The sequence below is a fragment of the Castor canadensis genome, chromosome 2, assembly GCF_047511655.1.
Source record: "Castor canadensis chromosome 2, mCasCan1.hap1v2, whole genome shotgun sequence".
Lineage (NCBI taxonomy): Eukaryota > Metazoa > Chordata > Mammalia > Rodentia > Castoridae > Castor > Castor canadensis.
This window is the reverse complement of record NC_133387.1, coordinates 26,288,055-26,569,947: the sequence shown is the minus strand read 5'-3', so window position 1 is coordinate 26,569,947 and position 281,893 is coordinate 26,288,055. Positions and strand designations below refer to the sequence as shown.

General features: G+C 39.0%; 5 protein-coding genes, 1 long non-coding RNA gene and 2 pseudogenes across 10 annotated transcripts; 3 read left to right on the top strand and 5 right to left on the bottom strand.

Moving 5' to 3' along the window:
* The first annotated feature begins 7,305 nt into the window (after positions 1 to 7,305).
* Positions 7,306 to 7,990, top strand: LOC109678107 (vesicle transport protein SFT2A pseudogene; annotated as a pseudogene).
* A 9,578-nt stretch (positions 7,991 to 17,568) lies between these two features.
* Positions 17,569 to 33,921, bottom strand: LOC141419874 (uncharacterized). The gene is made up of 3 exons (XR_012444595.1): positions 32,104 to 33,921; positions 18,069 to 18,213; positions 17,569 to 17,984 (listed from the first exon to the last, which is right to left on the bottom strand). It is a non-coding gene; the product is annotated as an uncharacterized lncRNA (long non-coding RNA).
* A 13,665-nt stretch (positions 33,922 to 47,586) lies between these two features.
* On the bottom strand, positions 47,587 to 257,637 carry Znf800 (zinc finger protein 800). 3 transcript variants are annotated; one of them, XM_074063920.1, is made up of 6 exons: positions 257,139 to 257,637; positions 90,131 to 90,249; positions 85,273 to 85,368; positions 78,127 to 78,270; positions 73,114 to 74,806; positions 47,587 to 47,773 (listed from the first exon to the last, which is right to left on the bottom strand). In XM_074063920.1, exons 2-6 carry the CDS (start codon positions 90,189 to 90,191, stop codon positions 47,587 to 47,589), a joined length of 2,181 nt encoding a protein of 726 aa, XP_073920021.1. In that variant the 5' UTR covers positions 90,192 to 90,249; positions 257,139 to 257,637. The 3 variants fall into 3 exon arrangements, with proteins under 3 accessions (XP_073920021.1, XP_073920016.1, XP_073920027.1); XM_074063915.1 differs by lacking the exon at positions 257,139 to 257,637 and adding an exon at positions 90,697 to 90,886; XM_074063926.1 differs by lacking the exons at positions 47,587 to 47,773; positions 257,139 to 257,637 and adding exons at positions 70,184 to 71,951; positions 90,697 to 90,884.
* On the bottom strand, positions 219,393 to 241,161 carry LOC109701515 (small ribosomal subunit protein uS15m-like; annotated as a pseudogene).
* Gcc1 (GRIP and coiled-coil domain containing 1) lies at positions 250,501 to 256,755 on the bottom strand. Its single transcript, XM_020187157.2, has 2 exons — positions 254,042 to 256,755; positions 250,501 to 253,146 (listed from the first exon to the last, which is right to left on the bottom strand). Exons 1-2 carry the CDS (start codon positions 255,071 to 255,073, stop codon positions 251,851 to 251,853), a joined length of 2,328 nt encoding a protein of 775 aa, XP_020042746.2. The 5' UTR covers positions 255,074 to 256,755; the 3' UTR covers positions 250,501 to 251,850.
* Arf5 (ARF GTPase 5) lies at positions 256,836 to 259,747 on the top strand. Its single transcript, XM_020187028.2, has 6 exons — positions 256,836 to 257,024; positions 257,541 to 257,621; positions 257,965 to 258,074; positions 258,467 to 258,538; positions 259,011 to 259,136; positions 259,262 to 259,747. The coding sequence occupies exons 1-6, from the start codon at positions 256,958 to 256,960 to the stop codon at positions 259,346 to 259,348; spliced, it is 543 nt and encodes a 180-aa protein (XP_020042617.1). The 5' UTR covers positions 256,836 to 256,957; the 3' UTR covers positions 259,349 to 259,747.
* A 131-nt stretch (positions 259,748 to 259,878) lies between these two features.
* Positions 259,879 to 266,979, top strand: Fscn3 (fascin actin-bundling protein 3). Its single transcript, XM_074063939.1, has 6 exons — positions 259,879 to 261,494; positions 262,426 to 263,122; positions 263,451 to 263,569; positions 265,490 to 265,649; positions 266,274 to 266,444; positions 266,774 to 266,979. The coding sequence occupies exons 1-6, from the start codon at positions 261,351 to 261,353 to the stop codon at positions 266,977 to 266,979; spliced, it is 1,497 nt and encodes a 498-aa protein (XP_073920040.1). The 5' UTR covers positions 259,879 to 261,350.
* A 5,355-nt stretch (positions 266,980 to 272,334) lies between these two features.
* On the bottom strand, positions 272,335 to 276,428 carry Pax4 (paired box 4). 3 transcript variants are annotated; one of them, XM_020187042.2, is made up of 10 exons: positions 276,416 to 276,428; positions 276,081 to 276,211; positions 275,591 to 275,806; positions 275,216 to 275,291; positions 274,531 to 274,656; positions 274,238 to 274,320; positions 273,823 to 273,892; positions 273,377 to 273,432; positions 272,959 to 273,100; positions 272,335 to 272,474 (listed from the first exon to the last, which is right to left on the bottom strand). In XM_020187042.2, exons 1-10 carry the CDS (start codon positions 276,426 to 276,428, stop codon positions 272,335 to 272,337), a joined length of 1,053 nt encoding a protein of 350 aa, XP_020042631.1. The 3 variants fall into 3 exon arrangements, with proteins under 3 accessions (XP_020042631.1, XP_073911479.1, XP_073911481.1); XM_074055378.1 differs by having other exon boundaries at positions 273,377 to 273,393; XM_074055380.1 differs by having other exon boundaries at positions 272,959 to 273,097; positions 273,377 to 273,393.
* Between the last annotated feature and the right edge of the window lie 5,465 nt (positions 276,429 to 281,893).

Here is a 281,893-nt window from a genome sequence, read left to right as displayed (position 1 = left end):
TGGCATTTTCTGGGTTGACAGGCAAGAGAAACAAGGTGCTAAGATTATGTCACAGGCTGAGGGCCTGTGACACCCAAGCGGTCTTGCAGCTCTGTGTGTTGGAATGAGATGTTGGAAACTGTGAGATGCATTCCAAGATCTGTGAATCTCCATTTTCTGTCCTGAATGGATGTTCCTGGGTAGTTATGTTACTTGAAAACTCTCCTTGTTGGCAATATGAAAGTCATGCTGGGCTCCACTTTACATCTTTTTCTGCTAATCTATTTAAAGTACTTTGCAAATAATAACTCACAAATTACACAAATATCTCTGTGATATGTGTCTGTGGCAAATATATTATCTCCATTTCAGAAATAAGAAAGAAACTGAAGCATGAAGTCGTAGAACAATTTGGAGCCTCTCCTGGCTCCCAGCCAGCAAGTTGATTTAGCAAAGAACCATGCATGTAAGCACAATGAAGAGCATTTTGATGGAGAAAACTTCAAACATGCTTATTTACTAGCAACAAAACTAAGAAATGATGCATTAAGTCCAAAACAAAGCTCTTTGCAGTGATGATTCTCAACAACTTTTAAATGACTACAGCAATAATAATAAGAGTCTGCTGTTCACTGCTCAGGAATCCATCCCAGACCCACTTTAGCCATTTAAACTCCTTTTCAAAACCCAAAAATTTCTTATTGAGGTATTTTGTTCACCTGTATTCAGAAAATATAAGCCGTTTTTCCATCAGAAACTGTTTCTTTGACAATTTTTTTTAACTCTGTGAAAGAAACAGCAAAAAAGAAATGAAGCATGTCTATTTCCTGCAATGCATAATTAAGCAGGTACCTGTGTGTGTGTGTGTGTGTGTGTGTGTGTGTGTGTGTGTGTGTGTGTGTTTGCTTTTCCTGCTCTCTCAGATATCCAAATGCAAAACAGAGCACTTGGGAACAACTCACAGATTTGTAAGGCACTCTGGGGGAATGCATGGTCTATAAACTGACCCATTACACTCATCCATAGATAGGGTGTAAAGTACTTTTACTGCCTCAGTAAGAGCCACGGTGTCCTAATCCAGAAATAATTTGGTATTAGTAACCAATACAGCTTTGATACCAAAATTTCCTTCATTTTACTTAACTGCTTCTGACCCACAGAAAAGTAAATGCTTTTCAAGGAGCTGTGTCTGCAGTAGAAATGTGAGGAGAGAGAATGAAAGTCTATCTCCTTTCTCTAGGCCCATTACCAAGCACTTGCTGCTTGAAAGCGTAATGGAAAGTTGCTATGGTGGCTTCTTAGGCTGAATTTATGTGGTTTCAGTAGAATTATGTGCTGATTACAGTTTTTATAAGCCAAGAATCAGGGGTATAAAAATACAACCTTTACTTTTTCTATAATTGAACTTCTATCTCAAGCTCTTAGTCTTCTCTGCAACAGGAAAGTTAATCTCTCAAATTTAAATTAATTCAAATTAGTGATTCTGCAGACATTTCAAGGACAAACTTAGATAAGTCCAGAGTTTTGTGCTTTCTCTTTCATTCTCTTGGGATGGCAACAGAGTTCTGTAGGTTTGTGAGAATAATGGTGTTGGGGAGTAAGGCAGTTTCTTCACTGACATCCAATGAGGGCTCCTCCTCCAACTGGTGTTTGGTCATATGCTTCTGTCTCCACATCATCCATGGCCACTATGGTTTGGGTGTGTCCCCTGGAATTTACATGTTGGAAACTTAATCCCCAAAGTCATATATTGATGGTATTTAGAGAGGTAATTAGGATTAGGGACCTTTCGGAGGATTAAGCAAAGTCATCAGGGTGGAGCCCCCATGATGATGTTATAAGAAGAGGAGACCTAAGCTAGCACACTTGCTCTGTCTCACATTGTGATATATTCACCATGCTATGATGCAAGAAGAAGGCCCTCACCAGAGGCCAGCACCATGCTCTTAGACTTCCCAGTCTCCAGAACCATGAACTAAATATACTTCTTCTATTCTTTGTAAATTACCCAATCTGTGACATTCAGTTATAACAACAAAAAACAGATGAAGACACCTACCCACATGCATGGGTCCACCTTGAGCTCTGGCTTTTCCATGCTTCTCCTGCCAACAGTGAACCATTGCCTCAGCGTCTCTCAGCCACATCCTCAACCCTCTCAGGGGCACTGAAAATTCTTGTGCACTCCCCTCTGAGATGCAGAAGACCTAGAATAGCCAGAGCCCTTCTCACATAGACTCATCCAATTGCCCAGTTTTGCTATTGCTTTGATGTACTCATGAGTTCTTCTGTACTCTCAGGTTTCACCCATCAAGTAAGACATAAGGCTTCCTTGCTTGGAACCTTCCAACCCAACCTGAACTTTCTCTCATCCTCAACCAGTTCTTGGTCACTGCTAAACAAGAATTCTCTCAACTAACAAAAACACTTTGTCTTCCTTATTAGGCTTGTCTCTTTTCTTCAACAAAACTAGTGATAAAGGCAGAACAGGACCTGCTTGAAACTGAGCGGGGGAAGGGGGAAGGGGTTGGGGGAGGGGGCAGGGGGGAGAACTGGCCCAAACAATGTATGCATATGTGAATAAATGAATAATAAATAAATAAAAAAGAATTCTAGAGTCAGGTTTCCTGAGTGCAAACACAGGCTCTACCACTTAATAGCTGTGTGAAGGTCTTTCAAAATACTTTTTCTCTTCACAAAAGCCTGAACTTCTCCAATTTAAATCCTTGACTATACCATGGATATCAAAAAACTATTAAACTTGGGGAAGTTATAAAGCCAATAATTTGTCTTGTGCACTTGTCTCTTCCCTAAGATAACAATCCTGAGCCAAACCATCAGGCATACATAGTGGAATATACTGGTAAACTTAAAAGGTAGCATGTTATCTTTTTTAATGAGAAAACGAAGTTTCAGTCCCATACAGGGGCTTAAAAATATATACAGTTCTCTTTTCCTTCTACATTTTTCAACACCACCAGAAACCTTTAGAAGAGAAAGATGGAAAACAGGATAGGAGCTCTGAACATGGTAGAAATATTCCTATAATCCCAGCTACCCTGTGGGCAGAAGTAGGAGAATTCTAGTCTGAGACCAACCCAGGCAAGAGCATGAGAACCTATCTGAAAAACACAATAAAGCAAAAAGGAGTGGGGGTGTGCTTAAGTGGCACAGCAGCCGCCTAGCAAGTGCAAGGCCTTGAGTTCAATCCCTAGAAAAAATAGAATGAGAAGGAAGAATTGGTATAGTCCACTGAAAACCCTTCTTAGGAAGCTGATGGTACTCAGGTCAGAGGTCAGAGGTTATTGCCTCCCTCTTCACTGAACTGCTGGTCTGATCATTTGGGAGAAAAGTAGCAAGGTGGCTCTACTGGCCACACCTGCCCTATGCTTCAAATATTTCCAGAAACCATGGTAGCAGTTAAACACCAGCCAAAGCAATATTCCCCTACACTAACCAGTTGAGGGAACTCACAGAAATACATGGAAACAGCTGCAACAACACAAAAACAAGTCCCAGCACCAAGACTCAGCTGCTATTGCTACTGTTAGAGCAAAGATGCTAATGTTTTTTACTGAAAAATTAAAGTTAGCAATAATCCTGCTGTATAAGAGCTTTGTTATGGTCTGAACACAAATGGCATCAATCCCTTGAGAAGGATGGTAAGCTAGTTGAAGGAATTTATTTAAATCATGGATTTCCCACGGGAATTATCATTTTAAGATCTAAATATGTTTTTGGTTACTGAACCAGATCCTCTGGCATGAAAGTCCATCTTCCGAGTATACTTAGAGATATACTGCCTCTTCCCGGTCACTAGGGCAATATCTCATGAGTTACAACCCTGTCAAAGGGAGGACATTACTCACAGAGTCCCGAAAGCATCTGCTTGGCTCCACAGCTTAAAAGTCTTCAAAAGCCTTTTTAAAGAAATAGCTGAATGATACCACCAAGCATTTAAAATCGACTCAGATTCATGTGAACTTGAAGTATTCAAACTTTGTCTAAGAAAAGTGAACACCTTTTTTCTCAATAGTCCTGCTCTACCTGAGTACAACATCCTACCCTCTGATCAGCTTCAAACACTTGTTTTAAATGTCAGCTTTTCAGGCACTAATAATCCATAGCTTTAGTTCAGTGGCTACAATGGAGTTAATTATGATAAATGGGAGGCAGATCCTTCAGAATGCCCCAGGCAGGGAGCTTTTAAAATCTGAAATTCGTTTATGTATGTAAATGGAACAAGTTCTATGTTTCTATAAAACCATAAAACTATTGATCATTTTCATTGGCATCACTTTCATTCTAATAGTCTCAGACTGATATTAAGTGTATAATTAAATCACTGCCCAATTGTTTGGTCTTAGATAATGATAACAGCTCTCACTTAAAAGAGGGTTTATTATGGTCTACTCACTGTGTTAAGCTATTTATGAGTATTATTCAGTTTGGTAAACAAACATAGTCACTTAAGCCTCAGGAAGGTTCAGGGATGTGACCGAGGTCACATGAGTGGTGGTGCTGTCTGATTCCCCAGCCTCAACTCTTGACTCGCCAGACCATACCACATAATTTAATCAAACATGAGAGTCTGCAATCTCTATGTTTAGGCCCCAAATTTAGAACAGACTATGATATTTACTCTCAATAGATGTCAAATTTTCCTCCTTGAAACATTTTTCTTCTTTCCCATTTAGCATGTCTCTTTGCCTCCTTTCACCTTACAAAATCTCCAACCTCTTTTGAGTGGGATCTCAAACTCCTACATCATGAAGTGCCTCCACAACACACAACATTTTCATTAGGGTCTATTTGGAAAACTAAGGCAAAACCTTACACAATATGAACATTTCTTTTTCAATTTAAATTTATTTTTAACTGATACACATGAACATTCTTATATTAAAAACTGTTATAATCCTTGCTCCTTGTTCTTAAAAAAGTCCTTCTAGAAAGTGAATCTCTATTATATGAACAATAAAAAATTAAGAGCAATTAAATTGAACAAAGCATTTTTTCGTATGCTTGCCTCTCAACAGCCCATACTTGAAATAATCTAATGTCAAGTATCCTATAAACCTAACTTGAACCGGGTAATTTTTTATTGTACATTGTACTTAGATTAATTATTGACTTAATTTCACTTTCAAGTATTTCTCACCTCTTCGTAGTAGTATGTTTGAGTAGTAGTTCATTTTATGCCATTAAAATGTAGAACTACTATAATCAGTAAAGAATGTTTACAGATTATATGTTTAACATATAATATTGTTAAAATTGGTATAGCTCAAGTGTGTATTAATCTAATATGGTATTTACAATAATTAATTTCACTATAGTGCAAATTTTAATATTCTTTAACTTGTTACATGAATATCATCTAAATAACAGGATTGCCTTTAGAGATCTGTTGTGAAAACAGCATGGATGCTACATGATGTAAGCACAGAGTAAGGATTTTAGGAAAAGTATACAAGCATAGAAGCAGCAAAGAGGAAGAGCCCCATGGTCTTACTCACCTGAAGTGAGGCAACCTTGATCCTGAATAGCCAGACATGTCACAGAAGGAGCACGGGTAAGGGTCTGGTGCCAGGGCCACTTTACATAGTCATAGAGCCATTGAAAGGGGCCAGGAACGATCTGGACACCTATGAGACAATGGGGACTTCATAGTAGATAAGATGGCTTGGTAAAAAAATGGGGACTCTGCTGAGCCTCTGGGACAACCTACTATTCCGTGGAGTTAGCTTCTTTCCAAACCTTTAACAGAGGGGAGGTCTCGGGATTTGTATCTTTTCAGGATCTCAGCCAGTATTTTTAGCATGTCCTTGTTTCAAATAGAAACTACTTCAAATGCATCAAAAGGACACAGTACAATTTGGAGGGACTCCCAATACCCATATCTGAGACAATTTAAGTAATAACAACAAAAAATGAAAATAATGGATTATAACCCATAGACTAAAATAAGAATCCAAAAGTCTATAATGATTAAATAAATAAATAAATCTTCCTTACTTCCAAGTAATAAACGTTAGATGACGGAATGATGAAAATAGAAAATCAATTTGGAAAACACCAAAGAAATCACTCTTTTACACAAGAATCATTGATAAAGGCTTAAATTTGTGAGTGAAATTTGATGAGAGACTAGATAATTTCAAACTCTGAAAGTATCTCTTCATAATATGCATATAAATTACAAGAGAGAAAGAGTAACTTTTGGAGAAAGCCTAGCAGACATATCTGTAACAAGTGATTGAGGTTAACATCAGCAGGAATAAAATAAAAGATACCATGTGCCTCTCAATATGACACTTTAAATATCGCTTTTGTGGCATTCTGGTCAAAATATAGGCATGCCCTAAATTGAATTATCTTGAGGAAAGATCAGAGTACAAACTGAGTGACATTCTTCACAACTGGTCAATAGTCTCCAAATGTGCCAAAGCCGATGAAAGACAAAAAAGTAAAGTAACATAAAAACAAACAAGAAACTGAAGATCCAAGGAGACATGATAGCTAAATCCTGGATTAGACCTTGGACCAGAAAAGACATTGGTGGGACAGTAGATGAAATTCAATATATATTAATACAACTTTATCAATGTCAATTTCCTGATTTTCATAATTAAACTGCTATTGGGTAAAGTACAAACTGTTGAGATTTGGGGTGAAAGACTTTCAGATACACTTTGCACTATTTTTAATTTTTTGTAAATGTAAAGTTATTTTGAAATTAAATCCAAAAACAAATGTGAGCAATTATTGTAAAATTCTAGGGAACTCAGAAGTACTTTTGGTACTTAAATACCTCTTTTCTATATATTAGAGAGCTATCCATTTTTCTAGTTGCATATTTGCCTCTGTAATAATATGTCAAAACAATTCTAAATTTGAACTTACTTTGCATTCATTTCTGAAATAAAGAAAAAGGTGGAGCATGTTATTTTTCCCATTGTTGGTCAGTTCTATGTCCCTTCAACATTAAATTCCCCTAATAGTACCTGCTCCTCAGCTTCCTAACTTCTCAACTCCTTAAAGAAGAAATATTGCTCACATTCCCATCCCACTGACTTTTCACTAGTCTATAAAATTCCTTTCTTAAAGGTGGCCAGTGTCCTCCTAGGAACTTAACCCAGGAGCTCTTTCTTAGACTTCACTCTCCTCACGTGCCTCAGCAGAGGACCATATGGACACCTGCTTATAGAAAGAAAAAAGAAAAAAAGAAAGTTGGCTTTGCGGTTCTGGTTCCAGTTGGGGGTTTCCAGTGGGCGCCCGGGCCCCAAGCGAGTGAGTGGCCAGGCAGCAGCTGGGGACAGGGCCATGAAGAAGCTGCCCCGGGTCCTGAGCAGCCAGGATGACAAGGAGCAGGTCCTGGGTGCCTCCGCCCTTAGTTTCAACACCAGATTGAAATGGTTTGTCATATGCTTCCTGGCTACCATTTTCTTTTCCATCCTTGGAACTGCATTGCTGTGGTTTCCCAACAGCATAAGACTTTTGCAGTGTTTTATACTCTTGGAAATCTTGCTGCATTAGCCAACACGTGCTTTTTAATGGAACCGAAGGAGCTGAACAAAATGCTTGAAACAAGATTGCTCACAACAGTTCTTACGCTTTTGTGCTTCCCGTTTACTCTGTGTGCCGCTCTTTGGTGGCGTAAGAAGGGACTGGCCTTATGACTCTCCATATTGCAGTTCCTGTCAGTGGCCTGGTATATAGTCTGTCGTACATCCCATATGCAAGGGACCTCTTCTCTCCTGAGCTGAGAGTCCCAAAGTGCTCATGGAAAGGAAAGGAGCGTTGGGGCACCAGTAGTCTGGCTGTGGAGTCAGCTGCTCCTGATGGAACTGTCACTCCAGAGGTGGCTACAGTGACATCTCACATGGGGTCACATGCTGGTAAAGCCACACTTGATTATCAGCTGATAATGCTTGTAGCCTTAAATTCGCCATGTGCCATTGACCTGCTTCCAAAGATAGAGGAGATTTTTAATCATTGCCAATTGTAAATAATTTTACCTAGCTGTTTAATCTTTTCAAAACAGCTTCTGAAATGTAAATATTTAAGGGATAAACCTGTGTTGTGAGATACATTCAGCTTTTTTGCTGTTTTTTAATATCTACGTTTTTAGGGTATCTTTTTTAACTTTAAAAATGTAAAACTTTATATTTTAAGATTAAAATTGCTACTTGTAATAAAAATAATATCTATCATTACAATTTTGAAATAAACCCACCCTTGGAAAAACGAAACAAAAAATGTCAACAGCAGAGCTGGGCATAGTGCTTCACACCTGTAATTCCAGCTACCTGAGAGGCAGGGGTAGGAGGATTGTGGTGCAAGGCTAGCCCAGGCAAAAGCATAAGACTCTATCTGAAGGGCATGGTTGAAGTGGTAGAGTATGAGCACAAAGCCCTCAGTTCAAACACCAGTACTTCCAAAAAATTGCCACCAGGCGCTGGTGGCTCACGCCTGTAATCCTCGCTACCTAGGAGCAGAGATCAGGAATATCGCAATTCAAAGCCAGCCCGGGCAAATAGTTCCAGAGTCCCTATCTCAAAAAACTCTTCACCAAAAAATAATAGGGCTGGTGGAGTGGCTCAAGGTGAAGGCCCTGAGTTCAAGCCTCAGTACCACACCAAAAAAAAAAAAAAATGGCAACAATTGTTAACTCCTGTACAAATTTGTTGACCTAATCCCATGGTTGTTGGGTTATTTTAAAGCCAAACCCAGTAATCATACCATTTCATCCAGAACTATTGCCTTATGTATATCTAAAGATAATATAACAACAAAGCCACTACCCCTCTGATTTTTTTTCTTTTTTCTTTTCCCAGTTTGCCAATGTAGCCCAGGCTGTCCTTGAATTCACCATTCTTCTGCATCTACCTCACACATACTGAAATTACAAGGATGCAACTCCACTCCTGGGGGTGGGGAAGTATTTCTTAATATTGAATATTCAGTCAATGTTTTAATTTCCCCATTTACTTCACTATTTATGTAGCTGATAAGTTTGATCCAAATAAATCCACAGATTGTAATTGGTTGATACTGGATCTTAGTAGTCACCTGGCAAAATCCCAACCCAAGTTAAAGCAAGATCTGTACTCCAAAAGACCCACTAAACCAGGCCACAGAAAACCATACAACTGCCCCCATTTTACATGTCTGAGAGTCCCAGAGGAAACCTCTTCTCCATAGCTTCAGAGGAAGCAATCCCCAGGACATGCTACTAGCCTTTCTGCATATTAACTCATTCCTCTGCTGTCCCATGATGTGGGAAGGTGTAGAGCTGTATTCTCCAATAGTTTTATCAGTAATAAAACTAGAATTTTGCTGTTGGTCTGATTTCTGGACTATTTCTCAATAGATCTAGACCTGAACATCTTTTACAAAAAAACTATCTTGACCCCAAATCCCTCCGTAGTAGCCACTTTGATTCTCTGCTCTTTTTCACAGAAAAACTCCAGGAATGAGTTGTCCACTTGTTTTCTTTGCCTCCTATTCTCTACTCAGCCCACTCACATAATAAAGCTTTGTCCTCATTGAGCCACTGAAAAGTCTCTCATCAAGGTCATAAATGACCTACATCTTAACAGTGAGATTGCTGGTTATGGTGACCACTCCATCTTGTCAGAAAGTCTTGCTTCTCTAGAATTCTGTGACCCCCACACTCATCTGGGTTCCCTACCACCTCAGTGGCTACTTTTTCTCAGTCTCCCTTACTAGGTCCTCCTCTCTTATTATTAACTCCTAAATAGCAAAGTGATTGTTTCACAGCCCTCTTCTCTTTCCTAAGCACTCTACTAAGTGACTCCATCCTTCTTCGCCTTCAGTACCTCCAATATGACAATGAAGTGCTAGCTCACCAGCTTCACTGAAATGTCCAATACACATCTCAAATTTAACATGGCCAAAACAAAACTGGATTTTAACTTTTCCTTGCCTAAATTCAATGTTCTTCTTTCCCCAAAAATCTTTCCCAATGTTGATAAACCACATCACCCCGTAGTTCCTCAAGCTATAACCCCAGGATTAGTACTCTTTCCCTCTATGCTTTATGTCCAACCCAGCAATAAGTCCTTCCACCTCCTCCATCAGAGTATTTCTCCCCACCTGGCCACTTTTCAACATCTTCATTTCTACTTCCAAGTCCATATTCCACCATTATTTCCCACCTGATGCACTAATGCACCCCCTAATCTCCTTCTGACTTTTAACCCCTGAAGTCTTTTCAAAATACAGAAGCCAGAGTGGTCTTTCCAAAACAAGAATCAAATTGCATCATTCCCTTATTTAAAAGCCCTCCACCCATGTTACGTGACAGTCACACAGGACAAATTCCTCAGCATCTCATTCATGGTTCTATATGTTCTGTTCTCTCTGCAATATTTCTTTCTCCTCTCCTCTCGTCTTCTCTTCCCACTCCCAGTGAACTGCCCTCTTGCTGTTCTTTGATTCCATAAACCACATTCCCAACCAACTATAGTTCTACTGAGATAGTTCTCGCTTATATCTTCATGTTACTGCAGCACCTCATGATTCAAGTCTCAATCATCAATCCCCAAGGACTCCAGCCAAAGCCTCTCCAACTCCAGCCTCACCCCACTCCTCTACCACGGTGTCTGGTCTTATCTTCTCCATAGCCCATACAATAACTGAAATTATGTTAATTATTTACATGTTCATTGTATGTCTTCTCCCATTAGAATTTAAGCCCCTTTGGAGAAAGGACTCAACCTGTTTTGTTCACCCCTGTATTCCAAGCATCTAAGTCAGTGCCTGGCATCTCATATGTGATCAGCAAATGTGCTTTAACTGACTCAGATCAGTGATTCATTTGACTTACATAAGAATATAAGGAGAACCAAGTCTGAAAAGAATCAAAGCCTAAGAAACAGACAATAAAGACAAATTCTTTCTCTTTCATTCACACACACACACACACACACACACACACACACACACACACACACACTCAACCCCAGAGTTTCTCTCTCAATGACTGTCTGCTATGAATAAGGTAGATATATTTGGGCAGTAGTCATAGCAAGATTTACCTTAGTTGCACTCTCTTCTAGATAAAATGTTTTTCCTAGATGAAGAAAAATTATGAGTAGAGCATAGCTTTGAGGTTCAATCATCATCTCTTTTCTCATCACCTCATCATTTCTTTTATGTCTCACCATGCAAGAAAACTAACTGCAAAAAAAGTTGGTGCCATGGGAAGAATGTGACTGTGGAAGTTGATGTCAAATTGACTCAGGATATGTGTGACCTTGAACAAGTCACTCTGCTTCTCTGGGTCTTGAGTTCCACATCTTGGTCACATGAGGGATTTGAATGAGATGATTTCCAAATATCTTTATCACTTTATAATTTTGAGATTATACCATCTTGAGTTAGTGAGAAATATTTAGAAATATTTGTTTTTGTAGTAAAACATATATTGTTCTTGGATTACAATTTTTGTTTCCATTATGGCATTTACCAAAACTTTCTTTGTATCAGAATTATTTTAGTAGTTGCCTATCCTCTTGCCTGCCAGGCTGTGAACCTCTGAAAGGCAAGGACACTCCCTATTCCTTCTTTTATCCCCTTCAGTCATAGCACATTATAGATCCTAGATAAATCTTATTGGATTAAATCGAATTACAAGACTTGAGGAGTTTACAATCATAAAAGACTCTATTATTAGATCAACTTTCTGCATTATATAGATACAACTTGGGATATAACCTCTATAACAAAAAGTTTACTTGTTAATATGGAGAAGGAGATAATTGAATACACTATCACATTTCAAATTAAACATTAAAAAAATTAACAAGTGCCCTACAAGTTCTTAGCTCTATCCCGGCTTCAGACAGGCTTTCAGAAATATATAAGCATGCCCCCTAATTTTCATTTTTTTACAAGTTAGAGAATGGTAAAAAGATAGAAGAAAAAGTTTCTGCCCAGAACATTTCAAATTCTGGACCTATGGATTCCATAATTCTACTGCCATGCAGATTTACAGGAAGGCCAGCAACCATGAATTCTTTTTAAGTTCTCATGTCCTGCTATGGGGAGCTAAGGAGGCCACCCTCCATGTCAGAGGTAGAGTGTGGTGGAGAGTGGGAAGGTGCACAGCATCATATGTGGGACTTAGCTCTGCTCTAGTTCTTCACACTTGTGACACTTGAAAAGCTGAAGCTCTCTGTTACAAGAAAGAAAAAAGTACACGAATAATAATGCTAAAATTAGTTACCATCAATGTGTTCAAGGCTCGCTATAGCCATATGTTGACTATTTAAATTAAGCAGAGGCAATATAAGTGTTTAGCATTTTTGTTAATGACATAGATTGTTATGGATAGCTCTGTGAACAGTTGAATTGGCCTTATCAGGAAACAGGACTTTTTACTCCCTGACATATGGTTTGAGAAGCATGTTGATCACTCAATGCACTAAACATATAAAAATTTTCTGTTTTAAAGATAGTTTTTAGAAGACTTCTATTTCCAGGAATGTGGAATAGACACAGTTTTCCCCATACCTCCAATAAGTACTATGAAAAGCCTAGACACTTTGCATAAAATAAACACAAGAATATTCTGAAGGGTGAAGAGATGAAATGTGCTTCTTCAGAGTGTGTTAAACTGACAACTCTTTCCAAGATTCACCTTGTAACATCTTGCTCTTACATATTAGTTTAATATTGCCTAGTTTTCCCCAAATGATGCAACTGGGAAATGTCTCCTTGTCTCCTAGTCCTCAGTGGAGGACATTTTACAGGGAAATCCCACCGCTTTCTACATCTCTCCATAATAGTCTCAAATGAAGGGTAAATAAGTTTCAAAAACACCCAACTGGTAGTAGATTCATGTTCCAGAGAAGGTATGAACTTCCTATGTAGCCTGATCTCTGGTCCATTCTGGGATGAGATGCTTCTAAGAAGTCCCAGAACAATGAATCCTCCCTTTGGTTTTTAACAATAAGAGCATATGTTGAGCATCAACTATGTGCCAGGCATTCTTCTAAGTGCTTAAAATGGATTGATATATTTAATACCCACCCCATGAATTAGATTCACCCCTTTGTATTTGGGAAACCAAGGCAAAGAGTGGTTGTGTAACTTGGCCAAAGTCATAGTGAAAGTGGAAAAACCAGTATCTGTCTTCAGGAATCCAACTTCTAGACTTCTTAGGCTTTGGAGACTAATTACATACAGCAGTGTTTTTTAAGGTTAGTCCGTTGCTTGCTTCAGGACCATGAGGCAGAGGGACTGCTTTCCGAGTCCCAGCCTAGTATTACCACAACTGAATTCTGTAAATGGGGTCAGTGAGTCTATATGTTCAACAAGCATCCTGGGGGAATATATATATATATATATTCACTTGTATATAAAATCTGGGAACTCACTGCCTTAAACATATCATACACTAGCTTCTACAAGAAAAACCTGTTGATTTCTGAGTAAATCAGATCAAACACAAGCCCCACTTGATGTCCCAATAAGTTCTTTTGCCATTCCCATCTGTAAAAAATGGAACCTAGATTCAACAAGCAAGGGTGGCTTCTCCAAAGCACAGATTCTGCTAACAGCATTCTATTCCCATCAGGTAAGCCAACTATGTAAATGGCTGACACACTTAATTAGGAAAGTCCTAATCATTTGCTCACTTAATTGAAGCTTATACTATACGCCTGGTCAGTATTCTGTACTGATTTGTTTTCTTTGGAAAATGAAAGAAATGAACTAAATGAATGAACTAATGAATAAGCAAATAAACTAAAGATTTACAGAACATGCACCAAAAATTAGCTTACAAATTTACCATTCAATTTAACAAATGTCTCTGAAGGTACTGACATTTACAAGTGGCATTACTTATGTTAAAATAAAAGATATTATTAAGGTTCATTTACCTGAGTAGCATCTGTCTTCTGAGCAATATAAATACATGTGACCCTTATGATGTAATGTTTCAAAACCAACAATTTCTTCATAATAAAAATTGACAAGACTGAGAGGCAATTATAAATGTTGGATGAAAGAAACTAAATATGTCTCGACTATTTAACAAGAATCTTTGAAGTAAGCCCAGTCATTAATATAGAAACACTGGAGGCCTAATTGAAAATCAAACTTACAAAGAAGTGTTAATAGCTTTCTTTTGGTGATATTTATAGATAGTCATATAAACCTATTTGATGAGAACACTGTATTTGCTGTGAGGCTTAGATTAGTATTTTAAAAATAAGAGTTGGTGGGTCTAAAAGGAGTAATGGCATTTAATAGAATTTGTGAACCAAGAAGAACTGGGAAGAACTAATGTTCTTTCAAAGCTATGCTAAAATATTTTATGTACTGGAATCTGATCTGAGGTTGGACCATTTGGACCACCTAAGCTCACATATACAATAAAAATAGCATAGACTTTGATGTCTGAAAGACCTAAGATTAAAATTGTACTTATTGGTTGACTAACCTTGATCTTGTTATGTAATTTCTCAGTCATCTTTTCCTCCCCTATAAAATGGGCATACTAATGTATACTTCACAGAACTGTTGGGAGCAATGAATGATACAATAAATGTTGAGCACCTGGCACAGCAGCTCACACATTTTCAGATATAACACCTACTTGTTCTCTTTTCTTCTCTTTCTAAAGTAACAATCTATAGTTGCCAGTATAAAACAATTTTTATTTTTTTTTTTTCTGGAAGGGTCACTCCTGGAGTGCTTGGCTCATCAGCCCAGTATTGTACCCTGGTCCCCAGCAGGACCCTGGTATCCTATGGAGAGGATCAGCCTGGAGATCCAAGTTGGTTTTATTTTTAGAAATAAAGACCAATGCTGTCTTGGCTTGTGGAGACCTGTTCAGAGAATGAAGACAGGGAAAGGCCTCATACTTTACCAGAGTTCAAGGTGGAGTAAGGTAACATGGCTACAAAACTGAATTACCGGGGCTGGGTGCACTCAGCGGTAGAGTGTCTGGCATGAGAGGCCCTGGGTTGCGCCCCCAACAATGTAAAACAAAATAACAAAAACCCCGGATTATTGTCAGGAACGTTCCCTTTTGATGCAAAGATTGACCTTGTCTTCCCAATGGTCTGTCCCTGGAGCCAGGGCTAAGTGATCCCAAACACCCCTCTGTGTTTTTGTCCTGGGTGTTTTTGGACGATACCTCACACCAGACACAAATGTGTACCATCTTTTGTCTTCTGGTTTGTAAGACAGAGGAGTTGTCTTCTGTAATTGATACCCAGCCTGCAGTCCAGTTAATAGGATCTTCTTTTTTTTTTTTTTTTTTTTATAAAATTCAAAAATCAAAATAGGGCTGCAAATGGAAAATGCTTCCTTTTTTTTTGTTTTTTTCCATTTTTCTTTTATTATTCATATGTGCATACAAGGCTTGGTTCATTTCTCCCCCCTGCCCCCACCCCCTCCCTTACCACCCACTCCACCCCCTCCCGCTCCCCCCCTCAATACCCAGCAGAAACTATTTTGCCCTTATCTCTAATTTTGTTGTAGAGAGAGTATAAGCAATAATAGGAAGGAACAAGGGGTTTTGCTGGTTGAGATAAGGATAGCTATACAGGGCATTGACTCACATTGATTTCCTGTGCATGGGTGTTACCTTCTAGGTTAATTCTTTTTGATCTAACCTTTTCTCTAGTTCCTGGTCCCCTTTTCCTATTGGCCTCAGTTGCTTTAAGGTATCTGCTTTAGTTTCTCTGCATTAAGGGTAACAAATGCTAGCTAGTTTTTTAGATGTCTTACCTATCCTCACCCCTCCCTTGTGTGCTCTCGCTTTTATCATGTGCTCATAGTCCAATCCCCTTGTTGTGTTTGCCCTTGATCTAATGTCCACATATGAGGGAGAACATACGATTTTTGGTCTTTTGAGCCAGGCTAACCTCACTCAGAATGATGTTCTCCAATTCCATCCATTTACCAGCGAATGATAACATTTCGTTCTTCTTCATGGCTGCATAAAATTCCATTGTGTATAGATACCACATTTTCTTAATCCATTCGTCAGCGGTGGGGCATCTTGGCTGTTTCCATAACTTGGCTATTGTGAACAGTGCTGCAATAAACATGGGTGTGCAAGTGCCTTTTTAAAAGGAAAATTAGAGCACCTTCTCAATAAGAGACACCATTAACATGAACCTAGAGGATAGCATTATATGGAAGATGTTTTTGCAAACACTCATTATACACTTGGCAGGCCTAAGGAAAGTTCAAGAAAAGACTAATGTTAACCTTTTCGCTACTCTTCTAAAAACTATCTTAAAAGTCATATGATTAGTGGTTTATTTCCACAGATTAGTAGAAATAAAAATTGCAGGAATATTATAGCTCGTATAGTTAAGACATTATAGGCTTCCTGCTATTTCTTTTTTCTTTTTTGATCTTCTAAGAAAGACTGTTATGTTCATTCAGCAGCCCTTAGTTGTGGCACAGCAGGATTTTTTTTGTAGTTCTCTGGAATTATTGGTAATAATGGAGCTTTGAAGCCTTAGCTCCTTCACAGGCTGGTGTGGAGGTTGTATGACCAGGGGATGAAACTTAGCTGTATGAGTCAGTAGCAAGGTACAAGGAGCTAAACAAAGCAGAGAAAACACGGAGGAAAGAAGCTGGACCATGCTTTCCACAAACCTGGGCTACAAGTGGAGAACCCATGGACTCCCAAGGAGCCTGCTACTAGTGCTATTCTGTTGGCACATTTAACGGATGCTGTAGTGGACCTCGGAAGCTATATGTCTATTTTTGTTGGAGGCTATTCCACCATAAATCTTACACTGTTCACACCTGTGTGCTAAGACAGCATTCTTCTTATGGCCATGTACCTCCTACAGGGCTGTTTCTCAGAGGCTATTGATCATGTCTCAAGGTCTGATGGACTTAAAAAGAATTTGAACTTGGATGTGGATTGTTATGGTGGCTTTTGAGACTTGTTCCAAATCTATCCCACTGTGAACGAGCTCTGTTGAGACACAGGACCCCCCCTCCCACCAGCCTGTATCACCCTGTCTTTCTCATTGGTCAGTGGCTCATCAGCCCCGCTCTCTCCTTGCTTTGCTGACTTTACAGGTACAAACAATCACAATAGTTTCTTTATCAAAAGCTGTAGGTCCTCATCGTTTCATCATCAACATTACTTTAGTCCAGGCTGAGAATCATATTCAGTATGAACACTCACAACTTAGACTTTCACATTAAAATCTGGAAGCCTTTGATTTTCATTTTAAGAGCCAGATATTTGTAAAATAAAATATTTAGAGGGAAGTGGTTAAAGAGGTAGATTTCAAGATCTTACCTTGAATACCAAGACTCAGAATAGCATTTAAACAGTAAGCCAGAGAGTGGAGAAGAATGTGTATGTATGTAATAGACAATTTTCTTCCACACAAAGAGCAGATTCTGGGCTGGAGAGAGGAGAAGGGTTTCCACGTTGGCCAGGACACTTGGGCTACCATTTACCATAAGGCTCTTTGTGTGAATTAGAAAAAAACACTCCTTCCTCAGGACATATGATTTCTATTTTCCAGAAAATCATCATATTAAATGCACAAATCAATGATGCCCGAGATGTGATGCTATTGTGAAGTATGTAACCATTTCATGAAGGCCCTGGGGACACACACTGTTGCCTGCCTGCTCCCATGGGTAAAAGATGTAGATGGAAAAGGAGTTGAAATTCTTCAGTAGGCTGGTGATCTGAGAGCAGAAGAGAGCCAGGCTCCTAGAAGGAGGCAGTCTCAGCTTCCTCACTAGCATGAAGTTGTAGCAGAGAAGAAACTGGAAGCTAACCTGAGGTTGGAGCCAGGTCACAGGTCTCAATTCCTTTTTTTTTTTTGAATCATCATGCTAGGGGTACATTGTGATGTTTATATAAGTTCTTGCCGTGTATCATAGTTGAAGAAATCCAGGGTGGCACTGAAGGCAGCTGAGGACTGGAACTCTGCAAAGCCACTATGTCCAGGAAAGCTGACTCCTAGCAGAAGCTGCAAAGAGACCAGAAGGGACAGGAGAATGTTGCTGACTCTGAGAATAGCAAGCCCCCACAAAAGCCACGGCTGGGACCAAACCTGGAGAGAGATGCTGAGCTTCTGGGGAACATTCACTGTGTGTAGCCGGTGCGTGAAGAGTCGCACGAGTGCAGATGCCCGCAGAGGAGCAAAGCAGCCCAGATGCCTTCATAGATGCCAGGATGATGGATCAATTCCTGAGGGACTTTGGTTACATTCAGGGAAATGAGGGGAGAGAACAGAGGACCATATTTGATAGTGATTGAGTTACCTTGAATTGGCAAGACTATCATCTCCCCTATTTATTTTAAAGACCATTATATTTTTGACCACTTGTATTTTGTAACTATGTGAATACCATGCCTGCCACACATAAAACACTCACTACGTATTTCTCAGGTGTCTGCTTCTATCCACGTTTCACCTCTCTTTTTGCTGCAGGCTAGGAATTTAGATTTCATAGTCAACCCCAAGAGGGACATTTAACTTGATAAAACTCACTTTTGCTTTTTAACCTTGAACTTTCCCCCTTCCTTTCAGCCTGTCTGTTCTCTTAGATTAACTAGTGGTAAATTTCGAGGAAGAACCTGGTTGTTTAAGAAATTAGAAGGGGGATTAATAACTAAAGTGGATTCCTGCACATGTGTCCATCGTGACAGTGAGAGAGTGGCCGGCGTCTTTATCACAACAGTGCTCAGACTTAAACCCCTGGAGACTGGAAAGGTGGAAAGATGAAAATCTCCTTGAATGTCCTTCTCCAAGTCTTTCACTTTGATTCAGGTCAAGTATGGAGTTTATAGTGTATACTGTTTAACCTGAAGAGTCATGAAATGTTTCACTTTCTAGGTTTATACTTAATCTTAACAACTTCAAATTTTAGATTCTGAAAATGAGCAGTTTTAACTCTTTGTTCTACCCAAGCTATGACTTGTACACAATTCAGGGCCTTTCATTACACCTTTAATCTTTCACATAATCACATAATCACATTGACATCATAATGCTCTATGGTATTTTAATAATAATAATAATTGCTGACATCTATTGTTGCAAGTGTTTTAAGTGTTATGTTTATTTATGCCAGGAACTAGTCTAGTAACTACCTAAATTAGTTCATTTAATTCTTGCAACCCTATGAAACAACCAGCATTATTTCCATTACATAGATAAGGAAACTGAGGCATAGACAGGCTAAATAAGGTCATACAGCTTGTAAATGCATTTATAGCTCTTCTCTAAACCATACTAACTTCATATTTGAGTTTGGTCTTTAAAAAACTGGAACTGGGGATTGTCTTCTGTTCCTACTATCTACTGTAATGAACAACAAATAAATGATTATTGACTCAACTTGGTTTATGGAAAAATATGGGAATATTATGGGAATTCTGCCCTCCCCTTTCCACTTTGTGCATCTGACACAAACCTTCTTATTTTGGAAATGCCTTGACAAAAGAATCTCACTCTTAGTCATATCATTCTGAATCCTTGGTGGACTATATCTCTAGGAAAATTATCTACATATTGTAACTATAGTATCAAAACAAAACAAAACAAAAACCTTTGATTTGATCTCCCTGAAACACACTGGTAATATATTTTAATTTATTGGATGGTTTTGTTTGGTTGGTTGGTTTGGTTTACCAAGGCCTGAAATCTGCTTTAAAAATGACCATCTCTTGGGCTGGAATGAAGCTCAGTGGTATAGCGCTTGCCTAGCATGTGTGAGGCCCTGGATTTGATCCCAGCACTAAAAAAGAAAAGGAAAAAAAAATCTCATAGAATAAATATTGCCATATGTAATAATATGTGTTCATTACTGAAAAGCAAGATGATAACTGACTCAATTTCCCTTGCACTTGGGAAGTATGCATCTTAAAGCTACTTCATATTGAATGTTTTACAACAGAAAAAGTCTCACCTGTAACTTTTGTAAATTGTGTGACCACACCTGTGTCAATCTCCTCAGAAAAGATGCTGATGCCCCTAGCCATAGAATAATGTACTTAGATGGCTTTTTAGCCTTCTAAAATCAGTAAGATTTTTGGTTACCTGAGGAATTCCTCCTCAGACTGATTGTCAGAAATGATCTGCACTTTATTCTATAATGCTGTTCTTGGGGTCCCTTCCAGAATACAGCTATTGTCACTCTCACGTTCCTGTGTGAGCCAAGGCAGTGACAAAAACCAGAGATGGTTGGAATGGCTTCTCCCGCTGCTTCCCTTTCTCTGTTGCCTTTCCCCACAGCTGACTGTCTGATGACCTTCACCTGTAAGCTCAGTAATTGCCTGCAAGTGTGTTAATAGTAGCACCAGTGGCAACCTTCTCATCCACTGGGCATGTAATGGAGTTTCATTCAGGTCCCAGCAGCCTAGCTACAGCTGCCAAGCTCTTGGATACCTTTGTTGTTTCCATCCACTTCCATGCTTTCTTCATGCCCAGCTAAGGCATAGCGTGAGGGGGGACCACTAGGGTCTTGGCATCTCCCAAGTTGAAACACAACCTCCTCCCCACCCCCTGCAAGCCAAGGAACTTATATGCCAGCCCCAAAAGACCTGAAGTGGCACCCAGGAGTTTTCCTTGCCATTGACGGTGGGACCTGAGACTTGGAAATGAGCTTGGGAGAAAGAATAGTCTTTCATTCTGCCTTGGTACAGGCTTCACAGCTGCTTCTTCTTCTTCTTCTTTTTTAATTGTTTTTACATTTACTTACATGTGAATATATTATTTGGGTCCCTTTCCCCCTAACCTCCACTGCTGGGCAGATCTGTTCCACCCTCTTGTTCTCCAATTTTGTTGAAGAAAAAACATAAACGATAATAAGAAAAATGTGGCGTTTTTCTAGTTTGAGATGAGGATAACTATACAGAGAGATTCCTTGTGTTATTTCCATGCATATGTGTATTACAACCCAAATTGGTTCATCTCTACTAGACCTCTTCACTACTTCCTAGTCCACTTCCTATAGGGGCCTCTCTGCCAGTTTAAGATTATTGTATTCACTACTATGCAGTGAGCACATCAACCACATTCAAGTTTTTGTTTCCTTCCCTTTCCCTATCCTTCCTGTGCATGGTCTTCCCTTAGTGTGTCACCCATGTAATATTTTACTGCATTTGTGTTAGGGCTATAATTCATATATGAGGGAGAACATGCAATTTTTGGCCTTCTGAGCCTGACTAACTTCACTTAAGATGATGTTCTCCAGTTCCATCCATTTACGTGTGAATGTCAAAATTTCATTCTTCTTTGCTGCTGAATACAATTCCATTGTGTATAAGTACCACATTTTCTTAATCCATTCATCGGCAGTGGGGCATCTTGGCTGTTTCCATAGCTTGGCTATTGTGAGTAGTACTGCAATAATCATAGCTGCTTCTTATGACAGCTAAAGGAAATCTCCTCTGTAAGGTTCCACATTAAGGTTTGAGCCAAAGAGTTAACAAGTGTACATTTGTCCTCAGCACTTTTGTTTCCCACAGGTTTCTTGAAGAGTGGCAAGTTGCTTCAAGACAATGTTATATATGTTAGGGACTTCTGATCAAATACTACCATCTTATTTTCTCCAAAAATTCTATATCTCATCGCTCTTCAATAATTTATCATTTATGTTATAAATGTAATTCAACTTTTGTAATAACAGCTGTATTCTCAGGCTTCTAAAAGTTCTAAATACTTTTAATTAGCCTAGAATATTGGATAACTAAAAGAATACTCCATATTTTATGCTAAAATTTTTTTTAATTCACTGAACTTATCTAACTGGATTAATATTGTTATTTTTTTGTTGTAGATTTTTTGAGTGAAAAAGTAAAAGGCTGGGAGCTGAGGCTGATGAGTATTGGCCTGTATTTCCAATGGGGATAAACGTTCATCATCCACAGCCTGAGGTGGTAGTTTAGTTTTTAGTAAGGAACTAATGACATCTTCAATGGTTCCATTGATCTTCTGCTCACACCATCTTCAGACTACTCTTTACTTCTTAATAACCGTTCTTTTCTCCATTCTCAGGAAAAATTGATTTTTCAGTTTGGTTCTTATGATTCACAGGAGAAAGAATATGAAGATTTTTTGTCTTTAAAAGATGAAGGATCATGAAGAATATGTGGGATTAAAATGGATCCTTATTTTTAATATGATATCCTTTCTGAAGAATAAATATGGTTAACAAAAAAAGCACACCCCCTAAAGTTACTGAACATACATCTAGCAATTATAAATCAGGGAGAAATATTTAAATTAACTTTAGTTAAATTGAAAGAGAATAACAATAAAGGTCTTTCCAAGAGAGAGAAAGAAGCATGAGTATTTGGAGGACTTTTGCAGCTAAATGTACTTGTGATGGATTTCCAGCTTATCCCGTTGGCGGGAAGAGCAGCAGTAGACAGCAAGCAGCAATAGCAGTGACAATGGTGGCAGCTAACATTGAGGAGCTGATTACCACCTACCAGGACCCGGGCTGAGGTCTTCACATGTTTGTTTCCTTTTATCCTTAAGGAAACTCTAAGAGATAAATACAGATGCTCCTCCACTTACGACAGGGCTACATCCAAGGAACCCACTGTAATTTGAAAATATCGTAAGTTGAAAAGGCATTGAATACACCTAACCCACCAAACAGCATGGCTTAGCAGAACAGTACACTGCAGAGGATAGGTTGTTCACCCTCGTGGCTGATGGAGATGTGACTCGCTGCCACTGCCCAGCATCACAAGAGAGTATCATGCTACCTATTACAAGCCCAGAGAAAGATCAAAATTCAAAGTTAACTTTTACATCATTGTAACATTGAAAAATCCTAATCTATTTAATTTTTTCCCATATGTGTGATGGGTAGGGGTACACTGTGGCATTTACACAGTTTCTTACAACATATCAAATATATCATACATGAATTCACCTCCTCAGCCATTCTCCATCATCCCCCCCGCATCCCGATTCCTGGTCAGCAGGTATCCTTTTTGCATTTACATACATGCACGCACATTTTTTTTTGCACTGTATTCATCCTCCTACCCCTTTTCCCTAACACCCTGCCCACACTGGTGCTAGCCCTCCTCCCTGGGCAGGACTTGTTCTGCCCTCCTGTTCTCCAATTATGTAGGAAAAAAGATAAAACGAAAAACATGACATTTTAGCTTTTTTGAGATAAAGATAGCTACACAGGGAGTTTCCTTGTGATATTTCCATGTATATATGTATTATAACCCCAATTGGTCTATCTCCTCTAATTTTCTTCATTCTACCTTTGTCCCTTTCTTATGGTAGTTTTAGTCAGCTTACGATTTCTATATTCATTCTTATACAGTGAATATATCAACTATTCAAGTTCTTAGTCTCTCGACCCCTCCCATGTGTGACCTCCCCTTACTGTGACTAGTGTTTCATAATTATGCTGCATATTTATTAGGTCTATAATGCACAAATGAGAGAGAACATGCAGCTTTTGGCCTTCTGAACCTGGCTAACTTCACTTAAGATGATGTTCCCCATCTATTTACCTGCAAATGACAAATTTTCCTTCTTCTTTGTGACTGAGTAAAATTCCATTGTGTATAAAGACCACATTTTCTTAATCCATTCATCAGTAGTGGGACATCTAGGCTATTTCCATAGTTTAGCTACTGTGAATAGTGCTGCAATAACCATTGGTGTACAGGTGCTTTTGTTGTAAGCTGACTCACAATTCTTCAGGTATATCCCTAGGAGTGGAACTGCTGGATCATATGGCAGGTCTAGTTTTAGTTTTTTAAGGAGCCTCCATACTGTTTTCCATGGTTGTTGAACTAGCTTACATTCCCACCAACAGTGTATGAGAGTTCCTTTTTCCCCATATCCTTGCCAACATTTGTTGTTGTTTCTGTTCTTGATGGTAGCTATTGTAACAGGAATAAGGTGGAATCTTAGTGTGGTTTTGATTGCATTTCCTTTATGTCCAGGGGTGGCAAGCATTTTCTCAAATGTTTTTTAGCTATTTGGACTTCTTCCTTTGAAAAAGCTCTGTTCAATTCATTTGCCCATGTCTTCATTGGGTTATTGACTTTTGGGGAGTATAGGTTTTTGAGCTCCCTGTATAGTCTGGTTGTCAGTCCCTTGTCTGATGTATAGCTGGAAAATATTTTTCTCCCATTCTGTGGGTGGCCTCTTCAATTTAGAAATCATATCTTTTGTTGTACAGAAGATTTTTAATTTCATGTAGTCCCATTTATCAATCCTTTCTCTTAGTTTCTGAACCACTTCAGAACTACTAAGGAAATCCTTGCCTAAGCCAAATGCTTTCAGTGTATTCCCTGTTCTTTCCTGCACTAGCTTCAAAGTTTCAGGTCTTATATTAAGGTCTTTAATTCACTTTAGGTTGATACTTTTACAGGGTGGTAAACATGGATCTAGTTTCAGATTTTGGCAGGCAGATAACCAGTTTTTCCCAGCAACATTTATTCAACATTTGTTGAAGAAACATTTGTTTCTTTTCTCCAATGTATATTTTTGGTGCCTTTGTCAAAAATAAGGTGGATATAGTTGCGTGGATTTATATCTGGGTCTTCTATTCTGTTCCACTGGTCTTTATACCTGTTTTTGTGCCAGTACCTTGCTGTTTGCATTGCTATGGCTCTGAAGTATAGTTTGAAGTCAGGTATTGTGATTCCTCCAGCAGTGCTCTTTTTGCTCAGTATTGCTTTGGCTATTCAAGGTCTTTTGTGCTTCCAGATTAACTTTAGGGTTGATTTTTCAATCTCTGTTATGAATGTCATTGGGATGTTGATGGGAATTGCACTGAACATGTAGATTGCTTCTGGTAACATAGCCATTTTTACTATGTTGATTCTACCAATCCATGACCATGGGAGATCTTTCCATCTTCTGTAGCCTTCTTTGATTTCTTTCTTCAGTGGTTTGTTGTTTTCCTTGTAGAGGTCATTCACAGACTTTGTTAAATTTATTCCAAGTTATTTGATTTTTTTGAGGCTACTATAAATGGAATTGTTTTCCTAGATTCTTTCTCAATCTGTTCACTTTTGTTGTATAGAAAAGCCACTGAGTTTTTAAAGTTGATTTTGTATCCTGCTATTTTGCTGAAGCTGTTTATGGTGTCTAGGAGTTTTCTAGTGGGGTTTTTCAGATATTTTAGGTATAAGATCATGTTATCTGCAAATAGGGGTTGTTTTGCTTCTTCTTTATCTATTTTTATTCCTTCTATTTCTTTTTCCCAATTAAGCACAATGTTGTCTATAGGTTTGTCATATTATTACATTGAGGTACATTCCTTTTATGCCTACTTTCATCAGAGCTTTTATCATGAAGTGGTGTTGAATTTTATTGAAGGCTTTTTCTGCATCTATTGATCAAGTGGGTTTTGTCTTTGCTTCTGTTAATATGCTAGATTACATTAAATGATTTGCATATGTTGAACCATCCCTGCATCCCTGAAATGAAGCCAACTTGGTCATGGTGTATGATCTTTCCAATAAGTTGTTGGACTAGGTTTGCCACTAGAAAAACCGTAATTTAAACTGTGAGAATTTGGGGACTCTCTATACAGTCTTCCTTCAGTCTCCTTGGGGTATTGGTCACACCACTCCTTCAGATATCAAAATCTGCCAATGCTCAAGTAACTTATATAAAATGACATAGTATTTGTGTTATCTTTTCATCACTGTAACAAATACCCGAGATAAATAAATTATAAACAGAAAAAAAATTATTTCGACTCACAGTTCCAGAGATTTCAGTCCATGGTCCCCATTGCCTTTGGGCCTGTGGCAAGGCAGTATATCACAGTGGTAGGGCATAGTAGAGAAAGCTGTTCACCTCATGGCAGCCAAGTACTAGCCATGAGGGTGTGGTGGAGAGAGGAAGAGGAGGGACTGGGATCACAATATCAACTTCTAAGTCACACGCCTAATAGCCTAACTTCCTTCCACTGGGCCCCACTAACTAAAGGTTCCATCACCTTCAAAGATCATGGGCTGGGGACCAAGCATTCAACACATGGGCCTTTGGGGACACTCAAGATACAACCTGTAGCAATTTGCATGTAGCCTACACACATCCTCCCATATACTTTAAATCAGCTCTAGATCACGTGGACTACCTGACATAATATGAAAGCTATGTAAATAACTGTGCTATATTGTTTAGAGAGTGGCAAGAAAAATCCATACATAATCAGTACATGCACAATTTTTTCTGAAATTTTTGGATCCGTAATTAGTTAAATCCATAAATGCAGAACCTGTAGATAAGGAAGTCCCACTGTGCTATTATTGTTATTACTCCCATTTTGCAGACAAACTAAGTTTTTATTTAACTAAGTTTTATATGACTAAAGGCATATAAATAAAAAGCACTAAATCAGAATTTGAACCCAGGTATTGATCAAAACACCTGCCCTTAGAATTTTAGGACTGAAACAATCATTGCGCTGTCTCTAATTCAATCTCTTATTTTATAGATTAAGGAGCTGAGCCCAAAGCACAAATTATTCAACTCAGGACTGTATGGTAGAGCTAGAGGAAGAACAGGGTAGGAATTCAGTCTCCTGACTTCTAGTTAATGTCCTCAACACTGTAAAACATCAATATCACAGTCCTCATGGAATAAATATCAAATCTCAATTCTTAGAGTAAAAAAAAAGGAACTATATGGAATACCATCAAGCACACACATAAACACATCTATTAAGAGGCAGCATTTGCTAGACAAAGCCACCAGGTAAGTCCCTGGTTCTTTCTTCCACCCACCACCATAGGTGGCATCTTTGGGAGAGACAGAACCATCTCATACAGGGAAGCCCTAGGAGAATTCAGGGGACTTGCATTAACTTTACTGAGAGCCCCTGAGGATAGGAATTTGAGGGGCCTAAGGGATTTCCACAGTAATTCTAGGAAACTGAGATGCCAGTACATCTGCAAACTTGCAAATGTTGTAGAAGGAGTGTACACTTGGAGGGTCTGGAAGTATCCAGAAATCAAGTTCCACAGCAAAGAACCTGAAAAGAAATTGAACCACACGGAAGAAGGCCTAACCAGGGTTACATGCACTGGACCTCTCAACTTCAGAAATTGGTGGCATACACAATACAAACATGGCACTTTTCCCATTGTTTTATGGTAGAACTTTTCAAAAATACAGAAAAGGTGAAAGAATTTTACAGCGTAGACTGGAATTCTTCCACCTTTAATTTGAAGATTAACATTTTACAACATTTGATCTATAGAATCTTTATCCTTCTTTTCATCTTGGTTTTTTTCACCCTCCTACACCCTTTCCTTAATATTCATTTTGTTAGATCTTCCACATTTTGCTGCTTTTACAGCTTACATTCTATGACATTTGCTTTTTGACATATTAGTCCTTCCACCTATACTCTATCCTCATTATTGCTGATGCATTTTCAAGTGAATTGTAGACATTAGTGGCATTGTTCCTGAGTACATCAGCATGCATATCACCAAGTAGAGTTCAATATTTGTTTCCAGCTCTTTTCTCTTTTTGATATTAAATGTGCAAAAATGTTAACTCATTCATTGTATGTGGACAGATACACACATATGTCTAACCAAAATTCTTACCAAGGTAAAGAACATTATTCTCATTCCAGAAAGGTCCCTCAGACTTCACTCCAGTAAATCCACATCCCCTCATACCACAGGAAACTACTGTTCTGGTTTTTTTCACCATAGGTCAGTTTTGCTTCTCCTAAAACTTGGTTGAGATGGAATCATATGCTATATGCCCTTCTGTGTGCAGCTTCTTTTGCTCCATGTGGTGTTTTGAGATTGATCTGTGTTTTGTAAGCACATGCCAGAAGTCCATTCCTTTTTACTGCTGAGTAGTATTCCATTTTATTTGTAAATACAATTGCCCATCCTCTTTTAGAAGAACTCCTCAGAGTTTCTAGTATTTAGCCATTAGGGATAAAGCTGATATGAATATATCTGTGCAAGTCTAGGTAGACATATACCTTGATTTCCCTTAGGTAATTTACCTAGGAGTGAAATTTCTGGGACATTAGGTGGATTTATGTTTAGTTTTAAAAGGGACTGCTGGAAACTTTCCAAAGTAATTATAACACTTTACACTCCCAGACACAAGGAAATGTAGGAGGAGAATTTCGCTTGCTCCCTACTTCCACCAACATTTAGGGTTTCCATTTTTTATAATTTTAGCCACTTTGGTGACTAAAATTTATTCACATAATTTCCTACCCATTTTCTTCCCTGATAATTTCAAGAGGCAAAACAATGTCTCATTCTATCTTTACTTCAGTGCTAATGCTAACATTCTCTAGGCACGTATGTGCCAGATGCCATGTTGAACACATCTCCCTGTGCTAAAGGAGCACCTGTATTACTACCATTTTGTAGATGAAGTTGCTGAGATTTGGACAGGACTTTCCTCAAGGTGCACATCAGTCAATGGTACCACCTGTGCTTTCCTGACCCTTCTGAAAGCCCTGATCCTAACCTGTCTGCTATGCCACAGCCTGAGGCTCGTGCCAGGACACAAAAGGCTTTTACATTTGGAGCTACTGCCTCTCCTTTCTCCCGTATGACACCCTGTGGAACAGAGCACATTCTAAGCTCAATAGGAATCCATGGAGCTATGGATAACCCACTGGGTACCCAACTATAAACATTAGCCCTGGGCCCTAACCATAACATAAACCAGTTGGATTTCCTAGGCCTTATTATGTCTTAAGAGTGTTTCTCTTTTATTAACTTACATTTCTAAGAACACTGAGTTGGGTAACTTTCATACATCCCAATTTATTTATAAACAAGCTGATGACATCGAAAGATAAAATCACTGGCCAGGCATGGTAGTGCACAGCTGTAATTCCAACTGCTTAGGAACTGAGGATGGGAGGATTGTAGCTTGAGGTCAACAAAAAAGTTAGCAAGACCCCATTTCAAAAAGTAAGTCAGGAGTAGTGATGCATACCTGTAATCTCAGCTACACAGGTGGTGAAGGCAGCAGGATCATGATCTGAGGCCTATCGAGAGCAAAAGATTTGAGATCCTACCCAAAAAATAAGCTAAAGCAAAAAGTGTTGAAGGCACAGCTCAAGTGGTGGAGCACTTGCCTAGCAAGCACAAGTCCCTGAGTTCAAACCGTAGCACCAGGGGAGGGGGGAAGGGGTGGTGGCCCAAGTAATGTATATGCATGTAAGTAAATGTAAAAACAATAAAATAAAATTAAAAAAAAAAAAAAACCTTGTACCACCACCACCAAAAAAAAAAGCATCTGCAGCCAACAACTATTACGTGTCAGATCCGTGTCCAGATCTTTTTCTTATCCTATTAAACCGCACTCTCTTTTCATTTGGACTTAATTCAATTTCTATTAACAATTCACTTCTATTAACTTGTTCAGTCAAAATGAACTGAATTTTTTAATGGGGGTTCCAGAATGGTGACAGCTCACAAGTAAACCATTTCTTTTCTCTTAGGTCCTTTATCATCTTTTCTTTCAACTTACATGAGAACCTAGAGGTTTCAAAGAGAAAAATTAATGAAAGCGTAGCACGTTTTTTAAGTTTCACTATGCTAAAGCCCTTGCTCCAGCCAGAAAACCAGTCCTTTCACATGGATCTTCTCAAGTTACAAGGCTCTAGTTCTCCTTCTGTTTCCTTGGTTTTTAGCCCATGATACAGTGCTGATGTGGGCAAACTGGAAATAGTTATATCCAGGAGCATGAGCTGCAATTACTTAGACATATCTCCTAGCCAATTACTCAAGAGAAATAATTTCTGACACTCTATTGAATTTAATACACTGTAATACATTTTCAATAATCAGCAAATAGCTACATTATCAAATGTAAGAACATCTCCAAGCACTGTGAACTTTAAGTCTTGCCCCTCACTGTTCTTTCTTTTAGAACCTCAGCCTATCTCTATTAAATACAGAACTTCTACTGATTTTTTTTTAAATGGAATCATGTAATAGATGAAGTGCTTTCAGAAAATTAGACCATTGTGTTTGATTTATTATCCACAATGATAAATAATTGTATATCCTAGAGGAGTGAGAATCAGGGAAGTAAAACAATACCAAATTGTTTCCTTTTAAGGATTGCTTTATCCTGAAAAACTTGGGTCTTCATAGATCATTTTCAAAATCTTGCTAAGACTACAAACAAAAACCTACATAGGGGATGAACTAAATCATTCACATGAAATCTAATGTCTACAGAGCACTTGGTAATATTTGGATGAAAGAAAAGTGTAGAAAATCACTAAAGCAATGAATTGTATATCCCTTTTAGTTAGAAACAATGATATTAAGGAATAACAGAAGTAAAACTGCAAATTTAAGGTTTCTAATTTGGGGAATCTTTAAATTTAACTGAAAGTTGGTAAACTGGTCATTAAGCACTGGCAGTAAAAGTCCATGTTTTAATTTTCTTTCTCCCAAACAAGCAATGCAGCTGCTTAAAAGGGAGTCGTGCCAAGGACAAGGCAGGCACTACGCTGTGTGAAAACGAAACTTCAGTCTTACAGTGAGTCGAAGTAAAAGGACTTTATAGAGCCATTTGCAGAAAATGGACGGAACTGAGAATCAAACAAGCCAGATTGAGAATAACAAATATTGCCTGTTCTTGCTCATTTGCAGACTCTAGTTTTTAAAAATGAATATCAGAAATGTAAAACAGGTCTTGTTTGGAAGTGAATATCAGTGAGGGTGGAGGGTGAAAGAAGAGCGCATGGAGGGTGAACGTGGTTGAAGAACTTTATATGATGTGTAAATACAGAACAATGAAACCTGTTGAAAATGTTTTAAGAAGGTGGGGGAAGGGAGAGATAGAAGGGGTGAAATTGATCCAAATATATTGGATATGCATACATACGTATAACAATGAAACCCCTTTGTACAACTAATATATTTATAGTAAAAATAAATTTTAAAAAATAAAGAGAAAACCAGGATTAATTATGATGTGCTCCTTCAAGTTGGAGTTCCCGTAAATTTTGGTCTTTTGCATCTATTTCTTTCCTATTGCTGCTATAATAACCACAAACTTACAGGCTTAAAACAACACAAATGTATTACCTTACAATTTTGGAGGTCATAAGTCTCATCAGACTAAAATAAAGGTGTGAGCAGGCCCATGCTCCTCCTGGAAGTTCTGCTATGGAGAAGAAATCACTCCCTTGCCCCTTCTGCTGCCATGTCCCTTGGTGCATGACCAGAACCTCCGCTTCCACCATCACATCTCCTTTTCTGACGCTCCTGCCTCCTCATTCACTTATGGGAACCCCTGTAATTACACTGGACCCACCTAGATAATCCAAGATAATCTCTCCATTTTAAGAAACTTAATTTAGCAAATCCATTCTTCACAGGTCCCTTTGCCATGAAAAGCAACATGTTCATAGGTTCCAGCAATTAGGTGCAAACATCTTTAGAGAGGGGCAATAACTCTACTGAGGCACCTGAGGAGGAGTCCCATTGGGCTATCTACTCTCCAAACCATGTCAGGATAAATGATGCCTAAGGTTTTCCAGGGATGCAGAGAGGGGGGGGGGAAGGGAAAGACAGATTTAGTAAGGGGAAGACAGGCCTCAGAGGAGAGAAACCAAATGTCACAATGTCCCAGGCACTAGGGAAGGAGCAAAGCCAAAAGCTAGATCCATGCTCATCATGTTAGGCAGAAGGACTGGTGCTAGTCCAAAAGCTGTATGTTAGTGGCTGAGGCATGATAGAAAAAAGCACAGAAATCAAAATAAGCTTTTAAAAGTTTTTTAGCAGGTGGACATTAATTTTCTAGGTCTATGTCATAGTTCTATGTTGCATGTTAACATTTAAAACATGTGTTTTTATTTGTGTCTTTCTTTCACTACATCTTCCCAGAGGTTTTTGTTTTGTACTATGTACTTTCAAAAATGTTAGTTCATGGCATAAGGGAAACTTAAAATACAACAAACAAAAATACTGTGGTTTGTCTCCCAGCTAGTTTTTCAGGAAGCCCTGAACTAGAGTAGACAATGTCACTCACAAAAGGGAACATATGGAAGATCCCCTAAGAATACCCAAGAAGAAAGAATCAGCTCTAAACACCTGCCAGGCCCCAAAAGCCCCATAAAACTTACCACACTATTAATCCATTAAGAACCTCCCTGGTACCTTTCCCTTCTTCTCACACCATGTTCCAACTCCCAAGCTTTGGAAAGTAGAAGAGTTTGTCACACCTTCTTTTTCCAAGGGTGCCTTCTCCAAGCTAGAAGGGAAGGAGAAGGCTCAACTTTAAATCAAGTTTGGAGTTTTCCTTATTACAAGGAGTTAGACATTTTAATAACTGAATTAAGAATGTGCTACATGATTTAAAACAAACACAGGATTTTTTTTTCTTTGTATAACAGTGACCAGACAATTCATAAGGTCTGCCCAACTTTTCATCCAAAAACAGGGCAAGAACGAGACCCACAGAACCATTTTAAAGTAATAGTTGACCATCAGAATAGAAGTGAATTTATGGTTTCATCCCTAAAGTTATGATGGTTCAACCCAATAACTATGTAACTCTTAGAGACAGGCCAAGCCTCCTTGTAGAACAAGCATGTCATGATTTAAGGCAGGTTTTCTCAACCTCAGTACAATTGCTGTACTGATCTAGGTAGTTCTTTATGTGAGGGAATGTTCTGTCATTGAAGGATGTTCAAAGTTATCCTTCATCTCTCTCATTTCTAACCTCTAGCATCCCCACTCCAAGTCATGACAACCAAAAGAATCTCCAGACATTGCTCAATGATTTCAGGGAGGTCATCCCCACTTGAGAATCAGCTCTTCTTCTTGATATCCACACCGAATACAGATGCCTCCCTATCAAGATCAAAGCACCTGAAACTCCACCATGTAACAGGCTCACTACCCATTCCAGGCATAGTCTTTAAATTAAAAGTCCTCTGAGAAAAGACAGTAGGCAGTGATCAGTCAATGATAGATTAGTATGAACATAAACACTTCCCAGGATCATCAGATTTCTGTCTTTCACAGATTTGCTAATTGTTAACAACACTGGTTGTCTGAGACCCAGGCGACAGAAAGACACAAAGATCAGGAACCAACAAAGCCTGTTGGTTCCTTTCATTTCTAAAACATCTCTTGAGTCCATCTTCTTCCCAGTCCCTACTAAGAATTCTCTTTCAACAACTCCATTTCTCATCTATGTTGTGGCAGTAAATTTTTACTGTGTCCTCTCACAGTGGTTGAGTCCCTCAAACTCATCCTCCACATTATTCTTTGAATGATCATTCTCCTAAAGTCCTTTTTCATTAGTATGTATTAATTGTACAAAGGGAAGAATGTTTTATCGTGATATTCCCACACTGGCAGATGAATGTACTTTGATCCAATTCCCTCTCTTTCTTACTTCCTTATTCCTCCTATTCCCCCTTTTAAAACAATTTAATGGGCTTCATTATTCATTTTCATGTATGCATATGAAGTACTTTGCTTAGATTCAAACTCCATCACTTTCTCCCTGTGTCTTTTCCCCTCCCAGTAGTGCCCCCAAGACAATTCCCATTTTACACTCACGTCATTCTCTTATATTAGGTCTATAGTCTGCACATGAGAGAGAATATATAATATTTATCTTCCTCAGCCTGGCTTATTACATTTAATATAGTGATCACAAATTCCATCCATTTTCCTATAAATGACATAGTTTCCTTCTTTATGGCTGAAGAATATTCCATTGTGTAGATAAACCACATTTTCTTTAGCCATTCATCACCAGATGGCTTATTTCATAGTCTGGCTATTGTGAATAGTGCTACCGTAAATATGGAAGTGCAAGTATCTCCATTGTATGCAGACTTACATTCCTTCCAATATATCTCAGGAAATGGCATAGCAGGATCATATGGTAGGTCTAATTTTGGTTTTTGAGGAACCTCCATACTTATTTCCATAGTGTCTGTACTAATTTACATTCTACCAACAGTATATGAGGATTCCTTTTTCCCCTCCATCCTTGCCAGCATTTGTTGTTTGTTTTATTAATGGTTTTCAGTCTCACTAGGGTAAGAAGGAATCTCAGTGTCATTAGATTTTCATTTCCTTTATTGCTAAAGATGTTGAAAATTTCTTCATGTATTTATTGGCCATTTGTTCTTCTTCTGAGAACCAGCTGTTCAATTCACTTGCACATATTATTAATTGGATTGTTTGTTCTTTCGGTGTTTATTTTTTTTTTTGAGCTCTTTATATTTTCAGGATGTTAATCCTCTAACCAATGAAGAGTTGGCAAAGATTTTCTCCCATTCTTCATTATTGTCTGATTCTGGTAATTGTTTCCATTGCTCTGCAGAAACTTTCTAATTTGATGCAATTCTATTTGTCTGTTCTTATTCTTATTCTTACTTCCTGAGCAATTGGAGTCCTATTCAGTTCTATGCCTGTATCTTCATGTGCTTTTCATATTTTTTCCTGTAGTGCTTTCAAAGTTTTAGATATTTGATTTATTTTGAATTTGTTTGTCCAGGGTGAGAGATAGGGATCTAGCTTCAGTCTTCTACATTGTATATCCAGTTTTCTCTACACCATTTGTTAAAAAGAGGGTCTTTAATAAATTGGGTATTTGGCACCTTTGCCAAAGTTCAGAAAGCTATAGCTGTATGGAGTTATTTCTGTGTCTTCTTTTGTATTTCTTTGGTCTACATGTCTATTTTTGTGCCAGAATCATCCCATATGGCTCTGTAGTACAATTTGAAGTCAAGTATTTTGATACTCCAACATTGCCCTTTTTGCTCTAGTCTGCTTTGGCTCTTTGGGGGTCTTTTGTGGTTCCATGTGAGTTTTAAGACTGGTTTTTCTATCTCTGCAAATATGACATTGGAATTTTTATGGATTTTACATTGAATCTGTAGATTGCTTTCCTAAGTATAGCCATTTTCTAGTAGTAATTCTGCTGATCCATGAATGTGGGAGGTCTTTCTATTGTCTAGTGTCATCAATTTCTTTCTTCAAGGTTATAAAGTTTTCATTGCAGAGATCTTTCACCACCTTTGTTAGGTTTATTCCCGTGTATTTATTTTTTAAGATTATTGTGAACGAGATTGTTTTCCTAACATCTTAGGAAACACTTACAAGAGTGTTTATTATATACAGAAAAGCTACTGCTTTTTGTATTTTTTTATTTTATATACTGCTCTTTAACCAAAAGTGTTATCAGATCTAAGAGTTTTTTGGTGGAGTCTTTAGGGTGTTTTAAGCATAAGATCATAACTTCTACAAATGGGGTAATTTGACTTCTCCTTTCCTATTTGTGTACCTTTTATTTCTTTCTCTTGTTTTATTGCTTTGGCTAAGGATTCAAGTAGCATATTGAATAAGGGTGGAAGGAGTGGACATCATTGTCTCATTCCTGACTTTAGAGGGAATAGTTTTAGTTTTTCCCCATGTAATACAATGTTGGCTATAGGTCTATTGTATATAGCATTTACTATATTGAGGTATGTTCCTTCTATTTCAGGTTTTTTCAAAGATTTTATTATGAAGTGACGTTGAATTTTGTCAAAAACTTTGTCTGCATCTATTGCAATGGTCATGTGACTTTAGGCCTTTATTCTGTTTATGTCCTGTATTACATTTACTGATTTGTGTATGTTGAACCATCCTTGCATCTTTGGAATGAAACATTTACTGCTTTTTGGGTTTTATTTCTAAAGATTTCTAAGCACTTTAGGTGCATCATTAAGTTATTTATTTGAGATCACTCTGATTTTTTAATGTAGTTATACTCATAGCTATTAACTTTCCTCTACACACTGCCTTTACTGTGTCCCAAAGGTTGTGGCAAGTGGTGTTTTCATTTTCATTTGACTCTAGGAATTTTTTTAACTTCTCCCTTATTACTTCAATGACCCGCTGGTCATCCAAAAGTGAATTATTCAGTCTGCATGTGGTTGAATTTTTTCTATAATTTTTTCTTACTGATTTCTAGTTTTCTTCTGTTGTGATCTGACAAAAATATAGGAAGTCATTGCAGTTTTTTTATACTTGTTAAAACTTGACTTAAGACATAAAGTATGATCTATTTTGGAGAAAGTTCCATAGGCTGCTGCAAAGAAAGTGTATTCTGCAGCTGCTTTTTTTGGAATATCCTATAGATGTCTTTAAGTCCATTTGATCTAAACTGTCTTTTAATTCTGAAGTTTCCTTGTCCATTTTTTATCTTTTTGACCTACCTAGTCATGTGGATATTGTCACCCACTATTATTGTGTTGGGATCTATCTATGCTTTTATGTCTAGTAGTGTTTGTTTTATTAAATTGGGTGTTCTGATGTTTGATGTATATATCTTTATAATTATTAAATCCTCTTGAGTGATTATTCCTTTTATCAATGTACTCTTTGGACTCATTTTGGTTTGAAATCTGCTTTGTCATATACAAGTGTAGCTACTCTTGCTTGCTTTTGAGCTCCATTTGCTTAGAAAATCTTTTCTATCCTTCCACTTTAAGTTTGTTTTCTTTACCAGTGAGGTGCATTTCTTGCAGGCAACAAATGGTTGGGTCTTTTTTTATTCAGTATCCATCAGTCTACGTCTTTTGATTGGAGAGTTGAGACCATCGGTTATTGAAAATTGTGTAGTACATCTTGCAATTTCATTGTTTCTGTAATGTTTGGTTCTTCCTTACTCTTTGTTTGCTTGTCTGTTTATCTAGTAAGATTTATTCTTTCCTGTATTTCCATGGTTGCATTTATTTTCCTCTTTCCTGTGTAGGATTTCTTTAATATCTTATTAAGCATTGATTTAGTGGTCATGAATTCTTTTATGTTCATCATGGAAGGTTTTCATTTCTCCTTTAATTATGAAGGATAGCTTCATTGGATACAGTGATATAGGTTGGCATCATCCCATGCCCCTCTTGCTCTTAAGGTTTCTGTTCAGAAATCTGCTGTTCTGATGGGTTTGCATGTATATGTGATTTGGCACTACTCTCTTGCAGTTTTCAATATTTCTTTTCTTGTTTTGTACATTTTAACTATAATATGCTTTAGGTAGTTCTTTTCTGGTCTTGTCTATTTATAGTCCTAAGAGCATGAATGACCATCTCTTTCTCAACATTATTTTATTGACTATGTTTTCTATGTCTTTAGCTTGCTCCTCTTCTCTTTCTATGCCCATAATTAATAGGTTTTATCTTTTAATAGTGTCCCAGAAATCATCCATGTTCTGTTCATACTTCTTTTTTTATCTTTAACTGAATAATACTTTTATCTTTTCTTTCTTTCCTGATATTGTCTTCAATTTGATCCAGTTTACTGAAAAGTCTTTTAACTGATTTTTATTTGACTTTAAAAAAATTTTATTAGCATATAATAGCTGCACAGGAGGATACATTGTGATATTTACATATATGCTTACAATATATCTTAATTCCCCCTCATTTTTCCCTCTTGCCCTCTCCTTCCCTTCTTAGAACAATTTCAACAGATTTTATTCTTCTGTTTTCATATATGGACACAAAATACGTCCACCATATTCACCCTTATTCTTCCCCATATTTATCCTTATTCCTCCTTTCCTTGTGCCCACCCACCTCCCACTAGTACCCACCCCTAGAAAAGACCTGTTTTTCCCTCTTGCCTTTCATTATTTTAAGAGTATATTGATAGTCTAAGGGGGTTTCACCTTAGTACTTCAGGCCTATACATATCATGCTTTAATCTAATTAGTCACTCTCTCCCCCCATTACTTACTCATTCTCTATCATCATACTCACTTAATATTAACTTCCAGTACAGTGCATTGTATATATTGACTTACTGAACTTTTCATTTCCAGAAACTTTTTCTTTCAGAATTTCTATGTCTTTGATTCCTCTTTCATATCCTGCATTGCCTTATTTCATTCAGCTGTTTATTTGTATTCTCTTAGAATTCATTTATTCATGTCCTCTTTAATGTGATTGATCATTCTTACAATTATTCTTTTGAGTTTTTTGTACCACTTCAGCATCATTAGTGTCCATTGGTATGGAATTGTTGACTGTTGGATACTAATGTTGCCTTGGGTTTTGTTTGTTTTACTTTTTTCATGTGTCCTGTGTTTCTGTGTTGAGATTTGCACATCTGAGGCCAAGACATTGGTTAGAAATTTTTATCAGCTGCAGTATTTCAGTTGAAGTATTCCTAATGTTCAGGCAGGACTGTGTAATGGCAGCATTGAGGTACTATTTCTCACCACTGGACTGAGCATGTGGCTCAGTAGCCAAGCACTCACCCTCATGCTCAGGGAACCAGACCTCATTCCCAGCACTGCTCACATATAGGAAAACTAGTTGGGGTCTCTTGTGGAAGGTTCAGCTTTCTGCTCTGGGCTGCTTTTACTATGGAAGCTTTCCTTCTTTGTGTATTGGGAGCCACTGCTAGACACAGAGAGCTTTACAGCTTGTGATCTGAGCAGGTTCATACTTGCTTCACAAGTCCCCCATCTAGTTTGTGTCCCTATGGGCAGCAAGCACCCAAGCCTAGGGGTGAATTTGAAATGCACTGGAGAGGGGTGGGAGAGGCAAACAGAGCACAGAGTTCTGCTCTAAAAGGGCAAGAATGGAGAAACGAAGGCACTCTGCCTGCTGGCCTCAATGCTTTCAGACGCTGCCCAGCAGTTTGCCTCCCTGTGATGGGGAGGAGGCTATGGAAATCATGTGATCCAGAGGGCCTGTGCTCAGGGCTTGAAAACACTTGAGACCCACCTTTGAGAGCTGCAGCCTGCTCGGCAGCAAACACTACCAGGAGGCTGTTGCAGGAGGTGGGTTTCAATACTTTCAGACCTCACTCAGCAGTCCAGCAGTTCATCTCCCTGACAGTGGGAGGAGGCTGTGATTTGGAAGGCCTGAGCTCAGGGTGCCACATGGCAGTAAATCCCTGCCAGGATGCAGTCCCCAAAGGCGGGTCTCAAGTGTTTTCAAACCCTATCCAGCAGTTCTCCACCCTATGGGGGGAGAAGGCTGTGAAAATGACATAATTTGGAAGCCCTGAACTTGAAGCTTTTAGCAAACACATGCAAGGATGCAGTTTCTGGAGACAAGTCTTGATGCATCCACCTAGCAGCTCACTTTCCTGTTGGGAGGGGGAGGCAGCTGTGGAAAACATGTGATTCAAGGAGTCTGGGTTTGGTGTTCTTACACCTTCCTGGCAGCCAACATGTAGCTAAGAGGCAGGTCGTGGAGGACAATCACTACACCAATCATGGACTCAGTGATCTGTTTCCACTGTGACTCTTAGGTGATGGAATTAACTCCTCACCAGGGAGGAAGTACCTCTACCCACCGTGCCCTTCACTGCCCATGCTTCCTGCTGCTTAAATTTCTCAGTAGGACCATGTCAGATCCTCCCCTCTCCACAACTTCCTCTTGTGGCCACCTCCCACCCAACCACTGTGACAGAGTATCCCAAGACTCCTGAGCTTTGATTGTTCTGTTTTCAAGTCCCCAGAGTATCTCATTGCCAACAGGCCCTCTTACAAGTGGCACCTTGCTATAACTCTCTAAGAAAAGGGGAGCAACAAAATATCTTTCCTCACCAAAACTAGCCTCCCACACCAGAGCAATAACTGTCTCATCAAATCTTGAACTGGGCTTAAGTGTGCAGGAAGTGTGGGCTTATACTGCAGCTACCATTGCCAGTATTGTACCAGGGCCATCTGACTTACCATGTGATCGTGTCTTCAGCCCTCTGCTCCCCACCCTCCGGTGACTCGGGATGGAGATTTGGACTGCTTCCTGCTTTTGTTTCACCTTGTTTCTCCATGATTTTCAAATATAGTCCCACCTCTTTTGTGATTCCTGATGCTCTTCCTGTCTTTTTCTCTTCAGAATATAGTCTCTCCTTTGTTGCCAGACTCTTCTCATTCATAGTCAAAACAGAGGACACTTCAAATACACCATCTTGCTTCCCCCCGCCCATACCTCTCCTAAAGTTGTTAAAGACATGTCATAACCCAGAGTAAAACAGTTAAGTTTTTTTGTGTGTATGATGCTTGGGATCTTGGGATCAAACCTAGGGCTTTGTGCATGCCGGACAAGTACTCTAACACTGCAGTACATCCCCAGCTTTCAGTCAAGGGCTTTAACAAGACATACACTCTATTTTCATACAAACTGAGTTATTTCTACTCCCAAACCTTTTCCCTTGTTACTACTCTTTCTTTTGACATCCTTCCATTTACTGGAAAACTCCCACTCAACTTGCAGTCTCAATTCAACTTCTCAAGTTCTTGAAAACTCTTCTCTTAGGCACTAAGTAATACTTAAATTCTTTCTTCCTTGCTGCCAGATAATAGCATGCACATCTTCATAGTAGCACTTACCTCTTTATTTTGAAGTATTTTCTTACTAGATTTTTGTCTTCCCTAGACCACAAGCTCATAAAAGGTAAAGACCATGTTCTGATTGTTTTGCTGGAGAAGTTTAGGACTCATGTATAGAGCCTGATGTGATTGGCCTCTGCATTCCTCTATGCCTTATCCAGCCACACTCTCCTTGATTTCAACTCTCAAACCACACAGACCTTCTTCATTCAGCTCTAATTCATCTTGTTCTCTCCCACCTCCAAGCTCTTCATGGTATCTTCTTGGCTGTTTGCAAGGTTCTTCCCCTTTTCTCCTTGAACTCTGCCTCTAGAAATACTGCTCATTTTCTACCTTTCAACTAAAGGATTCTTCCTCCAGGACCTTTCTCTGAACATACAAACCAAGAGAGGTTCCTCTGTTTTACTCTTCCAAGGCATCCTGTTCTTTTTGTACCATTTTATATTTATTGCAGTTTGGCTAGTGTGACTCTTATACCTCTGTACACAGTTATAAAAGGTGTGCTATTATATTTTCTAAACAAAATCTGATTCTGAACTTTCCACTCACCAGTATGGAAAAAAAAATCAAATCGGTAGTATTCTGGCAAGCCTATTAGAACACAGAAAAATTCCAGAGGCTTTTGTAATCCTAGGATTTTGGGTAAGGGCCTCTGGTCTTCGATCCATTTTGGTTCATGGTCCCTTCTGAGATACTCTGTCCAGTTTGTGATCCATTCCAAGACAAAAGGCTCTGGTGCTTCATAGTAAGGCTTAGGGCTCCATTAGGCTGAGTGCTGTGAAAACAGGGTTCTCCCTCAAAGTGATACCCTGCAGCCACTTTCTCTTCTTTCCCAGTGCCTGTAAGATTTCAACCTTTGCTTCTAGTCTGTAAGCACCAATCTTGCCCCTAACATTTGCAGGCACAAGAGTAAAACTGAAGCTTATTTATCATATGTCCAAATATTTTCAAAGTTACAAATCAAGCAATGGGCTGTTAAATAAGACATCTTCTATTGTTCTGTTGAGAAAAACACTTTCATAATTTACTAGGAGGCCACATAAAATTAAGATTTCTTGAATTGTTCAGAGTCCCATGCTGGAACATGGTGGCCTAGTAAGAACTGGTCTCTTCCCCATGACACCATTTAAAACCTATACTTCAGAGTCTTACATTCATGTGTGTGGACTCTTCAGCCAGGTTTTGTCCACACGCCAGCAGACAGCCCATCATAGACCACCCTTTGGTGTTCAATGATGGCACTATAGGATAGATCTGAAGAGATTGAAAGATGGTGTTGTTTGGGTTGAGAATTCTGTATCCCAAGAGCCCAGAATGTAGCCTAAAGAAGTGGGCTCAGGCTCCAGGTAGATTCATTCCCATGGCTCCATAGCTCTTCACTCTGGCAGGGCAGGAGTCACCAAAGGAGGGCCAAAGAATGACCCCGTAAAGCATGGGGTCAAAATTGGAGACCTAATGATTCTGGATTTAACTCAGTGGTAGAGCACTTGCCTGGCAAACATAAGGTCCTGGGTTCAGTGCCCAGCACCGATAGAAGTAGGGGTATAGAATTAGTATGGATAGAAGTAGGGGGAACCACGGAAACCAAAGCAAGGACCTCTCTTGCCTTGGTCTGAAAGCAATCCTGGGACTAGTTCCTCAATACAGAACAATAGAAGGCATCAACAAAATAAACTTCTACATGCCTTTTAAACCAATTGACAGTTGACTGTCAATGCTAAATTAATAGATATGGTGGGTAGAAGCCAAGCGAAAGGGTCATGTTGCTCAGCTAATAACTAAATCATTGTTTTATAAAGCTGTACAAAAATTGACAGATTTTATGAGGAGAAAGTTTTCCATAACAGAATGTTTGAAACACATGTTTTTAAAGCAAGCTTTCTTTTTCTAATACAGAAATTCTAAAAGACAAATATAAAAGTATATTCTGTGAACCTCCAAATAGGCAAATAAAATAAGTGGTATTTCCCACATTTGAGTGGTGAACGTGTGCGTATGTTTATGTTTGTGCACATTCCTGCACATTCATGCATAATATATCTCTTGGTGTCAGAATTTTGAAAACACTGTTAAGTCAAAATCAAATAAAATCAGTGTTACCCTTCAGAGTTTGTATGTGGAGGAGAGGTGACTAGGAATTGAACCCAGTGCTTGCTAAGCAAGTGCTCTACCTCTAGAGTCCTGCCCTCAGCCCTTCAGTGAGAGGTCTTGAGTGTAAAAGGCAGAAACTACTTATGTCCAGTTTAAGAAATGAAGGAATTGAGCAGAAGGATAACAAGGAAGTCTTCTGGGATCAGACTTGGAAGCCAAGCAGCTCAGACACTGGTGACCACAGCAGGAAAAGCCCTGTCCTAATGTTACTACTACTGAAATAAAGGATTTCCAACCATCTCTATTTCCTTAAGTCATAAGGAAATGCTCCCAAACAGTAAGAAAACAAATGCCAGTGCAAAGAATATGAGTCCAGTTCTACCAAAAAGCAAGACATATGCAGAAACAGTCTTAGAAGGAAATAAAACAAAATGTTAACAGTGCTTTTCTCTGGGTAACGAAGTTACGGACAATCTTTATTTATGTACATGAATTACATTTTTAATTATAAAAAATAAATATCTTAAACTACTTTTTCCAAGTCTAAAAGAAAATTTTTCTAATGCCAAAATTTTGTGACGAAGTTCACGTTCACAATATTTCAATCCCTCCTGATTTTAACAACTTTGATGAATTTTTCTAATTATTGTATGACCTTTTAAGTTTCATTACTTGAGGATTACTGATGAAATAAACATTTTTAAAGCTCATTCTTGACTTTTACATGAGTAACTAGAACAGTAAAGAAATGACCATTCTACTAGGACTATTAGCACTTAGTCTTATCTCACATCTCTGTTCTTAGTAATTAGTACAGTAGACACTAGCTGGCGCTATTGGTAGGCTCTTCTAAGAAGTGTGCTTGTATAGGAACTATTTCACAAATAGTTTCACTTTTTACAAACAAAACTGGCTCTTTATTAAAATTGCAACATAAATATTAATAAACTCACTCTTTATTAAGGAAGCAGAATTATCAACAAAAACCTCACAACACTATCCTAAATAACACCAGTTAAAAATTAAGCAGAAACAGCAATTATCAATTTTTTTTAAAATAGTAACATTAACAGACTACATACCAAAAACTTTTGAGATGCAGTCAAAACTGTTCCCAGAGGTAAAATTATAGTCTTATTGTGTCCTATTATTAAATAAGAAATAAAAATAAATGAACTAAGCCATCAATTACAAAGAAACAGTCATAAAACAACAAAATTAACTTGCAAAAAATAAGAATTAAAGATGAATTGGTATATATATTGATATATACAATAGAAAAAATAGATAAGATATCTAAGTGTTATTTTCTTCAAAAACTGGCAAGTCTAATAAAAGGAAAAATACAACTAAAAAGATTAGAAATAAGAAAGGAGTTATAACCACAGAAACAGAGAAAAATATTTTTAATTATAAGATAATTATACTTAGAAATCTGCTAACAAATTTTTAAATTCTATTAAAATGTATGCTTTTCTTTAAAATATAATTTTAAGATTGACACTTAAGGAGTAATAGTTAATAGGTCTAGGCCAAAAACCATACAAGTTTTTAAAGTTTTTAGAGAATTATCTTTTATTCAACTCATCTACCCTGAAAAAACTTGAGACCTATGGGTCAGTTCATCTAAACCTTCAAAGAATAGGCAATTCCTACCCTATGTACTAGTCTACAGGATGGAACAAGATGGAAAACTCATTTTTGACGCTGATAAAGTAGGATATAAAATGTACAATTATAGTCCAATCTTTTTCATGAATATAAATACAATAATCCCAAATAAAATGTAAAAAGTTAAATTCAACATTATTATATTTAAAAGAAAAAAATCCACCACAATGAAACAGGATGCCTCTCAAGCAAAAATAACTCAATATTGAGAAATCTATAGCATAATTGATTATGCTAACAGGGCATAAGAGTAAAATTATGTGACAATCTCTAGTTGCCTGGAATATGCTTAGTATAATTCAACAATAATTTCCAATAAAATGTTTAGTATAGTTGAACTAAGAAACCATTCCTTAGTCTGATAAAGACCTATATTTGAGTCCAACACGAACATCAAAAGCTGGTGAAATGTTCATGGCATTCCTAAAAAGTTAGGAATAGGAAGAAAGTTATCATCATTTGTTTAGTAAATGAGGTATAAATATTGTAAGGGAAGAGATAAAATTATTAATTATACTTAAAATGGCTATTTAGAAGAGAATCAATGAGGATTAATGAAGAGTTCAGGAAAGTTACAAATGCAAAAATTAATTGCTTGATCCCATGAGAAGCAGCCAGTTACAAAAAATGAAAAATGATCACACTCAAATAGATATGAAATATCTAATAAATATAACTAGTAAGAAATGTGTAGCACATAAAAAATTACTGAAGAACATAAAGGTTGACTTCAGTAACCTTGGCATGTGACAACTTCCTGAATAAGAAACAATATTACAAAGCTGACAATTCTCCCCAAAACTATCTATAATATTAAAGCAATTCTAAACAAATGACATGTTATTTGTTTTGAAACTTGGTCAAAATATAACTAATGCTAATCTAGAAGAATAAATGCACAAAGGTAGCCAAAAATATTTTGAAAAATATTATGCCCATTGAAAAGTTAAACATCCAGTAAAGCAAATGGCAATTAAAATAGCATGGATCAGGAACAGGGGATACCAAAAAAATAAACAAATAAGCAATAAATCCAGAAACCACTCCAAGTAAATGTAAGAATTTAATATTTGATAAATGTGTAATATTCAAAACAGTAGAAAAGGAAGTTTTCAATAAATGATGCAACAACTAAATAAATATTTAGATTCTTAATCACACCTACATCAAAAATAAATTCCATTTGGAGTAAATATTCAAACTTAAAAAATTAAAATAAAAGGAAACATATACAGATATTTATATAACATTGGCAAGGAGAAGACCTTTCTAAACATCACCAAAGGCAGAAAAAATAGATTTATCTAAATGAAAAATGTAATGTATCAAAGACATCATGAATTTAATTGGTATTATGTGGGAAGGGGAAAAATGTCTGTAGCATACAGAATAAACAAATGGTTAGTGGTTTTAATATAAAAAGAGATATTAATAAAAAGTGAACCCCTAACAGAAAAATTAACATATTCATTTATTTACTCCTTCAACAGGTATTTTCTGTGGACCTGACATGTGCCAAACATTATGCTAGGGCAGAGAATGCAACACACAGTCTCTTCCTTCATATATTCTAGTGTGGGAAACAGACTCCCCCAGAAGCAAATTTTAAAAAATAAATAAGGTTGTAAATAAAGGACTGAGCTAGCAAATGGGAGGAGAAAGAGGCTGAACTACTTCCAATAGGGTGCTCTGAGCAGACCTTTCTCAAAACGTCCTATCCTGGTACTTATTAAAGGATACATTGTGGTGGGGGGAGAGTGACCATGAGAGCAGCTTAAACAGCAAAGAGCATTACTAGCCTCTGAGGTCAGAGTACAAGAGAAGGGAATGACCTTTAAAGCTGCCTTCATAGTTCCAAAAAAAAAAGGAAGAAGATGGTTCCCAAGGTAGCTGAGTTGAAGGGTCTTGTGGTGGGAAGATGAGGAAGTTTGTATGTAATAACTCCTATTTTCTCAGTGAAATATGAAGTAAGCCAGGAAAAAGGAAGCAAATCATTTTTGAGGAGTTGAAAACCTATTAACAGTAGTTAAGTGAGAAATTAAGAACGTAGTAGCAACAACAGCACAAATTTTAGGTGTGAGACAATGAATTGAAAGTGAAACTAGTTGGCTGGGTTTTGTGATTTTTCTTTAGACAAGATTCATTTGTCTCAGTCAGGCCCATGCAGGGCAGATGTAAACTTTACCCAAGGTTGATATTTTGTCAGGAAAGTAACTTGCAAGAAAATGAGGCTCCAAAGAGCTGGGGGCACTGCATTTCAAGAATGGTTATAATGGACTATGCAATCTAGGCTAGTCCAGGAAGTACACACAAAAAAGGGGCTAATCGGTGGAAATGAGGTTAATGAACTAGCTGTCAGCAAGCAAACAATCTAGGATAGGAAAATGGTGATCAGGAAGTGGAATGTCTGACATTGTATTAGTTCAGGTCCTAGAAGCAGACACCAAGACAGGGATCACCATACAAAAGTTCTACTGAGAGGACAGAGCAAAGGAAGCAGGAGGAGGGAAGGGAGGCTTCATTTCATAGGAAACTAAGCCACCTATTAAAGGAAGGGGGATTGGGCAAGAAGAGCTTCGGACTGCATACTACAGTTCTAAGTTTCAGCCAGGTGTTGAGGGGTCCCCAAGCCAAAATTGCTCATTAGCGGAGTCCTGCACCTCACACGAATGGACTATCACCAATCCCCTGGACAGTGTGCTCAGTCAATGGAAATGGCCCTGGAGAAGCATGACCTCAGTGCAAACACAGTGGTGGAGTTCCTGGGAAAGCAGGTGGAGCTGTCAGTTATCGATGCTTCCTGGAGCAGATCTTAATGACACAGACAATACCACAGACAAGATTCCAGAGAAGATGCAGTTTTTGACAATGACAAGATCGAACCTTGGAAGATAGGACTAATTCGGATGGGACGAAATAGTCATTACAGATGAAGTTACAGGAAGAGGAGGACAGAATGCTGGAGTTCAAGTTCAACCACAGTTAGGTATGACACAACTCAGGGTGTGTCAACCACCCTGTAGTCACTGAGAATTTGGACAATTACTAAAATCTTCTGGTAGATGTCAGTGGGGGACTAGTTTGTTATGACAGGACTTGAGGTGGAGAAAACTAAAGTAGAAGTTAGTCTTTGAAGAACTAATAATGAAAGAAACCGACAAGAAATAGGAAGTCTATAAATTACAAAGAGGAAGGAAAAGGAGTCTTGTCCGGTGACGGGATGCTCAAAGAAGCCGGGATTTAGCAAGCAGAATGAAGAAAAGCACAGGGGCCACCCCACCCTGGCCCTAAGGCACATGGTCCCCGGGGGCTTGGTGGGAGAGCTCTGGGGTAAACCAGGAAGCCAGGTTCAGGCAGAGCGAGGGGTGAGGCGGTGTGAGCACAGGCCGGGCTCGGAGGTGGCTGCACACGGTGGCGCTGGGCGCGACCCGGAGAGCGACGCGGAGGCGGCGGCGGTGCGGCGGCGGGCGGCGCCGGGCGGCGCTCGGGCTCACGGGCCGGCGGGCTTGCCGAGACCCCGCGCCGCGTGCTGGCGCTCCCGGGCGGCACCGCCGCGGAGCTTGGCGCGGCAGCTGGCAGCGGCCTGGCGCGTGGTGACGGCGCCCGCGGGCGGGCAGCGGCTCCCGGGGACGGCCGGGCGCAGGACGGCGGCGCTGCGGGGCGATGGCTTCGCCAGGCTTCGGCCGACACGGGCGCGGACCCCAGGAAGGAAAGACAAAGACACGCGGGTTAGAATCGGGCAGGCACGCGGGCGCCGCCTCCCGCGGAGCGCGCCCACCCTCGACGCACCGCCTGATCTGAGCGCACCGGGGAAGTTGGTCTCCAACCACCGCAGCGGGTTAGCGACCTGGGAAACCGGGTCAAAGCCCTTGCACTTGCTAATGCTCTTCGACCCAGAAATTCCAGCTTGAAATTTTCAACTTTTGGATAACTACGAATGCATACAAAATTTTCAAATAGGGTGACTGACTGGGTGCAGTTTCTATAGTAGCCAAAAACGAAGCAAACGGAAAGGATGACAAAAAAAGTTCAAAGAAAAACTGGAAATCTGTATCCAACAATGGATTATATTAGTCTTTTTCTAACTTGCTGTTAAAATAATGCTGTGAAATAATAATGATAATGGAAAAGTATTTCTGAAATGTAAAAATGTTTCATCCCCTTTTGTGGCGTGTGGGTGTGTACTTGTGTGTTTACACAAACACACATGCATAATGGAGAAAAACACCAAAATGCTGGTATCTCCAGGTGTTGAGGTTGTGGGAAAATCGTTATATTTGTTTCCCAAATTTTATATAAACATTCCACTTCCACTGTTAAAAACATTAATACAAAGACTTTAAATGTTGCTCCCTTTTATGTATCCATCTATATCTCAATTCATATTTATGAAATTTCATATTGTATAGCAAAGAGGTGGACATCAAATAGATTTTAAAGAATGGATAGTCTACTGGAGCAGTTCATTTTCCTCAAAAGTTCTGAGAAAATCACAGTATTACAAGTGTTTTTACGTTTATCCCTTAAACTTTGACAATCAAAACCACTGCCTTTTAAAAAGCTGTACCTTATTTTACTCCGTTATTCATTACTTGAGAAAAAAAGTTTTCTGGAATTCTGAGAGGTAATTTAATTTGTAATTTACAGATAAGAGCACAAACTTTGCTAAAAACAGGAAAATTTAGAACACTTTTGGAACAAGTGCTTTAAAATAATACCACTGTTTTACAGTAACTCAGTAATTTTTCCCTTTACTTGAAAGAATTTATTGAGAGTAAAGGTAAAATATTTCAGTGAACTGCAGTCTATACTTAACATCATTCTGGTCTTTCCATAATAGAATATAAAATTTTAAGTTATTAATACCTAGGGAATCTATTCTGGTAAACTTTGTTCCAGGAAACTGTACAAAGGGGATAATAAAAAAACAGAGGGGAGTGGTTCCAGGGTTTTGTTATTAAGCTGATTGCAATAGAAGTTCCAAAGATATTTTAAGCCAAAGTGACCTCAAAGTTGTCAGATTTTTTTAATGATCATTAAATCAAAGATCAGATGTTTATTGGAATGTTGCTTTGTTGCAAGTTTCCTTCCCTCTGATGATACTGGACAGAATTATCATGTTTGGTGGCATACCTTCAGTGAAAAGAATTATGAGAAATAAAGTTTACAAAAAGAACAAATCCTAAAAAGGTCAAACATCTGTGTTAATGTTCCTGAACAAATGAAGGCTGAAAGTGCTTTTTATAAAGCATTCTCTCAAAAATCTTACTATTCACCAAGCGATCTAATAAACCTAAGACAGAAAAACATTTATTACTGGTGCTACATTTCAGGTTTCATGATCAACCAATGAGTCCGACTTAACTCCAACATTTTTTGAACACCTATTATATCTTAGAGGCTATGCTCAGACATTAAGAACAAAAACAGGTAACACGGGGCTTCTGCCTTTAAGAAGTGGCACCTACAATCTTGCTTTCTGATTATCAGGATGACAGACCTGAGGCTAACCTGAATTCCTAAATCATCCTGCAGTCCTGCCAAAACTTTTCTTCCCATATTCTTCAGATGAGCTTTCTAATTTCCTGTCACTCTTTAGCCCACATTCATCCAGAATATCCCAATGTCTCCAGACCAGCTAAATCAACAGTCATTAATCTTTCAGTGGAGTCAAAACCAATCTGAAATTCTGACTGAAAATGTGAGCCTCCCGCAGAAAAATAAGCGGAAATGTACTGGCAACTGATTTCCTGAACATATTAAAAAGCCATTATTTACAAGACACTGTACCTCTCTTATTTTTCATGAATGAAAAACTTCCTGAAAAAATCCATAATTTAAAATATTCTAACTGCTCAGCAGCAAATCTCAATGAGATTTGGCTAAATTAGTTAAGATTGTGATAATGCCTTTGACAGAGCAACATGTACTTCAACTTTGATAATTTCAGCAAGTGCTGAAAACCTTGACTTGAAAAGGTATATTGGACCCCAAAGCAGAATTCTTCAGAATACTTTACAGTTAAAGGTAGCCTGTATAATGGAACACCAGATTCCTCCAAGCCTTTCATGTTAGAGTCAACTCACATATTTCCTCTGCCTTTGAGTTCAAGTAAGACCTCTGGAAAGTCAGCAAATTTACACGTGACAGAAAAAACATAGCTCCTATTTCTTGGCACTAGCTCTTGGAAAGATGGTACAGCTTCTGATACAGAAAGTAATGGGGCACAATGACATGTGGTAGTCGTCTCTCTTCATCACACAGGAAAGCCATACTGTATGTCTGACATCACAGGTACACCATCTGCCCTCCTAGTTTTACTTCTGTTTGAATATTTAAGTGAGAGTGAGAGCTACAGAAAGTGAGGATACTTTCAAGATGTTGACAGTCTTTCCTATTTCCAAAAACCCTTGGATGACATCAGAAAGTACACAGAAATATGAAGCTGGGTGCATGGAGAGGCATCATTAGTTGCATCCACTTGCGTGCTGAAGAGAACCAGCATAGCTGCTCATTTTTTCCAAGTCTGGCGTGAATGATGCCATTTGACTAGCCCTACACCTCAATTTTCTTTCACGGATCACATTTAAGAACATTTGAAAAAAAATTGGGGGCCAAGCTATTTGATTCTCCACACCCCTAATAAACACTATTTCCCCCATGTGCTCTGTTTTTTTGCATATCACTCAAAAAAACAAAGTTTTCTCCCTCCTCTTTTCTATTCAAATGCTGTCACTCTCTCAAGACTCAGACCAAAGCCAGTCTCTTTCATTAAGTTTTCCCCAGTTGCTGCAGTCAAATGTTATCTATCCCTCTCCTGAACTACATTGGTTCTTACCTGTGACTGTTCTCAAATTGTGGTTCTGAGACCATTAGCTTCAAAAATGCACCACAATCTACTTTTTACAAATGCCAGAAAATTCTGTGGCAGTTCTCCATCACTTCCCCACATGTATTTTGCCACTCTTAAAAGCACAATTCATCCTCCAGATGGATGCATAGAAGGTTCACAGCACTTACTGTTGCTGGTGTACGGACTCATCTGAATCATTCCTTTGTGTACTCATTTTCATACAAAAAGTTTTGATTTATCAAGTATGTGTTTGTCAGAGCCGCAGTGTCACTGTTGACTGCTAACTTGACCATCACCCCACCTCTACTGGTTCGTCAATCATCACCTCCCAATACCATGACCACCATTGTATTCTAAGATTCTGCTACCATTTTCAAAATAACTTCTACTCCCTGAGAAAGAATTTAAGCCAAGCTTTAAATGAAGGTAAGCACAGTTAGACGGACTAAAATCATCTACTCAAATAAGATACAAGCTCAGATCTACTTTGCAGCCAAGCAGCATCATTAAGGTCATCTCTTCCAACAGATTCATATTTCCAATGGGAGAACCACAGGATATAGAGTATTTGGGGGCAAGAAACTGAAACTTAAAAATAATAAAAATCCCAAAGGCATCTCCTGCAGTGCCAAAGGATATTATCGTAATCTCCTCACAGAGTCAGCATTAAGGATAGCTGAAATTAAAGAAGTAAATGAAAAGAATTGAAGAATTAACAGAATAGAGTTACTCAAACTATAAAAGATGAGGTGATCACAGTCATCTTTAGAAGTGGTCCAAAAGACTGTTTTGATATTACAAGTAACAAGGTGAAGTAGGCGCAATATCAGGAACACTTATTAATGATTACCATTTATTTACCCAATAAAGGGGAAGCAGTGGGCTAAGAGTCTTATATACATTAGCTCAACTTTAATAAAGTCAATTTTGTTAAACTCTAATTGAAAAAAAGTGTCAAAGGAGATCATCTATACTTCTGTAAGAAAAGAAATTAAGAAAGCACAAGTTGTTGATGTGTTTGCAGTCTAATTTAGTAGAAAGGGTGCTCTGAAAATTGAAAATATTTGGTTTGAATGGCAATTGTACTCCTATGGGAAAGATAAATGTATCACACTGAGAGCTGATTCAATGCTCATCAAGTAACCTGATTATAATTTACTTTTCCATGCAGATTTGCCTACTGGAAGAAAATGCAGTGATCCATAAATATGAGAAGCCATGTCTGATACTTCTCATTACAAATTAAAGAACTGACATTGTGGTATTCATATCCCAGTATCTATGAGGCTTGTTAGAGCGACACAGCCTTCTAGCATCCAGTCACCTCTCTAGATGAAGCAATACTCAGGGTCAGCCTCCAAAAGTAGTGCTTTTGTCAAAGTTACCTGTGAGACATAGTAGGGAGGCTAATCTGCCTTGTCTTGCTGTTCACCTTCTCTGTTCACAGTTCTATGTGATTTCACACACACACACACACACACACACGAGGAAGAATCATTTAATTAGAAATTGAAATGATGGGAAAAGAAGGAACAAAATATAGTGTTACTTTTCCATGTTCCAGAGTACCACCTTGTGAACCTAAAGCTTAGTTTTTACAGCAGAGAAGGATGAAGGGCTTTGTATTTTTAAAATGGCATCAGTAAGTATTTATTTGGCTTATTAAAAGAATTAGTAGTCTATGCTAAAGGACTTTTTTCAAGTAGAAACTGGACATATAAACTTTTATCAAAGAATAAATATTAAAGCATTTCAGATGTCCACAGATATGTGTAACACATGGTTACTTAAGAGTTGTTTATGTTTAGGATGTTTTGCCAGTTTTTCTTTTCTTATGTCATCCCCATAAGAGAGAGACCTATAAATACAGAAGAGTCCGAATATGACTCATCACATCTCCTGACAAGACTTTAGTTCATTACCTTACCCCCAAAATTCCAAAGTCAGAATGCAGTAAGAACCATTAGAAAGAACCCTGTGTCCAGGTTGAGGATAACACACATAAAAGTCACACTAATGCTATAAACCTTCAGAACATAATCTCTCTTACTCTACTACTGAACACTAACTTTATGGTGTCACTAAACTTTGTGATGATGTAATGGAAATATACTTTTAGTCTGATTAACTTTTTTCTACAACCAGCAGTTAGAGTTGTAATTAATACTACTGTATTTTCACACAGAAGTATCTAGCAAATAATACACTGAGAAAGTACTGCCATCTTCAGGAAGAATGCAGGATTACTGACTAATGATCTAAAGTAAAATTCAAATATAAGCACTTAACCTCTATGAATCCTATCACGAATACTTGGCATGGGACACATTTTTTAAATGGATTTGTCTTTTGTGATACAGTGTGGTCCATAAGATCTAAATTCAAGCATTTCTAATGGCCTCCATTAATCTCTGAAAAATAAAGCAGTAATTACAGTGATAACGTGGCAAAAATAAATCCAGAATGTCCAAAGTTAACGGTGCAATTCCACACAGATGATCATGGCCCATATAATGATTAACAGTTGCAAACTGTTTTTAAAAACTAATGAAAAACTGTGAGATTGTCATCTGAAGTTTGAGATTTGAAAATCTAGAAAATAAACATTTGTGGTTTGATATTTATAACATCATTGTTTCTTGCTAACCCTAAAACAGACTATGTTATAGATACCATACGGACTTTTACACAAATCTAAAAGCAAAGATTTCCCTGAAAACTTCACCTCCATCATTTGTTTCTCAAATGGAAAAGTAAATTTCCTAATTAGCTATTTTTAATAACTATCAGTAGTAGATACTATATAAAATTCTCTTAATATTTTTAACTTCAACATGATCTATCATAAAATAAGTCAATGATCTCTTTCTCTCTGAAAGAAATACGCAGTACTATACTATATTAAACACAAGGTACTCAATATGTTAGAAATAAAGAATCAAATTAAGAATCTGTTCACTTATGTTAACAAAAAACAGTTATCTCAATGATATGCAGCACAGTAAAATGAGAAGTTCATGGTCCAAGAAATAAAAATACCTGGGCTTTGTAATTTTCATTCGTACTACTCAATAAGTTTTTTAAAAAGGTACAGAAAGTGTGTACATTTTCATGAAGGGGAATACATATCTCAAGATGATAGATAGATAGATAGATAGATAGATATAGATCAATTGATCGATCTTAAACAACCCTTGGAAGTCTAAGACACTGGTAAATGTTTGCCTCTGGAGAAGGGGACAGCAGAACTGAAAAACTTACCTTTCGCAGTATACCTCTTTGTACTGTTTTATTTTTTTCAGATACACTCGTTATTAGCTATTGAAGTAGTCTTTAAGACACAGCTTCCTATGTTCCTGACTTTTTCATGAGCTACACATGTGACCTTATCCCATTACTTACCTCACTTTTCTCCATATTAAAGTAAGGTTATGCTAAATCTTTAGATTCTCCTTCTGCACTTCAAGAGAATTACAGTTCAAAAGAAGGTATACACAAAATGCTTGGTGGCAAAATAAACTAACTATAAGCAACTTCCATAACATATTATAGCTAATTACACTCTTCCTGTACCATTTGTCAGGCTGTAAGAACAGCAGAGTAAGCAAGAGTCTAGAAGAAAATTCAGGTGTGTGAACTTGACAGTGTTTCTCTTCTTTTTTCTGTTCTGTATCTTTTTTTTATATAACCAAACTATTGCTTCTAAGATATACTCTCTCTAAACATCCTGATAAATGAGTAACTATTAAGGGAACATGTGACAGAGAAAAAATAATGGGGAGATTAGTTTAATTAAAGCTGATATATACAGGCCTGAAGTGCCCAGGCATAACCCCCTTGGATTATGAATACACACTTTAAACAAATCAAAGACAGCAAAGCGGGTACCAGTGGGAGGGGGTAGGTATAAGGAGAGTGAATTGAGGGTAATACGGCGGATATATTTTGTATTCATATATGAAAATAGAAGAGTGAAACCTGTTGAGATTGTTCTAAAAAATAGGGGAGGAGGAAGAATGATGGAGGAGGTAAATCTAATTAAGATCTATTCTAAGCACATATGTAAATGTCACAATTTATTCCCCTGTACAACAATTATATGCTAATAAAAAGTAAGTATAAAGAGGCAGATTTTTGTGATTTTAAAAACAGATCCTGAGGTAGGAAAAGGATGAACAATCACCCCTTTATTCTTACATAGGCCCAAGAATCCCCTAAAATCATCTATAATCTTCCTCAACAGAAGAAACTAATAGAACCAGAGGTAGCTAGAACAGAGCAACAGAAAGCTTAGACCAGGGAAAGGAGCCTATGAAGAAGACACTGAAAAGAAAGCAAAATTCACACCTTGCAGGACAGGCAGAATGGGAACAGCCTGATGGTTCATTCACTCATAACCCTACAAGTTAAACTGCTAGTCTTCATCTCCAAGGTCTTACACTCAAATTATGTGAATAATATAATTAATAATAATGCAATAATGACACAAAGGGTAAAAGTAAAAAATAAATGACACAGCAAATTCTGGGAGTTTATGAGAGCCGTCCATGACTTGGAACCATCAAGAACATATTCACAAAAGACAGACTTTGGCATCTGTGCAATACACAAAGGGCTGGTGGCAGCATGGGCAAAGTAAAAAAAACTAGCAAGGAGAGTGGGATGACAGCTGTAGTAGCAGAAATGGGAGGATGATGGATTTCGCTTTAGCTATTGCTTGGTTCTAAGTACCAAGTAGCTTGGCTAAAAATGTTAGAAATTATTTTTCAAATATTGGGTTACCAAATTTTCTTCATAAACTACAACACAGGAGTGATGACATGTTAGTAATATATCAAAACTGCCTAATGAGGTTCAAATACAAAATCAACACACACATAGATCCAACTTCTGAAGAGGGCAGGGCCACAGGCATGAGAATTCATACTTACATAGAGTTTCTGGCAAGCTTTTCTAGGATTTTCCTACAGGTACTAAATATTATTTTCTATCACAACCTTCATACTCAGCAGTCAGCTCCACCCAAGCACAAGCACAAAGCCAGGAAATCAAGAAGTCCCAGCTTTCTTTTCCATTAAGGTTACACATTAGCCCTACTGGATGGAAGAGTACTGTGGGTTTTGCTACATGGAAAAAAGTCAACTAAAACAACAACAACAAAAAAATCTTATATTCTGTTTCTCAGTGATTTATAAAGTTAAGGGAATACTGAATAATCAGTTAACTTTAGACAAATATACAATATAAGCTCAAACTATTCAATACCACATGGTATTTGTGCATTGTTGTTGTTAACTGGTAACAAACTGTAAACTTTGCAAGAAATTTCTAAACAAAATTTATCCCTAAATTGTTGGCACAGGGCAAGAAAGAATAACAAGTATAAATAAGGCTACTAAACAAATGAAGTCCACAATGCAGAAAGCATATATTTCAAAATTCTACTCTATTGTTTTTAGTTATAATACTTCAAACACCTAAATACAAATATTACCTTTACCAATGAACTATTAGTGATTTACTGAGGCATGAATTGGTACATGGAGGCTTGTTGGGAAAAAATCAGTGTTCAAGCAAGTTAAGGAGAAAAAGATTTGAAACAGGTATTAGTCAAAGTTTATAGTTAACAGAGTTCTGTGCTACAATAGTGTGCTTTGTGTTATTTGATGCGGATATCAGAGTTTTATGATAGTATCTATTATTGATTAATCTAAAGATCAAATGCCAAGAAGAAATTGTTATCAAAGCAGTAGAAGACAAATTTGTAGGGTTTTTTCCAGTTTACTATAAATTATATGGGAATCTTAAAAGTTCTTTTGTCATAACTATCATCTTCTAATTCTGGTCTGCCAGCACTTCTATTATTAAAAACTTCAGTTTTTAGGGGTCATATATCATCCATAAAACTTACTCAACTGCAACTGCACTCATAGTCTCCCAGGAATTCTTTCCTTTAAGAACAGATTTTTAAAGTTAATCAAAAAGGCTAGACAGCTCAAATAGTATGCAAATTTCAACTTTCTGTATTAAATCAGCAGTCTTGATGCAAGTGAGAGTTCTCAAAGGCAGTACCTTCCCAAGGCCCCTGGGTGGGACTGGGGGGTTGTTAAAAAGGCCCCTCTATTTCAAGGGGTCAAAATTTTTCCATCTGAATTCTAATAGTAGTCTAGAATGGCAAGGCCAAGGAAAATTTTATTTTCCTTCAGAAAGGTCAAAAGGGGAGACACGAGTGAGAACCAGAGGAACATACATGACAATGCAAGATCTACCTTTTATTGTTATCTTAAGTATTTACCAGTCCAAAAAGTATAGCTTTGTGAAGTAAAATTAATATACTTCAACTACCTGTTCAACTTTTAATAGCATCCTTTTTCCCTTAGACTCTAGCTATGAATACTAAATGACTCGTTTGTCACATGGATCATGTCTGATTCCCCTAGCTTTGTTGCCTAGATTGTAATACACACACAGTTCTTGTCCTGATCAGAGACATAGAGACTAAATCATGCACAACTCCTGGATAGACTAAAGCTACGGGAATCAACAAACAAATCTTGTTCAGTCCCAGAACACAAATAGATAATTTTTATTTTTGAAATAAAGTAATATTTCCTATAAAATAAATAATCTTCTAAAATAGGTCTCACAGACTATCTCAAAAGTCTCTGAATGCAACACATAAATTAATTCATATTTCTTATTACCATTACAATTTGATTATCCAGACTTCTCAAGGTAACATCAAATACATGTTGTATTACATATTTTTATATAGGGGTAGGGAGACGGAGAGAGAAACAGAGAATGAACCTGGCCAAACGTCATTTCTCAAATCAAAAACTGAAATAGTTGAAAGTAGCTACTGCCTTAAATTACCTAATAAACCAAAAGAATGCAAAGGATATAAAGTTAGTTGTAATTTCAAAACCTGACAACTACAGGAACACTACTGACTCCCAAGTCTCTAGGCTTTGGGCAATCTCTCTTCTGAATGCAAATCTGAACACCTTTCACCTAGCATGCACTCTACTTAGCTGCCCCACAGCATCTCAAATGTAGCATGTCTAAATCTTAATTCAACTTTCTGCCAGAAAATGTTTGCTGCGTCTCATGTATTCCCTACATTAAAGAAAGGTTAACACTTATTTGCCCAACCAGAACGCCTGAAATTGAAAATCATACTAGATTCCTTTTCTTCTCCACTGTCAGAAAATTCCACTTCTGAAATTCTTCTTCTAATTCTGAAATTATTATTATATCTGTATCTTTTTCTCTAGTCTCATGACCATTACCTAAATTTAGGCCCTATCACTCTTACTAATTGCTTTTCCCTCCACAAATCTTACCTTTACACCCCACTCCAATTCAGTCTCCTCAGTGCTGTATTTAAAACCCTTCAGTAGCCACTCCTAATCATGAAAATATAGTTCAAGCTAGAACCTGAAGATCTAGCTTGATCCTTTTTAATTTGGTAACTACCTTGTCTTATATTCCTTCTCATTATCTACATGTGGTTTCACGTCTCTGTACCTACCTGGGGATTTTTTCTGGCTAGCTAACTTTTTCAAAATTCCAGGGTAAGTTTAGGTAGCATGAGAAGCCTTTCCCAACCCCTCATTGTGCCTTAATGTTCCACTTCTGCCTCCTTATAATGCATCCCTCTCCCACAGTCCCTTAAAGGAGGAACTGTGACTTATCTCCATGACCCTGGCACCTGACTCTGCCTGGCACAAAACTGGAGCTCAATATACGCATGGAATGAATGAAGCAAGTCAATCTAAAAGTCAATCTAAAACAACAAAATCTGAAGAACACTCATGAAACTCTGACTTTAGATAGCTGAACGGGATATCAAAAATGTTTAATTTGCTTATCATTACTAACCTATCCCCTGATATTTTGAACAATTTCTTTTATCTTCTAGTCAATGAATTTTAAACTGAAATTTTCAATTCTTAAAAGGCATATATATCTTTTGAAACACAACTATTCTTGTAAGTGATAAACTTTTTAGTTAACATGTGATACAAAGGTTTGCATCACTCAAGAGGCTAAAAAGGAAATCTGGGTTAATTTGACCTAGCAAACACCTGTTAGCCTACATGCCTAGGGCTCCACCTGTACATCAGTAACAGGTACACAAATCTTGCTGCCACCACCCTACAGCCTCCATATCAACTGTAGTCCCAGCAGCAAATTTCCTGTTCTGTATCACCACCTCAGACTACTTCAACTTCCTATAAGCAACCCCAGTAAGGTTTAAGCTATTTTTGATTCTTAGCAGCAAAGACAATTTAGTTACTTTTTTAACATCTAAAGGCCAATAAACACACCTACCCCTGACAATATCTTACTGAAAATAAAATACATATAATCTTCGGAGGTCAAGTTTTATTTTTAAGAGGCAACAGGGTCTCTGAATAGACAACCTGCTCCATATTTGTCTTTACGTGACCTCAAAGTTCACAGGAGGGTCAGAAATTAGAAATCACTTTCACATTCACATTTATCATACATCTAATGATCATGGACAAAATGGGCAAAGGCTCATCCTTTGTGTATGGAAACCTTAATGAAAGAGAGTACCTGAACAAAACTATTTTAAGCTAGATCTGAAGCCCCCAAAACTCAAAACTTATTCGATAAGTAAGAGTAGGTACTTATATCACCTTTTTTTAAAAAAAAAGAAAAGACAATCCTTAAAAATATAGGAGGTTATTCTTTATAGCCTTATTGATCAAAGTGTGATCACAGGCAAGCAGCATGGATAGCACATGAAAGTTTGTTGGAATGAGAAAATCTTAGGTCCCATTCAGACCTACTAAGTCAGAATCTGCATTTGAATAAGATCTCGTATGCTCTGTTTGGGGTTCTCTGCTTTATATAATCAAGTAGTTCTGGCTAACCCATCAAACCAACCAAGTAATAGGCACAAAAAACAGGTTGAGCATCCCTAAGCCAAAGAGCCCAAAGCAGAAATGCTTCAAAATCCAAAGCTTTCTGAGTGCAGACATGGTGCTCCAAGTGGAAAATTCCACACTTGACCTCATATGATGGGTTGCAGTCAAAACACAGGCAGACTAAAAATACTGTATAAAGTTAACTTCAGGATATGTATGAAACATAAATGAATTTCAATATAGGCAAATATTCCAAAATCCAAATAAATCCCAAATCTGAAGCTTCTGTTCTTAAGCATTTCAGACAAGAGATAACTCAACCTGTATGTAGCTCAGATGCTATAACCCTATAACCAGGCACCTATACATTTTCAATTTTTCATAGGCAATTTGAATTCATATCCTGGTTAAATAACCACTACTGTAACATAAGAAATTTTGGCTTTACTAAAGTACAGAACTCATCTAGAACACTGAAAACAAGATTTTATAGCTGGGCGTAGTGGCATTTGCCTGTAATCCCAGCTACTTGAGAGGTGGAAATAGCAGTATCAATGTTTGAGACAAGCTTGGGCAAAAATTAGCAAGACCCTGTCTCAAAAAAAGTTGGGCATGTAGGTCACTCTAATAATTCTAGCTATATGGGAGACAGAGGTAGGAAGATGACAGTCCTAGACCCTATCTAAAACACAAATCAAAAAGGGTCTGACTGAAGTAGTAGAGCACTTGCCTAGCAAGTCCAAGGCCCTGAGTTCAATCCCTGTACACTAAAAAAAAAAATATATATATATATATATATATATATACACTCATAGTATTTCAGGCACTCTATTTAATAAAACAAATGTTAATTTGTGTATTTACATAAAATCCTTTATAGGAGATTCAACTGTCTATAGAGAAGTTGAGACAAACCAAGAAGGATGCCTTTCTGCAAAGAAACCTAAACTGATTCTTTGTTGGAACAAAATAAATTTAAAAGCACAAAGTACCACTAGGCCAAACATGTAATTTATTATTAGCATGGTAGGAATCATCCAAGAAGAAACTGTATTCATACTAACAGCAATTCAATCAATATCAAAGTTAAATAAGCTGAAAACATAACTAAAATATGAAAAAATATTTTACCAACTTCACAGATTATCACTAGAGGCATGTAATCCAAGTATGCAAATATATGTTTAGAGTCTACATTAAGTTAGGAATAAAAAACATAAACTAGTAATGCTTCTCTCAATAGCAATCAAAGAATGATCTTGGCATGTTTCTAGAACAGTTTTCCAGAGCACTTACTGACAGTCTCGTCCAATACTCATTCCCTCCACAAATGCTACTCCTCACATAGTGTACTAGGTACTGTGTTGGGCACTAAGGACACAGGATGAATAGATACATCCTTGCCTCTTTAAAAGGCCATCTCAGTTTAGTTAGGGGTAATTACAAAATATGGCAATAACTGCTACAAATGGATAGACAGAGGATGTATGAGTACAACTGAGAAACATCTGCTCCTGCATTGGAGAGACAGAGAAAATGAATCTTGAAAGAGAAAGGGTGGGTAATTCAAGGGCATTCCAAGCTGGAGCAGCATAGCCTTGGAGAAAGAGCATGGTTCAAGACTGAACTTTAGAAAAACCACTCTGGCTTTAGTATGGGGTAGTGGACCAAAGAGGGACAAAAATAGAAGAAGAGTCAGTTAGAAAGCTATTTCCTTGGTGCTGGTGCAAATATGAGATAAAGGTGGTCTAAACTAAGAAAGGGCAAGAGTAAACCCTCAGGAAAAAAGTGGGCAGATTTAAGAGATGCTAAAGAAGTAAAAGTAGCAGAATGTGAAAATGATAATGTTTGGAGGTTAGGAAGAAGTCAAGGATGACTTGTATCTCTAGCATGAATGAGGTAGTTTGTAAAAAAAAAATCTAATAGGGAATACAGATTTAAAGGGAAGATAATCCAGTTATTCATAGATGATTAAGAAATATTAATGTGAAACTATCCAACAGACACTTGAATATACAGATGAAACACATGAAAAAAATCTATACTTAATACTGCTTTTGAGTGACCAAGTCTTATCTTTCTTCAACTCCCCAATGATTGTACAGTCCTTGGTATAAAGTAGTTGCTCAAGTGTAGATGGATAAATAAAGGGGTAAGTACAAAGATAAAGGAATTTGAAAAGCCAATTAGGTTGAATAAACTAAACTTATGCATCCACTGGCATTTATTCATCCTGTATGTTCCAAGCTTAACCTATTCTTGATAACTCTGGATGAACAAACTTGCTCTATGAAGGAAGGAAGTATATCTTTTGGAAAGGTATAAAGTGAGTAGTTTTTGTTTTTAAGCTTTAGAACTTGAGGGAAAGCTGCTTTCACCCAAAATACCAAATTAAATAGATTATCTGCTAAGATGCTAAATAAATAGGAAGCCACACATAGACTGCACCACATGAGACCTCTGACCTCATGGAGTTCACAATTCCTATAGGGACATGATGATTCTAAGTTTACTTAATAAAGAGCCAACTTTTCCAAAAAGTTTTCTGGAGAAAATGCAGAGAAATAATATGTAGGAAGGAAAAAGATCCAGTGATCTGTTACTTGATCGGAATTTCCTCAGAAATGCAAATTGCCCACATGAAACAAGTGTGTCTCTAAAACTGCTTTGATTGAATCATGATCAATGTGGTTCCATCCTCTGGTTACAAAGGGTCCACAGTGCCTTCACTGCAGTGTGAGTATGGAATTGTGTAACTGTTGATGTCCATCCTTAGGGGAATAAAGAAGCCTATTACTACTTTAGAAAGACTAGAACTGGGCACAGTGGCTGAACCCTAAAATCCCTTCTACTTGGCAGACTGCAGTTCAACATCAGCCACAAATAGGAGGATTTCAGTGCAGGCCAAATCGGATATAAAGTGAGACCCTATCTCAAAAACAAACAATGTAAAAAAGAGCTGCTAGAGGGGCTCAAGTGGTGGAGCACGTGCTTGGCAAGTGTGAAGCCCTGAATTCGACACCCAGTACCACTTAAAAAAAAAAAAGGAAAAAAAATTTTAAAGGCCAGAACTACAGACCAAGGTCTGTGAGAATGTTAAGAAGACTCTAGGACCCTGTAACATCCCTTGCCTTTACTATCTCCTATTTATTGCCCATACTGATAAGTTATCAACCATCCACTCATTCAACAAGTAAGTTGTTCAGCACTGTTATGCCCCAAATATTGTTCTAGACATAGGGTCTGCATAACTCCACAGCCCCTTACATAGATCTCTTCAGTAGGGAGAGACATTAAAACAAATAAATGTACAAGTATAAGCATAATTACAAACTGTATTAGATGACAAAAGGGAAGGAAGATGAAACAACAGGAGAGATATACTTTAGATTATTTTTATTTAGAAGCAACATTTAAACTGAGACTTGAAAAATGAGTAAATTGTCAAGTGATAATGATACAGTAAAAACAGATTTTTGTTTTAAGAAGACAGTTCTGGCAACAGTATGGAAGGCAGATTAGAAAGAGGTCGGTTAAGAAACCATTGTAACTCTGAAAGTAAGAGGTAGGAATCCACACTAAAGGGAGCAATAGAAAGGAGGAGACAAATGTGAAAAGCATTCAGAGGCAGGATGGCTAGGCAAAGATCACTGATTAGGGAAAGAAGTCAAGATATTTGCCAGAATTCCAATTAGCTTAGGTAACTGGGAGGGAAGGCAAGGGTAAAAATAACTGAGACAGGAGCACATAATGGAGGAACAAGTTGGAAAGGGTGGTAAGTTTAGTTTACAGAGAAGATGGTGAGCTGCATTTCACAGAATTCAGTAGGCATGAACTAAACAAAGGTAAATCTTAAAAAGGAATACCCCAAGCCATTAAATGCATAGCTATACAATGTCAATTAATTATGAATTCATAATAGTTAGTATAGCACTGCCATGAGTTTGAATTGTTACTATTAGTAACAATGGCATAAGATAGAGGCTCATACAAAGAATGTAGCAACAGAGACTCCAAGTAATAAAATGAAAAGGAACTCTTCAGATAGAAATGATCTACATATTAGAAGATGAAGTAATGGGAAAACAAGTAAAAGACAGACTGAGAGAAGGAAGAATGCAGAAAACACAGGGAGGGAGGCAGGAGAGGAAAGAGGAAAAGTAAGGGAAGGGAAGGGAGGCCATCCTGAGTTTCACTACTCAAAACTACCTATTGTTAAAATAAGATAGACACGGATCACAAGGAAGCAAAATATCAAAAAGGATTTAGGATTTACTAAATCATCAACTCAAACTGTGCAAACTATTGAACAACTAACAAAAAGTGTTGTCCAAAAAATGGCATCAAACTACAGCACAGGTTAAAGACCCATAAAATAATGATATGCTCTAAGGCAAAAAAATGCTGTGTAACTTGGCTTTATCAAAGATGTAATAACTGACTTCTCATTAAATAACTGGATTAATGGCAACAAACAAGAAATGGCAAAGCAAGATAACCAGAAACTAAGTGCTAGAAAATAGCTCAGCAGCAAACTGATCCTGATTTTAGTGATTACTTCAACAATAATAATATGTATTTGTTGAGCTTACTGGAATGAGGCATTGTGCTAAGTATATCATGTACAATATATCATTAAACTTTTATAAATCCCCACTACCTATTTGGTAGTTTCTAATATTATCATTCTACCAACAAGAAAATTGAAGTTTAGAAAGATTAATGTGCTCAAACTACTCAGTTAGTAATCAAATAACCCAGGCTTTCATGACTCTTAAAACTATGCTTTAACCACTATAAGATTCTTTTCCCTAAAAGAGTAAAACAATGCCAGGCATATGATAGACATTCAACAGTATCTGTTGTTGAAGGAATGAATAACAGAATATAAAGCAGCTATTACAAAGTAAGCCCAAATGCCAAAAAAATAAGTAGAAAAGTAAAAACAATACTTTAGGAATTTAGGACTTACTAAATCACCAACTCAAACTGCGCAGAATAATTGTAGATATCGGGAAAATAGTAGCAACTGGCAGAATGGCCTAATATGCTGCTACAGGAGATGCAATGTCTCTTTATCAGTGAACACTTCAGGCTGTCTATGAATCTACAAAGCCAAAGATGGAAATGGCACCTGGCAGTTCAGAAAAGAAACTGCAGATGCTGATCAAAGACCATTTCCCACATTGTCTTAGTATGAAAAGGACTGTTGATGCTGCATTGATCTAACAGTCAAGACCACAGGCCTTTAACTCCATCACCTTTTAAAAAGGAAGAAAATAGTGTACTTTAGAAAGCTTAGTACATTCTAACACTATCCTTTTAAAAAAGATTCTCACCAAAAGATCACAAGTGACAGGACCAGCAGATAGCACCTGTTCTAAGATCAGCCGTCCTAAAATGAGGTAATCTACAGACTGGCCAGCAAACCTATGAGGGCCCCGCTATGGGAGATTGCCCAAAAAGCAATGTACTTAACTGAACCAATCAGATTTTCCCTTATAAGAGTATGAACTCAAGCTACATGGAAAAGGAAAGTAACTGAAAGGCACAGAGAAGGCAGGAAGCAGAAAAAAAATGAGGCAGTTACAACCATATTAAGTCAAAGCAGAGTCTAAAAAAGGGCTAAAAGCAGAGAAGCAATGCTTCTGCTTCTAAGAAGGCGACATCCAGTCAATACAGATGCACTAATTTGTCTTAGATTCTCTAACACCTACCTAGTTAAAAAGCTATATGATGAAGCCAACCAATACAATGACTCCTTAATTCTCATAAAGTCTGACCACTTCTGTCTCCCCACATAAAGCATTCTAATAATCCTTCCTTTCTATTTATAAGCTAAATAGAATTCTGTGCTTGCAACAATAACAAAAAATTCTAACACAGTATTTGTATATATGTGTAGACATGTTCTCACACACCAGCAATTTCATGGCATGGCAAAGTGGGTGATCGCTGGCAATTGAAGCTTTGTGGTTCTCAATTCCATCTTGTGATATCTGTGGTTTAGACACTGTGCTACTGAGCTCTAGTCAACTTTGTAGAGTGAAGGCCCTTCAATGAAGTATCCTAAACTTAAAACTTAACACCTCGCCACTATAATTGTGCACTTAAGAGATTAAACCATCGCCTTTCAAACTTCCTTGCTCTTATCTGTGTGTAAATCTCTTTAAGAATTTTGTGTTAAATAAGTGAACTGGTTCTTTTAGAATCACATTGAACAACGGTTGACTAGTCAAGAATCAGGCAAAGAAAGGACAAAATGAATAATTAGGAAGATGTTTTGTGGAGAGTATAGGTTGAGGATCTAAGCCTTGAAAATTATTCAGAAATTTCACTAAATGTGTTCTTGTTTAGTTTTATAATCCCATTAGCCTACCTTGTCTCTTCAAACCTTGACCATCCCAAGCCAAGGAGAATGTGCAGAAATTCTCAAATATACAAATGCCAAGTAGGCTGCATCCCAAGGAGCTCAATATAGCATGAGCTCAATAAGCAAAAGGCATGCACCTCTCCTAAAGAAGCTTGTATCTTCCTTCTTGACAACTTTTACATCAGACATTTAAAAAGTCTACATAAAAATTCTTTCTCTAAAAGTTTTCCTCATGCAATTTGACCACCTGTGTACACTGTGTTCCCCAGTGCTTTGCTATTTTTTTCTTAAGAGGTATTCCTTACTTTTTATTCCCATCCAAAATAAGAGTTACCAGTCACAACTAGCATGTACTTTGGGGTTCAGGTCTACCAAAGTACCTATTTACCTAAAAGTCTCAATTTTTTCTTAAAACTTGTTTGCACAGCTAAGAAAGTATAACTTTAAAATATCATTGTTTCTCAGAGCTTATTTTCAGTATAATCCTACAGATAGAAGGGACTGAAGTCCAATATTCAAAACCTGATTTGTAATGAAAGCTGTATGTACTTAAGGATCATTTTGATGTAATCATTTCTCATCTGAACATAATGTCATTACATACTCTGTACTGAAAGTGTTACCAGGTTATTTAGAGCAGGACACCCAGACAGAATGCAAGGTATTGCTCAAGCATCCAAAGTAGTTTTTTCCAGGGGGGCAGGGTTGCTATTTTTCAACTGAATCATTCTATTTCTTAAACATTACACTGTTTTGTATGCCAGCAATATGCCTGACAAAGCACTTATATAAATATAAGAAATATTAAGAAGCCACACAAGTGCCAGGCATGGTAGTGCACACCTGAAATCTGAGCACTCACAAGGCTGAAGAAAGAGGATCACAACTTCCAGGTTAGTACAATCTACATCACAAGACCTTGTCTTTAAAGAAAAAAAAAGCCACAGTATCAGATCTGATGTTCAAGACATAAATGTTCATTCAAACCTAGGGACAAGGGTTCTCTGGTGATACAAATTATACTAGTCTCTGAATGCTCTAAGCCCCTAATTCATCACCTTACCATTTAAAAAGCAAGACCAGTAACAGCCAGAAGTGTGAGCAAACTCTCTGAGCAGATAATTTAACAGTAGTAGGACCTTAGCTGAAATTTGGAGTACTGCCACTAATGACTACCATCGGCGGGGCTTTTGATGAGTGCAGGTTTTTTTATCTTTTCATGACACATTCATCACAAAGAAATTCCTGACTCAGCTAGATCATGCTCTTGAAGAATCTATTATTTTCCACAACTGAATGCCTTCTTTCAAACAGTACTGCGTATCTGTAAGTTTGGTTTTATAAAAATATTTTAGTAACATTATTCAATTACTATTTGCTCCATGTCATTACTTTGTAATAGAAAAAATACTAAGTAGATTTTTGAGACAGATGGGTTGTTCTACAAAAAGGATAAAGAAACAGGTTACTTCACATGACTGTTGGTAGGATTAAGGGTGTTATGCATGAAAAATGTTAGTAAGAATTACCTTTATTTTCATAAATTCATCTTAGTCTGGTGGTGTTTTCTAAAATAAATAAAGATCAATCCATATTGATAATGAAAGTTTATGGAATTAAGACTCAAAATCTCTAAGTTATATGTATGATAGCACAACTTAAAGATGGAAAAGGGTACTACTTTTGTACCATTCTCAAACATTTATTTAAAGTGCCTAGTCATATGCGAAAATGTGCTAGACACTATATAAACTTATTAAGACAGAGTCCCTGACATCAAAAGTACAAAACCAAGAAAATTAATTTGCTGAATGGGCACAGACAGCAAATCTCCAACTTTGGGCTTTTCTTCACCTACCTGATATACCTGTGATGTTTTAACTTCTCCTATGATTCTGGTGGTGTGGTGTCAAAAATATATAAACAAAGAAGCCTAAAAATAATACTCCTCTCAAATCCAATGTGGAGCAATAGAGTCAGGAGAAAATGAACTGCACTTTCCATACTCTTACCTTTCCCCAAAAAGTTTTTGCTATTTTGATATTAATGATCTAATTAAACAAAAGAGGAAAGGAGACTGTAAGAGCTGGAAATTCATCAGAAAAGGATAAAGAAACAAATTATGAGAGAGAAGCAATGAATTTGTAAAGTTAGATGAGCCAAAATAAATGTTGGTTAAGTGAAACATGTTTTATGCTGCGTTTTACCATGTGCATTAGAAACCAAACTAAAAGCTGCTCCTAAAACTGCTGATCCTCACTCTTTTCAACTCTTAAAAGTCACAGAAAGGAGAAAGAATAGCATAGAATACAGAAGGATTTTTGTCTAAGAGCACAGCCACTATCATGCTGCATATATCCTACAAATTGGTTTCAGATCAACTATAGCTAAATCATAATCCTCACAGACTATGGATTTCAATAGAGAAATAACTTCTACAACTCCAAAATAAGGAGGACAACTGCATGAAACCTAGAAACCTAATTTCAAAAAGATTAGGATTTTTTTTCTTATTTTCAGTTGTCATGCTAAACTTCACAACAGGGAATGATATCCACTTGTGCCTATTCTCATATTTGCCATAACAGCTGGAGGAAAACTCTTCTTTCTATACTTACAACTTTAAGCCATAGCAAAGCCACAAAACTTTTTGCTACTGAATACAGTTTTAAAGCAAATTCAGTAGAGCAAACTACTGCCCATAAAGCAATATAACAAATGTTTTCCTTAAAAACTGTCATGGTATTTTTCAACAGTAAAAACAGCATGGGTCAACCAAAACTTAGCTCATATAAGCAAAACTAGGATAAAAATTAAGGATGGATGACATATATATTTTCAAAGGTTTTCTTCTTAAAGTAAGGATTAACGAGAAAGAAAAATAGAACCACAAACCACAAAAAGGTTTTATATTCAAGATTATCTGTACATTCTAATGAACATTTGCCCATTGTCAGGCAGACCTCATCCAGCTCTCACTTGCACTACCCAAATTTATGAAGTTGAAGTAAGTACAAAGCTATGTTTACTACTGTTTCTCTTCTTCCCTCATGTGGAGGAATGGAAGGCATCTTTAGGAAGGAAGATAAGCTAAATTCTATAGAAAAACACTTTTTTTGTTTTGTTTTTGTTTTCTGAGACAGTGTCTTCCTACATAGCCCAGGCTAGCCAGTAATTTGTAATCCTCCTCCATCAGTCTCCTGAGTGCTGGGATTACAGGCATGCACCATCAAACCCAGCTTAGAAAAACTCTTAATTGATCAAATAGCCACAAAAGTAAATATAATTTTATAACCAGTGATAGATATTAATGTAAAATAAGCAGTTTCTAATGGCTCTTTGTCTACTCAATTAATCCTTGCTACAACAGTCATAAACACTTGTTCATATAACCATTGCAGGAAAACTTCTGCCACAAATTTCTTAAGCTTCTTGTCCTCAAGAGCCTCAAGGTTGAAGCTCTGAAATGACAAGAGCTGAAGAGTCTAAATAAAACCAAAAAGTAAGGGTGACAATCATAAGGGAATAGAAAGAACAAATACTTTCCAACTTCTTGTTTGTTCTACCTTTCAATACTGGTCCCAGTTAAGCCTCTGTTGTGTCTGCCATGATCCCAATCATGATAAAATGTTCCCACTCTCTAGGCCCCTCTAGTTTAGTCAAGTCCTAACACAATATATTTTTTCTATGAACCACATGAAATCTGACAATCCACAGAGCCCTCATTTTCTCCTTCTGAAGTCCCATTCTGTGGCTCAAGAATTACTAAGGAGGAAACGAACAATGAAAGGTCGATGAAAACAGTGGGTAAAGGTAAGGGATTTCCAGCAACTTGGCCTCTGCTCCTTCATCAGACTATTTTTCTTTCTTCCCTACAGTATTTAACAAGTAAAGCAGATTAGAAAAGGCCAAGATAGAGTATGTCTTGTATGTAGGAATGCATAAAAAGATAACACCTTGCAAAAGTCAAAAATACAGGTTTAATAATGTGCAACTAATGAAGATGGTTTATAAATGAAACACCACCTACACATTTAGTTCCTAAATATATTATGCTATTAGTCATTAAATTTAAACCTATAAGTACAAATTTCCATCTGTGGAAAAGTAATCTGTATTAAATTAAAGAGAAATCATTACTCTACTTCTTAAAAATAAAACTATTAAGATTTAATTCAAGTGTAGCTGCTCATAGTCACTGAATAAGTTTAAATGTGAAAATAAAACATTTAAGTTTCAACCAATGCACCTTTGTTGAAGCACATTTAGCTGAAATAACTTCGCATCTGGTTTATTTCCATCACATATAGTACATTTTTCCAACATCAACATGTACATTCAATATAGAACATTTCCAGCAACAATTACAGTCTTTCTAATTTCCTTTCACAGTATATTTTAGTGCAAAGCACTGAAAAGGGTATATGTTTTTCTACCTATAGAAGCATTTTATTATGACCTTCTGAATCTTCAACATTTTAAAATTTTATACAAAAAGTATATATAGATGGACAGGGTCCATTCTTAGTACAGGTGTGAACCTATAATAAAAACATGGTATATTTTCTGCTGTACCTTTTAAAATTATAATTTGACACAAATTACTAAAAAATAAAATATTCCCTAAAAATTACAAAATATTGATACACAAAAAATTGCCCAAAATTTCAGAGATAAATGTACTTTTTTCCTAAAATCTTGATTACAAAAGTGGACAAAAATTCATTATTTTCTAAATTTTACAGTAAGAATCAAATATTATCTAAAGTGGTCATTTAAATTTTTTCTTGGGAGGGAAAAAATCAGGGTTTACACCTCCACCTTCCTTTTTTAGCAATAAAGAAATAAACTAGTAACATAAGAAGTGGTTGTGTATGGATTGTCCGCATCCATAAAATATCAGCAAGCTTTTTACTACCTTCATATAAACATTAGTAAATGTGTGGTCTTTAAAAAAAAAGTAGAAACTGAAAAATAAGGTTGCATCTATCATTAAAGTGCTTTATATAAAATTTAAAGAAAAATAGGGGAATGTTTAATTCTCATAAAAACCTCAGATGTTTACAAATGAAAAATGTAATGATCCATGCATTAAAATGAGCTGGAACTTTCTTGTAGTATGTATTTTAGAGCGAAACTTTAAAACATTTAAGTGCTGGTGAACAAGTTAGAAATAAATGGATATAAAAATGATTACAAATATTTAATAGGCTAAATATTTATAATGTGTTGATACTAATTTGTCTTTTGTTCCTAAAATATACTCACTAGAAAATCATGTATCTGTACAATCCAGATGAAAATTTTGCCAAATAAACTGAAACAAAACTTAAATCACTAAAAATATAGTCTCTGTCAATTAAAAACTATTATTTTCCCCAGGTTGTTGACCATTTTAATCAACAAATTATATGGAAAAATGAAATCACAACATTTTTGCAGAAACTGTAGACCAAATGCACAAGGTCAAGGTGGCTAGCTGAAGGACTATGATGACAATAGGTAATGTCCCAGCTACTTAAAAGTGCTGGAATAGGCATTGCCTTAGAAACTAGTTAGGTTGTTATTATTTTTGTCAGAAAACAGCAGTTAACAGTTGAAAATTTATGAAAATGTTTTTCTTTTTTTCCTCATAGTACCATGTGATGACGTTTAGTGGTTCTAACAATAATTTAAAGTCTTTCCACAAAAATGAACTCCAAACCTTTTCGCACATCACTTGAAGTTATCTGAGGAGAAATGGGAATAAATGAACACTTTTGAGTTTACCAATAAAATCTTGGTCTTAAATTACACAATAGTAAATGACTTCTAAAGGATAGTTTCATCTCAAGTTTTCCACACAAGTTTTAAAAATGTGTGATAATCAAACCCCAACATTTAACCTACTAAGCACTAAAAGTATCTTGCATCAGAATCTGAATGTAAAACTAATTTAATACTCACTAAATATATTAAATGCCTTAATACAAGAGAAATAGATAACTTAAAAATATACAGATCTGCAAAAACAAGTATAGGGAGTCTACTCCTTATTTTATACTGCATTTTAAACATCTATATTTGTTCCAAAACCTTCAGTAAAAAGTATTACTTTTCTTTCTTCCAAACAGGGATTTTACTTTTCCTGCAATGCACAACCACTCAAAAAAAAATCCTTTCTTAACAATATTAACCATGTTGAAATGATCACCAAAAAGTTTAAACACCCCTGTGTTTACTATCTGGACCTAAATGATGTTTCTACAGATCAAAACTAAAAAAACATCACTAACACACATATCCAAGAAGAAAAAGAAATCCAAACTTTTGTTTACCAACTTTCCCCCTTTGCCTGGAAGCATTGTGTTAGAAGTAAATTATTAAATTCTAATCATTCTAAATTTAATTTAGGGGATTTTTTCTGAGTGCAGCACTTTAGCCTTCACAAATTTTTACAATAATTACAGTGCCTTAAAAAAAATCTTTCCTATAAGTACCGCCTTCACAAATTCATTCTCATCTCTTTCCTACAATGCATTAATTAATAGACTAAGTCACTAAATCAAACCTGTGCAAAGTTAAACACAAGATTTCTACTGTAAACATTTGCCAAAATAAATGTATATATTTTATAACATTAAGAGGAAAGCACTAACCCTGTGCCATCTACCTATAACTATACTGCATTTTCCTCTAGAAGATAAGTTCTGAAGTTAACTTTTGTTCCCCAGCCACTGGAATAAAGGTCACTGAAGAGATAAATGCAATATGCACGTAACTCTTGCAGTTCCCCTTGCCATAATATATATGGAAGTATGTGCTAAAATGGAACCAGCTATAAATTAATGGTCAAATCATTTTTTCTTTAGTTCGATGGGGAAAAAGCAAAACTCTGTAACTATTCCTCACCAGACAAGAGCCTTAGATCTTGTACTTCGGCCTTTGGTTTTGTTTCCGTCAGGTGAATTGGAAGCATTTGCCTTATGAGTTTTCTTATGATGTTCAAGATAGGTCTTTTTGGCAAATGCCTTTCCACATTTATTGCATCTGTGAAGAGAAAAGTTTTTTGTGACTTTTACTTCAATACCAACATCAGCTACTTCATACTTTTTACTAGGAGAGTTAGAGGTGCCATCGTGTTTGGAATCATTATGTTTTGCTTCATCCCTCGAAGGGCCTCTTTTTGCCACTTTATTTAGAACAAAATCAATAGGCTTTTTTATAGCTCTGATCTCTAAACTGGCTGTTATTTTCCCAAGATAGCGAGATGACTTTTTATGAACCACAGTTATGTGTCGTATCACATCACGTTTCCGACGAGTTTCGTAAGTGCAGAGAGGACACTTGTAGAATTTAACATAAATGTTATTTCCATCTGTGTGCAACTCAATGTGCTTAGTCAAGTTCTGTTTGGAAGTAAACTGACGTTTACAAAGTTTACAGTAAAGTTGCTTAAAGTCAAAGCCAGCTGAAAGTTTTGGTTTCCTGGTTTTTTGCTGGCCACCTGCAGCTGACGGACTAGTTGATTTAGGGCTTTCAGAGTCTTGTTTAACTTTATTTTTCTGTGCTGCCGGTGTGTTCTTTTTTTCATTTGAATGATTTGTTCCCTTTAATTCATTCTGTGGAGAATGGGTAATGGAAGGGGGTGAAGATTCTACAGAATCTGCTGGTTCAACTTTCACTTTTATTTCTGAACTGTTGGCAGTATTATTAGGGCCTTTCTCTCTTTTAGAGTTTGTTCCAGCAAGAGTGATCTTGTGGACAATTTGCATATGTCTTTTAAGCATTATTTGTGAACTATATTTCCTCTTGCAAAGGAGGCATTTGCATGCAGTTAAATTGTATTCAGCCTTTGAAGACGACTTTTGTTTTCGAGTCTTAAAAGATTTTTTAGGAGAAACAGAGTCCAGGAACAAAGGCTGCCCAGGCTTTGTTGCTATATCAGGAGTAATTGAATCCCTCCTTAGTCCTCTATGAACTTCATCAAAATGCCTCCTTACATTCGCTTTTGTAGCAAATGATTTACAACATACTGGACAACTCCTACTTAATGAAACTAGAACATTCTTATTGCGCCCTTTAGAGGACTGGTTTGGATTCTTTCGTGTTTCAATATACTTTTTCAGTTCTTCCATCTTTTTCTTGTGTACTTTTCGAATGTGCCGACGAACACCTCGTCTAGAATTGAATTCTTTTCTACAAAGGCAACATATCAACTGGTGACCAAAATCAGAATTGTCAGATGTTTCCAAATCAGTCTGTGATTCCTGAGGTTGTTCATCAGATGTAGGCACAACTTCATCTGCAATGCTCTCGACAGGAGGAGGCTCAACAGGTTCCACCTCTGTGTCTGTAACTGGTACTGTTTTAGACTGTTCCGTGTTAGTTTCCTGTATTTGAACTTCAGTTTGTTCAGGAGTATTGCTTGACTCTGTGACTTCTGGAGGATTATCAGTCCTTGAAATATACTGAAACACTGCATTTTGATTAGTTTCTATGGGTTCTAGTTTAATAATATATTCTCGCTTGTCCACACTTGGATATATGGCTTCTAGGAGATCGTTTATGGCTTGGCTTTGTTTATCATTTACATCAGGAAGGTCTGTTAAGGAAAAAAATAAGATTTTAATCTGAAATAATTGGACTCTAGAGCTCACTAGTACCTTAAAATATATTATGAAACTTAAATTTATTATATTACTGGTGCATATTTTTTATTATTGTAGTGGGGGTATGTTGTGACATTTTGCATATTTATTTTTATAAGAGCATAATCTACTTTTCAGTGTTTGATGAACATAAAAGTTAGCATTAGCTAAACTAAAATTTGTATTGATTCAAATTCTCATCATATATATGTTAAGGAAGGCATATGCTAAAGAGATACTTTCACTTCCAAGTGCCTTTATTTAAAATATATAAGCACATGAATATCCTAAACAATAAAAACGGTATTGCATGTTTTTAGTTCAAAGATTTAGACTAGCAAAAGCAACTCGAAGCTCTCATAATCCAAGATAACTAAAATATCATGAGGAATATTATTATATAAATAAAAATGATTTTTTAAATAAAATATAACACTATTCCTATTAAGCCTTAATAAATAATATGGTATAATCATCTGGGGATATTTCAACATCTTACAGAAATGAAAAAGAACTTGTCTGTAAGCAATTATATAAATATGAATGGCATGATGTATAGAAGTATTTGCTAAATCTAATCCTACTGTATGTCTTAATGTGACAGTTTTACTAAAACAAATGGTTTATAGATTTATTTTAAAAAACAGAGCTGGTTTTACTCATTTGTACAATAGTTACGCCCTCTAGAAGCAACTAAATAGCCTACTACAACAGAGTTATCCAACATATGCTATGTTTCCACATTCATCACCAAATCTATTACCTATTTAGAAATAAACAATTCTCATTATAACTCTTCTAGAAAACTTTCTTTTAAAAATGGGTAAAATAATGTGATAATACCTTCATACAAGTATTCACAGAATTAACAAGAAGAATGTACAATGTGGCAAATCCATTTATCTATTTTACTCTTTAACATTTCAACCTAAGTCCAAAAAAGGAGTAACTACTAAGAAATTAATTTTCTAGTAGTATTTTAAATAAAAGGTTAGATTATGAGCTAATTTCTACAGACTACCTTTTACTTTATAGCTCAATGATGAAAAGAAGTTTAGTAAGATCAAATTGTAATTGGAAATATTTCTAGGCAAATATGAAATATTTGTCAAACCTTTACCATATAATACATTTGAAGCCACCTTCGTGGTAATAATTAAAGCAGTACTTTGATATCTGGAGTTTGCATTTTATTCTGTTCTAAAAAGGTTAACTTGAAAAATGTTGGCAAGGACTATACATCAGACAAACGACTGATAACCAGAATATACAGGGAACTTAAAAAACTAAATTCTCCCAAAACTAATGAACCAATAAAGAAATGGGCATGTGAACTAAACAGAACTTTCTCAAAAGAAGAAATTCAAATGGCCAGAAAACACATGAAAAAATGCTCACCATCTCTAGCAATAAAGGAAATGCAAATTAAAACCACACTAAGATTCCACCTCACCCCTGTTAGAATAGCCATCATCAGCAACACCACCAACAGGTGTTGGCGAGGATGCGGGGAAAAAGGAACCCTCTTACACTGTTGGTGGGAATGTAGACTAGTACAACCACTCTGGAAAAAAATTTGGAGGCTACTTAAAAAGCTGGACATCGATCTACCATTTGATCCAGCAATACCACTCTTGGGGATATACCCAAAAGACTGTTACTCCAGAGGCACCTGCACATCCATGTTTATTGCGGCACTATTCACAATAGCCAAGTTATGGAAACAGCCAAGATGCCCCACCACTGACGAATGGATTAAGAAAATGTGGTATCTATACACAATGGAATTTTATGCAGCCATGAAGAAGAACGAAATGTTATCATTCGCTGGTAAATGGATGGAACTGGAGAACATCATTCTGAGGGAGGTTAGCCTGGCTCAAAAAACCAAAAATCGTATGTTCTCCCTCATATGTGGACATTAGATCAAGGGCAAACACAACAAGGGGATTGGACTATGAGCACATGATAAAAGCGAGAGCACATAAGGGAGGGGTGAGGATAGGTAAGACACCTAAAAAACTAGCTAGCATTTGTTGCCCTTAACACAGAGAAACTAAAGCAGATACCTTAAAGCAACTGAGGCCAATAGGAAAAGGGGAACAGGTACTAGAGAAAAGGTTAGATCAAAAAGAATTAACCTAGAAGGTAACACCCACGCACAGGAAATCAATGTGAGTCAATGCCCTGTATAGCTATCCTTATCTCAACCAGCAAAACCCCTTGTTCCTTCCTATTATTGCTTATACTCTCTCTACAACAAAATTAGAAATAAGGGCAAAATAGTTTCTGCTGGGTATTGGGGGGGGGAGAGGGAGGGGGCGGAGTGGGTGGTAAGGGAGGGGGTGGGGGCAGCGGGGAGAAATGAACCAAGCCTTGTATGCACATATGAATAATAAAAGAAAAATGAAAAAAAAAATGTTGGCAAGGTACCAATGGCTCACACCTGTAATCCTAGCTACTTGGGAGGCTGACATAAGGAGGACTGTGATTTGAGGCCAGCCTGGGCAAACAGTTTGAGACCCCCATCTCCAAAATAACCAGAGCAAAATGGACTGTAAGTGTGGATCAAGCAGTAAAGCAGAAGCACAAAGCCCTGAATTCAAACTCAAGTACCATGAAAAAAAAAAAAAAAAGTTTAAGATTCATGACGTATCTATGGTACAGGTTGACAAAATAAGTGCTATATTTTGTAATCCCAAAGATTTAAATCCCTGAACAAGAAATAAGTAAGTAATCTATTATTAGTATGTTTGAAAGAATTTACATTAACTCATTAAAGCAAGAAAATAATACATAAAGTGAAACCCTACCTCAAATTAACTAAAGCAAAAAGGACTGGGGCGTCATGGCTCAGTGCCTGCCTAGCAAGTATGAAGCCCTGAGTTAAACCCCAGGACTGCCAAAAAAAAAGTAGTAAAAAAAGAAAAATACCAAGTAATTGCTCCCTCCACACAGTATTAAAGTTTCTTCTTAAAAATGTTCTAAATATAAACTATATGGCCCATATAAACATTCAAAAACAATATTTTAAAATAAATGAATATACTCATAAATTAACCTGTATATTATCTAGAAAAAACTATGTAGAAAACATTGATATAAAAGTACTTACCTAAGAAACTGAATATAACATTCATTAAGTATTTAATTTTGTACACCATTATTAACTTATCTATAACTAGATAGTAGTATCATTTTAATGCAAATATATAGTGGCAGTAAAAGAATAGTTAACTACAAAATGCCTAATTGGATATCTGATAAAACTTACTGTCATCCATCTGGAGACTTGGTGGACAGTAAAATTTCTTATGGGTAATTAAATTTGGTAATCCTCTGAAGAGACTGCGGCATAATTTACATTCAAAAATAGTGTCCACATCTTTTAATAAAATATGCTTAAGTTGTTTAGTTCCTGGAGAGACAAAGAAAGGAAAAATTAGCACAAAAAGTAACTTTAATTTGTACTTTTAAATTAGGCAACCACTGCTGACAATCCAAGAACAGTTAACTCTCTGAAGGTAAAATACAAGCATTGTCAATTTCTATATTTAGAATTAAATTATAAACTAAGTTCTAAGCAAAATCCTACTATCCTTTGGCATTTCTGGACAGTTCAAATTAATGCCCTCTTTCTACGTCAATAGCCAATCAATTCTTGGGATACCCCTAAGCAGTGGTTCTAACGTGGTTGATCCTAATAATAGGTTGGGAATAAAGATGTATGTAACCTTAACCCTAGAGATTCTGACTCAACAGGTCTAGGGTAAGGCAGGAAAATGTTTGCTGTCATTTCCTGCCAAACCTCTTGCCAGATTCTCCCAGTTCTTTTCTGAATTAGAAAATGAATGAAGAGTTTTTCAACAGATTTTCCCAATTAATTAAAGGTAACTGTATCACAAGACTAACTATGACTTTTCTTTTTAAATTCAGTGTACATTACTTCAGGCTCTTAACCAACCTGGGATTACAGCTTTTTAATATGACAGTAGAGAATCTCTGTCCATACTAAGAGATAATTCTGAATTCTGCTTAGGCCTCTTGATAACACTGTAAGTTTATTCAAGGCCTTTCTCCCTCAGAACTCTTATCCCAATTGTAATTAATTATCAATATAATTACTGGTTCAATTTGTTCCAAACTCTCAACGCAGTCAAGACTCAGCCTACCTTATTTATAAATATAAAGAACTCAATTCTAATAATATTCAATAATTATTTGTTGAAGAAATACTACTGATCTAGGGAACATAAGCATATAACAGAAGAAGACCAAAAGGCACAGAAAAAAATAAATAGCAACAAGCATCCAATCTTTATAATAAAACATCCAACAGGAATAAAACACAAATGAAAGGTCTTTTGTTGTTACTTCCTACAGGTCTTTGCACAATAGTTAAGTTAGCAGAATTGATTTGCAAGGCTTTACTAATCAATGTGACTTAAGTGTCCCTAAATAAGTGATTAACAAACTAGGAGAGGCAGGCAAAGGACAAAAATGCTTTGGCTAAGCTTTCCTAATTGAACTACATAATAGTTCTTAGGAACTGTAGTTGAGTACAATACCTAGTAGCAAGGGAAAAAAAGGAAAATTATGCACACTGATTCTAAATTATAAGACATGTTGGACTATACTAGAGATTCAATTATGCCTCCAGAAACAGTCAAAAAATATCAAAGAGGAATTTAGAAATCTGTTTAACTTAAAAATCCAACTGAAGATTTAAATAGAAAGTATATAGTAGCCGATTTAAAGCATAAAATAATCTCAGTGTGTAGACATGAGATTATACACAAAATTGTCAAGTGCATAAATGTAAAAGGGGGACTGTTTTTGGGTGGGATAAAGCAAGAAGAGAAAAAGAGAGGGTTAGGGGGTAAATATGATCAAAGCATATTATATGCATGTACGTAAATAGCATAATGAATCCCATTAAAATTGTTTTTAAAGAGGGAGGGAGGAAAAGAGTAATAGAAAGGGTGAATATGATCAATGTACATTATATGCATATATGGAATTATCACAATGAAATCCCTTTGCATAAGTAATATACTCTAATAATTCTTTTCTAAAGCCAGACAAAGTGGTTCACATCTACAATCCCAGCTGCTTGGGAGGTGGAGATCAGGAGGGAGGATCATGGTTTGAGGCCAGCCCAGGCAAAAAAGTTAGCAAGACCCCATCCCAATCAATATGCTGGGCCTGGTGGCACAGCCTCCCAGCTACAGAGGAGGCCACAGGTAGGAGGATCATGGTCTAGAGTTACCCCAGGCAGAAACAGGAGACCCCATCCAAAAAATACTGAAGCAAAAAGGGCTGAAGGTGTGGTTCAAGCAGTAGAGCACTTGCAAAGCAAGCGCAAGACCCTCTGAGTTCGAACCCCAGTACCACCAAACAAACAAACAAAAAAAGGCTAGTGTAAAAATACAAAACTACTTCCCTAAATATGATCTATCACTTTGTCTACCAGGTTCTTTCAATAATAGAAAAACAAAGACATTATCAATTTCTTACTTCTAGTTAATAATTATATTCAGGAGGGAATGTATATTTATTCCCAATAAACATCCAAAAAAAATTATCTGCCTCTAACTTGACTAATCAATCTCAATTATCAGTCATAAATGCTTCCCCAACACACATATGCACAGAATTATTGTTGATCCTGGCATACTAAACTTCTTTCTCTCACTTTGCAGGTCTTCACCTATTTTTTTTCCTGACTACAACAGTCTCCTATTTTCCTAGTCTCGCTCACTTCTATAACCTTCAGATTCCAGGTAAGAAATCACTTTCACCAGGAAGCCTTCTCTAACCTCACGTGTTTGTTCTTAAGAATCCTTCACCTACACCCCCATAGCACCTTATACATCTGTATTAGTTTATCCCACTATTTTGTAATTAACTGCTGTTCTATGTCTCCATCAAACTAGATCTGGGAAAACAGAGAGGGTATCCTTGATGCTTACTGTTGTATTCCCAGTCTCAAGATAATGCCTGATTAACATTTGCTAAATGACTTATTAGAGAGCTCTATGTTTAAAAATACCTTCTTCTTTAATCTATGTGAAGTTAACTGGAGAGTAATAAAAGAAACCTTAAAGATTTCCCAACTCTACTTACATATTTTATAAACATGAAAATAATGTGTCCCATTCCATAAATACTGATATTAAAAGATTTTATCTGCTCAAGAGTGTTAGGGCACCTGTCTAGCAAGCTCAAGGCCCTGAATTCAAACTCCAACATTGCAAAAACAGGAAAAAAAAATGTTTTCCTGTAAATTAGTTTCAGTCACTATTTGAAGTTTTGCTTTTCCCATGAGGACATAATGGCTTAATTCAAAATCAGCTATCATTTTCTGGTTACTTTGCTCACAGTTAGAAACAGCTTCTGCCATACCAAAACTCCCTCTCATCTGAGACAACAGCAGATATGGTTATGACAGCAACATAAAGTTCTGCCACAGCTCTTGATTCTGAGAAACTGAGAACCATGCTGTTTTCCTTCAAATTACTCCTTTGCCTGTATGTCTTTCTTGCCTTAGGTTTTTAAATTCTCATAGAAGTCACTGCTTACTGCTTACACAGATCATCAACCAAGATCTTTAAAAAAAACGCTCCTATAGTTAAGGCTTCTGGTGATGAACACAGACATACTACAATAAGTTTATAAGCAAAATAAAATTACTTTAGGACTGTGCCTACTTGGTGCAGCTTTTAGCGTAATCTAAAACAAACACTTATTGAGAACCTTTTAAATACCAGGTACAAAGCTATTCAATGGAAATGTGAAAGTGAAGGATATGGACTGTGCCCCTGAGAAATTCACAAATAGCTGCTCTCCCAAGAACATACTCCATGAGGACAGGCTTTGAAGATGAATTTAAGAACAACAAATCAAACAACTCTACATTTTTCTAATTCAACCAAAAAATATCTAGTCCCATTTTAAATTTCCTATAATTAATATGCAACAATCAAAAAACTCTATCATAGTATACTCTCTTGTGTATCTCTCTAGTAACTTGTACTTCCATCCTAAGCTTTTGTCTAGAATCAGGCCTGAGGCATCACCACTCCATCACAGCTTATCTAACTGCAATTAAAGTTGCTTTAAGTAGGAAAAAAAAACCCACTTCTAGGAGTGAAATAATCAGTCCTAGAAAGACAATGACAACAGCAAACATCACACAAAGCTAATTCTTATTTTTCACTATCACACTATAAAAGTTGCAACTTATTCCTCCCTAAGAGCCAAATAAGATGAATTCCTTGCACGTTAGTCTAATATATTCTACATGTAGATTCTTTTTTCTATAATGATAAGAAATTTCTTTTTAAATACTTATGAAAAATTAGGAAGAAAATATTATCTCCATATTGAGGACCAGTTTTGAATACTGGACCACACATTTTTCTGTTTCTAACCTTAGGACATTCAACAGCTCCTCTACCTCTATGAGATGACTAAGAGACTAAGAATAATAATTCAATTACATCAATTTAATGAATACCTAAAAGGTATTTAGTAAGTATCTAAAAGTAATATAGCTTTTATTTTGCTTTAGAGAGAGGGAGTAAAAAGAGAAAGAAAGATAAACTAAAAGTCCTAAAGGAAAAAAAGGAAATCTGAAGACTGATCCTACAAGTACCAACACAGCCTGGATGAGACTCCCCAAAGGAAAAGGCACAGTCAAGGTAGTGCCAAGCCAGGGGTTTAGAGCAAGCAGTACATTTCAAGTAAGCCAACCATCAAGGATTTCAGAGAAATACTAAGGTCTAAGGCGAAGAGAATAAATTAAAACTGGTCAAGCAGTCGGAATAGTACACATGGAGTTGGTGGACCTTAAAAATGAGTCAACTCTTAGAGCACCTGCTTTGCAAGCACAAAGCCCTGAGTTCAAACCCCAGTTCCACATTACAAAAAAAAAAAAAAAAAAAAGGAGTCAATTCCTTTCTCAGACAGAAAGAAGCCTTTTATGAACTTCCAGCTTGGGTATAAATTAATACCCGTTCATGGACAGCCTAGTGTGGGCAGAAGACAGTGAGATACTCTATTTGACAACAGAAACAGTAGCTGAAGACAACTGTCTGGGTTTGGAGATAAAGGGAGGTATACTAACGTATTACTACTGTCCAATCTGAGTTAGCTTCTGTGGGCAACAAAAGCAAAAACATGAACTTCAAAGTCCTATCTTCAAATATGTGTCAAAGATACATAGCAGAGAGTTTGTTAAGTGCAATTAGCATAACACAGTTGTAATTAAAAGAGCCTAAAAAGAGTTCAGTTATTGAGGGTGTGCTTAAAAGAAAGGACAGGAAGGAGCTGTCAGTATCAGGGTTTGAAGGGATCTTAGTCCCTAGGACTTTGGGCCCAAACTTCCTTATCATCCTCCAAAGGTTTTAGTCAGCCTTGACTTAAGTATCTTTGTACTAAAGAAGAGTTACCTTCAATGGGCTTTAGATAATCCAGACATAAAAGAGAAAATTAAAATTTCTTGGTTACAGAACAAAATAATGACATAAATGAATTTTTAATTCAAATTAGTTCCTCTGAAACACTCAGTGTATTTCTAAATCACCACTAATTTAAACTGCTGGATAGTTAAGAGAATTAAAATTACAGTATTTTCAGAATTTGCCTACATAAGCAATAATTCAAAAGGTAAATGTTCCAGGGACACTTTAAAAAGAACACATTTCAAAAAATAAACGTAAATAATTTTGGAATGATACCATTCCAGACTGTGAAATACCACAGTCCCTGTTCTTTAGCTTAGATAATAAGGAAATGGTAAACAGAAAATAGATACGACCACAATATAGTAAGAAAGCAGAATCTTCAAATATTTACCTACCAAAGTTAAAAACACATGGAATTGCATACAGAATCTTCTTGAAGAAGCATTTTTCACAAGAAAAAGTATGTATGAATTAACGACTTCTAACTTCTTAATCAATTTTTAATACTATAAAGCAGTATAAAATAACCTTATTAATTCCACATTATGAATTTTTAAAAAGAAAACTATGTTAACTAATATTACTATATAGGAAATACTATTACTCTCATTCTCATGGTATGAGAAAGAAAAAGAACTTTATCTCTATTTTAAAAGTGGATCAATTAAATATCTGTTATGCCAGAAATATACATTGTCCCTAATAAATAACTTTCTATTTTAATTGTATTTATCATAGACTTTGACTTATAGATTATTTCTGTTAGCCAAGGACAATTATCAAAAGTAAAAAACCAAACAACAAAAAATATTCTAGAACAGGTTAGAAGACTATCATAAGAATGAGCACATGCTGCACTGAAGGCTTACTGGATTAAATACAGTGTATATAAAGCCAAAGTCCTGAGGACTACAGATGAAATGTCTACAAAATGAGTCTTGAAGAATCAGAGAAAAAAACTTTTTAATTTAGACTAAGGAACAACCTATTTCTTAGAACACTAGAGTAAAGCAAATGTATTTTTTTTCTCTTCACAACAATTTAAGAACAATTATTTAAAATTTTCTCATCAATATAAAATGAACATTATCCATAATTTGTTTTTCTTTGAACGTCAGAAATTTTTCATTAAGATAGTAACCTTTAAAATAATGACAAGATACTCTAACTCCTAAATGTTCTTTAGTTGAGTGTCTGGTTATTCGCATTTGACTGAATGGTCTGTAATGCAGGGGAAGATAAATATATAAGAGGTGGACAAGAGAATCAAGAATTACAGCAACCTAGGATCTTACTGATTAACACAGGAGTTCTAACAGTTCTCAGTAACTTATAGGTAATTAGTAATGCCTATTATAAAGCACTGGATCACAACTGTACAAATGTATTATATAGTTAATTCTTATAATCAAATAGAAATAAAATCTAAACAAATATATCTGAAAATATCAGGACTGGAATCTTTTTTCTATCCCATGTTATATGAAAGATATAGAAACCCCAGAGTTTGGCATGAGGTGAGTTACCTAACAGAGATAATATGAACAAATGACATCTCAGAAACTCTAAGGAAATAATCTACTATACCAAAGTTTATAAATACCTACAATAATTTACTACCTTTGGCAAGTTTATAAGCAACATGACAAGAGATAATAATTGATCTCCAAGAGGACAAAACACTTTACCAGCAAATATACCACATAATAATTTCTTTAAACTATACTAAACAAATTGATTTTAAAATTATTTGATATGTAGCATTGAAAAGGAATTTCTAGACCAAGTCAACATTTATTCATCTATATTCTTAAAATATGACAATTGAAAGTGTCCTATAAAGAAAAACCAACGTATACATTTTAATATTTTAAAAATTAAGGCCTAAGGCCTTCTAGATAATTTTTAACTTCTTTGTGATGGTTAAAAAATACATCCTAAAACATTCATACCTGATCGAAAGCACTCAATTATTTGTTGAATACCAGATTTGGATGTCTGTAGTGGTTGCTGTAACAAAGGAGGATCTCCAGGCTCCAGGATATAAACTACATGGAAGACAAACACCCACCCCAGTCCCCACAAAAAAGAGTTATTTAAATAATTTACTATTGAAGTAAAACAATGTTTTGCTACAATTATGTTAATTATGATAATCACAATTGCATATATTTACATCTGCAAATTTTATCATAATCTTTATGAGGCAAAATGAAACAACAGAGGGGGAAAAAACTACAATAATTCTCAAAGGCTAAATTAAGGCTACTTAAGGCTAGATATTAGGTTTAACTGCAAAGACTTTACTATTTTGGTGCCAGTTAGTATATATCATATTTGCCTTTTTATTCCCCTTAAGGGGGACAGCTATATTTTAACAAAAATTCTAAGGCAATGGTGACCTCACCACACCCAATAAACCATTCATTCGAAAAGCCTTTGGATAATCTAGAGTAGCTCTCCAGACAATTATGAGAGCAAAACTCAAAACCTACTGCCTAAAAGGAGCTGGACAAGTGCACAATTGATAGATGTGCAAGAATGCTCACTGCAGCACTCTGTAGTATATATAATTGACAGAAATTTCAAAGAACTTAAAAGGCTTCTTAATAGAGACCAGACTAAAACTATGAAATGCCAACATATCAGACAGTCTCATGACCACAAGAATGAGCCAGATCTACATATGCTGACAACAAAGGATAATTATTAAGCAACAAGAAGAGTATACAATGTGATCTCATCTACATTAATACATATTTAGATATATGAAAAATAGGAATTTAGAGTATTTGGGTATATGCAATGATGCTAATATAAACAGAAAAACACTCTTGGAGGAATATCAAAAATTTAGCAAAGGTTCTGTCAGGGTAGGTTTACAGAGATGATGTTCACTTTCTGCCCCATGCTTCACTATTACTTTGGAGCCTAAGCTTTTGGAAATGTGCATTTTAAAAGCAACATTTTTATTTTCCATTTTAAAACTAAAACTTTTCATTTTCATATAATGGAGTCTCTATCACCTCTCCCTTTCAAAATTCTCAGGTTAGCAGTATAAATCTATAATTAGGTTATATGAAACAAGGGAGCTAATAGCAAAAGAAAATTGAGTTTTTCCAACAGTTATCAAATGAAGACAGAAAGTTGTAATGGACAAAAACTGGTCATTTTAATTATCTTTTTTTAACATGCTATATAATGTTCTACTTGACTATTACCATCCTAACCCAGGACCTTCTCAGGGTGGGGAGATAAGAAGAGTTACTTCAATTAATATATGCCACTACTACTTTAGGGCTTAGGCTTGGATAGCAATTAGCTTTTTGATAAAGGAACTGAAGCCTGCTGCACTATGCATATAGATGAAGCCTTAGATTCTCTTTTATGCTTCAAGTCAAGTGTTCAATGTACACAAACAGGAGGAATTATGTCTCAAGACCAAGTCATTTCATCAAACAAAATATTCCCAATTTGAAGAGACACTTCAAGGGTATTTTAAATGAATTTAAAACATACACACAACTCATTTTGAGAACATCTGACACTGGCAATAACTGCAGTGACAAAGAACCTAAGATTCCAGATATGGACTGCCTGCATTTAAACTCTTATTATGCCATTTACTACTATTACTAGGGCAAAGTAACTCTCAGATCTCTCTTTCCTCTAAAATATAGATGAAACAAGTACCTAAATCATAGAATTATATCAGGATTAAATGAGATAATGAAGCAAACTGCTTAAAACAGAGCCTGAAATCCAGCAAGTGCTCAAAAAATACTCTAGCAACAAGAACAACAGCATCATCCTATCCAAGTCAACTGCTTTCCTGATACCAGAAACAGAAAAATCTTTCACAAAATCTAAGAATTCAACCTCTCAGAGAAACAACAGCAGAGGTTTACAAACAGAATGATATTGTCTATCTGAATTAGGTAAGTCTGTGTTTAGTACTTGTACATTATGGCAACTGATAAGCCATAATGATTGTTCTTATAAGCAAGAACAATCAACTACAAAAGAGAGAGTGAAAACCTAACCAACTGTAAAGAACACTTCAAGGTCTGGCTCTTATAAGAATTCTAGAATTGGAGAAAGAAAAAAGATAGAAAACGATAAGTAAGGGAAAGATATGAGGAAAAAAAAGAAGACTTTGCTTTAGACGCCCATTTCCCCATTTAGGTACAAGCTCTAGGCTTCTTCCACTTCCACATATCAATACCTGATTTATTAAGGTAGAACAAAGTTCCTTACCTATTGCCCTCAGAACACTACTACTACAACATATATACATCCTGAGACAACATTCAAAGTAAGCCCAGGGTTAACTTAGCTGTGCCTGGACATATCCACTTGGTATGAACATCTGTGTAGCTCCCACTTTAAGAAACAATTCTTTGTTCATTTGTAACATATTCTCAACTCTAGAAACCTTTATATATTAATACCTTATTAAATTTCCTCCCAAGATCAGACCCATCCAAGGTGTGACCATTAAAAAAAAATCTCCCTCCAACCAAAAAACCCAAACCCTCATAACATTTTTTTTTACATCCTTCCAAGAACACACTTCCCAAGTATAATGTCCATTTCTGCAAGTCTCTCCTGTCTTACAATAAGCTCCTTAAAGGTCTTCTAATTATGATTAATGTCTGGGATTCCTGTTGAAAAAAATAAGGAGTGAAGAGTAGCTGGATGGTAGAGAAGGGAATTGTTGGGGAAAGAGAGAACACAGACGAAAAGAATTTGTCCATGTATTACTGATAACTGATGAAGTTTTGTGGTGATTACATCAGATTCCCTACACCATTCTCTGTATTTTGAAGGTCTGAAATTTTCCATTTAAAAAATACTTAAGACATAACTAATAAAGTGCTTTACATATACCACAGGCTTGTAATACTACCCATCACTGTAAACAGGATCCATCCCATCAAAGCATAATGGTCTCCTCAGGAATACTGTTCTCATCTGAGGACTTACCCACCGTTCATAATCCAAATCAAGACAGCCAGCTCAGGAGGGCCCTTTAAAGACTTTCAGACAGCATGTCACCTCCCTCCCTCAATCTGAGGATACCCTCTTAAACACTATCACACTGTAACATTTCTTTCAATCCTAGAAATATGTTCCCCCTCAGCACACACCTTCACCTGCCATGACAACGAACTACCCAGAAAGATAACAAACTTCTAGCTTGCCATGGAACTACTCAGGATGTGTTTAATTTTACCTCAAAAAGCAAATTATAATAATATGAATCATAACTACTTTTAATCTGATAAATCTGAAAATTAACCTGCATAAAAAGTTTCTAGTAAAAGATGAAAATTTTAAATTAAGGCAATTTGTCTTATTTCGTTACTAAAACAGAAAAAATAAAAAAAAGTTCCAATGCACATTAAAAAGTCAAATATCAGAAAGCATCTATAAAAGGGCATGAAAACTCTTTAAGAGAACTTTTAATTACCAACATATCTTATTTACTTGTTTACAAATTTCTTATTTACTTGTTTATCTCTTCCTAATCAAAAGCTTTATGGGGGAAGGGCCTATTATTTGTCTTTTTCATCATTTATATTCCCATTGCCATGGGCAGTGCCTAGCTCCTAATAGGTGCTCAATAACAATTTGTTAAAGAAATGAATAAGCAAATCCATTCAGCTCCATAAAACATAAGCAATATACCTTCACTTCAAAATGTGCAGGTGTGAAAGGGTACTGAAAGTTAGATGGGTCAGGGACAATTGAAACTGGATCCCAGGGCCTGCCTGTTTTATTAGAACAGGTGGGTTATTACTGATCCCAACAAAATGCAGTACCCATGGGCTGTAGTACAAACGCTCTTCTCATGTGAAAAAACTCAAAGATTTTTGGACACAGAAGCTCTTCCCCTTCACCAGTGCCATTTTTCCCACTAAAATCATTTAAAATGAGCTCTATCATAATAAAAAACCAAGTTAAAATACTCCAACAAAAAGCAAGAAAAAGTACGAAAAAAATCCTAATAGCTTTTAGGTCAAAAACAATGATAAACACCTGCCTTGGAAGTAGAATAGCCTTTATTTCAGTGACAGCATGTGCTCAATGATTCCATTTTAAGTTATTCCTTTAAATGTCACAAAGTACATCAAAATTCTAAGAACTGTCAATAGTTCAAAATACATCAAATTAATGTTTGCTAATATTCTTCAAGCGACTCCCCAAATCACTTTTTCACTTCATAATTTCAATGAAAACAACAGTTCTACTGAAGGTATCTCAAAAACACATTCTATCTAAACAATCAGAAGGTTTTTCTACTTTGCAATACAGTAAGCGCCTTACAAGAAAAAAAAATTTAAGGTTTTTGTTTCAATTAGCAAAACCTGATTCTCCCCACAAGTCCAACCAACCTTCCTAAACCTTCTTAACCCAAACTCAACTCATTTCTAGGCTGTCAACACTATTCTACCACAAAAATGCAAGAGCAACTCTTAGGTTTCAAGTTGAAGTTTAACGATTCCCATGAAGCCAACAGCCAGCGCGCTACACACACCTGTCTCTGCCCTTCCCTCCCTGCAGGCTGAGCGCGGGCGGAGCGCGGGGCACCTGGAGTAGGGATGGGGTGGGTGGCCGTGACCGCCCCTGTGGACAGGACGGAGGGTGACGCCCGCGGGGCTTTCTAGGGGATCGGGAGGGGAGCCCTCTTGTTTGTACAGGCTTTTGGCTTCCTAAGTGGTTTTCTGCCCGGGAAAATTACACCCTGCTTTGCGTACAGGGATGACTGCCCGACTGCCCAGGCGTGCGGAGGAGGGCCGCGCATACCTGGCTCGCAGCAGCGATGGTGATGGTGGTCCGTCTGACAGTACTTGTCCCTCAGAGGCATTTTCAGTGGGTGCGACCTACTTTCCTTTCACTGGGAGCAGCTCTTCATCGCGGCTCGGCTGTAGAGAGAGGCACAACCGCGTCACTCCCCCGCAACTTCCCCGGGGGAGGATGGGGGGACTCTGTCCGGCTGCAAGGTCCAGCTCCCCTCCCCACCGCGCGCCCTCCGCGCTCCCCCTCGCAAAGGAAACAGACGCCCGAACGCGTCTCGGGCCCGAGCTCCCCTCACAGGTTCGTCGCCCTACCCGGAAACGCAGCCCGGGGCGCGCAGCGAGCGCGGCGCACGGCGAAGGCCCGGCAAGCTACGCGGGCGGACGCGGCCTCGCCGGCCAGGGAGAGCGAGGGAGCGGGCGGACGGACGGGCGCGCGGAGAGGCCGGCGCGGGGAGCGGCGCGGCGTGGCGCGGCGGGCACAGCCAGGCTCCGGGGCGCCCGAGGTGCGGCGCCCTCCCGCCGCGCACGTGCGTTGGGGGTGGGGGTCCCCACCACGAAGTGCGCCCAACTTACTTAACTCCTGAGACGGGCCGGCAAGCCGCGGGCCCCACCTGGCGCAGCCTCCGCGCACCACGCCAAAAGGAGCTGGGCTCGGCCCGACGCGCTCCCAAAGAGTCCCCGCCGACGCTGACGCGGAAGCGCCGCAGCTCACCACGTCCCTCCGCGGACCGGGGCGACGGCGGCGGCGGCGGCGGCGGCGGCTCACGGCGTCCCTCCGCGCTGTGGGGCCGGGCTGGCGGGCGGGCGGGCGGCGCGCGGGTGCAGGCAGTTGACAGGAGGAACCGCCTGGCTGCAGACGCCGCCGCCGCCGCCGAAGGAGCCGGAACCGGAGCAGGCAGGAACCCAGGCGCCCCTCGCCAGGGCAACGGCGGCCGCCGCAGCCCGGCTCCCCTCTGCGCCGCTCCACCTGCAACGGTCCGTCTGGCTTTGGAGAGGGGCGGGGAAGAATGGGGGGATCCCCCCACCGTGGGTCTTTTTTCTGGTAGTAGATGTTTCAGGAAACTTTATTAAGTCAGCCCCTCTCTTTCTCTGTCGCCCCCTCCCCGGAAAGCTCGAGCGTCCGCCGCGAAGCGGGTAGGAAGGGGGAAGCAGAGAGGCTCCGGCAGCGACAGGGAGCGACTGACTGACCCCGGACGGAGATGGGGCGAGGGCAGGAAGTGACAAGCTCACGGAGTGGGTGGGGGGAGTGTGGCCGGCACGCCCGGCAGCGCCGCGCGCATGCGCCCGGCGGCACCTTCGCTTCCCCCACCACCACCACCACCCCTTTCCCCCCCCCAGGGTGTGGGGAGGCGACGCGCGGGGACGCGGCCGGATTCCCGGGGCCGGCTGCTCGGACGCGCGACGCCGACAGCCGAAGCCCAGGCCGGGAGGTGTGAGCCCCGCGGTGCGCGTCCGTACTGGGGCTCGGGCTGTTCGGCGTTCAAGCTGTTGCTTACGCGATTCTCCAGCGGGACGCCATCGGGAGAAAACTAGGAAGGGGCTGACAGTGTGTGATCCTAAAGGGCTGTCACTGCGCTCAACAATGGCAAAAGTCTAACTTCTGCTTTTTTTTCTTGCCAGCATTTTTGGAAGTGCGCCTGCTGGAACTTGGGAACACGGGGCGGGGTGGGGTCTTCGTCAGACCGTTAGGAACACTGTCTCTGGCAGCAGATGGGTTTTTTATTCCCGCAGCGCTCTGTTGTTGCAACTCGAAAGTGAAGTTGGGTCACGTGGCCAGCGCGCACTTTCCCTCCTCTCTGCAGCCGCAGCTCGGAAAATCCCCGCAGATACGCAGATCCGCAGATCCATGGGTCAGCTCTGCAGACCCAGGCTGCTGCTCTGGCAGGGAGCTTCTCACCTCCTTCTCTGGTCCAGGCGGCATTTCTGCCCATTCGCCCCGTTATCTACCAACCCCTCACTAAGGTCACTGGAAACCTTGCAGTTGTCCAACTTAAGGTGCCAGCTTGCCTGCCGGATCCTTAAGTTGTAAAGTTCAGTAGGTAGGCTCCATGTTAGGGAAAAGAAAGAGTAGCCCCCAAATTTATTTTCAAAATCCAATGGCAGGTTTGTAAATGAATACAGTTATCACTGTAAAAATGTTGAATGGGCCTTTTGCATAGGTCTTGGGGGTTTGTAGCAGCTTGATTGTGGGGTCGACAAGAAAGGGCTAGGAAAATGAACCACCCTCACTACCCAGCAATATAAGTACTTTGTACGATCTTATTTATCTATCCCATTGTGAAGAAGCAGCACCCAACGTTAACCTGAAGTATAATGACACAGATCATAAGCCAATGTGCAACAAATTATGATTACTTCTGTATGATGATATTTGTTATGCAGCCAACAAAAATCATATTTTGTATAATATTTAGTTGTATGGGATATGCTTAACCTACAAAAATGAGAAGTATTTTTGAAATGTGATACTAAGTGGAATTACATATAATGTTTATTTTCTTTATGCTTTTGTACACTGAAAATTTTCTGAATTAAGCATATAAAACTTTAATAAGCAGAAAAGTTAAGTCAGTAGAAGGCTGTAGTAATGAGAAAACAGCATAGAAAAATAAAGCAGAAAAGGAAGATATAAAATTAAATACACATTATAAATGTCAATTCAGTGAAGAAATACTGAAACAAAAATATCAATATTGGAGATACTTGGTGAAATTTGAGGTGAAATATTTTTCATTTTCAGATCTCTTCCTACTTTTACATAAGTATATTTATCACAGGTTTAAAATTAATATCCATTCCCATAAACCTAGAAAAAGCTTATCTCGGTAGGTGAGTTATAAATACTAGCTAACCAGGTATGGGTTTAAAAAAAAACTGAATAAATGTTATAACACTCCTCCAGTTCCAAATGGACATTAGGAGAGGGTTCTCAAAATTGCTTGCTAACCAAGTAAGTTTTAGACAATCTTTGAAAAGTTGGAAGACTGAAATGTACCTATGGGTAAAAAAATATCAAGCACTGAATCATAGAAATTTAAAGATGCAAATAAACTGTGGAATTTAATCTAGTAAACTACTTTATAGCTGAGAAAACAGATTAAATGATATGCTCTACATCAGTAACAGAACTGAGCTCAGGACTCATGTAACTCCCTACTATAGCATAATGGCAATACTGATACCTAAGATGTATTCAGTAGTTAATATGTTTTAAGATCGAGTGTTAACCCATTTAATCCTACTAACAATCTGATGAGGTTTGCTATTCTATTCTGCATGAACTACCATGAACAAGTTCATAAAGTGGAAATGGAGTTGCTAAGTCACAAGAATTTAATTGAAAAGAGTTTTGAGAGACTTCGGGCATCATCTACAGTTATCACCCTACCTCTGAAAACAATATGCACAAACCATCCCAGAAAAATCTGCTTGCTTTCATTCCTGAAGCAACCTAGGAAACACATTGCTTGGTTTTTGGTTTTTGGTTTGGTTTGGTTTGGTTTTGTTTTGAGACAGGATCTTACTGTGTAGCTTAGGATAGCCTTAAACTCATATCCTCCTATCTCAGCCTCCTGAACGCTGGAATTAAAGGCACATACCACCACACCCAACTAGCATTATTTTTTAGTTTTTAAAAGTCTGGAACTACATTGTAATGATTAACCTTAGGTCTATTTCATAGTTTAAAGTTACTCTCTCATTCTTAAAGTGAGAGAACATTATCATATACACATATACATATATATGTATATGTGAATATGTATGTATCTGTGTATACATATTGCTGCATAACAAACCATAATTACTAGCTTAAAGCTATTGTATATGCTCTTAATTCTTTAGATCATTAATTCAGGCTAGCCTTGTTTGGACTCACGCAGTTGCTAGAGTCATCTGGCAGCATGACTCAGTGCACTCACATGGCTGGGAGCTAGTGTTGAGTGATGACTGGACCTTTCTCCATGTAGCCTTTCATCCTTCAGGAGGACAGTTTGGGTTTCCTCCTGTGATGGCGGCATGCTAAGCCAGTAGAGTAGGAGCTGCAAGACCCCCTTGAGGCCCTAAGCTTAGAAGTTACATAACATCACGTCCACCACATGCTATTAGTCAAAGCAGGTCAAAAGGCCAGCACAGATCCAGGAACTAGGGAGCTAGCCTTACCCTCTTGATCAAGGGAGGAGCAGCAAAGTCACATGCAAAGGAGTAGGACTCATTTTCAGGAGTGGCCAGAACTATGATGATCTTTGCATACAATCTATCACAATATATAGTTATTTCAAGAATGACAGTAGCTTATTAAAACTTTCTTAAATGCCTGGTAATGTCTTTTACAACAACAAAACAAGGAAATAAATCTATTCTTTAAACTGACATTGGGTCAATCTGGTGACCTTCCGTAAGTAAACTTTGGTGATTCCTTAACTTGGTTTTCTCATCAGCTTGTTGCTTTCTTTAACTTCCATTCTTAGTTTCCCTTCTGTTCTAAATAGATTCCAACCAACATCAAGTAGAAGCAGTTATAGTTCCTAAAGAATCTGCATATTGTGGTCCATATTTTGCTAGCTTTGATTATAATGTGGTATTTCACAATGCATAACTAAATCCACAATTATGTTCAAATTATGTACCAAAATAGGGACTGAGTATAAAGAGCCATAGGTAAATTGATTTAGAAGGACAAATATTAAACTTTTGATCTGTTATCAATTATATAGAACTTAACACATAAGTATGGTGCAAATAACAAGATAAAAAGATAATACTTTCCCTAAAATGCTTATTCAAAGGAGGAGAGGAAGTAGGATCTGACTGCATTGCTGTCCTAGAGATAAACTGCCTCCTGGGAAACTCCTGAGACTGTCTTATACACCCCATTCCTGATGCTAAAAGCATACTTCATTCTTGCTGGCCAGGTGACATGATGCATGCATGCACCATGCTGCTTTTTAGGCACCAAACCATAACTTGCAGGTTTTTCATTCATTGCATTTCTTGTAGCATTTGAGTTGAATTCCATGGAAACAAGTTATAGTGGAGGTTTTTTTCACAAGTAAGTATATTGTAATCTAATAATAGCTAATGATAAATTTATCACTAAAGTCAGACAACATGCTAAGTGCTATATATTTTTTCATTAATCCTTACAAAGATACTGGTTTAGATATTCCATTTTACACATAAGGGAACAGTGTCTGAGCTAAGATTTACTCTTAGGTCTGAGTCCAAAGCCTGTGCTTCACATTACATATACTTTGGTGATTCCTTAAATTTATCTCCAGCTCAGACCTGTCCCTGGAGCCTCAAAGTGATACTTTTAACTGGTCATAAGAAAGACCATCTAAACTTCCCCAAGCATCTCAAAATAATCAAGACCAAAACTTAATTTATCCTCCCAGCAAACCTGTTCTTCCCCTTCCATATTTTAATAACAATGTTGTTATTCATTCAGGTGATCCAGGTAGAAGCTTTGGAGTCAGAGGAGCATATGCAAAGTAATAAAAATTACCTGTGTACAGGTTTCTCTTCTTATTTATCCCAGATATCTAACCTAGAACCATAAGCTAATGGCTATACCATTAATAGTTTCCTCTTTCCATATATACCATCAGTCTTCTGGTCCTGAACCTCGACTCTGAGCCATTGAAAGATCACCTCTGTGGTCTCTCTACCACCAATCTGTCCGTCATTCTCATATTCTATACTATCACCAGAATTATAGTCCAAACCAATCTGATGTTTCTAATCCACTCAAAATCTTCTTTTCTTTTTTCCTTAAATCAGCATCTCCCTGTGTAGCCCAGGGTGGCCTCCAACTTTCTGTACTCCTGCCCTATTATGCTGAGTACTGAAATGAGTACTCATCACTGCAATGCCTGGTCTTAAAATCCATTTTAACTGCCAACCATATGTATGAATAAGCCAAATATTAACAAAAGCATTGTAAAAAGAGCAGTTGTTTTAGAGTCAGAAAAATCTGGGGGTCCTTTCTCCATCACTAACAAATTATGTAACTAAGCAAGCAAGAACCTCTCTCGAGCCTCAATTGTCTCAGCTGTACACTACTTTCAGGATTGTGAGAAATCAGTTAATGAAGAAAGAACCCAAAAAGACCTAGAATACAGCACATAATACACACTATTATACCTGGCACTCCTACAACTTCACATACCATGCTCCAAAAACTGGACTTCTTACCCTTTACAGAAATCAGCAAAGGGAAGTTAAACTAGATGGAGAGAGAATGTGGGACACAAGGGAATTATAGAGGTATTGGGACTATCATTTGTTAATGTACCAATAATGTTTTTCAATGTGTGCACAATGTGTAAAAAGGAATAGAGTCTGAGTGGATATGGGTGGAAGTAGTAAAAATACAAGAATGGCAGTATGTTGACAATAGTTGAAACTATTTGATAAGTATAGGAAGATTCATAATCATTTTCTGCTTATTTTGTACATATTCAAATTTTTCTATAAGTTAAAAAGTATTAAAATATGTTCACCCTTATTAATAAAATTGTAAATTGAAACAATGAGATATCACTTATACAACCACCAGAATTACTGAAATTAAAAACATAATTCCAAGTGCTGATTTGAAATTTCCTTTGAAAGGATGTAGAACAATGGGAACACTTGTAAACTGCTGTTGAGACTGTATACTGGAACAATCATTTTTGAAAATTGTTTAACATTGTCTACTAAACTTGAAAATGCCCCTGTCTTAAGACCCTGAAATTTTACTCCAGTATTATAGGGATGATACTAGATAGGGTCAACCAAAATGTACAGGAGACACTCAAGAAATTCCAAGACAATAAAAATAGAGAATTTGAAAAGGCAAAAGAAGAAATGAAACTATAGAAGCACTGTATAAACACCAAAGTGAAAGAGAGAACACAATGAATAAACGGATAAATGAACTCAGGACAAAAACAGACAACATTAAAGAAGAAAACTGCCAGGATATGGAAAACCTCAGAAAAAAGAACGAAACAGAACTGCAAAACAAAACGGAAGGCCAATCCAGCAGAATAGAACAAACAGAAGACACAATCTCAGAACTTGAAGATGAAATGGGAAGTAAGGAAAAACCGAAGAACTATTAATTAAACAACTCAAGACCTGTGAAAAGAAAATGCAAGAACTCACCGACTCCATCAAAAGACCAAACTTGAGAATCATGGGCATCGAAGAAGGAGAAGAGGTGCAAGTGAAGGAATGTGTAATATATTTAACAAAATAATAACGGAAAATTTCCCAAATCTAGAGAAAGATATTCCCATACAGATGCAAGAGGCCTCCAGGACACCAAACAGACCAGATCAAAATAGAACTACTCCACGACATATCATCATTAAAACAAGTTCAGAAACTAAGGAAAGAATATTGAAGACTGTAAGAGAGAAAAAACAAGTAACATACAAAGGTAAACCCATCAAAATCACAGCAGACTTCTCAACAGAAACATTAAAAGCAAGAAGAGCGTGGGGTGAGATCTTCCGGGCACTGAATGAAAATAACTTCAACCCCAGGATACTCTACCCAGCAAAGCTATCATTCAAAATAGATGGAGCAATAAAAGTCTTCCATGATAAGCAGAAACTAAAACAATATGTGACCACAAAGCCACCATTACAAAAGATTCTGCAAGGGATCCTGCACACAGAAAGTGACACCCAACTTAACCATGAAAAGGCAGGCAGCACCAAACCACAGGATAAGAAAAAGCAAGACAGTAGAGAGTAACATCAAGTTAGGTACACACAATCAAACCTTCAAACAACTAAGACAACTAAATGGCAGGAATCACATACCTATCAGTACTAACGCTTAATGTTAACGGACTTAATTCACCCATCAAAAGATACCGTTTGACAAAATGGATTAAAAAAGAAGATCCAACAATTTGTTGCTTACAGGAGACTCATCTCACCGACAGAAATAAGCATATGCTTAGGATGAAAGGCTGGAAGAAGATTTACCAAGCCAATGGCCCCCGAAAACAGGCAGGAGTAGCAATACTTATCTCTGACAAAGTAGACTTCAAACCTACATTGATCAAACGAGATAAAGAAGGACATTCCATACTAATAAAAGGGGAAATAGACCAAAAGGAAATAATAATCATCAATCTGTACTCACCCAATGTCAACGCACCCAATTTCATCAAACATACCCTGAACGACCTAAAAGCATATATAAACGCCAACACAGTGGTTGTGGGAGACTTTAACACCCCATTATCTTCAATAGATAGGTCATCCAAACAAAAAATCAATAAAGAAATCCAAGATCTAAAATATGCAATAGATCAAGTGGACCTAGTAGATGTCTACAGAACATTTCATCCAACCTCTACACAATATACATTCTTCTCAGCAGCCCATGGAACCTTCTCCAAAATAGATCATATCCTAGGGCACAAAGCAAATCTCAGCAAATATAAGAAAATAGACATTATACTGTGCATACTATCTGACCACAATGCAGTAAAAGTAGAACTCAACAACAAAAGTAAAGACAAAAAACATGCAAACAGCTGGAAACTAAATAACTCATTACTTAATGAAGAGTGGATCATCGATGCAATAAAAGAGGAAATTAAAAAGTTCCTGGAAGTCAATAAAAATGAAAACACAACCTACCGGAACCTATGGGACACAGCTAAGGCAGTCTTGAGAGGAAAGTTTATAGCCATGAGTGCATATATTAAAAAGATTGAAAGATCCCAAATCAATGACCTAATGATACATCTCAAACTCCTAGAAAAACAAGAACAAGCAAATCCCAAAACAAATAGAAGGAGAGAAATAATAAAAATAAGAGCTGAAATCAACGAAATAGAAACCAAAAAAAAAACATACAAATAATTAATGAAACAAAAAGTTGGTTCTTTGAAAAAATAAACAAGATCGATAGACCCCTGGCAAACCTGACTAAAATAAGGAGAGAAAAAACCCTAATTAGTAGAATTAGGAATGTAAAAGGGGAGATAACAACAAACACCATGGAAGTCCAGGAAATCATCAGAGACTACTTTGAGAACCTATATTCAAATAAATTTGAAAATCTAAAAGAAATGGACAGATTTCTAGATACATATGATCATCCAAAACTGAACCAAGAGGAAATTAATCACCTGAATAGACCTATAACACAAAATGAAATTGAAGCAGCAATCAAGAGTCTCCCCAAAAAGAAAAGTCCAGGACCTAATGGATTCTCTGCTGAATTCTATCAGACCTTTAAAGAACTGATACCAACCCTCCTTAAACTGTTCCATGAAATAGAAAGGGAAGGAAAACTGCCAAACAAATTTTATGAAGCCAGTATTACACTTATCCCAAAACCAGGCAAAGACACCTCCAAAAAGGAGAACTATAGGCCAATCTCCTTAATGAACATTGATGCAAAAATCCTCAAAAAAATAATGGCAAGCCGAATTCAGCAACACATCAAAAAGATTATTCACCACGACCAAGTAGGCTTCATCCCAGGGATGCAGGGGTGGTTCAACATACGAAAATCAATAAAACATACGAAAATCAATAAATGTAATAAACCACATTAACAGAAGCAAAGACAAAAACCACTTCATCATCTCAATAGATGCAGAAAAAGCCTTTGATAAGATCCAACATCATTTCATGATAAAAGCTCTAAGAAAACTAGGAACAGAAGGAAAGTTCCTCAACATTATAAAAGCTATATATGGCAAACCTACAGCCAGCATTATACTTAACAGAGAAAAACTAAAACCATTCCCTCTAAAATCAGGAACCAGACAAGGATGCCCACTATCTCCACTCCTATTCAACATGGTACTGGAATTCCTAGCCAGAGCAATTAGGCAAGAAGAAGGAATAAAAGGAATACAAATAGGTAAAGAAACTGTCAAAATATCCCTACTTGCAGACGACATGATCCTATACCTTAAAGACCCAAAAAACTCTACTCAGAAGCTTCTAGACATCATCAATAGCTATAGCAAGGTAGCAGGATATAAAATCAACATAGAAAAATCATTAGCATTTCTATACACTAACAATGAGCAAATGGAAAAAGAATGTATGAAAACAATTCCATTTACAATAGCCTCAAACAAAATCAAATACCTAGGTGTAAACCTAACAAAAGATGTGAAAGACCTCTACAAGGAAAACTATACACTTCTGAAGAAAGAGATTGAGGAAGACTATAGAAAGTGGAGAGATCTCCCATGCTCATGGATTGGTAGAATCAACATAGTAAAAATGTCGATACTCCCCAAAGTAATCTACATGTTTAATGCAATTCCCATCAAAATTCCAATGACATTCATTAAAGAGATTGAAAAATCTACTGTTAAATTTATATGGAAACACAAGAGGCCACGAATAGCCAAGGCAATACTCAGTCAAAAGCACAATGCAGGAAGTATCACAATACCTGACTTCAAACTATATTACAAAGCAATAACAATAAAAACAGCATGGTACTGGCACAAAAACAGACATGAAGACCAGTGGAACAGAATAGAGGACCCAGATATGAAGCCACACAACTATAAGCAACTTATCTTTGACAAAGGAGCTAAAAATATACAATGGAGAAATAGCAGCCTCTTCAACAAAAACTGCTGGGAAAACTGGTTAGCAGCCTGCAAAAAACTGAAACTAGATCCATGTATATCACCCTATACCAAGATTAACTCAAAATGGATCAAGGATCTTAATATCAGACCCCAAACTCTTAAGTTGATATGAGAAAGAGTAGGAAATACTCTGGAGTTAGTAGGTATAGGTAAGAACTTTCTCAATGAAACCCCAGCAGCACAGCAAATAAGAGATAGCATAGATAAATGGGACCTCATAAAACTAAAAAGTTTCTATTCATCAAAAGAAATGGTCTCTAAACTGAAGAGAACACCCACAGAGTGGGAGAAAATATTTGCCAACTATACATCAGACAAAGGACTGATAACCAGAATATACAGGGAACTTAAAAAACTAAATTCTCCCAAAACTAATGAACCAATAAAGAAATGGGCACGTGAACTAAACAGAACTTTCTCAAAAGAAGGAATTCAAATGGCCAGAAAACACATGAAAAAATGCTCAGCATCTCTAGCAATAAAGGAAATGCAAATTAAAACCATGCTAAGATTCCACCTCACCCCTGTTAGAATAGCCATCATCAGCAACACCACCAACAACAGGTGTTGGCGAGGATGCGGGAAAAAAGGAACCCTCTTACACTGTTGGTGGGAATGTAGACTAGTACAACCACTCTGGAAAAAAATTTGGAGGCTACTTAAAAAGCTGGACATCGATCTACCATTTGATCCAGCAATACCACTCTTGGGGATATACCCAAAAGACTGTTACTCCAGAGGCACCTGCACATCCATGTTTATTGCGGCACTATTCACAATAGCTAAGTTATGGAAACAGCCAAGATGCCCCAGCACTGACGAATGGATTAAGAAAATGTGGTATCTATACACAATGGAATTTTATGCAGCCATGAAGAAGAACAAAATGTTATCATTCGCTGGTAAATGGATGGAATTGGAGAACATCATTCTGAGTGAGGTTAGCCTGGCCCAAAAGACCAAAAATCGTATGTTCTCCCTCATATGTGGACATTAGATCAAGGGCAAACACAACAAGGGGATTGGACTATGAACACATGATAAAAGCGAGAGCACACAAGGGAGGGGTGAGGATAGGTAAGACACCTAAAAAATTAGCATTTGTTGCCCTCAACGCAGAGAAACTAAAGCAGATACCTTAAAAGCAACTGAGGCCAATAGGAAAAGGGGACCAGGAACTAGAGAAAAGGTTAGATCAAAAAGAATTAACCTAGAAGGTAACACCCACGCACAGGAAATCAATGTGAGTCAATGCCCTGTATAGCTATCATTATCTCAACCAGCAAAAACCCTTGTTCCTTCCTATTATTGCTTATACTCTCTCTACAACAAAATTAGAAATAAGGGCAAAATAGTTTCTGCTGGGTATTGAGGAGGGGGGAGAGGGAGGGGCGGAGTGGGTGGTAAGGGAGGGGGTGGGGGCAGGGGGGAGAAATGAACCAAGCCTTGTATGCACATATGAATAATAAAAGAAAAATGACAAAAAAAGACCCTGAAATTTTACTCCTACACCAGAAATGCACTAATATAATACAAGTTCAAGAGGCTTCACAGCAGCTTTGTTCATGACATCCAAAAACTAGTAACAATTTAAATGTCCATCACAGAATGGATAAATAAATTGTGGTAAATTCATATAGTGGAATATTACTAATGAAAATGAAAGAATTATGACAAGTTGAATCAGAAAAATACCAATATAGAATGAAAGAAATCAGACACAAAATATATGTAGACTGTATGATTCCACACATAGGCAGAAAATCCAAACAAAATTCCACAAAACTAATCAGTGGTTCTCTTTGGGAAGGAAAGAAGTTGCAGTACTTGACCTGAAAGGAGTGTAAGGAAGGTTTATGGGCTTCAATAGATGTTTGATGGTTCTACGTGTATTTCTCTTGCAGTAAATCATTGAACTGTCACTTGTGAATGTGCATTTGTCAAAAAAATTGTATTTTTGACTACTATTGAATTTTAGCAATGCATTTCTAATAGAAAGACATGAATAACCTTAGTGACATACTATTTAGGAAGTGGTATATCACTGGAGGGAGACTGTGGTAAGATAAAGATGTATCCTATAAACCCCAGAACAATTATTAAAATAATAGAACCATAGTTTTGTGTAGGGAAAGGAGAGGGTTGGAAAGTGGTACTGAATAGGGATGCTGATCTGGCCATTATTGGCCAATTTATAGACTTTTTTTTTCACCTCAGTAGTTGTTATACATATATTTATCATAATTCAGGAAGCTGAGAATTATGTTTCATGTGCTCTCATAAATGTGTATAATATTTCACAATAAAAATTTTAAGTACTGAACTAGGTCTTAAACTACATCTGGCATAAAATTAGTAATGATTACTGAAATTTTCAAGGCTTTGTTCCTTTGTATTTGCTGCTCCTCGTGCCTGAAAACATCATTCCCTTCTACCTGGAAAACCGTCCTTCAAGATTCACCTCTGAGGTCACATCTGTGAAACCAGCTCCCACAATCAATTGTTCCATTCTCCTGCACCCATAGTATCACATTCTGATTAAGTGTCTGACTCTCTATTACTCTTAATTCCTTAAGAACCCAGATCATAACTTACTCCTCTCTGGCCATCATCTAGCATGTTACCTGGAACATAATAGACAATTATTAAAAATTGCTGCAGGTCTGAGGGAGTGACTTTTCATTTCTGTTGTACTAAAGAAGAAATGTTCACAACCACCATTCTTTGCAATAAATAACAAAAAGCTTAGGGGGAAAACAATTTTAATGGGTTAATTTTGTTGGGCCTTGGTGTAATATGACATTCATTTTCAATATAAAGAACAACTATACAAGGACAATTAATACTATATACTATAGAATATATTCTATAGAATATGTGCCATAGCTGAATACTTAAAACTACTGGTCATCATGTAAAGGATGTGATTTTGCTTTATTTTTTGAAGAGTATTTTTTATTGATTTTTGAACTTAATTTGAGATGATTTCAAATTTAAAAATAAAGTACAAAAATGATAATTCCAATGCTCCTTTCATACCACAGATTCATTTATTTTAATACTTTGTTATACTTGCTTTATTTATTCCCTTTCCCCATGCGTTGAATATGAAATGTCCCCTACAGGCTCATGTGCTGAAGGATTGGTCCCCAGGTACTGGAGGTGGTGAAAACTTTAGGAACTGAACCCTAGCTGAAGGAGGAAGCAGGTCTCTGTTAATGGGCTTTGAAGGTTATACCTGGTCCCTGTCCCTTTCTCTATCTCTGTTTACTGTCCAGTATGAGGTGAGTAGCCTCTGCCACATGCTCCTTCCACCATGTTGTTCATTCTCACCATGGGCTGAGAATCAATGGAGCCAAGGATCATGGACTGAAATGTCTGAAACAATGAACAAAAATAAATCCTTCTTTCCTTAATTGTTTATGTCAGGTATTTTGTCACAGTGAATGAAAAACTACCACAGAAAACTGGCATCATATAGGGCCACCTAGGAAGTTGTTTTCCCAGCATTCATTTCATTCGACACACAGACACTTGGCAATGTGACTATGGTCCAGTGGGGCTCAGAGACCACATGAGCTGACATCAGATCTTGATATCATCTATGTGATCCATGTTTGCAGGAATGTAAAGTACAAGAGTTACAGAGTTTTGGAGGCTTCCGCCCAGATTTCAAAAGAAAACCTGGGAGGCCAGGCAATGTAGGACAGAGTCAAAGTCCCTGAAGGCAACCCCTGAAAGGGTGGTGTTTGAAGCTGTGGGAGTGAAGACTAAGTTGCAGTGGAAACCCCAGGATGTTGGAGATTCCAGAAACATGGAACATGCGCCAAGGAACACAAGAGGCAATGAGTGGAAGCAACTTCAAGGCCATAGGGGTGGAGCTGCCCAATCCCAACAGAAATCATATCATAATACCATGTGCCCTGGATGCAAAATATGGAGCTACAGGATTTAGTGTCTACCCTAGTGGGTTTTGGTCTTTTCTTGGTCCCGCTCACCCTTTCTATGCTGCCATTTCTACCTTTTGGAGTGGGAATTTTTTGTCTGTGCCATTGTATATTGGAAGTATGTAATTTATTTTTTTATTTTCAAGGGCATTTGAACTTTAAAGTTCAAAGGAAATTTTGAACTTAAGTTTTGAACAATGTAGGACCTCTTAAGACTTTAGGGACTCTTGGAGATGAACTAAATGCATTTTTCATTATGAGATGGCCATGAGCCTTTGGGGGCTAGAGCTAGAATGTTCTGGTTTGAATATAAAATGATCCCACAGTCTTATGTGTTGAACACTTCATCTCTAGCTAATGACTATTTTGGGGAGGTGGTGGAAACTTTAGGAGGTAGAGCCTAGCTGAAGGAAGTAGTTCAGTAGGGGGATGGCTTTGATGGTTATACCTGGTCCCCATCCCTTCCTCTGTTTCCTGTCTTCCATGAGTTGAATAACCTCTGCCACATGCTCCTGGGGCTATTATGTTCTGCCTCAGCACAAGCTGAGAATCATCAGAGCCAAGGACTATGGATTGAAATGTCTGAAACCATGAGCCAAAATAAATCCTTCCTCTCTTAAGTTGTTTATATCAGGTACTTTGTTCTAGCAATAAAAATCACACACACACACATACACATTCATTTTCATTCTCTCTCTCTCTCCGTCTCTCCCTCTCTCTCTCTCTCTCTCTCTCTTTCCCCTTCTGTATACACAGCTATGATTTTTGAATGATCTCAAAGTAAGTTATACACATCATGCACTTCTTCCACATTTTTTAGTGCATCCTTAACTGAAAGAAGGAATATTACACTCTTACATAACAAGAGTTAGTTATCAAATTCAGGAAAGTTAACGTTGACACAAAACTGTTATTTAATCTATAGTGTATACCATAATTTTGTCAGTTATCTGATAACACCTTTTATAGATTTTTTTTCACTACAGTATGAGACTAAACTCAAGATAACATATTGCATTTAGTTGTCATGTCTCCATTTTCCTTCGACCTGAAACAATTCTTCAGCCTTGCCTGGTCTTTTATGACAATGATGTTTTGAAAAATGCAGGCTACTTATAGGTTGAGTCAATTTGAATTTGCCTGATATTTCTGCATGACTAGATTGAGTTTATATACTTTAATTGAATGCAACATAAATATTCCTCAGGTTATCATATCTAGAGTCAACGTGATATCTATTTGATATTAATCTTGATCACTGGATTAAAAGTTATTCAGTTTCTATACTGCATAGTTACTGTTTTTTTTTCTTTTGCTATTAGTAATTTGTGGGAAGGTAACAGTGGTTTTAATATAGGAACTTCTTTTAAAATGATCTTGATTATCCCAGTTAGGTTTTAGAAGCTATTGGTGTCAAAACAGAAGTAAAAGCTACCTGAATTAAATCTGTTAATAAGGAAGTAGTGATCAGTTATGTAACTGGAAGCTGTTTTGTAGTTTACTCATATAATATGAAGTTAGAAAAAGTTTGTAATTATCCTGGATATTAATTCATTATCAGTAACCCATTCATACAACATTTATTGAGTACCTTTTCTAAACATCATGACAAACAGCACACACTAATGAATAATACAAGGTGTCTTCCTTTTAGTGAGTGAAAATTTACGTAGTGTCCAGGCCATAGGTCCTAGAAATATATACATGAATAAGACAGGAAGTTCTTACACTCTTAAGAGTTTCTAGTCTAATTATTGAGGAGTACTCAGTCTAATAATAAATGTATAAAAATGCATTTTTTCATGATAATTACATAAGACAGGTAAAAAAGAGATGATTGAAGCCATGAAGCATATAGGGTGTCTAGGAGGTTGGTCATATAGACAACAGTAGCACTAGGCAGTGGAGGAGGGAGTATTTGCAGCACCAGTTTTTCACTCAACACTTGAACTAAGGAAGAAACAATAATAAGCAACGAATAATAATGTGTTACTTTTCCAAGTAAATATTATCATGTTACCAAGATCAATTTTGTAAAAACACCTAACTAATAGCTTATCTATTATTACTAGGAGAGCTATTCATCCTAAATCATAAGTTGTAAATGCTATGTGATTCAATTTGAATAGGTAATCACTGCAGAGATTTGTATTTGGTACTATATCATCAAAAGGCATTTTGGGTTTTTCATTCATTTGCCCAAGTTTCCTCCTCATGGGCAAGAATATTTATTTGTGAGACCAAAACCAAGACAGTGGTACAGAATGGTATGTGCATGAATCTGTCACTCTAACTTCCTCAGCATCTTAAGTAGACTACCAAATCCTAAATCTTCTCTGGAGAAAGGAGAGTATCCCTCCTTTATAATGACAAAGTATCAGAAAAGATGTTCACTTTTGGCTTATGGGAACTGAGAGGAAAATTTAAGATCTATACCCATACTTCAATTCTTAATTCCAGTTGAACACACAGACTACAACAAAATCATAACTTCCAACAAAACACTACACAAATAGAACATTTCAATGAGAATGACTGCTGTTTGCATTTATCATATTTCTCTGATTTTTTTTAAGTTTCTAAAATGGCACCCTGATATACAAAATGATCTTTTTAAATCTTTTTAATTCATATTAATTTTTTTACTCAATCTTTGTAATTTTTTCAAATGAATGTTATATCTCAGAAATCTCTAAAATCAGAGCATATGAAGATATTTAAATATAACCCAGAAGTTTGCTAGGTTTTCCTTATATGTATAAATTGTTAGCTATTGACAGTCAACCAACTATTTATAAAATGTCATTGTTGTGACTATCATCTATATAGTAAGGAAAAGGTTAGACTGGTGAAGGATTTTGGAAAAGGATGTCAGGGAAGCTCCCGCCACCCAGATATAGTAATTGCTAGGTAAAATGTCAAGATCTGGAAGGTCAGGCAGCATGAAAGCTACCATGACCCCTGCATCTGGAGGCAGCATCAATGCTGTCACTGCCATACACTTTCTTCTTGGCACTTGTAGAGAAATACCTAAATCTAGTGTCACTCCTTTTTCTAAAATAAATGCATTTGGGAAAACACTGTGTTAAAGTTCAGTGTGGTTTTAATGATCTTATTGCTGGAAGAGACAATACTCTGGGTAATGGCAGTTTCACTTATGAGAACAAAGTTGCTTTACATTTCTCAGAAGTTTTATTGTTTAAGGAACAACTACTGTAGGATATTCAAAAATCCCCCATCAACATTAGTTCTCTTTTCTTAATCCCTTGTTAGACTAAGAACTATAATACAATAAAGTAAGGAAAGGTTACTTTAAACACACAACCCAGCCAGATAAATGAAGCCACAAAATAATGCATAAGTTAACTAGATAAATAAAACAAATGACTAAAGTTTGTTAAAGTTCTATATTTTACTCATCTAACTGTCCTTTCAGATTTCACTTAAAGAAAACAAAGAAATACTGTCTTCTGGGAATTAAAAGAGTCTACAGAAGATATTTTATTGTCTACTAGTTTGTCCCAGCATTATCTTTTTGCTAAAAAGAGGCAGGAAAAAACTCAAGAAAAAACATAAAGAGGTTACAAGAGGGAAGGAAAAGTGAAGTATGATTTCTTGAGTCTTTATTCTATCCAGATACCAGACTGGGCATGTTAGAGCCATTATTCCACTTAAAAGCAAAACAAAAACATTAACTATCTTTATTTGAGTCTTCATACGCTCCTGAGCGTGGAGATACAAGGAGATACGTGTTCTCTTCAGTGATTTTTTTTTCTGTGATCTAAGAAAGATCATTTCCCCCAATCTAAAATGCTTTCACTCTGTTACTTACATGAGAGACACAGAAATAAGTTCGTGGGAATTGTTATTATAGTCTCCGAAAAATATGTCTAGGACAATCATGGCTCTGTACAAAGCCAGTATTTGCTAGCAGCACAGTGACTACACATAAACCTTGCCTAAAATCCTAGAATTTTAAAATACTGGATAACACACACTTTATAAAAGAGATATAAACAAACGGAGACATATTCAGTGAGAGAGTGCTCAGAAAAGAGAAGACTTGAAACAATGCCCTACATGGAATGTAAAAATGGGGAGAATTCACCCAGCCAAATAGAGAGGTGTAGGGTGGAAAAGGAAAGATGTGTTCTACCAAACCATCCTTACTGGCGTGAGAGAAGCACAGAAAGATCAATTTCAACACAACAGAATAAAGAATTGTCTAGCCAAATTGCCCTAAAATTGAATAGATTGCCTCAGGAGGAAGTTAATTCCCCATTATGTGGAAACTTTGGGTCCTTGGCAGAAGTATTTTTTTTAACAGGGCATTCCAACATCAGGTGGAAGGTTGGAGAAAAAAGTATGATTAAAGTTCTTTCCAACCCTGACATTGTGCAAAAATGGAAGGAGTAGACTGGTAATTGAACCAAATCTTCATGCCTCTGAAATCATGTAGAACTCATGCAAACCTGAGCAAACTTGTCTCACATGAACTACGGAATAAGAAATCATATTTACATTTTCTTGTCCTTTCTCGCTCAAAGTTATATTTTTTACTCCTTGGTTTCTTCCAAAAACTGAGATACAAACCATAACTTGACCTATTAATGCCATCATGGGAATCAGGCATTGTTATTTGATCCTCTGTAAATATGAGTTATTTTCATTCAGTTAACAGACATTTATTGAGCACATATTGCACGCTCATGGTACTACACAAATTCGAAGATGAAGTGATCAACAACAACAAAAACACCAAAATCTCCACCTTCATAGAGTTTACAGTCCAGTGGCTCCTCAAAAACTAAACATATAACTGCCATATGACCCAGCAATTCCACTCCTAGGGAGATACCTGAAGGAATCTAAGTCAGATTACAACAAAGGCACCTGTACACTCATGTTTATTGCACCATTATTCACAATAGCTAAGCTCTGGAAACAGCCAAGATGCCTCACTACTGACGAATGGATTAAGAAAATGTGGTATTTATAATACAATGGAATTTTATTCAGTTACAAAAAAGAAAGAAATTTTATCATTTGCAGGTAAATGGATGGAACAGGAAATCATCTTAAGAGAAGTTAGTCAGGTTCAGAAGGCCAAAAGCCACATGTTTTCTCTCATATGTGGAATATAGACCTAAAACAAATATAGAAATATTATGAAAAACAGGTCATGCTAAGGGGAGGTCACATACAAAAGGGGAAGGGTAAAAGAAAGCAGTTAAAAAGGTGAATATGGTTGATGTACTCTCTATACAAGAGTGAATACAGAATTTTTAAACCTGTTGAAGCCATCACAAGAAGGGGACTAATGTAGAAAGAAAAATAGAAGAGATGAACCAATTCAGGTTATAGTACATATATACATGGAACTGTCACAAGGAAACTCCCTTACACAAACAAAATATTTTTTTAAATTTACGAAATTAGAGAACAGAAGGGTGGAACAGGTCCTGCATGGGGGGGGGGTTGGTACCAGCGGGAGGGGGGAAGAGGTGGGGAAAGGACATGGGAGGGTGAATATGGTGCAAATACTGTGTGCATGTGTATGAAAATGGAAAAACGAGACCTACTGAAACTACTCCAGGAATGGGGAAGGAGAGAAAAGGAGAAAGGTGGAGGGGGTGGATTTAACTATGACATATTTGATATATTGTAAGAACTTTTGTAAATGCCACAATGTACCCCCACCCAGCACCATAATAATAATAGATAATAATAATAAATATATATAAAGAAAGAAAAACCATATTTCTACCAAAAATGCATTACTATTTACACTTACAGTGTTAGCACAAATATCTATAATATTCTTTGTTTTAATTAATTTACATAGATAATTTGCATAAAATCTAATTCATTAAAAGAATACAATTAACTTTAATAATCATACCTCATTTCTAAAAGTTAATTGACTGGCTTTTGCAGTATCAGATGGGGTAGTGAACGACTAGACCAGGAAAAGAAACATTTATGGTAACTATGTCTAGTTCTTACACACCTCAGTGGTTTGATTTGCTACAAAACTAAATTTGCACTTGAGCTGGAAGTTTAGTATAAGATTATGTTAGCAGCTATAAGAAAACTTTCAAGATTAAGTTATTAGTTCACTGACATTACCAAGAATAATATACAGAAGAGTCTGAAGGCAGAGTCTACGAAGCTACACACAGTCATATTCTCAGAAGATTAACTCTTGTGTTCTTGCTAAGGCCCACTCACAATCTTCTGTAGGTAAAATGACTACTGCTCCCAAATCACAGTTGATTAAACCAATTATCATTTCATGAGTCACAGTCAAACCCATTGTCTAGCACATAGTAGGCACTCAATGAACATTTTTGAGTGAACAAATTAATGGATATTAGTGGAAATAACCTAAAGTGACATCACAGGAACTAAAGAGAAAATGGTTCACTCATTAACTCACTGAGTATTTACTGATTTCTATAGATAGGTTAGGCACTGTGTTTCAAATATTACTATAGGGTACATAGGGATAACCAAAAGCAGACATGATGATACTTGCCCTGAGGAAGTTTGTAGTCTAATTCAAGAGTTATAAATTTTAAATTTACCATTAAAATGGAAATATAATGTGCATAATATAAGTCATATGATAAAGATACGGTGCTATGAAAGGGTACAACAGAGGGATTTAACCTTTTTGGGAAGCTTTGCTTAAAAAAGCAACGAGGAAGTATCCAAATGGAGGGAGGTAGAGAGTTCCAGGCATGTGCAAAGATCTTTATGAAAGAATGAGAATTAGTATGGCTGCCACATAAGGGACATGGTGTGAAGTGAGGTTGGGAAACCCTTAGAGGCCATGTAAAGAGGTTGTTAAGAGGAAAGTCAAACCACCAGAGTGTGTAGCAAGGTTATAAATGAACTCTACACTCAAACATGCAGTACACACAAAATGTGGCATTACTTTATCATGTGTGTATGTATAATATGTATATATGTGTATTTTAAATTGCAACATTACTGACATATAATGAAATTACTAAAACAAACAATTCAGTGGGTTTTAGTACATTTACAGAATTGTGCAACTATCACCACAATCTAATTATAGAACTTTTTGTGCATCCCTCAAAAGAAATTCTATGCCCATTCATGTTACTCTGTTCCTCTCTCCCTCTACTCTCTAGAAAGCACTAATATGCTTTCTGTTTCTTTGGATTTGATTATTCTGGACTTCTCATGTAAATGGAATTATATATGTGGCCTTTTGTTTCTAGCTTCTTTCACTTACCATAACGTTTTCAAGGTTCATCTATGTTGCAGCATGTGCCAGTGCTTTATTTGTGTGAATGTCAGATAGTATTTTATGGTATGAATATACCACATTGTATTTATCTATGCATTAATTGATGGACATTTGGGTTGTTCCTACTTTTTTACTATTATGACTAGTGTTGGCATGAACATTTGTGTGTAAGTATTTGTGTGAAAACATATTTTAATTTTTCTAGGGAATATATGTATCAAGGAGAGGAATTTCTGAGTCAATAGGATGTCCTATTAGTGTTCACTATTAACATGTGTGGGAGTTGGATTTCTAGCTTTTCTTCATTCTGCCCAGCTAGAGTCCCATAGTGCCCCCTTGATCCCAGGTCAGCCTCCTCTAGGACCATCTGTAAGTTTGCCACACACTCCATCCAGCTTCTGGTCCAGATTGTTCATAGCAGGTCTGTCAAATCTAAACTCAGCATCCAGGCAACATAGGAACTGAGAGAAAATGAAGAAATGCAAACTATACCTTTCTCTGACTGACCACACCATACCACCCTTTTAAGCAAGGTGTGCTTTCCCCCAAGTGGGTGCAAATTGCCCTGCCCTGCAGGTTTCTCCCTGATCCCAACAGTGAATGGAGGAATAGTCCAGCCACTCTTGGTGTTCCTCACCACTCACCTAATGTATCTGTCCACAATGGGGAAGGCTGAGAAGGGCAAATATCTCACCTCCCCAGTTTCAAGGCCTCAGAATAAAGTCATGAGAACTTGTCGAAAAAGTTTCTCACCCTCATTTCTGTCTCCACCCTTCTAGTCCACCAAAATGGATGGATTTCTTTCTTTCTTTCATTTCTTCTACAATTTGGTGATTCTCACTAGAGGATGTTTTGGAACACTGTGGGGGTAGTATAAATTGTTAAGATAATTGGCATCCAGTTCAATAGAATCAGGGATATAAGACGTCTCACGGTGCTTAGGACCATTCTTTGCAGTATTCTGCAGTTACTTTTTTTAGTATCAGTTTTATTGAGATATAATTCACAGGCCATGAAATTCACCTATTTAAAGTATTATTTGGGGGGTAGGGGGAGAGGGAGGGGGCGGAGTGGGTGGTAAGGGAGGGGGTGGGGGAAGGGGGGAGAAATGACCCAAGCCTTGTATGCACATATGAATAATAAAATAAAAATAAATAAATAAATAAAGTATTATTTGAAGGAGTTTTTCATTTTGTGTAGATTTAATAGAATTTTCATTAATTATAACATAACTGTAACAATTCTATATATGCAGCAACAAATTTTCAATATTAAAATGCCTTAAGATTTTTTATTTGTTCCTCTCATTGTTATTTCTGATGCTATATTTAAGATCCTATTCCCAGGTTCCTTTATATCAAGAGAACTTTTAAAAAGTTTATTTCAAAATAGTGATATATTTCCCTTTGGCTCTGTATTTATGCCTCAGTCCAGTTATTTGATGTCACTCCATCTTTTGCCACTTTAACTTCTGGTTATCATAACTTAATTTTTTAAACTGATTTTTGTATAATAAGTAGTTCTCTTGGTGGATTTACAGCAAAGAATGAATAATGGGTTATAGGAAGATTCATGAGGGAAGATGAGGATATAAGTTATGTAGACAGGCATATCAATGTGTGATTCTTCAAGTAAGTTATTTCAAAAATTGAGTTGGAAACAAAAGTGTACCATAAATACTCCCCCCACCCTGCACCACAGAGTCATGTATTTTATTTAAAACAACTTCATTCACACAAATGAAATCTCTCAAACAAAATAATTCAACTGTCTTCTAAAACTTGTACCAAAGGGATCTCTTTTTTTCTTCAAAAACTTGAATCATAGGTGCTTGGGAATCAATTTCAAACCACAGTTTACATTATAATCATTTTTCTGCTTCTTTTTTCTGTCACTTCTTAAGTGAGATTTTTGAAAAGCCTAAATCCAAAGGTAGGAAAAAATCTTTGCTTTCAGCTATGCCGGCAACATAAAACTAATATATTCTAAACTTGTTAATTCAGAAATTAAAGTTATACAAAATATGAAAAGGCAGAAAAACCAAATAAATCTGATTCTTCCAACCAACAGCAGTAGATTCCCAAACACACACGCACACACACACACACACGTGCACCATAGACTTACATTCCTCTTTTATATTTTTTCATTTAAAAAATTATTTTTAAATTTAAGTTTATTTTAAGTGATAAATAAAACATAAAAACTGTACATATTTATGGGATACCCTGCAATGTTTCAATACATGAATACTTTGTCTAATGTTTAAATCAGGTGAAATATCCATCTCCTCAGACATTTATCATTTCATTATGGCAACAACATTCAAATTCCTCCTTTCTTCTCGCTTTGTGAAATGTACAGTGCCTTACCATTACCTCTAGTCATTCGATTGTGCAAAACCACACCAGAACTTCTTGTACCTATCTAACTGGAATTTAATACCCATTGATCAGCATCTCCCCATCACTCTCTACCCACCAAAGATTTTCAGTGATTTAGCTGGCGGAGTGGCTCAAGTTGTAGAACACCTGCCTAGCAAGCGTGAGGCCCTGAGTTCAAGCCCCAGTGTGCCAAAAAAAGAAGAAAAAAAGATTTTTATTGAGTCAGAGTTGTGCAGCCATCATCACAGCCAGTCTTAGATTTCAAAAGAACTCCTGTACTTTTTGGCAGTTACTCCCAATTTCTCAACTCCCTATCCTTAAACCAACCAAAAATCTGCTATCTCTACTGATTTGTCTATTACATTTATATTTCATATTAATGGAATCATCTAGCATAGCCTTCTGAGTCTGAATTCTTTCACTTAGCACAGTGTTCTTAAGGTGCATTTATGCTGCAGCATGGGTGAGTATTTCATTTTTATGACTAAAGAACATACTATTTTATTGCTATACTACATTTATTTATCCACTGGTGAACATTTGTGTCTCCACTTTAGGCTATTATAAATAAGTTACTATGAATATTCATGGACATTTTATGGGGGTAAATATCCTTATTTTTCCTGAGTACATGCTTAGGAGAGTATTGCATGGTCACAAGTTAACTCTATGTTTAACTTTTTGAAGAAAAGCCAGAGTGTTTTTCAAAGTCACTGTACCATTTTACAATTCTGCCAGAAGTGGAGTTTCCAACTTCTCTACATTGTATCAATATTTGTTGTTGTCGTTTTTATTAATCATAACCATCCTGTAGTCATAATCGTGTCCTGTTGTTTGATTTGCATTTTCCTGCTGGTAATGAGGGTGAGTATCTTTTCATGTGTTTGTTGACCATTTGAATACCTTCACTAGAGAAATATCATGCCTGACTTTAGAGAATCTCACTATACTTTCATAAATGTAAAGATATTCCTTACCATTATCTGAACCCAAAATCTAACACCAGTTTACAGAGAATCATGAAATAATTTTTATGGCTCTGATATACAGTGAATTCAAGGGATGCAAGTACATAGCAAAAATTATACCTTGCTTTATTTGGAAGATAAATTCATTATCTCAGAACACCACATCACCAATGACAGGCAGTACCTTCATGGTATTTGAGTTGCTAGTGAAACATGCCTTTTATCAGTCTGCATTTGTTACTGTGACATGCAAGTTTGTCCCAGACAGAATTTGAGACTCCGCTTAACAGATTTAGAAACAGAGATCTCATTGAATGTTAACAATAGGAGTTGTTTTAAAAATACTTTATCATTTCTAGTCTAATTATTATGTTGTACAAAAATAAATTATCCACATTATGAAATTACATATTTAAGTTATGTGTTTTTAATTGTCTATTGTTTTTCAATCTTATTTTGATTCTATTTCCAGAAGCTATCAATAATCCTCTTGGTAGCCTCTTCTGATACTGTTTTATTTTTCAATCTGCCTTCTTCCTTTTTGCCTAGCTAAGGATACAGTGCTCAAGGTAATAATACCAAAGATTGGACACAGTAGGACTTTAAGACAGGAGATATATTTTTGTGTGTGTAATATTTAATCTTTTTCTGCCCAGTGTCCTAAAAGGACTATAATTTTACTTTGTACTAATAAGACCAAACTCATTTGTATGAATCTCATACTTCCTCATTTTTCTCCTTGTCAGCCACCTGTAATTTGTCTCAGCTACTATCCACACTTCAATTACAGTTATTTCCTCTCTTTATCTTATCACATACAAATAAGTCTGATCTATTATTATATATCTTAATTCTAGTTTTTGTTTCCATTTCCACTTATACTTCTGCTCTTTCACTTTCTTGTATTTCTTACACAGAAGAGTTTACTTCTCTTAAATTCAAGCTTTTTCATTATTACAAGAGAGAAGCATCTGACTCCTCATTATATCTTCTAGTCTAGACACGCCTAGGCACTTACACAGTGAAAGACTTATTATTTTATAATAAATTACTTTCCCTTTATTTCTCTTTTATATTAGGCTTGGGTTATTATATTGATTTTTTTGAAATTACATATAGAAGTAATTTATGTTATCTATGACTTTCATTTCAGGGTAATAAAGGAAGCATTACAAGACATCAGTTATGGAAATGGGACATTGGATCTGAGAGAGTTAAGAACCACTGGTCTATATCATATCCTCCTCTGGCTCTCATCAGAGGAACAGGCATCTTCTCTGTGTTGTTGCAGTCTCTGTAATCTCAGGTGAGTGGGCTTGGTTCTTGATATGCTAAAGGAATTCAGATAATCATCTCTAAACCAAGGCTTATGTCAAGATTAATAAAGTCAGGTTATTACCCTCTCATCCCCAGCACAGTAAGCCTCAAGGCTAGTTTCAGAGGTAGAAAAAATGACAAAACTCATGATTTAAGGGACAGGTAAATATGTAATTTTAATGATTGCCAACTACAAAGGACTTAAGTAGGAGGCAACATAACCATGATTGGTTCTAGAAAGTCCAGATTCTTATGCAGAGAATTGACAGTGAGAGGCTCATGTATCAACTCAAGAAAAACACAAAAGCTGTTCTGATTTTCTCCAAAATGTGGTCAGTATTACCCCCACACCATATGGTGCCATGGTGAATCACTAAATTAATCCTTTATCACTAAATATAATCAGGGAGTTTATGGAATTAACAACACAATAATATAACTTATAAAGATCTGGAGGAGTGGCTTAATAATTTTAATAATCTAATTCCTTTATATCCTACCTTTATGTATTGATTATTTTCAAGAAACACAGTTGCTGAGCCAGGAGCTTCTGGATAATAAAGATCTGTCTTAGCAATCTAGTTGCTGCTTCTTGACTGAAAAATATGGAGGCTTTATACATCTTGCCTTCTCTTTCTAAATTCTCCCACTGTCTTTGTCTTAATAGATGATTTTTAAAAGTTGCAGTAAATTTAACACCAAGACATCTCCTGTAATTGTCACATGAGATGTCACATGGTATTACAGAAAATAGAATCACATTGGCCCATATTAATTTTTTTTATTAAAACAGGCTCTTGCTATATTCCCTAGCTGGTCTTGAACTCCTAAACTCAATTCATCCTCCTTCTTCAGCCTCCTAAGTGGTGGATTGTAGGCATGTGCCACATCTCTGGCCATGTGAATTACATAATGAGCATTTTATTATTGATCTGCCATCGACATGGCTAAGATATTTCAGACTAGAGAGAAATTAAGGGCCATCAACTACTTCAAATTATTTTGGGGAGGAAGTGGGTATAAATTGTAGATTATGGAATGTTTAAGCCAAAATGACCAGTAAGTATCATCAAGAACAAAAACAACAACAAATGTTTATGAGGATGCAGGGAGAAAGGAACCATATGCACTGTGGTGGGACAACCACTATGGAAAGCAGTATGAAAATTCTTCAAAAAACTAAAACTAGAACTACTTTATGATCCTGCAATAGCACTCCTTGGCATATAGCTGAAGGAATGTAAATCAGGATACAGTAAAGGCCCTTACACATCCATGTTTATTGAAGCACTATTCACAATATCTAAAGTATGAAACCAGCCCATATGTCCTATAACTGATGGCAGATTAAGAAAATATGAGATATATATGTATATATAAAAATTCCATTTATATATAAATATATATCATATATGTTTATATGTTTATGATATTATATATATATTTATATATAAATGGAATTTTATTCAGCCATAAAAAAGAATGAAATTTTATCATCCATGGGTAAATGGATGGAACTGGTAAATATCATGTTAAGTGAAGTAAGCTGGGCTCAGAAAGACACAGGTCACATGTTTTCTCTCATATGTGTAAGACAGATCCAAATATAAATACAAAAATTATCATATATATGTATATGTATGTATATATGTGTACACATATATATATATATATAAAACGTTTCTGAAAGTGGGACTGTTAAAGGAAACTAAGGGACAAAGAAAAGAAAAGAATGATAATAATATTGAAATACATTACATCTGTGTAGGGACAAAACACAACAAAATGCACTGGAAACTGTTGAACGATACAAGGTAAGGAGGGAAAGAGTAAGGAAGAGTAATAGAGGGAGTTACAATGATTAAAGTATAATATATTTAAAGGCACAATAACAAGGCAAAAGCCCACTGAACAATGAACAGACTCTTAAACAATGAAGAACAGGAATATAAAACAGGACATGTGAAGGGAAGGGTAATAGCTGAAAGAGGGTAAAGCAGGGTAAAAATGGTTGGTACATTTTCTATTCATGTATGACCATAGAACACTGAAATCTGTTGAAGTCATTTTAAGAAGGGGAGTAAGGGAAGAGGGAGAATAGAGGAGGTGAACTAAACTGGGGCACATTGCACACATATATGAAATGTCACAGTGAAAGTCCCTGTACAACTATTATATACAAATAAAAACAAAATGACCAGCAAAAAGAAATTCCTTGGAAGGAATGCTTTTTTGTGGGAAATAGTCAATAAGAAAGAAAAAATACATCTGCTTCTCTCAGAAATAAACATAAGAATGGGCATACTGTATTACCATCTTTCAGAGAGAGTCTGTGACACATTAAGAACTGTACCTAAAGACCAGGCAGGGTGGTGCATACTACTAAAGAGGTGGAAGGATCACGGTTCAAAGTTGGGCCAGGCTAAGGTATGAGACCCTACCTGAAAAATAAACTAAAAGCTGAAAGATCGTGGGGCATGGCTCAAGTGGAAGGTTGCCTGCTTAGCAAGAGCAAGTCCCTGAGTTCACACCTCAGTCCCGCAAAAAAAAAAAAAAAAAAGAATTTTAACTAAAATAGAACAAGGTTCTATTTTAAGGTTGTTTGGGTCATTCACTAATGGATTATATGATTGAAGTTGTTGATTTATTCTGTGTACAATAGTAGCGTATGTTTTCTATTACTTTTCTCTCATTTGAATCAGTCACATCTCAATAAAATGACAAATCTTCATGAAACATGGCTCCTTATATTAAAGATGAAGCAATACTTTTGCTTATTGTGTTAGTTTTCTGTAACTTCATTAAAAAGTATCACAAACTTAGTGTCTAAGACAAAAGAAATTTGTTGTCTTATAATTCTGGAGGCAAGAAATACAAGACTGAGATGTCATCAGGGCCATGTTCCTGGTGAAGGTGTTAAGGATGGATCTGTTCCAGTCCTTTCACCTACCTTCTAGTAGTTCTTTAGCTTGTGGAAGCATAACTCCAATCCTCAAAAGGCATTCTCCCTGTGTGTGCATGTGCCCAATTCCCCTTTTCATAAGGACACCAGTCATATTGGATTAGGGACCAATCCTACCATAGTATGACTTCATTTTGAGTCTATAATTACTCTACAATGATCTTATTTATAAATAAGGTCACATTCTTAAGTACTGGGGTTTAAAACCTCAAATATATAAATTTTGAGGCAAGGAACACAATTAAACCCATAGCATTTATCTTTTTGCTAAAAGCAATAATACTTTTTGTCTGTGGAAAGTATGGCTGTGCGAAAGGAAGTAAAAATTGTGGTTTTGAACAGTGGTATTGCAACTACAACTTCTAGTTTCAGTTTCTAGTCCTGTTTATTTTTCTTCTTGATATTGAAGAAGTAAAATGCCAGAAGTCTTGAATAATTATAAGTGCCCATCAGTCAGTGAGAAGGTTTTTGTGAAAGACAATATATCAATAGAGATACAGCTATTTATTACAAAAGAATATGCAAAATTTCCAACCTAACTTCAGTGTCAAATAGTACTTCTTTTAGATTTGAGCATATAAGGACTACTGACACATACCTCAGGTTTCTGTTCCATTTTCCTCCATATTAAAAGTCTGCCAAGCCAAGCCCTGTCTAAGCAAAGTTGTAAAATAAATGAGAATTGCTTTTTTGCCTATTTCTTCCCGTTCCTTCCTTGCTTCCTCTCCCCTGCACAGCATGCCTCAGGCTTTGCCCTGTACTTTGTCTGCCTTTCCTGGCCAGCATCCTCTGGGGTCCTCTAGCCACTCTGCCTAAGCCATGCTGTTTGATCCTTCTTGTCAAAGAAAGAAAGATTTATTGTTATGAGTTCACCTAGAGAAATCCACCAGTTCTGGATTTCTTCAGGATTGAACTCTCTAAGATATCTTCTTTGATTACAATTAGTAAAACTAATGAATTGACCTATGCTAATGTAGCAGTAGAAGGTAGGTAAAGGAGTTACCCAGGATCCTTCCATAATTTCTAGGAAAATCCATGTGTCAAAAAGAAAAAGGAAAAGGAGGAGAGAAGGAGGAAGAGAAAGGAAGGAAGTTGGGGGGGGTGTGGAGGAAAAACCCCGGAAACAATGGTGATTCCTCTGTTGTCTAATTCAGCACAGCAGCTTTTAGTGGGAATCTCAGGAAGGTTTTTCTATATAATGTGCAGGGTCCAGTGAAAAATGCAAATGAAGGGCACCATACCCAGCACCCCAACTCATAAGAGACAGGCAACCCACAAAGAATTTTAACTTCATTACTAACATATGCTTAGTACCTAGATTGGACATATTAAAGAAGCCCCTGCCTACCCACCACCACATGTGCCATTGTGCTGTCATTCTGGGATGGAGACAACTGCCACTTTGTCCTACCTTGAGACACCATAGAGTATATACATGACTCTGACCCTCCTTGCACCTACCCCTGCAGGGGCAACAGAATGAAAGTCCCCCTCCCCCACCTCTGTCTACTGAAGCTATACTGGCCCAGGAAATGGCAGTGGTCATGAGGAAGACACTGGGAAGGAGAAGGCAAGATGGACCCAGGGTACTAGGGGACAGAAAGCTGACAGCTGGCAAATCTGACAAGGGAAGTCAGGGAGATAATGGGAGGGGGGCTCTTTGTGTAAGTCCAGGCTCCACATCCCCAGAAAATGCTCCATGGTCCCATCAAACTGTTAAAAACTTCAAGACAACATCCATGCAGCATTAAATTTCAAACACAGCAATTTGAGTAGTATTTAATGCAAGTAGATCTTTGTAGCATTCCTTCAATTACATGACATCAAAGATATTCCAGAACATCCTGCAAAGAATGTAGCATTTGAAATGAGAAGATCCAGATTTGTGTCCTGAGTTTCAGACTTACTAACTAAATGATATTGTCACTAAACTTTTCAAAACCATATTATTATCAACATGATGGTCTTGTATTCAGTGGTATCCTATAAGAGTTAAATTATATAAAGTCAGTTTGACAAAGACTATGACATACCTACCAAAATTCACTCACCTTATCTTTGAGAACACAGTTACACTAGGTCCCCTAGCCTCTCCTACAGATAGGTGGAGCCATATAACTAAGTTCTCTCCCACAGAATGTGGGCAGAGGTAACATCTGCCACCTCCAGGCCAGGCCCAGAAAATTTTCCTGCAGCCTTTCCTGTATCCCCTATATTAACTGATTACAGATAATGATGAGGACCTAGAAACAGGAAATCTTAACTACAGCCACATGGAGTCCCACAGGATCTATAGATAGAATTCAGAGAGTCTATGATTTAGGTGAAAAAAACTTTTAAATCTTTACTTTTCACTATCTTGATTTGAAATTCACAATTTCCTACATCTATCAATGTAGGCAACCAAATACAAGAGATGAGCATCACTGACTGTTTCATCAATAAAAATCACCAACATTGTCATATTTTATTATAGTTCTTACAGAGACCTCAAAATACAATGTATTCTCATCACTGCTTAATACTACAGTAGTTATTAGATCTGCTACTAATACTTAATGTATTAACAAAAAGTACATACTGCATTTCAAATTAGTTCTTTCAATATTTTAATAATTATGCTTCAATATAATCTTCATTAAGTGATTTTATATACTTTATTTTATTCATTTGTAAACATTACTCTAAGGAGAGAGTTTGGGGGTTGAACAGACTACCTAAGTGGTCCACCACACAAAAACTTAGAAATCCTGATAGAATTATGCTAAGAAGAAAAAAATATATGAACATAAAAAGCTATTTACTATGCAAGTCCATCTACCTGACACTGTGCAAAAGGCAAATTTACAGGAACAGGAATTGATAGGGGAGAAAGGAGACGAACTACAAAAGGCACAGGGTTCTTTTTAGAGCCCTGGAAACATTCTGTACCTCAAATGTGATAGGGTCTACATTTATCAAAACTTTTTGAACTTTACACCTAAAAGGGAGAATTTTATTGCATGCAAAATATGCATAAAGAAACCTGGCTTTTAAAGAAATAAAAGAATGCTGCTAGGGGATAGCAGAATCACAAGAGGAAAGGTCCTGTGATGACATGGAGGACAGCCACCCCACTGACGTGAACAATGGCCAATGTTGTTATGTGAAAAAGAAATTAACTTCTATTGTGTTGATTTCATGTGTTTGGGTCTATCTCACTACTTCTGCACTTTGGGAAAATTGTTTTGCACAATATAATACAAAGAGTGGAATGAGAATATTTATGTTCAAGTCCTGATGCTGTCTATTACCTAAGAGGTTCACATAAATCTGGACAACCACTTAACTTCTCTGATCTTCAATTTCCTGATCTACAGAAAGATGAAATTATTAAGAAATTCTCACTTACAGTATGCTGTAAAGAAGAGACTACCCGTGTACCCAGTAAGTAAAGAACTGTTCCTTGAGTAGCCATGTACTCTGTATTTGGAGCATTATCTGTAATCTTAGCCCTGTAAAATCTAATAGTATACTTCCTTTAGCAAAACTATTTTGGGGGTGTAGTCCCCCTTCTTTATCCAGTGATTCATGTCTTAAAGTTAGATGGGATGTTCAAAGCCATCCAACATAATTCTTACATTTTCTATTTCTGCCTAGGGGAACAAAACCAGAACAGTAGTATGGCCTTAGGTTCTGAGTGACAGAATTTGCAACCAAGACCCACCACAGAAAAAAAAAAAGACCCAGAAAAATCTCACATTTTTAATCAAATGTTGAAGGTATGCCATCATCCCACAGGGCTTCTACTATTCTAAAAAAAATAAGGAGGGAGGACCTGGTAGGGATGAGGTCACAATTTGGGAGACTACAATTTTATTAAAATGAGGCAATTCTCTTCCCTTATATCTAGAAAACCAAAGGATGTCAATCAGATTCTCCCCATCAACAAAACTATGGGATAGAGGACCAGTATCTAGCCTAAGTGCAGATCAGAAATTGGATTGGCAGAGTGCCTGATGCTACTTCAGAGAATGATGATAGATCTGAGAAGTTTGCCTGAGAGGGGAAACCTGAACTTCTACTGTTGGCAGAAACAAGGATTGTTGAGTGTCTGTGGGCCAAGATGATTCTGCTGAAGAGTCTAATCCTAATCCTGATCCATCTTGCTTCTACCTCTACTGAACAATCACCCAAGAGTTTGTGGGACCCCTACTGCAAGAGACAATTGAGTAAACCACCTGAGACAGGAGCTGCAGTCATGGTGACTGTGGAGTTCAAGCAGGATCTACCAGGCCAAGGACTACACAAAGACTGGGTCACTCTTAGAACCAACAAATACGCCTCAGAGAGAATCAGAATTTTGTTGCTGCCACAATCAGTGTTGAAGAATCACTTAGTCACAACCAAGCGAGTAGTGACTGATACATCACTACAGGCCATTCTATAAGGGAACCTCCACCTCAGTCTTTCCTACTCACTTCCAATACCATAGCAGTGAGAAAGGAAGAGTGAAGGGAGGAGCCTCAGACATTATCCACACTGCAGTCAGCCAAGCTACAAACCACTGTTCCAGATCCTACCTCACTACTGTAGCCACTACCAGTGCTACCAGCACGACCATCACTACCAACACCAGTGTGGTTGATGTGCTCACTGTAGAGGAGCAAATATAGTAATCTTAAATTGGCAGAGGCCACTAGGGAAAGGGGACTAGGAAGTAGTGAAGAGGTCTGGTAGAGATGAACCAATGTGGGTTACAATACACAAGTGCCTGGAAGCAACACTAGGAATCTCTCTGTATAACTATCTTTATCTTAAACTAGCAAAACACTATGTCTTTCTTATTATCTTTTATGTTTTCTCTTCAAGAAAATTGGAGAACAAGAGGGCAGAACAGGTTCTGCACAGGCAGGGCGGGAAGTGGGAAGAGGTGGCCCAAACAATGTATTCACATGTGAGTAAATGTAACAATGATAAAATAAAATAAAAAGTATGAAAAATAAAAAAGCAAATGTCTTACCTACATGTGTGAGATACAGGTAGAGATTTGGATCAAGTATGAAATTAATTATAGCATTGAATCATAAAATATGGTTGAGAAACTGTTCTAATAACTGTTGTGTCTTCAAAGTTATGAACTTTCACTGTCATACCTCAAAGGAGCCTATTACTCTGAGCAGAGCATAACTTGGAAAAAATAAGACCATTTCATGTTAAACACACAAGGAATTGATAATTAATTTGATAATTATTAACATTCTCTGAGCACCAAATTCATTCCAAGTACTAAGTTTGGCATTTGTTTAAATACACTCTCTTTCACCCCAAGTCAAACTTTCTTGTTGGAATAGCTCCCAAGCCAAGATAAGTTGATGCACTCTTCCCAGCTCCAATGGCAAAATTATTAGTTTGCCAATGGCCTATGACATATGTTTTAACAAACACACTTATGAGCCTGGCAATCATTAATGCCTTGTGGATTAAGAGCATGAGCCAGAAACAAGAGGTCCGGTGCATTGCAGATCTTTGCCAGGCAACTGCTCACCAGGGCATTAACCTGTTGGTTAATGGATGTCCACATAGCAGAGAGCGTGGAATGTGAAATTGTTTCTTGCTTACATTTAATTTGTGGATGATCAGTATTAATTTGTAGAAAGTGAAGACATTAGTTCTGAGACATATAACAGTTTCAAAAGCAAAGTCACAACCTACTGCTTCCCTGTGGGATTGGGTAGTGGTGGTGATGGTGATATTTTTCTTTTGTTTTGTTTTGGTTTGGTTTGGTTTGGTTTTTGGAGATCCAAAAGTTCGCCATGGACTGACTCACTAAAAGAAACTGAAAACCAAAAATTAAGGACAAATTCATGGTAAAGGGGGTAAATTCAACTATGATACATTGTAAGAATTTTTGTAAATGTTATAATGTACCCCCAGCACAACAATAATTTTTAAAAAGTTAAAAATAAAACAAAAAATTATCAAACCCAGTAGGGCGAAAAAAAGACTAAAATTGTAGGCTTAGCCATTTCTATGGATTAAATTATGCACTCTGAAATTTACATATTGCAGTCCTCACCCTTAGTGTCTCAGAATGTGATTACATTTGGAGACAGCGCCATTAAAGAAGTAACGAACTTAAGTGAGGTCACTAAGGTGGCCCCAAATACAGTAAGATTGGTATCCTTAAAGAGGAAATTTGGATACAGACACACAAAGACCATGTGAAGACACAGGAATAAAATAGCCATCAACAAGCCAAAAAGCCTCAGAAGAAACGAACAAGCCAGGCACCAATGGCTCATGCCTGTAATCCTAGCTACTCAGGAGGCAGAGATCAGGAAGATCATGGTTTCAAGCCACCCCAAACAAATAGTTCACAAGATCCTATCTCAAAAAAACCCATTACAAAAATAGGGCTGTGAGGTGACTCAAGGTGTAGGCCCTGAGTTCAAATCCCAGTACCACAAAAAAAAAAAGAAACCAACAAGTCTAAATTTAATCTTAGACTTCCAGCCTCCAGAACTCAGAAAATGAATTTCTGTGGCTTAAGCCACTCAGTCTTTGCTATCACAGCCCTAGCAAACTAAAACAGCCATCATTATTTTTCAACAATATATTTCACTTTAGATTGTGGTGTTATAGAGCAGGAAAAAAATGCCAGCCTGGGCAAAAAGCTTGCAAGACTTTATCTCAACCAATGCCTGGGCATGGTGGTGTGTGCCTGACATCCGAGCTACAAGGGGAGGCACAAATAGGAGGACTGTGGTCCAGGCCAGCCTGCGCATGAAGCAAAACCCTATCTCAAAAAAAAAAAGAAGAAAAAACACAAAAAGGGCTGGCAGAGTGGCTCAAGTGGGAAAATACCTGCCTAGCAAGTGCTAGCCTGAGTATGTACACAACCCCTAGAACTACCAAAAAAATAAAGCTTTTTTCAAAAAAGCTCTTTTCAAAGCTTTATCTTTTATTCCCCTTTTAAAGAGTACCATTCCTGAAGTTACCTATTTTATTAAATATTCTGAAATCTAAGACAGTAATGGGAGATGATTATGATTAAAGTGTTATATGAAAATGTCACAATGAAACTCATCATTTTATACAGTTAATATATGCTAATAAAAGTTTTTAAAATATTCTGAAATCTAAATAAGGAGATACACCAAAATGTTAATACTGCTTATCTCTGGGCAGAGGAATTATGAATAAACTTTTATTCTTTGTATTTATGTTTTAAAAAAAATTAAGGTAAAGGTGAATAAGCGTATGAGACTCTACTAAACTTAGGAAAAAGCCATCATTCAAAATGGCTGTAGCCAGATCCATTATTAATAGGTAAAGAAAAGTGTTTTTAAAGATTGACATAGAAAGTATTTTTATTAAACAGAATTGGACAGAGACATTTTCCCATTACCTTTCTTTCTTGCCTTCTAATAGGTGACAGATGGACTGACTATGTTAAATTGAAATTAGATGGGAATAATTCCAGGGAAGAAATCCAAATAGATTTAGTTTAATTGTAACAGCGTTTTTCAAAATGTTGAAATGCTTCCTACTCTCGGTAAAGAATATGCTATGGATTCTGCAAAGAAGCTCTTTTTGTAATACACAGAGTCACTGTATATATATCTAATCCTGTCATGCTTAATGGTCCTGCATCCCATGGCTGCTGCTTTCTATGGTTGATTGGCAGTTATACTGTAATGAAAAGGGTAGCTGCTCACTGTTTATTGCAACAACTGAGATTGAAGTGGATTTTTTTATTTTCCTCACTTTGATTCTTTAAGATGTGTTTTCTTTAACATGAAGCCATTGTTTTCATTTTTAAATGTTTTTATCTAGATTTCTTTTAGGTACTTCCTGTGACTTTTATGAGTCTCCATCCTTTGTAGTGCTGTAGTTATCATTTCTGAAGCCAATGAAGCACAGCCTTTCTTAGGGTTGACTTGTACCAATCTAGTGAACTAGAAGAAAGTTTGGCATTCTATTTCTCTACAATTTCCTACCCAGAAAATGACTGTATATAATGTTGTTAGACTAATGTTTTGAAGTCCCAAATATGGTCATTTTTTCTTCTGTTCATTTTTATCATTTCCCAAATATTGAGCTATTGTCTTTCCACTATGATTTAATGAAGGAAGCACAGAAGTAGAGTCAAAAGCCCTGAATTAATTCCAACTTCAGCCACTTATGGATTCAACAAATCACTTAACTTCTTTAAACTTTACTTTTTTCAGTTGTAAAATGGGAATAATATTAATTGTGTCATAGCAGTTATAAAAATAATGGTTATGCAGTACAATTTTAGGTTGATTACTTTTAGTTTTATGCTCTGGCATAAAGTAACAACAAGGGAACAGAAAACCAATAATTCAAAGAAAATAAAATCTATCTTTAGAATAGAGCTTAGAATTTTTCCTTGTCGCAGTCTTACTTCTGGCTACATACAATGCACTTACATATCCCTATCTTTTTTCAGCTTGTAATTTTTTTCAGGTGGTTTGATTGAGATGTTTTCTTACCAGGCCTAGGAGTTCTATACTGAAAAAGTTTCTAAGACGGTTTGGGTGGTATTGATAAAATTCCTAACAGAAAACAAAATCTGAACACATTCTAGCACTCCAACTATCTGACCAACCTATCTAGTTCCTCTGAAGAATCACTGCCATATTCTTTCCTCCAGGTATGTTGGGGGTAGACAGGGATTCTGAGATAGGTCTAAACCTAAATGGATGGCTTTGCAGGTGTGCATTTTGACATAATCAGGATTGTGTAGTCTCATGGAAGTCAGTGGTCTAATGGAAAGAACAAGTGGACTCTATGAAGCAACCTTTAGGAGTTTGACAAGTCAGATGACAACATATATCTGGGGAGAGCTGAATCTTGGAGGAACTAGGGAAATGGAGCAAGAGTAATAGTTCTAAGCCATTAATACAGGAATTTGAAATAAGTTTGACAATAACAAGTTGGTTGGTGGTAAGTCCAAGTCCAGGAAGAAATGTCATTTAGTGGTTAGTCTCTCATATTTCATTATTTTTCCCCTAGTAATTAATGCAATTTGTACTTTGGGGGATACTTGATTTGCTTTCCATTTCCCTTTAAAATATCTGTTTGGTATTTTACAAAGTAAGAAATTGATTTGTATTAACTGCAACTAATAATAATGGAAAATGGCATTCCATCAAAAGTATGGGTAGATTCTGTATACCTAACATAAAAATGAGAAAAACTCTTATGACACTAACACATTTATGTTGAGACATGATTCATCAATTGATCTACCTATATGCAAAAGATAATAAAACTTATTTTATAAGGATGCTATAATAGAGAAAGGTCTGATGCTCACAAAACACTGAAAACACTGAAGGCTAATTAATTTTGAGGTTTATAACCCTGATGGTATATATTGCTGTGAACATTTTTCACCTTAAAAAGAAAAATGGCCATACTCATACTGCTGGCCCAGCAGAGATTTATATACTTTTTATTGTAAATTATAGGAAGTATTACCATCAACTATTCTAATTGCAAAGCATTTTATGGTAGCCATAGACTAGCTAAGTTTTTTTTAATAGGTCCTACCAACAGCAACAGAGTAAAGTTCCTTCATTGACTCAGGAAACATTTATTAAGCACTTACCTTGAGATTCTGTTCAGCAAGGAGTTAAAATTCCCACCCTTGATATAAAGTCTAGTAAGGAAATTCTCTGCCATTTCAATAACATAAAAATGAAGTCATTCATTTAAATGTAATCATTCATTTATTCTGTAATCTACGAAGCAGAGATGTAATTTGCTCATGGAGAAGAGTGACTCTGTCCATCTGTCTGTTTTAGTTTAAAAGACAATTCACAATTCCAGGTCTAAATCTTCCTGAATTTAAAGTGTTTCAAACTTTAAAAATGGTTTTTAAAACTGAAGTTTAGAAAAAAAATAGATGTGCAGTATAAGCAAGAAAAATTGTTAATAGATTTTAAGTTATATTGAATTAAATGTCAACTTCAATTGAAATAAAACCAGAAGATCTGCAAGGAGAAAGTTCTGCCACTGATCAGCTCTCATTTCATGAAAATAAGTCATTAGAAATCGACTGTTGCTCTGTGGAGGTAGCTTAGTGATGTCTAGTACGCAAAGGCCCTTGGTTCAATCCCTAGCAGCATGAGAAAAATTATTTGGGAGGTATACTTAAGGTCTAGCAATAAGAAATAAATAATATCCATTCTAGGCAATAAAGGTTTTCTCTCCTTTGTTTTGGCTGTCCAATATGCATATTAACCCCTACTATGCACTGATCTGCCAATAAATTGTCTCTGGAGCACATACTGCCACACTTAAAGGGTTACATCCAGCTCACTACTCCATACCTACTCCTCCTCATCTGCATACCACAGAAGAGGCAGAGTTTATGCATTTAAATAAAAGATTCACCAGCCAGCTGCAGGTGGCTCACACCTGTAATCCTAGCTACTCAGGGGCCAGAGATCAGGAGGATCACAGTTTGAAACCAGCTGGGGCAAATAGTTCAGGAAATACTATCTCAAAAATAACCATCACAAAAAAGGGCTGGTGGAGTGGCTCAAGGTGTAAATCCCGAGTTAAAGCCCCAGTGCCACAAAGAAAAAAAAAATCACCAGCACACAGGTTAACAATGTCTTGTCCAGGACTGATTTCGGAAATACCTTGCTCATACTACACATACAAGATGATGGAGCTTCTTAGTAGAAAGACCAGGCCTCAGTAAGCCTTCCATGAGATGAACGTCCAAAATCAGAGACAGTTATAATCACTTTCAGGCTACTAAATTTCAAAATGAAGTAAAATATCACTAAATCACTATCATCAACAAACATTTTTTCAGTGTCTATGATGAGTAAAACATAATGCACGATGCTAGGGATACACAGAAAAGTAAAACATAATCTGACTAAAGGGCTTACAGGGTAGTTGAAAAAGAGAGGATATAAATTTAAAAGTGGAACAAAATATAAGGTAGCATGAAGCAAACCACGATAGTTGGTGGGCATTAATCTAGAGAAAGTGGAGCCAACATTCAGTGATGAGCTATTCTATACCCACAAGTAGGGACCCGACCTGGTTTACATAACCACATGCTCAATGTGGATTTTAAAAACATAGGAAGACTCTATCCTAAGAAAAGAATCCAAAATTTAAACAGAGATTCAGTCACAGAACGTTCAAAACATATTAAACAATGAAAACATTCTAAACATTACATAAAAAAGGAACTTTTTTTAAAGAAAATAATACAGATTTTAATTAACCCGAACACTTTTTTTCTTTTCTTAAAATTATTGTTGTACGAGGGGGGTACATTGTGACACTTACAAAAGTTCTTACAGTATATCATAGTTGAATTCATCCTATCATTCTCCTTTATTCTCCTTATCCCCATTCCTGGAATAATTTCAACAGGTCTCATTTTTCCATTTATATGCATGTGTACACAATATTGTCCCCATATTCACTGTCCTACATATCTCCCCACATCCTACCCCTTCCCACTAGTACCAACCCCCCAGGCAGGACCTATTCTTCCCTCCAGTTCACTGTTTCTGTAAAAAAGGAAAATGACATTTTTGTTTAAAGATAGCTATACAGAGAGTTTCCTTGTCAAATTTCCATGTATTTATGTATTATAACCCAAATTGGTTCATCTCCCCTATGTTTCTCCCTTCTACCTTAGTCCCCTTCTTATGGAAATTTCAACAGGTTTAAAAATTCTATATTCATTCGTGTATAAGAAATACATCACCATATTCACCTTCAAAAAAGAACTTTGGATATGGTCATACAGAAAAGTTGTATGTAGTCATTAAAAGAGATATTTACAAATTATTATAAGCTAGTATTTCCCAGATAAAAGAAAAGTCTAACTCATTAAATGGAAGTATAGAAACAGTTTATACATTATGATCTCAAACTTATGTCTTAAAATATACAATATTACATGAATTGTTTGGTCTGAAAATTCATAAACAAGAAGATACTATATGTCTTTGTACTGCCTTTTAAGAAGAAACCAAAGTTCATGTGGGAAAGATCTTCTTTAAAGAATAATTTCAACTAATAAATGTAGACAATAGAATTAGGAAATGACTGTCTCTGATCCCTAATGAAATAATTAATTCTGACGACAATCTCTGTGCATGCTGAAACCATTAGGTGAAAAGTAATGAAGGACTAGATATTCAATGGTACCAAAATGTCACCCACAGAGTCCTTGTCAACCATAAGTGGGAGAAATGGAGATATATAGGGAAACAAGTGCTGGTGGGACAACCTGACACAATCCTGACATGAACAATATAAACTACATAGCATCACCTATCAAATAGTCTTGCCAAAACTTTTATGCTAAACATAACCAAAGCCTTAGGTCTAGCTTCTAGTTTATAGGAATGCAGAGAATAGAACAGGGTAATGTCACTTTGAGGAAATAATTACCCACCAGCATGTAGGACATTCTAAAAACTGTTCTTTTTAAAAAGCAATGTTATAAAAGGAAACTAAAAAAAATGTAACAACTGAATGGCCATCTTTGATTGTGGTGTGTGTGTGCGTGTGTGTACATGTATGTTTATGTGTCTGTGTGTGTAACAGATCTTAGGTCTTAGAGTCCCTGATAACTCCAGTGAGTTAATATATACGTATGTATATTTTTTTTAAAAAAAAAGAGCATCAGATCATAGCTGTATGCTTATAATTCCAATTACTCAGGAGGCAGAGACAAGAAGATCATAAGTTTGAGGCCAGCCCAAGCAAAGTAAGCAAGTCTTTATCTCAATGACAAAATAAAAACTAAAGGGCTGGGAATATAGCTCAAGTGGTACAGTGCTTTGAGGTTCAATCCCCATGATCACAAATGGGTAAAATTGAGCACATTTTAAATATGGTCCAGGTATTAGGTATAGAGGAGCTGTTAATTTTTAAAATATTATCGTTGTTACTGTACTGGGGGAACACTGTGACATTTGCAAAAGTGCTTACAATGTATCTTAGTTAAATTCACCCCCTCCATCATTCTCCTTTATGGAGTTGTTAATTTTAATGATAATGTTATGTGGATTTTTATAAAGGAATTTCTTAATTACTTTTGAAAATTAAAAGGCTAGGTTCACTCTTCTAAAAGAGAGGCAGAAATAGAGGAGAGACAAAGAGAGTTATAAAGAGACAAAGACAAATTAATCATTTATTATAAAATTGTAATAACTATTGCATCTCTTTTGCAGGTATACAGGTATTTCTTGTATTAGTGTTTCAACTTTTCTGTAAGTTTAACATTTGTAACATAAAAAGCTGATGACAATACATAGAAAAAAAGACTAAGACCAAATATACTGAATGTGCCAAAGCATTTATGATAGTTACTTCAGCATAACCATAGGTAATTTCCCTCCTGATATAAAAAATAACATTCTGTCTAAAAAATAAGTCTTTGCAAAAAAAGTTCAGACCACAAAGACTTTGATGAAGTTATACTTTTGATAACATATTTTTCTACTAAGCACAAAGATGAAATACCATCAATATGAGAGAAATTTTTGCTACAAATCTCTGAATGCTTGGTAAATTCTATAAATAAACATATTGCACTTTTTCAAAAGAGTCTAATTTAAATCAGATCAGCACATAAATTCACATATAATGTAAAAGAATTGAAAAGTATACATGATACTTGTAAAGAAATACCAAATAGTGAGTAAGAAAGTCTTCATGTATACATCATGTTGGTGTAAGCCTTGTCAAAGTCTTCATCAAAAAAAAAAAAAGGCTGAAAATAAATCTAATTTTATGCCAAAAATTCAGATTTTTTTTCTTAATTACAATATATTATTTTTATAATCAGAAAAAGTAAAAGAAATATAGGCATCAGATAGGATTATGTGAGGGAAAAAATCCTTAAGCCTATTCATTTAAGGCAATTGTGATACAGGCCATGGTAGCTTTGGTACTGACGCTATTTCATGTATTAATAGTTTGCGAAGGAAGTTCAGCATATTAAGTCATATTTTAAATAATATCTTGGCAAAGCAAGAGGGAATGTTGCAAAAACAGACCAACCCAGTCATAAACTGCCCACGCAGTTCATTAATAAACAGGACATTTTTTAAATCTTGAAAAAAATGCAGTCCAATACCTCTGGGGAAATTCTTGTCTGCATACTTATTCAATAAGAGAGAAGCCTGGAAAGCAACAAATGGCAAGGAAGAACAGCAGCGAGAAATGCAGGGAGATCTTGGAGTGCTAATGAAAACAAATTAGAGATTAGTTTCCAATGACGTGAGTGAAAAACAGGTCAGTGCTGATTTGGCCCGGGCATTGAGCAAAAGCCTGCCTTTCCTCACTGCCTGCTGAGACCTAGATGATGTTCAAATTGGGGACATGAGAAACCTGTAAGCAGTAGATCTAGCAAAGCTTATAAATAGAAGCCTTCAGGGCCTCATTTATCAAAATAAAAAAAAGAGCAAGAAATTAAATACATATGCAGATCCTGCCAAGAGATGACAGAGTAAAGAGATAAAGTTACAAAAATATGTAACCGGTATTAATGCAAAGAAGAAAGAGAGAGCCTTTAGCCCAGAACAAAGAGTAATGGGACTAAATAAATTAAGAACTGAAAAAAATTGTAATAAAAAGTATTTAAATGGTATCATTGGGACCTTTCTTACTACTTACCTTTACACACAATTTAATAGCTATATTGTCCCCATTCGAGTGACTTGCATGGGTTAATACTCATCTCTTTTTGTCAGAGAGTGGTGTAGACTACTTAAATTCTTTAATGTGTAGCAAAGTTTGGGAGCTACAGGCACAGCACACAAAAGCAAAGGCTGGCAGCTGTATGGGTTACAAAATTCATGCTGATAAAAAAAATTTCAAGAAAATCCTACCCAACAAGTGCTAACCATTCAGTCAAATCATATAACTTCTGCATAGGAAGAGACAAGAATTACAACACACAGGCTGAAAAGCATAGAACTGATAGTCAGTCACCAGAGAAGCAGAAACTGGTAAATTGTACTCACATTCAGCTTGGTGGGGAACCACCCTTAGATTGTTATAAGGACTGATTTCATACTACGGGAAAAGAAGCACAGAGTCTTTTATATGGATAGCAATTGAGATTTTATATATAATGTTACACTTTTAAAAATAATTATATCCAATGGAATTTTACTCAGCCACAAAGAAGAATGAAATTTTGTCACTCGCAAGTAAATGGATGGAACTGGAGAACATCATCTTAAGCAAAGTTAGCCAGGCTCAGAAGGCCAAAAATCATATGTTCTCCCTCATATGTGAATTATAGACCTAAAACAAATGCAGCAATATTATTGGATATGGGTCACACACTAAGGGGAGAATGCGTACTGGAATAGGGAAAGGAAAGGGAACCTAAAACTTAAATGTGGTTGATGTACCTACTGTAGAGGAGCAAATAAAGTATAAACTGGCAGAGGCCACTATGGGAAGGTGACCAAAAAGTAGCAAAGGGATCTGGTAAAGATGAACCAATTCAGGTTGTAATACACATGTGTATGGAAGCAATGCTAGGAATCTCTCTGTATAGCTATCTTTATCTCAAACTAGCGAAAATGTTATGTGTTTCTTATTATCGCTTATGTTTTCTCCTCAACAAAATTGGAGAAGAGGACAGAACAGGTTCTGCCTGGAAGCAAGGGGATAGGAGAAGGGGCAAGGGGTGGAGGTGGCCCAAACAACATATACACATATGAATAAATATATAAACAATTTAAAAAATAAAAATAATAGTATCAAAAAAATTTTCAGGCTGGGTGCCAGTGGCTCACACCTGTAATCCTAGCTATTTAGGAAGCAGAGATCAGGAGGATCACAGTTCGAAACCAGCCTGGGCAAATAGTTCTGTGAGGTCCTATCTCAAAAAAAAAGCCCATCATAAAAAAGGGCTGGTGGAGTGATTCAAGGCTTAGGCCTTTAGTTCAAACCCTAGTACCTAAAAAAAATTTTTTTTTCAGCCATAATCTACATTGGTTTTATCTCAGATTATCAAGACAATTTTGAGTTGTTTTAATTTTCTTTTTCTTTTCTAGTAGAGTATCAGCCTAGCCTACATAATAATTTGAAGATTTCCTGAATCATTATAATTTTTAAAAATACATGAGGAAATCTTGGTGTATGAATTTGAAAGTGACTTGGGAAGAATATATAACGTTTACTGGCCTTTAGAAGCATATAATAAATTGTATTGTTTGAATTTGTCTTTTGAAACAAATTTATAATTTTTGCTTACATATTCTGTACAAGAGGCTAAAGATCTCTCTCTCCCTCCCTCCCTCCTTCCCTCCTTCCTTCTCTCTCCTCTCCTCCTCTCCTTTCCCTTCCCGTCTTTCTCTCTCTCTCTCTCTCTTTCTCTTCCTCCCTCTCTCTTTCTCTTGAATATTTCCCTTCCCTAAAAGAAGATAATCTGGCTGGGCTGGACATAGTAGTACATACCTGTAATCCCAGCTACTTGGGAGGTAGGAGGATCACAGTCTAAGGCCAGCTTGGGCAAAATCAGGGGGGCCTGAGCTCAATTCTAAGTATAGCCAAAATAAAGATAACCTGGAACATTCTTCTCTGATCCCATCCAATTGACCACCAGACTCTCATCCTTCTTTGCCATGGTTCTTTGCCATAAGTCACAGGGAATTTTCCAGACCAAGGGGAGAAAATTAGCCACCTAATTTGGGATAGGAATAAAATCAGTATCTCCCACTAATGACCAAGCCTGCTGTATCTTAGGGAAGTGGAGAACAGATCTTAGTCTTAGAGCCCTTGTAACCCCAGTGGGTCTGATGTACAGTTGTATATCCATGAAACAAACGGAATGAGAACTGCCTTCTTACTTTGTAGCTACAAATACCCCAGAGGTGAGGCTCACACATTTGCCTACCACCCTTTCTAAGCCTCTTCATTTAAAGGCCATGACACCACTTCACTCCCAGTCTCTATCAATATTTACCCTTTCAAGACATTTACTTCTCCTGGCCCTTGGATTTTGTTTTGCCTCCATCCCCATAAGCCTGTTAACTTCCTCAGCAATGTCAATGTCTGGCAATGAATCATTTGACTCCTTAACACTTTGACACCACCAAACTTCCTGGTTCCCCACCCCTTGCAACCCTCCCATGTTCTACATTCTGAACTTCTTCATCACATGGCACTTAACACATCCAACAAGTCTGAGCACCCCCTCCTTCCCCATGACAGCAAACTGATCTATTCACCCAGCAATTAGTGCACTGTGGCTGTGCTCTCTGCCCTGGGTGTGCAGCAATGACCAAGCCACAAACAGCCCTGCCCTCATGGGTGTCGCCATCTTTCTTGCACTGCCATCCTGTTTTCTGCTGCTTCTTCAGATTTCTCCCCTCCCTGTTTAACCTCCTTTCTAAATTTGCTTCATTTCACCAACTTAAATGGCTATGTTCCTGGAGTTTAAGCATCACAAGGCCTACTATGCTAATCCCCAGTTGGCTCATTTCCACTGTACTTTGTGTATTCCTATCTCCGGACACCAGACACAAAATACCAAGAATACCTTTCTACCTCCACTAATATTTTCTAACTACAAACAGGAGGCAGGTAAAGCTCCTGCTAAGCAACAGCCATTTAATATCTTTACACATTACCCCGCAGCTACTCTGACTTCTTTTCCACCCCCAGCAAGACTCTGGTCTCACCAGTTATCTGGTCTCCAGAAGCCCTCACCGTGAGCATCATCACATCCTGTCTTTTCCATACAACGTGTGTTTGAACAACTCCCTCTGACTCTCTCCTCTGGTCTCAAACAAAGGACAAGAAGTATTTCTTTCTGTGACTATTATAATCCCACCTGCAGCTATTCCTTCTTGTATTCTTCCTTAATAGTCATAACTATTTAAAATCCACACTTTGGAGGGGTATGCAAATCAAAATTATATAATTAAATATGTACATATGAAACAGACGGACATGCATGCAAAAATCCAAGAAGGATACACATTAAATGGCCAATGCTGTTTTTTTTTAAGTCATTTGTATTGAATTTGGAGTTAGGGGTAGAGATTTGCAAGAAAAATGTATTCACGGATTACTTACATAAATAAAAAATAATTCTCAGAGCAGTTTCATATGATCGTTATGACTTGTACATAACAGCAGAAGTACACTCTCTTATTTATTCATTATTTATTTATTTATTTATTTTTAGCAGTACTGGAGTTTGAACTCAGGGCCTTGCACTTGCTAGACAAGTGCTCTATCACTTGAGTCACACATCCCTTTTTTGCTTTAGCTTTTATTTTTCAGAAAAGGGTCTCATGTTTTTTTGCCCAAGGCCACACTCAGACTAAGATCCTCCAACCTCTGTGTCCTCCACCTTAAAGACTGCTGAGATTACAGGCATTCATCCCACACCCAGTCCATATGCTCTCATATTTAAATCTAAAATATTTTTAGCCAAAATATCCTACTCCATCCCAGTAAGACCCTTGCATAGCACCTTTGTAAGTATGTAATTCCTGAATCAACATTTCAACACTTGTAGCTTAAACAGAGTATCTAGACTGGATTTAGAAAGTTGGGAGTCATCAATCTACAAATAGTAAATGAAGCAATCGAGATCACCCTGGAAATATCTATAAGTAAGAGACATGAAACAAGGTCAGAATTTGGGAGAATGATGACGTGAAAGGAGAAACAAAGGCATGCCTGAGAAACAAGCAAGAAGGTATCAACTGCTTGTCACTGTCTGCTACTCCACTCTTCTATTCCCATAGCTATGGGGACACCATGCCATGCTGTTTCCCCTTTTGCCAGTGTCCCTCCAGTGTGCCTAGGACTAAAAAGTATTTATTGCATTTAGCAACAAAAAGATCATTGGTGCTATGGACTAAATGTGTCCCAAAAATTCACACTGAATTTCTAATCCCCAATCCATCCATGAGGTGGAGCCTTTATAAGAAGAGACACAAGAGATGATCGATCTCTCTCTCTCTCTCTCTCTCTCTCTCTCTCTCTCTCTCTCTCTCTGTGTGTGTGTGTGTGTGTGTGTGTATCTGTCTGTCTGTCTGTCTGTCTGCCACGTGAAGATTCAGGGAGAAGGTGATTCTCTATAAGCCAGGAAGTGGGCCTTCACCAAGATCATGATGACTCCCTGATCTTGAAATTCCAGTCACCAGAACTGTGAGAAATAAATGTTTATCAATTAAGGCCCTCATCTGTGGCATTTTGTCAGAGCAGCACAGCCTGACTCAGACATTTGATGGCACTGGTTCCAGCAGATGTGGTGAAGTCTAAATTCAGAAACAGAAAGTATATGACTGGGGACTGAATCTCAAGTGAGGAAAGTGGAGACTACAAATGTAAATTCTGAAACTTTGGCAGTGACAGTGAGAAGGAAGAAACTGAAGTACCTATGGAGAGATGGAAGCCAATTTACAACTTTTCCAGAGCTGCTTGAGTGTACTCAGTAGCAAAGATTCAGTTGAGAGGAGAGAACAGACTGGAGGAGTGGCTCAAGTGGTAGAGCACCTGCTTTGCAAGCTCGAAGCCCTGAGTTCAAACCCCAGTCCCACCCCAAAAAAAAAATCCCTTGAAAGGGAGAGGATAAAAATTAACTAAAAATTAACTGCATCCTTAGCCCTCCACAAAACACATTCCAAGACATCACAATTAACTCCCTAATCACCAAACTAACTGAATAAATTTGCCTGAAGACCTGTCCTCAGTTCTTTCTCCCTGACTTTCTGCAGCATTTAATGAAGTAGAATATATATCCATTCTTGAAATCCTTTCTTGGGTTGTTGATACTTTGAATCCACATACTTTTTTGCCTTCCTTCTTTGCTGGCTCCTATTTCACTACCTGACAGTACTTATTCCACAAGGTTGATATCCTTGACCTTTAAGTTTTTCTCTTTACACTCTATTCATCTAATCCTTCTACACCTTCTCCTTGCTATTAAGGTACAAATCCCCACCTCCATGCCCAACTTTCCACTCATGCTTATTTATATATTTCCAGCTTCCAATAGGATACCTCCTCCTGGTTGTCCAAAATTAAAATCATTAGATTTTCTACCCAACAGAAACTCTCCTCTAAATCTTCCTTAATTGTATCAATTAATATAACTTGAATAGAGAATTAGACACTAATGGACATGGATTCCACTGACTTCTTTCTATAAATACCATAGGCATCCCTTCTTCTTTGTTCCAACTGCAATGTCTTCCTCACTGGATTCTTTTCTTCCTTCTTTACTTTTTTTTCAGAATTGGGGAATGAACCCAGGGCCTTGTACATACTGAGCAAGTACTCTATCACTTAAGTCACACCACCAGCCCTTTCATTTGTATTTTATTTTTGAGAAAGTGTCTCAATAAATTTTCCTGGGCTAGTATCGAATCAAAGATCCTCCTACTTTCACCTCCTAAGTAACTGGGATTACAGAAGTGTACCACCATGCCTAGCTTCCTTTTCTCTTTCTTTCTCCTCCTCTTCCTTTCTTTCCCTCTTTCTCTTCCTATCCTTCTCTCTCCCTCTGTTTCTTTTTGTTTTTTTCTTTCCCCTGGATCCTATTTTTATAGACAAATACATACATACATGCATACATACATACATACAAAGACACATAAGCTTTATTGAGATATAGGTCACATAGAAGCAGCCATTTAAAGTATATAATTCACCAGGCTTTTTTTTTGCATAGTTTTGACAAACTTTTGCAACCATCACCATAATCATTTCAGCATCCCCAAAAGAAACCCTGAATTCATGAATAGTAATTTTTCCATTTCCCCTCAATAGTACCCCACCTTTGCTTTCCTTTGTTTTTATTCTCTTTCTCCTCTTATCCCAACCTACATGGTTGGTGGTTCTACACAAGGATAAAATAAAGCCTTTATTAGAGAAGTAATATTTCTGTGTTTGGTTAAATACAGAAGCACCTAAAATAGTACATGGCACATAGTATGCCATTAATAGATAATTTTGAAGGAATGATTGCATAACATTAACACACACTCAAACGTTTGTCCTCCTCAGAACATACCTTACCTTCTTTAATTGTGTACTTTTGAAACCAGGGAAATAATCCCAATTCTCGGTCTAGTGAAATATTAGGGAAATGGCTCAGGCAAGCACAAAAAGCAGAGTGATTGACAACCTCTCTGTTCTTTAATCTTGAGTACCTATTGCCTCCAAAAGAAACTGAGCCCATTAGTAGTCATTTGCCACTTGCCCTAAACAGCAGTTCTCCTCCCCCAGTCCTGGGCAATCATCAACATACTTTCTGTCTTTATGAAGACAGACACTTCATGTAATTGGGATCATGCAATATGTAGCCTTACCTATCCACCGAGGAGATGCCAATCAATATAGCAATAGAATAGCCCATTCCAGACCTTTCCACTGCCTAAAATACAGCAATAATGGACTTCAATAGACTTTCCTTGCTTGCCTTTCAAGGGATAATTGTATTATGTGGCTGAATTCTTTTATTATTTTAAGTAAGAGCTTCCTAGTTCTAAGAAATTAATTTTGGGGGAAGGAGAAGTACAAGAGCTTGAACTCAGGGCCTCATACTTGCTAGGCAGGCACTCTACCACTTGAACCATGTCCCTAACCCATAAAAGACTAATTTTTTTTAAAGATGCAAACAAAGAAACTCAGAGTCACTGGAGCAAAGGTGTTCAAGGTCCTTGTCATGGCACTATCCGACAAGGCCTTCTGAGTTGTTTGGATGACCTCTGGGAATGAACGCCAGTCCACCAAGGATTGGGTAGCTGTGGCTAAATGATAGCAATGCAGGCTCCGTTTCTTGACAGTCTACTGAAGCCATCAAACTAGAACCTACATTTGCAGGGTACTGTAATGATTTGGGCTGCACCCAGCATCCGTTTTGTTAAAAGAATTATTAAATACTCTTTTTCACTTAAGTGAGTGGTACTTAAAATCATTGTGTTTGCTTTGATCAAACTCATTGGAGCACACATAGTGGTCTAGAGGGAAAGGGATAGCTCAATTATTGAAATAAGGACCCTTCACAGTCTGGTTAGAATGAAGAATAACACAAAACATTTTTATATTATTTTCATTATATCTGATTTTGTATCCTTCCATTGCTATCAATTATCTACGGAAAGCATTTCAAACTCTTCAGCATGGCCTCTAAGGATCCTGTGACCTGGTTCCACCTTTTCTTACAAACCTTTCCTTGCCTTTCTCCAGTATCCACATCCTTCTACCTGAAAGCCATCTCTCCTATTTCCCAAATGTATTGCTATACTAACACCCAACTCTGCATTTCCTGGACCTATCTGCCTTTCTCTCCCTTTGAATAGTTTCCTTTCCTTCTAAGTTATGTCATAACTCAAGTTCCCAGCAAATGACTGTGTTGGGAAGTCAAGAATTGATTAAGAAGTGATCCTCAAACCCTGAACTTGAACACAATGATGTAGTACATCTTTATATACTGTCATTATATTCTAGAAAAGCAATTTAGTGACAGATGATGTCTAAATGTTTTCCATTTCTTAGCTATTCACTTGACAATATTCTTTTGGCCCTAGCTTATTAGTTTTATTTTTTTATTTCTCAAATCAAAAATTGAAGTTATAGAACCAGATGCTTTAAAGAACAGGAAGGGTAGAACAGTTAATTGTATAGTGCTCAAATATACGCAAAGCGTGTATTTTATAATACCTAAAACAATAAACAAAATCAGCAATAGCATGAGCAATGTCCTGCCTAGTCACAGACTTTTTAAAGAACAAGAACTATAGGGAAAGAGTAACAAATATTTATGTTCAAATTAATATTCAAATTAATTTAAATGTTAGTATTTCCATTTTAATGTATTCTAAGTAACTTACAGGCTTTCCTAGTCAACCTGAATAATAATATTTAAATTACTTTAAAGTATTTACTTACAGTAAAATTTTAAAGTTATGGTTTACAAACCACATTGTGGTACCATAAGTAAATTTCTTGGAGAATAATGGAAGGGGTGAATCTAAGATACATTGTAAGCACTTTTGTAAATGTCAGCAATAATATGCTAGTAAAGATAAAATCAAAATTTAAAAATAAAATAAATAAACAAATTTCTTAATGAATTAACAAAAACCCACTAACTAGGTACCTTCTAAACAAATCAAACTCTTCAAGTTTATCAATTCCCTTTAAAAATAAAAATAGTTCACAAAAAAATGTTTTAAATAACCTAATCAGATGAACAAATGTTCAATGTCTCTGTTAGTCAAAGAACTGAAAAATTCAATGAGATAGCATTTCAGCCATACTAGTTTGTATAAAGCTAGTTTACTTTATGGTATAGTTAAATGTCACACACACTTAGGATTATACTACATCCTGATGTTTTTAAACACTCCCTACAATAAGGTTACAGTTAGATTATGTTCTCAATCACTGATGATAGACATATAACTTGATTTTAAGATCTACTTTTAATCAATCCTTGCTGGTGACTCTCCACAAGACTAGAAGATAGGCTTTCTTGGGGCAGAGGTATTTGTCTGCTTTGTTTAATGGTGCAACCCAGGCACCTACAATAGAGCCTGCTACATAGTGTGCCCTTAACAAACATTTGCAGGATGAATGGTTACATAACACTGCCTCATAAACTTCTGGGAAGACCTCTCGCCCTATCCTACTGAGGAAGGCTGAAGGCTCATTAGTATTTGGTCAAGACATACCAAGAACAGAAACAAAATTTGGACAGACATTCCTGATCATTTTGTCTTGAGTTTTAAGAGATAGAATTGCAGCAGCACCTTGGTGAGTTGGCTGCTTCAATCTACTCTCATTGCTCCCAGCTTGCTCAATAGACTCAATGCAATGCCAGGACTTTTGTGGAGATTCACATATTTTACTGTAACAAGACAGTTAACTAAAAATATTAACTAAAGGTATACATATAAATCAAGGAAACAGAATGGAGACTCCAGAAATAGACACATACACATATGGTCCATGGATTTACATCAAAGATGCCAAGACAATTATACATGGAAATGATGACCTTTTCAAATGGTGCTGTGAAATTGAATATCCATATGTAAAAATAAAATGAACTTCAACCCTTGTGTCACATCATATACATATGAAAATGAACTCCAAGTGGATTGTAAGCCTAAATGTAAAGACAAACCTGAAATTTCTATAAGAAAATGTAAGAGAAAATAATAGAGTCCTTGAGTTAAGCAATGATTTTCTTAATAGGACACAAAAACATATTTTTAAGAAACTGATTAATTTCATCAAAATTTTAAAATTTTTGTTATTCAGAATCACTATTGGGAAAATGAAAGGGTAAGTCACTAACTCAGAGAAAATGCTCAGAATATTTGTTGATAAGGAACTGTGTCTAGAATACAAATAACTCTTATAGCTCAACAAGAAGACAATCCAATTTTTAAAATTAGGCAATTGCCAAATAGAAAGTTCATAAAAGAACACCTATAAAAGCAAATAAGTACTTAAAAATGTGCTCAACATCATTAATTATCAGGTAAGTCATGAGATACTATCACGTAATTCTTAGAACAACTTCAATTAAATATTGATCATTGTTGAGGATGTAGAGAAACTACAACTTGAATACTCTTCTGTTGGGAAAACAAATTAGTTCAGTCACTAGGGAAAACAGTTTGGCAATTTCTTATAAAGTTTGCCTGGTTGGTGGCACATGTCTGTAATCCCAGCACTGGGGACACTGAAGCAAGAGGATCATGAGTTAGAGGTCAGCCTGGGCTACATAGTGAAACATACATGCATACATGCATACATGCATACATAATAAATGAATAATAAACCATATATTTTTACCATATTACTGAGCACTTCCACTCTTAGGTCTTTACCCAAGAGAAATGAAAACTTAGATCTACATACACCAAGATGTATACTCAAATGTACAGAAGATTTATTCATAATAGCCAAAAACCGGAAACAACTCAATATTATCAACTGGTAAATGGCTAAACAAATTGTGGTATATTTGCACAATAGGATAATATTGAGGAAACAAAAAGCCAAAAAAAACTATAGATTAGGCAATGAACTGTAAAAGCTTTAAGCTAAGTGAAAGAAGTCAGCCACAGGACTAGGGAACACCTCAGTAGCAGAGCTCTCGCCTAGCATATGTAAGACCCTGAGTTTGATCCCTACAACTGAAGAAAAGGAGGGGAGAAACAGAAGCAAGTAGCCAGATAAGAGATTTCACATGTGTGAAATTCTAAAAAAGGCAAAACTGTAATGATAGAAAGCACATTAGTCATTGCCATTGGCCAAGAAGTAGAGTGTTGGTGGAGACATGGAAACTTTTTGCAATAATGAAATTATTCTATAGCTTTATTGTGTTGCTACTAGATGAACTGTCTACTTAAAATAGGGAGTTTTTGTTTGTAATTCATATTTCAATAATGCTTTTGATGATATTAGTTTCTTTTTTCATGTTTTAAAATAGGGGATGAAAGGAATACTTAAATGCAGATTTTTTTTTGTATCTTATTTCTTTTTCATTTGTTGACATTTGAACCAGAACCTAGGTATAGATATTTTTATGTGAATGGGGAACTGGCTTCATAAAGATGGGAGACAAAGGGGTAGATATTAAGTACACTTTTTCCTGGATAAAGATGCATCTACAACAAGGTTTCTTCTCCCAGTGATTAGTGTTCACATTGATCTTATTTAATGCTTATATAAAAAAGGTAAGTGCATAGAAAGCAGAATTCATGGATAAGCCTTAAATATCCTTTAGCACTGTGTGTCAAGTGAATGAAGATGAATTGCTGGATGATTTTATACCATGTACTAAGGACAGGTGATGCATTTTAGGAAAGACAATTCAAGTATACATTAAGAACAGTTTTTGAGTCACATTATTTTCTTGGGATACTTAAAATTGTCTCTTGAAATTATTGATAACCATCCTAGACATGATATGGTATTTCAGTTAAAAATTTAGAGGTAAATGCTAAAATACAGTTGAAGTGACATATATAATATTAGGAATTTGCTTTAAAATAATACAATGGGGAGGATCCAAGATGGAAACTAGAGTACAGAAGCAGACAACGTGAGCTCTGTAAATCAAAAATCTTGCTGAGACGCTGGAGCCACACTTGGCAGAAAAAAACACCAAGAAGAATCAAAATTTTGACACCCTGAACCCCCAGCCCATAGAAAACTTCTCTCACATTACACTAAGCAAACAGGGCTCCCATGCTACCAGACGCTGGCTCTAAATTTGCTTGGGAGATCCAGCAGACCAACAGGTGAGCAAATAAATATCATGCGGTATTCCCACAGCCACCCTTAGGATAAACCAGCATAGCCCCCTGGACAGACTGAGGCACCACCCCACAAAAAAAAAAACTGAATATAAACAAGGAACTGAAAAGGAACATGCAGCAGAGGGGGCGGGGTGTTGTAAGTGCACCAGAGAAGGAGGGAGAAGCAAGGAGCTGATCTCCATGTGAACTTTCAGTAAACAAAGACTGAAAAGGCAGAAGGGCCAATAGCTGGTGGGTGATAAGACACTGCCTGAAATAGGGCAGAGAGCAGTCCACAAAGCTCATCTCCTGAGCTAGCAAGCAACATCCAAAGTCAAACAACACAGCAAAATTGAAAAACCATCAGCAAACCAGCATAACATGCTGACAGCAGGGAGCTGGCTGATGGCCCCAGAGAAAGGGGATGAGGCAAAGAAATGAGCCCCCTATAAACCAACACAGCGAAAACCCAACTCCAAAGCAGGATGGCTGGTGGGCTACAGAGCTGTTCTCCAGAACCTGAGGAAAATATACAAACTCAAACTGCCACACCTCACTGAGGGAGGAGCTGACTAAGCAGCTGCTGTAGAAAGACAGGAAAAAAAAAAATGACGAGTCTCCCCAACCATCTGGTGAGATTAAGACAGAACTTCTGTTTAAATACCAACACAGGACTGGATGCTGAAGGGATAACACCAGAACTACTAAGACTGAAATTCTATTGTTCCTGAACCTGGAATTTTTTTATGTGTTTGTTTGTTTTGTTCCCTGTTTGTCTGTCCACCACCTCTCCCTGTTGATTTCTTTGGGTTTTTTTTTCTTTTCTTTTCTTTCTTTCTTTGTTTTGTCAGTTTTACTATTGTGAGTTAGCTAATACTAAATTACACACAGACCAGGGACAAACACAGCATACATACTCTAACCTAAAACCCAACACACCCACAAAACAAAATTAAACCAAGGGAAAGAAAACAGGTGACTGAAACCACCAATAGCCTATCAAGAACATAGTTACACAGTACCAAGTGGAGCGATAGGAAGACAAAAAAGGGATGGAAGCCATTCTCCCTGCAAAAATAAATTAATACAGGACTCAGAGGGAAATGAAGAAAATGGATACTCAGTTCCAGACTTCAACAAAACAAAGATAAACGATGCTAAGGAACCCAACGAAGCCCACAAGAACAATCTGAAAGAAGAAATCCTGCAAGTAATCCCCGAGAATTTCATGGAGATGTTACTAGACATGGTCAACCAAACTGTGCAGGAGGCACACAAGAAATTCCAAGACAAAAAAAAATAAAGAATAGGAGAAGCCACAAAAACAAATAAATGAACTCAGAGGGGCCCTAAATAAACACCAAAGTGAAACAGAGAACACCATAAGTAGAGAGATAAATGAATTAAGGACAAAAAATGACAATATTAAAGAGGAAGTGACCCATGATATGGAAAACCTCAGAAAAAACAATGAAACATAAATACAAAACACAATGGAAGGCCACTCCACCAGACTAGAACAAGTGGAAGACAGACTGTCAGAATTTGAAGATAAAATGGAAATTAAAGGAAAAACTGAAGAGCAATTAGTCAAATAACTCAAGACCTGTGAAAGGAATATGCAAGAACTCACCATCTCCATCAAAAGACCAAATCTGAGAATTATGGGCATTGAAGAAGGAGAAGAGGTAAAAGCAAAAGGAATTCATAATATATTCAACAAAATAATAACATAAAATTTCCCAAATCTGAGAAAACTATGCCCATTCAGGTACAGGAAGCCTCCAGGACACCAAACAGACTTGACCAAAATAGAACTACCCCATGACATATTATCATTAAAACAATAAGCACAGAGAATAGAGAAAGAATATTGAAGGCTATAAGAGAGAAAAAACAAATAACATACAAAGGTAAACCCATCAAAATCATAGCAGATTTCTCAATGGAAACCTTAAAAGCAAGAAGAGCATGGAGTGAGGTATTCTGGGCACTGAATGAAAATAACTTCAAACCTAGGATACTCTACCCACCAAAACTATCATTCAAAATAGATGGAACAATAAAAGTCTTTTGTGATAAGCAGAAACTAAAACAATATATGACCACCAAGCCACCACTACAAAAGATTCTTCAAGGAATTCTGCACACAGAAAATGAAATCAAACAAAACCATGAAAGGACAGGCAGTACCAAACCACAGGAGAAGAAAAGACAAGAGAGTAGAGAGTAAATTGATTCAGCTGCACACAATCAAACCCTTAAACAACAAAGACAACTAAATGACAGGAATCACCACATCCCTATCAATACTAACACTGAATGTTAATGGACTAAATTCCCCCATCAAAAGACATCACTTGGCAAACTGGATTAAAAAAGAAGATCCAACAATCTGCTGCCTACAGGAGATCCATCTCATGGAAAGAAACAAGCACTGACTGAGGTGAAAGGCTGGAAGAAGATTTACCAAGCCAATGACCCCCCAAAACAGGCAGGAGTAGCAATACTTATCTCATACAAAATAGACTTCAAACTTACATTGATCAAACAAGATAAAGGACACTCCATACTAATAAAAGGAGAAATACACCAAAAGGAAATAATTATCAACCTATATGCACCCAATGTCAATGCACTCAATTTCATCAAACATACTCTGAAGAACCTAAAAACATATAGACTCCAACACAGTGATAGTGGGAGACTTTAATACCCCCCATCACCAATGCATAGGTCATCCAAACAAAAAAATCAATAAAGAAATTCTAGAACTAAATCACACCATAGATCAAATAGACCTAGCTGATGTCTACAGAATATTTCATCTAACCTCTGCACAATATACATTCTTCTCAGCAGCTCATGGAACCTTCTCCAAAATTGATCATATCTTAGGGCACAAAACAAGCCTCAGCAAATATAATAAAATAGAAATAATCCCATGCATTCTATCTGATCACAATGCATTACAGCTAGAACTCAGTAACAAAAATAACAGTAAAAAAACATGCAAACAATTGTAAGCTAAACAACACATTGCTCAATGATCAATGGGTCATTGATGAAATAAAAGAGGAAATTAAAAGTTTCCTGGAAGTTAATGAAAATGAAAACACGAAATACCAGAACCTATGGGACAAGGCAAAGGCAGTCCTAAGAGGAAAGTTTATAGCCATGAGTGCATATATTAAAAGAACAGAAAGATCTCAAATCAATGACCTAATGCTACATCTCAAATTCCTAGAAAAACAAGAATAAGCAAATCCCAAAACAAGCAGAAGGAGAGAAATAATAAAAAATAAGGGCCAAAATTAATGAAATATAAACAAAAAATCCATACAAAAATCAATGAAACAAAAAGCTGCTTCTTTGAAAAAATAAATAAGATTGACAGACCCCTGGTAAACCTAACTAAAATGAAGAGACAAAAAACCTGAATCAGTAAAATCAGAAATGCAAAAGGGAAGATAACAACAAACACCACAGAAATCTAGGAAATCATCAGAGACCACTTTGAGAACCTATATTCCAATAAATTTGAAAATCTTGAAGAAATGAACAGATTTCTAGATACTTATGACCATCCAAAATTGAACCAAAAGCATATTAACAACCTAAATAGATATATAACATGAAATGAAATTGAAGCAGCAATAGTCACCCAAAAGAGAAAAGTCCAGGACCTGATGGATTATCTGCTGAATTCTATCAGACCTTTAAAGAAGAACTAATACCAACCCTCCTTAAACAGTTCCACAAAATAGAAAGGGAAGGAACACTGCCTAACTCATTTTATGAAGCCAATATTACACTCATTCCAAAACCAGACAAAGACACCTCCAAAAAGAAGAACTATAGGCCAATCTCCTTAATGAACATCAATGCAAAAATCCTCAATAAAATAATGGCAAACCGAATCCAACAACACATCAGAACGATCATTCACCATGACCAAATCGGCTTCATCCCAGGGATGCAGGGGTGGTTCACATATGCAAAGCTATAAATGTAATACAGCACATTAGTAGAAGCAAAGATATAAAAACACTTGATCATCTCAATAGATGCAGAAAAAGCCTTCGATAAGATCCAACACCACTTCATGATAAAAGCGCTAAGAAAACTAGGAATAGAAGGGAAGTACCTCAACATTGTAAAGGCTGTATATGACAAACTTATAGCCAACATCATACTTAATGGAGAAAAACTGAAATAACTTCCCCTTAAATCAGGAATGAGACAAGGATACCCACTATCCCCACTCCTATTCAACATAGCACTGGAATTCCTAGCCAGAGCAATTAGGCAAGAAGAAGAAATAAAATGAATACAAATAGGTAAAGAAACTGTCAACATATCCCTATTTGCAGATGACATGATCCTATACCTTAAAGACCCAAAAACTCCTAGACACCATAAACAGGTACAGCAAGGTGGCAGAATACAAAATCAACTTACAAAAATCATTAACTTTTCTATGCACCAATAACAAACAAACTGAGAAAGAATACATACAAACAACAGTCCCCCAAAAAATCAAATACCTAGGAGTAAATTTAACAAAGGATGTGAATGACCTCTACAAGGAGAACTACAAACCCCTGAAGAAAGAGCTCAAGGAAGACTACAGAAGATGTAGAAAGATCTTCCATGCTTATAGATTGTTAGAATCAACATAGTAAAAATAGCTATACTACCAAAAGCTGTTTAATGCAATTCCCATCAAAATCCCAATGACTTTCATCACAGATGTTGAAAAATCTACCCTAAAGTTCATTTGGAAACACAAGAGACCACGAATAGCCAAGGCAATACTCAGCAAAAAGAGCAATGCTGGAGGTATTACAAGATCTGACTTCAAACTATATTACAAAGCAATAGCAATAAAAACAGCATGGTACTGGCACAAAAACAGGCATGAAGACCAGTGCAACAGAATAGAGGACCCAGATATGAATCCACACAGCTATGCCCAACTTATTTTCAACAAAGGGGCCAAAAATATACGATGGAGAAGAGAGCCTCTTCAACAAATGTTGTTGGGAAAAGTGGTTATCTGCATGCAAAAACCTGGAACTAGATCCATGTTTATCACCCTATACTAGTATCAACTCAAAATGGATCAAAGACCTTAATATCAGACCAGAAACTCTGAAGTTAGTATAGGAAAGAACAGGAAATACTCTGAAAGTAATAGGTATAGGCAAGGACTTCCTTCATAAAACTCCAGCAGCTCAGCAACTAGGATGGACAAATGGGACTTCATAAAATTAAAAAGCTTCTGCATAACAAAAGAAATGGTCTCTAAACTAAAGAGACCACCCACAGAGTGGGAGAAAATATTTGCTAGCTATACATCAGACAAAGGACTGACAACCGGAATATACAAGGAACTTTAAAAAACTAAACTCTCCCAAAATCAATGAACCAATAAAGAAATGGGCAACTGAACTAAATAGAACTTTCTCAAAAGAAGAAATTCAAATGGCCAAAAACCACATGAAAAAATGTTCACCATCTCTAGCCATAAAGGAAATGCAAATCCAAACCACACTAAGATTCCACCTTACCCCTGTTAGAATAGCCATCATCAAAAACACCACCACCAACAGTTGTTGGTGAGGATGTGGGGGGAAAGGAACCTTCGTACACTGCTGGTGGGAATGCAAGCTAGTGCAACCACTCTGGAAAAAATATGGAGGCTTCTTAAAAATCTAAACATAGATCTGCCATATGATCCAGCAATCCCACTCCTTGGAATATACCCAAAGGAATGCAACACAGGTTACTCCAAAGGCACCTGCACACCCATGTTTATTGCAGTGCTATTTACAATAGCCAAGTTATGGAAACAACCAAGATGCCCCACTACTGACAAATGGATGAAGAAAATGTGGTACTTATACTCAATGGAGTTTTACTCAGTCATGAAGAAGAATGAAATCTTGTCATTCTCAAGTAAATGGATGGAACTGGAGAACGTCATTCAAAGTGATGTTAGCCAGGCTCAGAAGACCAAAAATCGTATGTTGTCCCTCATATGTGGACTTTAGATCTAGGGCAAATGCAGCAATGTTGTTGGACTTGGGTCACACACTAAGGAGAGAGCACACATGGGAGGTTTGTAGATAGGTAGGAAACCCAAAATATGACAGTGTCTGATGTCCCCACTACAGAGGAGCTAATACCGAAGCCTTAAAGCAACAGAGGTCAATATGGGAAGGTGATCAGGAACTAGTGAAAAGGTCAGGTAGAGATGAATCAATTCGGGTTATAATATACTTGTGCATGGAAGCAATGCTAGGAATCTCTCTGTATAGTTATCCTTATCTCAACTAGCAAAAACTCTTTTTCTTATTATTGCTTATGTCTTCTCTTCAACAAAATTGGAGAAAAGGGCAGAACAGGCTCTGCTTGGAAGTGAGAGGGGGTGAGGGGGAGAGGGAGAGGGCCAGGGCCAGGGGGAGAAATGGCCCAAACAATGTATGCACATGTGAATAAATGAATAAAAAAAGTTAAATAATACAATGGGATGAGCTAGGAATGGGTAGGAATATGGATGAACAAGATTGGTCATGTATTGATAATATGCTACAGCTGAGTGTGAGTACAGGAGCTCACTTTTCTATTCTCTTTATTTTGTATATGTTTGAATATTTCCATAATAAAGATGGTTGTGTTTGTTTTTTAAGCTTCATGGGAAAAGTTTGTCTTAGATGAACTTGGCCTAGAGATACCATGGACTCTGCAACATGGTCCATAAGGAGTGAAAAGAAGTTGAAAATATGTTTCTACAAGTGTTATTTTCAAGGTAGACAGTAGAAACACCAGAGGTGTCATCCCCTCTATGCCAAGGGCCTCTCTGGAGGATTTGATCTGATTGTGTGGAGAGTTCAGCAGGTATCACTGGACAGAAGTAACACCAAAGTCAGGTGGATGTGGGTTTATACTATAATTCTGAGTTAATTAAGTTGTGTGCTGGTTGATCTGGGACTCCAAACAGAAACTAAGGCTTTATGGAGAGGGGAAAGAAAGGCTAGGTAGATTTGCAGGAGCCCTGTAAATGAGAAATCATCTAGGGGAGACCTATAACTAGTAGAAAGGCAGAGGCTCATCACATCATCCCAACAGATTGCTCTGAATTATAAGAATACTAGGATCAGACAGAATATGGAACACAAAATTATTTTATTCTACACTTTAATTGCCAAGCCTCAAAAAATACTTAAAAGCTCAAAAAAAAAAAATCAGGAAAGAATAACTACTTATTTTATTTGAAAACATGGAGCTGAAAATGATAACAACAGAGATAAAGCTATAAATCTCTAGAGGTATAAATAAGGACTTTGTCATGAAATGTTAGTATAGTAGAACTAGAGGCTGGCACTTCATTCTTAAAAGTTATAGTTTTAATCTACTTTATAAGGATGTTTTAGCTTAAAATGAAGATGTTCATACAAGATCTAACCAGAAAATAATAAAATGTAGTTAAAGTGGCTATTTGAGAGAAATATCCTAAGTATTTTGAGGATGGTATCAGCTCCATTATGTTGTATTTCATGAGTTTTCATGTCACAAATTTGAGAATGGCTGAGCTAGGTGATTCTTTTCCTCCTTATGGCATCAACTGGGGTCATGTGCTGTTGCACACGTGGGCTTGTTGGCAGGAGGGTCCAAGATGGCTCCTGTCAGGTGGAGACTGCAGAAGCTGGGTCCACCTGAGTCCTTCTCCCCATTATGTAATCTCTAGGCCTCTCCACATGTTTTCCCCAGTGGGGTTAATAAATCTCTTATATGATGGCTGACTTATCATCAGGGTGCTAAGAACAGAGGAAGCTGTCCCATCTCTCAAAGTCTGGGCTCAGAACTGGAATAATGTCATTCTGTTCCAGGCCAGCTTCAAGGAAAAGGAGAAATGTATCTCTCAAAGGAAGGAATGTCAATGAACTTGAGGTCATCTTTCACCACCTCATATGTCCTCAAAAAACTGTGGAGTGGGGAGGGGCTGAAGGTGTGGCTCAAGCAGTAGAGCACCTGCCTGACAAGCATAAAGCCCTGAGATCAAATCCCAGTATTGCCAAAAAAAGAAAAATGGATGTCACAAAATCCTCCGTACAACTATTATATACTAATAAAAACATGTTTTAAAAAACTGTGAGGAACTAAAAGATATCTATCTGCCTTTAAGGAAGGCCAGAAATTAGTTTTCCTCAATTAAATATTTATTCAATAAAAAAGATAAATAGTTCTACATAGCTCAGTGCTCTGGTTCTTAACCAAACCAACAGAAAATTCCCAGGCACATATGAAAGCCTTCTGTTCTTTGGTTTGCCCATTTGAGGATAAGTATGGTGAAATATATACAGATCATAAGAAATACAGATTTTTCAAGTGCATCTTGGAAACTTTCACCCCAAAATGATGGTAGAGACATTAAACCTGTGGTATGTCTTGGTCTTCTCAGCCACCAGAACTGTGAGCAAGAAACCCGTCTTGTTTATAAGTCACCCATTTGATGATATTATTTTATAGCAGCCTAAATAGGCTGATATAGGCATCTGTTAATACACTGAATCATTTAATCATTGTAAGAATTCTGTAAGCTGAGATTATCAGACCAACTTCACATTCTGTTACCTAGATTTGAACCCATGTTCACTGTGGCTTTAAAGCCTTCAGTGACATTACAAATGTAGTAGAGAAAGTCTTGACAAGGATGTGAAGCAGCAAGAACTCTCCTGTACAGTTAATAAGAATGTAATTCCACAGTTATGGCAACCAACTTGGAATACACTTATTCGCAGGCATAGCTTGTGTGCCAGGATTCCCAATACTGGATAAATTCCCTAGAACTACTCATGCACATGAATATGAGGAAGAGTGCAGGAGTATTTATAACCTTACTGCTAGTAATACCAAAGAAACAGAAAACCACTCAGATGTCAATCAATAGAACAGATAGCTAAGTGCTAGTGGGTCCATCTATTGAAATAATAGGCAGTAATGAAAATGAAAAACCTGGAACACCATGCGTCAATAAGGATGAATCTCAAAAATGCAAAGGAGCAAGCTGCAGATGAATGCATATAGAGTTTAAAAACAAGAAGAAAAGCCAGGCATGGTGGTGCAAAACAATAATCCCAGCACTCAGGAAAGAAAGACAGGAGAATCACAAGTTTCCAGACCTGCCTGGGCTACATAGAGAGATCCTGTCTCAAAAAAAACATGTAAAATAAAACAAAACAGAAAAAAGAGCAATGTATCAATTAAAATATAACATTGAATAGAAAACTATAAAGAAGTAAGATAATGTAACACAAATTTAGCCAGAAAGGAAAAGGATACAATCTGAGGAGCACACAGGGCCATCCAGAATATAACAAAGTTCTATTTGTGACTTGGATGGCAGTTTATTTCCTTGTTTTCTTCTAACTAAAAAAAAAACATCATTTACACAGATAACCATCTCAGTTCTCCTAGTGCAGCTAGTTTGCCACACTTCAGTTACCTGTCATTTGCTTTCCTGTCAGTCCTCCCAGTGTGACCAGGTAGGGTGAAACAACTTGACGGATGTCCTTGCTCCCACACTGACCAGCTGACACTGCACACCCATTCATAGACTAAGGCAATTTGCTTTAATAAGCATTCAAAAATCTGTTACACAAAAAGATAGGTTTTCACTTTTCTAATGAATTGTTGTGACAGAGCATTGTTATTTTTAACATATAAAGGATGAAATATACTATTCTCAAGCTTTTCTGTATTTGTCATATACAAAGGACAGCAAAAACATGTTTGTAGCTTGACATTGAAAATAGTTATAATGGAAAGATAAGGTAAATTTCACTGCCCTGCCATAAAAATACAAAAATCATTAGAAACGTTAGGAAGTGCTTTTAAGTAGTACATTCTGTTTTGTGGTTCCCGCTCTGCTATGGAGACATGTTACAACAAACAGAGCTTAAAGATCTCTAAAATTAAAAGTTTTCTACTTCCGCAAAGCAGAGAAATACAAAAACTAGAGAAATTCAAGTGAAATCTATTTGATTTCTACTTCTTGACATAAAAGCAAAGCAGAAAGACTTCTTTGGGATTTATTCCCCCTTTAACAATAAGATGGTGTCAAAATAGCTGAAGAAAAAGAACTTTAAATTATAATCCATTCTCCTTCATATCAAAGCCCAGATTTTACTCCTATTACTGTAACAGGTAGCATGTTAGGTCATAGCAAAGCAAATTGAAACATATTCTCTGGTGGCTACACTTTTACCAGATTAACGTGAGATGGTAAATTATACATACGTTAAGAAAAAAAGTGAAGCTTTCAGAGCAAGTTGAAAGGACATTTTTTTCCACCAGTTGTGAAATTTTTAAAAATTGGTAGTCTGACATATTTCTCTTAATTTAATTTTTTTGAGGGAGAGCCTCTGTTTTGCCTAGGTTGGTCTTGAACTCCTGAGCTCAAGCGATCCTTCTGCTTCAGCTCTAAAGTAGCTAGAACTACAGCATTTGCCACTATGCCTGGCTTCTTTTTAACTTTACAAATAACCCGCTATATAAACATCTGATCTTAAAATAATTATCTTGAAGGTAAAGAATGATGTCAAGATGATCTGATGTGGATTTGTTTTTACTTTTATTCATATTTAATAGCTATGAATATTATACCAATCCCCTAAATCTTTCCTGGAGAAAGGAAATATAAGTAATATAAAATAAATTCCACCATTTTGTGCCAAGCATTGAATGTTATCTCTAATCCCTACAACATCTATACAAGGACAAAACACCCCCAGTTCATGGATAAGAACACTGAAGCTTAAGGGCTGGCAGAGTGACTTAAGCAGTAAGAGCACCGGCCTAGCAAGCTTGAAACCCTGAGTTCAAACCCCAGTGCCACCAAACAAACAAACAAACAAAAAGGAACACTGAGACTTAGAGAAGGTGATCCATTGCTCAACATCACACCACTGGGAAGTGGCCTGATGGAGATATGCAATCCAGATATTCAATTGCTTCCATGTTACTATGAATAACTAAATTTATGTCAGCTAAAATGCAGATCATGGATTATTACAACTTTAACACAACAATGACTGCTATGGATGAGACCATTTGTAATATCCCCCAATCACCACCATTTTTTAAGTTTCTACTCTTACAGAAGTGTTTTGCTAGATAAAACCTAATTCAAACATAGATTCATCTTATATAGATGCTGCCTTTACAATAATACAAAGGCGGATGGAGCAGATGCTCTAGATTAGCAGACACCTAGAAATATTACTGCTTAAAGTTAATTGGAAATGAAATATTCAATAAAAATGTGACATATCCACTAGGAATCAAAGCATAACTTCCAACTGATCTTTACTTCTCTGTTAAACTGCAAATCCCAATGTAAAAGAGATATCTTTGGATATGACCACCTCTATTCTCAAATAGATCAGCACATCACTGGTTGAATTCTGAAATCAGTGCATTGACAAAACAAGACTGACATACTTCAGTTCTCACCAAAGCAAAAGGGAAAATGAGAAAAAGGAAAAAAGGAAGAATGAAGAAGGAATAGAAAAGGGGGAAAGAGGATAAAGGAAAATAAAGAAGAGGAAGAGGTAAAAGAAAAAAAGAAAAACAAGGAATAAATGGGAGAAGAGGAAAAGAAGGACAAGGAGGAAGATGGGGAGGAGGAGAAAGAAACTCTGCTAGAGTTCCAACTACTTGGAACTGTACTCAGAGATTTTCAGGACACACCCAAGTTTTTCTGGATACTTGATTTTTATAGCTTTACTAGACCATACTTAGATGCAGACATTGCCATCAGAAATTAGACTGCACAATAAGTTAGGGATGGCCACATTAGGTAGCATGAAGTTCAACTTACCATGAATGGAAATAGGAATAATATTTATTAAATCCCTTCTAGATTCTAGGATTTGTGTTAGGTGCTCTACATATGTTTTATTATCATTTGTGTTACTGTTAAGTTATTAAAATAGTATTATTATAGCTATTTTACAGATCAGAAAACTGAGACTCAGAGAGGTCATTGGTGCACCACAAATAAGTGGCAGCCCAGAATTTAATACTGCATGACCCTATCTATGCTAATTTCTTTCCTCAGAGCCATATTCTAAACAGCAGCTCAAAGTTGCCTTTCTAGTACTTCTCTTAGAGAACTGCTGATATTGGCAGAGGCCAAAAATCAATACAATTGAGCTATGGGCTTATGGACTGAAGTTTACAGTATAGGTTAAAGTATCTTGTGTCAGTATAGCTTTCTGCCTTGGATTTCTTTCTTTAGCCACCAAGTCTTGGCTTCTCCCTTATTTCGACATAAGTACAGGTGACAAACTATTTGAGGAAATGGACAACAATGTGTATCGTTGTCCATGGTCCTGAATCATTTTATCTTCTCTGAGAAGCAGAAAATATGGTGTTGGACTTGGGTTGAGGGCACCAAACTCAAAGAACCTTCAAAGAACCAGATATGCTGAACAAAAGGAAGAACAGGGCAGAAGGCTTATCCATTGCTGGCCAATATAACTTTTGTACTGATGGTAATGTTCTAATTCTGCACCTTCAATTACAGTAGCTAATAATTTCAGGTAACAGACAAGTAACTAATTTTCTAAGTTTATTTAACCTTAGCTAACTTAAATTTAAATAGCCACATGTGTACTAGATTGAGCAGCACAGATGAGATTATCAAAGCTGCTTATTAAAATGCAAATTCCTAGGCACCATGCCAGACATACTAAAATCACAGTCTCTGGAGTGAAGCCAGGGATATGCATTTTTGACCAGGGAGTTTTGATACTTACTGACATTTGAGAGCCCTCAAGCTACTGGGCATTTGCATTAGCCTTCTGAAGCTTCTCACATGGAACCACTGAGCTGATCTTGCCTTAGCAAGTTTAATAGTCTGAGCCTCACTGTCAGCCCTGCTTTCAAACCTGAGAACCAGTGGCTCAGTATGCTTGTTGAGCTCCCATGATCTCCCCCTGCAACCCAAGGTTCATCAAAGACCAAATTTAAAGGCACTCATGACAGGTAAACTCTAAGCAATTGCCTAAATCTGCCTGAATCAGCATTTCCAAATTCATATGCTATATATACTTCTGCATTTTTGTCTTGTCCAGGGAAACAGGCATTAGTCTTGATTTAGGCCCCCTATACTTACCTCACTCCCTTTTGGTGCTAGGGCTCATTCCCATTAACTCTGCTTCAAATGGATTGTCATCTCCATAATCTCTACTCACAGTCAGAATGTGTGAAAAGCTCTTGTGACATTGACAACTGTCCTTCTGACTTTTGAATTAAACTCACTTATAGTGGTTCTACAGGTACTGATGAATGACTAAGTCATCCATATGCTTCACATATTCTTGAAACACTGAGCTTTGGCTACTCTAAATGTGATATGGATCTATAACTGAGTCACGTCAAGTCTCGCGTCATCTGATCCAAGCCATTCCCCTCCCAAATGACAACATTACTCAAATCCCAGCACACTGCACCAAAGTCAACCCTGAATCAACCAGACTTAAATATTTTTACTTTAATAATAAAAGTCGCATGTAAAACTAAATAATTATTTCTAAGACTGTAAATTCTGTCTATTAAAGGTTTTAAGCACAATATCTTCCTCCACCTCTCCCCAGCCATCACCACTTGTACACATGCATGCACACCACACAAAATGTACACTGATACAACACTTTCAAAAGCTCACGTTTGACTAATAGATTATATATATGTTATATATGTATATACATATATAATATATATTATATTAATGGTCCCACATAAGTCAAGACTTCACCACCTGGTGTAGTTCCCTTCCTCATTGACCCTGGGTTTGGCCATATGCCTTGCTTTTGCCAACAAAATACTGGCAAGCATGACACAAACAGAAACATGGTAAGCACTTCCACGTTGAGACCTGCCTTCCTGAAATAATTATCATTACCATGTGAGAAACCTGACCTCTGCTGCTGAAGCATCCAAAGAGAACTGAAATATTCTCCTGACATTTCAGCTGATCACCATTAAAGTAACGCCATCATGGATCATCCAATGAGGAAAAATTCCTCATCATGAGTGACCCACATGAGTGACCCCAGAAAAGACCAACAGAAGAACTGTCCAACTGAACTCAGCCCAAACTTAGCGAAATAACAATTATGTCTTCAGACACCAAGTTTTGAGACAGTTTATTACTTAGCAACAGATAAAATATCTACTGAGAGATACTATTATTATTCCTATTTTGTGAGTTAGGGATGTGAATTTCAGAGAGATTAGGTCATTTATCCAAGGTCCTGGGGCCAAAAAGTAGCAAAAAAAGGCCTAGAACTTCAATTTGTTCCTAAATTCAGCAACTCTGCACTACACTAGGCTGCATATAATACAACCTCCACAGAACTAGGTAAGGGTCATTAATGATCCTACTCCTACACAAATCTCCTTTTCAGACCTAAACACTAACATTCAACAGCCCTTAATTGAGGACAAGAGTCCTATTAGCCCCCTTCTGGCCCACCAATGACCTCACCAAGTAACTTTCCTTCTGAAAAAACTAAAGCCAGGAATCATTTTAAGTGATTCACATGAACACAAATGTGGAAGCATAAACAGGGAGGTGTACTTTATATGCAAATGAGTATCATGGTCTGCAGTCCTGAGTTAAGGCATCACAAATGGAAAAAAAGGGAAGTAAACTTATCTGGTCTGGAGGAAAATGACAAGGATTATCTAAATAATTAGTCAAAAACTGATCTTTGGAATCAAAGTTCTTATTCGCAGAGAATATTACAGTTTTTGTTAATTCCCTAATGTAAAACTAAGGGATGAAATAGATTTAAAGGAAAAAACTATGAAAAGAGGCCACAAAAAAAAACTGGATAAAATTTTACAATGGGAATATTGTTATAAATAGAAGGAATGAGACTGTGCCAAACATACAATGAAAAATCTCACCTTTTGAAAAGTTTAAGAAGAAAGAGTAAGAAGATGCGAATAAATTATCCTTCATGTCTTTCCCCAATTCTTGAATAGCATCATCAGACCCATTGGGACACCTTCATGGACTTCATTGCACTTGACACACATCATTTGAAATAAGTCCCCACGTCTCGGCCAGAGATGAGTTTACTTTGCTGTTAACAAAAGGCTAGTCAGTCTTCTGAGGTTTTGTGTTTGTTTGTTTTTTGTTTTTCCTCAAGAGGCTAAGACTTAATTTTAAAACTAAAATTTTCACATCTGAATGTTCTTTCACAGATGGTGATAAACAGAAAGCCTCTGGCATAAATTAAGTGAACAGGTAACTGACTCGTTTGGGAAATGAGTAGTTCATAGTGCAATGGCCTGAAGTTGTTATAGAAACTCTTCCCTCTGCTTCAAAAGACAGAGGAAGAAAAACAGTGAACTACACACAGGCTTTGTCTGCACAAATCCATGTTCCTGCAGCCCTCTGCGCACACCACAGAGTAAGCCATCATACAGGTGAGTCTATCCGCCAACAGTCTGCTCTGTGTTTGTTCCAAGGAAACTTTTGTATCACATAACCTCACTCAGGAAAAGAGAGTAGTGTGGTCTACTGGGGAAACACTGCCACCTTTAAGTCTGCATTTAATCTTGCAGAGGCTCATTGTTCTCCTCTGTAAAAGATGGATAGAAAAACCCATGCTTCCTACTTCACAGAGCTGCAAGCATAAAAGATGCAAACAGGCTTTGAAGGAGTCAAAAGTGTTGTGCAAACGCAAGGTGATTTGTACCTGGTGATGGGTAAAAAGAGACAGAGCAGCTGCAGAGTGGCAGCAGCGATTGCACCACCCAGTCAATAGACTGTGGTAATGTCTCACATGAAAGCAACAGCATTTAAGACACAAAAGACCTAACAGGGAGCAGAAATGAAAAGATGTGCCATTTGAAAAATGAGTACTTTTAGTCTGGGGTCCTTACATAAGAAAAAAATATTTTGAAAAACTGTCATGTTAAATTTAAGGCACTCTTGGGTGACTTCAAACTATGTAATTTGCATTTAACCTTGCAAAATCTTAGCAAAATTTAACTTAGCTCCATTTACAGAGACTTATGCACAAGGTTAACAATAATGAATCCTTTCTTTTAACACCTACTTTCTGAATAATGATTCTCTTTCTTCTACATAACACAAAGCTTCCAAATACTGTTTACACATTAAGCCACACATTTCTCCCATACATCTTTATGATCTGTGTTCACTTCCTCATCATTGTGACAAAATACCTGACAAAACAACTTCAGAGAGGAAGGATTGTTTTATTCTACCAGACCCTTTTTTATGAGGCACTGGAGTCCAGCTTTACTCTTTTGCTTATGGATAGCTAGCTATCTCAGCAATATTTGTTGAATAGACTAATCTTTCTCCCACTGAACTGTCTTGATATCCTTGTCAAAAATCAGCTCATGATTTCAGAGCATTCATTTCATGGTCATTTGGCCCCATAGTCTTGGGCAAAACTTCATGATGGCAGAGTATGTGATGGAGGAGAGCTGTTCACTTCCTAGCAAATAGCAAGAAGAGACAGAGACAGAGGGAGAGAGAGAGCACAAGAACCCTCCATGACCTACTTCCTCTAGCTTTGTCCAACCTCCTAAAATTTCCAGACCCTCCCAACCAATTGGGGACCTAAGCTTTAACATATGAGCCTCTGGAGGACATTTCATATTTAAACCATAACAATCTCCATACATAATTTCCCATATTTTTAATACTGAAAAGAGAGTACCACCATCCACTGGTATCCATAGGGGAGCATACTTCCAGGACACCCTCCTCCTCTACAGATACTAACATCTGTATATTTAAGTTCTTTTTAATGAAATGGCATAGAATTGCATAGTATGGAATGCTGTGGCATCTGCATAGAACCTATGCACATCCTCCTGTATACTTTAATCACCTTTAGATTAGTTACAACACCTAATATGGTATAAATACTATGTGTATAGCTTCTATGTGTATTGTTTATGAAATAATGATAAGAAAAAATACGTACATGTTCAGTTACAGATGTAACCATAGTAGGCCTAAATTCATTTCTATTCAAATCCAGGGATGCAGAACACAAGAAAATGGAAGACTGACTATATATTCAAGCAACTCTATTACATTCCATTAAGTATATGGGGTGTTTGTTATATTATGCTTGATGTTTTCTTATACCTACACTCCATGTATTTAATATTGGTTTTGGCACTTTGGGAGAAATGTGCTTATGGTAAGAATTTCTGCAGCCAAGAAGCTCACCTTCTAACAGAAAAAAATTTTTTTTAAATAGCAAAATGACTATGCAATGCAGAATAAAAGCAGTTAAAAGAGTTTTCAAAGGCTCTGGGAGGCAAAGAAAGAGATCACATCTTGTCCACCTAGGTTTCAAAAGGATACTTTCTAAATACATCTCAGAATGGAAGTAGAGATAGAAAAGACACAAAGTAGTCAAAACTATTTTGCTTGCAAAAGTAATCAAGATGTGGGTGGAAGAAGAAGCAAGGACAGATATCTCAAGCCAAGAAATGTGACAGGTGCAAAGGCCTTGCAACAGCAAACCAAAGAGCATGGTCAAGTCCACCAGTGGTGAAATATGGGAGGGGTCCAGGGCACCAATACTCTATAATAAAAGTAGTGGAAAGATAAAGCCAAATAAGCTCTACTTGTTTTAAAGGACCTTGATTGCCTGGCCTGCCTTCAGGATGTTAGAGTATATTTAAAGAGAAGAAGGACAGAAAATAAAACCCACAATTTTGAAAACAAATAATGAATTAAATGATAAATTCATATGTACATATTTACATTAAAATCTTGACCAAATGCTGCTTTGTTTTTTACTTATATATTTATAATAGTTTATTATAAGTATAATATTTTACATTTTAATTATAATAAATTATAAAGTATTCTTCTTGTCCTCTGGCAGAAAACAAATTAAAATACTGGATAAAACCATAAGGGTTTTTAATACAGTCATTATCTGGCTACTTAGTAAAGGAAATTCAAGGGAAGTAGGACTTCAGAGAGGTATCAAAGAAATGAAGCCATCTTTGTCCTTAGTCAGCATTTGCCAAACTGAGTAACTTTGATCTTGGCTTTCCTAGCCCTATAAAGCCACAGAATAGAAATGACAGCCTATGACCACCCAAGGTAGAAAACTTACTAGGCTATCTCCCTTCTTGAAGTTGAGAATGCAGAAGAGCACCCCTCTAATGTAAGAGCTTAAAAAGGAAACATTCTGCCACCCCAGAACTCAAAGCAAAATTGCCCATCTAAAACTTTAGCATTAGACGAGGTAGAAGTCTTCCCTGAAAATTCTTAACCATTAGTCAGTCTTCACATTGCTTTGCAGGACAAATTAACACTGCCTGAGTGGTTCAATAAATGTGAAACTAAGAAGTCAGTTTAAAGTTGTCCTGGGCAGGTAGAGTAGAACATAGTGTAGGAGAATGCCTTTGTCACGCCTTGAGAAATTCATGCCTTTCTAATCTGCTGATCTAAGAAGGGTGAGACATAGAACACAGCTGCCTCAACCCAACCACATTCCTGCAGTGAGAAGCTGAGCTTCCCAAGCCACCAAACATGAGACAGCCACTGCCTAAATCAGCCAAATCCAGACTACCAAGATTCCTGAGAATAAATTCTTATGTATTAGCTGAGATTCCCAGATGTTTCTTTTGCTACAACAGGTAAATGATTCAATGACAATTCTTCCAGGGAGAAAAATAATTTTAACATTAGATAAAACCATTGGTATAGATCACTATATGAACAGAGTAAATGAAATAATGTGAACCATCTCACTAGGTACAGAAAAAAAATCACTGGATAAAATTTAGCATCCAACAAAAAAAATTAACATCTATTCATGATTGCTAAAAAATAAAAATAGAACCAGAAGATTTTGTTCCAACAGATAAGGACCTATTGTGAAACCAGAGCAAATAAGATGTTATGGTGTTTGTACATAAATAGTCAAAGAGATTAAACAAGAGAGTCCAGATAGGATGCATTCACATATGGACAATTTATTCTGAAGAGAGATACTATGGTAAAGCACTTAGGAAAAGACAAGGGTTTCAATAAATGGTGCTGAGACAGGTATTCAAATGAAAAAATTGAATTGTACCCCTTATCACATCACATATAAGAATCAATTCCAGATGAATTAAAGATCTAAATGAAACAGGGCAAAATCAAACCCTTAAAAATAACAAAAGAGATTGCATTTATGACCTCAGGGTAAAGAAGTATTTCTGATATAAGACATAACTATAAACAGTAATGGTAGAGATTGATGTTACACTACATTGAATAGGAATTTCTAATCATCAAAAGACAGCATTAAAAAAGAAAAGACAAGGACTAGAGATGTGGCTCAAGCAGTAGAGTGCCTGCTGAGCAAATGTAAAGCCAAGTTCAAACCCTAGTACTGCCAAAAAAAAAAAAAAAAGTCACAGAACAGAAGAAATTTGCAACATGTATATCCAGCAAAGGATTACTATCCAGAATATATAAAGAATTATAATTGACACAAAGAATAATTAGGATAAGAAAAAATTCCAACTAGCAATATGTAGAATAATCATAGCTTTTATTTTAACTTAGAAATGTGAAATTACTGAGCTCAGTGTTCCTAAAAGATCATCATTTGAACTACTTAATCCCCTTATTTTTACAGCTAAAGATACCAAGACCAGGGAGCCCAAGTCTGATTGTGCCGTCTATCCTGTGCCCCAGCTACCTTCTGAACCTCTGCACAACCAAGACTGAGATTGGAGCTTTGGCTGGGGTCTAATACCTTTGGTGTGCCTTTTTTCCAAGCAAGAAATCCTCAGCTTCAAGAAGAGATGAGATCAGATGAAGCGGTACATTTCTGTAATACCAGCACTCTGGAGGCTGAGGCAAAAAGATCATGAGTTTGATGCTAGCATAGGCTATATAGTGAGACACTGTATCAAGAAAGAAAGAAAAAAGAAAACTTCATACTCAGAAATAAAATATATACTCTTGGATCAGTGGAAAAGTTTCAATAAATCTCAAAAATCAGAAATCTTACAAGCCACATTCTCTCTATCTCTCTCTCGCTCGCTCACTCTCTCTCTCTCTCTCTCTCTCTCTCACACATACACACACACAGAGAGAGAGAGAGAGAGAGAGAGACAGACAGAGAGAGATTAACAAGGGGAGACTAAAATATGTATCAACTAGGAAATATTTTTTAAATCCTTCTAAAAACTGCTGTGATAAAAGAGAAAATCAAAATGTAATTACACACTACTTACAAAGGAACAATGATAGCCTGTATTCAGTCCGAATTCTATTGCAATAGAAGCAATAGAAACCATTCTGGCTGACTTAAATAGGAAAGAGATTTATTAACAGCACATTGGTTAGCTCCCAGAAGCACAGGCTTGCCAGTAGAACTACGCTCAGAACTATAGGCAGGCCAATGCCCACCATATTGTCAATGTGGAGACACTGAGCCAGAATGGAGAGGACAATGACACTACTACCACCAGGAGCCAGCAGCTACATCTTGTATCACTGACCCTATGAGGAACCTGCTACTACTGTTCTAAGAATCTAGTCCTTCCCCTAATGCCACAGCTGTTCCTTCTGTGTATTGCTATCTCTCAGTTCATAGCCACGTGCCATCCTATCTGTAACAGGAACCAATATTTTTTATTTTTATAGAGAAGGCAGGCTTTGCCTCCCATCAACACTCATCAACTCAAGAATAAAATAAACCTAAAGAAAGTAGAAGAAAATAATTAGTAAAGACAAATAGGAATATTAACAAAATGGAAAAAAAAAGGGAGACAGACCTGATTTTTTAAAAGATCAATAAGATAGACAAACTAAGGAAAAAGCCAGGAGTGAAGAATGAAAGGAGGAAAGATGGGCAGAAGGGAGAACAAGCACTTAAACTGAGAGAGGGAACTAACTATACACACAGGTCCTACAATTTTTAGGTTTTAATATATCCATTAAAAATTTAATTTAAGTTAAAAATAAAATAGGGCTGGAAGAGTGGCTCAAGTAGTTGAGTCCCTGTCTAGCAAGCATAGGCCCTGAGTTCAAACCCTAGTACCACCAAAAAAAGGATAAAAATAAAATAAAATAATATCATATACACATTATCAACCTAGACTTTGAAACCTAGCTGAAATAGATGTTTTAAAGAATTTATAAAATAATTGACTTAAGAGAAGATAGAAAACACTAAAAAAAAATAACCACTAGAGAAAATAGAAAAGTAATTGTAAATCTATTCTCCAGAAGGAATCAATATGAAGATGGCTTTACAAGCAACTGCTAGGAAAAATTTGAGGAAAAAAAGGTGATTTCTACTTTATATGAACAATTCTAGATCAATCATAGAAAAGGTAAAAAATTTTCCTGTTCATTTTACAAATTAAACAGAGCCATGTTACCAAAATAGGACACAAATTACATGTTATGTGAGATAATTACTGACTAATATTCTTTAAAAGTTTAGATGAAAAATCTCAAATCAAGCAAAGGCATCAGTGACTCAAGCCTGTGATCCTAGCTACTTGGGGAGCCAAGATCAGGAGGATCATGGTTCCAGGCCACGAGATCCCACCTCAATGGAAAAAGAAAGCAAGGAGCAGTGGCATGCACCTGTCATCCCACCTAATGGCAGGAATCCTAAAATAGGATGATCTCAGTCCAGGCTTACCCAGGCAAAAAAACAAGACCCTATCTTCCAAATAACCAGAGGGAAAAAAGGGCTGGAGGCCTGGGCCAAGCTGTAGAGCACCTGCCTAGCAAGCTCAAAGACCTTAGTTCAAACCCCAGGATAGCCACCAAAAAAAAAAATCCCAAATCAAATATTAGCAAATCAAGATTGGGTATAGGGACATATGCCTGTCTGTAATGCTAGCACTTGAGAGGCCAAGGCAGAAGGATTGCTGAGATACAAACAAACAAAAATTCACCACAATATCCTACCGATTGAGTAAGGGGAAAAAATGTTTTCACGTAAAAGGAAATAAGAGATGAATATCTAAAGGGAATAAATTAAACACTCATGTTTTAGACATGATATAATTGTCAAGCTCAAAACTCCAATAGAATCAACAGAAAAAAAATGTTTATGTATACATAATACAAGTTCACTAAAGTGACTAAACACAAAAAATCAATAATTTTCATATGTACCAGCAATAACCCATTAGAAACTGTAATGGAAACATCCATTTACAGAAATAGCAAAGCCCAGAAAATATCCAAGGATAATCCTAACAATAAATACAAAGACAACAGATTTCAGACTCCTCTAGAAGCAGAGAAAAAGCCAGAATGCTTTCCATTTGGCTGTCCAAAGTGTCAATAGTCCTAGAAGATCCGCATATCCTTCTTAAGAACTGAGAATACAAATTCCTTAGGCAGGGTCCTTGCCCTCGGAAGTCCTCAGCAGGAAAGCAGCCCACTGTCTGTGCTCCTGATCTTTGGCTCAGATTTGGATGATTCCTAGGAGTGAACGTTAAAGCAGAGTTATAACCTGTCAAAACACAGAGGGATCTTTCCATAGGAAGAAGAGAGTGAAGGCTTGACACCTGGCCAGGACAGATTACTACAGGTGGCTGTTACCTGGGAGACTTCAATGCATAACAAGACAACCCTTATTTGTATGCAACTCCTCTCCCAACCTTCCACAGAGGTGCCACCTCCCTTCGACCTAGAAACCCAAGTCCCTATCTGTTTTAGCTCTATGGAAGTGTCGCTACCTTGTCCATCTCTGTGTCTAATATCCTGTGCTTTAGATCTGTAATACATTTTGTGTGTTCTTTTTCCCATTAAAAAGAAATGTATAAACCCCACGCAAATGAAAATGTAAACACTTCTCAAAGGACACCCTGAAGAAGACCTGAGTAAATAAATATGCCAAGCTCCTGAATGGAAAAACTCAAAATTGTAAAACCACCCAGCTAACGTATACATTAGTATAACCCTAATCAAGATGTAAGCATGATTTTTTTGCCTCAGCACTGGAGACAAATCCAGGACCACATACATACCAGACAAGCTTCTACCACTGAACAATGTTCCCAGCCCATGCGAACATGACTGCTTATGGAATTTACAGCCTTCTTACTAAGTTCCCCTAGAAGAGGAAATGTATAAGAATATATTTGATAAAGAACAATGAGGCAGCATTTGCCATACCAGGCTTCAAAACATAAAGCTTTAATGATTAAAATATGTGATGTAACTCTGGAGACTGAGGCAGGAGTATCATGAGTCCAAGAGCATCCTGGGCTACATAATGGGACCCTGTCTCAAAATGAAAAAAAAAAAGAAAAACTGCAGTACAGTCAACAGAGGATAAGAGAGATTCTAAAACCAGACACATATTCCTAACTTCTGTTATGATCAGATAGGATTGGTACAATCCACTGACCATTTGGAAACAAAATTATATTCCTAAATCCTGTATTTCAAAAAAAAGATTCTGAAGCCAGGCATGATGGTGCACACCTGTAATCCCAGCTACTTGGGAGGCAAAGATCAGGATGATTGAGGCTTGAGGTTAGCCTTGGCAAAAAGTTCTCAAGATCTCATATCAACTAATCAAAAGCTGGGAATGGTGACATGTGCCTGTCACCTCAGCTACGGGCAGGAATAGGTAGGAGGACAGAGGTCTAGGCCAGCCCTAGGAAAACATGAGACCCTCTCCTAAAAATAACTAAACCAAAACAGTACTGGGGGCATGCCTCAAGTGGTAGAGTGCCTGCCTAACAAGCACAAGGCCATGAGTTCAAACCTCAGTACCAAAAAGAAATTAAGTTCCATGCAGATTAAAGATTTGAATTAAAACCAAAGCTATAAACTATCCAAGATAATTTTAATGTAACCTTGGAGTGAAAAAATTTTTATCAAATCCAGATGTTATATATTAACCATTTGACTATATAAAATTTTTTAGCTATCATATACCAGAAGGTACCTTTTAAGAGGTTTAAAAAACTGGAAGTATTTATAACAGCTCCAAAAAATCAGTAAAAAAAAAGACAATCCAATTTAAAGTAGGCAAAGAGGCTGGTGGAGTGGCTCAAGTGGCAGAGTGCCTGCTTAGCAAATGCGAGGCCCTGAGTTCAAATCCCCCCAGTACCATCAAAAATAAAATAAAATAAAGTAGGCAAAAGATAAAGCATGTATTTTACAGAAACTTTTCACACCACACCTATGAATGATTGTTAAGTGTTAGTACCAATCAAACAAGTGCAAATAAAGGCAACAATTGCATTTTTTACAATCACAACTCCAAATATAAAATATTCAGTAATGGTATAAGAATGTCAGAAAACAGTCTTCATGGAAATATAAATTGGTGACAGCTTTTTGGAAGACAGTTTGGCAGTTTTGAAATTTTAGATATGTGTACTCTGACCCAGAAGTTCCACTTTTAAAAATTCAACAGAAATATGCTCTCAATTATAATACAATATGTATAAATTTTATAGCATCATTTCATTTTCTGTAATGGCCCAAAAGTGAAAATAATCTGTCCATTAGTTGAAGAAAAGAAAAATTAAACCCATACTATGTAAAATTATGCAGCAGTTTGAAAGAGTTATGTGGTCATATATATTCTGCTATGGAAAAGGTGATAAAATATATTAAGAAAAAGTGAACATGAATGAACAGTATGACCCCATTGTGTAAAAACCTACTCCTCTACTTTTTTTATGATCTTATAGGCATATTTAAAGCATAAGAAAAGGTCTAGAAAGATACACACTTATTGTTACTGGTGACTACCTTTGGGAAGAGCATAGAGTCTTTCAGGAAAAGAAACTTTCATTTCTTACTCAGCTGTTTCACTTAAAATTTCTACAGTGAAATGTGTCTAGTTGTAGGATTTTGTTACAATTTAAAAGAAAGAAAAGAAAAGAAACCATTCCCAGTAACAGAATGGAGAAAAAAAATTAAGGAAGATGCATGATTACAGGGAAACCAGGGCTACTGTCATCATGAAAACAAGAAGGGACAGGCGTTCAGAATAGGTAGTGGCATCTGGGGTGAAGAGAACATGGCTTCAAGAGACAGGGAGGTGGAGGTAGTAATTGTCCAGGTGTGGACATGAAAAGGGAGGAATACTAAAAGATAGGTAACTATGGAGCAAATTCATAGATGGAGGTTGTCATTTACTGAAGTAGAGAGCCTGGGAAAAGAAGCAGGTTTGGTGAAAATATAATGGGTTCAGTTTTAGGCATATTTTTGCAGTAATGAAGTAGAAATGTGTCTTAGACATTAGATGGTGATAGAGACACAGGAAATCAATACAAATGGTGCTTGAAGTCACCGGTCTAAACAAGACCCCCTGAGAACTGCATATACTGTGAGAAAGCAGAAAGTCAGGCAGAATGACACAAAAACACTGACCTCTAAGGGGTGACCAAACGAAGAGGAAACCATAAGGAAGACTGGGAAAGAATGATCACGGAAATGGGAGGAAAATCCAGGAAAAGGACTGTGCTGGTTAATCTTGATTTTCAACTTCATTTGGATTGAGAGATGCCTAGGAGGTTAGTAAAGCACACATGTGGGTGAGTCTGCAAGGGCGTTTCCAGAGAGCATTAGATTATGAGGGCTGTGTCCTAATGAATGGTGGTAGAAACTGGAATGTTGGAGGAAGTGGGTCACTGTGTTGTGCCTTAGAATGGCATTTCTTGCTCTGGCCTTTCCTGTCTTCAATCTGCTCCTTGTTGTCTTGAGTTGAACAGCTACACACACCTTTCCCTCCATGATGAACAAAACTACTGACAACATGAGTTAAAATTAACAATTACTCCCTTCAAGTTGTTCTCTCAGTTATTTTGGTCTTGGGTATAAAAAAAAAAAACTAATAAAAGGTGTGATGTAGGAGTTAAATTGGGAGTGAATTCGGAGTAGGGAGAAATGGTCAGCAGGTTTTTCTGTCACCAAGAGAAAAAGCATGACCCAGAAGATGTAGTCCCTCACTGGTGAGGGACAAGACCAGTTTCTGTGAAAGCAAAGAGTAGACACGAGGCAGCAGAAGCTTTTGAGAGGATGAGCTATGAAAAAGGGCAATAGCAGGGTCAGTCAGCTGTAACAAAATACTTAGACCAGGTAGATTACAAACAATATAAATGTATTTATCATAGTTCTGTAGGCTTGGAAGTCCAAGATCAAGTTGCTGGCAGATTCAGTGCCTGATTGAGGGTCTATTCCATAGAAAATTGTCTTCTTGTCACTTCTTCCCTGGTGGAAAGAGCAAAGAGTCTCTCAAGCATCTTATAAATGAAGGCTCTACCCTCATGACTAATCACTTCCAAAGGCCCCACCTCTTAATTCTATAAGCTTGGGGGGTTAGGATTTCAATATATGAAAATTTTGGCAGTACGAGGATTTGAACTCAGGGCTTTAAGCTTACTAGGCAGATACTCTACCAATCGAGCCACTCTGCCAGCCCTTTTTTTGTATTGGGTATTTTTAAGACAGGGTCTCACAGACTATTTCCCTGGGGAGACTTTAAACCATGATCCTGCTGATCTCTACCTCCCAGGTGGCTAGGATTATAGGTGTGAGCTACCAGTACCTGGCTTCAACATATGAATTTTGAAAGGACATAAGCATTCACATCATAGTGAATGTTTTCCCCAAGGAAAAGGGAAGATAAGTTCCAAATTGAGAGGAAAAGAGTACCCTCTCCCACATTCAGACAGAAGAGAAGAAGTTGGGTTAATATGTGGTTCTTGGTGGGGGAGCAGAACTATTCCAGAAGTTTTTGCCTGATATTTGCAATGTGAGGAAAAGGCAAAACCTTCATCCGTCATGAGGGAGATAATAGAGGACACAAATTGAGGGCAGAAGGGATATTTTAAATAGCTATTGAAGCCATTGGACACAATGAGGAATTGCTATACAGTGTGCAACAATGGGCAGCAAACTTTTTATTTTACACTAAGAAATACATTTTATATTATGGCCCACCACAAAAATGCATATATACATATATAACCAATGTAAATGGTTCATGAATAATACACTGACTTTCTGATTTGAATATTTTCTACTCTATTTTATTTCATGATTTTAAAAAACTATTCATGATTTTAAAAAACACTCTCAACAGATTAGGTATAGAGGGAATATACCTCAATGCGAACCTATAGCTAACATCATTCTCCACAGTAAAAAGTTGAAAGTTTTTTCCTCTGAGATCTGAGATAAGACAAGGATACCAACTCTCACCACTTCCTTTCAACACCAGACTGGGAATCCTAGACAGAGCATACCACCAAAAGAAACTGTTAGTTCTGAGGGGGACAGCGGGGAGAGACAATGGGTGCAACATAACTAATGTACAATATAAGTCTAATTGGAATTGTCACTATGAAACCCCCCTGTAACATGAATATAGCCTAATAAAAATTTATTTAAAAAGAAAAAAACTGTTAGAGTTGATGAACAAATTTAGTAAAGTTTCATGATACAAAATAAAAATCCAAAAATCAAATATATCTCTACATACTAACAGCAAGCTATCTGACAAAAGAAATTAAGATACCCATTTACAATAACTACAAAAAATAAAATACCATACCCAGGGATAAACTTACCCAAGGAGGTGAAATACCTGTATAGTACAAAATAGTGATGAAAGAAATTGAAGAAAGCTCAAATAAATGAAGAAAACATCTTAAGTTTATAGATTGGAAGAATTAATACTGTAAAAATGTTCATGCTCCTCAAAGTAACCTATAGATTCAATGAAATTCCTATCAAAATTCCAGTTTTTTCACAGAAACAGGAAAAAAACAATTCTAAAATCTGTGTGGAACCACAAAAGACCTGAATAGACAAAAAATCTGAGCAAAGAATAATACAGCTGGAGGCATCACACTCCCTGATTTCAAAATATATGAAAAAGTGATTATAATCAAAACAGAATGGCACCTGAATTCAATCCTTAGTACTACCAAAAAGAAGCAAAACAAAGCCCAGAATGGTGAAAGCATAAAACAAACACAGAGACCAATGAACAGAATAAAGAGCCTAGAAAGAAGCCCACACATTTATGGTCAATTGATTTTCAACAAAGACTCCAAGAACATGTAATGGGGAAATGGTGTTGAAAAAAACTGGCTATCCAGATGCCAAAGAATGAAATGGGTTCTGGGGCAGCCTATACTCCAAGTTTAAGAGGCTTGCCTTACGGATATACTCTAGGTTTTATGGAACTAGACAGCTAATTCTATTCTTGAATTTTGGCTTCAATCACGATCTTCCTACTAACATGTATCCCACCTGCTCTCCATTTCTCCGTCTTCTGGTGCTTTATGACGTTCCACGTGAGAGCAGCTCCTTCCAGAAATAGAGCTTATTCAAATCTTGAAATTCTACCTTTTATCATAGGCTTCTTAGATAGCAATGGCATTTGCATCTACTTAATTCACTTGCCATCTCAGAGTTCCACTCTATCGAGTGTGTGATCAGATGAGAGAAAAAACTACACCAACCAGAGTAGAATGCACAAAAGTTCACTTAAAAATTTTGTACTAATTTTCAGCCTGCTATGCCTTGACATTTTCTAGGACCACAAGTTGAAGACAGAAAACTAACACTAAATCACAGGCAAAACCACAGAATTACAAAATCACTTCATTCTTAACACTTACAAAGTACAAACTAATGAAGTTGTAACACTTCCAATGCACTTGTAACACTCCTAGCATCCAGGAGCCAGACCACTATCAGGTACCTTAGTTCTCCACCTCCTGCCCAGGATGACCTTATTTCTGGCCACTTGATAATTAATTATTCAAAAAGTAGGAGGAAATTCAAAAAACATAAACAGTGTGCTTTGTGGTATGAACAACTATTGTAAGCGTTGATGGTGCTTAGAGGATGGAGATGAGTCTTACTACCAAAACACATTTGGAAGATTGTCTTCTTCTCCTTGCCTGTTCCCCTATGGCACATACTTCTGCCATCTCCAAAACGACGTAGACAACCAAGACCAAGCATTAACAATATTTCTTTTCAGAAAATTGCCTCCACTTCCTCTTGCAGTGTTGGTCCTTCAGCTCTCCTTGATGTGACAGCTCTTTTTTGGTACCTTCTATATCCTACTACTTGACATGGTATATTTTATGTTTTCCCAACATGTCACACTTTTGTCTGTGAGTGCCTCATACACAGGGTCTGTCTGAAACATCTTTATATTTCTTATGCTAGCCACAGAGTTTGATAAGTGGATAGTAAGTAGCTTAATGGTTTTTATTCATCAGTTTATCACTAGCGACCACCTTGCTTTGTCCTTTGAATGTGCCTTTTCCACTGCCTGTGGAATCCAAGTTATTCCTTCCCTTTATATATTTTTATTTTCTTTTTTAATTAACATGAAGTTGTAACACTGAACTATCCTTTACTCAATACCCAGGAGACAGACCCTGACCAGGGACCATGTACTTCCTAGGATGACCCAATGTTTGGTCATTTGACTATTAATTATTCAAAAAGTGAGTAGAAGGACAGACAGGAGTTTAAAATTCATGAACTGGGTATTTTGTGGTGTGAACAACTGTTATAAGGTTTAGTAGTACTTAGAGGATGGAGGCGGAGTAAGCAATGTACATATTAATTGTCTATGTGATATTTCAACATATGCATACGGTGTCTGAAGTATAATTAGTCCACTGTTTCCTTAATGAAAGTGGGATATTGAAGCCCCCAAATATCATTGTACTGCAGTCTATTTCCCCTGAGACCTATTAATATTTGTTGTATATGTTTAGGTGCTTGGTGTTGGTTCATACGTATTTACAAATATCATATACGTGTGCTGAGTCTACCATTTTTTGGAATACAATGATCTTTTTTGTCTTATTTTATAGTTGGTGAGTTGAGGTCTATTTTATAAGTATAGCTATTCCTGTTGTCTTTTGGTTTCCATTTGCATGGGATGTCTTTTTCCACCCCTTTACTTCACTCTATGAATGTCTTTACAGATGAAGTAAGTTTCTAGTAGGCAGTATATACTTGTCTTTTTTAATCCATTCAGCCACTCTATCATTTGATTGGAGAATTTTATCTACTTATATTTAAGGTAATTATTTGTGCAGAAGGACTTACTACTGCCATGTTTTTAACTGTTTCTGGTCATTTTATTGATCCTTTCTTCCTCTCTGTGTCAACCATTGTGATTAAGTGGTTTGCTTTAGCTCACCATCTCTAGCAATAAAGGAAATGCAAATTAAAACCACACTAAGATTCCACCTCACCCCTGTTAGAATAGTCATCATCAGCAACACCACCAACAACAGGTGTTGGCGAGGATGCAGGGAAAAAGGAACCCTCTTACACTGTTGGTGGGAATGTAGACTAGTACAACCACTCTGGAAAAAAATTTGGAGGCTACTTAAAAAGCTGGACATCAATCTACCATTTGATCCAGCAATACCACTCTTGGGGATATACCCAAAAGACTGTTACTCCAGAGGCACCTGCACATCCATGTTTATTGCGGCACTATTCACAATAGCCAAGTTATGGAAACAGCCAAGATGCCCCAGCACAGACGAATGGATTAAGAAAATGTGGTATCTATACACAATGGAATTCTATGCAGCCATGAAGAAGAACGAAATGTTATCATTCGCTGGTAAATGGATGGAACTGGAGAACATCATTCTGAGTGAGGTTAGCCTGGCCCAAAAGACCAAAAATCGTATGTTCTCCCTCATATGTGGACATTAGATCAAGGGCAAACACAACAATGGGATGGGACTTTGAGCACATGATAAAAGCAAGAGCACACAAGGGAGGGGTGAGGATAGGTAAGACACCTAAAAAAACTAGCTAGCATTTGTTGCCCTTAATGCAGAGAAACTAAAGCAGATACCTTAAAGCAACTGAGGCCAATAGGAAAAGGGGAACAGGTACTAGAGAAAAGGTTAGATCAAAAAGAATTAACCTAGAAGGTAACACCCACGCACAGGAAATCAATGTGAGTCAATGCCCTGTATAGTTATCCTTATCTCAACCAGCAAAACCCCTTGTTCCTTCCTATTATTGCTTATACTCTCTCTACAACAAAATTAGAGATAAGGGCAAAATAGTTTCTGCTGGGTATTGAGGGGGGGGAGCGGGAGGGGGTGGAGTGGGTGGTAAGGGAGGGGGTGGGGGCAGGGGGGAGAAATGAACCAAGCCTTGTATGCACATATGAATAATAAAAGAAAAATGAAAAAAAAAGTGGTTTGCTTTATTGCTATGCTTTGATTCTTACTTTTTTGTATCTGCCGTAAGTTTTTGTTTTGTGGTAATAGTGAGGCTTATCAAAAAATCCTTATAGTTGTAATAGGTTATTTTAAGCTGATGACAACTTACCTTTGAAAAAAACTAACTATACACTTTTACTCTACTCCCTCATTTTGAATTTTTGTTGTCACAATCTACATCTTTTTATATTGCATATCCCTTAATAAATTATCAACCTTGATACTAAGCACCATTACTCAGTATTAGAGTGTACTGAATTTAGCTGTGCACTTACTTTTACCAGTGAGTTTTATGCTTTTATAGGTCTTTGCATTGCTTGTTAGCATCCTTTTTTTTCACTGGAAGAATTCTCTCTAGCTTTCTTATAAAACATGTGGTGGTGATGAACTCTCTGCTTTCCTAAGAACATCTTTATCTCTCCTTCATTTCTAAAGGACAGAGGGCTTATATCTTTTTTTTTTCTTTTTGGCACTCCTGGGGATTGAACTCAGGGCCTTGAGCTTGCTAGGCAAGTGCTCTACCAGTTAAGCCATGCCCCCACTTGTTTTGCTTTTTAAATTTGGTTTTCAGATAGGGTCTCACTAACTTTGCCCAAGCTGGCCTCAAACTAAGATCCTCCTACCTCCAGCTCTGGAGTAATTGGGACCACAGGCCTGCACCATCATGCCTTGCTTGTTTTTGATACAGGGTTTCAATAACTTTTGCCTGGGCTATCAATTCTCTCGTGTCTGTCTCCCGAGTCTGTCTCCCGAGTAGCTGGGATTTCAAGCATGTGCTGCCATCCCCAGGGGGTTATATGCTTTCATAAAAGGGATGAGAGTGTTTGTTTAGCATGCACAAGGTCTGTGTTTGATCTTCAGCACTGCTGAGAGAAAGAGAGAGAGAGAGAGAGAGAGAGAGAGAGAGAGACTTTTCTGAATGTAACAGTGTATGGAAAATAAAAACATCCATTTGTTGTCATTTTGTGACTGGGGGAGGGAATTACATAAATGCAATCAATAATCTTTAACTGGTCATGATCCATCCTTAAATTTTTTCCTACATATTCAAATTCAATTCTAAAGTTAATCAATAGCTAACCCTCCCTCTACAATATCCTCTCTAACTTTCGTAATATTTCCACCACTCCCAATTTATATGCCACTGTTGTCAATAATTTAGCCCTAATTTTTAATTTCCACAAATGAGGTGTTTTATATGGATTTGCAGAATTACCAATTTCTTCATCCAGTCAACTTTCTTATGGAGCTGTTTTTCTTACTGCTTTAGAACAGCAGTCTCAGTGGTTTACGGACCTATTGGGTCCCTAAGACCCTTTCAGGGTCCACAAGGCCAAAGCTACTTTTTTAATCATACCAGTGTGCTATTTATCTTTCATTGTGTGATACATACTTTGATGATGCAAAAACAGTAGGGGGTAAAACTTCTGGTGTCTTAGCACAAATCAAGGCAATGATACCAGACTACACTAGGAATCTGGTGTTCTTCACAGACACACACTGTAAATTTCTAAGATGCCAGTTTCACTTAACAATGTGGCTGGTGGGGCAGAAAAATATTAATTTTATTAAATCTTGACATTTGAGCAATGTCTTTTTAATAGTCTCTGTGACCAAATGAGAAGTAGAAAATGCACTTCTACTGAATACCAAAGTATGATGGTTGTCTCAAGGAAAATCACTTGTGAGACTGAGTTGCAAGCTGACGTAACCGGTTTTTGTTTTTGGGGTTTTTTTTTCATGGAACACCATCTTTATTTAAAAGAGTGACTGACAGATAAACTGTGGCTATTCAAACTTGGATAATTGGCAGACATTTTCTGAAAATCAAATGAAGTGAGCTTGTTTCTAAAGGAAAACAAGTGGCAGAATTTGCTGTCAATGATAAAATCCAAGTTTTCAAGCAAAAATTCGAATTTTAGGAAACTTGTATTTGCCACTGTGAGCTCGACAGCTTCCAAATTCTTGGACTTTTCTAATGAGATCATTTACATCACTAAATGAAAGTAACTTTTATGTCACTATATAAAAGACTGCACAATTTGGTGATTCAATATTTTCAAAACAGAAAAATAAAATTGCTAAAGTTTTTAAATTAATGAATTGGAAGACAATTAATGAATTGTTTAATCTACATTAAACAATTAGAGAAAATTATTGATAGATGGACTAAAAGAAATCACCCATAACACAGCCCCAAAACAAAAGGAGATGGAAAATAAGAAAGAGAATGTGTCACCAGTAAGCCTATTTCTGTTTTAAAAATCTATTCAGTTTCTTCCAAATCTTCCCATTTATTTTGGAGAGTTCCTTATTCTCATTTCTGGGAGCTACCTGGGGATTTCCTTAAACATTTTATACATTATAATTTAATAATCTATATCTACAAATTCCAAAATCTGAACTCATTAGGACTCTAAATATTTTCTTTATTGTTTCTGCTGTCTCTTGGTGTGGTAAGACAGAGGTTATTTCTCCTGTCGTTTTGGTGAGCTTTGTTAGTTTATATTTCATAGTTCTTAATCTACAGGAATTCTGAGGCACTTAATGAGGTTGCCTTCCTCCAAAGCAGGTTTTCCCTTGCTTGAGCTGAGGGCCAGGGGGCGCTAGACCTGAAGCTGCCTTCAGGTTCCATTCACTTGCCTTGCATTGAGCCCAAAGCTTAGTCTCTTGATGGCATTTGGTTACTGCACCACATATAAAATTGCAATGTTATTCAAGCAAGTATCATCAGCTAATCAAAAGACAATTTTACTTTTACCTCCCACTGTTCCATTAGGCTGTATTTAGCGAGGTAATGTTTCTTTGAGCCTGGGTGAAAAGCAGTTTTGTGTCGGCAACTAGAACATCCAATTCTGGATAGTAATTATAACTCTAGGCTTGGCATAGCAATAAATCTCCCCCTCTCCCAGTGGTTCTGATTCAGGCTGAAAGCCTGCAGTGAGAACGAGGCGATGGATGGCTTCTTCCCTAATTCACTGCCATTTGTTTCTCTTTCCCCCCTCATTTTCCCTCTCCCCAGCTGATGTTTTTGATGTCCTCAGGGTCTAATCAGGAAGATAGCAAAGAAGAAAGGAACAAAAAATTCTTATAGGAACAAAAACCCTCAAGATCTGAGGGTAATGAGCTCTTCAAAGGTTACTATCACAGACATCTTTCTCCTACCACATCGACCTGAGCTAGGTGCATCTATAGCCTGTGTGGTGGTTTGTGATTCCTTGTTTAGTCTTTGTATACCAGTGGTACATAACCAGGCTCTGTCCTTTGGGAACTTCTCACTGCTTCCAGGTGGCAGTCTCTGTGAGACATCTGGCTCATTGTTTCTCCCAATATAGTCCCTTCAAAACAATGAGACAGGCTTTATAACACACACACACACACACACACACACACACATACACACAATCCCTAGGCCAATCCCTCCTCATGTCTGACATCAGAGTGGTTAGTAGCTATCCTCAAGCCTTCAGATTTCCAACATCAGAATCAAGCCCATCCCACACACGACACTCTCCAGGTACCATAGAAGGACTTCTCAGATGACTTTAGATAAGGAAGGAAGTATCTCCCCCTATATAGGGGGAGGAAGTGGGATTTATAGCACTATTTTCTCCAAAGATATCCTTACCACTAAATACCTTTACTCTTTCTATGTGTTGACCCTTGTCAGAATTTTCAGTCTTCTGATATCTATCATATTGGTGTTTCAGTCAAAACTCAGGGGAAAGAATTTCTGCCCAACATCCTGTTACTCATCATAAAGTGTGTTTTATCCTAACTCTTGTTGTATATTTGATTAACCATGCTGGAGGAAGCAGAAGCCTATGCTAATAAGCTTAATGTGAATTAACACATTTAAATTTCATAAATGTCTGATAAAATGCTTAAAATAAGGCTGCAGTATTTTAGACATATTCTGAAGGCCCTGAGCTATGAGAACTGTGTGGACACACCCATAAATCAATGTCATTTCTAAAAAATAGTGGTCAACTCTGCTATGGTGAAGTCCTGGCCTCTTCATTCTGCATTGTGCTTCATGTACCACGCTGCACGCGTATGTCTGAGTCCACTTTTACCTCATTTAGATGCACATGAGGCTATTTACTCCTCCAGATACACTTTGTATAATTATTTTCCGCTCTAGTAAATGAATAGCTTAATTAGCACCTTAATTTGATCTTAAAAGCTGAAAAATATAAGTAATGGTGCAGTCTTTTTAGAAAAATATTTTAAATAATCACATTTTGTCTCAAGTTCTTAAATATGCAAACTGAATGATGGCATACAAAAATAGAAAAATAAGCAGCAGCTACTAAGAGCTATTTTGGGCAATTAGAAAGAACTCTCTTGTTTACATTAGAGGAGAAATAGTACAAAAGTAACTGAACACATGCCAGAATAATTAGCAGCTCTTGGCTCATTTAAATTACATGTGCATTGCCATTTTAATGTATTTTTTTAAACAACCACTTACAATCCTATTTTATCCTTAGAAGAAAATTAATAGCTTTCTATTAGGTATGACTAGTAAAACAAGATTTGTTTCCCATTTTCTTGGAAAATATAAATCTTCACAGTTTCCACTTTCAATAATAATTAAAAACATAAAATAATAATAAACATATTTTTGGCTTATATAATACTTGTGCATGAAGACTAGAGGCATTCTTTCTATGTAAGATATTTTCTCTGTGTGACTATCATGCTGTTTCTTTAAGTTTGCTATACAATGTGTTGGTTCTAAGGATCATCTATTATTAATAATAAAAGGATTATTATTAATTTATTATATTATTATTATATTATAATAATATAATAATTTATTATATTATTATTATTTTCCAGGAAAACACCCAAGTGGCTTCCACAGAACAAATTCAGGGCATGAATTTTATTCATTTTCTTGAAAATTTAAAGTCCCTGATGATTAGTCACAAAGTAGTGATTAGCAAGAGATGTATGTGTGAGCATGTTTCATGTCCTAGGAGATTAAAACAAGGAGCAAAGAAAAAAAGATGGTCACTTCTCTTTCTGAAGACATAAATGCAGAATATTTGGCCATAAGAACAGCAGACCCTTTGATCTGAAACTGTAATCCAGACCAATGAAAGCTCTCCATATGTCCCATATACATAGCTTAGCTATGTCTTATATGCTTCACTCAGACTTCATAATATGTGAAAAACATAAACACACCAGCCACTGTTATTCTATGTCCAATCTGCTCTAGGCCCAACTAGGTGTCATGTGAAGACACAAAAGTACCTACAACAAGGCATGGAGTCTTCCAGTCTGTTGGGAGAGATGACTGGACCTCAGGTAATTATTATGTCAAGGTAACAAGTCAGAAAAATCCCTGAGAGAATCAAAGTGTTGAGGAAATTCACAGAAGAGAGCTATGACTTCTGCAAGGACAGACCAGGGAAGTCAACCACCCTCAAACACACAGGCAAATAAAGCCATTGAAGTGAATGGACCTCAGGCTAATGCAAGCATTTGTCACAGTCCCACTTCATTCATAGAACCTCTGCATAAGCTATACAAAGAGAAAATAATCAGGATATATCTATCCTGGAAATGTCCAACAGGAGAAGAGATTAAGGGAAAGTCAGAAAATGTGACTGGGTTATCCCAAATGACAAAAGTAGAGAACTTGGTTGAGTAGTTAGCCTATGATATTTTATGTTGGGCCTCTTTAGCTCTAGATTCAAGTCTCAAATAGAATATTTAGAAAGGGAGATTCAGTCCCACCAGATCTGGACATGAAGTCTAAACGAGCTGTTGAGTGAGGGAGGAGTCTACATACCCTATGACATTTCTGTGTGCTCTCTGAGATTGAGAATGGGGAATAACCAGGAAATAAGTTGAGACCAAATGAGAGGAAAGTATACTGCTAACTCAGACCAAGTCTTCTGCCTTTCATTAGTATCGTCATTTCCCTCCTTGCTTTGAAGGCAAAATGATTAATCATAATAAAACTATCTTTAATTTTGAGGCTTATTGCCTTCATTTGATGATCTATAATCAAGCTACAAATGTGGAGACTAGATATATCACCAAGGTTCTTGAAATTATGTATCCATCATTTTCAAGGTATGTGTGCAGTAATAATACTCAGATTATTTTATCACATTCTTGACAACAAAATAGCATGTATAAAATATTCTCTTTTAAAACTAATAAATTTTGAAAAAGTATAAAGATCAGAATATATATTTTAAATAGCTCTTCTAGTACATGTAGCTACTAGTTTGTGTGCTGATTTAATTTGACATGTGAAAATTAATCAACATTCTACCTTTGATCCATGAATGTAATTTCATTTATTTCAGGGGATTATATCTTCTTCAAGAACCACTGACAGAATCATTCCCTAGTTATCTCTACCAATCCAGTTGCTATATTTATTACAAAAGCCACTTCATTTTCCATACTGACTTTTAGAAACTCAGAGTTCATACATTATATTCTATTGGCCTATTCCTTCCTATGAAGATGTGAAACCCATCATGAAATTTGTAATATAAGATAATCAGATGAGGATTTATCTGACTTGATGGCAGTGAACATTCCTGAATATTTCAGATATGCAAATTTATCTTTACTTCTTTACTATAAATCCAGGATGGAGCCAAAGACATCTGATTCTTCCCTCCTCTGATCTGTCACTACCATTTAGCATTAATACTGATATCAGTTAATGTATGTAAGTCATCTATTTTTGTCCCAAACTTCAAAATGATGGTTTTAAGCCTTTATAAATTTCTCCAGAATTCATTCTACCACTTACCCCAGTAGTACCCTGTAGCCATAGTCCAACAATATGACGTGGAACTTACGTGGAACTTAATTAGATGCTTAACCACTGAAAAGGGCTCTTCCCACTTCTATAACCAGGAAAATAGGCAATGAAAATACCAAGAAAATTAAACCAGTTCACAGATCTCTTTTCAATTATGGCATCAGTTCCAATTGTTCAAGCCCACAGCAAAATTAATTCAGCAGGATATCATAGATTCAAAATGTCATAGAATCTTTTTTGTTGTTTTTCTGAAGAAAACTACGAAGTCTGACATAGCATGAAAAAGAGCCTAGGACTATGCCCACGGGAATCAGAAATGCTTCAGATTTCTTTTCGCTATTAAAACCAGTCATCAGGCACAGTTTATCTGCAAAGTAGATGTCTATTTCGGCACCAAATGACAGTTTTACTAAATGGGTGTCACCATGAACACAATCTTCAGGAGTGAAAAAGATGCTAAAACCTGCTATCAGTGAATTTTTTTTCTTACTAAGAACATCTATTCCTTCTACAAAACTAACTCAAAATAGATGCAAATGTAAAACTGTAAAACTCTTAGAAATCAAAAAAGAGAAGAAAAACTTCTAGGGCAAGATAAAATGTTCTAGGACTTGACATGAAAAGTATGATCCATAAAGTGAGAACTCAATAAATTAGGCCTCATCAAGTTAAGAACTTACGCTTTGAAAAAGAACAGGTAAAGAATATGAAAAGTAAGCTAGCCTAGGAGAAAATATTTGCAAAATGTGTATCTGACAAAAAATCAGTACGTAAAAAAATAAAGGATTCTCCAAATTCAACAGCAAAAAAAAACAGTTCATTTAAAAATGGCCAAAAACCATAAATGGCTATTTCAATGAAAAGGATATACATGAAAGATATATGACATCATTAACCATCCAGGAGGTGCAAATTAGAACCAAACACAATGAGGTATCACTACATACCTAATCAGAGAGCTAAATTGAAAAATAGTGATCACATCAAAATGCTGATGACGATGCAGGAAAAATGGATCGTTCATACATTGGTACTGGGAATGTAAAATGGTACAATCACTCCAGAAAGCAGTTTGGCATTGTGATAGAGTGCATGATGGCTCCCAAAAGTTGTCTAGTCCTAATCTCTAGAACCATTGAAAATATTACCTTTTATGGCAAAAGGGACTTTGCAGATGTGATTAAGTTAGAATCTTGAGAAGGGGAGATTGCCCTGCATTATCCAGATGGATACAATGTCATCACAAAGGGTCCTTACAAGAGGAAAGCAGGAGGTCAAAGAGAAGAGAGGATGCTACAAAACTGGCTTTAAACATGGAGGACAGGACCAAGAACAGCCTCTGGAAGATGAAAAAGGTAAGAAATAAATTCTCCCATGGAGGTTTCAGAAGCAATTAGTCCCTGCTGACCCTGCACAACTTGTTTCAGACCTCTGGCCTCCAGAACTACAAGAGAATAAATTTATGTTTTTTTAAGTCATTAAGTGTGAAACACCAATAGGAAATGAACGCAGGCAGTTTCTTCTAAAACCAAATATACAACTACCATATAACACAGTAATTGCACTCTTGGGCATTTATTCTCAAGAAATGAAAAACTTATGTTCACATAAAACTTGTACACAATGGTCACAGTAGCTTTACTTTAATGGTCAAAAAACTGGAAACAAGCCAGGCTCTAGGCGCTCATGCCCACAATCCTAGCTACTTGGGAGACTGAGATTAGGAGGATCACAGTTCAAGGCCAGACCAGGCAAGTAGTTTGCGAGTCCCCATCTCCAAAATAATCAGAGCAAAATGGACTGGAGGTGTGGCTCAAGAGATAGAGTGCCACAACAGTGAAGGGAAAAAAAGAGATAGAGTGCTTGCTTTGCAAGTGTGAAGTACTGAGTTCAAACCTCACCAAAAAAAGAAAAAAAACTGGAAATAGCTGGCTGAGGTGACACAGTCCCTGTCATCCTAGCACTAGGGAGGTGGAGACAAGAGGATTGAAAGCCTGAGGCCAACCTGGAATACATAACAAGACCCTGTCTCAAAAAAACAAAACTGGAAACAGGCCAAATGTCCTTTAACAGGGTTAAACAAAAGTAGCACATACACACCACAGAATAGTACACAGTAACAAAAAGGGACGAACCATTGGTACTCACAATAAATGATTGAATTTCAGGAGAATTATCGTGGATGAGAAATAAATCCCAAAAGATTACAGGCTGTATAATCCCATTTGTTATTCTTGAAATTTGAAAAAATAGATATGGACAGAAGGTGTGCCAGGGACAGGTAGAAATGAGTTACAAAAGGCAACAAATGAATTGTTCAGGATCTTTATTACAGTGTGGACTAGGGAAATCTGAATACAAAAGGCAGGTTATATCAATGTCAGAATCTCAGGCATCATATAGTTTTGCAGGATGCTTCCAAAGGGAAAACTAAGAAAGAGTATGTGGGATTTCTATATTGTTTCTTACAACTGCATGTGAACCTACAATTATCTCAATAAATTTCCAATTAAATAGGCATTTAAAGAAAGAAATCCTGTCATTTCTGACAACAAGGATGAACCCAGAGGACATTTTTGTTAAATGAAATTAGCCAGGCACAGAAGGACAAATATCTTATGATCTCATGTATATGTGGAATCTTTCTTAGATTATGAGAAATTCAGAGAACACAATGGTAGTTACCAGGGTTGGGAAAGGAACTGTTGGAGAGATGTTGGTCAAAGGATACAAAATTTCAGTTAGTAGGAAGAAATTCAAGAGATCTATTGTGCAGCATGTGACAGTACTTGGAAACAATGTACAGTATACATGAAAATCAAAAAGAAGCCCAGCTCTTAGAATCCTAGCTACTCATGAGGCGGAGATCAGGAGGATCACCATTTGAAGCCTGCCCTGGGCAAATAGTTCTTGAAATCCTATCTTGGAAAAACCCATCATAAGAATGGGCTGGTGGAGTAGCTTAAGTGGTAAAAGTACCTGCCTCTGAGTGTGAGACCCTGAGTTCAAACCCCAGTGCCACCAAAAAAAAAAAAATCAAGAAGAATAGATTTTAAGTGTTATCACAAAAAAATGGTAAGGAAGGTAATGCATATATTAAGTAGCTTAATTTGGTCATTTCACAGTGTATAAATGAATACATTATATATAATGTATAATATATATTTTTTAATGTATTGTATTTCATAAATATATATAATTTTTGTTAATTTAAAATATATAAAAAATTTAAAAGCATTTATTACAACAGCATACTAGGCAATTTCTCTTACCAGTAAGCTTTACCCCCAACCCAGCATACTAAAATGATATCTTCCTTTTAATAGTCATTTTATATCCCTCATACAAGCAAATATTACTAATATTTTAGAACTACTTTTGTATTTATTAACAAATATTTATGCATTTATATATAATTTTCATTAATAAGTGAAAACTACTCCTGAGTCAAATATGATTTCAAACTATAAATATTTACTTTTTTTTGCAATGTATACAATTCTGAATGCCCAATTCTATCTACTAAACCCTTCATGTCTACTACCTCTAGTGGTTGTGGTTAAGGCTTTTCTGACTCCTGATCAGATTATTTGGGTTGCATCCAAGTTTCACTATTTATGATTTATGAGTCCTTAAATTCTCTATGACTCAGGTTCCTTAACTGAGAAATTCAGTGAAAAATAATATTTACCTAAAAGGGTCATGATAATAATTAAATGAGTTAGTGTGTATACAGAAAGACTTGACAGACTCTGGCAGAGATACTTCCAGGCTGTTTTATATCACCAGAGGGTATACTTTGACTGCAGTACAAACCACAGCCATAACCTACATGACAGGTCATTTCGTGATGATGCCATTTTTGTGATGGCATGAATGGAACCTGTTGCCAATCAAATGACTAACTCCTAGAAATTTCCTTTAAGTTCCCTGAGAAGTCACTTTGCTGTCTTCTTTCCTCTCTCTTGTCCACTCCCCATATTTCTACGATACCAACTAATCTCCCTGATTAAACTGAATTCAGGGTAACTCCAACTAAATAGAAGGTCATGTTTTTGTGTTTCTCTTCTAACTTGCTGATTTGGAGCTTAGAAGAAATAGTTTGTGTTCATAATCATAGACAAGGCAAAGAGAATTTTTTATTTTGATAAAAAAAGTATAACAAAATTTATAATCCTAACCATTGTTCAGTGGAAATTTATTAGATTATTACACTTATTTTACAATTCAATGCTGTTTTTATTTCAAACAACATATGAGGACCGGAGGAGATGTCTGAACTTCTTAATTCAACCCTAATTTTACCCTAAAATAGCCTCCACGTCTCAGTGTTCATCCAGCTACTACTACTACTACCCACCCTCACACCTGCATATCATTTTCATGACTGTCTTTTAAACTGGGGCCTCTCTTCCATGCATGATCTTTCTAGAAGACAGATCTGTTCACATTATGCCCCTTTGGAAAGACTCCCATGTCTTCATACCACCTTCATAGCCAAAACCAGACTCCTTCACATAAATTTCAAGGTTCTCTGAGATCTGAGTTCCAACTACTTTGTAAGCCTCATCTTCTACTGTCCTCCCATGTACTTTGCCAAGCTAGACAACTTGTCTTCTCTCACACGGGCCTTCATGCACATTTACTCATAGTGTTTCCTCTGGCTGGAATTGTACACGCACGCACACACGCACACACACCATTTTCCACAGTGATCCTTATCTTGGATCAACAAAAAGGTTGTGGGTTGAATTCATTGACCATGGTGCTTAGGTAGCCATCAACGACAGCCATCAACTGTGACCCACTCCTGGCCATGACACCAGCAAACACAAGAGCAAAAGGTTGTCAGATCTTCTTCCAAATACACCTACTAGCTTCATGATATGCAAATCTTGATTATCCTACTTCTACTTCCCAGAACAGCCCATCCCTGTTGCTAGCCAGTGCTCAAAAAGGAACAGGGCAATTCTGATTATTTTGCCACCCATCACTGGCATCCAATCTGAGCTCTATTTTGTATTTCCTGGTTTGGGGTCTCTTCACCATAGTCAGATCTGAGCACATCTTCCATAGTTTCTGGTGAGCTGCTGGACTTTCTAGCACTTACTCAGCAAAATTACTGGTGTCAAATATGCACTATTGTAATGTTAAGGTCTCTCTTGTGTCCCACCAGTCTTCCAGTTTCCAGCTTAGGCCCAGCCATCACCAGTGACAATGATACTGGAGATCCAATGTCACATCCAGCAAAATACCATTCTTTGCACTTAATGGCACTGTCATGTCATTAATACCCACCTGTGCACTGATGGAATTAGCTTCCTTACACTGTAAGGCTGAATCCTCCTACCACATGAACCAATTTTACAGTCATAAAGGCTAAGTTGCAACCCCGTGCAGGTCCTTCCAACTGCTAAGGAAGTCAATGTTATCTCTATATTATACCTAGGTAAACTGAATCTTGGAAATCAGGATTATTTTGTACCAGCAAACCTTTCAGGGAGAAATTTTCTTAAAAAAAACAAAGTTGGAGGTACACATGGAAGGTCATATCTGTAGTACCAGCTACTCAGGAGACAGACATGGAGCGAATCACGGTTCAAGGCCAGCATGGACAAAAATGTAGCAAGACCCCCATCTCAACCAATAAAGCTGGGCATGAAGGCACGTGCCTGTCATCTCAGCTATGCAGGTAGCATTAATAGGAGGGTCACAGTCCAAGAAAACTTAAGCAAAAACACAAGACCCTACCCCAAAACTAACCAAAGCAAACAAAAGACTGGGGTGTGGCTCAAGTTGTAGAGTACCTACCAAGCAAGCATGAGACCTTGAGTTCAACCCCTACTACCACAAAAAAATAAATAATTAAAAATAACAGCTAGAAAGTCACAGATAGAAAAATCAGACAACCAGGAAGTCAAATCCCCAAGCAGATTTGATAACATGGGATATCTAGGAAGCTGTAGTTTCTCAGAACTGTAGCTTATCTTTCTGATCTTGACCTCTGTGCCATCTCTTCTCTCAACTATCCCTTCACCAGACAGTTTTTTATACTATCAGCAACATTTTTGGGTCCACAGAAGTAAAACCTAGAAGAAATTAGACTGACCAAAAAAAAAAAAATTCAGTGTCCAAGATAATCCTCATTCTATTAAAAGTTTAATATCTAGCCAGGTGCCAGTGGCTCATGCCTATAATCCTAGTTGCTTGGGAGGTTGAGATTGGGTGGATCATGGTTTGAGGCCAGCCTAAGCAAATAGTTTGTGAGACTCTCCATCTCCAAAACAACCAGAGAAAAATGGACTGGAGGTAGAGCTCAAGCACTCAGTAGAGTCCTTGCTCTGTGAAGCCCTGAGTTCTAACCCCAGTCCCACAAAAAAAAAATAGCTTAATATCCAAGACACCAGTTTGGGTAATGGTCTAAAACACAGCAGCCTAGTGAAATATGTTGGTCAGTCTCTAACAACACGGTCACAGTACCAGGCTCTTCGAAGAATAAGATGGAATCAACAGATTAGCCCACTCTTAGTCCTCTCACAGCTGCCCAAACCCCACAAAACAACTAGGCCTGAAGCTCTGTAACTCCTGGGCATGAGGTGAGAAGGAAGGAGCCCACCATATAGCTGCTGCATCTCTTGAATTAGTATAAATTTTCAAAAGATACAATGGAGTCTAATGGAAGAATATATATGGCACCAAGAGTCAGTGACTCTGTCAGGGGAAAAAAAAAGAACAATCTTTGCTAACATTTAGTGAATTTATTCTTTACCATTAACTATCCCTCTGCCTCCACTCCAGTACATCCCAAGACATTCATTATTAGACAGTTTTACCCAAGTCCTATCATTTTTCAATTTGTTGTGAAAAGATGCATTGAAACGACATCAATTCTGCTCCATTCCCATGATCAGAAGAAACTTCCAGGATGTAAGAGGCTATTCTCGATATATAAAAAAGCATTCATTATAACATACTTGTGTTGAAATTTTTTAAGGGGGAGAGGCAGTTGACAAATTCCTACATTAACTCAGTACCTAAAGCATGGCATGAGAGAAGACTCTAAAACCCTGCTGTGTATTGTATCACAACACTGACATCTGTTGGCTACATGCATACTGGATCCTTGTCTGGTCTGGTCCCTTCTTTCTCTGCAGCTCAAGAGCAGCTGCTTCTAAAGCAAATCTCTTACCATGTAAGATATGTCATGTCCTTCATTCTTAACAGATTGCAAACTTGTGTTCATGATTTCTTATGTTAGCCTTTAACTCTCCCTTATGAAATGATATTTTAGGCCTTTTATGCCATTTTAATTGTTCTCTAACCCAAAAATCAACCACCTTTTTATGCAACAGCCTTATTAATCCAGGCACAAGCTACACAAATGAGGACTATCATTTTATTAATAAAATTTTGAAGTGCAAATTATGAGGAGGATTACATGAACACGTTTAGTAGCACGTCATCTGCCTCCAGATGAATGCTTCCTTCCATTCACACTACTCTCTCCTTGACATGCCTTATCCTCCTTCCTTGACCTGGTCCTCCACTGAACATTCTTCTCTTCTCAGTGACCCTACCCTCCTCTTTTTCCTCTGCCCACTAATATGGGGATCCACAGAGTCCCTGTCTAGTCCTCTGGAAGTCTTCTAACATTAAGTATCTAAGAATATGGTTTAATTTCCTGTATAATAAGGCAAATCAAAACTTTCAGCTTTGACTTTCCCTCCTCTATCACAGTCAATCTCTCTTTATACTTCAAAGACTTAGAATAAAGAATTACCTTCAAAGTCCCACTTTGTTGGTGTGATTTTATATCCTGTCAATGTCTTATCTATTTAACATTCTAAACACTGTCTCCCTGCTGATTCATCATCCTTTTCCAACTCCCCTATTTCCATCAAATGCAATGTAATTGCCCCAGACTCTTCACTGATGTTGTTACTGGCTCCTATCTCTTCTCCTCCACAAAATCCCAATCCATTCCTGCAGCAAGAGTCTTGATTCCCCAATCCCACTGCCTATCACCTAGACAAAGACAACAGAACAGTCACCTTCTTCCATGACACCAGTCATTTCCTATGTAGTAATGAGTCAGTCCCAAATCCCTATCTCCAGCTCAGTCCTCTAATCTTCATATTCACATAACCCAAAAACTTACTTGTATTCCTCACTTGGCTATCCTCCAGGTATCTAGAAAGCCAATCTCCAAGCAAACTTCTGTTCTATTCTATCTTCCTGACACCTATCTCCTCTCCTCTTCCTTATCTCTCTAAATAATAAGACCAATGACTCTACTGTCCAAGCTAGAAATCTGGAAGTCATCTACAACTCCTATCTGTCCTCAGATATTATATCTAATCAATCACAGAAGCTTAATTTATCTATTGATTCTGGCTCCTGAGTTACTCTTTATTTCATTCCCATCTCACCAACCCAACTATAGCAGCGCATGCTCTCTGAGCACCCAAGATTAGTGTTCCTCTTCTGTAGTATGAAATTGTCACATAGAAACAAGTTTCCAACCAGGAACTATATCTTCCAAGTCCGTAGTATCCAGGGTAAAGAAGAGGGAATATAAGTAGTAGCCTTTTCGATGAAATATCAGCTCTTGTTACTGGTGCTACTTAGCATTAAGAAGCAGGTGAAGCAGGTCACCAGTGGCTCATGTCTGCAATCCTAGCTACTCAGGAGGCAGAAATCAGGAAGATTGCTGTTAGATGCCAACTCAGGCAAATAGTATGTGAGTCCCTATCTCAAAAATACCCAACATGAAGCACAAAGCCCTGAGTTCAAATTCCAGTCCCACCAAAAATAAATTTAAAATTTTCTTAAATACCCAACACAAAAAAGGGCTTGGTGGAGTGGCTCAAGCAGTAGAGCACCTACCTAGCAAGCATGAAGCCCTGAGTTTAAGCCCCAGTACTGAAAAAAAAAACTGTAAAAAAAGAAGCAGGTGAAACAATGAACAGACTGAGAAAGAATTTAGGAAAACAATTACATTTACAATAGCCTCAAAAAATAAAATACCTAGGAGTAAACTTAACAAAGGAAGTGAAAGATCTTTATAATGAAAACTATCAACCACTAAAGAAAGACACTGAAGAATACATCAGAAGATGGAAAGATCTCCCATGCTCATGGATCAGCAGAATCAATATTGTGAAAATGGCTATCTTACCAAAAGCAATCTATATGTTCAATGCAATCACCATCAAAATTCCAATGACATTCCTCACAGAGATTGAAAGATCAACCCTAAAGTTCCTATGGAAGCACAAAAGACCACAAATAGCCAAGGCAATATTGAGCAAAAAGAGCAATGCTGGAGTATCACAATACCCAACTTCAAATTATACTACAGAGCCAAAGCAATAAAAATAACATGGTACTGGCACAAAAACAGACATAAAGACCAATGGAAAAGAATAGAAGACCCAGATATAAATGCACACAGCTACAGTCACCTTATTTTTTACAAAGGTGCCCAAAATGTACAATGGAGAAAAAACAGTCTCTTGAACAAATGTTGCTGAGAAAACTGGGTATCTGCATGTTGAAGACTGAAACTAGATCCCTGTCTTTCACTCTGGACAAATATCAATTCAAAGTGGATTAATAACCTTAATATAACTGAAACTTTGAAACTACTACAGGAAAGAGTAGGAGATACACTGGAACATATAGGCACAGGCAATTTCCTAAATAGAGAGGAAAAAATCCTAAACAGAGCTTCAATAGCGCAGCAATTTTTTTAATTTTTTAATTATTTATACATTTATTCATATGTGCATACATTGTTTGTGCCACCTCTTCCCCCAGCCCCTTCCCCCCTCTGCTTCCCCCCTACCCACCTCACTTCCAGGCAGAACCTGTTCTGCCCTCTTCTCCAATTTTGTTGAAGAGAAAACATAAGAGATAATATGAAAGACATAGTGGTTTTTCTAGTTTGAGGTAAAGATAGCTATGCAGAGAGATTCCTAGCATTGCTTCCATGCACATGTGTATTACAACCCAAATTGATTCATCTCTACCAGAACTTTTCAGTACTTCCCAGTCACCTTCCCATAGCTGCCTCTGCCAATTTAAGATTACTTTATTCACTCCTCTACAATGGGCACATTGACCACTTTCAAGTTTTAGGATTCCTTCCCTTTCCCTATTCCTCCTGCATGTGTTTTCCCATGTCCAATAATATTACTGCATTTGTTTTAGGTCTATCATCCACATATGAGGGACAACATGTGATTTTTGGCCTCTGAGCCTGTCTAACTTTGCTTAAGATGATGTTCTCTGGTTCCATCCATTTACTTGCGAATGACAAAATTTCATTCTCTTTATGGCTGAGTAAAATTCCATTATGTAAAATACCGTATTTCTTAATCCATTCATTGGTAGTGGGGCATCTTGGCTATTTCCATAACTTGGCTATTGTGAATTGTGCTGCAGTAAACATGGGTGTGCAGGTGCTTTTGGAATAACCTGAGTCGCATTCCTTTTGGCATATCCTTAGTAGTGGTATTGCTGGATCATATGGCAGGTCTATGTTTAGTTTTTTAAGAAGCCTCCATATTGTTTTCCAAAGTAGTTGTACTAGCTTACATTCCCACCAGCAGCATATGAGGGTTCCTTTTTCCCCCATCCTCGCCAATGTTTGTTGGTGGTAGTGTTCTTGATGATAGCTATTCTAACATGAGGGAGGTGGAATCTTAGTGTGGTTTGGATTTGCACTTCCTTTATGACCAGGGATGGTGATCAGTTTTTCATGTGTTTTTTGACCATTTGGACTTCTTCCTTTGAAAAAGTTCTGTTTAGTTCAGTTGTCAACTTCGTCATTGTTTATTGATTTTGGGAAGTTTAGTTTTTTGAGCTCTATATATTCTGGTTATCAGTCCTTTGTCTGATGTATAGCCAGTGAATATTTTCTCCCACTCTGTGGTTTATCTCTTCAGTTTAGAGATGATTTCTTTTGTTGTGAAGAAGCTTTTAAATTTCATGTAGTCCCATTTGTCCATCCTTTCTCTAAGTTGCTGGGCTGCTGGTGTTCTACTGAGGAACTCTTTGCCTGTATCTATTGCTTCCAGAGTATTCCCTGCTCTTTTCTGTACTAACTTCAGAACTTCAGGTCTGATATTAAGGTCCTTAATCCACTTTGAGTTGATACTAGTACAGGGTAGTAGGCATGGATCTAGTTTCAGTTTTCTGCAGGCAGATAACCACTTTTCCCAGCAACATCTATTGAAGAGGCTATTTTCCATCATATGTTTTTGGCGCCTTTGTCAAAAATAACGTGGGCATAGCTGTGTGGATTCATAGCTGGGTCCTCTGTTCTGTTCCACTGGTCTTCATGTCTGTTTTTGTGCCAGTACCATGCTGTTTTTATTGTTATTGCTTTGTAATATAGTTTGAAGTCAGGTACTGTGATACCTCCAGTATTGCTCTTTTTGTTGAGTATTGCCTTGGCTAGTCACAGTCTCTTATGTTTCCAAATGAACTTTAGGGTAAATTTTTCAATCTCTGTGATGAATACCATTGGGATTTTGATGGGAATTGCGTTAAACGTGTAGATTGTTTTTGGTAGTAGAGCCATTTTTACTATGTTGATTCTACCAATCCATGAGCACAGGAGATCTCTCCACCTTCTGTAGTCCTCCTTGATCTCTTTCTTAAGAGGTTTGTAGTTCTTGTAGAGGTCATTCACATCCTTTGTTAAGTATACTCCTAGGTAAACTTTTTTGAGGCTATTGTAGATGGAATTTTTTCCTATATTCTTTCTCAATTTGTTCATTGTTGGTGTATAGGAAGGCTACTGATTTTTGTAAGTTGATTTTGTATCCTGCTACATTGCTGAAGCTGTTTATGGTGTCTAGGAGTTTTGGTGTAGAGTTTTTTGGGTACTTTAGGTATAGGATTATGTTGCCTGCAAATAGGGATACTTTGACAATTTCTTTACCTGTTTGTATCCCTTTTTTTACCTCTTCTTGCCTTATTGCTCTGGCTAGGAATTCCAGGACTATGTTGAATAGGAGTGGGGAGAGTGGGCACCCTTGTCTCATTCTTGATTTTAGGGGAAATGGTTTCAGCTTTTCTCCAGTAACTGTGATGTTAGCTATAGGTTTGTCATATATAGCCTTTATAATGTTGAGGTACATTCCTTATAATCCTAGTTTTCTTAAAGTTTTTATTATGAAGGGGGGTTGAAACTTATCAAGGAATAGCTCAGCAATTAAAAGAAAAGATTGACAAATAGGACTAGATGAAACTAAAAAGTTTCTGCACAGCAAAGGGAACAGTCACCAGACTGAAGAGGTAGCCCACAGAATGGGAGGAAATCTTTGCCAGTTATATATCTGACAAGGGATTAATAACCAGAATTTATGGGGAGCTCAAAAAACTAAACTTCCAAAAATCAATGACCCTATGAAGAAATGGGAAAATGAACTGAGCAGAAATTTTTCAGAGGAAGAAGTCCAAATGGCCAAAAACACATGAAGAAATATCAATATCCTGGGCCATAAAGGAAATGCAAATCAAAACCAGGTTAAGATTTCACCTCACTCTTGGAGAACAGAATGGCTATCATCAAGAATACAAATAATAAATATTGGCAAGGATGCAGGGGTAAGGCGAGGAACCCTTAAACAATGTTGGTGGGAATGTAAATTAGTACAACCACTATGGAAAGCAGTATGGAGACTCTGAAGAAAGCTAAATATAGAACTGCCATATGATTCAATATTAATGTTCCCGGGCATATATCTGAAGTAATGAAAGTCAGGATACAATAAAGTACTTGCACACCCTTATTTATTGCAGCATTAATCATAATAGCCAAGCTATGGAAACAGCCTAGATGACCTACAAATGATGAATGAATTAAGAAAATGTGATAGATAGAAAGATAGATAGATAGATACACACACACACACAAATGCTTACTACTTCATATATCTAAAGGAACATTGAAACCTATCAAAGTCATTTTAAGAAGGTGAGAGGAGCAAGAGGGAGAATGAAGGGTATGAACCCAACCAAGGTACAATATACGTATGTATGGAAATGTCACAACAAAACTCTGTAACTATCAAATACTCTTTTTAAAAAAGTCTTAAGAAAAAGAAGCAAGTGACTCTTCTTCAGGCTCTTTCCTCATCCACCATCTGAATGAAGCAGGGGCTCCCAGATCTTATAGGACTGTGAGGCCATAAGTTAGGAAGAAGCTGGGTTTGTATTGAGTACTTGGAAGGCTGTCTACCAGGAATATTTCTATTGGACTATGAATCAACATGAAACAAACAAAGTCTCCTATCTTCATAGAGTGTCTGCTGGGAACTTACAAGGAAATTCTATTCCTGATATACCATTATCAGCCCTGTTACCCACCTACTCTATATGCTCTGCTCATCACACAGTCTGTGCATAAGTGTCTGAAATGTGGTCTGCCCATTTGCCATTGTTTATCTTATCCTCAAAGAGGTTGTACATCCAACATTCCTGGGATGCTGACACCAAGGCCATCCCAGAACCCAAATCTCCTCAAAACACTGAAGTTAACCCTTCTCCAAGAGACATGACCAAGCTCTGGAGTGAATTTGTCAAAGATTTTAGGCATACCTCTCCCTGCTTTTTGAAATTATTTTTTGTTTATTTGCTGTACATTACTACTTTGTGTGCAGGCATCATCTATATTGTGCTGCACAAAAATAATTGATTACTCATGAGTGACAGAGTAATTGGCACTAGCTTGGTTATTCAGCTATTTTTATGCATTATAATTACCAGCTTCAGCACACCAGACAGAATTTAATGTTCTTGAAAATTAATATTATTGAAGGACTTGATACAAAAGAATGTAATGTTCTTAAATTAAAAACCTGTCATACACTAGCAGAGCCTCACATTGTTTGGTATTTACCAACATTTTGTTTTAGTCATTTCAAACCCCTTTATCAAATTGCCAAGCCTGTAGCCCATGCCAATTCAGCACAACTGAATTCTACGGAGTTTACAACCTAAATTAGTGCTTGCAATAGGAATGTTACATGTTTAATGCTGTGTTGAAGGCCTAGAATCCTCTGCCTACTGGCCTGAACTCTATCTGTGAGTTCCATGAAAGCAAAAACGAAAGGAAAAATATTTACATATGACCCTTATAAGTGCTCAGTGTGCTAAGGCTGCATGAAATATATTAAAGAAGCAGAATAATATACAACAACACTGATGCCTACAAACTCCCTAGAGGAAATTCCATCTTGTCTGCACCGTGGTCTAGCTAAGGCATGGGAGGGAGGTCCTCCCAGAACAAAGGCATGATGTGGAGCGGGATCCGGCTCCTTACCTGACGTCCTGTTCTGGGTGACAGGACCAAGAGAAGATGTCTTCAGTCATGTTTTGAATGTAGAAAGGCAGCCCTCCTTTAAAAGTGACTTAATCAAAATCTCCCTAAATGCTTATTACTGCATGAACTTTCTCTTCATCACCGTATATAATTCTTAGGTTTACTGTAGTCTCTTTCCTCCTTTATTCTGCCCTCATATCTTTAACAGTAGGGGAATGTTCAAAGATGGTAATCCAGTGCCATCCATCTGAATGGGACCTCTCCACTTTGCCGTGGTCTCCCACAGCTTACTGCTCATACCCTTCCCCTCCCAAACCATGTGAACTGCCAGGCCTCAGTAGCCATGCACGTGGCTTTCCTCACTGTCCATCTCTCTCCTGTCTTCATTTTACCTCATCCTTTCCTTCCAAACCCTTCTCATTTCCTCAGCAGTTGATCAATGTATAAAACTGCAATGCTCTTAAATAGCTATTCCAGTTGCACGATCCTAAGGCAAGGCCTACAGTAGTGGGCTTTTGTTCTTTAGTCTTTACTTCCTTTTTTAAATCTGTACTAATTTTAAAATGCTAATTGAATTGGCATTTATTCCTGAGACTTTTGAATTTTTCTCCCCAATGGTTAACAAAAGTCCACTAATAGAAAATTATTGCCTGTCCCCATTATATTGGCTTAATTGATGTGACTTAAAAATATCATAGAATATTCATCATTATTAGCTTAAGAAAGCTAAGAAAAGATATTTAGAAAAGATAGAGCTAGAGTCAATCTTAAATTTGGAATCAAAATTTTAGGTTTTTTTACAATCAAGTTAATAGGTTAGCATAATTAAAATTAATTGACTATATATTGTTCAATATATATCAGTTTAGTAATCAAAATATCTGCCACTCAATTAACTCTCATAAATTTGCACAGAATTACTTCATACCATACACAAAAATTAACTTGTTATGGATTATAGACCTAAATGTAATAACTAAAACTACAAAACTTTTAGAAAAAATAAGTATTTGTGACCTTTGACTAGACAATGTTTTCTTAGATATGATATAAAAAGCACAAGTTACAAAAGAAAAAGAGTTAAATTGGACATAATCAATATTAAGAAAATTTTGTACTTTAAAGGGCACTATCAAAAATTGAAAAAATACACAGAACAGAGGAATATTTGCAAGTCAAACATCCAATAATGGGGTAGTATTCAGAATATTTAAAGAAGTCTTACAACTGAACCCAATTAAAAATTGGCAAACAATTCAATAGCTATTTCTGCACAGATTCTAAACACCTGATCAATAAGCACCTGAAAAGATGCTTGGCATCAGCAGTCTCGAGGGAAATGCAAACCAAAACCACAATCACATACCACCACTTCATACCAATCAGAATGGCCATAAGAAAGACAGTACTATTTATAATAACCCAAAAGTGGAAATAAACCCAAACATCTATTGATTAATGAGTAGATAAACAAAATGTGGCAAATTCATAGAATGGAATATTATTCAAAATAAAAAAGCAATTGATACATTGCTACAATATGGATTAACTTTGAAAATACGTGCTAAGTAAAAGAAGTCAGATGTAAGATGCCACATATTACATGAATTCATTTATATGAAATGTCCAGAATAGGAAAATGCATAGAGACAGAAAGTAGATTAGTGGTTGTTGGATGATAGACAAACAAGGAATGAGAACTGACTGCTGGTGGGTATGGGTTTCTTTTTGGAATGACTGAACTATTATGGAATCAGAAAGTGGTAATGTCTGTACAACTCTGTGAATGCATACTAAAAACAACTTAATTATATACTTTAAAAGGGTGAGCATTATGGCTATATAAATATCTCTCAATATGGATATTATTTCTTTGTGAATGATTAGGAAGAACTTTGTGCTCTGATGCCTGAAGGAGTTTATAGAGATAGAGATGGGGGCAAGGTAGGGATTGTACTAAGACCCAAAAGGGATAGAGTTCCATCTCAGAGTACCAGATTCTTCACTCTGGACTTCCCCTCTTTTTCCCTCTTTAATTCCGAAAAACCAGCAGTACATTGATGTTACTTTCAGTAAATTAGCCTCTCTTGCCCTCAGTTTTCTAAGGTATTTCCCCAAGGGAGTCACAACCTAGAGAGTAAGCACACACATTGGAGTCAATGGCCTACTGTTGTAATCCTGCCTCTTCCAGCTGGAAGACTTTGATCATATTATATAACTTTGCTGGGGCTCATTTATCCCCACGGTAGAGGGGTGAGGGGGTCAGTATACCCACATCACAGAGTATAGAGAATGAAACAATCTACATGGCATTTACTGGAGTCCCCAACAGGGAAGGAACATAGTGTAATCCAGCTCTTATTAACTCAGAGGCCCCTCCTGTTCTAAAATTCTCTAAAATGTGTAATATAATTACAATTTCAGGAGTGTACATTATAAAAATAGAATAATTGCTTATGCTGACATGATATATAACTTAAAATTTGGTTCATCTTCTGCCAGTTGCCTGTCCAGTAAAGTTTGATGTGGTAACTCAGTTCCAGAATATACAAATACTTTCATTCAGTAATCTGACCACATTACAGGCTGTGACTTTCTGATCATACTTAAGGTTGCCCTGGTGGTCGGTCACACAACCGTTGGGTGTATACGTGAAAGTCTAGGGCAAACCACAGCAGATGTGCTGTTCTCGCTGCCATGCGTTCTGAGTCAGAGGGATGATACCTTGATAATGGCTCAGGGTTTTTTCCCCAGCTAATTCTGATGCCTGTGTGCCTGAGATTCCATCTCTTAGATCACCAAGCAAACATTACCGGCATCATTCGCAAAATGACAAAATTATAGGGATATCTCCACTGTCTGTTTTGACAGACTGACTTCTAGCTCTAAGGTGTCATCCCTTTTCTTCAAGCAGTAATTTATATAAAAGTTAATTAGCAACTATTACTTCCCCCATGGAGCTAGCCAGCAGTCGAAGTTGAAAGTGAGGAAAATCATATCATTTACTCTCTGTGAAGCTACCAATTTTCTGAGAAAATAGAGAAACAATAAAAACAATTCCAACAATAACAAATTCTGAATTCCAACAATAAACTTCTATAAGAAAATTCCCTAAGACCTAATCGTAAAATAATGAGGCCTCATTTTATTTTTAAATGAATACATGCCACACTAAGAAATAGCAGCCTCAGATGAAATCTAAGTCCATTCAAATCCCTCCAAACCCATGAACATACCCTAAAATTTTAAAATGCAAACAGTAATCCCAGCACTTAGAAGGCTGAGACAGGAGAATAGAGAGTTCAAGATCAGCCTGGGCTACATAGTGAGTTCCAGCTCAGCCTGAGCTACATAGAAAAACTGCCTCAGAAAAAAGAAAAAGATAGCCAGGCACAGTGACTCATATCTGTAATCCTAACCACTTGGGAGATAGCACAGGGAAGATCATGGTTCAAGGCTAGCCTGGGCAAAAAGTTTACAATTGGTTTGAGATGGATCTCAATAAATATCTGGGTACAGTGGCACATGCCTGTCATCCCAGCTGTGGTGGGATGCATAAATAGTTGGACTGTGGTTCAGGCCAGCCCCAGCAAAAAAGCAAGAGCCAGTCTCAAAAATAACCAGAGCAGTACTGGAGACATGGCTCAAGCAGTAGAATGCTTGTCTAGCAATCACAAGGCCCTGAGTTCAATCCTCAGTACTGCAAAAATAAATAGATGACAAGAGCATAAAGGGCTAGAGGCAAGGCTCAAGCAGTAGAGTGCTGGCCTATCAAGATTGAAGTTCTGAGTTCAAAACCCAGTGCCTCCCCAAAAAAAATATGCCTGGAGTATGCGGATCTGCCTATCTGTAGTGAATTTGCCAACCTGGTGAAGTAGGAGAGCAGATACACATGTCAGATAATTCCTCTAAAATTTATTAGAGTCTCTACAGAAAGCTTGTCCTTCATCTATAAAGGTGCCCATGGGAAAATAACAACCAGTGAATGTAAAACAAATAACACATTATGTTGAATCATTATCTCAAGTAAATGAAAATGATACAATTTAGCAAATTACCCCATAGTACTAGTAAATTACACAGACCTCATCAAAACCATTGAGATGCACAATGGCATTTAGAATAACATTACTCCATCTTAATCTTGTTTTGCCATCTGCGTGACTCTATAATTAATGTATCCTACTGTGACTTTACCATTTTATCAAACTAGAATATTGCACATAGGTCCCCAGGATTTGTGATGTGACACTTAAGGAATAAATTGATTCAGAAAAGAGAACCAAAATAAATTCCAGAAAATTTTGGACATATCCAAATAAGAAATACTTAGTGACGTGGTATATTATTCTACATTAAATAGGTCATAGGTGACCTATGATAAAGCCCAAACACTTACATGCTTTTTTGGATAAGAATAGATTCCAGAGCCAGATGAGCTGAATTTTGCTAAGCTTTGAGACTTTGGGCAACTTATCCTCTTTTTGCCTTTGTTTCCTCGTCAGTAAAATGGGGGTAAGAATAGTATTTATCTCATGGAGTTGTAAGGAGAATTAAATGAGTTAACATGTTTAAAACCCTTGGAATTCTGTCTAACACATAGCAAATAGTATATAGGAGTCAGTTGTTATTATTTCTATGGTACTAGAGGTGGAGGCTCCAGTAAGATGTCATTCTAGAATGACCAATGCAAATGAGCCTTGTGGCTTGGCACTTCAGGACACTCGGGCCCAAAGATACAACCTAATTAATGATTTGGGCCAATGAACAAGCCCTTCTACTAGCAATGTAGCAAGTAGCTAATGAGTTCTCTTTTCTCCAGGTTCAACCTCTGAACACCCAGGGTGTAGAGAAGAGCAGGCTCTGGATCAGCAAATGTTAATTAACTAAGAGATGCCATTGGGAGACCACCAATGGCATCCTACTTTGTATAAAATTGTGATAGTCTACCTATAGTGACATTTACAAAATACTGTTGTTAATTGAGAAAGTACTTCAAGATCCAATAGTATTTCAGAATCATTATCACGAGCATAAGTTTTCACTGTACTATAGAGATGCAGACATAGCAGGACAACAAGTTGAGCTTATATCAACTATACCCTAGAAGTCATCTTTTCTTGCATTAAATCCTTGGTGTATGTTGACCTAACACTTATGTGTTTGCTTTTTTTTTTTAATTTTTTCGATTTCCTTGGTCTCTGTGCAATAAAGACTTAATTTTCTCTTCTTTTTCTGTGAGAATGTATTTTTTACCCAACCATCCACCATATCACATGGGCTGATTACTCCCTGAATGTAGCATCCCAAAAATCAGTGTAGACTTAACAAGCCAGGAGACTTGGTCACTCTCAGCAGAAGCAATGGAGAACTGCCTCTCTTTTACATCAAAGCAATCTCAGCTGAACAGTAAAGGGGCTGGTTCCAGGGGGATATATAGAACATATATCCTATGACTTAGAACCAAGACATATCACTACATGTGAATATGTTGTGACACTTCTGGGTTATGACATACATTCTTGATAACTTTGCCATTTCTTCCCTCACTGTGCTGGGCATAATTCTCTGGAGAGGCAGATTCCAGGAAGAGTCTCACTTACATAGTCATTCCACTGTTCTTCCCAGCTTTGAAGTCTGTACCTAAGGCAGCACTTCTCACAATTCTACCTGCATCTCCTATAGTTAGTTTAATTCTTTGGGTCAAGGGTCCTCAGCATATCTAGATCCTCAAGACACTCCTCAAAAATCCTGATGAGTGGAACCCATCCCAAACCAGTTAAATTTGATGCTCTATGAGGGAGAGTGGAGAGCAGATATTCAATGATGTAAAAAAAAATGAGGAAGCAAAAAAGGGAGGGAAGGAAGGAAGGAAGGCAGAGGAAGTCCCCAGGTGATTCAAATATGTAACTAGCTTCATATCCCACTGCTCTGGGCTCTAGAAGTATAACTTGCTGGAGGGCAGGGTGAGTTCTGTTGACCACCCCTGACCACCACTGAGCACTCATACACAGTGGGCATTTGCATATATTTGGTAATTTCCTAAATGAGTGAATAGAATAACATAGAAAAGACCAAATGTCATTTACTTTGTCTCACCAGCTTGAAACTGAAGAATGAAACCAAGTGCATGATAAACTATAAGATAAGGCTGTAAAATTAGCCTTTTCTAATTAGCCCTTTCCAATTTCCCAAAAGGTTAATGGAAATGAGAAGCTAAAAATTCCCTCATCACATCAATGGGTATTTTTATTCCCATGATTTTATAGACACACTTTGGCACTGGGGCAGGGAGAGCCACACCTCATCTGCAGAAGTCAGAATCTAGAGCCCCTGGCAGCATTGGCCACCAGGGAGCTTGTTAGAAATGTGGCTTTTTGATGTGAAAGACCTCTACAAGGAAAACTATACACTTCTGAAGAAAGAGATTGAGGAAGACTATAGAAAGTGGAGAGATCTCCCATGCTCATGGATTGGTAGAATCAACATAGTAAAAATGTCTAAACTCCCAAAAGTAATCCTCATGTTTAATACAATTCCCATCAAAATTCCAATGACATTCATTAAAGAGATTGAAGAATCTACCATTAAATTTACATGGAAACACAAGAGGCCACGAATAGCCAAGGCAATACTCAGTCAAAAGAACAATGCTGGAGGTATCACAATACCTGACTTCAAACTATATTACAAAGCAATAACAATAAAAACAGCATGATACTGGCACAAAAACAGATATGAAGACCAGTGAAACAGAATAGAGGACCCAGATATGAAGCCACACAACTATAACCAACTTGTCTTTGACAAAAGAGCTAAAAATATACGATGGAGAAATAGCAGCCTCTTCAACAAAAACTGCTGGGAAAACTGGTTAGCAGTCTGCAAAAACTGAACCTAGATCCATGTATATCACCCTATACCAATATTAACTCAAAATGGATCAAGGATCTTAATATCAGACCACAAACTCTAAAGTTGATAAGGAAAGAGTAGGAAATACTCTGGAGTTAGTAGGTATAGGTAAGAACTTTCTCAACGAAACCCCAGCAGCACAGCAACTAAGAGATAGCATAGATAAATGGGACCTCATAAAACTAAAAACCTTCTGTTCATCAAAAGAAATGGTCTCTAAACTGAAGAGAACACCCACAGAGTGGGAGAAAATATTTGCCAACTATACATCAGACAAAGGACTGATAACCAGAATATATAGGGAACTTAAAAAACTAAATTCTCCCAAAACTAATGAACCAATAAAGAAATGGGCAAGTGAACTAAACAGAACTTTCTCAAAAGAAGAAATTCAAATGGCCAAAAACCCATCAAAAAATGCTCACCATCTCTATCAATAAAGGAAATGCAAATTAAAACCACACTAAGATACCACCTCACCCCTGTTAGAATAGCCATCATTAGCAACACCACCAACAACAGGTGTTGGCAAGGATGTGGGAAAAAGGAACCCTCTTACACTGTTGGTGGGAATGTAAACTAGTACAACCACTCTGGAAAAAAAATCTGGAGGCTAGTTAAAAAGCTAAACATTGATCTACCATTTGATCCAGCAATACCACTCTTGGGGATATACCCAAAAGACTGTGACACAAGTTACTCCAGAGGCACCTGCACACCCATGTTTATTGTGGCACTATTCACAATAGCCAAGTTATGGAAACAGCCAAGATGCCCCACTACTGACAAATGGATTAACAAAATGTGGTATTTATACACAATGGAATTCTATGCAGCCATGAAGAAGAACAAAATGTTATCATTCGCTGGTAAATGGATGGAATTGGAGAACATCGTTCTGAGTGAGGTTAGCCTGGCCCAAAAGACCAAAAATCATATGTTCTCCCTCATATGTGGACATTAGATCAAGGGCAAACACAACAATGGGATGGGACTTTGAGCACATGCTAAAAGCAAGAGCACACAAGGGAGGGGTGAGGATAGGTAAGACACCTAAAAAATTAGCTAGCATTTGTTGCCCTTAACGCAGAGAAACTAAAGCAGATACCTTAAAAGCAACTGAGGCCAATAGGAAAAGGGGACCAGGAACTAGAGAAAAGGTGAGATCAAAAAGAATTAACCTAGAAGGTAACACACACGCACAGGAAATCAATGTGAGTCAATGCCCTGTATAGCTATCCTTATCTCAACCAGCAAAAACCTTTGTTCCTTCCTATTATTGCTTATACTCTCTCTACAACAAAATTAGAAATAAGGGCAAAATAGTTTCTGCTGGGTATTGAGGGGGTGGGGGGGAGAGGGAGGGGGCGGAGTGGATGGTAAGGGAGGGGGTGGGGGCAGGGGGGAGAAATGACCCAAGCCTTGTATGCACATGTGAATAATAAAAGAAAAAAAAAAGAAATGTGGCTTTTTCAGATCTCATTCCAGACCAGCTGAATCAAAATCTGCATAGTGACAAAACCCCAATCCATCCATATGCTTGGTAAAATTTGAGAAGCACCTGTCCAACCCAAACAGTTGAGAAGTCATTGTGGCAGAGAATCAGGTAACTTGCCTGGGACTGTCCTCAGCCCCTGAGAGAGCTCTAACTCCCAAGCCCCACCCTGACCAAGTGTGGGAAGGGAAGAGACCCCCAGATGAGAGTAGGGAAAGGGGTGGAGCCACACTCAGAAGCCAAATCACAGAGCTTTTTGGCCTTCACAAAAACCCCAAGGCTTCTTAGGACTTGACTCCTTACCTCTTAAATCTAAGCCGAGAGCTTAGAAGATGAGTGAACAAGCAAACCCACACAGCAAAGGAGAAGAACCTATGGACACCATCACCATCTAGGATGTTTGTTTTTACTTCCTGAAGGACTGGGTAAAGACAGGACCAAGAAAACGAACTAGGTATCATCCAGAGAGGACTAAACACTGTGTCAGTGACTCTCTGAATTAGCTGGCAGCTGAGGCAAGCTCTTTGGGGTTGCTCCAGAGAGGCAGGGTGGGTGGGCCTACTTGCTCCCTCCCTCACGTGGCCAGTTTTGTAATTCCCACATGACGTCCAATGCGCTGGGCAATCCCCTCACAGCACCAATGAACAGCACCAAGGTCCCCTTAGAAACCCTTGCTTATTTCTTCCTGTCTGGTATTTCAGTAAGCGTATGAGCATCTTCACCCACATTTACAATTGGGAGCTGTTATTTTCACCATTTATTTCATCTTAAAAGCAGCTTTATTAGGGATTTGAAGATGAAAGGGGGGCTGTGGTCACCTTTGATTATAACTATAAGGAAATAATTTATATTTTGCAAATTGTACCCCTTTGTGCAATTTTTTCCACTTTCTGGTATCACCGATGCATTCTTTCCCGTAGAGATAATCAACAGCTGATGCTCACCAGAGGTGAGCACAGCTCTGAAACCATAGTAAATATCAAGGAAAGAGCAAAAACCTAACAAACTTCTACCCTGAGTCTCTCTCTGCCTCCAATCTTCACCTGAGTCTGGCTGCTCTGCACACCAGCAGAGAGCGGATCATCTCAGCTGAAAACTGCACAGAACGCTTATGCTTTGTCCTTGATGAAATTGCCAAAACTATTTTCTGCTTTGCAATATCAGACACAGAAATTTTTTTCACGCCTTGGCTATGGCTTGAGGCAGTTTTTGCATTCTGCATCAGGATGAAATTGATTAATGTGAATGTTTTAGCTGTGGTTGTTGTTTGTGTATAAACTTTTGTTAAAACAAGTACGGCAGAAGAAATGACCTTTATGTAGACACCTATTAAGGCACTAAAAGGCTTGGCTACATTCAGCTGAGACGCGTACACATAAGGAGGGGGACAATAAGCGGATCAGCAGCTGCAGGGGTTGAATTGAATTCTTCAACAATAGAAAAGTTTTTCAGGCCCAAATACCAGCAATCAAAGAGAATTTTTGCAGATAATCCAAGAGAAAGAAAATAAAAAAAAAAAAATGCTAGCCAACTTTGCACCAGTTAGCATAAGGTTGCCATCTGAAACATGTCAGCTTAAGAGCAGTCCGAATCTCCATTCTTTAGCCCAACTGCAGTATTCAAAACTGTTTCCCCAAATAATCCCAGATGGCATGCCACAAAATTTCAATTCATTTTAAAAGCTTTCTTTGCTGTTATTATGTGATTGAAAGTGCAAAAGCAAGTTGCCATTCTCATGGCACTATTTGCATTGCCTATTATCCCCTAAAATCCCCTTTAAACAGCTACATTGTCAGCCCATAGGCCTCATTTAGAACTACAAAAAGGCCCAGATTAATTCGATCAAAGAAAGAGCCAAGTACAAAATGCACTTTTCAAACTGTATCAGAGTAGGTTGCTTTACAGATCGCTTCAGGGCAAGACTGTAGGGGAAAGAAAACTCTGAAATAAAGGTTGGTTATGAAGTGAAATAACTCCGTTTGGCTCCCTGTCTGATTTATCTGAGCATCTCAAGGCAAAATCTCCAATTAAAAATTCTTGGAGGGAAATATATTTGAATATAAATGCCGAAACAGACCCCCACACATTGCAGCATCACACCGGGGAGGAAGGGTGGCTCTTAGCCTTCCTCCCCGGCAGTTCCAAGCTTTGCAGGGTTAACCTGGTTAGCAGGAGACAATTCTGAAGTCTCCACACACTGAATTAAGCCAAACTACCTTGCACTCATAAAAATTTATATTTGCCTTTTTTTCACCCCATCCCAGAGGAAATGTTTGATGTTACCACCAGAAAAATAAGTGCTGGAAAACAAAGGAAACTGGTGAGTTATGACAGCATTTCTTTCCAAAAAAAAACCACACTCATGCTCAGGATGCAGGTGGAATTCCAGGATTATCAGCACACGCTGTAAAACCCACATTTTTACAGGCAGTCTGATTGGGCTGTCTGCTAGTCACAGGATTTGTTGGTTTTAGTCTCACCTGGGAGTCTGGAGGTGGGGGAGAAAGCTGGGGTGAGCCAATCTGGAGTTTGGGTTTCTTAGGGACGCTCCATTGGTTTCCTAGACAGGGTTAGCAGCATCGTCCCCACCCGAGAAGGCACCATGGTGCACTGCAGCTGGCAAATTCCCTTCCTCTCAGCCGGGAGCTATTCCCTTCAGCGGCTGCTTTTGTGTGCTGAGAACATTTTACTGAGGAGGGAAAGCCGCACAAAGGTAGGCCGTGTGCAGCAAGATGTGCAATTGCCTCTTCAGGGATCCAGCAGGGCCAGAAGCACACTGAAAACACAGGCAGCTGCAGCGAATGTCACCTGCAGGAGAGAGCAGCCAGGGATGATTTTAGGCATCTGTTTGGGCTCAGTCTTTTGCTTCCAGGAGAGATGAACTCAAAGACCTGGGCTGTCTGCTATTCAAAGCCACCCTGGAAACAAAAGATCATCATGCAGCTCTAATTGAATCACATAGAAAGTTTAGAAAAGTCATACTTACCCCAACACTGATCCAGAGCTTCTCTGTCACATACTTAGAAATTGGCCAAGCTAATAAGTTATTCCAATTGCACATAGGTGTTCACTACCCCCACCAACCAATTCCTCATACTCATACTGAGAATTATCTAGAAAAATCCTACCCCCATCTCCCACAGCTGAAGTGAGGAAGACAGGGAAAGAAATCAATGAGGAACACAATTTGTTTTCAGGGAAAGAAAACATTTAATTCTCCCCCCCGCAAATTCCTTAAACAATTATTTATTTAGTCTTTCCCTGATGGGCCTATTAATTACAGCAACACAACACAAAGAAAAATCATTGTTTTTTTAAGTCTTAGATAAACTTTTCTTAAATTCTACAAACCTAACCCTGTCGAGGGGAAAAGACAGCTGTCCTGCCTGATTCATTATGAGACAAACTATGTCACATGAGAAAACACAACCAGAACTAGAGGTGTGGCTCAAGCAGTAGAAAGCCTGCTTTGCAAGCACAAAGCCCTGAGTTCAAACCCCAGTTTCACCAAAAGGAAGGAAGGAAAAGAATCACACCCAAAGTCATTTATTTCTAGTGAATTTTGATAGACTGTTAAATATCTGGGATGAAAATGTTTCCTCTGGGGGGTACAGAGCAGATGAAAAGACAGTGATTCCCTTGATGATAAATCTTTGTTTAATGATAAGTCAGGAATATTCTAAGCAAAATTAGAAAGGAAGATCAGCATTCATCAGCCTCATCACCTTCAACCTTACCATCACTATAGGGTTCAGAGACCCATAGTGAGACCTCCAGGACTCATAAGGACATCGTTTAAGGCAAAACCAAGTGGGCTTGTTTTTTGTCTCGTGTGTGTGTGTGTGTGTGTGTGTGTGTGTGTGTGTATGTGTGTGTGTTGGGGGATGGGGGAATAAGGCAAAGGCTGCTTTGGTATATTGTAGAAGTCCAAGCTCCTTTTTAGGAGCTCTGAATTTGGTGCTGATACTGCCTCCAAGTAAAGAAAGGCCTGGACTAGTTGCTTTTTCTCTATATACTGTACTTTATTCATCTATAAAATGAAAAGGATATGTTGAAATCACCATAAGAAGGCACTAAAATAGAGGCGAAAGGAGAAAAATAGAAGAGATGAACAAATTCTGGTTATAATACATATATACATGGAAATGTCACAAGGAAAACCAATTTGTAGCTATCTTAAGCAAACAAAAATGTCATTTTTTTATTAAAAAAAAAAGAAAACAGGAGGGCAGAACAGATCTAGTCTGAGATGTTGGTACCAGTGGGAGGGAGCAAGATGTAAGGAAAGGGTGTAGGAGGGTGACTATGGTGCATATATTGTGTACACATGTATGTAAATGGAAAAATGAGACCTGTTGAAATTATTCCAGAAATGGGTCGGGTTATAAAAGGAGAATGATGGAGGGGGTGAATTCAACTATGACATGTTGTAGGAACCTTTGTAAATGTCAAAATGTACCCCCAGCACAACAATAATTTTAAAAAGAGAAAGAAAGAAATAAAATGAGGATAAACTAGATGATCTCCAAGGGCCATCCCAAAAGTAACACCAAAGAGTGATGAGTGTTCCTCCAGAGCCTGCATACAATAGTAATACAATGGTTCTAAAACACAGTTCTTGCTGAATGTGTGGCTCAAGTGGTAGAGTGCCTGCCTAGAAGCATGAGGCCCTGAGTTCAAACCCCAGTGCCACTAAAAACAACAAACTACATTTCTTATGTTGTGAGCTTTCTCCATAACCGAGGAGCCTCACTGGCACAAGATGGGACTTGGAAATTCTTCTCTTTATTTCCTAAGGCACAAGTTATCTCTATGCCACGAGTGACTTAACTTCTATGTGGTCAATGTAAAACTTTTTCAGTCATGTTAGCTATGATTAACTGAACCAACCAACTGATACAGAATCAGAATCCTCTGTAGAAGGCCTACAATTACCTATCTGGGCTATGGGTCCAAACTATTAGTCCTCTGGAAACAGCCTCTGTGTTTTCTCCAGGCAAATGGTTAAAATGATACCATTTTAAAAATTATGTTTGACAAATGTATCTCTTGGGCATTTTGTATTTATAAAGAAGAAATCCTATTTTGGTTATAATCCTTCTATTATGACTGTCAATGTTCAAGCACTCATTCAAGAAATATTTACTGAGTGCCTGCATTTTACCAAGCATTGTCCTAGGTACAACAAATACAAGAGTATAAAATAATGACAAATTTTCCATTCTTGTGGAGTCTATACATACCCTAGTGAGAGCGAGGTAGAGGCAACAAACAAACAAAAATAAACGTGTGTGTGTGTGTGTGTGTGTGTGTGTGTGTGTGTGTGTGTGTAGTGGTACTTGGGTTTGAACTCAGGACCTCACAATGCTAGGTAGGTGCTCTACCACTTGAGCCACTGCACCAGCCCTCTACTTTAAATTTTTTAAGTAAGTACTCCTGCTTCTATGTGAAGAATGGATTCTAGGTGAAGCAAGTACAAAAGTATGTACTATTCAGAAGTTATCACTATTATACAAGTAAAGGCAAACGTGGCTTCAACTAGGAAGCAGTATGAGATAGTAGAGAAAAGTAAGCAGATTCAAGGTATGTCTTGGGGGATTTGTTGCTATAATAAATGAGGGTGAGTAAAGGGAGAGAGAAAGAGGGAAAGAGAAACAAGTTTGGTTTTTAAGATGTTGGAATTGAGCAACTCAGAGAAGAAGCAAGTCTGGTGAAGTGGGGGAATTGAGAGTTCTGTTGTAACCATGTGAAGTTGAAGATATCACATTAAAAGTGGAGGGATCAAGTAGACAGAGTTTGAAGCAGCAGGGAAAGATTTATGAGTCATTGGGACAGGATAAATGATGGTCCTAGTTAATAATTGTGATCCCAATACTTCATCGCAGAGGTAAATGCAGCAGAAGTCCACTGGTCTGACTCATGCTAGGGTTATGGATCAAGACCCTGATTTCTATGATCAAGAACTATTTTGCATTTGAAAAATAGCTTGTGGTGTACCACTGATACCTAGTAGAGGTTGAGGACCTGACCTTGACACACAAAATGACTGTGCAACCAGAACTGCCCATCAACTGGAACTGATCAGATTCATTGACTCTTGAGTTCAGGCAAGCACAGAGCAACCTGTGTGATGAAATTGCTATGTTCGGGTCTGAACCTGAGCCAGTCCAGAAGTTATGAGTTGATGTATGAATCATAGCCCTGATTCCCATTCCTCTGCCTCTATTGCTAACACCTCTTCCTCAAATCATTTCCATGGCCTCAGAAAAGATTCTTTTTAATTATTTTTTTTTTGTGGTACTGGGGCTTGAACTCAAGGCCTACACCTCAAGCCACTCCATGGGCCCTTTTTTGTGATTAGGTTTTTCAAGATAGAGTCTCACAAACTATTTGCCCAGGCTGGCTTTGAACTGTGATCCTCCTGATCTCTGCCTCCTGTGTAGCTAAGATTACAGGCATGAGCCATAGGCTCCCAGCTAAGAAAAGATTCTTTAACACTAATTAACAGAGGAAGAAAGAACTCAGATTTGATTGATGGATGGGTTAATACAATATATTGATGCTAAAATAAAATAAAATTAACAAAACTATAGCTCCATGATCTAGGAGTGGATCTAAAGGATAGTGCTGTAGGAAAATTTCTCCTGTAAGCGTAACTCTGAGCATTGTACTTGATCAGAAGGCAGTAGCAGTAGGGATAGGGAACAGGCTACTGAGAACTCATCCTGGGGAGGCAGGAAAAAGTGGGAAGACAAGGGACCACCTGTGAGCAGAGTCCCCCAAAGCATGCTCCACTCTTGGTCAGACTTCATCTACAAAATACAAATTCAGAAATAAAATCATTAAAAATTTCAAGATAGTCTCTGTACAACATTAAATCCCAAGACGAGGGGGTAATTTTGATAAAAGTATACTATATGCATGAATAGAATTATCACAATGAGGGCTGGCAGCATGGCTTAAGAGGTAGAGTGCCTGTTTAGCATGTACAAGGCCCTGACTTCAAATCCTAAGACTGACAAGAAAAACCACAATAAAACTCCTTTGTATAATAAACATATAAATGTGATTAATAATTTAAAAAGTCCCAAATGCAGAGAGTCTTCTGAGCTCAGGGGCCTGTATGACTGCATAGGCTACAGACCCACAAAGCTGCCATTGACTCTTAGGCATGAACCAGGAGAGATGGAGGGGTGCAAATAATTCTCCCTTCTTACTCTCCCTACTGTCCTGAAAAGCACGCATTAGAGAGCCTCCTGGGAAATGGTCCTGTAAGATCAAGAAATCAATCACAGATTCAACTCTGCTGATAGGAATCCAAGATATGTGTCCCAGAGCAGTGGCTCTCAAAGTCTGTCTCCAGCTAGCAGCTTCAGGGTCCCAGGAACTTGTTAGGCATGCACTGCTCTCAGATCCCACTCCATGCCTGCAGAATCAGAAACTCTTCAGGCAACTCTGATGCACACTCAAGCTTGAGAATCATTGTCCTTGAGAATAGCGATATAGCCAGGAACATGCACACAATGGGTACATTAACCAAGACGCTATTTAAGGAGTGGTGTTCAGGACAGTATGGACAGTAATAGGCACAGCAGTGCAATTTACTAAGACAGTGGAGAGTGCTGTTAATTTAACAAGTGTGCTTAGCAGAGGTCAGTTAAAGGACCTTCTACTGTGTTTTACTTAGGATTAGCTTTGGTTTCACATACTTAAAAACTCAAAATCACAGTAGCTCATATGAATATAATTAATACTACTGAACTTAAAAAATAGTTAAGGTGACACAATAAAGATACTTGCACACCCCATGTTTATTACAGCACTATTCACAATAGCCAAGCTATGGAAACAGCCAGATGTCCTACAACTCATGAATGGATTAACGTGATATATATACATGTGGAATATTATTCAGTGATAAAGAATGAAATTATGTCATTTGCAGGTAATGAATGGAATTGGGGATCATCATGTTAAGCAAAGAAAGCCAGGTTCTAAAAGACAAAGGTCACATGTTTTCTCTCATATGTGATAGATCCAAAAGATATGATCAGATAGATAGATAGATAGATAAACACACGTTTCCAATAGTGGGACTGTTTGAGGACAGTAGGGGGAGGAGGGAGAGGAAAACAGAATGATAGAGAAGGAACAATATTGAAATACATTACATCTGTGTAGGAGGATGGCACAATGAAATGCACTGAAAGCTACTGAATAGTAAGGGGTGAAGGGAAAGGGTAAGGAAGAGTAATGCAGGGGATTAAACTGATTATTTCATAGGTGAAATATCATGGCAAAACCCCTTTGAACAATGAGTATACACTTAAATAATTAAGGACATGAGTGTAAAACAGGTCTTGTTAGAGAAAGGGTACTAGTGGGAGGGGGAGGGAGAATGGAGAGGGTAAAGGAGATATGGTCAATGTACTTTATATACATTGAGGCAGGAAGGCAGGGTGGGGGAAGGGAGATAATAACTGCAACAGTAAAATAAACAAACAAAAATCAGATTTGAGGAATGTCAACTAGCACCTGGGCTGAGACCAGAGAAGGGTCACCTCACCCCAGAGGTTAAAATAGCCAATGAAATAATATATGACCATGTATGGGACAAGCTGTGCCCCCCATTTCTTAACCTGCTCTACATGGTATATAAGGAAAGCCCCCTTTGTTCTCAGGGCTCAGCCTTTGGACTCAAGTCCACTGAGTCACTGCTGGCCTGCTTAAAAAACTTGCTTCCAGAAAGCTTTGGTGCCCCATCTCTCTATCTGAGCCATCCTACAACATTTCTGGGGGTTCATCCAGGATTCAGAGGGTGGTGTTTTCACCTCTTTGTCACCAGCTCAGCATCCCCAGCCCACCAGGATGGCCTGCCAGGCACCACCAGGCATATTGATCTGAAGGGAGGGAACCTCTCTCCCAGTGAACCAAGGAAGCAAGTTTTGGTCACACAAGGGAACCCAGAAAGGCTCAGAAACCAACTTGGGAGCCCCATTCATCACTTTTAAGAACCTGGGTTCAAATTTAGGCCTGCCCCTAAGTAGCAGATGGGGAGTTTGATCAACTTCCAGCAGAGACACTCTAGTTACTGCCTTTTGAGGTAAACTTGTGTCTCTCAGGTTCAGAGAGCAGGGTGGAAGTACTGTGCTGTATGAGAGTGTGTGAAAGTGTGAGCCTGAGAAGCGGTCCAGCTATGAAATGAGTGCAGAGTCCTGATCTGCAGGTCCGTGGCAAACTCATATGGTCCAGGGTGAGCCCTAACAGAGCCTCCAGTCTGGGGTTTATACAGACTCACTATGGCTAAGAGACACCTAAATTCCTACGAGATGAGTGGCCAGAGAGAGATGAAGTGAGTGGTATTATTTATTTTCCCCTGTATGCTAGAAAGAAGGACCCCCTACCTCCTTTCCACAACCCTCATCCCTTCCATTTCTGTCTGGATATCTGGCAATGGGAGGAATGGGAGGAGGTCAGAGTAAGAATATACCCCCTGCGGGGTGCATGCTTAAGAGCTTTAAAAAGGAATTTAATAGAAATTACAGAGCCAAGCTGACTCCTGACAAGCTTAGGACCTTCTGTGAAATGGATTGGCCTACTTTTGGTGTAGAATGGCCCTCACAGGGGTCATTAGATATTGTCATAGTCAGTAGAGTTTTGGAAGTGGTTGTAGGGGATCCTGGGCACCCAGATCAGTTTCCTCATATTGACTGCTGACAGGATGCAGTCTCAGTCACCCCATGTGGCCAAAGCCCCACCTAGAGAAGGCATGGAGGATCATGGTAGCCAGGGTGGCAGCAGCTTCCAAGTGCAGGGAAAAATATTAAAAGCCAGAGAAACCCATATTAGCAGGGGACCCCAAGGAAACCCCACCCCTTTCTGTGCTACCATACCCACCTTTGCCACTGCTCTGCAGATGCCCCTTCAAGAGGTCCAGACGCCAATATTTTATGACAATCATGGTCAGATACAACAAAGAAGGCAGATATTAGTGTACCAGCCCTTTACCACCACAGACCTCCTGAATTGGAAGCACCATACCCCTCCTTCACAGAAAAGCCTCAGGCTCTGATTAATCTAATGCAGTCCATCATCCAAACTCATAAGCCCAACTGGACAGACTGCTGACAGATTCTTCTGACTCTAAATACAGTCTTGGAGAGCATGAAGTAAGGCATGAGTTCCTCTACCTTCCTGATTGCCCTCTGGCCTCGGTAGGCACAGACTTATTGTGAAAACTAAGGGCACAGATAACTTTTGACTCTGACAGCACAGCAGCCTTAAAGATGAGAGGCCCTGAAGCCAAGATTCTAACTCTCACGGTTGTATGGGAGGAGGAATGGCAACTCTGTGCCTCTAAGAAAAGAGATTCCTGAGATGCCTGAGCTTCCTGTTAAGATTCCAGGAGTATGGGCTGAGGATAACCCCCCCAAGACTGGATCGGAACATGCCTCTGGTGGTGACAGAATTAAAGGTAGGAGCTATTCCTGTTAGCTAGAAGCAATGCTACATTCCTCGCAAGGCCCAAGTTGGGATCCAAAAGCATCTTGACAGGGTCTTAGAGTATGGTATTCTTTGGCCTTGTCAGTCTCCCTGGAACACTCCCTTCCTTCCTGTCTAAAAACCAGGGACTGAAGACTTTAGGCTAGTTCAGGACCTCCATGCAGTCAACTCAACTACTGTTAACTTTACACCCTGTGGTCCCAGACCTGTACATGCTTTAGGGCCTTATCCCAGCTGAGGCAAAGTTCTTTACCTTCCTGGACCTTAAGGACACATTTTTCTGCATCCACCTGGTCCCACAGAGCCAACCCATCTTTGCCTTCCAATGGGAAAGTTCTAGTACTAGAGAGAGAGAGAGAAGGGACAATTGACTTGGACTCAGTTGTCACAAGGCTTCAAAAACTCTCCCACTATCTTTGGGACTGCCTTGGCATCTGACTTAAAGGCTTTCTTGGCAAACCAGCCTGGCTGCACACTCCTTCAATACATAGGTGACCTTCTATTGGCTGGACCAACTCAGGAGGATTGTATGGAAGGAACTTGCCTCCTCTTGTGGAAGGCAGGATATAAGGTTTCCTGAAAGAAAGACCAGATTTGCCAGAATATTGTCAAATACCTTGGGTTTCACCTGTCACAAGGACGACATAGACTGGGCCCTGAGAGGAAACAGGCCATCTGTTCCATTCTGGCCACCAAGACCTGTTGACAGATAAGAGAATTTCTAGAGGCTGCAGGTTTCTCCCAGATCTGGATCTCCAATTACTCTCTCTTTGCAAAACCCCTTTATAAAGCCACAAAGTGGGGAGAACAGGAACCCATGGTATAGGGAGAAGAGAAAAAAAATGCCTTTAAAAAAATTAAGAGGACACTCACAAATGCCCCTGCTCTGGGCTTGCCAGATGTGATGAAGCCCTTCTTCCTATATGTACATGAGAGCCTGGGGACAGCTGTGGGAGTCTCAACCCAGCTGCTAGATTCCTGGCACTGCCCAGCAGCCTATTTATCAAAGCATCTTGATGCAGTTTCCCGATATTGACCACCCTGCCTGTGCACCCTGGTGGCCACTGCCATCTTGGTGACTGATGCAAACAAATTTACTTTGCAACAAGAACTCACAGTCCGAGTTCCCCACTGTTTTGACTCTTATGGAATATAAAGGAAATTATTGGCTGACAAACTCCTGAATGGTCATATACCAAAGCAGGTTATGTGACAACCTGGGTATCTGACTAGAGGTTGTTAAGATTCTAAACCTGGCCACCCTATTGCCAGTTGATTCAGGACTCCCAGAGCATGACTGTTTAGAGGTTGTGGATAAGGCATCCAGACATTGAGTATTTCACAGATGGCAGCAGCTTCGTCCGGGACAGCACACATTTTGCCGGATATGCAGTAGTGAGTGTGGACCTTGTCACTGAAGCACATCTGCTGCCAGTTGGGACCACTGCACAAAAAGCTCAGCTCATTGCTCTCACATAGGTGCTCCAACTCATTGCAGGAGTGCAGGTAAACATCTGTATGAACTCTAAATATGCCTTTACTACCATTTATGTCCATGGAGCCCTATACAAAGAAAGGGAGCTCATTAATTTGGGAAGAAAAAATGTTAAATATGGACAAGAAATTCTGGAATTGTTAGAAGCTGTATGTGCTCCTAAGTGATCATGCACTGCTGGGGGCACCAGAATGGGGAGACAACAGCTGGTCAGGGAAACTGAAAAGCTGACAGGGAAGCCAAGCGAGTAGCCCTCACAGGAGGACAACCTCAGCCTCATTGACACTGCCTTGTTCCTGCCCTTTATCTGAATGGGACCCACAGTACACACCACAAGAACAGGCTTGGTTTAAGACTGAGGGGGGAATATTTCAACCAGGTAGATGGTGGAAATTTGCTGATGGCCATATTGCAATTCCAGAGTTGCTGGCTCCCACATTTGTCAAGCAGTTCCATGAAGGAACTCACTCGGTGGACAACTCCTTTTTTTTTTCTTTTATTATTCATATGTGCATACAAGGCTTGGGTCATTTCTCCCCCCTGCCCCCACCCCCTCCCTTACCACCCACTCCGCCCCTCCCTCTCCCCCCACCCCCTCAATACCCAGCAGAAACTATTTTGCCCTTAATTCTAATTTTGTTGTAGAGAGAGTATAAGCAATAATAGGAAGGAACAAGTGTTTTTGATGGTTGAGATAAGGATAGCTATACAGGGCATTGACTCACATTGATTTCCTGTGCGTGGGTGTTACCTTCTAGGTTAATTCTTTTTGATCTAACCTTTTCTCTAGTTCCTGGTCCCCTTTTCCATTAAGGGCAACAAATGCTAGCTAGTTTTTTAGGTGTCTTACCTATCCTCACCCCTCCCTTGTGTGCTCTCGCTTTTATCATGTGCTCAAAGTCCAATTCCATTGTTGTGTTTGCCCTTGATCTAATATCCACATATGAGGGAGAACATACGATTTTTGGTCTTTTGGGCCAGGCTAACCTCACTCAGAATGATGTTCTCCAATTCCATCCATTTACCAGAGAATGATAACATTTCGTTCTTCTTCATGGTGCATAATATTCCATTGTGTATAGATACCACATTTTGTTAATCCATTCGTCAGTGGTGGGGCATCTTGGCTGTTTCCATAACTTGGCTATTGTGAATAGTGGGTGGACAACTCTTGAGACCACCTTGGCCCAGCCTTTTTATGTCCCCAAGCTCTCCAGCATAAGACAGTATGTGAAAGGTGCAGTCTGTGTGCCAAAAACAATCCCTGACAAGGGCCAAGAGTGCTACTCCAAGTGCAAAATGTTGGAGGAACTTCTTTTGAAAACCTGATTGTGGACTTTACTAAGATGCCCTGGGCCAGAGGATATAAATATTTGCTGGTGTTTGTCTGCACCTTCTCAGGATGGGTGGAAGACTTCCCTACTCAGATTGAGAAAGCCCAGGAAGTAGCCAGGTGCCTGATAAAGGAAATCATCTCTAAGTTTGGAATACCTATGTCTATTGGGTCAGACAATGGGCTGACCTTCATGGTTGAGGTGGTACACTTGGTGGCTAAGGGCTTAGGAATAACTTGGAAGCTACACGTGGCTTACCATCCCCAAAGTTCAGGGAAAGTACAGGACTCTAAAATTGCAATTGGGGAAACTATGACAGGAGACCCACCTACAATGGGATCAGTTACAGCCCATAGCCTTGCTCAGGATTAGGTCTAGCCCCACCAAGCAGATGGGTCTCTCCCCTTTTGAAATTCTTTTTTGGGCACACACCTCCTTTAGTCAAGGGCCTGTGAGGGGATCTTAAGGAAATAGGTGACCTCCCCCTGAGATAGCAGATACAGGCCCTTGGGTTGACTCTCTCAAAAATCAATGACTAGGTGAGAGAAAGACTCTCCATTAGCCTGACAACTCCCACACACCCTTATAAATGAAGGGGTGCTGTTTGGGTAAAGGAATGGAATGTTCAACCACTTTTAGTGGTCCCCACTGGGGAGGCCCCTTTTGTTGTTTTTATCCACCCCCACTGCAGTTAAGGCAGCAGAGATCGTTCCCTGGATCCACCACAGATGAGTGAAGCCAGCTTCCCTTGAGTGGGGGTGCATCCCTGACCCAGCATCCCCATGAAAGATCACCCTTCAGAACGCCTGTGCCTTTCCCTAACAGGACCCTGCTTCCCAGAAGATAACAGGAGACCATGAATAACGAGATGTTAGCCCTGCTCTAGTCACTCTGGAAGCTGACTAGTTTATGCATGGCAGAAGCTTGAGGAGACGCCCATCTCACCTTTGAGGATGAGTCCCTTCCATGTTTTCTTCTTGCTAATCTTGGTCACCTCCCTACCTGGGGACCCACAGGCCTTGGACCGTGACTCATGTATGCACACTACCCAAGCAGGAAGTGTTGTTACCAAAACTCTGGTTTTCCATACTTACTATTCTTGTGCAGGCACAGTTGTTGGGTCATGCACCCACAACCATACCACCTACTCAGTCTCTCACGATGGCCAGTACACCTGTTTTAACCCCATCTATGCCCTCGGGAGCAATGGCGAGAGGTACAAAGTTTCACTAGTATTGGGAGCTTATTAGCAAGGGATTACAACCCCAAAAGACCAATGTCTATAAACTTTGATGTGTGCACTGTAATAGCTAAAAACTCTAACGACCTCAGGGTGTTGAAAACACCTGCAGAGGCCAGGCCTGGGAGAAAATTTATATGTCAAATGATAAGTACATGTGCCAGGAAGAAGGAAGGCTCATGTAATGATGCTGTGGAAATATAAACCCCTAGATCAAGATGATGCTCTTTGACCCAGAAGTGAGTCCAAGCATCAAAGGGGGAATGTGCAAGAAGGCAAGGAGAGAGAAGGGAGACAATGAGAGACAATGAGGGATATAATGAGATAATGAGTGCAACAGGGAAAAAAAACAAATTTGAGGAATATCAAGTAGCACCTGGGCCGAGACCAGAGAAGGGTAACCTCGCCCCAGAGGTTAAAATAGCCAATGAAATAATATGTGACCATGTATGGGAGAAGCTGTACCCCCCATTTCTGTAACCTGCTCTAAATGGTATGTAAGGAAAGCCCCCTTTGTTCTCAGGGCTCAGCCTTTGGACTTAAGTCCACTGAGTCACTGCCGGCCTGCTTAAAAAACGTGCTTCCCAAAAGCTTTGGTGCCCCATCTCTCTGTCTGAGCCATCCTACAACACATGTATGAAGATAGAACAATGAAACTTGTTCAAATCATTTTAAGGATATGTGAGGGGGGTGAGAGAGAATGATGGTGGGGACAAACCTAAATGTGGTACATTGGAATATGGAAATATCACAATGAAACCCCCTGTACAACTAATTAGTGCTAATAAAAATATTAAAAAGAAAATATATTTAAAAATAGTTAAGGTGGTAAATTTTATTATGTGTTTTACAAAAATAAAAGTAAACATTTTAATCAAAATTTAAAATCTAAATTAAAAAACAATGGTTTAAACAAATTAGAAATGTATCTTTCTTACGTCTAGAAGAAATCCAAAAGTATGGCACTTTCTGTCTTACTCTCTACCATCCGAGCAAAAGGCTCTTGCCTTCATGTTCCAAAGAGGGATGCTAGATATTTAGCAACTGCATCTATGTCCCAGGCAGCAGAATGGAGCAAAGGAAAAGCCAGGGGTGCCTCCCACTTAAACAGAGCCTTCACAGAACTCCCACACATTTCCTTTAACTATCTCATTGTCCAGCAGTTGCATGAGGATGCATAGCTGCAAGGGAGCATGGTGAATGTCTTTTAGCTTGAGGCAGCAATACACCCACTTAAATACTGAGATGCTATTACCAAGAGAGAAGATGAGAATAAATATTGGCAGACAATTAGCAGATTCTATCCTATACTATCACCATAAAAACCACACCTGCTGTTACTCAACCCTAAAAATGAAGAAATTGCTTGGGTAAACAATTCTACATATTTCTGTAGTAAAAATGCACAGAGATTCAGCTTTCTTTTGAGAAATAAGAACCCATATAAGACCTTTAAAGGGAAAGGGAGAAGGGAAATAGTCTTCAACAAGGTCTACTATGTGACAATCACTATGCTTTTTAATCTGTCATCTCATTAATTGTCTACCATTAGGTGTGATGGGAAGTCTAATTTTCCATAATAGGTAGAAAGGGCTATATTTGATGCAGGAAAAAGAAAAGTCATTGGTCAGTTGCTATGAGGAAGAGGAAGAGAATAGCTGATTACCATAGCCTAGATGGTTTAAACAACAAGCATTCATTGCTCCCAGTTCTGGAGGCTGGAAATTCCAGGTCAAGGCACTCAGATCTAATGTCTTGCGAGGGGATTGCAGACAAACTCCTTCTCACTGTATTTTTATATGGCAGAAAGATAGGGAAAAGGAGGAACGAGCTCTTTTTTAAAAAAAAATTAACAGACTTTATTAATTTTCTTTAAAGAAAGAAAATTAAGGTCTAGGCTTTGGAAGTGCTCTCTGGGTTCCCCTGGTCTTCTTGTTTTAGGTCTATGACCACTGCTGCAGCTTTTAAGGCGTGTGTGTGTGTGTGTGTGTGTGTGTGTGTGTGTGTGCATGTACTTCTTCAGCTTTTGCACTTTCTGGAAGATCCAAATGTGCAGAGGCTTTTTGGTCATGAAGAGGTGGTGGGTTTTTCAGTAATACAAAAGGAAAAAGGTGTATTCAACCTCCAGCTCATTGCATGCCTTACAGAGGTTTTTGAACATATTTTTCCTCTGGTCAAGGCACATTAGCTGATAGCATTTGTTTGTCCTTTTGATGTTTCTGCATGTGCTCTTCATAATTGTGGATCTTCGTTGCCAAAGCAATAATCTAGTCTCTAGGGATCTAGTATCCTCAGGGTTTGCCATCTATTCATCAACTATTCTTGCTTGATTTTTAGCTTCTCTCTCTGGTTGGCCATTTCCAAAAAGACAAGAGTCTTTTCACAACATCACCAACCATGTAAATTCCAGGAATATTTGGGTAGTCTTTATCTTGGGTCATTGTCTTGGTTGGGCTGGACTGGTTTCTGGAGAGCATATCCACATGCAGCCTATAGCAGACTGTGAGACTGCAGCCTCAACTGAACTAAGGGAAGCCTGGAACTCACTCCACTGGCCAGCCCAAAGACTGAGGCCTGGGGTCACTGTTTGGGTTCAAATTGAATTCTGCATCCCCTACATAGCACTAAGTATGGTGACCTGAACCACAGCTTCCATGCCCTTCACTATAAAACAGGGTTATATAGGTGCTGCCATGATGGTTCAGGCTCAACCATCCAGTGTGTTTCTTCTTATAAGTGCATTAATTCCATTCATTTAGGCCCCACCTTCATGATTTAATTATCTCCCAAAGACCCCACCTTTTTTTTATTGTTTTATTATTCATATGTGCATACAAGGCTTGGGTCATTTCTCCCCCCTGCCCCCACCCCCTCCCTTACCACCCACTCTCCCCCCCACCCCCTCAATACCCAGCAGAAACTATTTTGCCCTTATTTCTAATTTTGTTGTAGAGAGAGTATAAGCAATAATAGGAAGGAACAAGGGTTTTTGCTGGTTGAGATAAGGATAGCTATACAGGGCATTGACTCACATTGATTTCCGTGCGTGTGTGTTACCTTCTAGGTTAATTCTTTTTGATCTCACCTTTTCTCTAGTTCCTGGTCCCCTTTTCCTATTGGCCTCACTTGCTTTTAAGGTATCTGCTTTAGTTTCTCTGCGTTAAGGGCAACAAATGCTAGCTAATTTTTTAGGTGTCTTACCTATCCTCACCCCTCCCTTGTGTGCTCTTGCTTTTATCATGTGCTCAAAGTCCCATCCCATTGTTGTGTTTGCCCTTGATCTAATGTCCACATATGAGGGAGAACATATGATTTTTGGTCTTTTGGGCCAGGCTAACCTCACTCAGAATGATGTTCTCCAATTCCATCCATTTACCAGCGAATGATAACATTTCGTTCTTCTTCATGGCTGCATAAAATTCCATTGTGTATAAATACCACATTTTGTTAATCCATTTGTCAGTAGTGGGGCATCTTGGCTGTTTCCATAACTTGGCTATTGTGAATAGTGCCGCAATAAACATGGGTGTGCAGGTGCTTCTGGAGTAACCTGTGTCACAGTCTTTTGGGTATATCCCCAAGAGTGGTATTGCTGGATCAAATGGTAGATCAATGTTTAGCTTTTTAAGTAGCCTCCAAATTTTTTCCAGAGTGGTTGTACTAGTTTACATTCCCACCAACAGTGTATGAGGGTTCCTTTTTCCCCCGCATCCTCGCCAATACCTGTTGTTGGTGGTGTTGCTAATGATGGCTATTCTAACAGGGGTGAGGTGGAATCTTAGTGTGGTTTTAATTTGCATTTCCTTTATTGCTAGAGATGGTGAGCATTTTTTCATGTGTTTTCTGGCCATTTGAATTTCTTCTTTTGAGAAAGTTCTGTTTAGTTCACTTGCCCATTTCTTTATTGGTTCATTAGTTTTGGGAGAATTTAGTTTTTTAAGTTCCCTATATATTCTGGTTATCAGTCCTTTGTCTGATGTGTAGTTGGCACATATTTTCTCCCACTCTGTGGGTGTTCTCTTCAGTTTAGAGACCATTTCTTTTGATGAACAGAAGCTTTTTAGTTTTATGAGGTCCCATTTATCTATGCTATCTCTTAGTTGCTGTGCCTCTGGGGAAGACCCCACCTCTTAACACATCACTTCAGAGATTACTTTTTCAATATATGAATTTGAGGAGAATGCAACATTCAGTGATGAAAGTTCTTCCAATAGGTTAAAGGAAAGAACATGATTGCACATAATTTTGAGCAGATGACCAAGTGCCCAGGAAGAAACTGGAGACATCACTGTCTAATTGTCCAGGGTTAGAAAAAGGTCCTAGAGGTCAAAAGCCTTCTGATTTTTGTAGCTAGCATCTAGCCCACACCCTCACATGCCCAAAGCTCTCAGGAAATGCTGAGTTGTTGGCCAAATGGAAATTTTGAAATCCCCTCAAATCTTTCATATGAAACTCAATAATCTTTCTAGAACCACTCTTTACTCCCAAAGAATTAGTCTATGAAGCAAATATTCCTAGAATCCCTCCACTTGATGAAAAAATTAAGTTTCTGAAGTTTGATTTTGACAGGTTGCCCTCAGGGGGAGGACTTTCCAGGACAGTCTTGGCACCAGTCCTCTACTGGCGGAAACACTTTGTACTACAGTACAATTTGATGTGTCAAAATTCCGTCTTTAATCTGCCCTTTTACAAGGCAGTAATAACAAATGTTGTTATGGGAATTACATTTTTCACATGATTAGGTTATATAGCAGACTAATCACTTTTGCTTCTATGAAGAGTAAAGTGCACCACACTGCTGGTGTTGTTATTGGAGACTGTCAACTAAATAATATAAGCTGGGCTGTTTACCTAAGTCCATAATTAGTGCTGGGATTTGTACAATAAGATACAGCTAATGGTCTTTTCTGTCATATCTCTTTTGTAATGTGATGACTTTTGTGAGCTTCTTCCTTCTAATTGCATAAAACAAACTAAAGCACTCTGTTTAGGAAAAATGGATAACTAAATAATTGTGAGTGTAAATCCACGTAATTAAGATCTGAGTGCCAGAAAAGCTGCTTAGGGATACAGCTATAATCATTACTGGATATCTCAAAAGCATGTTATGCAGTAATATACTGCAGGGAATAGCTAGTTCTATCCATCTGAGCATCTTCATAAGCACATTCCAGAGCCTCAAGTGTCAGACTTCAACATCTTTAGAAGTAAATGCTAGAACTAAATAATTTTATATCACTATTGGAAATGGACATAAATCGTATTAAGTAAGATAAGATCCTTATCTCCCACCGCTCAACTCCCCAGCTTACTTCTGGATCCATTTTTTTTAAAGTGGCCCTTTGGGTGGGCTGGGGGTGTGACTCACATGATAGAGTGCTTGCCTTCTAAGCTCAAGGCCCTGACTTCAAATCTCAGAACCAAAGGGAAAGAGACACTAAAACCCCTTGAGCTCTCAGACACTGTTGGAAAGAATGTAAAACTAGTGCAACCACTATGTAAATCATGTTTTCTCTCATATACAGAATTTAGACCTAAGGCGATGATAAAATAATAATAATAAGTTATGAATGTAAAAGAGGAAAGTCTGATGGAGAGGACAAAGGAAGGAGGAGGGGGGAAAGGGAAGGTACTGGAGAGTGAATAGGATCAACGTATATTACATATATCTTTGTGTGTGAAGATAGCATAATGACACTCACTAAATACTGTTTGAAAGGGAAGGTGAAGGGGGTTAAGGTAGTATATTAGTGAGAATAATTTTTTTTAAAGTGCAGTGTAAGCATCTATGGAAATACTGAAATGAAACCCCTGTACAATTCACATACACTAATTTTTAAAAGAATCTCTTTGGACTGCGGGTATAGCTCAGTGGGAGAGTGCTTGCTTAGCATGCACAAGGCCCTTAGTTTGATCCCCAGCACTAAAAAAAAGAAAAGTGACCCTTAAACCATTGCAGATTTTGATCTTTCTTATGATTTCATGGACATATTTGCTGGTTTGGCCTCTGAGCCAAGGGGATGGAGATAGACGTTTCATGGTCTTCACACATGGACTTCAGGAAAAAATAATAGATAAAGAAGTTCTAGGCTCATTTGCCTCTAGAACTTAGCAAGAGCAAGGCCAAGAGGATGGGCAGAATCTACTGCAGAGTCAAGGATGAGTGACAGGAAAATACTGGTTTTCCATCCACTGAGGAGACTCCGAAGGGTTCAGCCTGGCATGAGGGTGAAACAAGATGACCAAAAAGAGTGGCCCCTATGTCAGGCCCGAGAACAGAACAAGAGAGAGATGGAAGAATCTGGAAGGTGCTAATAAATACATTACACTTCCACCTGTAATTTCCTTGACTGTGTTTATTTTATGTGCTAACCTCCCTTTGTATCATGTTAAAAATCAGTGTAGAGAAGTCTGCTGATTGTTTCCTGAATTGCCACCCATCGTAATTCCTTACCTGGTTTGGAGACTTTATTCACCTTTACTTCTTCCAAAACTGCACAATATCTATCTTTTAAATCTTAATAAAAACTCTGCATGGATTTTCATTTTGAAAAAGGGGAGTCTGTGATTCCAACTGAAGGAAGAGATGAATCCGTAAACGGCATGGAGCACCTCCAGTTGGGATCACTGCATTGACTAGAAAGCTGGAGTCAAGGCACATCTCTGACCTGAAGCAGAGACTTGGGAGGCACATGCTGGGTGGCAACTAAAGTAAGGAAACTGGGTAGTGACTCAAGAGAGGCTCAGAGTGTTCCGAGATGACCAAATACAGAAGCCAAATGAACATCAACATGTCTCAGCTGGGTAGAAGAAAAAGAGACAGTTAAGTCATAAAGACAAGGAGAAAGTCACAGGAAAAAGAAGAGGTATTGCTGCACAGAAGTTTGGGAAGGGTTAATGAATAATGTTAGAGGCCACAGTGATCAAGCAGGTCAAGGATCTGAAAAGAGAGCCAAGGCTTCTGTTTGGAGGTGTGGGGAAAGAAACCTAAAGAAGGAAGAGTAGGCACATATAACAGAGCCATGGGGCAATCTCTACAGGTGGAATCTACACCATCTGGTTCTTTCAGATACAAGGATTTACAGGAGGTGGCTCATGCCAGTAATCCTAGTTACTCAGGAGGCAGAGATCAGGAGGATCATGGTTTGAAGCCATCTCAGCCAAACAGTTCGCAAGACCCTATCTTGAAAAAGCCAATCACAAAAAAGGGGCTGATGGAGTAGATCAAGGTGTGGACCCTGAGTTCAAACCCCAAAATCACAGGAAAAAAAAAGATACAAGGATTTCACAAAGAAATCCCCTTTGGGGAACTTTTGCTTTGGGGTGTGGAAGGTGGTGGTAACCCTTTGGTCACCTAAACTAATTGCTAATTAATTTTTTGGACTATGTCACAACCCACCTCCAGTCTGGTGCAGATCTTCCAGGGAGCAGGAATCCTGGTAATTCAGGCCCTCATAGGGCCATAGCTAGCTGAGTACTATACATACATCCTCCCTGCATCATTCTCATCAAATGCATGATTTCCTAGAGGTGCCATAATAAAGTATAACAACCTGCATGGCTAAAACCACTGACATTTATTCTGTCATAATTCTAGAGATCAGAAGTCCAAAATCAAGGTGTAGGCAACCCCCTCTGAAGGCACTAGAGAAAATCCTTTATCCTCTTCCTAGCTCTGATGGCTCTTGGCAAACCTGATGTTCTTTGGCATCTAGATTCTTCTCGGGTGGGTAAATTACAGAGCCCCTCCCTGTGACATCAGGGCCAGGGACTCCCAAGGACAACTGTTCCTTAGAGCGAGAGGTGCTTTGTATGTGGTGACACCCTCAAGAGTCAGGGCCACAAGTCAAGAGTCAGAATGGAACCCTGTTCCATTTACTATTGTCCATTCTTATCTCCATAGAGAACAACAGAGCTGCCTTCTTGCTTTTTGAGGCCAGATCAGCCTGGCCTGATTCACTAGTGAACACTCTGCTTAATTGTTGTGGGAGGGAGATGAAGAGAGACTCAATATACAGAAAGGAGTGACCACCCTGGGCCTGGAAAAGGAATTTTGGAGGCAAATAACTAATGGCAGGTAATCTTCCAATCTCTTCTTCATGCCCTCTATTTATTCATCAGCCCTTTTGCCTCCTTAATCCTCCTGGTATTTTTAGGAAGTCTGTTGGGATATATTTCACATACAAAACAATTAATTTCAAGTGTACAATTTTTCAATCCCTAGCAGTGCAAAAAAATAAAAATATACAATTTAATGGTTTTTAGGGTTTCTATTATAGTCACAAAGTTGTTCAGCAATTACCATCTAATATCCAGATCGTTTCCATCATTCCAAAAAGAGATCATGAACCAATTAGCAGTCATTCCTTATTCTTCCTTCCCCAGTCCCAACCCCTAGCAACTACTAATCTGCCTTCTGCATCTAAGATTTGCCTACTTCATCCGTTTCCTGTAAGAGGAGTCATACAATATGTGGCCTTTTTTGACTGGCTTCTTTCACTTTGTATAGTATTTTTAAGGTTCATCCATGTTACAGTATGTATGAATATCTCTTTCTTTTTATGATTGAATTATATTCCATTTTGTGGATATACCACATTTTGCTTATCCACTGATGGGCATTTGAATTGTTTCTCCTTTTTGACTTTTGTACATAAAGCTGCTGTGAACATTCAAGTACACATTTTTGTATGGACATACATTTTCAACTCTCTTGACTATAAACCTAGAAGTAGACTGTTAGATCATATAACTGTATTTAAATTTTATATAAAGAATTGCAAAACTGTTTTCTAAAGTAGCTGCACCATTTTTTTTCACAAGAGCAAGAAACACACTTCTCTCTGTTTAATTCACTCTTCTTTTAGGTTTTGGTGTATGTACAACTGAACCTAATTATAACTGGTACACTTAGCCTTTAAGATTTTAATGCTTTGGAAATGAGGACATGTGCTTTTGTTCAGAGTGTCTTATCTGCCCGATAAGACTGGAAGCAATTTGAAACAGGGAGCACATTGTTATCCTCCTGCATCAACCACAGAGTCCAATATGGTGACTTAAATACTCCTGGAGAATGCATGTATGTGTGGGCTCAGAATAAGTGTAAAAAACATATAGAAGACTCAGCAGTCTTCTGCCCCTTTGAGTAGTGACTTTCCTTTCTCCACCATCAGTCACTGTACTTGACTGCAGGAAACTTTAAGTTTCTGTTGAAATTTATTTGGAGAGACACTAGGTGTTGCTGGTTTCCCATGAAAAATACCACTAGGATTTATTCAGTAGCACTTGAAACAAGTCAGAAGAAATTTGATTTTTTTCCATTTTTGCTTTTGCCAAAGTTCTTTCCAGATAGAAAATTTACAAAATCTATACTGTAGTAGGCAGAATAATAGCCCTCTACCACATACTACACAGACATCAATGTCCTTATCCCCAAAATCTTTAACTATGTTAGGTTACAAGGCAAAGGGAAATGAAAGTTACTAAATAGTTGACTTCAAAATGGGGAAAGCTGGTTGGTAGCATATGCCTGTAGTTCCAGCTATTCAGGAGACTGAGGTAGGAGGATCACTTGAGCCCAGGAGTTTGGGCCAAACCTAGACAACATAGAAAGATCCTGTTTCAAAAAAACAATAAAAACAGGGATATTATCCTAGATTATCTAGATATGCCTAATGTAATCACAAAGAACCTTAAGAGTAGAAGATGGGCAGAAGAGAGGGAAAGACGTGACTGTAATAAAGGTGCAGAGAGATGTGACTTTGTCAGTGTTGAAGATAAAAGTAGAGACCATTAGAAAAGGGTAAAAGTAGGAGGCCTTTGGATGCTGGAAAAGGCAAAGACATGGGTCTTCCTGCTGAGTCTACAGAACAGAACAAAGTCCTGTCAATACCTTGATTTTAACCCAGTGGGATCCTTTAACCCTCTCACCTCCAGAATGTACCACAATAAATGTATATTGTTTTAAGGTCACTAGGCTTGTGGTAGTTGTCATTGCAGGAGTAGAAAATTAGCACATAGACTAATAATGTCTCCCCCACTTCATTTTGAAAGTCTGAACTTCTCTCTTAGGAAGACAATAAGATGGAGGAAGCAGGAGAGGCAGCAGAGTCAGGTGATAGGGCACCAACATGCAGTTAATTTGTTACTGCACTATTTATCTAATATATTTGATGACAGGCATTAATAATCACTACATTTTACAATACTTCACACTTTTCTAAGGACTTTCATTACATTGATTGATTTAATCATCATAATAAGAATTGCTTCCTTTCTTGATGGATAAAAGTAGAAAGTCACAAAGACAGGAGATAACAGAAGCAGCATATTATTTCCGTCTCTTTGGGGAACTGTTCTAGTGTTCTATAGCTCACTCTTTCAGGAAACTTGGTTTCCAGAGTGCTAGAAACAAAAAAGCTCACTTTCTTAGGGAAAGTTGTAGGTTTGCAGGCATTGTACGGCTACATCCAGCACTCAAGGACCTCAAAATAATGGCAGGTCTCTATCACTGGGCTTCTAGACAATGATCTGATGTCTGATAGGCAGCCAGGTCCAATGTGCCCCATACATATCTTTGTTACCACACATGATCCTGGGGCAAAAAGAAGCTCTCAGACACTACAGGCTCATTCCTGCAGGGATTTATTGACCTCCCTCCCAGACTCCACCCTCTTCTAAACTTGCCCCAGCCCTATAGGATTCACCATTTGACCAACACTTAGAATCCCTGGGGCTGGTGGAGCGCCTGCCTAGCAAGCAAGCTCAGGTCCCTGAATTAAACCCAGTACCACATACACACACAAAAAACGTACAAAAACCCATCCCTCTGGTCCACCATCCTCTGGACAGCTGAAGTAGAAGATCCCATTCTGTTTGTAGCTCTTTAGCTAGCCAAGTCAGACAGATGCATTCTACAGTGTATTTCACCAGTCTTCCAGGTTTCTTCTTCTTTCCACCCTTCCTTCTTTCCTTCCTTTTTTTTCAATAAATATTGAGGTGTTTGTTTATTTTACACACTGTACAAGGCACAAGGGATGTAGTGGTGAAAACAGGCCCATTCCCTAACCTCTGCACCTTTACATCTATTGGAATGCACATATTCACCAAACAATGAGTCCTAAAAGCGGGGAGGGAGGGGCATGGGTCACTGGTACTGCAGGAGACTGGCTCTACTTCCTTAACAACATAGGATTTTTACTATTTTAAGGTTAGTGATGCATTCTCAAGAACAATGTGGCATAATAGTTAAGAATGGAGTCTCCAGACCAGACTTTCAGGGCTCAAATCCTGCATCTACCACTTGCTACCTAGGTGATCATGGGTGGGTTATTTAACTGCTTCTTGCCTCAGTTTCCTCAATGGAGATGATGATACTAATACTTCATTAGATTACATTGGTATTAGATGAGTTCCTACACGTAAATACTACATATGATTGAAAATCATATGAGGCCAGGAGCCAGTGGCTCATGCCTAGCTACTCAGGGATCAGAGATCAGAAGGATCACCATTCAAGGCCAGCCCAGGAAAAATACTCCACAAGACCCTATCTCAAAAATACCCAACACAAAAAAGGGCTGGTAGAGTGGCTCAAGTGGTAAAGCACCTGCCTAGCAAGCATGAGACCCTGACTTCAAACCCCAGTACCACCAAAATAAAAAAAAAGGAAAATCATATAAAATTACCTGATATGAGAAACTCTATGTTTCCCTCTAGGCAAACACAACATATATGCTAATGTATTTTTAGCAGGACAGTAGAGGAGCGATCAGGTATGAGAGGTGAAAGAGGGAGGGGCGAAGTGAAGCCATAGAAACAAGGACAGCAAAGCCTGGCTCCCTCCCATTTATCAGTACAGCCATTACACAGGCCGGAATGAAGGGGACACAGACACATGAAAAATCAACATGTGTTACAAGACAGTCTCAAGCAAAAGCCAAAACACCAGTTATAATGCATATGTCACAATGAGGCAGCGTAAAGAAAAGTATTCCTGTGGACTGAATTAGACCCTGGGGAAATATTTAAAAGCTTTTTAAGATACTATTGTAAAGTGTTTTGAGTAACTTGCTTTTTAAGAGAAGTATGTTCATTGGCTCTCTGCTCTCTCCCTCTCCCACCCGGGAATAAAGAATCTCTTGGCCAGAAAAAAAAAAAGAGAAGTATGTTCATGAAAGGAAAGCAAGCATAAGTTGAGGAACTGAATCTGTTTAAGTTCTGCAGGTGAGAACCAGGTTCATCATTCTGCAAGGGACAGCCTAAATGTGTGACCTGGAGCAGATCCCTTACCCACTGTGCCCTTGTCTCCTCCTCTTTAAAATGAAGTAACAGAAACCTCCACCGAAGACTCTCTGAGTAGTAATAACTGTGAAACCCTTAGAGCAGTCCCTACTACCTAATGTGAACTGCTAGTATCATCATTCCCAGGGGCTAGAAAAAGAGTGAAGAAGTCTCAGAGCATGTCATGGGCTGATAGTCAAATGCCAGAGACAAACAGATGACAATAACATCTAACACTAAGTACTTGCTATATGCTGTAATTTGGATCTTAACTGTTCCCAAAAGGCCCATGTGTTAAGGACTTGGTCCCAGGGTGGTTCTATTGGGAGTTAGTGGAATGTTTACAAGGTGGGGCTTTGTGGGAGGACCTTAGGTCAGTCCCTAAAAGGGATTGTAGGACCCTGGCCACCTGCTCATTTCTTTTTGCTTCCTGGCAGATGAAGTGAGCCATTTTAATCTTCCATACACTCTTGTCATGATGTGCTGCCTCACCACATGCCCAAAACAAGAAAACCAACCAATCATGGAATGGAACCTCCAAAGCAATGAGCCAAAAGAAATCTTTTCTCTTCATGAGTTATCACAGGTATTTTGTTATAGTAACTTAAAGTTAACACTACATTATCAAGGATCCTACTAAGTTATTCATATGACTTCACTCATTTAATTCTTGCAATAACCCTTTAAAGTAATTAATATTACTTTCATACCATAGATGATACAATTGAGACACAGAGAGGTTAAATAGCTAGCCCAAGATCACACACATGTAAGTGATGGATCTTTTGTGATTATAACATAGTGTGGAAAGGTTCTTAGTTAGGGAATTAAAAGGTACTCTGAGGGTACAGTATATCTTCATTATCTATGGATTCCGTATTTTTGAATTTGTCTACTTGCTAACTTTTTTTTAACATCCAAGTCAATATCCATGGTGATTTCAAAGTTATTCATGAACATTTACAAAATGGCAAAAATTTGATCAACGTGCATGTTCCCAGGTGAGATAGAACACAGTGACACTCTGCCTTCTTTCAGCATTCATCCCAGAAATGTAAATAAATGTCCTTTCAAAGTATATTTAGTGACATATTTTTTGCATTCCTGTGCTTTTTGCTGGTGGTGTTGCTATTTAAAATGAAGAAGTGGGTAACTAAGGAGGGTACATTTGATTAAGCAAAGGGCAGATCTACCAAGAACCTATAAATCCTATTAAAGGGGTGGGACTCCAACAGAAATTAAAGCAGCTGAGCTCTACAAAGGCTGTAACACTCACATAAAAGTTTACTGGTTGTTAATCTAATAACAGCATATTAAGTTGACTTTTTCCACTTCCCCTGACCTCTGCATAGCTTTTGATAGTACAGTCTTTCTTCCATGATGGGCTTTCTTCTTGGGCTTCAGAAACTCCACATTCACCTGGTTTATCTCCTACTTCTCAGGCCTCTCCTAGCCGGTCTCCTATGCTGGCTCCTCTTTTTCTGCCTATGTCTAAAAGTTGATTGGCCATGAGGTATGTCCTCTGATCTCCTTAGTTGCTTTCAACTGAGGCCCATATCATCTATATGCCAATGACTAATAGCAGGAAGTAAATGGCATCCTCAAATTGGATCATGAGAAGAGTTTAATAAAAAGATTTTTATAGGATCTTCTGCAGGGCAGATTTAGGGAAAACATGAGAAACAGTTTGGTTGTAATGGGCTGATGACAGTGAGACAACACGGTCATAACCCCTAGGCTAAATAAAGAGAGTAGAAGACACAGTCATGGAAGCCGGGCATCCCTGGATGACCTCCTACTCCATCCTTCAAACAACAGTCAGAGAGGACTAATCAAAGGATAAACAAGAATGCAGAGCCCTCTGCATTAAAGGGCTGTATACAATAATTCAAATAAAATCCAAACTCACTATGACCCCAAAGCCTCCATGAGCCGACCTAATCTAGTTCCCTGACATCATTTCTTTTCCCTTCCCCATTTTCTTCTAAAGGAGCACCTGGTATAATTTTGTGTCCCTCAAGAAATTCAAGTCTGTGCCATACTCAGGGAATGTCCTCTGAAAATCTTAAAATGGCTGCTTTCTTATCATCAGATATTTATATTTTAGCCTAAATGTCACCTTCTCAAAAATGTATTCCATTATGATTAAAAATAATGCAACTAGAAGTCAGGAAAGAGTGAGAGGTACAGGGCATAGAGAAGCAGCATTGGCCCAAGAAAATATGGTCAATGCTGGGCAATGGACACTCTTCATTTCCTCCATATTGGCTCCATTCCCAGGGAGCTCATGCTTCATGGTGAAAAGATGGCTACAGCAGCCCAGCTGCTTCACATTCTAACCTAATAGGAAGAATAGATTTATTTCTCCAAAATGTTCCAAAACAGTCCCAGGGTTTAGTCTTCTTGGCTTTGATGACTGGACTTTAGGCTTATTCCTACTTTAGAATCAATCATTGGTGTTGTGGGAAAGTAATGCTCTGATTGGCCAGGTGGGACTGGATTTCCCCTAGTGCTGAAGAATTTATGTGTGAGATGTGTCACCAACCCAAACTGAATTACAGGAAGTAGAAGATGAGTCCTGGGAAAGCAAACAATAAATGTCCATCAGGAATTTCTGTATTAAATATCTGTATAGCAACTTTTTTTTTTTTTGCAGTACTGGGGGTTGAACCCAGGGGATCACACTTGCTAAAGCAAGTGTTTTACCATGTGATATGTGAGTCATGCCTCAGCCATTTATTTTTGTTTTTGAGATAGGATCTCGCTAACTTTGCCTAGGCTAGCCTCAAACTTGAGAGTTCTGATAGTAGCAGGGATTACAGGTGTGCACCATCATGCCCACCTTATCCTTTAGTAGCATTTGTGATAATACATTTACATGTATTATTATTTAATATATGTCTTCCTTATAACCCAGTGACCTTGAAAGGGACCACTTCTCCCTTTTTTCACTATTCTATGCCCACTTCCCAGCACAGTTCTTGGCACAGGGTAGATGCCCCAAAAATATTTCTAATAACCATTTAATTAAAACAATAAAAGAGCAGGATACAAGATAGCAAAACATAAAAAAAAAATTTTAAGTTCCTTCTTAACCAAGCTAGCTATCTAATCTCTCAACCATTTTACTCATCCCTAATTTATCCCCAGCAAGTGTTCTGCTGTGCTCTTCACAGTAGCTGCCACTATCTGAAATTATAGCCCATGCAATAGCTTAGATCCAGGACAGCAAATGGCTCTGTGTTGTTTATTACTTTATGTATAACCAATTTCCATCAGAGCGTACAATAAATATTTGTCCAATAAATGAGCAAAAACCCCAAAATTTACATCGTGGCTATGAACTCTCTCCTGAGCTCCACATTTATCATTGAGCCTGCTCTCTCTTGAATTCAATATATCTAAACTCAGTATATCCAACATTCATCCTGAAATCTCCCTGAAAAGGTGTTCTTCCTCCTTTTGTCCCTTATTTTACTGGAAATAAAATCTGATAGGGCTGAAATTCCTTTCATTTTTTGTTGTTGTTTTGTTTGTTTCTTTAAGATAGGGTCTTGCTGTGTAGCCCAGGCTAGCCTCAAACTCATGATCCTCCTGCCTCAGCCTCCTGAGTACTAGGGTTTTGGGTGTGTACCACCACACATGGCATACCAGGGTTCTTACTATGGAAGAAAGGAAATACAAGTATGGAATAAGGGATAGTAAAGAAATACTCTGAAAAAGTGGATTAGAATTGTTGATATTAATGATGATCTCTCTCTCTCTCTCTCTCTCTCTCTCTCTCTCTCTCTCTCTCCCTCCCTCCCTCCCTCCCTCCCTCCCTCCCTCTGGGACTGGGGAAATCACACATACTCAGCAAGCACTCTACCACTGAGCCACATCTCTAGACCTAAATTTGTGATTTCTAAATGTATATGTATATAGCTGCATGGATGCATAGGTATGTACATGTGTATTTATAATACATGTATACATTTCCTAGCTCTGTCTGCTGCAAAGACCTAGAAACAAAGACAGCCCAATAGCAATGAGCTCACATAATGCCCACAAATCGGTTTCTATACCATTTACCATTAAAAGGAACCAGCAATTCCTGGACAAATAGCCAATTTCAGGGCTGGGACACAGAAGGTATAAAATGAGCCAAAAACATGTTTTTATGCCAGAGTGTAAGAAAGATCTCCTAAAATGATGGATGTAAGTGACAAGAACACAAGAGTTCAAAGGGATTCCATACTCACCAAACTTGGGGAAATTTGGGCACCAAAATAATAAAGCAAAGCAGTGAATTATAAACTATTAAAAGATAAGGATTCACCAGTCCATACTTAAAATGGATAAGTAAATAAACAACTAGGTGGTGAAGAAGGCAGAGCTGTTGCTTAGAGGATACCAATGACCAAAAATAAATGTGGCAGAGGTACTGGAGTCGAAAACTGATCATTTTGTGATGACCACACAAAAGTAGCCTATCATCAGTAGATGCTAAATTTAGGGGGATAATTTTGGTGAGGAGCAGGATAGTTGCACAGACTTCAGTGTCTCTGCATAGATTATTTATTAGTAGCAATGCAGAAAACATAAACTACATAATGAATAAAATAAACATCTTACCCAAGTGATCAAAACTAGTATCACTAAACTGGGGGTATAACTGAATGGTAGAGCACTTGCCTAGCATGCACCAGGCCCTGGGCTTAATCTCCAGCACCACCAAAAGTACTGAAGCTTTAAAAGGTAAAAGTCATGATATATGTGTGCTATTTACTCTCCAATGGTTCAGAATAAACATATGTGTACATGTTTCCCCAAAGGTTAAAACAAACAGAACAACACCTTAACAATAGGTGTGGGATATGAGAATTCTTTTTACTATTCTTGAATCTTTTCAATAAATATGAAAGTATTTCTAAGAAGATTTTCTTCAGTGGTTCAGGTGCCTCCCTTGGCCCACTTCTTTGCAAACTCTGCACGTACCCTCTAAGTAAACTCACCCACATTTAGCCTATGGAACACTGTGGCCCCCAAATCTTTATCTCTACACCCTGCTGTACTCTGGAGTTCCCAAAACTATTTCCAACTCATTTCTAAATGTCTCTGCTCAGATGTGCTCCAAATTTAGTATTCCCCATCCTGAAGGCACCTTTCCTTCTCTTAGATGGGCATCATCCTCCCTGCTGCTTAGGTTGGAGATTAGAAGTCACACACCCTTTGCCACAATCTGGGGAGCAGGAAGATGCAGCACCTGGTGGCTTCCAAGCCTCACATTCCTGTTACAGGTACACCAGAACAATGGAAGTCTCACATGCCACCCACTCTCTCCCACTCAACTCTGTTTCTAATTCTAACCTCAGATGGAGCCTCATTTCCTCTGGCGCCCAAGTTGAAAAAAGAGCATTGTTTTTGGCATCCTAGTGTCAGGAAGCTGAGTCAAAAGGAAGCTAGAATGAATGTCAGATGAGCTAATCAGCTATTTCTGCTACACATCCCCTAGCCGTTCTAAGCATCACTGCTTATCCAAGTAGCTAAAACCAATTAATTCATCCTAGTCTTTCAAAGATCAGTCCAGGTCACGTAGCCTTAGATCTCCGATTTCTCACAGGCTAAATTGTGTTCTCTATATCCTTTGTACCCCTCCACTGTAGTGCTTGCCACATTGAATTATAATCATTACTTTTTCACCCATATTCTATGCTTATCATTGATAGGATGCATGTGTAGTACCTAGTACAGTTCCTGGGATGCAGTAGGAGACCCCTCTTTTTTTTTTTTTTTGTGGATGGGCAGATAAAAAGTGATATAACATTATATCCTCAATGTTCCAGGCTTCACCTATAGGTGGGTTAAAATTTTGGCCCATAAACACTATCCTTAGCTGACTAAATCAATAGCACCATCTTTCTGGTCTCTCCCCCTTCCCTTTTGGTATCTCTGTAAGAGACCCAGGAGAGGAGAGGGAAGTCACACATCCACAGAACTGCTCCTTGCAGGACTGCAGCTGCAGCTGTCCCTGTTCTTCCCTCTGGGTCTAGCCCTGCTCCGCTGGCCCAGACCCACAGTGCACAAATACACTATGCATCTGAGGTCCCATTGCACCTAACTTGCAAGCAAGAGGCCCTAAGTTCAACTTCCAGTACCACAAAAAAAAAAAAAAAAAAAAAAATTCAGCTTTTTTCATTGTAAATAAGATGAGGCATCAGAGAGAAGGTAAAATTCCATTTGTCTAGAACTTTGTCACAAACATAGATGGATTGTGAGAGGACAGGAAGGTCCTTAACTGACTTGAAACCAAAAATGGAGGTTTTTTTCTCTCTTACACAGCTCTCAGGTATAGGGACACCACCCTGATGACACCACCTTACTGCTGGGTCTCCATCAAAGTTAAGACCTAAGGCCCAAAGTTTGCCTTTGCACCTGAGCCTTAGCCATCACAACATCCTATATTCTCTTTTTCTTAGCAATCTTCCTGTCAGCTCTGAAAAGAATTACCTAATGGGACCAGGTCTAGCTACCCAGCTCCTCTCACAGTTAAAGAAAGCTATTTTGTCTAAAGTCGATACTAGTCCTAGTCCCAAAGACCTGGGGAAACAGAACATATCCACTAATATGCCTAAAGAGCATCTCAGTGGGGAAAAGCAAGACTAGAAAAATTATGTTTTGCTATGTTCATTTCTCACTATGAAGAAACAAGATTAGTATTTCTTGGTCATTTGGTTATTTATTGAGCACTTATGTTCCAGGCTATGAAACATCCTGAGGGCATAAAGGTGAATGGGGCACAAACTTGCAGGATTTATTGTGCAGTCAAGGAAACAGAGAAGTATACTTAACAATGGAAGTACAATAAATCACTTTTTTTCCAAAGCCAATATGACCAAAGTGCTGGAGGACCTCAGAGGATGAAGTATCTGAGCATCCCTGAGGATCAGAAAAATGAGCATGGAGGAACTAACATCTCAGCTAACTCTTAAAGGATAAGATCATGCTGTTGAGTGTTGGAATGTGGAGAGGGCCCTTGAAGGTAGACAGTTACCTAGGATCCAAGATTTGAAAGTTTTAAACTCACCAGATAGGAACTCAAAAATAACCACCAAAGCAGCTAGGCCCCAGACTCATCTCACATCCCATCTCAGCTGGCTAAGGTTCCATGGGGAAAGATATCCTGATGGGGAAGTACAATACACCCCTAAAGGCCCTGTGAGATTACTGACACTGAGTGCTCAGTGTCAAGGCCTGGTAGCTGTTGAACAAAGTAAAAATAATGGATCCTACTCCAAATACAAACCCCCAATGTACTCTGTGGACAGTACTGTCTTAGTTAATATAAAATTTTTGTGTAGTCTACATAAAACATTCATGTGCATGCAAAGTACTGTTGATGTTCAGATTTGTTCTCTTGACTACAAGAGAGATACCATTCAGTCACTTGGCAGCAGACCATGGAGATGGATGGATTTACCCAAAGCAGAGCTGGTATCCTTGCTTACGTCAGGGGTAAAACTTACCTTCGTATATGAGAGTCATTGGCCTCCAAGTGCCCTTTAATTTTTTGGGCTTCCTGCACTGTGTCAGAATTTTGTCAGAACCTGAGAGATCTGGGCCTCAAGAAAACAGGTTATCGCTACTCAACTTCAAATTTGAGGGGTCAGGTCATAATTTTTGCTATAAAGTAACTCTGCTGCCAGGAAAATAGGTTCTGAGAAACTGTGAGGCAGTCAGCTGCCACTGCAGAGAGAACAACCTGGACAAGAACACAGTCCCCTTAAGTTTCCCATGAGCAACACTTTTTCAGTATTCCATGTAACCCTCTTCTGGTAGAAAGCCCAGAGAACAAGAGGCTATTTGGTTCTTTGTTGTTGTTTTAGGAGAAAGAAAACATTTATCAGGGGAGAAAATGGCAGGTAGCTAGGCAAAGGAGCATAGCACCACATAAACACATTTAATTCCCAGTTCTGCCATTACTGGCTCTGAGCCTTGGCCAATTCATTTCACCTTGCCAAGCCTCCATTTCCTCATCTGCAAAACAAGTCTGTTACGAGAACTGAGTAAAATGATGTAGGGAAAGTGACAGCAGTCTGCCATAGCAGGTACTTGATAAAAGACAGTTATTTGTCCTGTTGTTTGTAGCAATATCTGAGACTATGACACACTGGATTTAGACCTAAAAAACCTCAGTCTGATTTCCACTTCTGACACTTAACCTTCTAGGGGAGAAAGAGCAAGTGTGTGTTAGTACCTGCTTTGTTTCACATACTGTGCTGACTCTTGATGCACTTAGTTTTTCCTTAATCTGAGGCTCTAACCATGAAACAAGTATTATCCCAATTATAACAAAAGTAAACTCAGAGAAATTAATCTGCCAAGGTCACACGGCTGCAGGAGGTTGAACTAAGATTTCAACCAGTGCCTTATTCCAAAAGCCATTTATCTGAGATATCCAGACTGCCTGGGGCAGCAGGGACAAGGGTAGAGGAAAGGAGCAAAGCCAGTTGAAAGTTAAGTAAAGTGACCCACTCATTAGGGCTCTATTTCCAATTCCCAAAACTGTTTCCCCAGATTTACCAGAGGTTATTGTTGGAACACATTGGGCAATAGCTGATACCTAGTCCCTCTTTTATTTCATTCAAATGATCCGAGTTCTAAAATTAGCAATTATGTAGAATTTGGGAGACAGAGCAGCTTTGGGGTTCTTATGAAGAACCACTGGTATTTCTCAACTTCACAATGTACAAACTTTGATTTCTGAAACAGCCCAGACTAGAAATCAGTCTCTCCATTCCTAGCAATCTATGTAGACAAGCCTTGACCCTCCTAAATGTGAAGTAGGCAGTACACATCCAGATTGAGTGGGTTTTGGGGTTAATCAGGCCTAACACAGACAGCTCCTACTTACATGATCTTCAAATTTAACCGATGTAAAGTGGGAGATACTGGCCCCTGTGAGGAGCAAATGATAAAACAAGTATGCATGGCTCAATATGATGCTTGCACGCTCAACATGAATTAGCAAAACCAACTTGTAGTAGCAGCTTCATAAGACAAGTTTAAAGATCTAGGTAACAGAGACTTAACTACATCTAGGGCCTGACACACAGACATGTTTACTCCTCAGATTGGACATGTCACATAGGAGAGGAAAAAGGGAGGGTAGAAACCCTTACAGTTGAGTGATCAGATTGCCTTCCCTCCATCTCTTTTTCACCTCTGATTTATATGGTAATAGTTAAGTAAGAGTCATCCTCATTACCTTATTGACATACCTCATATACTGTCTGGTATTATGGGATAAAGGCCTAAGGAAAATTAGTTTTTCTCCAACTGTTTCTGATCTTAATTCTCTCTCTTCCCCTCCTTCTCCCTCCTCTCTCCCTCTCCCTTTCCCTTTCCTTCCTCCTTTCCTCCTTCCCCTTCCTTAAAATATCCACCATGGGTAAACCAGTCAAATAACTGAAAACTTATCTTGGGATACAGGTGCTTGAATTTACGCATGTCTGCATTAATGTTACCTGTTTCTAGGCCCTAAATGTCCTTAAAACGGAGGAAGGGACCAAGTCCTTCAGTTGTAATTGGAAGCACTCACAGCTTTATAACGAGATACAAACATTTATTAGTCTGAGGGGACAAAGCAAGATAGGACCTGAGAAAGATTCTGCAGTGATCTCTCCACAGATGCATGAGTTTAAACAGCTATTCACGCACCATGCTACTTCATAAGAGCTTAGGAAGCTAGGTGAGAGACCACTGTGCCTGGTTTTAGTATAATAATAAAAGATGCATTGAAGAAGTCAGGAAGGCAAGAGTTGCCTGTGTCACTCCTCCAAGCAGCAAAGTGTATGTGGAGAGAGTGAATTAAGTCCAGGCCATAGACTGGAAACTCAGTACCAGGGCTGCCACAGTAAAACCAAATGTTGAGCAAAGCTCCACAACCCCTCCTACTAGGCCAGAATCTGTAGACTGAATTGAGATGCTGAAACCTCCACTACCCCTCCTCCAACCTGGGGTGGCAGCAGGGAGCAAGACTGCACCTGCTGGGGAGCAGGGAATAAAATCTGCTTTGTGCTTTTAGCACAAGGCTTTGACTTGGAGCCCAGTTCCAGGGCCACCCTGGTTAAGATCCAGCACACAGTAAAACTGAAGACTCACAGATGAGCCTCTAGGCCTGCTGTCCCAGCATGGTGGAACAGACTCATTTCAGTCTGCAACATTGCCAGCCTTGGATAGAAGAGTGGTTCAAGCAGTAGAGCACCTGTCTTGCAAGCACGAAGCCCTCAGTTCTAACCCCAGTACTACCAAGAAAAAAAAGAAAACATCATTGCCAGCCTTGGAGTGAGCCTGGGGTACCTTCTTCAGAATGTGCAATTCTCTACAGCTGTGAGACTCTGGTAGAACTCAGCTTTGCAACAGCCTTTGTAGCCAAGGGACTGTTTCCATCCTTAGCCCCAGCCTTGGACAGCACAGCTGTTCTCAGGTCAGTGCTCACAGTTGGAACCTCCAGACCTACCGTGACACTAGGAAGAGACCTGTACCCCAGTGGTACAGATTCATTTCAACCTATGTCACCACCACCTGTGGCATAGGTCTGAGTGAACCCCAAGACTGTGCAGATTATTGCAGCTGTGCAATTTAGGCATGACCAAGATACCAACTACCTTGGTGGCCAAAAGACTGCTTGACCAACACTATCCCAATCTTAGGCAGCACAGCATGGTGCAAGATTCCATTAGCTGAGGGCAGCACAGTGTAGTTAGCACAGGACTTTGCCTTGGAACTTGTTACATAGCTGGTGAAACTCAACACTAGGCAGATCCTAATGGCCCCCTTTCCTAGACCAGTACCCACAGAGCCTCTGAAATAGCACAAGTACTAGGTAGAGACTCACAGCCCCAGTCTACCAAACTTCTATTCCAGCCAGCACCATCAGTAGCTGATTGCAGCAATCTTGGACCACAAGTCTAACTCAGTAGTAGACAGCCTACAGTAGCATGGGCTTTGGTCACACCCCAGGTATAGGGTTGGTCTTGGCAGCCAGTGGGCTAAAGTGATGACAAGGCTTTGTGGCATTGGTGGCCACAGGCTTAGAAGCCCGGGACTGGTCCCTACATGGTGATTTTGCCCAGAGAAGGGCAGAATTCTACAGTGCCTGACCACAGGCTGGCAACTATAGACAAGTATCTGGGCCTAACCCAGCCCCAAAGAGAGGCTTAGAGGAATGTACTACCCTTTTTGGTTCATGCTAGACAACACCCCAACTATAGAGCTGGGACAACATGGGCTTGAATCACCCTCTAGAGCTGAACCAGTGACAGCACACCCACAGTGGGACCACTGGCAAACTTCAATGTAGGGTGTCATCTAGTGCTGAAATAGTAGAAGTGACTATAGGCTCAGAGAAAGTAAGTAGCCTTACTTTCATCAATTCCCAGATGATGTTGCACACAAAACATCAAAACATTCAGAAAATCATGACCTTACCTAAAGGTCAAGATAAGGTACTAGAAACTAACCAGATAGCAAACAGTAGAGGCAAACTCTCAGATGGAGAATTTAAAACAGCTGTTTTTCCTTGCTGAATTTAACTTTACAAGCTTCAAGAACACAGAAAAATTCAATACTCTAACAACAGCAATATGGAAGAAATTTTTAAAAATCTAACAAAATTTAAGCCAAAAAAATACACTAAGCAAACTAAAAACATGACAAATTATCAATAGCAGGACAAGTAAAACAGAAGAATTTTTAAACAGGCTATTTGAGGGCTGGAAGTGTGAAGAGACCTACCTAGCACGTGTGAAGCACTGAGTTCAAACTCCAATCCCATTTAAAAAAAAAAAACAGGCTATTTGAAAATGCATAGTTGAAGGAGAAAAAAGGATGAAAAGGAATGAAGAGCGCTTATCGGAACTTTGGGACAGTGTTAAAAGACCAAGTATTTGAGTTTGGAGGTTCAAGGGGGATCTGAAAGTGCTATAGGGGTAGAACATTCATTCAAAGAGACCACAACAAAAAAATTCCCCAAATCTAGAGGATATAAAGATCCAAGTAAAGAAAGATCAAAGGTCACCAGTCAGAGTTAACGCAACAAAGTCTACCCCAAGAAATACTATAATTAAACTTTCAAAGGAGAAAGAGAGAAGACTCGAAAGGCACAAAGAGAAAAGGAACAAAGAACATACAAGCATTTCCTGACAGCAGACTTCTCAGCAGAAACCTTATAGGCCAGGCAAGACTGGCATGAGATTTTTCACAGTACTGAAGGGGAAAAAATGACAACCAAGAATACCATTCCCAGAAAAGCTATCCTTTAGAAGTGAAGGAAAGATAAAAGCTGAGAGAATGTATCTCCACCAGACTGTCCTACAAACTAAAAGAAAGACATTAATGGGAAAGAAGAAAACAATAGAAGGTATAAAATTCACTGATAAGAGGAAACTACACAAATTCAGAATTTTCTTAAGTTATAAACATAGTTCACAAACCGTATCTATACTATGAAGACTAAAAAACAAAACAAGTGGGGGAGGTGGCCCAAACAATACCTGTGAGTAAATGTAACAATAAAATAAAAATTAAAAAATCTACATTTTTTCTGAAGAGTATTCCTTTGTATGGGTGAACCACAATTACTCATTTACATCAATATGTAAATGAGTATAGTTTTCAGTTATTAAAAATAATGCTGGTGTGAATATTTGTAAAAGATTTGTATGAACATGCAAAGAACAGAAACAATGGATAATAAGACAGGTTTGTGTTTAACTTTTAAATAAAAGGTCAAATTGTTTTCTGATGTGAGAAAAACAATGAAAACAACTACGTTAAAGTTAAGAGATAAGCAATATAACAGATGTAAAATTCAAAATGTGGAAAGGAAGGAATGCAAGGTTAGAGGGTTTGGGGTATTTTTTAGGTTTGGGGTTTTCCTTGTTTTTGTTTTTAGTAGTACTGGGGTTTGAACTCAGGTCCTCAAGTTTGCTAGGCAGGCACTCTATAACTTGAGCTATTTGAGACTGGAAGAGTGAAGAAACCAGCCCTTTTTGCTTTGGTTATTTTCTAGACAGGGTCTCGCTTTATGCCTAAGCAGGACTGGATCACAACTGTCTTATCTATGACCTCCCATGTAGCTGGGATTACAGACATGTATCACCACAGTTTATTTGTATTGGCTGAGATAAGGGAGGGGAGACTCTGAACCTATCTCGAGGGCTGGCCTCAAGCCACAGTCTTCCTGATTGCCTCCCAAGTAGCTAGGATTACAGATTTAAGCAAGTACATCTGATGTAGAGGGTTTTTTTCTTTTTTCTTCTTTTTACTTTTTTTTTTTTTAACATGATACTAGGGTTTGAACTCAGGGAGTCATGCTTGGTAGGCAGGTGCTCTACCACTTCAGCCACCATTTTTGTGTTGAATATGCTCGAGATAGGGTCTCATGGAATATTTGCCCAGGCTGGCCTCGAACCATGATCCTTCTGATCTGTGTCTCTGGAGTAGCGAGGATTACAGGAGTGAGCAACTGGCACCTGGCTCCAGCTTAAAGTTTTTATTAGCATATTTTCTGTTTGTTTCTCTTCTTATCTCTATAATCATGTTATCATTTCAAAATAGCTTGTTGTGATCAAAAGATTTCAAAATAAAAATCTATAACAGCCAAACTACAAATAATGGACATACTACTGTAGTAAATCACAACTACAAAGCAAGACTGTAAGAGATGACAGAACTACTATAAAATTAGAAAACAAGTTACACGCTGGCTGAAATAACCTTACCATTTGATAATTACTTTAAGTGTAAAGTGAATTAAGTTCTACAATCAAAAGACATAGAGTAGGCCAGGGATGTAGCTCAGTGGCAGAATGCTTGCCTAGCATGCACAAACTGGGTTCCATCCCCAGCACCACCAAAAAAAATAAATAAATAAAATAAAAAAAGAGGGGGGAGGCCTGAATGGATGAAAAAATAAGACCCAATTATATGTCACTTACAAGAAATGTACTTCACCCTCACATAGACTGAAAGTGAAGGGATGGAATAAGATATTCCATGCAAATGAAATCAAAAAGAAAGTCAGAACAGCCATACTTACGTCAGATAAAACAGAATTTAAATTTACAACAGTAAAAAAGAGACACGGAAGGTCATTTTATAATGATAAAGGGGTCAATTCATCAAAAGGAAATAACAATTCTAAATATATATATGCAGCTAACATTATAGCACTCAACTATGTAAAATAAATATTCATAGACCTAGAGGGGGAGGTAGCCACCAATGCAATAATATTAGGGGAGTTCAACATCCCACTTTCAGCAATGGGCAGACCATGCAGACAGAAAATTGAGAAACAGCAGTTAAATTATACCCTGGATCCAACAGATATCTATGGAGCATTTCATCCAACAGTTGCCAAATACGCATTCTCATCAGTACATGGAACATTCTCCCAGACAGACCATAAGACAGGCCACAAAAGAAGTCTCAACAAATTTTTAAAAACTGAAATCATGCTGAGTATCTTGTCTGACCATAATGCAATTAAATCAGATATCACTAAGAAAAACTTTGGAAATTACACAAAGTATGCAGAAATTGTAAAATTACTCTAAACAATCAATGAATACAGGAAGAAATTAAGAAGGAAATTACAAGATCCCTTGAAACAAATGAAAATGTCAACACAACATAGCAAAACCAATGGGATACTGCAAAAATAGTAACAACAGGGAAGCCAATAGTAATCAATACCCACATGAAAGAAACAGAAATATCTCAAATAAACAACGTATCATTCCATCTCAAAGAACTAGAAAAAGGAGGAAAATCCAAAATTAGTAGAAAGAAATACTAAAGATCAGAATAGAAATAAATGAAACAGAGATTTAAAAAAAAATACAAAGGGTCAATAAAATGGAGAGTTAGTTCTTTAAAAAATAAAATGGACAAACTCTCACCGAGACTAAGAAAGAGAGAAGACTCAAATAAACCAATTGAATGAAAAGGGAGACATTATAACTAACACCACAGGAAAAAAATAAATAAAAGCATAAGAAACAAACTAAAATCTTCTTCTCAGCAAAGGAAACACTCAACAGAGTGCAAACACAACATACAGAATTTGCATTCGAGATATTTACAAACTATACTTCTGACAAAGGGTTGACAACCAGAATACATAAAGAACTCCAAAAACTCAATAGCAAAAACAAACTATCTAAATTGAAAAATGGGCAAGGGGCTAGGCATGGTGGTACACATCTGTAATCCCAGATACTCAGAAGGCAGAGATCAGGAGGATCATAGTCCAAGGCCAGCCCAGGCAAAAAGTTGGTGAGACTCCCATCTCAACAAACAAGCCAAGAGTAGTGGTACATACCTGTGGTTCCAGCTACAAGGGAGGTTTAGGTAGGAGGATCTCAGTCCAGAGTTGGAGAAACTGAGAGAAGAACAATAGTTACTAGAGGCTGGGGAGAGTGGCAGGAAGGGGGAGACAGGGAAAAGTTGATCAATGGATACTGAGTTAGATGGGAATAAGATGTTCTGATGTAGTACTGCATAGTAGGATGACTACAGATGATAATAATGTACTGTGCATTTCAAAAAAGGTAAAAGAAAGGATATTGAATGCTTTCATCATAAAGAAATGACAAGTGTTTGAAAAGATGTATTTAACCTGACTTAAACACTACACAATGTATGCCTATGTAAGAATAACACATAGTACCTTATCAATATGTACAAACTTTATCAGATTTAATTTTTAATTTAAAAAAACCAAATATGCTTGGGGCAGTAGCTCACATCTGGAATCAGAGCTACTTGAGAGGCAGAGATCAGGAGGATATGTTCAAGGTCAATCCAGGTAAAAAGTTAGCAAGGCCCCATCTCAGCCAACAAACTAGGTGTGGTGGTGTGCATATATATGTGGGAAGCCATAGGTAGGAGCCAGCAGGAAGCCCTGAGTTCAAAGCACCATACCACCAAAAAATAAATAAAGACAAAAAAGAAATGCCATACAAAATAGGAAATAATCAATGACTTAAATTTGGATGGACATATTAATATTACTAATTATTATACTAATGCTGATATATCTTTAAAATAAAATTAATTTTATCTAACAAAAAAAATTGTTTTGGTGGTACTAAGGTTTGAACTCAAGGCCTAGTTGAGCCACTCCACCAGCCCATTTTTGTGATGGGTTTTTTCAAGATAAGGTCTCACAAACTATTTGCCTGAGCTGGCTTCAAACTGCAATCCTCCTGATCTCTGCCTCCTGAGTAGCTAGGATTAGAGGCATGAGCCACCAGTGCCCAGTAACAAAAAATTATTAATCAGAAATTGAACTAATTCTTTGCCTAGTTGGAAACCTCTTAAAAGTTAAAAGCACAGTAGCTATTACTTCTAGAAAAGCAATTTTAACTATGGATCTTTCTATTCTGTTCATAACCACCTGGAAACAACAATTACAAGGTCTCCTACATTTAGAGAGAACAAGGAAGGAAAATGAAGTCTACTATTATTAGCTTGATGTCCTGAGACACATTTCCAGGATACCATGAATCCTGACTTTGAGGATAACAAAACATTCACAAACAGATTACTTCTAGAGTTTGAAGCAGTAATTATGAAAGTGTCAAGTCTGCTCACTACACCACGAGGAAGCTTTTTCCAGTCAAACTCCCTCCACAGAAACACATACACACACAATTCCATTCTGCAAATCCATGTTAAAACTGAGACAGTTAAAGCACTGGGGTATTCCTCTGTGGTAAGCTCACGGATTAACACAATGAAGTATTATTTCCAGTTCTTTCAATCACACGCTACTTGTATCCAGATACACATACCATTAAGGAAACAGACAGATCAACTCACTCAGGTTTAATGATTCCATGGTTTGTCGTTATCATTTGAACATATCACTTCTGTTCTATTTAAGTCTGCTCACTGCAGGTAATCCAGGTCACCTAGCCACCCACTTAGGACACTGTTTTCTGCATCCCAACCCTCCAAAACAGACCTTTACAACAGAATAACAGAAAGCTATGTCAGTCCCGTTAGTAGCCAAGCACTGGTCTTTTTCAGTCCAAAGAGCTTTACAACCAACAGGAGCTGATGGAGCAAAGATAGAGAGCAACTGATACTGTTTGGATTCACAGTTTTCTGAGAACCACCCTTCCTTAAAGAGCAGAACTAATTAATATACTTTGCCAAGACCCACAGGGCAGAAAGTACCCCAACCCACCTTCAGCTGAGCTTCTACCACTTTCCTGTGAGGGTCACAACAATCTTTTGGACTCTTCCCAAGCAAATCTGTTCCTCTTCCCTGTTTCTACAAAAGCAAAAACCTGGAGCAATTCTTAGTGGGAATTCTTTTTTATCCATGCAGGATCAGAGCTTACTGTTTGCCTCTCTGAAAGAAGCTAGGATTTCATTTCTGAAGGCAAGTTCAGTATTGAAGGGAAGATAGTGAAGTCATTCACTCACAATCTCAGGCCAACCTTAGGCAGGTAGATTAAGGCAAGGACCAGAAAGAAAGGTTTATTTTTTATTCCTGTCAGGGCCAAAAGCAGGTTACTCAGGAAATCCCTAACATCAAATTGGTGCTCAGTGCCCTCTCCAGGACGATCACAAGTGGTGTGTGTCTAGATTGCTTAGGTCCTCCTAGGCCTAACTTGACCAAGCTTCCCAGTTTCAGAATGAACTCACTATTCTTTGGCCCTTTGGACTAGTGGAAAATGTGTCACTATTTTAAACTTTCTGATCCCTTTCCAGCCTGGCTTTATGTCCCCAGAGAATCAGGACAGCAGTGGACCAGACTCACAATGCGATGAGATAAAGAAAACAGCTGGTCACTGTACATGTTCAGCAGTTAACTGAACTTCCTTTAGAGTCACAGTTACTCCTTGCTCTGTGCTAGGAGCATAATATTAAAGCATCTTATTTTAAAAGATTCTCACCACTTCAACTTTTCACCTCTTACTCCTAATTAACCTCTCTCTCATCTTCTCTCAACAAACACTCCACCAGAAGAAGCCATCCCAACACTTTCAGTATCTCTAGAGCCAAGGATTAATGGCATTTGACAGAAAAATCCCGTCTCCAAGTTCACACAGTGAAGATATAAATGATAATGTAAAAGAAGGCAATAAAAGTCAGAGACTGCCCTTCCCACATAAAAGAGGCACAGAAATTTCAGGAGTTAGCAAAAAGGTATCATCTCTTGCCAGAAGGCCACCAGCTACCACCACTTGGGAGCCGCATTATCACTTGTTTCTCCTCTGGACTGAAATGTAAAATTGTCAGTATGGCTGTGAGTGTTTGCTGGCGGCCCAGGTTGTCAGACAAGGTCAGGAAGCGGTAAATGATGTTTTTGAGATACTCCAGGTTGGCTCCCTCCCTGCTCTGATCCCTGATGTTCTTTTCGATGTGGCTCTGAAGGGCTCCAACCTCCTCTCGATGCCGCTCCCCCTCCTCCAGCAGCCGTTCCTGCAGCTGATGTGCCTCCACCTCCAGCCTATGTTTCTGTTTCCTCAGCGATGTGATCTCTACCTCCTTACGGGCCAACTGCTCAGCATATAGGAAGAAAGTGGGCTCACTGACTGCAGCAAGTTGTAGTGCTTGAGTCAGGCTATCTGGGGAAGATGTGTCTGCTGGGTCCCCAGGACCCCCACTACCCACAGGGCTTCTACGTCCTGGCAGTCCGGAGGACAAGGCCACAGAACGCAGTTGCTCCAGCTCCAAGTCCTTCTCAGTGAGCACAGCTAGGGCACGGTCCCGCTGTTTGTGCAGCTCCTCCTCCAGTTTCAGTGTACGGTCCCTGAAGTCCAGCTGGCTGCGCTCCAGCTCCTGCCGGTGAAGCTGCTGCAGCCGAGCCAGCTCCTGCCTCCAGTCCTCAGCCTCCTGCTGGTGCTGGCGCTCGAGCTCCTCGCAGGACAGCCGAAGGGAGATGTACTTCTCCTTCAGCTCTGCAAGCTGCTCCTGGGCTACCTCCAACTCCTTGGCTAAGTTCCCATCTTTGGTATTCTTGCTCTTGAGCACAACCTGGGCCCTCATCTTGTAGCGCTCAAACTCCTCCTTCAGCTGCTTCAGCTCCTGTTGGTAGTAGAGTGCAGTAGCTTTTTCCCCATCTGCAGCCTCTGAGCTGGGCATTATCTCTAGATCACAGAGCTTCTCCACATCCAGGGTCACCTGACTTTTTCTGGCTGCAACCTGCAACAGCCTCTTCAGCTTCTCCATCTTATCCTTCAGGACATTGACATCCAGACTGGACTCATCTCCATGGCTCTCCAGAGGGGACCGGCTAGAGGCTGCAAGAGCCAGTGTCTTGTTCTCCAGGTCCAGCTGTAAAATGCGCTCCTTCAGCTTCTGGATGGTTAGCTGGTCCTTCTGCTTGGCTTTCTCATAGGTGCCCAGCAGTTCAGACACCTCAGATATTTGGTTCTCTAGAGCTGCTACCCTTTGCTCTTCCACCTGAGATTGCTGGCGGAGCTGATCCTCTGCAAGGGCTGTCTGCAAAACAAGGGAACAAACAAAAATGCATCCAGAAAAGCTACAAAGCCCTACAGTAAACTTTGGGGGTGAGGGGGGAAAGAGAGAGGAGCAAAAAGGTCACAGGATTGGGATGACCTGGCAACAATGGAAACTGGGGATTTTCAATATTAAGCTCCTTTGTACAGCTGTTCTTGTTCTGCTTTAGTTTTCCATCAAGCTTACATACAAAGTATGTTCCTGACGTTTATCATGTGCTTCCCCAAATCCTATTAAGAAATCATATAACATTCTTTTCCTTTTCCAATATTCCTAGAAATTCAAAGCTGGGTTGGATTTCTCTCTATAAAACAGTACTTTTCCAAAATTGGTAAATCTCAACTGAAAGCAATTTACAAGACATTATTTCTTCTGAGAAAATCTTCTGTGCCCCCTTCTCTACCTACAGACACATACCTCTAGGTATACACACTACCTTCCTTCCACTATACAGCTGCCACACTGTATTGCATCACAGATCAACTGGTCAGATGCCAATGCCCACAGTCTCAGAGCTGTATGGCTCAGATCCAGCCACACTCCAAAACTCCAAATCCTGTTAAAAGGACACACACAGAACAGGATTTCCCAGAACTCATCAGTAAGATTTTTCAGGTATCTTGAAAAATTAGAGTGCATGATGGCCATGGTGATACACACCTGTAATTCCAACACGCAGAAGGCTGAGGCAAGAAGATCAAAAGTTCAAAGTCAGCCTGGACTACATAGTGAAACCCTGTCACACACACACACAAAAAAAATCAAGAGTGCAGCCACTTAGTTTTAACTACCAAAGGAGGAAAAAACAAGAACAAAAGTCTAGTATTTCCCACTTTGGATTAAGAGACTAATGATTGAAGGAGATGAGGATAATTACCTTCCTTATTTCCTGCTGCAACTGAGCCTGGAAATGGCTCTTAAGGTGGGCAGCCTCTTCCTGAAGCACTTGCAGCCGGGGGTCTGGTCGATTCTTCTCATCTCTAATGGCCTGCAGCTCACCTTTCAGCTCCTCCACCTCCCGGGTCAGCTGCTTGGTCTGCAGTTCAAACCCTTCCATCTGATCAGCAGCATATGCCCGCCCTGCTAGGGCTTCTCGAGTCTCTTCTAACCGAAGCTCTAGGTCCTGGCGCTGGGTCCTCTCCTCCTGCAGCAGCTTCTGAAGCTCACGCAACATCAAGGCATGGTCACTCTGCTCTTGGGCCCGATCATGCTGTTGCGTTATAAGTCGGGCTTTGGTTTCTGCTATCTGCTCCTGCAGTCCCTTCAATTCTCCCTCCAGACGGCCCCTCTCTTCCTCTGCCTTTTTATTGGCATCCTCTAAGTCCTGTTTCATCTTCTTCTTGTCAGCCAGGTAAGAAGCCTCCATGCGGGACTTCTCCTGGGTGACTGTAGCCAAAGAACTGGTCAAAGTAGCCAACTGGGTCTTCAGTTGGTGCAGTCTTTTGTCCACCTCACCACCCACAAACAGCCCATCACCACTGCTACTGCTCACACCACTCTCAGACCCATTAGCCTCTTCGGACTTTGGAGGTGGAGGTCCACGGGACAGCCTCTCATCTTCTACCCCTAACTCACCCTTGATGCTGGTGAGACTGGCTGCAGTGTCCAAGCTAGTAGCAGTCCCAGTGCTGTCCTCACTATGAGTGGAGCACCGGTCATCCACAGAATCAGGAAAGGCGAGACCTGGAGGCTGGACACCTGCGAGGCCCACATCTGCCTCATGGGATACAGACAGCACCTTGATGCTGGCCTCGAGTGCCTCTTTCTCTTTCAACAAACTTTTATAGGCGCGGACCACATCCTTGAGCCGTGCCTGATACTGGAGAAGCTGCTTCTTCTGCGTCTCGATGGTCTCCAGGAGGTCCTTCTTGCTCGGGCCGCTCCCGAAATTCATCCCAAACTTCTCCATGGGGGTTCTGGAGCGGGTTGCTCCACGTCAGCGTTCCGGCAGCCCGGGAGACGGCCGTGAAGTGGAAGCCCGTTGAAGAGGGCAGTCCGGCCGAAGGCCGCACCCCCGTCCCACCCCTCTGCCCAGAACCGGATGCAGGAAGGGGCCCAGGCTCTGGAGAGGGCGGTGGCAGGTCCTACCAGGGAGGCGGGGCGACGTTCGCGCCAGAAGAGCGCCAGGCCACGACCCGCCAGCACCGGCCGCTGCGCCGTCTCTGCTCCACCCGTACCCAGCAGCCGAGGTCGGGCCCCTCCGCCCACTGTCCACTAGGGGCTTACGCTGAGTTTGGTTCCTTCACCACTTCCTGACTGCTGCGGCCAGCCCACAGCGGCGCGGCGCTTCCGGGTCCGCTGGAAGTGACGTCATCTCGACGCCACAGACTGCGCTCCCAGGGGCGCGAGGTGGGCGGGGCTTCTCAGCCGGTGCGTGGGAGGCGGCCTGTTGAGAAGGCTGCTGGTTCGGAAGAGCGCAGCAAGTCCAGGACACCCAAGTGATAGTTTGGTAAGGGCGCCCTCGCTTGTCCTCAGGCTACCGTCAGCGAGCGACAGGGGGCGACGTCGCACTGCGTTCTTCCCAAACACCCAGGTGAACTAACTTCCAACTATTTAATGGGGCAAGTCATTACAGGGTAGCAGTTAAGACCACGGAAACTGCACCCTTTCTAGCACCGCGCTCGGTACCTAGTTGGCATATAGTATTTGCTATATTCGTTCTGAGTTGATTCAACAAATATTTATAGAGAGCACTGAATGCCAGCCATATGCCAGGGGCCTCACAAGAATTTTGCTGTTTATTCTTTATAAAAATGTGTTCAGAAGGTATCATTAGCCCTCTTTTGCAATTATGGAAACATAAGGCACAGAGAAGTTGTGTGACATGTCTAAGGTCACACAGCTACTAAGCTTAGGAATCCTATCTCAACCAGTCTGACTCAACATACTCAGTGCTATGCCAAGTGATCACATCGTAAAGAGGCATGGCCTGCCGTCAAAGAGCTCACAATATAAGAGGAACCAGACATGAAAACAAGTAGGTCCTGCTATCGTGGCCGTATGTATGGATATATTCAAAGTGGAATGGAAATTAAGAAGAAGAAGGCCTCTGTGAAGAAAGCACAGAGGCTCTCAAGGAAAATACTTTAGGTTTAAAGGATTAGTACTGTTGCCCATCTAACTAGGGGAAACCAGCAGAAAGGCAGGCGGAAAAGATTCCGAGAACTTCTGGGATCTCGGCTTGACTCACCCAGAAAGCATTAAGCATCTCTCCAGGCAGTAGCCTAGGGTATGGGAGGGAGGTGACAACAGGTAGGGCTAGCACAATAGGGAGGGACCCAACTTGAGGCATTTAGATTTTCACCTTGGGTGAAAGCAAGACACTAAAGGATTTTAACTTCAAAAGGGGCCCCCATCAAGACTTGTGTGACATTGAGGAGATACCAAAGGGCAGGAGAACTGTGAGGAGGCCCTTCAGTCATAGGAAGGGATGATAGTGGAATAGGGTAGTGACAACAGGGATGCAAAAAGAGGCTGATCAGAGGCCCTGTCATCATATTGGGAATCTTTTAAATGTAGACTTCTTAGGAATGAAAGTCTGACTGAAGCATAAAGGAAAGTCATGCACTCACTCCCAAAGCCCGCGCCGTACCCAGCTAGGCGCCCGAGCCTGAGGGCGGAGCTGGGGGCGGGCAGGAGGGGCGGGGCCGCATGACGTCGGGCGGGCCCGGACGCGCGGAGGCGGCGGCAGCGGTGCCTCCTCCTCCTGCTGTTGCGCCCCATCCCCCCGCGGCCGGCCGGTTCCAGCCCGTACCCCGCGTCCGTGCCCGCGCCCCCCGCCCCAGGCCCAGCGATGGGCCTCACCGTGTCCGCGCTGTTTTCGCGGATCTTCGGGAAGAAGCAGATGCGGATCCTCATGGGTGAGGCAGATCGACTGCGCGGCCCGGATCCGGGCGCCGGCCCCGCCGTAGCCCTCCCGCCCCCGCGTCCCTCCAGCCCAGCTCACCTGCCTCTCTGACCCCCAAGTCACCCACCTCTCAGGCCTCTGCGCTCGAGCGGGTCTGGGTCTGCAGTAGCGCTCCTGGGGCCTGCAACCCCGAGCTGCGGGCCTGGGTGGGGTGAAGCTTCCTCCGCCCTAGCCCGGCTGCTAAGAAGGGAGGATTCCGCCCTTAGAGACGACTTTTAAAAGGAACGCGGCCTTCCTCCCATACCCCTCGCCTCCCAGGCCTCTCCCGCCCCTCGCCCACTTTAGGGGCAGGAGTTGGCGCACGCCACCAGACTGCCCTTCAGGCCCCGACGGTGAAGAACAGCGCGCACCTGGAGCCGCTCCCGCTGTCTGCCCCCATCACCATCAGCTGGCCTAGCTTCTCCCTTTCCCTGGTCTCTAGGGGGCTCCCTAGCTCCCATCTCCATCCCTGTGCCCCTCTCCGTTGCAGTTGGCCTGGATGCGGCTGGCAAGACTACCATCCTGTACAAACTGAAGTTGGGGGAGATTGTCACCACCATCCCCACCATAGGTGAGCCCTGGGGCGAGGCGAGGGTCGGGAGGAGCGCCGTGGCGGGCCTTCTCTGGATCCGCTTCCAGTTGTGCCCAGACCCTTATCTGGAGCTGACCCTGATACCAGATACCGCTACTGAAGAAGTGGGTCACGGTATCTCTACGTGCCTGATGGTGACGGAGGCGGGGCGGATTGGCTTAGCCCCGCCCTGTTGTTGGTTGACCTGCAGGCCTTTTTGGGTTCTATTCCCAACTTGGCCTTGATCATTGCCTTCTGGTTTTGTGTCCATGTTGAGATTCAAGTAGTTTTAGCGAGTGTCCTTTCAGGACTTTTTCTCTTTTTCCCCCCAACTTATCTGCAGGCTTCAATGTGGAAACAGTGGAATATAAGAACATCTGTTTCACAGTCTGGGATGTGGGAGGCCAGGACAAGATTAGGCCTCTGTGGCGGCACTACTTCCAGAACACTCAGGTGAAGTGTGTGTGGGAGCCCCCCATCCTCCCCGACAAGGTGTCGGTTGGAGCTAAAAGTACTGAGTTGTTAGGAAAACCTCCCTCTACTTATTCTCCAGAATTCACCTTAGAATGGTTCTGAGACTTCGCCGTATTAGACTTCTGGGAAGCAAGGTTCTGAGGACACACTGCCTGTTTAGCTCTCATCCCTGATCCCTTGCACATCTTTTAAATAGACTGCTTCCTCTTTGAGTGCCAAAGTGTTTCTAGTTTGTGGCAGGAGTTATGCAGAGCCTTGGTGGAAGTTTATTAGAGAAGGGCTGACACAACTAAAGATAAGAGAAGAGGGAAAGGCCAGGTTAGAGCACTACCCAGGTGGGAGTGATTCCTTCTCCTTTCCTTCCCACCCAGGGCCTCATCTTTGTGGTGGACAGTAACGACAGAGAGCGAGTCCAGGAGTCTGCTGATGAACTCCAGAAGATGGTGAGTATCTAAATACTGGGAACTGAGGCTTTGGCGTGGGCCAGAGAGATCATTGTGGTGAAGTCAGGGAACCTCCACAGGCATGGAAGGAGGGGAATATGGGTTTTTCTTTGTGGACATGAAACGCATGGTTTATCTCACCCTGTTTGAGATGGGACTTCTTTCTCCCTGATTTCTCATGCATTACATCTGAGTCTAAGAAACTGGTGAAGAAGGGGAGTTATATGTGGTAAAGAGAAATAGCACTTCATGTTCTTGATTTTTCCATTCGGAAATTTTGTCATTTTGCCTGCAGCAAGTTCTCAAATTTAGAAGTCCTTTTCTGGAATTAAGACTTAGGTGGCCTGAAGCACATTTATAAATAACTCTGTCTTGTGTTCAGCAGCAATAGCTAAAAGGCAAAAAGGAGGGTGGGGCTTCCCCAGCATACCCAGGGAGACCCTAAGGACCACTTTCTCTCCTCCCCTCTCAGTTGCAAGAGGATGAGTTGCGGGATGCGGTGCTGCTGGTGTTTGCCAACAAGCAGGACATGCCCAATGCCATGCCTGTGAGCGAACTAACTGATAAGTTGGGGTTACAACACTTGCGCAGCCGCACGGTAAGGACCCTACTGCCTACACACTGTGCCAAGCCTCTCCCAAGAGAGCCACAGTCTGGGGAAAGGGTATAATGTAACCGTCTTTCTTCAATGCTGCTGACCTCTTTCTTTCCTTCTTTCCACAGTGGTACGTCCAGGCCACCTGTGCCACCCAAGGCACAGGCCTATATGATGGGCTCGACTGGCTGTCCCATGAGCTGTCAAAGCGCTAACCAGCCAGGGGCAGGCCCCTGCTGCCCGGAAGCTCCCGCGTGCATCCCCGGGATAACCAGACTCCCGGACTCCTCAGGCAGTGCCCTTCCCTCCCACTCTTCCTCCCCACAGACAGGCCTCTGCTCCTGCTCCTGCCTGCATGTTCTCTCTGTCGTTGGAGTCTGGAGCCTCGCTCTCTGGGCACAGAGGGGTCTGCTCTCCTGCCTGCTGGGACCTGTGGAAGGGCTTCCTGGCCAAGGCCCCTTCTTCCAGAGGAGGAGCAGGGATCTGGGCTTCCTTTTGTTTTTTTCTGTTTGGGGTGTACCCTTGGGGCCAGGTTGCGGGGGGGAAAGTGAGGGCTCCGGGTGGTGCTATGATGTGGAACTGGATATTGAGTAATAAATTTGCTGTGGTTTGTACTCAGTGTTGTTTGTAGCCTAGAAGTGGGAGGCTGGATTATTGGGTGTGAAATGACAATAAATGGGAGAGGCTGAAAGCAGCTGAGACTGCAGGGTCAACACACACATACACACATACACACACACACACACACACACCCATCTATCTCAGCTACCTCCTTATTCTTGGGCTGGCAATCCCATAGGGTTTCCAGTGCCAGTGTAGCCCATTCCTTGGCTCTACGGAACATTATCTGCGGGCGACAGATTCTACCTTAATGGTTCCATAGACCACAAAGGTCCACTTCCCATCCTTTTCCTTACCACTTAAAGCAGTAGTTCTTTATGAATGCATTGTACACTGGGGCAGGAATGTGCATTAAAATATGGGTCCCAAGACACACTTCAGAAAATGATTCATTGGGACTTGTCTGACTCCCAACAATATACATTCCCTACAATTACCCAGATGATTCTGGCACTAGTCAAAATCTATTAGCCTTATTTTACCAAACACTGGCAGAACCTGAGTGTAGCAGTTCCTTGTTGTATACCACTGGGGCTCTTTCTACCTAGGGAGACCCCATCCTTTCTGCATACAGAATCAGAAAGTGCATGCAAGGTACCAGAATGGCGAACTGTTCTCCAAGTGGGGGTGACTCTACCTGTTTCCCTGTGGATCCCAGCAATATGTAAGCAAAACCCATCATACCCACCATTTTATTTTTGTTTTTCTCCCTTTTTTTTTTTCATGTTACCAGTTTCTCCAGTTTCTAGACTGAGGTTTCTCCTTGAGCCTGGCAGGAAGTGAGTCCCAGAGGCCATTAACAACAGAGCCTCTTTGGAGGAGAAAGGTTGGTCTGGTATCCTTATGGGCAGTTCTGGATGGCTGTCCAGCCAGTGACCTGCCCACCAGCAGTGCAGCTGAGGGTGGGTGAGGAGCAAGGTGTTCCCTCCATCTAGGCCATTCTTGCCCTGGGCCTGAGCCGGCCCTTCTGGATTAATATGAGTAATGCCATCCTCACTGGTTTTCTGTCTAAGGGTTTCATCATCCTTCCAGCAAAGTAACTTCTGAGACATTTTGGCCTTGTCTTTCCCCTAAAAACAGATAGATTTTTCTTGACTATCTCGAACTTAAATACATACATATATGCATACATACATAATAAGGCTTGAGCCACAAGGAAGTCAGGCAGAACCCACTTCCTGAGGAGAAAAAGTTGATCTCTATCCTGTTAATGAGAAACAAAGAAGGAGAGGGACATGCCTAAAGTTGCAGATTACGGTTCTGATTCCTAGTCTTAGCTCAGTATACTTTATTGCCTGGAGGGACATAGGAAGGCAAACGCCAGAGGCTCTGGACTCACTTCCTCTGGGCCATGGATTGGTGTTGCTGGCCAGTGCCCTTTCCTCACTGTGGTGGGGTAAGAGGCAGTCCTCACAGTCACAATGCTCCCGGGTCACAGAGGTACTGGGCCTGGACCAGCCCTTTCCTATGAAGTTCCCTCTGTAGACATCTTCTGGTGGGTACTACGGGCCTTATTCCGGGCCATATGGCCTGTGGGACCTCGCCACTGGGGGGAAGGCTGGGCCAGACAGAGTCATCACCTGTGGTGCCGGCCCCATGGCTGAGGTGGAATGGATACACAGACATCCCAAGGCTGAGGACCTAAGGATTGGGCTTATCAGCTGGGCAGGAACCTACCTCACCTTTGAAGCATATAAGAATACGATCACAGCTACTGCAAAGAGTTTGGGCAGGAGACAGGTAACTAGGCAAACCTGTATGGGAACCCGTTTCTGAATGCACAACAGTGTGTGTGTGTGTGTGTGTGTGTGTGTGTACAGGAGTACACTCCCAACCTACTAACCTTCCTAATCCCTACCATTAGCAAGCTAAAACCCTTCTATTCCAAGCTTTTGATGGTCTGCATTGCTCCATCTTCCCTCTCAAAAACTATTCCCCAGGATAAAGCCTCAGCCCTGGACTGGCTGCCCTGCCCTGTTCCAATTGCTCCCTACGCTCCATCCCAGAAAGAGTGATTTGGGTCATCACAACGAGAAGAAGTGAGACCCCAGGGGAAGATGGACCAGTTGGACGATAGTGCCACTAGGTTTCTGTTATCATTGTAGTCTGAGAATAGAGCATTCTAAAAGCCCTTGCAGATTTAGAGAGGATTATAAGCATCTCTGGGATAGGTGCTGGAGTGAGGCAGGAGCAAAATTCTCTCTCCTATAACAAAATTGACCACAAATCTGTTCCTCTCTTCCTCCCTGGAACCAGGCTGCACATAAGAGCTCTTGCTTTTCTTCTGCCCAGTAAGAGAGGCAGGCTCTAGGTGTAGAGAAACTACTGAGTGCGCTATCCAGGGACAGCAGTGAAGATGAAAGCTTTTCTTGGAAAATTAAGTCTTAAAGGATGAGACCAAGGAAAAAGGAATTTAGCTTCTGTTAGCTGGAGGGGGTGGGTATCTAGACCTTCTTTTTGGATCGTCTTCCTATGTTTCCAATGGTAGAGTGGCCCAGAGATCTTTCCATTACTGTGATTCAGAGGGTGGAAGAGCTGACATCAAGGAGACATGAGGGCATATGGGGAGGGGACAGTGCCTTGTCTTGCTGAAGGTGAGGTCAAGGGTAATGGTTGAAGGGTTCCTTGGTCTAGTCACTCATTTTCCTCTTCTCTCTCCCAATGCCTCCAGACCTGGGAGCTCTTGGTGAGCAATGAGCATGAGGCACAGGCTGTGGTACGAGTAAAGAGCTTGCAGGGTCTCTACCTTCTGTGTGAAGGGGATGGCACTGTGGGCTACGGCCGGCCAAAAACCAGCCACCATGGATGCTTCCTACTCCGTTTCCACCGGAATGGCAAGTGGACTCTCCAGTGCATACTCTCTGGTCGTTATCTGGAATCCGATGGTGAGGATGTGTTCTGCAACTCCCGGGTCCTCTCAGCTTACCACATGTGGACCCCTCGGCCAGCTCTGCATGTCCACGTGATCCTTTACAGCCCCATCCATCACAGCTATGCCCGAGCCGACCACACCGTGGGCCGGGTCTGGGTGGATGCAGCAATCCCCTGCCTAGAGGAATGTGGTTTCCTGTTGCATTTTCAAGATGGATGCTACCACCTGGAGACCTGTACACACCACTTCTTGTCCCATGTAGACCGACTTGTCCCTCAACCCTCATCACAGACAGCTTTTCACATGCAAGTGCGACCTGGAGGGCTTGTGGCACTGTGTGATGGAGAAGGAGGCACATTATACCCACAAGGTGCACATCTGCTCCTAAGCCTGGGCAACAGTCCCAGGAGGGGTGAAGAGTGGTTCATCCTACAGCACCTCCCGACCTGGGTCACACTCAGGTCAAAGACTCGGAAGTTCATCTCAGTCATCTACGGCAAGTGTTGGGTACAACACTACCATGGAGGGAGGAGGGGCCAGCTGCTGAAAAGAGGAAAATATGTTTGGAATCAGCACAAGTTTCTGAACCTACTCGTAAGGAAGATCCTGAGGTCCTAAGAAGCTCTCTTTTGTGGTGAAGGACAGATAAGCAGGGATATGGGCTTTAGGAGAAAACCACCTAGGTCTTCTTTAGACTACTATGGTCCCACAAAAGGTGGTTAAGGTTGAGGAGGGAAAGTTCAGGAAATCCCAGCAATAAAGCATGGTGGAGAGGCTGGGAATAAGCATGAGGCCAGACTCATGTACATGTACTTCTTCCACAGATACAGAAGTGTGTGCTGCCTCTGAGCACTTGACCCCAATGTCCTTGTTCCAGTTTGAATGTGACAGTGAGCACCCAACCTTACAGCTTCATTCAGCCAATGGCTACTACCTAGCCCAGGTGAGTCCTTGGTTTTGAGTGCAATAAACTGTAAACCTCTCTAGACACCTTCTCCTCATTTGAAGCATCTCCTCATGTGTTTACGGCCATTTGTATATCATCTCTGTGAGATAACTGTTCACATATTTTGCCCATTTGTTATTGGATCATTTTTCTTTTTCTTTTGGTGGGTCTGGGATTTGAACTCAGGGCTTCGCACTTGCAAAGCAGGCACTCTATCGCTTGAGCCACTCCACGGGGCCTTTTTTTGTGAAGGGCTTTTTTGTTTTGTTTTGTTTTGTTTTTTGTACTGCAGCACTTTATTCTCCTTACACAATGACGTGTTGCTGGGGCCTAATGTTCTCATGTAAAATTTGTCATCATCTCTTAAAAGAATTGAGTACAAAAAATCTTACATAAATTAAAAGGATGAATAAATTTACAGGTGTAAATGCAAACCATTTCCAACTTAAGGCAAAAACAATCCATGGCATTCAGGAAGAAAAAACACCGTTAAGAACGGAAATTGGGTCCTAAGGCTTGGTGAAGGGTTTTTTTTGAGTTAGGGTCTCATATACTATTTTCCAGGGGCTGCCTTTGAACCGCAATCCTCCTGATCTCTGCCTCCTGGGTAGCTAGGATTACAGGTGTGAGCCACTGTCACCCAGCTTGGGTCATTTTTTTTATTACTAAGTTGTAAGAGATCTTTACATGTTTTAAACTCCAGTCCTTTGCCAAATATGTGTATTGAAATACTTTCTTCCAATTTGTGGTTTGCCTTTTCATTTGCTTAATGTATTTTGAAAAGCCAGCTTTTTTTTGGGGGGGGGGTTCTGCTTGAGCTGCCCCATTATTTTCGAAATAGGGTCTCACTTTTTCCCAGCCTGGACCTTCATCTCCCTAGTTTACGCTTCCCACCATAGGTGGGCTATGTCACCATACCCATTGAGATGGGGGTCTTGCAAACTTTTCCCCAGGCTGACCTGGAACTGCAATTCTCCCAATCTTAGTGTCCCTGTATAGCTTGAGAGGACAGACCCCCTCAGTGCTTGCCACTGAGCCCAGTTATTGGCTGAAATGGGGTCTCTTGACCTTTTTGTCTGGGCTGGCCTCAAACTGAAATCCTCCCGATGCCAGCTTCCCAAGTGGCCAGGATTACAGACATTAGCCACCGTCACCTAGTTGATGGTGAGCTTTTAATTTTGAGGTCAAATTTATCAATTTAAAAAATGTTTATAACTTTTTTGTCCCAGGTACTCATTGCCTATCCCAAAGTTGCAAAGAGTTTCTTTTGTTTTCCTCTCAATGTATTGTAGTTTAGCTTTCACTTTTATGTTTATAATCCATTTCAAAATAATTTTGGGGTCAGGACCAAGTTCATTTTTCTTCAGGGATATCCTGGTCCCTTTTTTCATGCCACACTGTGATACGGCACAGAGTAAGGGAAGTGGGAAAGCTGAAACCACACCTGCCGTCTAAAAAGGATCTGAAAACCCTGAGTTCAAACCCCTGTCCTGCAAAAAAAAATAATAATAAATAAATATGATGAAAAGGATCTGAAGCCAGGCACTGGTGGTTCACACCTGTAATTCTAGCTTCTCAGGAGGCAAAGATCAGGTTTGCAGTTCAAAGGCAGCCCTTGTCAAATAGTACGCAAGACCCTATCTCAAGAAAAACCTTCACAAAAAAAGGGCCGATGAAGTGACTCAAGGTATAGGCCCTGAGTTCAAACTCCAGTACCAGAAAGTCAATCAATTAATTAATTAATTAAATAAGAAGGATCTGAAAGCATAAAGAATATTCTAGGAGAATGTCAAATGACAGAGGCTGGAGATGGGGGCAGGTTCGATGAGGGAAAGGGGTCCAGGAATAAAAATGATGGAAAGGAAGCTGAAATTGTCAGTCCTTATTCCTAGTTTCTCTTCCTGATATTCTCTTCAGAGGCACCATAGGACATTGATAGCTGATGGGCACCCACTGGAGTCTGACACCTTCTTCCATGTGCACTGGAATTGTGGACGGATCATCCTACAGTCCTCCAGTGGACGCTTTCTAGGCATTGCACCCAATGGCCTACTGATGGCTAATGCCACCATTCCAGGTGAGCTGAGCATTCCTCTTGCCAGATTAAGTAAAATCAGGGATGTTTTTAGAGAGAACTGAAATGTAATTTTTAAAAAAGCACTGGAAGCTCTAGAGTCGAGGGTCAGAAGTTTTGAGTCTGCATACAGACCCGGCCACAGAATTATTGTTGCTAGAGCAAACCACCTCTTGGAGCTTCATTATGAAGGTGTCATCCATTCTGTTGCATCACAGGGTGGTTGTGACGATTAAATAAATTAATTTATCCCAGAAAGGAAAGAATATTTAAATTTCTTGGGCTACTCATTGTCCTAGGTACCCTCACAAACATTTCATCAGCAGCTGGCACAGATCTGCACATAGCCAGTTCATTAAATGTTTCATTTTTGTTTTCATGATGTTGGGAATTGAACCGAGGGCCTCATGCACTCTACCACTGAGCTACATCTCCAATCCCACTGAATGTTAAAATATTGACAACAGCCTTGGCAATTAGTGTTCCCTCCAGATTCCATCTGGGAAAATGCCTTTTTGTTTGTTTGTTTGTTTGTTTATTTGTTTGTTTTGGACCTACTGGGGATTGAGGTAGGCAAGCAGTCTACCACTTGAGCACCCCCAACTCATCCCTTCCTATTTCTTTCAGGTCCAAATGAGGAACTAGGGATTCGATTTGCCAACCGTGCCTTCCTTGTACTGCGAGGTCGGTATGGGTACGTGGGCTCCTCCTCAGAACATGATCTCATTCAGTGCAATATGGATCAGCCCGACTGCATTCAGTTACTACCCTGTCACCAGGGCATCTACCACTTCCAGGGTGAGTGGCTCCTTTTCCCTGCTCCAGGGCTTAAAGTCTAGCCCCAGACTTAGCTCCAGATCATACTTCAGGGACTGCTCATGGCTCATTGTAAAAGAGAAACAGAGTTTCTGTTTTCATATTTCAATGCTCCAGCATGGGTTGACACAACAGGAACCAGTGGAATCCCTGCTGATCCTTCTGCATTTCCCTAGAAGGACCTTCCAAAACTGGCAGGATAGGGCTCCTCCATGGGAAGGTGTTTTGTCTCCAGGAAGCCCTCTCAAAGCCTGTACTACTGGAGGACTCCACTCCAAACGGCCCACCAACCTGAGCTCTTCCCTCCCCAGCACAGGGTGGATCCTTCTGGTCTATAACATCTTTTGGCACCTTCCGTCCTTGGGGAAAGTTTGCTCTCAACTTCTGTATAGAACTTCAGGGGAGCAATTTGCTCACGGTGCTGGCACCCAATGGTTTGTACATTCGAGGCGACAGAAGTGGCACCCTATTGGCAGACAGCGAAGACATTACCAAAGAATGTATCTGGGAATTTTAGGTAAGAGAAAGTGGGTAGGGACTTGGCATTGGGAGAGCAAGAGCTGAGGGGTGAAAGGAGAAGGGAGATGAGTGGGGAAGTGTGTGATGGAAAAAACAAAGTGCACTAGTGGGTTGATTTCTGTCCAAGATTTGATCAACTCCAGACATTTATTTCAAATCTGTGCCATCCCTTGCAGACTTCTGAACAAGTTTTGCGAGGGAGGGGAGAAGGAATCATTTTTAGCTTTCTCAGTATTATGCTGTACTCTGTGCTTGCAGTGAGTGTGCTTGCCTATCTATCTCTATCCTTTAAGATGCAGAATTTTAACTAGTTTTGGGGGGGAAATTTGGTGACCTTGGGAATGTATATAGGTGAATATAGAAGATGCGCTTTCTATCCTTACCCCTGTATCCCTGACCCTCCAATATTTATCTCCAGCCCTGATCTTTTTCTGGAATTCCAACCTCATGTCTTTTCAATTTCCTGATGGAAAGTTGACTTAATTTCAGCTTTCCAGTCCCTCAAAATCAGTAGAGCTAGTTCAACCTCTAAAGGTGAATCTCTTCTGCCATCTCTTTTCTTCCTTCTTGGTCATCTCAGGCATTGCTATATTCCCAGATGATCAAGCTCAAGTCTTCAGCACTATCTCTCCATACTCCTTTTGCTCCCTTCATCAAACTCTGCAAATTCTTTGGTTCTTCCTGAGCATTGCCTCTTGAATGCTTGCTTCTTCATAATTACCATTATCATTCCAGGCTTTACAGCAAAAGCCTGCCCTTCTCCCATAGTCCTAGGCAGTACACTTCTCCCAGATTCACCCTTATCCAATCTTTTATCTACACCAACTTGACTTTCATAACATGCTGCTTCCCTTTTACCATTCTTTGTTCACAACTCTTCAGAACACCTGTTGCTCTTAGTCCTGTTCCTTTACAATCCATCTCACTTTCTGGCATGGAAAGTCACAAGGAATGTTGTAGAAAGCTCTTCAGGGGCTTTTTGTTGTTGTTTTCTTTCCTTTTTTCTTCTTAGCACTTCGGTTTTGGTATCAGACAGACCTAGAATCAAGAGTTAAGGAGCTAGTAACCTAGCTCAGTGACCTTAGAGAAATGGCTTTTGCTTTTCAAGGCCTCAGTTTCCTTATCCTAGAATATTGAAGTAATACTTACTTTGTAGGAATTGTGAAGTTAAAAGTCAATCTGAATTTAAATATAGACTCTGAGTGTATGTTCACTCTTTTCTCTCATTTTCAACCAGTTTTCTACATAACCCCTTTATTATGGCTAAACTGAGAAAAATTAAATGAAATCACACAGGCCTTCAGGGTTTTTTCTCTAAATCTATGTCATGAAGAGTTTAGATTGGTCTAGGTTTCTCAGGCTCCTTCCAAGCCTGACAGTCTAGTAGACAGTATATTGCAGTAAAGAGCTTATTTCTAGCCCTGAGTTCAAAACCCGGTAATGCCCTCTAATCACAACCCCCCCCAAAAAAAAGAAAGAAAAAAGATTACACAAGATAATGAATGTATGATACTGGTACCTAGTACATTATCATTCTATCAGAAGTCTCCAATCCAGTTCAAATTCTTAGTAAATTGGGGTAGGAGGTATATGCTCAATGGTAGAACATATACTTGGCATTCTTGAGGCCCTAGATTCAATCTCCAAAATTAAAACAAAACAAAACAAAACAAGACAAAAAGACAAATTCTTAGTAATCTTTCCTGTTGACTACAAGTCTTCCTCTAAACTCTGATGAGAGGTTTTATTGTTCCAGCCTTTTCTTACACATTAACTCTTCACATACCCCTAGTGTTTATCCTTCATCAAGGATGGTATAAATCCTCTCATAGGCTCTTATCTAATATTCTAAAAGCCAGAAATCAGCAAATGACTGACTGTCTGCTGAAGGTTTCTCTTCTTCTTCCCTCCTCAGGTCAATGGGATGCCACCTGCCAAACTCCAAATCCTCCAGGAAAAATTCCTGTACTAAACGGAACAGAAACCCCAGCGTCAAGATCCAAGAGAAGAATATCTGTTACACACCTTTTCCTACCCAGTTTAGCAAAACACCTGTTTCAAGCAACAATACATCACAACAGGCCACCCCCAAGATCCTTGTATGTATTTGACCTGGTAGAGAGTAGGGGTGGATTCATGAGGATGGAGTCTGAGTTCCTGGGCCTCTCTAAGTTAAATCCAGGAGAAAGGAGACCAAGTGATTACTAGTTCTTCCACTCCCCGATTTCTAACCAGAAACACTAAACTTTTCCTAGTGACTTGACCTGAAGGATTCAGAATCCAGATATGACTTTAACTGTCCTTTTGGTTTAGAACAAATGAGGGATTGTTAATCCTATAGACATAGGGTAATGGTAATAACACCTTTTGCCTATAAATCCCCCACACTCCCCCTAGGTGAGAAAACAGTTTACCAAAGTTCCTATCCTCTGATTACCTTTGATCCAGGGAAGTGGACAAAGAGAGATGCTTCTTCCACCATTTCTCATTTTTTACAGGGAGCTGGAATGCTTTGCACAAGGTCCTATGACTAATCACAATAGAACTAGGCCTCTAATTCAAATCTTCTGACTCTGATGCCCATTATTTTTTCCATCAAAGCAAGATTTTCAAAAATGTCTGTCCTTGCACTGTCTTCATGACTTTGGCCTTTATCTACCTACCACCCTCCCTATTAATGTTTCAATTGACATAGATTCTTAAATGCAACCATTTAGAAAGGAGTATTTTTATCACTATTATAAGGCAGAAAAACAAAATCTCTTGCTATAAGTAGAAAGTGACTATAAAAATAAATTCAATGAAAACCTAGCTTAAAATTCCCCTCCCTGCTCAAGACTCAGAGCCTAAGTTTCCTTTCTCTTTGTTAAGAAAGGAGATTAGCAACCATTAAAGAGGCACTAAATCCCAGTGTAGGTGGCTCACATCTGTAAGCCTACCTACTCAGGAGGCAGACATCAAGAGGATTGAGGTTCAAAGGCAGCCTGGGCAAACAGTTCCTGAGACTTTATCTCAAAACACCAACACAAAAACAGAGCTGGTGAAGTAACTCAAGTGGTAGAGTGCCTGCTTAGCAAGCATGAAGCCCTGAGTTCAAGACTCAGTAACCCCTCCACCAAAAAAAAAAATTACATATATATATATGTATATATATATATATATATATATATGTATATACATATATATATATATGTGCTAAATGGACCAAAGTGGAACTTGTTCCTGATGCAATCAGAACTAAAAGGGAGTTAAAAAGGAAATAAATTTCTCACTTCTGACTCACTATTATTTAAAGCAGCAGCCACACACTGCCTAAAATGTTCCCAAACACAGCAGTAATGTCCCCCACTTTGGGAAAATTGTCCCATACCATAATGAGTGCCTAGCTTTTAGTTCACTCAGAAAAGAAGGCTGAAACAAAAATATGAGACTCAGTTTGGATAGAAGAAAATGATCTCAGGTTTCTGTAAGTATATTTGTCCTTTAGAGATATAAAAGAATTTTTTTTATTTAATAAGTGGAGATTGAAAACACTAGAGACTAGGGCATCTCCTTTCCTAGAGAGCATTAAGCACAGGCCAATGCCAGGTGTGGTGGAGTGTGCCTATAGTCCTAGTTACTCAGGAGGCTGAGACAGGAGGGTCACTTAAGCCCAGGAGTTCAAGACCATCCTTGGAAACATAGTGAGATCCTGCCTGAAAACAAGTCCTATCTAGAAAGTGGGACTCTGGAGATCATTTAATACAGAATCTCTTTGTCAGCATTCATAAATACATATACACACTCAGCTGCATAGGCACCGTGTATGCACAGGGATACATATGTGCATGCAAGTGCATGCACGCAGACATACACACACTATCTTATGCCCAAAACCCCACAAGTGGCCCTTCATCTTTTACTTGAATGCTTTCAGCCATGGGGCCTCAGCTGAAACAGCTCCTTCTGTCACCAACATTGGTCCTGTCACTGAACTGAATGGCTTGTCCTCAGGCTGTGTTGTGCAGATTTTTACCCCATAAAACTTTGCCAGTTTCCCTGGGCAATTCTGTGCGGCAGGGCTTCCAGCTTGAAAGCAGAGAAGGCAGGGCAGGGGCAGAGCGTGTTCTATTCAAACTGCATCTAGAGCTGTACTATTCCATAAACCTCTCCGTGCTGATGGAAATGCTATAATCTTTCCTGTCCGACACAGTAGCCCTGAACTACATGCAGCATTTGAAATGTGGCTAGTATGGGGACAAGCTGATTTTTTTTAAGTTTTTTTGGGTGGGACTGAAGTTTGAACTCAGGGCTTCCCACTTGCTGAATTTCTTTTTAATTTAATGTGAATTGCAAGTAAATAGCCACATATGGTTGTTCTGTAGTTTCTGAACAGCACACAACTTTGGAGCATTTGATAATAAAAAGAACTTTTGAATAATAATTTCTGGATCAGTGCCTGTTCCAGATGGGAGTAAATAGACATGTCTCCATTTCTCCATCCCCATCCCTCTTGGCATCATTATTATCTATCCCCTAGCCTTCAAAAGAAAAGGATTTTCCAGGCATGGTGGTACACCTCTGTAATCCCAGCATTAGGGAGACTGAGACAGAAGGATTTACAGCTTGAGACTAGCCTGGGCTATGTAGCAAGACCCTGTCTCAAAAAGAGAGCTAAAGAGAGAGACAGACAGACAGAGAATTTGGAAGTATCCCTTTCTTCACCTTCTTTTCCCTGTTTTCCTCTCTTTCCCCATATCCCAAAACTATCCAGGAGGACCCTAGAGCTTTCTCTGCAAGGGGACAGATTTGAGAAGATTAGTAGCTTATTGGCAAGTAGACCATGTCCCTGGAGCATGTGTAAATGGAAAAGCAGAATATGAAAAGTGCCATTTCCACTCTGTTGCTATGACAAAAATACATATGCAATTAGAGAATTGATGTCTACTTTCTTAGATTAAGGAATTATAGTAAATTTTCTTAGGTGTGGATATGCATCTTGGTTATGTAAAGAAAAGTTCCTTATTTTTTGGAAATACATGCTGGAGGACTTAGAAGTGAAATGTCATGATCTAATAGTGTGTGTGTGTTTGTGTGTGTGTATGTACATATATGTGGTCCCAGAATCTAAACAGATCAATAGATGGTATATCTACATTTATAGGATATATAGATACACAATAGGGTAGGTGGACATATAGATACATGTACACATAAACTATATGGTAGATGGGTGGATGGATGGATGGATGATAGGGAATGTTTGTAATTGTTAAACATTGGGGTGTGCATATGGGTACTCATAGGAAAAACAATGAATAACAGAAACTACTACTAATTAAAAATGTTTTTATTACTGCCTAGTGGAGGCCTCTCATGGCCACGGTGAGTAGTGTGTGGGTGTTCCTTCTCCATCCCCTCCAATCAGGTGCTGCACAGGGAGGGCAGCGAGGCAGGGCCAGGCAAGGTCCACACTTGAGGAAGAAGCCCCAGGAAGGAGGAAGGAGCCGCAATCTGTGGGCAAGGCAGTAAAGACAATGGACAGATGGTATTAGATCCTACCCAGCTCCTCTGCTCTTCTCTCTTGCCTCATTCCAGGCCTTACATCAGTGAGGAGCTAGGCCAGAATAGGTCCTGAGGACAAACAAGACTGGTGACAGGAGCCACAAAGATGGGAGCTTAGGTTTACTCCTCCTACCCCACCTCTCAGAGTCACTGACTGGGGGGGAGGGCTGTGGCTGAGACATCAGTTCTCTACCCTGGGTATACACACTCAAATCCCAATCCCACCCCCTTTACCAGTCAGTGCTGACACTGGCTGTCAGTGGTACTATACTCAGAGGATACTAGTCTCTCCAGATTTGTGGGCCACACAAAGAATAAGCATACTGAGGTTCACGTGGTGGCCCTGACTGGAGGTCTGTGCCCTCCTGTCCATCAAGAAGTCAGTCAGCCCTTCCCACACCCTGCAGGATTGATGCATGGTCTTAATTCTTACCCCAGCAAGGCTGGAGACAGGCTTGATGTGTGGGATCACACGGACACCTGTCTCGTGCTGTCTCCCAGCACAGCTGATAACAAGAAGGACCCACAGGTTCCAGGGAAGGCAGGGTTGCTGTGGGTATACTGCCAGGGAACTGCTAGAAAAAGCAGGAGGAGATCCCCTCAGCTGCCAGTGAGACTTCCTGTTTATAAGGCTGGGGACCCAGAACCATCTGCTCCTCAGGCTGTGTCCTGCACTCCAAAGGGCACCATTCACAGAGTAGACCGAGAGATGGCACTTTCTAAAAATGTGCACTGTGGGGTCCCTGGAGAGTCATGGATCCTAGCTCAGACCTTCCCTCAAAATGGGAGAGGCTATGAGCCCTTCAAGCCCTTTAGTCTTCCCAGCTCACAAATCCCCTTCTCCAAAGTACCTGAGCAGAGATGATCCCTGGGGGAGCCCTTGATATGATCACATCCTGAGAAGCACCTATAGGGTAAGGGTGGATCCACTCAGAGGGAGGAATTGAGGCTGGGGCAAGGGGTGTATGGGGCAAGGGGTGTATGGTGAAAGGCATGTGGCTTCTAGAAAAGATAGCGACTCCTTGCAGAGGTGGAGGAGATGAATGTCACAACTCTAGATGACCCTCCTTCCCAAAGCAGGGCCTTGGGAAATTAGAAAGAATTAAATCCATGGCTTTGTGCTGGGAAGAGTGCAACCCATAAGAGCAGGGACTGTATATGCCCAGCACCCAGCACAGGGCCTGGAACATTGGTGGTGCTGTGTAAATGTTAGATGGATAGATGGATGGGTAGATACATAGATGGATGGATGGGTAGATGAGTGGAGGGTAGGTGGGTGGATATGCACAGAAATCACCTGGTAGTTGCATTTCCCACTTCAGCTTCTCTTGCCGGCGCCATTTGGCTCTTCTGTTGGAAAACCAGACCTAAGGGGAAATAGGGACAATATAGCTGGCTGTGCTTTTGGCCACCTGGCATCTGCTATTACCATGTGATTCTGGCCTGGACTCAGAATGTAGAACTTCCGTGGATCTGCTGTCCTCTCTCCCTGCTCTGGCCTTTGTTCTCTGTCCCTTTCCTCACCTCAAAGGTGGAAAAGAGAAGAGAGCAATCAGTTAAGGAAAATAAGGTTTCATCCCTGATTTTTGCTCCAAACAAGTTTGTTGCCACCTCCTTACTTCCCTCTCTACCTCACCAGAACCCATAGCCCTGGCCAGTACAAACTCTTCCTCCTTGTGGTTTGTGTACACCATGTCACAGAGTTTGCTCACCCTCACTGTGTCCTCAGGTAGAGAGGTGGCAGCAGCCAGCTTTCCACGGGCCACTGAATCAGGATACCGCCCACGCTGGAACTCTGCAGAGACAGAGACTCACACAGAGAGGGCAAGGTGGAGGGGTAAAGCATGGGTCTCCTTGTAAGGGCCCTACTCCCCACCTGTAAACCCTAAACTTACTTCCTGTCCAAAGCAGAGCCGCCTTCAACCTGTACCTCTCAACCTTTGTGCAAAGGCCTCAGAGCTGCTACCCCCAAGAACCCCTGCCCCACCACTGCCCAGCCCAGCACCTTTCTCCAGGGCCTCAGCTTGGCCTGGGGAGAAGATAGTCCGATTCCGGTGGCCATTCCCTGGGTGAGGACCCCGGGGAGCCTCAAGGCCACTATGGGGAATAGGAAGAGCTGGAGCCAAAACAGCTGCAAAAGAGGACAATGTCTTGTGGTGGTTTGTGATGGTGACTCCTATAGTCAGATGGGGTCCTTGCATCCCTGAGGCTATGACTAGGAAACAGCATGGACATAGCAGAGCCCACTGGTGCAGCATTCAGTTACTTGGCTGTGGCTATGGGGCACTTGATGGGAAGTGAGCTCAGTGCCATGGTGATGTTTGGGAGAGCAGCAGCAGGGGTGGTCCAAGTTTACATGATCCCATAGAACACAAAGGATGCTCATGTGGGAGAGAAGGGTGTGGAAAGCCAGTCCTGCCTCTTTCTCAGTAGATCTTGTGAACCTCAGGGTTAGGAGACCTAAATTCTGTTCTAAGACCTGCCATCAATTAGCTGGTGACATTGAGTAAGTCGCTTTACCTTACTAAAACTCATTTTTAGTTTGCCAGGAGAGAGTAGGAGTCTCTGCCAGGCCCTCTTTATAGGGTTTTTGGAAGAGTGATTCAAAAAAGAATGAGAAAGAACTTTGAGAGCTATAAAATGCTCAGGATTTGACTCTGATTATGTCTGGGGCAACTCTTAAGACGCACCTGGTGATCTGAGCTGTGCCCAGTGAAGTCTGTGATCTTCCTGTAGTGTTCGCAGGACTCGATTGATGGAGGAGACCTGGGAGTTTTGGGTGTTGGATGTGGTGATGGTGTACAGACACAGGATTGCATCCAGAGGATGGTCTCCAACATACACATCATTCCCAAGGACTGCTTCCTCTCTCTCACCATGTTCTCTTTTCCTCATCTCTCTCACTACCACCATTTTTCATAAGAGAAACTTATGGGTCAGAAGGTCCCAGATACCCAACCCACCAGCCTGTGATGCCAGGTTCCACAATGTCAAGGAAAAAGGGCCTCTTGTTCTTACCATACAGCCTGTTTACAAGCTCCAGGATAGGGAGGGAGGGTACTTACACTGGGGGTCTTTTCCTGAGTGCAAAGCCCTTCAGCACAAAGCTGGCGTTGGATCTCCCAGGCAAAGAGGGCTGGACATTCATCCTTCAGTTGGGCGATCCGAGCTACCACTGGGGGTGTGGCCAGACGTGGCTTGCTCCCCCCAATACTCTTGGGTTCCAAGGCACCTGTGCGGTAGTAACGCCCTAGGATCTTGCTCACACAGCCATTAGATACCTGAGCCAGGTAAGAAGTAAAGACAGGTAAGACATGATGGGCAGAAGGACAATGAGTGTTCCTGGGACAAGGCAAAGTAGGATCTACTAAACCAAGCCATGGAGTTGAGAATCTAGCCTCACTTTTTGGTGCCTAAAGCTCCCCTTCCCAATCTCTAAGAGAGTATTTTAGGAGGAAATCCTCATAGTTTGTAACAGCCCCAGCCTCTTGCCTTCAGAGGGACTTCTTCTCCCTGCTTCTTGTTCCCATTACTGGGTGAAGGACTTGACACTACCTTAAGACTCCGAGAGATGTCGCAGGGACGCATTCCACTGACTGCAAGCTGCACGATCTGCTGCCGGGTGTCCAGAGGCAGGGGCCGACCATTCACAAAGAGTCCCCCCAGCTGATTCACGCTGCTGATTCCTGGGCATGAGAAGTAAGCACTACCTACCTCCACCCGCAGTATATGCTGACTTTCTTGATCTAAGGGAAACAGGGTGGAATGGAGATGGAGTGACTGGAAAAAATTCCTCCTCCAGAACATTGGCCAAGGGCGGATGAAATCATGTGAGTGGAAGCAAATCTCTAACTCCCTCCCCATTCTTCCCATTTTCCCAGGCCTCTTACCATCCTGCTGCATGCTCCAGGCTAGCCCTCCTCACAGAAGTTCAGGAAGACAAATGGGAAGGTTGAGAAGGGGAGTTCCTTCTAGGAGCTCCTGTTATGGCTTGGGGGCAGGGTCTGCAATAATAGAAGGTTATTTGGGAAAGGTCTCTTGCCTAAAATGTTAATGTGATGTAATGTTTTGTGATTGAGTTAGGTTTCTAAAATTTGCCAGTAGGTTGGCTAAAAGTAGAACATTAGAGTTAAGTTTATTTAATCTCTTATGGGATGAGCAGCACAGGGCTGCTGAGGACTGGATCTTTCTAGATAGCCTGATAAGGGATAGGAGGGTGGGAAGGACCTCATTTCCCACACATCCATTACAGAAAGTTAGGTATGTGAAAAGGATTGATGTGTCCTAGTGGTCAGCCTGTGTCTTTTCCAAATGAGCAACTCCTGCCTCCTGCCAGGGCTCCTCAACCCCTGGCTTGAACCAGAGGTTCTGCTGTCCTCAAGTTCAGGACTTCACCTTCACTATCAGACAGTCTTGGGTTAGGTTCTCCAAACCACCAGTCAAATCCTTCGTTCAGAGCATTCAGTGGAAGGACTTACTTCTGTTTTTCATGCTTTCCAGAAGCTCTACTGGGATCTGACCCCACACACTGGAAATAGAGATAAATCAGCCTGAAGTGCTGACTTCTCCTAGAAGACACATTTATTGGCAGCTTCTAACCTGAGTGTTGGTTCCTGTAAACTCTGAAGAGTTCGAGATCTCACAGGGAAGCTTGACTTTCAGAAGCCACCATTCTAGGATCATGCATTCATTCAACATTTCTTGAAGACATAATGAAGGGAGGGAGGGAGAAGCAGGAAAGGGCTTTCTGTTGGCTGATGCAGAAGCCATCTTGAGTACAAGAGAGTTTCTGAGCAGCAGGGGACATAGACCACAGGCCACTGTCTTTCCTGCTTTCACCAGCAATTAATAGGAGTTGAAGCTGCCTCCTTTCATGCCTGGAATCTTGGCAGGGCTGGAGGTGACGCCACAGAACAATTTATCCATCGAACTTTCCTGCAATAACCATGCTCTCTTAGCTCAGTTAACTCCTCTGCTCAGCAATTACTGAGCAAGCTACTAAGCATGAGCACCTGACTGCTTGTTCAGGATGAAGGGAGCAAAAAGGAAAGGGACAAGGTCTTTGCTCCCCAAGAGATTGCTGCGCAACAGGGAGAGGAGACAAGCGGGGTGAAACAACAGTGAATTATAATGAGTGTGGAATCCAGAACCTCCAATAGCTAAATTGGTTTTTATTCACTCCTATATAGGCAGGTAGAAATATATTCCCCTTCAAGCTCTCATCTTTCCTGAGAAAGAAAGCAGAGATTTTTTTCTTCAAAGAAAATTGAGGAGCAGACTGGGGTTTCCACAATTCAGGGGCCACCCAGAGAGAAAAACTCAAGCTTCAGAAGTCAGTTCCTTAGCAGAAGTCAAAATTTCTGGCTCCTAATCTTGGAACCCTCTTTTTCTGTCCCACTTCTGCCCCACTTCTGCCCCACTTCTGCCACCAAAGTAATGAAGAGAGGAGAGTCAAGCTGGGAATACAAAAAGCTATGCCAGAACAGAGGTATAGGGGCTCAAAATACCAGACAAACCCTGAATCCTTGATAGGTCTCTGTTCCCCTATGTGACCCAGAGCTCAAATTAGCTGTGGGAACACAGGTTCAATATCCCAAACCTAAATAATCTCCAAATCAAAAATAATCATGCCCAGCTCACAAACGGAAACCACATTCCCACCAGCCTCCCCACACATTCCCAATACTCATATTAACTTGTCTGAAAAAATAACTGGTACTCATGAGAAGAAAAAGCAGGATAGGGGTTGAAAGGAAAGAAGGGTGGATAGCTGCAAAGACACAGGGAGAGAATTGGGCTTGGCCACACAAAGACATGGAGGCAGCATGGGAGGCAGAGCAGACAATGAGTCTGCAGGTGAGCTACCTTACTGGAGGAAATGAGATGGGAGCTGCAGTGGGAGGTCTCAGTCTTCTGTGCTGGGCTCCTGAGACCCCTACAGGCTCCAAGGGTGCTGGTGGTCTGATCCTGGTAACAGTCTCCACTCTGCTCTTGCTTCAGTCCTGCCAGGGGGTCCAGAGTTACAGAGAGCCCGGACTCAGGAACAGAGGGCAGCCTTCTGGGAGCAGCCAATGATGTCACAGGCCATGAGTAGAAGAGAGAGGAGGAGGGAACTGTGCATGAGGCTGACTGACACTGGCCCTGAGGCAGGGCAAACCACAGCCAATGACCTACTGTGTCCTTCGTGGGGAGTCCTCAGTGCCCACCTTGTATCCATCTACTCTGAAGCCGGTTCAGAGCCATTCTCATGCAGGCCCCCTAGACCCAGACTATACTCACACAGGGGCCAGTACTCCTGAAGAGCATAAAGAACATGGAAGATGGGAACCTTAGACTATGTATCCAAAGTGCATAGAAACATAAAGGAGCCTTCCAGAACTACTGAGGTAGCATCCTAACCAGAATGCATATGCCTGAGCTTTTGAGTCAGTTCTTGGGTCATGTGTGTGATACTATAAAACATAAAAGGATATGTAGATGATTCCTAAGTACAGACTGAGTTGACTCCTAAAACTGAGAAAAGGAAGGTCAATTGAGAAGTGAGTTTGTCACATAGCACCGGTTCTCTTCAGAGAATGGCCTCATTAATTCTCTGACTGACTCCTCAACTGAGGTAATATCAAGGGTGTGTTCTTGCCTGGAAACAGAAGCATCCTGGACTTCAGAACTGACCAGGTTAGTGGTGGTAGGAATGAGTCTCTGAGAATAAATAGAGATGCATGTTGGGTATTTATGAGGAGGTGTGCTACTTGGTTTTCCTTCTTCAATGTCCAGATGTTTTCAGGCTCCTTTCCACTAGGGATTTGTTGCTTTTTGACTCTCAGTCATCAATGACACTGCTGTTCCCACAGACACTATAGATTATCTGGGACAGTTTTGGGTGAGAGCACCAGTGGCTGGGTAGGTTGTTCCTGCAGAGTAGATTGCTGGAAGTGAACGTAGCCTCCAGTGCCTGGAAGCTTTGTTGCCACCACTGTTTTGGATAGAACTAACGGAATATGAAGAAGAAACTGTGGAAAGCCCTTTTGGTCCATTCTATACCTCAAATTCTGTGATTCTATCATAGAAGTCAGTATGGAGTAAGCAGTGTATAAGGCAGTAAGCCTAGGCCCAGAAGTCAGAGAAGGGAAGAATGGATCTCTTTGGTAAATGCTTTGGGTTTGGAGAGTGGAAGTGGGTGTTGACATTCAACTTGAAACTCTGTACTCAAAGACCAAATGTTTCAAAGAAGTGAGCTTCCACCTTACCCTGACAAGTGTTCCCCTTCTTTTCAAGTCCCCTCCAGCATCCTCAAGCTGGCCCAGAACCCTGAAGCACAGAGGAGACTGCAACAAGTGGTTTCAGCACCATAAGCAGGACAGCACATGCCCCAGGGCAAGAAGAGCCCACTCCATCCCAGGGTAGCTGGGGGCTGCTGGTCACTCTGCTTAGCTGTACCTGGTGAAAGGAGGTCCCCAGGAAATTATGGGGGTATCCCTGCTTTTAGTATCCCTTTCCTGTCTCATCCCTCCCCCCTGGATCTGCACTTGGATCCAGGGCTCAAGGCTCATGTCTTGACTAGCTATTCCCATAGACAGCTGCATGAGGGTGGAGATAGGGGTGTCAGGGGGGAGAAAGGACAAGCCCTGGCAGATGGTGGTGGCAAAGATTTCCCCCATAAACTACCCTTTCCCTCCGCCTTTACAATGGGGCTCTCAGGTCTGAACAAACAGAAGCTTTTCGACCCAGAGGTGATGGGGGAAGGAAAAAAGGGGAAAGGGCCCTGGCGGGGGGGCCTAGCAAGCCAAAAGGCTCAGCCGCTCAGCCCTCTCCCCAGCGCGCCAGACTGTTTGAGGAGCAAATATCTACCTTCACTGTCTGACTCTCTCAACTGCCCCCACCGGGTTTGGGGCTAATTGTCCCTCATTAGCTGGGCCCAGGACCCAGGCTGCCGCCAACCCCCGCCATCTGCTCACAATTATACATTAACTCAGAGGTCTTGCCATACGCCAGCCAGGCTGTGCGCCCCTCTCCGGGGCCAGCGATGGCCACTTCAGCCTGTTCCTCATCACGGATGTAGAGCCTTGATCGCTAGCTTTTTCTGCTCTTGGGAGCCTCTGGTATAAGGGCTTGTGGCTGTGGAAAAAGACCTGTCCACCGTAGAAGTGGCTGGAGTTCCCCTGCCTTCCTCACTGGGCCAGAAGGCGAACTAAATCCGTGCGTAAAGCTGGAGAGGATAAGGGCGCGTCCAGCGCATGCACAAGCTGACTTTGTTCTGACACCAAGCTGCAAGCTCTTGGCACCTGCTGGGGGACGTGATACCAGTTCCAGCCTGTGTCATCCCTCCCTGTTAGCGCCTTTTAGTAGGCTGTAGGGTCCTTGCCTGTGTCTTCTCTTCAAAGAGCCCAGTCTCAGGTCAGCCCTCAGCCTTCCAGAGCGCACACGTCATCTATCCAAAACCAGTCTCCGGTAGCGAGTACATTCCACTTTAAAGTCCAAGTGGTTTGTTTCCTTGCTACAAAAACGTGGGGTTCTTCGAGTTCCCTGGATGTTCCTGAGCTTGGAACATTCACGCGAAGTTGCATCACCTCTCCTCCCCCAAAAAAAGCTTTGTGCGGTCACTTTACTCTCTCAGCTCCAATTCGACAGGACACCAAAACTCTCCAACTGCAAACCCCCGCGGTTTTGGGCTCAGCTTCGAAAAGGTTGGCACCTGGCTCCCTCCCTCTGATTACTCCGGCAAGGCACCGTAGATCACACCTTCCTGACCAAGACTTTGAACTGTGGGCACAGGAAAAAGTACTCTTCTCCCAATTCTTTTTCTTTTTTCTTTTTCATTGAGCCTCCAGCCTCTGAGCCCAAAGCTGCCTCATGTTTGTCTGGGGGCTACAGTGGGACGGGTATGTGGTGAGTCTTCATTGCCTTAGACTTCCAGCACAGTTGCAGAGTTAAGGGGCTAGAGCCAAGGGCATAAGGAGGCCAGACAAGGAAGCAGGGGGGGAGGGGCAGGGATGTGAAGGACAGACAGTGAAGAGCCCATTCCAGAGCTGCCAGGACACACTGTGTGCCTGTATCTACAGCAGATCAGAGCAGTCAGATGACACCTTGCTCCTCCCAGTTCTGCAAGCGCCCCAGCCCATCCGCGTGGGAAAGAGATTGCAAAGGGACTGGGGTTTTTAGACTCAGGCTGGAACTAGAAACCTGAATTTCAGTTGGTTCCCTGGGAACTTCCAACTCTGTGCTCACCCTACTCTGTTTTCCTCTGCATGGAGCAAGGATCTGGAGAAGCAAATAGCTAGTTGTTTGTTTTAAAATAAGCTTTGTTTTAGTAAACTACGTTTTAGGGAGAAATTTTGAAGATAGTACAGAGTTCTCATATACCCCACAAC

Coding starts and splice junctions, on each gene's coding strand:
- Arf5 (XM_020187028.2), top strand. CDS start 256,958: ATGGGCCTCACCGTGTCCGCGCTGTTTTCGCGGATCTTCGGGAAGAAG. Junction 257,025..257,540: donor GCAGATGCGGATCCTCATGG/GTGAGGCAGATC, acceptor TCTCCGTTGCAG/TTGGCCTGGATGCGGCTGGC. Junction 259,137..259,261: donor AACACTTGCGCAGCCGCACG/GTAAGGACCCTA, acceptor TTCTTTCCACAG/TGGTACGTCCAGGCCACCTG.
- Gcc1 (XM_020187157.2), bottom strand. CDS start 255,073: ATGGAGAAGTTTGGGATGAATTTCGGGAGCGGCCCGAGCAAGAAGGAC. Junction 253,147..254,041: donor TGCAGCAGGAAATAAGGAAG/GTAATTATCCTC, acceptor CTTGTTTTGCAG/ACAGCCCTTGCAGAGGATCA.
- Znf800 (XM_074063920.1), bottom strand. CDS start 90,191: ATGCCTCTGAGGGACAAGTACTGTCAGACGGACCACCATCACCATCGC. Junction 85,369..90,130: donor CCATCGCTGCTGCGAGCCAG/GTATGCGCGGCC, acceptor TCTTCCATGTAG/TTTATATCCTGGAGCCTGGA. Junction 47,774..73,113: donor AGATCTAAGGCTCTTGTCTG/GTGAGGAATAGT, acceptor TGTCGGCCGAAG/CCTGGCGAAGCCATCGCCCC.
- Pax4 (XM_020187042.2), bottom strand. Junction 274,657..275,215: donor GGCACAGCTCAGATCACCAG/GTGCGTCTTAAG, acceptor CCTCTTTTGCAG/CTGTTTTGGCTCCAGCTCTT. Junction 272,475..272,958: donor CTGTCTCCAGCCTTGCTGGG/GTAAGAATTAAG, acceptor CCTTGCCCACAG/ATTGCGGCTCCTTCCTCCTT.
- Fscn3 (XM_074063939.1), top strand. CDS start 261,351: ATGGCTGAGGTGGAATGGATACACAGACATCCCAAGGCTGAGGACCTA. Junction 263,123..263,450: donor GTTCATCTCAGTCATCTACG/GCAAGTGTTGGG, acceptor CTTCTTCCACAG/ATACAGAAGTGTGTGCTGCC. Junction 266,445..266,773: donor GGGCATCTACCACTTCCAGG/GTGAGTGGCTCC, acceptor TTCCCTCCCCAG/CACAGGGTGGATCCTTCTGG.